At 34.2% G+C, this 288358-nt stretch overlaps 22 protein-coding genes and 5 pseudogenes across 28 annotated transcripts; 16 read left to right on the top strand and 11 right to left on the bottom strand.

Annotated features, from left to right (window-relative positions):
• Window positions 1–343: 343 nt before the first annotated feature.
• Window positions 344–4842, top strand: LOC145609120 (uncharacterized). Of its 2 annotated transcripts, none has more exons than XM_081664674.1 (7): window positions 344–802; window positions 3107–3219; window positions 3339–3427; window positions 3508–3582; window positions 3715–3816; window positions 4002–4097; window positions 4290–4842. In XM_081664674.1, the coding sequence occupies exons 1-7, from the start codon at window positions 378–380 to the stop codon at window positions 4554–4556; spliced, it is 1167 nt and encodes a 388-aa protein (XP_081520800.1). In that variant the 5' UTR covers window positions 344–377; the 3' UTR covers window positions 4557–4842. The 2 variants fall into 2 exon arrangements, with proteins under 2 accessions (XP_081520800.1, XP_081520801.1); XM_081664675.1 differs by having other exon boundaries at window positions 3715–3848; window positions 4290–4429.
• Window positions 4843–15471: 10629 nt separating this feature from the next.
• On the top strand, window positions 15472–16602 carry LOC145607574 (LOB domain-containing protein 24 pseudogene; annotated as a pseudogene).
• A 1026-nt stretch (window positions 16603–17628) lies between these two features.
• Window positions 17629–23004, top strand: LOC145607680 (serine/arginine-rich splicing factor RS40-like). Of its 2 annotated transcripts, none has more exons than XM_081663274.1 (6): window positions 17629–17668; window positions 18971–19081; window positions 21475–21587; window positions 21687–21916; window positions 22049–22663; window positions 22745–23004. In XM_081663274.1, exons 2-6 carry the CDS (start codon window positions 18976–18978, stop codon window positions 22779–22781), a joined length of 1101 nt encoding a protein of 366 aa, XP_081519400.1. In that variant the 5' UTR covers window positions 17629–17668; window positions 18971–18975; the 3' UTR covers window positions 22782–23004. The 2 variants fall into 2 exon arrangements, with proteins under 2 accessions (XP_081519400.1, XP_081519399.1); XM_081663273.1 differs by lacking the exon at window positions 17629–17668 and adding an exon at window positions 20929–21260 and having other exon boundaries at window positions 18965–19081.
• Window positions 23005–33796: 10792 nt separating this feature from the next.
• LOC145608328 (protein DETOXIFICATION 49 pseudogene) lies at window positions 33797–35794 on the top strand (annotated as a pseudogene).
• Window positions 35795–64239: 28445 nt separating this feature from the next.
• LOC145608008 (BAG family molecular chaperone regulator 3-like) lies at window positions 64240–66719 on the bottom strand. Its single transcript, XM_081663608.1, has 4 exons — window positions 65692–66719; window positions 65340–65596; window positions 64985–65131; window positions 64240–64888 (listed from the first exon to the last, which is right to left on the bottom strand). The coding sequence occupies exons 1-4, from the start codon at window positions 65981–65983 to the stop codon at window positions 64487–64489; spliced, it is 1098 nt and encodes a 365-aa protein (XP_081519734.1). The 5' UTR covers window positions 65984–66719; the 3' UTR covers window positions 64240–64486.
• Window positions 66720–87375: 20656 nt separating this feature from the next.
• Window positions 87376–90684, top strand: LOC145607573 (uncharacterized). The gene is made up of 7 exons (XM_081663185.1): window positions 87376–87711; window positions 87817–88026; window positions 88792–89284; window positions 89357–89503; window positions 89600–89764; window positions 90146–90211; window positions 90452–90684. The coding sequence occupies exons 1-7, from the start codon at window positions 87376–87378 to the stop codon at window positions 90682–90684; spliced, it is 1650 nt and encodes a 549-aa protein (XP_081519311.1).
• A 2141-nt stretch (window positions 90685–92825) lies between these two features.
• LOC145607774 (dihydrodipicolinate reductase-like protein CRR1, chloroplastic) lies at window positions 92826–96958 on the top strand. The gene is made up of 10 exons (XM_081663364.1): window positions 92826–93220; window positions 93303–93425; window positions 93512–93586; window positions 93911–93976; window positions 94090–94185; window positions 94341–94457; window positions 95404–95496; window positions 95629–95730; window positions 95859–95945; window positions 96450–96958. Exons 1-10 carry the CDS (start codon window positions 93119–93121, stop codon window positions 96480–96482), a joined length of 894 nt encoding a protein of 297 aa, XP_081519490.1. The 5' UTR covers window positions 92826–93118; the 3' UTR covers window positions 96483–96958.
• A 21-nt stretch (window positions 96959–96979) lies between these two features.
• On the bottom strand, window positions 96980–105546 carry LOC145607572 (protein COFACTOR ASSEMBLY OF COMPLEX C SUBUNIT B CCB2, chloroplastic-like). Its single transcript, XM_081663184.1, has 8 exons — window positions 105342–105546; window positions 105109–105224; window positions 104954–105025; window positions 103732–103875; window positions 103441–103594; window positions 97360–97547; window positions 97287–97309; window positions 96980–97067 (listed from the first exon to the last, which is right to left on the bottom strand). The coding sequence occupies exons 1-8, from the start codon at window positions 105544–105546 to the stop codon at window positions 96980–96982; spliced, it is 990 nt and encodes a 329-aa protein (XP_081519310.1).
• Window positions 105547–106205: 659 nt separating this feature from the next.
• On the bottom strand, window positions 106206–112013 carry LOC145606720 (lysophospholipid acyltransferase 1-like). The gene is made up of 8 exons (XM_081662548.1): window positions 111498–112013; window positions 110368–110423; window positions 108926–109146; window positions 108416–108818; window positions 108159–108244; window positions 107761–107824; window positions 107554–107666; window positions 106206–106546 (listed from the first exon to the last, which is right to left on the bottom strand). The coding sequence occupies exons 1-8, from the start codon at window positions 111797–111799 to the stop codon at window positions 106403–106405; spliced, it is 1389 nt and encodes a 462-aa protein (XP_081518674.1). The 5' UTR covers window positions 111800–112013; the 3' UTR covers window positions 106206–106402.
• Window positions 112014–116108: 4095 nt separating this feature from the next.
• Window positions 116109–123885, top strand: LOC145609733 (putative transcriptional regulator SLK2). The gene is made up of 10 exons (XM_081665196.1): window positions 116109–116217; window positions 116983–118185; window positions 118430–118561; window positions 118724–118772; window positions 119624–119838; window positions 119926–119994; window positions 120426–120526; window positions 120841–120934; window positions 121026–121095; window positions 122658–123885. The coding sequence occupies exons 2-10, from the start codon at window positions 117265–117267 to the stop codon at window positions 123575–123577; spliced, it is 2571 nt and encodes an 856-aa protein (XP_081521322.1). The 5' UTR covers window positions 116109–116217; window positions 116983–117264; the 3' UTR covers window positions 123578–123885.
• Window positions 123886–124108: 223 nt separating this feature from the next.
• Window positions 124109–126221, bottom strand: LOC145609734 (pentatricopeptide repeat-containing protein At2g37310 pseudogene; annotated as a pseudogene).
• A 12740-nt stretch (window positions 126222–138961) lies between these two features.
• Window positions 138962–143633, bottom strand: LOC145608343 (putative E3 ubiquitin-protein ligase ARI10). Its single transcript, XM_081663955.1, has 16 exons — window positions 143460–143633; window positions 143091–143236; window positions 142191–142315; window positions 142007–142115; window positions 141837–141927; window positions 141547–141719; window positions 141346–141447; window positions 141118–141200; window positions 140929–141033; window positions 140754–140823; window positions 140587–140667; window positions 140447–140494; window positions 140264–140335; window positions 140068–140167; window positions 139846–139972; window positions 138962–139646 (listed from the first exon to the last, which is right to left on the bottom strand). The coding sequence occupies exons 1-16, from the start codon at window positions 143539–143541 to the stop codon at window positions 139286–139288; spliced, it is 1875 nt and encodes a 624-aa protein (XP_081520081.1). The 5' UTR covers window positions 143542–143633; the 3' UTR covers window positions 138962–139285.
• Window positions 143634–145957: 2324 nt separating this feature from the next.
• LOC145607571 (putative E3 ubiquitin-protein ligase ARI7) lies at window positions 145958–147658 on the bottom strand. The gene is made up of 8 exons (XM_081663183.1): window positions 147567–147658; window positions 147390–147477; window positions 147195–147284; window positions 147025–147072; window positions 146700–146771; window positions 146507–146606; window positions 146294–146417; window positions 145958–146186 (listed from the first exon to the last, which is right to left on the bottom strand). Exons 1-8 carry the CDS (start codon window positions 147656–147658, stop codon window positions 145958–145960), a joined length of 843 nt encoding a protein of 280 aa, XP_081519309.1.
• Window positions 147659–154389: 6731 nt separating this feature from the next.
• LOC145607570 (SKP1-like protein 1) lies at window positions 154390–155210 on the top strand. The gene is made up of 3 exons (XM_081663182.1): window positions 154390–154677; window positions 154921–154978; window positions 155194–155210. Exons 1-3 carry the CDS (start codon window positions 154390–154392, stop codon window positions 155208–155210), a joined length of 363 nt encoding a protein of 120 aa, XP_081519308.1.
• A 456-nt stretch (window positions 155211–155666) lies between these two features.
• On the bottom strand, window positions 155667–159518 carry LOC145608136 (F-box protein PP2-A11-like). The gene is made up of 3 exons (XM_081663737.1): window positions 158955–159518; window positions 158684–158802; window positions 155667–156375 (listed from the first exon to the last, which is right to left on the bottom strand). The coding sequence occupies exons 1-3, from the start codon at window positions 159255–159257 to the stop codon at window positions 155946–155948; spliced, it is 852 nt and encodes a 283-aa protein (XP_081519863.1). The 5' UTR covers window positions 159258–159518; the 3' UTR covers window positions 155667–155945.
• A 10145-nt stretch (window positions 159519–169663) lies between these two features.
• LOC145608762 (E3 ubiquitin ligase BIG BROTHER-related-like) lies at window positions 169664–175808 on the bottom strand. Of its 2 annotated transcripts, none has more exons than XM_081664364.1 (8): window positions 175657–175808; window positions 174032–174446; window positions 173652–173886; window positions 172079–172116; window positions 171941–171985; window positions 171464–171588; window positions 171011–171119; window positions 169664–170002 (listed from the first exon to the last, which is right to left on the bottom strand). In XM_081664364.1, exons 2-8 carry the CDS (start codon window positions 174134–174136, stop codon window positions 169964–169966), a joined length of 696 nt encoding a protein of 231 aa, XP_081520490.1. In that variant the 5' UTR covers window positions 174137–174446; window positions 175657–175808; the 3' UTR covers window positions 169664–169963. The 2 variants fall into 2 exon arrangements, with proteins under 2 accessions (XP_081520490.1, XP_081520491.1); XM_081664365.1 differs by having other exon boundaries at window positions 174032–174279.
• A 14838-nt stretch (window positions 175809–190646) lies between these two features.
• Window positions 190647–195019, top strand: LOC145608754 (oxygen-dependent coproporphyrinogen-III oxidase, chloroplastic-like). Its single transcript, XM_081664357.1, has 8 exons — window positions 190647–191321; window positions 191427–191502; window positions 192136–192230; window positions 192743–192826; window positions 193825–193912; window positions 194038–194162; window positions 194245–194343; window positions 194615–195019. The coding sequence occupies exons 1-8, from the start codon at window positions 190791–190793 to the stop codon at window positions 194681–194683; spliced, it is 1167 nt and encodes a 388-aa protein (XP_081520483.1). The 5' UTR covers window positions 190647–190790; the 3' UTR covers window positions 194684–195019.
• A 3434-nt stretch (window positions 195020–198453) lies between these two features.
• LOC145609435 (putative methyltransferase PMT15) lies at window positions 198454–202113 on the top strand. The gene is made up of 6 exons (XM_081664922.1): window positions 198454–199208; window positions 200000–200210; window positions 200347–200644; window positions 200896–201288; window positions 201380–201457; window positions 201700–202113. Exons 1-6 carry the CDS (start codon window positions 198516–198518, stop codon window positions 201944–201946), a joined length of 1920 nt encoding a protein of 639 aa, XP_081521048.1. The 5' UTR covers window positions 198454–198515; the 3' UTR covers window positions 201947–202113.
• Window positions 202114–203319: 1206 nt separating this feature from the next.
• On the top strand, window positions 203320–207419 carry LOC145606753 (putative methyltransferase PMT16; annotated as a pseudogene). Its single transcript, XR_014105426.1, has 6 exons — window positions 203320–204000; window positions 204524–204734; window positions 204955–205252; window positions 206137–206529; window positions 206635–206712; window positions 206889–207419. The product of XR_014105426.1 is annotated as a putative methyltransferase PMT16 (transcript).
• A 2518-nt stretch (window positions 207420–209937) lies between these two features.
• On the top strand, window positions 209938–215154 carry LOC145608984 (uncharacterized). Of its 2 annotated transcripts, XR_014105967.1 has the most exons (5): window positions 209938–210085; window positions 210439–211010; window positions 212208–212436; window positions 213302–213353; window positions 214846–215154. XR_014105967.1 is itself a non-coding variant. In XM_081664558.1 (3 exons), the coding sequence occupies exons 2-3, from the start codon at window positions 210471–210473 to the stop codon at window positions 212358–212360; spliced, it is 693 nt and encodes a 230-aa protein (XP_081520684.1). In that variant the 5' UTR covers window positions 209938–210085; window positions 210439–210470; the 3' UTR covers window positions 212361–212482. The 2 variants fall into 2 exon arrangements, 1 of the variants encoding a protein (XP_081520684.1); XM_081664558.1 differs by lacking the exons at window positions 213302–213353; window positions 214846–215154 and having other exon boundaries at window positions 212208–212482.
• Window positions 215155–217304: 2150 nt separating this feature from the next.
• LOC145608269 (protein IQ-DOMAIN 24-like) lies at window positions 217305–223588 on the top strand. The gene is made up of 4 exons (XM_081663879.1): window positions 217305–217786; window positions 221631–221801; window positions 222343–222414; window positions 222623–223588. The coding sequence occupies exons 1-4, from the start codon at window positions 217442–217444 to the stop codon at window positions 223331–223333; spliced, it is 1299 nt and encodes a 432-aa protein (XP_081520005.1). The 5' UTR covers window positions 217305–217441; the 3' UTR covers window positions 223334–223588.
• A 3311-nt stretch (window positions 223589–226899) lies between these two features.
• Window positions 226900–230205, bottom strand: LOC145607569 (RHOMBOID-like protein 2). The gene is made up of 6 exons (XM_081663181.1): window positions 229934–230205; window positions 229460–229627; window positions 229184–229343; window positions 228834–229081; window positions 227470–227688; window positions 226900–226909 (listed from the first exon to the last, which is right to left on the bottom strand). The coding sequence occupies exons 1-6, from the start codon at window positions 230203–230205 to the stop codon at window positions 226900–226902; spliced, it is 1077 nt and encodes a 358-aa protein (XP_081519307.1).
• Window positions 230206–239462: 9257 nt separating this feature from the next.
• On the bottom strand, window positions 239463–242549 carry LOC145607567 (uncharacterized). The gene is made up of 4 exons (XM_081663180.1): window positions 242254–242549; window positions 241258–241518; window positions 239827–240678; window positions 239463–239745 (listed from the first exon to the last, which is right to left on the bottom strand). Exons 1-4 carry the CDS (start codon window positions 242350–242352, stop codon window positions 239623–239625), a joined length of 1335 nt encoding a protein of 444 aa, XP_081519306.1. The 5' UTR covers window positions 242353–242549; the 3' UTR covers window positions 239463–239622.
• A 3216-nt stretch (window positions 242550–245765) lies between these two features.
• On the top strand, window positions 245766–251894 carry LOC145609432 (homeobox-leucine zipper protein HDG1-like). Its single transcript, XM_081664919.1, has 8 exons — window positions 245766–246025; window positions 246320–246437; window positions 246553–247230; window positions 247719–247820; window positions 247902–248114; window positions 249591–249765; window positions 249856–250229; window positions 251043–251894. Exons 1-8 carry the CDS (start codon window positions 245766–245768, stop codon window positions 251421–251423), a joined length of 2301 nt encoding a protein of 766 aa, XP_081521045.1. The 3' UTR covers window positions 251424–251894.
• A 697-nt stretch (window positions 251895–252591) lies between these two features.
• Window positions 252592–259703, top strand: LOC145608870 (protein ROOT PRIMORDIUM DEFECTIVE 1 pseudogene; annotated as a pseudogene). Its single transcript, XR_014105923.1, has 4 exons — window positions 252592–254175; window positions 256636–256729; window positions 258292–258455; window positions 259440–259703. The product of XR_014105923.1 is annotated as a protein ROOT PRIMORDIUM DEFECTIVE 1 pseudogene (transcript).
• Window positions 259704–260885: 1182 nt separating this feature from the next.
• LOC145607724 (E3 ubiquitin-protein ligase XBAT33-like) lies at window positions 260886–268041 on the top strand. Its single transcript, XM_081663319.1, has 10 exons — window positions 260886–261486; window positions 261589–261648; window positions 261890–261961; window positions 262117–262286; window positions 264080–264240; window positions 264342–264400; window positions 264482–264528; window positions 264608–264751; window positions 265580–265671; window positions 267233–268041. Exons 1-10 carry the CDS (start codon window positions 261310–261312, stop codon window positions 267769–267771), a joined length of 1521 nt encoding a protein of 506 aa, XP_081519445.1. The 5' UTR covers window positions 260886–261309; the 3' UTR covers window positions 267772–268041.
• A 1100-nt stretch (window positions 268042–269141) lies between these two features.
• On the bottom strand, window positions 269142–270641 carry LOC145608811 (CEN-like protein 1). The gene is made up of 4 exons (XM_081664406.1): window positions 270438–270641; window positions 270060–270121; window positions 269900–269940; window positions 269142–269362 (listed from the first exon to the last, which is right to left on the bottom strand). The coding sequence occupies exons 1-4, from the start codon at window positions 270636–270638 to the stop codon at window positions 269142–269144; spliced, it is 525 nt and encodes a 174-aa protein (XP_081520532.1). The 5' UTR covers window positions 270639–270641.
• Between the last annotated feature and the right edge of the window lie 17717 nt (window positions 270642–288358).

Here is a 288358-nt window from a genome sequence, read left to right as displayed (position 1 = left end):
TAAGTTATCAATATAATAAAACATGAAGGATACACAAGTAGGATAATACTTGGCTATAGTATTCTTTTACTTGGCTGAAAATCAAAGGGTTCAATTATCAATCATTCACAATACGTGAATGAGTATATTCGGTACTAGTACTCCGTAGTAGTGAGACTATTAGACCATTTCCATCCACAAATAAAATTTCGCTTTTTGGGTCCCACATTTCAAAGCGAGTCTATTTCAACCACATGTTCTGATGTTCACACGTTATTGGGTCCCACTCATATTATCTTCATGTCAACCCACATCACACACGAATCTCACACTAAACCACTTTAAAAACCCAAACAACAAAGAAAAAAAAAAACCACTCGTTAAGCTGTTATTCATCCATGGCAACTCCGCCGTCATCTCCGCCGTCATCACCTCCGTCACCGTCGTTGCTATTCTTACAAACTTCGAAACTTCTTCATTTTAAGCCCAAACCCAAACCCAAGGCCCAATTTAGTTGTAAAGCTTCGATTAAGGCTCCACCACCCGGGTTCGATTTCCGATCATCGCAAATATTTACGGATTCTCGGGCCGTGATTTCGGGGGCCCACCCGGAGTTATTGGATTTGGTTGATATGGGGAGTTTGGTTTTGGTCCAGAAGAGTCAGTTTGGGCCTGTGCCGTCTTGGCGGGCCGAGTTTGTTGAGCCCGATGAGATTTGGTTGGTGGGTACTAGTCACATTGATGAGGGTTCTTCTTTGGATGTTGAGCGGGTTGTTCGGGCTATTCGGCCCGATAATGTCGTCGTTGAGCTTTGTCGTAGCAGGCAAGTCTTCTAGCTTTTTGGTTATAAGACTTGAAACTTTTATATTTTTTGAATTTTAGTTAGATGTTGAATGGAAGTAGTTTAAGATTCTAACATTTTGTTAAGAGAATTTTTTTTTGGGTGATTAAAGAACGGAGTGATGTAGATGAGATTTGATCCTCAGAGGAGTGTTGTACTGTTGTGTTAGTATGAATTTGTTATTAAGGTTTCTTAAGGAAGTTAAAAATTATCAAATTAATTATATGAATGTATTAATTAAAGTTTAAAAATTAAAATACAGGACTTGAAGGATATATAACATGGTAATTCTGGTAAATTGGAATAATTTTTATCAGGAAAATTAAAAACCAATATTCGGTATCAATTTCTTCTTTTATTTGAATGTGTGGATGGTGGAGTTAATTATATGAGTTAGATCTTGGAAGGAATTAACGAAAACCTGAAAATTAATTAAAACAAAAATGGTGAAGTTTGAATAATTCCAAGCTGAATTACTAGCCTTAATTATAGATAGCAATTAATAATTAATAAAACTTAGCATCAGATGAAGCTTAATTATGGGATTGTGGCATAGGAGCTGTATGCCTGTATGTGATGATAAGTTGATAATTAATTTGTGTAATATAAGGCTAAAATAAAATTATCTTCATACAACTTAATATGTATGGAAAAATTCCTGTTTGATTGAGAGATCGAAGTTTGGAGCTTTTTTCGAATTCGAGGGTATCCTAGTATTCATAATCAATCTATTAGTAACAAAAGCTTGTTAAATTATCATATGAGGTTGTTCATGGAATTTTTTTCATAAGAGGCTTGTTGAGTTGTGGTGAAGAACAGGGTTAATTGGAAGGCAATATTTCGAAAAAAGAGAGGGAGTCCGGCTTGTTTTACAAAGATCTATCTATCTATATATCGAAAATGATTTTTGTGTGCTCTCTTGTGACCTTGTCTACATTGGAGTTATGAAGTTCAAGGGAATTACTTCGTAATTGGTTTTTTGAACCCCTAGTATATGCTAATCTACCAAAATGTGTTTTAGCAAAGTTATAACTCTTATAAGGAAGATTATTAAAGGGTGTATTATAATGCTTGAGATTTGTATATTACGCGTAGTAGCTAAGTTCACTAGAGATGCAATGCTAATATTTGTTAACACTCACTTAGGAGGATCTTTAGTTATTCCCAGATTCCACTAAATAGTCACCTCAGACATCCCATGTAAACAAAATCAAACATACAATCGGATATAGGAAAATGGCAAAAGGCAATTTGATGGATTTTTTTTGTTTGGACAAGTATGACATTCAACTACATTTGTGTTAGATATAAAAATTTGCATGACATGTGGTCTAGGCATCGAGCTTGCTATAATGCTCCTTACTATGATTTCATAAAGCTGGTATAGTAGTCCTTCGAGCCATGAATTTTCAAATGCTATAGGAGCAGAATTCAAGTAGCTTGAATATGCAGATATAGATGTCACATTGCACCAGCAGACCTGTAGCAGCGATGATGACTGGTTTGCTTTGGAGTTGCACCTTATTCTTTGAGTGACACTGTCCTGAATGATGCAGAAATTTTGATAAAAGCTCACATGACAACTATTGTCTTAATTGACCTTAGAACTTATGCTTCAAGAAGGAATGTGTAGCAATTTACTCGTAGATATCAGATATTCTAAGCTCTTCCCTAATTTCCAAATTCTCGCCAAGGCTCAAATTCCTGGATACTGCCACACAGAGACACTGTCCAGAATTTTGACATTATTATGAGGAGGATAATATATTCTATATTCTTGGATATACTTTTTATTGTGAAAAATCTGATTAAAACAAAATATGAAACTAAGTAGGGGATTAGGGGCTCCGAATATATTATTTGGTTTGGTGTCAATACATCACTTTAAAGCCTTTTAATTTCATGCATTACAAACCACTTTATCAAAGGACCTCTTGTTGCTGTATGGCAGTTCTATATGATGTAGCTCAATCAGTCTCTCATAAGCCTATCATCTTGCCCTCTGCCTCTCTCATCGTACTTGTGTTTATGGTGCTTAATCTTTATATTGTAAGGCCAAGTGTTGGCTATGTAGTAGATACCCTTACCCTTTTCGTATCATACTGACTTGGGAGTGGCACCAAAAATGCCAAGTTGGAGTAATATACAGTATAGAAATAAATGGTCTTGGCCCTTGAGAATTAGGTATTATCCCTTTTAAAAATATAATATACATATGAATATTTGTGTGCTATATAGTCTTCATTCCATGGTTTAACCTTAATTATTACAGACTTTCATCTTCAGAGCTGGGATTATGTACTCCAGCAGCAATCAGCCAAATGCGGAACTGAAGTCCAATATGTTTTCCTTAAGTGGTGCTGGATTTTTTGGTGCTGTTGGCCGTAGCATAAACTTGGGTAAGCCTGGTTTCACACCCTAATCTTGTCTACATATATGTGAAGTGTGCTTTATTTGAACTTGGTGGCGGTGTGGGCCTGTGTGGCTGATCAGTGGGTTTTCTAACTTCTTATGATAGGGGGACAAACTGCTTTGGCATTAAGGCTATTGTTGGCCATCTTTTCATCCAAAATTTCTTCGGATGTTGACAGGCCTTTTGGAGATGAGGTAGCCAACTAGCAAAGGTTAACTTTAATTTGGATCCAGGAAGTCATCTGATTGACTGAGATAAAATATATTGTTTGCAGTTTCGTGCTGCTCGGATGGTGTCTGAAGAAATTGGTGCACAGATAGTGTTGGGGGATCGGCCCATTGAAATTACTGTAAGTCTAATGCAGTTTATAACCTGTAACAGTTTTGGCTTCAACAGTTCAATTGCTGAGGCACTATTAGCCTCATCTTGGGATTATGTTCTGTATGTCATATGTATATCTGAGGTCCTTATCTTATTGCAGCTTGAGAGGGCGTGGAATTCACTGAAATGGGCCGAAAAATTAAGCTTAGTGAGCTCAGTTATCCGTGGAATCACATCTTCATCCGAGACTTCCACAGCCAACGTGAATGTCCTACTTCATTGTTTAATTTTAATGTGGGCTATCTATTATTCTAGATTTTGTAGAATGACCCTTAACAAACAACATTCAAGCATCAGGATTATATGGCCATTCCTTTCATACTGTACTCTCTTATGACTATATACCTTATGATTCTCGCTTAATTTCCCAGTTGTGATTGGTTACAGGAATCAGGTACTGATGACAACCCTTACCAGCTTTATGAGAAGCTTAGCTCTGCTTACCCTTCCCTTGTACAGCCACTTATACTTGAACGTGACACGGTAATGGTCTCATTTCTCTCAAGTTACTTTACTCACAAGAGTGCATCTTATAATCTGATTGTGAACTAAATTGTACTATTGTGCAATGAATAGCTTAAAGTTATGATCAATTCAAAGAACCAAGATAATATACTGATTACTCAAAGTTCTTTTTCTCTCTTTAGATATTAACTTGAAAGTTCACATTTGCAGTACCTAGCATGGTCTCTTAAACGGAGCAAAGCTGTAAAAGACTGTAAGAGAGTGGTGGGAGTAATAGGGAAGGGCCACTTGAATGGAGTGATATACGCGCTGATTTCAGACCTGGGAGATCTACGCTTTCGCGACTTAGCTGGGAATAAATCTGGTGCTAATGTTCCGAATGCTTGGATCAATAAAATTCTTAAAGATTTGGCAAGGGATACATTGATTGGTGTTATTTTGTGGGCATTATACGAGCAACTGAAGTCTGGTTTCTGAGTAGGCTGATTCTGCAGTTTTAGCTCCAATTAATTATTGGGAGTACGCATTGTAATTGTATAGTACGAGTATATAATTTGGTTGTAACTCGTGTTCTCTAATAATTGTCGAGCCCTATGTTGTCCACATATGGGTCATTTTGTATAGGTTAAGGAGGTATTCCTCTCATTATCATAGACTCTCCTCATTGGATAGGCCATGATTTTCAATATGAGCTTGTTGAAACACTCACAATACTACACGAATGTTAAAACATTATTTACTCTATGGAATTTGGTTATCATTAGTTTTTTTTTTTTTTAACATATTTTTCCCAAACTTATTTTATGGAGTATGAATAATTATTCTTGAAATAAATAAATTTAAGTTGAAAAGAGTACGACTTCTACTATTTCAATAGAAAAAAAGTTTTTTTTTTTCATTTTTTATATGCATCGGTTGATTTGCACCAAAATACTCACGTGATAAGATAAAAAAAAGTGGAGTAACAACTGTTAATATTGAATGATTAATACCACTAAAAAAAAAGTTTACATGACTAAGGGTCTGTTCACATTTATTGAGCTGAACTGAACTGATTGGAGCTGAACTGAATTGAGCTGAAATGAATATTTTATGAGAGAGGGGAATTAGGAATTGAACTGAATTGACCTGACATGATTAAAGCTGAACTGAACTGATTGAAGCTGAATTGAACTGAAATGATTGGAGCTGAAATTAAGTAAATGTGAACAGGCCCTAAGAAGAGTTGAATGAGTATTTAATTTGGTGTGTCTGAAAGAAAATCAAAAATGGAATTAAGCAATTAATTTAAAACTTTAAAATAGACAAATGGTGAAATTAAAAATATTTGTAAGAGTTCAAATAATGTAAATATAATTCAATCTCAAATTTTTTGGTACTATCCTCTAAAATTCGAACTAACAAGCTAGTTATATTTATAAAATTTTTGAAGCAACAAGGTAAACAAATTTGGCATCCACCTAAAGTCCTACGAAGTATATATATATATGTAACAACATGCATGCATGTTTAAACATACGTACTACTTTTTTTTTTCTTCTTACCTTATTTATTAAAAAGTAATATTCATTTCCCACTAATTGTTTGCAATTTGGGCATACATGATACATTTATAAATTAAATGACAAGTTACATAACGAAATGCAAATTATAAGTTTTTGACATACTTATTTATTTTATTTTTGTTTAAAGTTATGTCGAAAACACTTTTTAAAAAAATAAAAAAAAACTTTTTCTGTACTCTATTTTTATAAAATTTCAGCCCCCTTTATTTTTTCTTCTCTCCTTAAAAAAACAACTTTTTTCTTTACTCTCCCTAAATAAATAACTTTTTTTCTTTGCTATAAATACTCAACAAACACAACCAAAAAACAAAGATGGTGAGTTCACTGAGTTGAATTAGAGTTTATTAAGGAGTTTTATTGAGTTGACACCGCTTTCAAACCCACGGAAATAACATACCACTCTTAGAAAATACTCCCAAGTAATTATATTAGACTTTACTATACATATAACAAATGGCAAAATATGCACTATTTAAATTATATGTCGTATAAATAATCTATATCTAGTCACAAAGAGTAACAAACCGTTCAAAATCATTAAAGTGTTTAAATTGTTGTTAAAATGCACATATATTTAAGTAACAAACTATTCCGTACTTTTTAGATTCATTTTCTAATATACATAATTTTCCTACAAATTCTAAAATGTTAATTTAATTTGTTTGATTAAATCATAAGGGTTGTTATTACACTGTTTTTTAGTTTAATTGATCTTGAAAGTTGAAATAATAACTCTCTCTAATGTGAGCAATTTGGACTTTAATTTAAACTCCAAGTTTATTGAATCAGACCGAATATAAACATATAATATAATATATTACATCCAGTTGATTCGATACGGAATTTTAAGCTATATCAGATTGATTTGGATACAGTATTTACATATCATGATTCATTATCCGTATTATTTTATGTATAATTATTTCCCACAAAAATGATTCGATACGTAATCAACATTATTAGTAGAGTGTATCTCTTTTATCCCTCTTATCTTCTTTTAAACAAATAGTGTATAATTCAGATTTCTTAGCTTGAACATACACTATGCCCTCAAGAGCGGGGGGGAAAAAAAAACAACTTAAAAGTTAACAGAGCTAAATTTGCGCAGTTTCAGGTTCACAATAAAACTCATATTATAACTCTACAATTGATAAATTGTGTAATAAAATTAAAACATCAATGTCATTTGTGTTAAGGACTTAAGGCTATGTAGATATATTCCTATATTAAAAACAAAATCAAGGATAGAATTGAAAGAAATAAATCAGATTAGGCTATGGTCTCCTTTCTAGATTATGGAACTAAATCCTACACAATCTTCCCAATAACATAATATCAAGTGCAAAAAACATTGATCTTCATAATAGTAGAAACTTTTTTTTAGTCTATTCATATTGCAACATGTGCTCACAATACTCATTTACTAATTAACAGTTTTTATTAAATAAACCATTAGCTGTGGGCAAACGGCGTTATAACGATATAATTTACCGTTTATCATTCACATGATCTTTTTTATTTGAAACCGATCTGCATTTATTGGGTAAAAGAAAGATAATAATGCAATCAACCCCAAATATGATGTATATATAAATGAGGTGAAAACACTTGTAGAGGTCCACAAAGAAGTAGAGTGAGCATTATTTGTCTCTTACATTTAAGTCATCACCCAATAGCTTTGTTACATTTTCATAGTTCTTTCATTTGTGTTTAGGGCAGTTTCAAGCAAAAAAAGAGTTTTTTCATAAATTGAGATTAGTGAGAGTTAAGTATGGAAAAGACAAGCAATAACCCTGGAATTAGCATCCTTATTATTGATGATGATGCAATTTGTCTTTCAGTTGTTGCAGGAGCTCTTACAAAAATGAATCATCATGGTAGCAATTCATCTTTGCTATTCATCTAGGATACATGTTTTAGATTGTTTTAATGTAAATTTATTTTTTATTTGCAAGTGATTTCTTAAATCTATTTTATTCTTCTAAAATAACTTGTTGATTTTTTTTGTAGAAAAGGGGTGGAAATGAAGTCTTTTTTCAAACCACTTTGATTTTTAATCTTGAATTAAAATTCATTTAAAATAAAAATCTTGAATTAAAATTCATTTTAAAATAATTTTTTTTTAAATTTTTTTTTAATAGATTTTGATTCTACAAAAAATTAGTCTGGACATGGTGTTTTCTCAAATTATTTTTCAATCCTACGGAGTATATGGCTATATGTCTCAATTTCACAAGCAGAATTCTTTATAGAATGAGGTGGTTTGATACTCCGTACTAAAGCTACGGAGTAATTCATTTTCCCCCTTTCATGGGTCTTAATTTGTTTTAAGTACAAGTGTAACACTTTTTTTAAAAAATTATTTTTCATAATTTGTCAATTACATGAAAAACATGCAAGTCAACTATCTTGTATATATTAACACCAAAAACCATAATTGAAAAGGAATAAGTTATTTTTAATTTTGTTTATGTAGTTTAATTTGATTCTTTTTAGTAAATTCATAATATATACTATGAATTTATACTAAAATGTTTGAATTTCATTAAATCTACAGTCGTTGCTGTGACCAACCCATTGGACGCACTGGAAGTACTAAGGAGGAGGAAAGATAAAAAATTTGATCTGATTTTGTCGGATGTGCACATGCCAGATATGAGTGGCATTGAGCTCCTTAAACATGTCGAGGAAGAGTACAAGCTTCCTCTTGTTTGTAAGTATAATACTCCGTATTTTATACTTCGTAATTAATTTATTCTTGTTGTCTCAATTAGTTTTTCTTGTTGAAATCTTTTAAAAGACATTGGAAGGAGTGTTTTTTTATTTTTTTTTTATTTTTTTTTAAATCCAATGGAAGGGGTGTTTTTACGAAACCATAATCAGAATTTCTTAACTTTTTTCCTTTTTTTTATGTAAAATTTACTTTCATAAAAATTTCTCTATCAATTGTCGACATGAATTTTATAGAAAGAGACTAAAGCCGTGGCCTTAGATTTTCTTTCAACAAAAAGTTTCAAGAACACAAAATTTGGATAAGTTACGGATTTTTACCAATTAACTTTTACTTAGAAAATTAAAATAAGTTCCGATAATTTTTTTTTATTATAATAAAAGGATTCAAAATAGCCTAATTCTTTTGTTCCATGACATCACTTGTAATTAAATTCATATGTTACATTTGTAAATTAATATGTTCAATCAATAAAATTGCATGGAATTCAATTCCTTCCTTTTCAATTATCACCCCAAATTATTGAAGGTTAAATAAATTAGACAATAAAAGGGTGGTAGTTTGTCTTAATTTTTTTTTTTTCTTGAAAAATAATAAATTTCTACTCGTAGTTATCTAACTAATTAAAATAAATATTTGATCAACTATTTTTGCAGTAATGTCTGCTGACCAGAACACAGACATCATCCAAAAGGGGTTACAATGTGGAGCTCTATTCTACTTTGTGAAGCCTATTTCTCCTCACAATCTTTCAAAAATATGGCAATTTGCTATTCCAACAAATGGTATTATTACTAATATCAGTGGTAACTCAATAGACATGTCTCGTGTCATAACAAGTGAACCTGATACTGTGTTGAGAATCTTTGCTCAACAAGAGATGACGCACGGTGCCAACAACATTGTTAACAACAACAATATTAACAACAACGACGACAACAACGCTAACAACAACAATGACATTGTGCAAAACTATGCGCCAATTACTAATGGCCGGAACAAGGAAAATACTACACAATTAATCTATACTAACAATGCTAATAATAAAAGGCGTAGTAATTCAGGGGAAACGAGTGTGAAAAATAAATCAGCTAGCAAAAAGCCGAAGCTGGTTTGGACTACCTCACTTCATAGCAGGTTTTTAGAGGCTGTCAATAACCTTGGTGTAGACAGTAAGTTGCACAAATTAAATTATTTCTTTTGATTTATTTGATTTTTCTTAGAAATTTGATATCATATCATGATTTGGATATGGAATATATAATTAATATGTAATCTTTGAATTAATATTTTGTTTTCTTTTTTATTTTTTTTAATTATCAGAAGCTGTGCCCAAGAGAATTATGGAGCACATGAATGTTCCAGGATTGAAGAGAGAAAATATTGCCAGCCATTTGCAGGTGTGTTTTTTTTTTTTTACATTATGATTAATTATTAAATTATACACTATAATAATCAAAGATTATTTTTTTACATTATGTTTAATTATTATACACTAGAATAATAGAAGATTATTATCAAGGATACTTTCATCCATATATACTTGTATAGTTTGTTAGCTACTAGTATCATTTTGTGTCCATGCATGCACATGCACACGACGATTGTTTTGAGAAGATACACCATACGTGCATTGCATGTAATTGTGATCTGATTTTGTTATCGAAAATATTTGTTCTATGATTATTTGTTTCCAATTATATGAAAAGGAGTAGAATGTGATTCATAATATCATGATAATATTACTCGTATAAAAAATATTTTATGTTATTCTAAAATATTAAATCGTATTTACATGATTTATATATTATCCTTAATATAGGATTATTATGCTTTATTCAATTATCAAAAAAGGAAGTGTTGCTTTTCTTCTAAATATATATGGTAATATCGACATAATATGTATATACTTTTTTTTTTTTGTTTTACAGAAATATCGCTTATTTTTGAAGCGGGTTTCAGATGCTACAACTGCCAATGAAAATGGCGTTCCCAATAATTGGAATGAGAGGCCATTTAGATCAAGCTTTGTGTTGAATGAAATCACCTTTCTTACCGGCAGCATTCAAGATCAGTATAATGGTCTTCTAGCAGAGCGTACTCAAGGTAATTAATTAAACATTGTTCTATCAATTTAAAATTAATTACTTGGAGGTATTTTTGATTTTTTTAATGTGTAATATTATTGTTAATATTAATAATAGTAATATAAATAATTAAAACTCCATAATTAATTAAACAACTGGATCCGAAATTCTAGTGTATGTGTACTTAAATAATACATTAGGGCATAATTGTTACAAAAATATACATTAGGGCATAATTGTTACAAAAATATACATTAGGGCATCATAATTGTTGGATGTTACTACCAATGTCTACCAAATGCAAGTTTCAACTTTATTGGTTTAGAAAAATTCAAAATTGATTAATATAATAGAAATGATACATGTATGTAAATGCCAATTAAATTTTATAAGTTGTCAATTGAAATGTTGAAGATACTTTCTTAAGTTTTTAAAATAATCGATTGAGGATTCTAATTTCTAATGAATTGTAAATTATTGTCACAGGTAATTTTGAAATAGGGGAAAGTAGCACCCAAGGGGCTAATGCTCCAAGGAACCGAGCAAGGGGCGATGCTCCTAGAGATCTAAGTGAGGCAGTTCGAAGCCTAAATCAAAAAATCGAACTACTCGACAAATTGCAAAAGCTTCAACGTATGCATAAACAAGTTTCTCCTAGGTCTAGCTATGATCAGCAAGGATTTAGTCCTATTGATGAGGTCAGGATTTTAAGCAACCAGCAGCTTCATCCAGCCAACAACAATAACTATGTCGGGTTTCGACTAAATACTGATGGGGAGCTCATTAGCCCTATTAACAACACACCAATAGTTCTTGGTGATAGTGTTGCTAATGCTAATTTGGCTAATGGCATACATGGTGGCAATAATCTTGCTGAGAATGCTAATAATGCTGCTAATTATGAAATGAATTTGGCTGATAATTCAATTCATAATACTAATACACCTATTCTTGATCTTTTCTCTGATATTGATGATTGGAATTTGTACACTCCTAATGTTGATCATCAAACTGCAACTCCTCAAGGAAATCCCTTTGGAATGTCACAAGAAATTCCAAACATCGAAGGCGGTATAGGTGATGAATTAATGGAATTTGGTATTGACCTTCCCATTGATGATCAGGTAATATACCTAATCAACTAACTTTGCTTTTATGGTTTAATTTTTTCTCCCATTTTTAGCATGAATTAAATTGATTTATTTTTATTGTAAGGTAAAATAATGTTACATTATTGTCCGGCTAGTTTAATTTATGATTGTTACTAATTATAAATTAAATGTTTAGTTGTGAGTCATAAGTTAGTTATTTACTCTGTATGATGAAATAAATGATTACTTGCATAATGCACTTAAATAACCATTTTGATCATAATAATAGTTTCTTTAAAAAAAATGGTTTATTTTTTAAGAGGTATGAAATTTGATACTCAAAACTTGCAACATTGTTGAACAAGCATGATTTCAAATTGTTGCAGGACTATTTGGGTAACGATTTCGGGATTGGCTCTTTTGATGCTGCTCAGGGAGGTTTGTTTGAAGGACATGATCAGGCAAGTTAATTATTAACACCCCTCAAATATTTTAATTTCATTTGCAACGCAACAATGTTCTAAGACTAATTTAATTTAATTTACTGCAGGGAAATACTGGCAATGATGGCAACTCTTTGGAGAACTATTTTGCTCAAGAGGGTGGACAAGAATTCATCAATCAGCAGGCAAGTTAATTGATATTCTTGCTTGATATTAAAATTATAATTGTTACTACTAGTATATATGAATTACTTGATACTTGAAAAGCTGGCACAATTAGCTTCATTAGCTCAATCCTAATATTTGGTTTCCTACATATTCAAATACAAGTACGTAATTTGAACTTATATGTTCCTAAAATAGGCAATAAAATATTGCGCAATTGCAAGCATATGTATTTCCTCTGTTTCTAAAATAAGTGTTCTTTTCACCTTTTGAGGCCTAATTTCGACAAAAAAAAATTTTTTTTTAAAAAAAAAAAAAAAAAAAAAACTGTTGCTAGATTCAATGCTAAATAATAACCTTCCCCTTTACCTATTCATAATTCATACCATTATTATATGAAGTTGTTAAGAACTTAATTATTTTAGATAAAAGTTGACATTTAGAATTGAAACCAATTAGATTAAAAACATAGCTAGTGGATACATATTTATATTTTGAGCGGCATTTTTATTTTATCTTATGCATAAATCTCTCAATTGAAGCACTCCATCTTTAAATTAGACAATCAGTTGAGTTGGAGTTCTTCAGTATAATTATCATTGTATGAGAAATTATGTGAAGATTCATGGGAGTATTAATTAATAATTTAATATATGCAATGCAATAATCATGTGCACTAATATTATGCAGGGAGTTCCTAGTAGCAATGATGACATCTCCTTCGGAGACTATTTTGCTCAAGAGAGTGCACAGGAATTCCTCAATCAGCAGGCAAGTTAATTGAATTCTGCTTGAGATTTAAATTACAATGGTCAATATTAGTATATAGGAATTACTTGATACGTCAAATATATTTCACTAGCTCAATACTAAAATTGGTTTATTTCCAACATATTCAAATATATGTACATAATGTACTTATATGTTCTTAAAATAGGTACTCCATGATAAAATATTGCGCAGTAGGAAACATATATAGAATAATATGTATTTCCTCTGTTTCTAAAAAAAAGTGTTGTTTTCACCCATCATCATTTTAAGGTCTAATTTCGACAATTTATGTTATAATTCATATTAACATGTTAAACATACTACTTTAATTGATGAGTAATTTAATAGACTACGGTAGGTACAATGTTTTTAGGGTACAAGGATAATGGTAAATTGTTAATCTAAGTAGTACCTTGAAACATGTCTACATCGATCAATGTCCTTTTCGGCTCCCCTGAATCATAACAGAGAACTAACACATGTATTTTGTTGCACTACTTTGGCAGGATGGACTCGATGGCGGGGATGATTTCATAGGGCCTAACTGAAGCTGGTGCTGCGGTGGCTGGAAGTGATCGATGACGGCGTGCTTTGAAGGATAACAACACAAAGTTTAGTTTTCGATCAGTTTACATAGAACTCATCCAATAAAAGCTAGAGCCAATGACTTTCTTTTGACTCTTTTAATAATGTTTTGTTACATTGGGATTTGCGGATAAATTGCTTTGAAGTTATGCATGTATATATGTTGCTCAATCTTTGTCTCCATTATTCTCTGCATGTTTTATGTTTTATTATATTGTTTGTTACATGCATATTATATTATTGCATGAGTATGCAAATATTTTATGGAGCTCTGCTTGATTAACATGGAGAATTTTCGGTAATCAGTTGACAGTTGTATCTTACAACTGTTACAAGGTATAACAATACTATTTTCTCACTTATGTGCTTACAAGTACATAGACAAAGAAATAGCATTGATTATACAGCAAGTTTTCCTTAAAAAAAAAAGTTTTTAGCATGAAATTTATATATTTTACATCCCATGTCTTTGAAATTTTCTAGCTATCAATTGTAGCATATTACTATGTTTTATGATTGGAAATTAATTTTTGCAAAAAACTAAAAAAAGTTTTTAAAAAAAAAAAAATCTTTTGGGTGTTGAATTTCACTTTCGATGTTTGAGATTGGTTTTTTCCATGTTTATGTGTTGGGTATTTAAATTTAGAAAATGTTTATGTTTAAGTACCTTTGGTCCTTGACATATTGTACTCCTTATACACAGTTTTGTGAGTTTTTTAAATTAGGAATTTATAGATTATGTCTTTTTAAGTAATTTTACCTAGTTGTTAACTTGTTACATAGTGTAAGAGTAGATAATAAAAAATGGCCTAAGATCTTTCTGGTAATTCACAATTGTCATGGTTAGTATAATTATTTGTTATAGTTTTTCAATTGAATGACAAAAGTTATTATGATCAATTATATATTCATATAACGTTAATTATTTTTTTAATGCAATATAACGTTAATCATTGATATAAGTTGATAATCCTACTTTGCATTTTGCTGATTCTGATACCATGACAAGTAGATAGCTTTGAAGTTTAAACTAATGAGGTAGAAATATAATCAAATAAAATTGAATAGAAAAGAAGAGATAAAGCTCATAAGTATATAGAGCGGAGATCATAGATTGAATTAATTTATCATTTCCCTTTTGATTATTTAGCCATCAAGCATACAAGCCTAAAGCTATGTATGATGATATTGTCTAGCCTACAAAATTACTCTGTGTACATACATATATTGTCATAACAATGTCGTTTATCACTTTCTCGTTAGACTTCCACACCAAAACTAATAATAATTATCATAAAATAATTGTCATTGCACCTTATAAAATTGGATCTCTTAATTTAATTTTATGTTTTACAAATATTGTACTCTTACATAGACAAAACTATATCTAGTAAAAAAAAAAAAAAAAAAAAAAGAGAGAGAAAAAAAAAAGAGAAACAAAACTATTATTATATTAGCATAAAAAATATGTATGTGGTCAAACCATTGTATCTATGCATGTCAAGTTTCAACCTTTTTTTATTTGAACCTTTTATTATTATTCAATTATGATTAACTATTGGATGACACTCATGACAGGTATATGACTGTATGTGTAAAATATCCTTAATAAAAGCATTAAATTAAATTTTTAATTGATAAAATGAATGCATTAAGCTAAATGAGCTAGTATAACTAAGTAACGGCTATATGACTGTCGCTCCAAAATTATAAGGCTATAAAAACTTTCCAAAAAATTGCGCAAATTTTGAATGAATTTAGCCGTTAGAAACTCCTTTCCCTCCATAACAAGCTCTAATGTCTCTATACAAAATTAAAGTTTTAAATTGTCATTTGCAATATAAATATTTTTTGGCCGGATAAAATCTTCCATATATTATTAGATTATACGCAAAGAACGAAACATAGATTCATAAAATCTTACACTTTTTTCGTTAAATCTTCGTATAACATAATGGGTAGCAATTCTCGTTGTGCAGCTTGCAAATATTTGAGGAAAAGATGTCCATCAGATTGCATTTTCTCACCTTATTTCCCTCCAAATGATCCTAAAAGATTTGAAAATGTGCACAAAATCTTTGGTGCCAGCAATATTGCCAGAATGCTTCAGGTATTACAGTATACGGAGAATCTTTATTTTTCCGTTTTTCGTATTACTCCCTCCGTCTATAAATGTTGTTCATTCGAGACGATGAGGGTGTATATACTTACTATCCTTATTGGCTAGTTTCTAGAGGAGCGATAAAATTTATTTTGATTATGGTGCTAAATTTCTAAAATTATGGTTTATAGCAGCTTATGTCACTATATATTGTGTACGGGGTATGTTTTATAGTATAATGTATGTAGGATGTTCTAAACGTACCCTTTTTGAAAATTCTTGATCAACCAACGTCCAAATCATCTCATATATCTCATGAACATAATTCAATTTATAATTGCAATTTTGCAAGTATAGTAATTAGTGTTGCACTCATTTAATTCATTAGTAGCATAATTTAGCTCATGTAGGTAAGCTTTTTGTATGAACTACTTGTGGTATCTTGACACGGATTTTGCAATTTTAATTAAGGATCGATGGTAAAACTATGTTGAAATAAAATAATGGAGAGAGTAAAAAAATCGAGTTCTTCGATTTCAAAATGAATAATTGCAAAATTAATATAAATACGCCAATGACCCAATTCGATATCCTTGCATCCATAGTATTTTTCACCCTAGTTAACATGAATGTAACTTTTTTTTCCTTGCTAATATGCAGAGGATTCCAGTGCATTTGAGAGAAGATGCAGCAAATTGTTTACACTATGAAGCACATTGTCGAGTTGAAGATCCAGTTTATGGTTGTGTTAAAGTCATTTACCAACTACAACATGAATTATATATGGCCCAAAATCAACTGGTTAAGGCCCAAGCTGAAATTGCATTACTACTCAATGTTTATGGGCCTCCAGAAGACTATATTTCTGGGCCACAAACTAGTGAAGAAGATTTATCATCTAGCTTTGAGAACTATTATACTCAGCCCAATATTCATGGTCATCTTTCATTGGATCCATCTTCAATGGGCTCTGAATTATTGTAGAGGACTTAGTCATTGGCCCATGTAATGTTCACCTTAATCCTTTGCTTAATTTTTATTTTAACATCTTTTTTTTCGAAACTTGATCTTTTAGCGACAATTTTACACTTTGACACGTGTGATGCACGAGCTATTGATAAAAGAAAAAGTATTACTTGAACGAATTGTTTTCATTATCTTATGCAAATGGCTGAAGCTCAGGAATATATTGTACGCTTAATATTCCACTTGATAGTGGGAGGTGGATGAGATTTGAACCTGTAACTTTTATGTCATGTTGTCTCTAATACCATTTTGAAAGACCAACTTAACTAAAAAGCTTAAACTAATGGTTGAATCTCGGGAATATGTTTTATACTCTATTATAGAGGTAGTGTAAATATTTAAATTACTCTCGTTTATTTCAAAATAATTGCATCATTTTAATCTAACACACATGCCAATACATAAGTTTATTGAACGAGCGAGTGCTCTAGTTTACTCGGTTTTACTTTTAATTTTAGGACATGTTTTGATTGACTGAATTGAGCTGAACTGAACTAAACTAAACTTATTGGAGTTGAACTGAACTGAATTGAATATTTTATGAGAGACGAAAATTAAGATAATAACTGAATTGAACTAAACTAAAAATTAAGCTAAAGAGAACACGCCCTCAGTCCGTCGTGGTTGTTATTTTCCCTCTATAGTCAAGAGATATTTTAGAAGAGTGGATGAAAAATGGTAGATATTTTTCTAGCTGCTGACGTTATAAATCAAAAGATTGATGAGATTGGTGGACAAGGTGGTTGGTTGACTGATCCAACCAATACAATTACGAGCAGTTGTATAATTTAACACAAATCCCCAAAAAAGTTAATCTTGCAATTAATACAAGTTTCAGGGGCAATTATGTAAATTAAAAAACCTTGTATCACCAAATCTTGCTTCATTACATAAAAACTCATCTCTCGTGTTTCTATCAGTTCCTCTCTTTTTCACCCAAAAAAAAAAAAGTCATTCCTTTCAAGATTTAGGGTTTTACTTTGTATTCATCTACAAATTGTAGCAATTCGTTCGCAATTTCAAGGTTTTTTTTTTTTTTTTTTTTTCTCATCTCGTATACTTTTAAATGAACATTTGATTTGATTTCAGATCTTGTTCTTTATTTATTTGTTTATTTATACTTGTATTATGATTTGTTTATTTATACTTGTATTATGATTTACTTGTATAATTGAATGTTATAGATCTGTGATAATGTTTGATGATTTAATTTCGATTTTTGGGTGTGTTTTTTATGGATCTAGTTTTTGTTACCGATTTTGCTCTGATTTTTCTACATAAAAATTATTGTGATTGTTTGTTTTAATTATACAGAAATGGAAATTGGTGGATAATTATAGTATATTTAAGTTGAACTAGCCTGAATTATGTCATGGAAATCATTGGTTTTGTAAAGATTTGTTAAAATTTGGGGTTAGGGTTTTTGAATTGGAGGTTTTTCCAAGAAAGTATTTTAGGATAAATTTAACTGTATGAAATGACATTTTTAGGGTATTGATTACTTGTTAGTTTATTGATGGATGCTGAGCTTGCTTTTTTATGCTAATTTATTAAGTCAAAACATTTTAATGGATTTTAAGTTCTGTAGTTTATTGCTTGTGTTCACACTTCTCGAATTTCGGCTGGATTTGCCTTATCTGTGGCTTGTTATTGTGGGTATTAGGGAGAAATGTACTAAAGTGTGACATGATGAGTAAAAGAGCAAACCTTTATGAGTGTCATTTGAAGCAATTGCCATTGTTAGAGAATTGAATCAGATACAAATGTTTTTTGTATTTCCCAAACAAATGTATTGATCCAAAATTCAGAATTTCAAATGAAATTCATATTCCCAAAAAGACAACAATTTAATTATACTGTAGTAATCAAGGGAGAAGAAAGTGGATTTTCCATTATATAGGGCATTCTTGAACATGTATAACTCAATATGGGGACCAGGGAAAGGAAAGATTGAGAGAGACTTGGTTTTTTGATTTTTTAGCACTGAGAAACCAACCTTTTCAGAGGGTTTTGCATTCAATCGCTCAAATAGGATATCAATACATCAAAGACAGGCCTGGTTTGGGCATTAGATGAAGCTTAAACGGATCTCATCTTATCGTAGATACTTTGTCGTTTAAGCAGCAGTTGCTTGTTTACTATTTTATTCAAATGCAAAAACCATTGACATTAAACAATGAGTTTTGTGATCAATTAATCATCATTGAGTGAACACCAGACATGTCTCGTCTCTAGATTTTGTATCATTCCATAAACTGTATAAATCATCTATCATTACTGGGATAATCCTTTGTAAGAGTTCTAAAGTCTGTTCAATACTTTTCAGAAAAAATGAGGCCAATCTTTTGTGGCAACTTTGATTATGATGCACGTTCTTCTGATCTGGAGCGCCTTTTCAGACGATATGGAAAAGTTGATCGAGTGGATATGAAGTCTGGTAATTTTCTTGATTAATGTCTGATATTTTAGTTTTTGCTTTATGTGTTTTGTTCTGCATCTCTTATGTACTAGCTAAAATTGCAAATGCTAAAAATCCTGACCCCCCTTTCCCTCTCCTGCCACCCTGCTCTACCTTCTCTGTCTGCTGCCCTCCTACTCTCTACCTCTGATTACCTCCATTCCTTTCACCACTTTCTCTCGCAGAACCCTCTAATTGAAATATGTTTCTTATTTGCTACCAAGATAATTCGATGTAGGTATAGACACCTAGGCTCCTCGTTTAGAGCCAAGCCTGTTTAACATAGGAATACACGCTCATGTTTGACAGCATTTTAAGAAAAATATATATTTACTTTTTGAAATAGTATGGTGTAATAAACATCCTGCAAAACCCCTGACCATATCTCAACAATTTGGTCTAAATATGTTGCTCACTTTTTGGCGAGTGTGTACATTAATTTATGGCTATCATCTGGCTTTAATGTCAACTGATTTGATTAGTGTTGTGGAAATGCATTTTAAACATAAAAAGTTGAGCATGGTTTCGTATTGTGTAAATGAAGGATGTGATATAGTCATTGACATTAAGGATATTGCTACTGGAATGGGACAGCAGTAGCGGGGCCTTAGTATTGAGATTATTAGAATGCTTTGTGGATAAGATTTTTTTACCCCTCTCGTTAAGGTCACAAAAGCTTTCAATTTATAGCTAAGATATAATTAGAAGTCAGCATTTTTTTAAAATTTCTGAATTGGAAGTATTAAAATAGGATCAGTATAATTTCACCCTTGTATTTTTTTTTGGGTCAGGGAGGGGGATTGGTGTAAATGTTTAGAATTTGTCTTCATGTTAAATAAATGAGGTGATTTACATTTGTTTATTTTGCAAGCAGTATGGAAGTTTTCGTTTTGTTTACTGATTGATCATTGTTGGAAAATGGAAACTATTAAGCATCTTAATGTATAAATTTGCTTTTGGAATTCTGTTGTATTTTTTATGGGTAAATATCTGCATTTACAAGAGTCTCTCAGTGGATGAAATCAGTATTGTTTTATGAAAATTTGGTGTCTCCTGATTTACCTTGACACTTCTCATCAAATTTTTGCCTGTATGTACATATTGAACTGTTCAGTGTCAATAAGATAGTACATATTGAAGTGTTCCTGTTGTTCCAGTCTTGTTGTATATAACAATTTTATTTGGATATCATCACGCGGAAAATAAAAAGGTTCTAAGGGCTCAAGGCATTACTTTTGCCTGTTAAATTTCAAACTTTATGCTCAAGGCATTACTTTTCCTGTTAAATTTCAAACTTTATGCTCAAGGCATTACTTTTGCCTGTTAAATTTCAAACTTTATGCTCAAGGCATTACTTTTCCTGTTAAATTTCAAACTTTATGCTCAAGGCATTACTTTTGCCTGTTAAATTTCAAACTTTATGCCCAAATTTTGTTGGGGAAGTGCCATTAGAGAATGTGCGGAGTCTGACATCAATCTAGCAAAGTCACAGCTATACATTTCTTTTATGAATTTGGATTCATGAGGAAAATGTAGAATACTGCAAGATACTCTGCAGGCCTTTTAAGTACAAACTATATGGGAAATAGCGTGTGAAAGGTCAGCAGCCCATGAAGCAGATCACAAAATACCGAGCCAGCTGATTTTGGTAGCTTCTGTTTTTGAGGGTGCACTAATCGTGGGTTGCTCAATTATTGATCCTAAAGGATTCGTTCGGACAAATCTGTGTCAATTGTTGAGTTGTAATGGGGTTCAAGATACATTAAGAAGAAAACTGTTTTGTTTAAAAGTGTCAGCCCCTGTACTCAACGATTTCTTTGGCGCAGGAATGTATTGGCATATTCTTTTCTCCCTTGGCTGATGGAAGGGCCATTCCCTCTATTTCCAGCTTATGTCACATTTTCCTCTTCTTGTTCAAAGAAGAGCCTGTCTGATCCATCCACGATGGCACTACCATCCTGCACTTGCATGAGACACAACCATTGCCTCCCATTCCTTGTGACATTTGTCCAACCTCTAATTTTGGACATATTTCATAGCACTTACCTTGCCGACCTCGCAGCGGAGGCAGCAGCATACATGGAGATGTCCCCTCTATCACTGTCATACCATGAACTTTTGGAATTTGTCCTTGACATCATTTAGTCGATCTCAGAAGGTCTGTTGGTAAATTCACTTAGCTTTCTAGTTTTAAGTGGTGCATGTATATAATATTTTCTTCAGGAAGTTCTATATTTCGATATTTGTCAATGTATGGCAGGGATGTCATAGAGTCCTACAGTGGGATTTATTGAAGGTGTTTGTCAAGCTTAATGTAGTATATTTCTCTGTTGTCTCATCTGCTGAGTTTCTTTTGTTTCATGTTACCTTAGGATTTGCATTTGTTTATATGGACGACGACAGAGATGCTGAGTATGCAATTCGAGCCCTTGATAGATCTGAATTTGGTAGAAAAGGGCGGAGACTTCGTGTTGAATGGACAAAGGTAGCTTGGAAACATTCGACTTTTCATGTACCTTTTTCTTTGTTATTTTACCTTGCATATCAGCATATAAATCTCTTATGATGTCAATCTGTCCTTCAGCATGAACGAGGTGGCAGAAAACCAGTCAGTACAAGAAGATCTGCCAATCTAAGGCCTTCTAAGACTTTATTTGTTATTAATTTCCCTTATGATACAAAGACAAGGGACTTGGAAAGGCATTTCGATCCATACGGGAAGATTGTCAATGTGAGGATCCGAAGAAATTTTGCATTTGTTCAGTATGAGTCCCAGGATGATGCTACTAAAGCTCTGGATGCAACAAACTTGAGGTCAGTTTTTTTTTCAACACTACTTGTATAGACTGTCATGTTTATTTACTGTTTTTTTATTTCAGTTTTGATTGTTGCTCCTTTGTTGTCTGCCTATATTTTGTAATAATTGGTACAATTTCTATATTGCAGCAAGCTAATGGATCGAGTCATATCAGTTGAGTATGCTGCTCGGGATGATGACGAAAGAAGAGGTGGCAGTAGCCCAGATAGGAGAGGCCGTGACAGGTCACCTAGTAGGAGGAGGAGGTCACCAAGTCCTTACAAAAGAGAGAGAGGAAGTCCAGACTATGGAACTGGCTCCAGCCCTGCTGCTTATAGGAGAGAGCGGGGCAGTCCTGAGTATGGGAATGGCTCTAGTCGTAGTCCTCGGCGAGTACAGAGGAGTCCTGAATATGGGAATCGTTTAAGCCGCAGTCCTCGTCGGGCACAGCGGAGCCCAGAATATGGAAATGGTTTGAACCGTAGTCCTCGTCAGGCATCAAGGAGTAGCCCACATTATAGTCGTGCACGTAGTTCCAGCCCACGTCCGGAAGAGAAGCTTTCTGATTTTCGTGATCGTAGTCGAAGTCCTCGTGGAGAGAAAAATGGTCATGGTCATGGTCGTCCCCCAAGCTCAAGCCCTTATCCTGAGGAAGGGGCCATCTCTGATGATGCACAAGAACCCAGGAGTCCGATTAACAAGCCTGACTTGAGAGAGAGCCCGACCGGTGAATATGGAAGCCCAGTGGATGACAGATATAGAAGGTAGTTTTTTTTTCTTTGAAATCTTTTGCAGTTGGAGTTTTATCTTTATTGATATTAATCTAGAATTGCTTTGTGTTGCAGTCCCTCGCCTCTAGCACGTGAAAGATCACAATCTTGATCCTGCTTTGCTTCAATCTTGTTCCAGTTTGGCTGCTTTCCAGTTCTAAAAGGCGGTAGCTGTGACATGCTCTCTTAGATTTATGTAAGAATATTAGTTATGGCTGAATCATTCGTAGTTAGTCCAGCTCTGTATCTGATTTACAGTGGTATCTGATTCTCACCAATTTTCAATGACTTAAATTTAAATTTGTTTAAAATTTAAAAAAATTGCGACTTGCACCCTTCTGGTCTGTGCTCTGTGGATCTTGTGTCTGACCTTTGCGTGCGTATTTTTTTTTTGTGCGATACAGTAGCTCAGTGCTTTGTATCTTCAGTCAGGAACTCGGCATTATGTTCTAACACCGTTAACAAGTATGCTTTGGTTTATCCTGGCCCTGATCTCCTATAAGAGTAGGTTGAAGTGATTTGCGGCCTCCATGTTTTCAGATTGAATCTAGACGACTTGAATTACTACCTTCAATGTGTTATGACAAAGATTTATACTCCTAATTAATGTTCTAATACTTAGTTTTTGTACTTTGGATGTGGGATTTCTCGTTGCTTACTCTCAAATTCTCAAGGAGCCTTTGGTTGATTCGCGAGGAGTTTTGAATTGGTAGGCGCTACTCCTTATCCCCTGCCTTTAATCTTTTTTGTGTAGAATTATTTTGAAGTTATTCCTAGTAACGAGTATCACCTACTACTAATTAGGAGATATTTGTATTTTGTGGATAGGAGATCATGAAAGGATGAACTAGATAATGGGTGCTTATTTGCAATTGACATTGCTTTGATAATATAGATGTGGAGGATAAGGCTTACTGCACCCACTTATCAACTCTTAGAAGTCCAAATTCACCTACATGATACATAAGAAGGGATAATAAGAAACGGCTTAGCTAGGAATGGTATAGATGTTGACACATTAACATAGTGATATATCTTTGGAATTTTAGATATATAAAGCAAACCGAATGCACTTATCAAATAAAAATAGGATGGTCCATTGGTGTTGCTAGGGTATAAGATTTGGCAACATCAATAGTGGACCCTATCGTAAACATATCAAACTATAAGGAATTGTTACAAAAGTGTATCATCACGCATTCACGCGTTTATGATTCAGGTATATCTTATTACATTGTCAGGTTGTATTCTGTACACTCTATTTCAAACAATTAAACTTATTATCAAAACATTACTTCACACAGCTAAGCTTATGATAGAAAGGACAACAGTTTCTCTAAGCGGTCCTGAAAAGAATACCAATAATTATTGTATAAGACACTGACAACGTATACTGATAACATCCATTCAGACACCTTAGTAGTGTGTCATTCTCGCTCGACTAATTTGATTAGCTTGTTAGTTGGTATTAGGGTGGAGGCTAACCCTTATGGGAGGTAGTAGTAGAAGAGAGATATGGCAAAATCTTTTGGTGGTCCTTTAGAGAGGGATGGTACTTGATAGAATTTTGATGACATCAAGTGACCCCATTGTGGCTCTTATGGTTAATATAGGGTCATCAATCAAAGAAAGGAAGTGACCAAAAATAGGACCATGATTTTCATCAAAAATATGGACAAGCAACTTTGTGATTTACACCCAAATTTTAAGGTGACATCTCAACCAAGCTTGCACAAAGCCACAAAACACAGCTTTGTTACAGCTATTGGTGGTCACTACTTTGCTTCCCAATTCTATTACAGTCCGAAATTTCCCGACCATAATCTATACCGATTTCAAGTTGGTATATAATGGACCCACCTTTTTTTTGAGACTTTTCCTTTGACAAAATTTTACTTGTCTTTGGTTTAACAAAATTGGCCTGCAATTGGCCGAAGTTTGGTACAATATCATTTTTATGAACATCAGCCGGCATTATTTTTTACTACTGTGTTCCCTTGTGAAAATGCTACTAAAAAAAAGTAGTTTTGTTAAAATTATGAATGTTGATGATTCATGTAGATGTGAATTATAAAAACAAGTGCAAGTTGTAGGACTCCAGTTTATACTTGTGTAAATCTATTCCCTCTTTATTCTAATCACTTTGATGATGTGCAACTACAATTGATTATCTCGTAAGCCTATTTTTTAAATCCCAATTAAGATTCGTGACAAGGGTTACATAATTTTTTTTTTGATATAATGTCATGGCGCAAAATATTATGGAATTATAATTGACTCTAAATCATAAATTAGATCATCAACATAAGTGCACGAGGCTTAGTGTATGCCACAAAACCTTTAGAAAACATGACAATATGATACCAATGCAATTTTAGAGCTATTGGAACTGTTAAATTCACACGTCTAGCATCACATATATACAAAAGTATTAGGAGGAATATGATACCACTAATGTGCGTGTTCTGAGGTTTCAATCCAATAAGGTACCGTAGTTATTACATAAGAATAAAAGAGACATATGAAAGGATGAGGGTGATAGGTTTTTTTGTTTTTTTTTTCACCTCACTACAATACCACATTATCAATATACGAGTATAAATCCCATGATCTCAAGCTTAAACTCCAACGTGTTAGCCACTACGATATTACTATATTACATGTCATTCGATAAAAATTAAATATTAATAAAGATTTTATCATGGAAATAATGCAATAACTCGGGACATCGTTTGGGCCTAACACTAGTTACATCATTATTATTTGATCCTTTCTTTAGTTTCTTAAATTCAATATCATTTTCTTTATTTTTAATATTTATTATCTTAATACAATATATTCCTCTCAATCTAAACATATCCTAATTAAATAAATATGGTGCTACATTAATTCACTACTCCGTATGACCTAAGGACTTGTTGACCAAATTGACCAAAAATAGTCTTAATAGAGCTACAATGGGTGTCAAAATTGACACGTAACATAAGTTTTATCGCCACATCACAATACAGAAAATATGGATGAACCCAAAACAAATATACTATCCAAAATATATGATTGGCACGTGTATTACACCAAGTGAAGCTAAGAACAATTTGCCAAAATGTGCTTTGGTGAATTCTGAATATGTCAGAAGAAGATAAAAGGATCAACTTTTTTTATTATAACAAGATAATAAAGTTTTCTTTTTGGCAAGTACGTAGCCGAAAGATCGATGAAAATAAATTCTAGGGCCATTTCTACAGTTTCTAGATACTTTGCTTATTCACAAATGCTTACAAAATGCTACTCGTAGTAGCTACTTCAAACTTTTCTTTCTCCATTCTTATCTTTTATCCTAAACCAAATTCATTCTTTTGTTGTCTTATTATTAGTTTAGCCCTTATAGCCTTGTAGGGAATGAATAGTTTATTCATACGTGAAAAAAGTCGTAAAAACAGGATAGAGTAAGATTAATATGTACCGCTACTTTAATCTTACCGTGTTTATAGTACCTATTATAAGCCTCTTATGTATAGCGTAACATCATTTAATTAATAAGCGTATATATAAAAGAAATAAATACAACGAATATGAATTCACTCACTAAGGCCCTGTTTGATTCACCTTAATTTTGCTAAACTTAAATTATTTTTACTGAACTTATTTTTACTGAACTGGACTTAATTTTACTGAACTGAAATTATTTTTACTGAACTTAAATTATTTTTACTGAATTGAAATTATTTTTACTGATTTTCTATTATAATTCTTCTTTAAGAATACTGAATACTGAACTGAAATTATTTTTACTGAACTGAAATTATTTTTACTAAACTGAACTTATTTTTATTGAACTGAAATTATTTTTACTTCATATTGGCCTAAATTTATACACATTTATTTATATTAAGCATAAAGCAATTCTAGTAGTATCTAAAAATATATAGGCTAAAGACCAAGATTTTATCAAACAATGTACAAATAATTTTGAGGATAAAACCAAGATTTTATCAATTACTAGGTTTTCGTTTCATCCTTTGTACAAAGTATGTGATTTTGAGGATAAAGACCAAGATTTATCAAACAGTGTACAAATTATTTTAGTGCATTACATGCTACAACAAATTATGAATAGTTATGAATACCCAATACTCATTACTTTGATGGAAAAATTGCCCAAAATAATCCCACCTTTGGACCGTCCGTCCAAAATAATTCCACCCTTAGCTTTGATTTTTTTTAAATAATCCGACCTTTATACCAGATCCGCTCTAAATGGTCCCGAGTGACTAGTCACCGGTTGAAGAGGTAACTGTTTTTTTTAATTAAATTTAATTTACACATGTCACAACTTGATTTGTCCAAAAAAAAAATAAAAATAAAATCAAAGTTTCAGCCACCAGGCACCACCATCCTCGCCACCACCCAAACCCAGAACCACCACTTCCACGAAAACAGACCCAACCAACCCAGGAACCACCGCCCCACCAAACCAGACCCGAAACCAGATCCTGGAACCACCGCCAGCGAACAAGACCCCAGCCAAGCCAACCCCTTTCAAAAATTCAAAAACCCAACAAACCAGAACATGGTAGTTTGACGCGGCTGGACAAATCAAGAACCTGGTAGTTCGACGGGGGAGATCAACGCAACTAAAATCTGAGGATGGGGGAGGTCGGCGTGCCGGAGCTAGGTTTAAGGGAGATTGACGACGCGCGACTAGAAATTGTGGTGGCTCGCTTGGGTTTTCGCGAAGGAGTGAGGGAGAGAGTTGGTGGTTCAGGGGAGGGGTCACGCGCCTGAGCTGGGTTTAACGGCTGGCCGGAGTCGCGTGGCTGGCCGGAGCCGGGGGAATGGGGTTGACCGGTTTGGGGGTTGGCTTGGGTGGTGGATGGTTTTTGAATATTGATTTTTTATTTTATTTTTTTTAAAAAGATTTATTTTATTTTAATTTTATTTTAATTTTATTTTATTTTTTTTTTACCAATTACAGGCTGCCACGTGTATGGTAACTTGTTATAACAAGTTAAATGACCGGTTGGGACCAGTTATAGCGGAGTGGGTATAAAGGTGGGATTATTTAAAAATAATCCAAAGGTGGGATTATTTTCAGCGGACGGCCCAAAGGTGGGATTATTCTGGGCAATTTTTCCTACTTTGATTGTTGAAAACTATGGAATACTCCCTCTGTTTTTTTTTTTTTATATATATGCATCAGTTTGACCAACACATTTGTCGAGACGTTACTTTGACCGTTAATATCTTTAATTGTGCATTAGTAAAAATTATAACAAAATTATATTATGAAACTAGAAGTTATGACAAATTTAATGATATATTATATAATAACATTTATTTTTTTTAGAGGTGAAAAATTAAGTCAACCATGATATGTAAATAGTGCAATTGTCAAAGTGATGCATAAAATAAAATTAAAAAAAAAAAAAAAAAAAAAAAAAAAAAAAAAAAAAAAAAAACCGGTGGGAGTACTACATATATATACACATATCATTTTCGTAGTTTGATTTATATTCTCAACCTGTGAGAACTTATAGCTTACCATTAAAAAAGTTGTGTTTCTTAGTTACTTCTTTATAATACACTCGTAGTATGAATTTTCTCATGTCGAGGAAACTTGAATAACATTCCAAAGTAAGAGTCAATAAAAACGTTACGAAGAGAACTATAAACACATAAAGATTCTTTCATGCATGCAAAAACAATTTTAATTTGTTATATAGTAGTACCCCATATTAGAAGTTTATTTTATTTCAAATTTGAAGTGAATTCTACACGTTTGTATAATTGTATGTATTGTGACTAAATTAAAAGTAGGGTGGAATGTCTTCTCAAAAAGAAAAAAGAAAAATATTGGGTAACTTGCATCACGTGGATACCAGCTACTTGTCACTATTACACTTGAACACACATACTCATTGGACCCACCTTTTTTAGTGTAAAAAGTAAGACTTTCCTTTTTCTTAACTCAATCTATTATTCCTCCCCAAAATAGAATACACGCCATATACTCTTTTTTACAAAATAAATATGCATCACTTTGACTTTAGCATTATTTATATCATCTTAATTAAGTACTACAAGTATTATCCATATTAATAATATTCATTGCACATTTATAATTGTGCTTTTATTATGCACAATCTTATTGAATTAGTCACATAAATCACATTGCATATATTTTTATAATATTAATTTTATTTTTTTAATCAATAGACTATAAAAGATTTTGATGTTCAAAATTGTGTATTGACTTTTATTTAGGGCAAAGGGATGCACTTAAAAAAACTAAAGGGGTGTTAGACTTTCTTTTATTAATGCAACATTTAACACATCAATTAACCTGTACTAAAAGCAAATTCTTCCATGACACTTGTCATTACCTTGTGAAAAATTTTCCCGCCTTTTTCGCTTATCCTTTTTTTTTCTTTTTTCTTTTTTTTTTTTTTTTTTTGTGCAAAATCTTAAAGTAAACTATTTATATCTTGTATAATTTCTTACCAGTTTGACAATCATATTCCATATATACTCAAATTGAATATTTTTGAATATCTTTTATATACTTTATATTTTGAAATATATAATTGTCAAAATTATTTAACAATCGTGCATTGCACGGGATTTTAACCTAGTATAGTATAAAAGGGAGTATTGTTGATAGCAAATAATTGAAGTTGTATTATTTTGTACATATTGCTAATATTTGAAATTATTTTTAGCCAATTTTCCGAAAGAAATTAATTTTGTTTCATCACTTATTATTCACTTCAAGTGTACTCATAATTAAGTCATTATTCTAATAGTTAGTAGCAACAAGCAATATTATGGTTGAGTTACATGGCCCGACCTCTTACCTCTCAAAAGAGCGTGTGTTGTCTCCTAAAGTCCTAACTTTCTTCATATCCTGATTTGCACAGTTAGTTTCATTCATAATATTGGAGTATTTATTACATAACGGTGTGGCAATTATTTTGTGAGCTTCTTCAATAACTTGAGTCACATCTAGAACGAGTCTTTAAATGCATTTATAAGAATGCCGACACTTATTTTCAATCTAGGATCAATATGGAATAACAAATGTACGAACTATAAGTCATATCACTCACATGAAATCTATATATTATTAAGTATAACTAATAAGATTTTACATGTTGGACTTATATTAGGCTTGTACGAACATAAAGAGGAATAAAAGTACTGACTACGTAGTACGTATGACATTTGAGTCCAGTCAACTATAAAGATAATCTAGTACAATACCAAAGTGGAATATACTTCAATCCATATACGTATATATTATGTCACCTTTTAAATATTTAGAAGAAAATTATTATAAATGTATATTAGATCTACCTGTTCTAATACATAAAAGTATTTTTACAATATTGTTAGTTTAAAAATCATTTTTATTAACGTAATAGATCATTAAACAAATTCTTAATAGCTATATTTTTTAATCATCCAACTTGACATTCACAGTGAAATAATTAATTTAATTTAATCACAAAAAATCACGAAGGGAGTTAAACATAGGACCACACAAAAGCACCAAAGGGAGCATGAGGTTCTAGCAAATTCAAGATTTGCGTTGACCTTACACTAGATCTCGTCATACAACAAATATAAATTTTCTTTAAAAACTTGCCAATTTAAATGCCTAATTTCAAACATTAGATGACTCGTATAGTCCGAATCAGTAATTAGGCATATAATTGGAAGACTACGGCATTGACAATCTATTACCGTTAATGGAAAATTCAAAATATTCCTACTCATTATTTAAAGTTTTATGAAGTAGTATACTACTAGTATTAACCAAATTGCACGTTCGTTATGTCAACTAGCACTAATTTCTAGCCATATGAAGTTGAAGAAGACCAAAAAAAGGCTGCTATCAAACTATACTAGTATACCTTTAAGTTTTAGCCCATGTTATTAGAAGTTTCTTTTGTCCATTTTCTAGTTTTTTTCCCGCGAATTTTGTTTTTGGTGTGGTTTATGGTAGACGTAGTCATACTTTGATACTTGACACAAGTGTTATTCTCACAAATTTTAACTTTACTTCTAACTTCTAGCCCCATTTGTACCCACATCGACACAAAACTGTTGTAACAGTTGTGAGAGAAGGTACTCTTACTAAATACTATCACTTAAATGTGAGAAATTATGTTGGAAAAAATGTAATTGAAGAATAGAAAACAAAATGTGGAAGTTTTAAGTTGACTCTCCTACGTCTTTATATGCATCTTATACCAAATCAATTGTAGGTTTGCAAGTGAAACAATAGCCTGTTTTTGAATAGTCATATCGATCATTTTCTATGTATTCCTTCATTCTCATTTTAGTCAAAATTTCATGACAAGTAACTAATAAATTATTGACCAATGTTGTCCAATGATAAAGAAAACTAATGGCGTTGTGATGAATGTCTTAATAGCAAGCATCCACCGTTATGGTTGTGTTAGTTATAGTACAACTTACTTTTGTTAGACATAACATAATTATACAAGTTTAGTTGACCTTTTCTTTCCTTTGATAATTACTTGAATCTTTGTTAGATGGCCTACTTGAAGCTCAAACCCATTGTAATAAATGTGTTCCTGAACTCTCTATTCATCTCTAATCTCTATACAAGTAATAACAATTAAACTACCAGGGCGCGGATATGTAACAATCAAACAACTGCTTACAAATCATTTTAATTTATCGGTAGCTTCTATTTCATCTACTATGATTTTTGCCGCCAAAGGCCCATAACTATTATAGTTCCCGAAATCTGACATGGTATCACAGCTTAGGTGAGATCTTGGGATCATATATAAAAATTCTCACCCTGCCGGTGGGTTGGAAAATTAAACCCACCGGCGGGATATACACAAACTTTTTATGCTTCCGCAAACACACACATATAGATTTTCTTTTTTCCTTTTCTCAAAGTTTTTTTTTATAATCTTTATGTAACCTTGCGCCTCCCACCGATAGTAGCAACCGCGAAAGCCGCCTCCATCATTGGTGGCAATCGCATACACTACCGCCTCCCACTACTGGCAATAACCAAATCTGCCAACCTTCTCCATGTGCCGCACTCTATTTCCACCTCCTCATGACCAACAATGATTCTTACATTGTTCCATTGGTTTTTCTACACATAATCACATAGATTTTGTTTTGGTGGTCGTATATCAAAAGAAGGTCAACTACTTTTGCACATCTCTTTTGCTATCAAGTTGGCTCCTCTTATTGTTGCAGCACTTGGAATCTTTGTGGAGTATTGATTCTTGCTACCTGGGTTTCTCTTTTGGATTATTTTCAAGCGGTGGAATTTAATCTTATCTTGCGCTATTTTATTTGTTTTTATTCAATTGTGATTTCACGTAGTAGTGTAGTGTCTTCTCCCCGATGATGGTTTGATCCCTTAGCTTCTTCTTCTCTGGATCTGCAACTTAGCCCAAGTCTGTGTGCGGCTCTTCTCCTTCTCCTTCTCCTCCGGCCTAGCAGTGCTTATCTCTACTCTATGTAGGTCGTGGCTGTTGCTTCTCATCGTCATCACCGGCACATGTCTACTACTTCTCTTTTGATCATGGGTTACCATACTATCCTTACCGCTCGATGCGTGATTCAGATCCAGTCTGAGCATCCGATTTTCTCCCGCTCTGACTGCGGGGGTATGATAGAGAATATCCATAGAATATTCTCATCTTAGGTTTAGGATATATTTTGTATAAGATTATCTTTGATATCTGTACATATCTTATAGTTACCTAATATGATTAGGTTTCTCATTGTAACCCTATAAATATTGATCAATGGAAATCACTCTGATTAAGGAGTTTATATTATCTGACATCTCTAATTGTTGAAAAAAGATGCATTGACTTGGTAAAATCTTTACGACAAGGGGAATTGAAGCAAAGTGATGTTAGAGTCGGTGATATATAGCTCATTGACAGATATTATAGTTATAATGGGTAATTATAACTAATCGTAATACAGTAATCGAATCGGGCCTCCAATTTTTGACATCTTATCCACCTTTATGGGGCCCAATCTTAGTTACATACTTGTTTTTATTTATTTGTCTATTTAATTTGAGTCACTATTGTTTTAGCTCATATAATATGAGTATAATAAGATTTTGACAAGAGTATAATAAGATCATTAAAAACAATAGTATTTGATTTTCACACCGCCCATTAAAACTCTTGCTTGAGTGATCCCCACTATTTAAACAAGCTTAAAATAAACTACGTAACAATGTTATCCTATAACATATTTTTTAAATAAGATTTTTTTTGTAATGTATTTAGTTGAAGAGATAATCTAAAGTAGTATGACCTGTGTTCCTTATTTCAAATACAAAGTATTTAAAATGAGTATATATTTTCATGATCTGTGTTCCTATAACCATACTTAGATATAAAATCGCTTATAAGTACATAATATTATAATACATTCATTTATCCAAATTAAAATGATACCTAGTGATTTAAAATAAACAACTAGGATTTGTTTTTCCTCTTTAATAGTAAAGACTAAGGGCCTATTCTCATTGACTGAAATGAACTGAACTGAAATGAATATTTTATCAGAAAAGGAAATTAAGAGCTGAACTGAACTTATTAGAGTTGAACTAAACTGAACTGAAAATAATCGTATGAAAACAAGCCCTAAGAGAAAGTCCGTCCTATGAAAAAATTATTAAGAAAAATCCTTTTACAATGAGATTGATAAGATAAATCATTAAGAATTGAACTGAACTGATTAAAGTTGAACTGAACTGAAATTAAGCTGAAGCGAACAGGCACTAAGAGAAATTCATTGCATGGAAGAAAAAAAAAAAATTCATTCTACAATAAGTGTGATAAGATACATCCCTTAACTTCACGCCAGAAAATCATACTCAACACTGAAAAACTGCGTGATATACAGTATAGAGTATACCCCTTATATATAGAAAAATACAGAAAGCTCAGCATCAATATTGGGATTCCTTTTTTTTTTTTTAAATGGTCCAAAAGCTTAGATATAGTAGAATAATACAAAAAAATAAATTCAAAAAGTAGAGCACTATTAGTACCCCCGTTATATATAAAGACCGTGCCAGCCTTTCCCCCCTAACTCCAAACAAGAAACAACCTCTTCTCTCTTCTCTCATTTTCTCTCTCTCTCTCTTATTTTTCTCTCTCCTAAAAAATATTCTGTTCCCAAAAATGTGCAAGCAGGCAGGCTCAGATGATGGATTTATCTCCAGCAAATGCAACTCAAACCAATCACAAACAAATTACCCAATTACTATATCAACCAATGATGACCCTATGCCCAGCTTGCATGCCCCATTGCTACCCAATTCTCCAACACCCAAAATATCCTCCCTTTTACATTCACCACAACATCATCATTCTACTACACTACTTATCTACAACCACCCAACTTCTACGAATAATGATAATTATAATGATAATGATACGGATATTGATCATAAGTCGCGTATCAGCTCTATTTCAAGTTCGGGTTGTGTGTCCTCCTTACGCGAGGCTAAGTTACTAGGTGATGTCGCGTTACCAATGATACTTACCGGTTTGTTACTATACTCACGCTCAATGATATCAATGTTGTTTCTAGGCCGCCTAGGCGAGCTTGCCTTGGCAGGAGGCTCGCTAGCGATAGGGTTTGCAAATATTACTGGCTACTCTGTTTTATCCGGGTTGGCTATGGGTATGGAACCAATTTGTGGTCAGGCATTTGGTGCTAAAAAACATTCTCTCCTTGGCCTTACTCTTCAAAGGACTATAATCCTTTTACTACTTATCTCTCTCCCTATCTCCTTCTTGTGGCTCAACATGGAGAAACTTCTCTTGTTATGCCGCCAAGACCAAGGAATCGCGGTCCAAGCCCAAGCTTACTTAATCTACACCTTGCCTGATTTATTGGCTCAGTCTATTCTAAACCCACTAAGAATCTATCTTAGGACTCAGTCCATCACCTTGCCTCTTACCTTCACCGCGGCCTTAGCCATCGCGCTACATCTTCCTCTTAACTGGCTCCTGGTGGTTAAGCTTAAGCTAGGGATCAAAGGGGTGGCTTTGGCTGGTGTTTTGACTAACTACAATATGATACTTTTTCTAATGATATATGTTTTCTTTTCGAAATCTTGTAAGAAGGGTTGGACTCCTATTAGTAAGGAGTGTTTAAAAGGGTACACAAGGCTACTTCAGCTGGCTATCCCTAGCTGCATTTCGGTCTGCCTCGAGTGGTGGTGGTACGAGATCATGATCCTCCTCTGCGGCCTCCTCGTCAACCCTAAGGCCACCGTCGCGTCGATGGGGATCCTCATCCAAACCACCTCCCTCATCTACATCTTCCCTTCCTCCTTGAGTGTTAGTGTCTCCACCCGGGTCGGCAACGAGCTCGGTGCGGGCCGGCCCATGCGGGCCAAACGGGCCGCCGTCACGGGCCTGTTCTTCAGCTTCATACTCGGGTTTTCAGCCCTTTTCTTCACCTTAATGGTGAGGGAGAAATGGGCCGGGATGTTCACCAAAGATGTAGACATTATCAAGTTAACCTCATTGGTTTTGCCAATAATTGGGCTTTGCGAGCTCGGTAACTGCCCACAGACAACGGGCTGCGGGGTGTTACGTGGGACGGCCCGGCCCAAAGTTGGTGCCAATATTAACTTAGGATGCTTTTACTTGGTGGGTATGCCGGTGGCGGTATGGCTCGGGTTCTTCGCCGGGTTCGACTTCGAAGGGATGTGGCTCGGGTTATTAGCTGCCCAAGGGTCTTGTGTGATCACAATGATGTTGGTATTGAGTAGAACAGATTGGGAGATTGAGGCTCAAAGAGCTAAGGACCTTACTGATCATGCTTTTCCTACTCTCCTTGTTCAAGAAGAAGATAAGCATACTCCTAAATACGATCAAGATCAATCTTTACTTGTTTAATTAATTTTTTTTTTTAATTGGCGGGTGAAATTTTGTGTAATTATTTAACAGGGGAAATAGGTTCTATTTTTTCATGTGTTATTGGAAAGATGAATGAGGAAATAGTAAATTTGAAAAAAGCAACTTTTTTTTTTTTGGTGAGTTGGAGGGAAAGTAGTAAATTTGGAAAAGTATATTCTTTGGATAAAAAATTAACTATGATGAATCAAAAGTTTATTGAAAGTTATTATAATCATTCTTTTTAGGGTGAAAACAGAACAAACAGGGGGCTAAAATTCGGCTGGATTATTCCTGAATTTGATTGTTCCTAGTACCAAAATTAAAACATGATACTTGCCGCAGGAATTTTCGACTAATTTTAACATCAAATCAAGCAACCAATCAAGTTCGTGCTATATATATTGAATAATCGTTGTTATGATAGTGTAATTTAAATTATTAACAAAACCATTAAATTTTAAATAGCTTAATATATACTCTCTCTGTTTAGAATTAATTATTACCATATTATATGACAAAAATATCCTAGTAGTAGTGAACGAAGAATAAGACAATAGGAATCTTATAAAGATAAAAAAATCACGATAAGTGCATATATCATGGTGATAACATGGTAAATCGTTGCGGGTACGTAATAATCTTGTAATAGTCATGTTATAATCATGTACGTCAATTAGTGGAGCTTAGCTGCTTAATGACAGATGACAGAGAAATTCAAAGCCCACAAATGAAATACGTAGTAGTAGTAAGAAGAAGGAAAGTGTCAAAATTAAACACTTGTTAAACACGGTAAAGTTTCACAAGTTGTAATAACTTCATGTGCGCGAATTCAAGATTTTATGCCGTACGGTAATCAAATAGCTGCAGTAGTAGTAAAAAAGTTGGTGACATAGTTATAAAAATCAAAGTAAAATTCATCTATTCATTAAAAAAATTTAAGCTAATTAAGGTAGAAGTATACAAATTAAAGTTAATTACTTTATTAAAAATCTAATTATATGTCATGATGATGTAAAAGGAGCGTTTAGGTGAGGCATGTGGATGTGGGTCGTACTTGGTGAGTTGTGCTCGTGGGTTTCAACATCAAAGCTAAAGAAAATAAACCGAGTACATAAAAATGTATTGAAACTTCGCAGCAGAAACTTGATTTTTGGTGAGATGTTTCCAAAATTCCAATTCATTTCATAGGTGTATGTTTCACTTAGCTATTGGATGAATATATTATATGAGGGCTCTACATTTGGAATGTAATCCAGGCCTTTTGATTTTGACTGCTTCATAAAAAGTGTCATTGTAAATGTCTGTTTTTTTGCATCTCTACGTCAATGTTGAGTTGTTGACAATTTTTACGATACTCACCGATTTAGTTTTTGTCATTCGTACCGCAATTATTATTAGAGGTACGAAATTGATGCTAACCACGGATCGGAGAAGATTTGTTGGTATTGTTTATTTTTTTTTATGTGTTCCGACTATTACTTAATAATGTTAATGTTGAATCAATATTTAATAAAATTATACATATAATTTTAAAGCATTAAGACTTTTCGATCGATCCCCATATTCCATTTTGGATTATTCTTGTTGGTATATATATACAAATGCAAATTAGTAGAATTTGCCAATTTTGCATTCAATTATGGATTTATGTATATGGTTGATAATGTTGACTTCAAGTCACCTTTTCTTGTCTTATTATTAATAAAATTTGACTCAAATTTGAGTTTTGATTTCCTCTAGACCAAATCGATTTTGAGAGTCTCACAAGTTGATTTGCCTTATTGTCACCCATGCTCATTATATTCATAAAAGATCAAACAAAAAATAATTAATCGATCTCCATAATCAATCAAGCTTTTTCCATGAGCAATATTTATGGAGTCAACCTAGAATCGTTAATCAATCATCACAACATGTAAATTATAATTCAATAAATAATTCACATCGGTAGAAATGACACGAGCTAGATCAAGATTAAATTGCTCTATAATCTCTTAAATGGAAAAATTCGATCATAAACTGACCTACTTAGTATCATCATATTTATCCGGTGAGAGTGACACGGACATTAAGATTTAAGATGAGTAGATAACTACGTAGTATTATTGAAATAGCATGAGGTCCATGTTTAATGAAACCATATTGTGTCTATAACAATCGAAATCGACTAGTATAGTTTCAATTAGTAAGGCATGCTTAGCTAAGACATGCGTGAAGCATGAACCTACTACCATTACCCCATTGCCAAAAAGCAGCCGTCCAGAAAATATATATGGGAGTTAGTTAGTTAATTAGTTTGACCGTAGGAATCTCATAAAGCAATGTGAAAAATGTCCTGTTTCATACACTACATTTCTTCACTTTACCAAAATGTAAGATTTGGCGACGTGTAGTCCAATTGTTGAATGCCCTGACGACCATTGTCTACCGCACGGATGCATAATGCAAATTTTATTTACTATTATTATTTTTTTTTTTTAAAAAGGAAAATGCTATCCATAATCCTTAGGATTAATATAACTATATAAGCATTTAATTTACTTTAGAAAATTGTTTAAATTTAAAAAAAAAATGACAAAACACACTAATTACACCAATTTGTGCGTGTTTTTGTCATGAATTCCTAACTTTATACACTGATTATATATACTCATCTATATACTACAAACTTATGAAGTACTTGTATGTTTATGAAAGGGTTTTTTGATAACTGGTATCCATTTTAATTAGACGGAGGATTTGCATGACAAACGTGTACCATCAAGTCTTGAAGTGGAGAAAATGTTTTTGGTAGAGCTTTCATGGAGTGGAATTGAGAGTTAATAGTGTTAAATTAGTCAAAAAGAAAGGGTACAATAAAATACGAGGTAGAGAGGATAATTAGATAAGGATTTATTAAAGATAGGAAGAGCCTCATGTTATTTTCATTGTTTACTTTTCAAGGTTTAGGTTTCTTCGATTTGGAATTATTTGTCACATTATTTTAAAGTGTAGCTTTTAACCTAGTAATGCAACTATATATCAAATTTAAAATGGATGTATGTAGTACAATTGGCACTATATATATTTTAAATGTGTTTAATGTTTACACATAATACGTGTTTAAACTTGAATTGATTTGTGGAATGAAATAGTAAGTGACAGTTATTTAAAAATGACTCAAAATCGCATATTTTTTGTGTTGCTCCATATATAGTACAGTGACAGATTAAATTTAAACTTGTTTTCTTATAGTGTATATTGGCAACCTGAGCATGTTTTTGTTTTTAATAGTCATGCTAAAAAACGTTTTAGCATAAGGATTTCACGTACACTAGAAATCAGAATGTACTATTACCAAGTAATCTCTTACATACGTTAGCTACACTGATTAAGATATCAAAGGAGATCTTCTCAATAATACATTATTACCTATATGGTCAACCTCACAAGTACATAGTCCTATATTGGCATATATACGAAGTTTAATTCATTAGCCTTAATTAGCGGGAATTTTATTTGAAAATTTAGTGCAATTTCATACATAGATTATAGATGTATAAATGTTAAATATCAAATTGCTTGTATAAATCGTATCTATGAGGACTATGACTAACAAAGTATAGAGTATACGTAGAGCATTCAGTATATATTCTCTGTCAATAATAAAGCTATATACTTTTAGGTTAGCCCAAGTTAATGTCAAAAGTAGTGGTCCTATAATAGTTATGCGCGTTCCTAAAAAAAATTAGTTATGCAAGGACAATTGATAAAACACTAAACAGATGTAAAACGGGTATACAAATATAAAATCTAATTGTAATAGCTATAACAAAAAATAGTACATCACATGCAATCAATTTTCAAGATATCCTAGCAGTGGACATTCTAGTGAAGTAATTTACCTGAAAACAAATCTTATAAAATCTTTTAATATAATTAATAAGTAACGTATGCGGTAATATAATGCAACCCTATATTCCCGTCAATATATAAAATAATGACAATGCAACCTTATATCGAGCTTAAAAGATGTGTTTACCACCGTACCCTGTCTCCTTGGAAGCATGAGAAAGCCAAAAAAAAAAAAATTAGGAATGTTGCGGATCGTAAGTAATTATAACTCCAATCACACGGCTAGAATAATCACCCATAATCTAATAATCAAGAGATTCTTAGCTTAATTAAAACTAATCTTTCTTAATCTTAGCGACGATTTTAAAGATTCCTAGGTGATTAACTTTTATTAGTTGCATCATTTTATTTTAAACAAGTAGAGTATACACCATAAATTTAATCTTTTTGGTCTCGAATCACAATGTAGAGCCACTTCAGTAACTCTTTAATCATCTTAATTGAAGATTCCTAGATTTATTCATATGATTGACTCCTAGAATAGAAGAGTTAGAAGATTCCTTTGTCAATCAAAGGGGCATTTCAGATTGTACGAACAACTATATATGTTAATATAGCAATTTTTATTTTTTGGAAATAGTTAATGTAGCTATTGTAGTTATAATTTATAAAGTAGGTGTGGATCCCAATTTAAGGATATATAAGTATAATATAATAACGAAATATGCTTAATTACTAAGAGCTGTTTCGGTATGAATGAGGAACTTATATCTGGGGTCGGTAATGGTCTCATCTTGCCTAGTTTGAGACCTGCACAATCAACTTAGATTCACTACTCTCGAGAACCAGTAGCTCCAATGAAAACTTCTACTTCTAGCCCGAGAATAGAGGTGAAATGAATTGTTTATGAGAGAAGGAAATTAAGTGCTGAACTGCACTGAGTTGAACTGAAATGAACGGAAATGAAATTAAGCTGAAGAGAATAAGCTCTAAGGGTCGATCTATTCATATTTACTTAATTTCAATTCAGTTCACTTCAGTTCAGCTCCAATCAGTTTAGTTCATTTCAGCTCCTAATTTCCTTCTCTCATAAAATATTCATTTCATTTCAGTTCAACTCCAATCAGTTCAGTTCAGTAAATGTGAACATACCCTAAGTCCTTATCTCATCAGATAGATGGACTAGCAATGTGAAATAAGTTATATGTATGCATCTTTGAGCAATATGATCAAATTATTGAAGAGTATATGTGTACAAAAAGTGACAACTATTTTTTTTTTTTTTTTTTTTTTTTTTTTTTTGACAAGAATAGTGACAACTAATTAATTTGCATGCCAAACTGTTGATAAAAGTAATAGATGATGCGACTCTATGGTATCTCAAAAAACCAAATTAAAAGTAGTTGTAGTACAATGTATCTATAAATTAAGGACTTAGGGGCAGTGACCCATATTACTTACTTACAGACCAAAGAACCTTAATTATATACTTAAATTAAACTTATAAATTACATTATTACAATGCAGCTTATTATGCTTCTGGTTTTGATTAAATTAAAGTCAATTAAACAACAATTAATAGTTTTTTATGCAGCCAGAAAATCAGTTCATCAAAGATATGCAAATCTAATAAACAAACATAAATGTAGTAATTTAGACACATAATTTTGACTCTTAATCAATAGTACAAATTATAAGTTTAATTATGAAAAGGTCGGCATGCATGACAGCATGAGGCCATAGCCCTTGATCATCTCTATGAGTCATCTGTTTGTAGTTATATGGAGTGGGTTACATTTAAGTTGCAGAACAATCTCTTGACCAAAAACATAGTATATATAGTACATTATTAGTACTGTCCTCGATCATAAGCAATATTTCATCATTAAATACTACGAGTAAAAGGTACAAATGTATTTTTGCCTCGATCTAAAATCTATTAATACTATGATGCTAGATTCAAATTACTAAAACAATCTTATGTAGTACTCGTACTACATTTAACTTTTTAGTTAAAAAAGTATATCCGATTTTGATCTCAATAAAACGAATGCCTTAAACTTTTTATTTGATTTTTTTTGGAGGAACTTAAAATAAGGGATCTAAGAAGAATAGTGTTTACAAAATCAAAATGAATGGAATGAAGTCTATAAAAAGAGATGTCAACTGGTTGACTAACAAACCTTATTAATTTCTATATAATTTTACAAGAGGGAGATATAGTTTATTAGTAGCTTAATTTCTAACTTTACATGTTACATACATCATTTATAATATTATCTTCATGTCTCGCCAGAATTTGAAATATTAATCATACGAGGTAGCTAGCTAGCATAAAATGGTAGATAATATAAAAAAATTTTCCTTTTATTAGTAATTGAAATACAATTATAGATAGGACAATAGATGTAATTGGTCAAACTATAAATCTATATGTAGTACGTATGTATATCTCAAGTACAACTTCGTACAAACTTTATCAACTAAATTTGTTAATTATAAATAATAATGTATTCTTCACATGTATTCATGATTCCAGCTAGCTTACCAATATGTAAGCTAAGCGTGAAAAACTCATTAAAAAAATTTTCATTTTAGGTGTATTCGATCATTCCAAAATTAATCTCCTATATAAAAAAATAATAATAATAATAAAATAAAATAAAATAAAAAACTTATTTTATCACTTTGTATGCATCCATAAAAATTGAAATGTGTGTTTTTTCATTACTCAAACAATGCAATGGGATAGTTAATTAGTTAAGTAAAATACAAGAATATAAAGTGAGTACTATTTTTTATTCATTTTTTTTACAACAAAAATATGGTATTATTGGTATATTGTATACATATAATGGAGCATTATAATTTGGTAAATGTGACAAATAATTTGTGAAATTATAAATACACATGCATGCACTAGAAAAATGACACTTGATCAAAACATGATCTTCGGCTTACGAAAATTGTATGGTATACCATACATACATACACTATATTTCTCTATTAAATTATTAGCACTTAATTATTAGTACAGGCTAGCAAGCAAGATAAACCAAAAGATAGGGAAAGAGAATGAGATAGTACCTTCTGCAGGAGACATTGAGGCCGTTTTCATGTAAAATTAGCGTGACTCTTCGGCTGCAAAATGGCTTTGTGTATTATAAGATGATTATAATTAAAATAGCACACAAGCTATTGAAGCTAATTAAGGTCACTCAATTATGTTGCTATAAAATAATTATGCTTCATAATTAATTATTCATGGGGTGACATGGAAATAGTATGTGGCCTTATGAAACCGTGAAAAGTGTACTTTGTAAACCAAGATTGCTTTGCTTTCAATGAATAAACTACCCACGCGAAAAAAAAAATTAAAAAAAATTTTTACGACTGAATTCCTTAATTAATATACTATGTACGGAGTATAATCTTAAGCTGTTACCTAAATTCATACACCTATTAATCATCATGACCATATCATAAAATATCAAAATATTGGTTGTCATGAATCCTGATGCACACATATACTTAAGTTAACTTTATGTGCATAAAACAAATTAATGGACCACAACATTAATTTCAGAGTACTTGATGGAGTAAAAATTCAATTACATTGAAGGTACATACCATACGTACTTCTCCATATTAAGGGGGAGAAATGGAATATTAATTTCAACAAAGTCGTTATATCAAACAGTGTTACTATAGCTTACGAATAAAGGTATAATATTGCATGCAAAACTAGCTAGCTAGTCGCTACTACGGACAAGTATGATTTTTTGGGGCATTCATATTTCTATACTACAGTATTTTCTTCAAGTATTCAACATAGCTGTTTATGCCCATTCTTGAAAAGTCACCCCATCCTACCAAAAAAAAACCACCTTTGATTTCGAGAATACCTTTCACGTCAACCATAAATCATTATCAAAAAACCAACTTGCCAAATAATTAGCTAATAATGTACCTTATTATTATTAAGTTGGGTGAAAAAATTATACTACCTCCATTTCATATTAGTTGCAACTTTGGAATATTTTATATTTCACAAATAATACCCCAAAGTTGCAACTAATACGTGAGCAAACAATCGTAAGAATTAATTGTGTGTAAACCACAAATACTTCCTTTGTTGATAATTTGATGTGTATGTTTTTTGGACCAATTAGTAATATAAGAATCATTGTTGAACGGGGAAAGTAAAAAAAAAAAAAAAAAAGTGGTGGAAAAATAATTTTGTGCACACAAACAAAGAATGGATTGACGAAAGAATAGGACCTCAGCTCAACGTGAATCACTCTTGAATTATTGAAATACATATCTTCGTTAGAACAACGATCGATCATATCGGCTACAATATAATGCAACCTTGAATGATAAACCATTTGGACAAAAATTGAGATATATATGTAAGGAGATATTTGAATCTGTACATAACTAGGAACATTGAGTCCTTCGTTATATATGTATGTGCTAGTTTCTAACCCAATCCATAATTTTTAGGTCACTAAAGATTAGGCCTAAACCTTTGGTTATAGCAAAGGCCATTCAATATTTCATGGACAAAAGCATATTATAAGAATATACTCTATCTTAAAACACAAATTGGTTTCTGTGATTTTCTATAGGTACTTATTAATTTAGCTGGTCTAGTCTTAATAGTTAATCTATATATAAATATTATCATTAATGCATAATTAACTTGTACAAAGTACAATCTATAATAGGATCCTTGGAAGTCGATCTTCAAATGGGTAACATGGCCTTTGGGACAGGAAAATGAGAGGCCCTTTCCCCGTTAACAACTTGCCCAAGTAGGCTTCATCAAACCTCTTTGTTATCATTATATTATGTATATATTGTACCGCCTATTGGTTGCTTGTTACTAGTAGTATACAAGTATGTTTTAATAAAATGTTCATTACATATTAATACGGAGTAATAGATTTAATCTACTAGTAAGGATTGTGTCTTATAATTACAAATTGTTATAATAATTTCCACTATGAGCAATTTAGAGATGGGAGATCTCTTACCCTTTTGCCCACATTAAAATTGTAGTAAAGGAGTGAGAGTAAGGATATGACTACCATATATATGTACACAATACACTTAACATGCTAACTAAAGCTTAAAGGATAAGTTTTGAAGATCATGCAGAGTTAGATTTAAAACACTTTTGTAGGACAAATGGGTACCATATTTAAATTAAATATTCTCCTAAAAATACATTACACTTCAACTAAATTTTACGAGTACTTTATTTTCAAATGTTCAAAGTCGTACTATTGTTCATTATATCAGTGGTACACTGGTACTTAGGGCCTGTTCTCATATGATTATTTTCAGTTCAGTTCAGATCTAATAAGTAAAGTTCAAATTAGTTCAGTTCAGTTCAGCTCTTAATTTTCTTCTCTTATATAATATTCATTTCAGTTCAGCTTTAATTAATTCTGTTCTGTTCAGTTCAGTTCAGTCAACGAGAACAGGCCCTTAGGCCAAATTAGATCGGACAGTACTAGCGAATATGGAGTAGCCTAAAAAGTCAAAGCCATGGTCTATTGACTTTGTGAGGACAATGAGGTGTAGTGTATTGTTGCTCCCAAAAGCTAAAATTCAGTTGCGTGTCCAACTTCTACGGCCTTTTGGAAGGCCGCCAAAAGCCGAATAAAAGTAATTCAATCAAAACATGTCAAACTTTAGGGGGCATTTTTAGGGGGGCAAATTTACCCAAAATTCCTTCGCATTATAAGCGCTTTGCAAGGCTGACGCTATTTATACACGCCAAATTAAACCATTTATTAGTTCAACTTGTCGGCTTGCACCGATTTAATTCCACTTGTTTCTATTATTCGACTCTTTTTAGACTTATCTTTCCTCAAGTGTAACTGTTTAAGTCATGATTTAACTGTTTAATTCATGCTGCTTGACATATGAGACAATAAAATATATGGTCACATTTTCTATTTTACTATAGATGTTCGAGATTTTAAACTCATTAATTAGGCCGTCCTATTAGACAATGAAGTGTCTGTTCTTACGTTCTATGCATATATAACTTTTTAATTTCAAAGATACTATGCTCCGAAAATTTAAGTAATTCGTGCTGTAACAACTAATTTGCCAGAAACTTATATCATACACAACAACTTTTTGCTAGACATTTTAGTACCACCCCACCCCTCAAGGCTTAAACCAACTTAACTAGTTCATCATAAACAAAAATTATGAATATTGTTATAAAACCAGACTAGACTAAATGTTATTAATTAGTTTATCATATTCGTGATTACTTATTGACAAATTATTCATATTGAACTATAAAATTAGAAAATACACATAATACGAATCTATTTAGAAAATACACATAATACGAATCTAATAAGACTATAATTTTCTTATATACTAGTAATAGCAGCCTTAAACTATACTACAATTAATATAAAAGTTTAATTAATAAAAATGAAGAATGCATCACACCAACAAAGAAGAATTTAAAAACCAAACCATAACCTTATCTCAGACAAGGAGAATATAGCCTTAAACATCTAAATATAATCAATTTTGAAGAGCAGCTGACTAGTGAAGTGTTATTCGTAACAATAGTTGACAACTACTTCGCATTACAATTTTTTTAAAATTTGCCAACCATGCATGCATAACCTCGTAACAGGATTAATAATTCTCAATTTCTTGCTTTGCATCTAGACACTCACTAAATATTTTGTCAAGGATCAGATTGATGAATCAGGCTTTCACCGACAATCAAAGAAAAATATTACTTTTAATTTGTTGTATTATTTTTGACGACGACATTTCCTTTTCCAACGTGTAGTTTTGAATGTTATAAGCATCAGACATACATGCATGCATGATATTGTTAACTTTAGTCACTAACCATGCCTATCTAGCTAATTTCCTTAAGAGACACATTTACAATCATGCAACTCCTCACTTTCAAAGAATAATCTATAACAACTTTTTAATAAATATTAGGAAAATTTAGTTTTAATAATCCCAACTTTAGACCTGTTCTTTTCAGATTATTTTCTGGTCAATTCAATTCAGCTCTAATAAGTTAAGTTAAGTTAAGTTCAGTTTAGTTTTTATCTTAATTTTCTTCTCTCATAAAATATTCAGTTATGTTCAGTTCAGTTCTGCTCCAATAAGTTCAATCCAGTTCAGCTCAATTTAGTCAATTAGAACAGGCCCTTTGTCCGATTTTTTTAAATGATTTTAGCTTTCGATTATTTTGGAATAATTCCAACTTGAGGTCCCGTTATTTTCTAACAACTAATCAAAAGATAAAGAAATTTAGGATTATTTAAATAAAATCGATCAAAGTTGGAATTATTATGAAAACCAATTTTTCTTTAAATTTAATAGAAACTCCCTCGTTATTAATGACCTAATTTATCAATCTTTGTCGCTCCTCTACCTCTCAAGGCCTCGTTCAGCTATGCTCTCAGCTTCTCATGGCCTGGGACATTCCTTTTCGATTGTTGACACATTAGTGACCAGTGACGTTCGCAAGATCAAAAATTGAATTGTAGCGTAAGTCAAAAACTTTCATTGCTAATTATCATGCGCCGAACTTTGCACTTTAAATCAAGTCTTTTAATAGTCCTTACTCCCTCATCGGATCATATATAAAGAAAAAGAAAATATAGTTATTAACAATAAGTCAATAATACGAGTATATAGGTAAATAAAATAGCTAACTATGAATAAAAAAAACAAATATGTTATGAAATATCGTGTGGATGACCATTATCCTCTTTTGTATCATTCTGGAACAATCTAGATAGGGTTTATATTCTTATCCAATCAAGCCCTACCTATATTGTATGTATATATATATATATATATATATATACCTTATCATATGGAATGAAATACACAGATTAATTCTCCGTCAATCTCTCTCATATTTCTTCTTATTTTATAACACGTTATCAGCACCAAAGCTCTAATCTTGGTATATAATTAACAAGGAACATCCTACAAATTGATGGATGTTAAAATCTATAATACAACACAATATTCCCAGTGGTGATATCTAAAATTTGATAGGCGATATCGTGCGAAGATGTTCCAAGAAGCCATTGTGAGCCGATCAGCAGGGAAGTTTCCTCATACTTTCATTTATTAAGCTTTAATTTTACAAAATATATTATATTTGTTATGTTGAGGGTTGAGTTAATGTTTAATTATAACTAAAAGTTATTAGTGTAACTCACCTTGGTGAGTATGTTCGGCAGAATACGTTTATGTAGCTTATTTGGCGTGGCTAATATATAATTGACTTGTTGATTTAAACTTAGGAAAAAAAAAATAGTGAAAAACACAATTTGTCCAATAAGAGAAGAGACGATGCGTGTAGATTGTTCACTCATTGACGAAAACATCTTCTAATCTGATGATTATCTTATTTGCTACAATTGATGCCAGTTATCCTAAAAGTATATCTTATAGTGCTTCCCACGCACGTGTATTTGGAGATTTGGAGTCAGCAATATGAAGGCATCTAATTACCATGACCTAAACCAAAATTATGGGCTTCAAATTAGAGAAAGTCCAATTGAAATTGTTATTTGTGTTGTTAAAGAATACCTCAAAAGTAAGGTACGCATTTACTATCATACATGTATTATTGATTTGTGATTGTCATGGTAATTAAATATAGTTAGCAGTAAGAATTAATTGATTAATAATGGTTTATTTTTATTTTTCGATATTGTGTCGATACCTATATTCTATAGAGTATATGTGAGTTATTTAACAATTTGTAATTGTTATGTTAAATATTGTGGCATGCCGACACTATTCTAATTAATCAGTTAGGGTATCTTGAATTTGTTTTTTTTTTCCAATTTTAGTGTGTCATGCATACGGAGAAGTAGGTTACGGAGTACTAGAATTGCATTTAGTTGGATCAGTTATCTCCTCGATTGTGGTACACTTTAAGAATAACCTAGTTTTCTCGGAAAAGTTTAATTTGGTTACTTCTTGGTTTTATGTAAAGTATAATAAATGAATTTTGCTATTATATTTTTTCTAATTTATGATTTATTTGCTGATGTTGGGATTATCAAACTTATATAGCTTTATCACGTGATTTTGTTATGTTTATATGATATGTTTACTATCAATAATATAAGATTATCTATTACTCATCATCATGACAATTTATTATAAATATATTTATCTAAACTAGATCCTAAGTCTTTATTTATAGTATTTTTTTCATGATATGTTTATATCTTATACTACGTATTGTAGATGGCATGTGTTTTACATTGGTTGAATGCTAAGAAAATTTAAATTAGTTTTGATTCATTATGGAGTATTGTTACGAATCTTATATCCCAAAATTAGAGGATATACTTCACCGTATTAGGAGTTTTTGATAAAATTTGTATACGTAATTCTAGGAGATAACTAGGTGGAATTTATGTAAATTAAGAGTACTCTGATTACGCACACGTGATCCTTGGCTTGAATCAAGGATAGATTACACTTTATTTTGCTATCACTTGTATCTATAGACAGTGAAGTGGAATATAAAAAGCAGAGAAAATATTGAGTATGGATTAAATATCATAGAATATTTTTATGGTAACACATTGAAGTCTTTAACTATGATTGAAATATTATTTTTACTTTTATGAGTGATATTACTTACACTTGAATGACGCTATAATTTCATTGACCTCATGAATAATAGGTTTAAAAATATTTACGTCATATTCAAGAACTAATATTTATGAGTATGATTGGTTAATGATACGTAGCATTATATTATTTCTTATATTTAGGATTGCTAATATTTGCATGATGTCATAATCTCTTTCCAACTCTGGGATGGAATTAATGATTTTATATATTACTAGATTTACTCATTATCAGTAGTGAATGAGAATTTATAGGATTAAATTATTTCTTATGTTAGCATGTTTGCATGATGTTATTTTGATATAATTCATTGAAAATTTATGAGAATTACGGAAACAATTACATATATTAGCTAATTGAGCAAGAAATAGTATTATGAGTTCAAATATATTAATCCACGACATTACTTGTGAGCAACTTATTTAAATGTATTTTTATTATGCCCATACTTATAAGTGATTAATATGATTAATATAATTGGGCACGAGGAAAATAATAACTTTGCTTTGTTTGATACATGCATTGCTAAAAGAATTTATGGCTTGAGAAGAAGATGGATTTAAAGATTGTTGGACTAGTTTTATACCCCCATATGCAAGGATTAGGGGGAGATAGTGTTTATTCCACTGTTTTTTATGTAATCCTTGCACATGAATAATTAAATATGTTAATGGTCAGTTTGGTACATACACTAGCCTAAACATCAATAATTTATTCAATAGAGTTGGCCACATGATAATAAAATATGTAGCATGATATAACCATCCTGAAGATGGATATGAATAAATGTCATTACCTATAAAATAGCTATAAATGTACATATTAAGTTGATGTCCTAGGTGGACAAGATCAGTTGCTATTGAACTAGCACACCTGAAGTGTGGTAATGCAAAAGGTTACAACGATAAGAATCTTTAGAAGAGGAAAGAAGCACTAATTGACAATGCAAATTTGAAAAAGTGACACATTTTATGTATCTCCTGAAGAGATCACTTTTAATACAATAAATGTAATATGATGATTATATAAAGTACTCCAGAAGAGTATAAAATGTTGTCCAACAAGGTTAGCATGTATCAAGATTACAATCAATGCTCTAGTGGAGTATGAGTATTAGTTAATTGTCTTGCCAATTGTAGAAAGAAACACATTGGTGTACTTATATCACATCATATTCATGGCCATGCATAAAGTATCTCTAATAAGGTGATCACCATGCCAATATTATAAAACTGACCATAATTAAAATACTAAAGGAAAAGTGATTGGATGTGATAATAAATAAGTAGGTCATCTGGGGTTTAATAAATTCCCGTTATGAAAACCTGAAGTTTCATATGAAAGAAATAATGTGCTGACACTCTCTCAATGTTAGATACGTAGTATATGAAATGAATTGAATGGCAAGACATAACATTGAGATTGAGATATATTTGAATAGTGAATTTTTAGTTTATTTTGACGAAACACTTCAAGAGATTGTACATATATATTTATAAGTTTCTAGGATAGCAACTTTGTATGGGCATATGTAATGGGTGGCCAAAAGTTCACCAGAATAGTTTATATTTTGTACAATTTTAGGTAAGTAGAAGCTCACTGTATTAGGTGACTGAAGCTCACTAAGGCTACTTGTACGTTAAAATTTTGAGTAACTAATATCTCATTATTAAAGTCTTTTGATGATCCAGAAGATCATTGTCTAGTGAATTACATACAAGTGACTATATTTTGGGACTATTATCAGTCAGCACAAGAATAATTTTAAGAAATGATGAACAACTGCACCATATACTCTCCCTCCATGCATGGATAATATTCTCCAGAAGAGATAAATTTTATTGAATGTGATCTTCCCAATGAAATGAATTATTTTGCAAATTTATATACTAAGTTGGTCAAGAATTTTAATGCCCCTATATATGAGTTATTTTACCAACTTAGAGGGAGAAGGGTTAGCATAAGTTGGCAAAAATTAAAAACTCGATGATCCCTGTAATGTAAGTTTGAAAAGTTATATGCCAACTATTGTCTACATATTATCAAGATATGTTGCACATTTATGATTTGATTTGTATTTAGTTATGACTCATGTTGCATAGCGTTGAAGATACATTTTGGTCATATTAATTATGTGTATACATTGAGATAAAATCTTGCCAATTATACTTGAATCACTACACCTGAAGTGTAGGTTGTATGATCGGTTCCAAAATAAAGATATGTCTAATATATATATATGATATATGGCAAGATAGTGCAGTTAACACTAATAGTGTAATAGTATATAAATACCATAGTGTATGAAATACCCTAAAAGTGGTATAAATATCTGAATTATTACAAAAGATGGCCTATGATGTAAGAAAAATTATGATGGTACCAATGAAAAATGTTTTCAGATATCATTGTCAAAAATAGCATTCAAATTAAAATTGTACCTTGAGGAATTATACGATGATACCGGTATATGATAGAACCGATAAATAATGCATATGCATGATATAATGGACTAGTGAATAAGGGATCTGGAATATATGTCCATTTTAATGTCGACATAATGATAATAATAAAAGTTTATCATGGACCAGAAGTCCAAAGAAATATGGATTTTTAAAATCCACATTGTACAGTGTCTTGCATTATTTCGAGTCTTATTTATATTCATATATATGCATGTGTGAGTCTTAGGTTATTGGATTATTCATTACATATGTTCAAAGTTGTAAATGCATTACTCATTGTATAATTTGTTAATTATGTTATCATATTTTTATATCTCATATTGCATGCTTTAATTAATTTCTATATAATAATTGTGGTGTATGTCAATGTTCATTCAAAGTATAGTAAGACATATTTACAACTCTGATGGAATATTAGAAAGAAATACTTATGTTCCAATGGGCTTATACTTGTGATGAAAATATTGATGACGTCGATTGAATACCATGTTATGAATCACGTAAGAAGAGTTCCTGAAGAACTTATGTACGACGTATTTAAAAATTCAGCCCTGCAAAGTTTATATCTTGAATATTGCAATTCAATTATTATCAAACTCTTGATAAGTCAATGTCACTACTGACATCTCAACCTGAAGATTGAGCATATGAAAGTTAGTGAGAATTACTATTTGTGTTTGCAAAAGAACTATCATGTCAATTATGAATATTCTAAAGAATATCAATGAGATACTTATGTGTGAAACTATTTTATTATGGTCTAGAAGAACCATGATAAATGTATATAATTACATGTGTTATATTAATTCATATGAAATTGAAGAATGGCATTAATGATATCAAGTTTTGTCATCAAATTATTATTAATGAAGTTTGATCAAATAGTGATCATCTATTTCTATCATTAACGACTTCCAGAAGAAGTCATAATCGTATTAGTTTAATTTTAAAGCAACTACTAAAACAGATCGAGATTTGAAATAATGATATTAGAGATAAACACATATATGGTGAAAAGAAGACACTTCACATGTTCATGAGAAGACTTAAAGAATTGAAGATGCAACTTCAACTTAAGAGAATTGAAGATCAACTAATGATATTTTACTTACTACATATGAGAAGATATGCAAACATATTGGATACAATGTTGCGGCACTAGAAGATCTCAAGTTATGTATTCATCAGGGGGAGAAAATACGCGCTGCACTCTTTTTCCCTTGACCATGGTTTTGTCCCACATTGGGTTTTCCTGGTAAGGTTTTTAATGAGGCAGCATATCGAGCGTATTACGAAGAATGTTGTACTCTTTTTCCTTCATTAGGTTTTTATCCCACAGGGTTTTTCCTAATAAGGTTTTAACGAGGCACAGTCTTCGATAATGGACATCCAAGGGGGAGTGTTATGAAATATCGTGTGGATGACCATTATCCTCTTTTGTATCATTCTGGAACAATCTAGATAGGGTTTATATTCTTATCCAATCAAGCCCTACCTATATTGTATGTATGTATATATATATACCTTATCATATGGAATGAAATACACAGATTAATTCTCCGTCAATCTCTCTCATATTTCTTCTTATTTTATAACAAAATAGATAATTTTGTAGCAAGAAATTGTGCATGCTACTTGGTGTCTGGGTTAGCTCAATACCTTCTCTTATTTATTTATTTATTTATTTATCTTATCCTCGCCACTATGTGCTTAAGATAAGGGAGTAGTTTTCATTATTCCTAGAACAATTAAATTGTTTGAAGCTTTATTATTGTTTATTCTCAAATTAAAGTAAGATGGTAGCATTAAGTCATCACATGAGTAGTTTTGTTATTTTCCATTTCTTTAACATTATGAATGCTTCGAGAAAATTTAAACACAAGCTTAGAAGTCTAGAAGTGATTGCTCCTCTAATTTCCCATCAAATTGATAAAAGATTTCTTCCGTTTCAAACTAATTGCTCAATATGATCAATTATCTTCCTATTGCAACATTTTTTAATTGCTTGATATTTTTCCCGTTAACCACATACACTTGCTTTAATTTTTTTTTTTTTTTTTTTTTTTTTTGTAAGAAGTCACACTTGCTTTACTTCTTTATTATTTCTTTTTTCCTATACCCTTTTGAAATATTATTCTCCCACTAATTAATTTAATATATATATATATATATATATATATATATATATATATATATATATATATATATATATATATATATATATATATATATATACTCTTTTTTTTTTTTGGTACTCGCCTTTGATAATAAACCATCATTTTCCAATGTGACAACGTCAGTTATGAGTCTTATGACTCACACACGTATCAAACAATACTACGAGTTACAGTACTCAGTACTTCGTTGTAAACTAGGCTTTTAATTAATTGTATATTAAGATGGAATTGTTCTTCTAGAATCTAGATGGCAGTGCATGAATTATTACCAAACACTCATAGGTTAATATCTTTAGTTTATGTTAGCAAAAGTAGTGTTTACATATGTTCTATAAAAAAAAGTTAGTTTTTAATTACATGTGTTTTTCAACATTGGAAGATGACACAATGATCTAGTTCGAGAACCTTTAGCCAATGCAACCAAGTGGCAACATCATCATCAACCAATCTAGTAGTAGAAAGATTTAATACTTTATATTATAAAACAAGCTACAATGACATCAACATAGGTATTCTATCTCTTTTATCAAAATTATCCATATCCTTAAATCAATGATATTCTTCATAGAATACGGCTAAGGGTCTGTTCTCTTCATATTATTTTCAGTTCAGTTCAGCTCTAATAAGTTCAGTTCAGTTTAATTCAGTTCTTATCTTAATTTCATTCTCTCATAAAATTTTCAGTTCATTTTAGCTCCAATAAGTTCAGTTCAGTTCAGCTTAGTTCAGTTGAGCCCATTAAGAGTAATCTAGAGTAGTTTTCTGTACTTCTGCACTTGTTGATTACGAGTAGTCCAGTAGTATACATTGTACATACTAGAGTCTAGCTACTAATTTGTGCTCCCTATGCGAAATATCGTGCACCATCCAGCATACAATTAACATTCAACATTTAACCATGTTGTTTTAAATTAAAATTGTTGGACCGAGTAAAACAACCATTTGCGTATTTTGAGTTCAAATCTTTTTTTTTTTTTAAGAAAATATTTTGAGTTCAAATCTTACTTCACATTACTTTTAATTTTTTTTTTTTTTTTTTTTAAAAAAAAAGGTTTAAATCTAATACTATATTACATAGGATCTGTATGTATGTATTTACTCGACCCCACCAAATGTACCCATTACTTAAAAGATAGAATCAACAAAATAAAAATATACCAGCAACTTTCAATTCACAGCCTAATCAAAACAATTGGTAGAAGCTAATTAAAAAAATTGAAAGTAGTAGGAGAATTCAGACTTTTGTCAATGTGATTGGCATAAGATTAATGAAATAATATAAGAGGAACTGTTACAATTACGGCGACAATGCCAACAAAGAAGGTGGTGGCGTCTTATAGGGGAGACAAAAGGAAAGTAGCTAGGTGAATTGAATGAATGGCTCACGTAACTAACGGCTATCGGCTAAGTATAAAAACGGAAAGGTATTGCGAGGGGATTGGGCAGTTTTTGCAGGTACACTATATTCCGTGTCAATTTTGTGCTTCAACTATAATTCTTGTTTGTCGACACCCAACATGATACGCACTAGAATTTATACTGTACTTTGAAAGTTTATACTCCGTAACATAAAACTTTATACTTTTCCATCCTTTTCATGCTTTTTTAATTTTAAACAATTGGTATAATGGTACATTTAGAATCTAATTAGGTCGACTTTCGTACGTAGATGTGACACATATATTCTTATTTATCGTGTAGTAGTTAAGTAGGTTTGGTTTATTGGTAAGGTTTGCAAGTGTAGTAATTTTCAGTAATTCAAAAGCCGAAGTAGAGCCTGTTCTGATTTACTGAACTGAATTGAACTTATTAGAGCTGAACTGAACCAATTGGAGCTGAGTTTAATTGAACTAAAATGAAATGAACTAAATTAAAGTTGTAGAGAACAAGCCCTTAAATTCTAATATTGACATTCTAATAGCGGACTTTAAATAATACAAAGTACATCAATTTGTAGGGATAGCCGGATAGATATTAAGTCTAATGAATATGAAAATTTTTAAATAAGTAAAATAAGGCTATGACTCTTGTACATTGCTAAAATACATCTATCTTCTCGTACCTCTAAGTATCTAAGTAATCTAACACATAATTTTCATCCATTTAAATACTATGTCCTACCATTCCATAATTTTTATTTATTGTGTGGATTTTTTTTTTCCTTCTAAAAGAGTACAATATTATTTTAGAGAATAATAACCATTACAATTATAATCACAAAATAACAACTCGTCTTCTTGTATCGGTATGTGCTATGTAACTCTTCTCTATCTATTGAACAATACCCTTTCTGAAAATTTTGATCTTTACAAATAGATTGGGAGAAAATTTTAAAATAAGGCTGCAAGAATCATACATGTATCAAAATGAACAAAAATAATACTATCTTTGTTTCTTTATAGTTGCAACAAAAGGACGTAGTTTTCATACTAAAACAAGAGTAGAATGACAAAATTAACCGATCAAACAATTAATAACTTAAGTGATAAAAAGTGGGGCTTAATTAAAACCAATAATATGTATGCCCAAACAGTATATTTTAATGAGTAGATAGATCTTGTGTTTGAGAATCATGAATGACTACCAAGTGGCAAGCATTCCATTATTAGTACCTCTTGTTGTACTTTATAGTCGTTCTTTAACACACTAGATCCAAAATATAGCACTTTCGGAAAATTAAGATCTTATTAGTGGTGGAAGCAATTTAGTATTCCCTGATCTGTCAGTAGTATTTGTCCAACTACATTTATAATCTTTTGGTTAGTGTAATAATATTTGATTTGTTGTTAGAAACTAATTTAATTAATTAACCTTTCGGTCTGTCTGATGCACATGATGTTTAATGTAAAATTAGAGGAAAAATAGATAGTTGTTTTTATCTTATACACTCACATTAATTTGACTTAATTTAGTTTGACTTCAAAATTTTAGGTAGAAGTATAAGAAAGTGGTTATCATTTTTCTTAAAAGATTGTTTTTTTATTGAATGAGAAGGGTTTTGGGACCTCAGCTTTTAAAACCCATAGTAGGGAAAAAAAAAATGCAACCAATGGGACAAACAAAAAACAAAAACAAGCAAATTACATTGAAGTAGATCGTCAGTACTTCTCTAGTAAAAATGAAGAGAGAGGCCGGAATGGTGGAATATATGATTAATTTGCTATGAAAGATTACTCATACAAGTAGCGAAATTATAGATGATAATTTGTGTTTTTTATAAATTTAAATGGTAGAAAAATTATATAAATTATAGATTTGTATTCATCAACCTTAATATACCTTGGTAAATTAAATATAAGATAAGAAATACTCATAATATTTACAATTAGACAGGTTCGATGCACCAATGTAAAATTGGAAAAGTCATATTGTACATAGCTTAACAATCTAAAGAGACAAATGAGAAAACCCATTAATAACGTAAAGTATCAGGATTCAACAGAGTAACAATTTCTTGAAAGAACAAATTGCATATGCAATGAATACCCAATATCACGTTAAAGTTAAAGGGAAAAAAAAGGGCAACCTCCTATTTAAATCTTTAGGAACTGCGATCGAGCATTCCATTATTGGCAGTTTTGCACTTTGGGAAATGCATTATTGTCTACGCTAAGATCCAAAATTTCCACATTTGGAAAGTAAGGATCAATTTGCTTATCTTTAATACCCCGAGTATACCGTATTGTGTGTAATTTGTATTTCGTACTGAATTTAAAATTGCACAAGTTTAATTAAGTGAAAATCAAGTGAATAAAATACATCTTAAGGGTCTGTTTTGATTTACCGAACTGAACTTAATATTTTATAATAGGAGGAAATTAGAAACTGAACTGAACAAAACTAATCTAAACTTAAGCTAAAGAGAACATGCCCTAAAATAGATTCTGCGTATATGTTAACTGATATCTACTCTTCTTTGATTTAATTGATTTTTACTATTCAAAACTTATGTTTTTGATCCCTTTAAATTAATGTTGAACTAGTGTAGCATAACCCAGCTTTTACACATTATTCAAAATGTTTACGGTGTCCTACTATTAATTAAATCCCAAAATAATAAATTGGCTACAGTAAAATTTTGGAAAAATTGCTCCCATTAATCTGAACTTTGCCTCGTCCGCCGAAATTAATCCCAACTTTCGTTTATTATCTATTGCACCCAACTTTAGGGGGTATTAATTTCTATTGCACCCTACAGGTCATCTAACCTGATATCACAGGTTACCTAGACACGTGTCAACACGTGATAGGTCCAAAAAAAATTTAAAAAAAAAAACAAAAATAAAAACAAAAAAAAACAAAACCCAACCCAGCCCCCCACCCCTATCCCGTAAACACTCCACCACCACCCCCGCCTCGCCGGAAATTCGCCCCCACCCCTGAAATCCCCTCCCCCGCTGCCGGAAAACGGCGCCCATCACTCCCCCGCCCCGATAACCCACCTTATCTTCCCCATCCCCCGCCGTTTTCACCTCCTTCTCCACCGAATTTCAACCCCTTTAATTTGAATTGGAGCATAAATTGCTAATTGTTGCTGCTTGTGCGCTAAATTGGTGATTCGGGGGTATGAGTGTGTGTTGGGTGAGTTGGCAGAGGTGGTGCTGGGCAAGTTGGAAAAGGTGGTGTGTGAGTGTGTGTGGTTTGGTGGTGTTACTGGGCGAATTGGCGGAGGTGATGTGTGATTGTGTGCGGTTCGGTGGTGGTGATGGGCGAGTGCAGCAGGTGGGTTGTGGGTTGAAGGTGATTAATTGAGGTTGATGAAGATCGGAGATGAGAGGTGACGGTGGTGGTTGATGTTCTTAATGGTTGTGTGTTGTTGCTAAGAAGGTGGCGAATTGGCGTCGATGTGGGCCACGGAGGGGGTGTGTCCGGCGTCGAGGTGGGCCAGGGATGCGCTGCGCTTCTTGTGGTGTTGGTAAGGTGGCTGGGTTCTCTAGTGGTTGTGGCTGAGTGTAAGGGAGGTGGCGGTGGTGGTCTGGTGGAAGGGGATGGCTGTTGGGGTTTTTTTTTTAATTTTGTTTTAATTTCTTTATTTATTTTTCATCCAATTACATATTGACACGTGTGCAAAAAAATTAATTCACAAATGTTTACCTGATTTACCGGTTGCAAGTCATTTGGGTGCAACAAAAATTAATACCCCCTAAAGTTGGGTGCAATAGATAATAAACGAAAGTTGGGATTAATTTCGGCGGACGAGGCAAAGTTCAGATTAATGGGAGCAATTTTTCCTAAAATTTTAGTGTAGTTAACTTAATAAAAAAAAAAAATCAAAAAAAAAAAAACTTATGCATAATGACTTAATGAGCAGAGCATTAGTATTTGCTTAGTTAGATCTATAATTTATTTTGTTAGGTTGCGTTGATAAATGAATGGGCCTTTTCCTATGACTCTACTTTTGAGTTGGGCCTATGTATTTGCATTTTCATGGCGGATACTGGATAGCACAACCCAACATCAAGCACAAATAATCAAGTCAATCTGATTCCAAGCGTCGGACCCTTAAACACGGATGACAACACAAGTCCACCATAATGTGTCGTAAACCATCCAAGCCAGCCTTCCGGATAAGAGGACCCCTAAACACGGCTGGACAACGTATGGTCACCATAAGTCCATAACATGTCGTAAACCATCTCTAGCCAGCCTTTTGACACGAGGGGACCCTTAAACACGGATGGACAACATAAGGCCTTTATAATGTGTCGTAAACCATCCCTAGCCACTAGCCAGCCAGCCATCCATTACGAGTCACGGCCTAGTTACTAATCACCCATCATCACCGAAACATCCGTTATTTTTCTCATATCCCAATCGCGATCTATCATAATAATAGACAAAACAACTTGATTAGTTTTTCCTCAAAACACCGTGGGCAGAACTCCTAGATTTTGGCTTTTGGGCCATGCAACGGAAACTCCGATAATTGGGCTAGCTTAAAAGCTTCTTCAATACTCTTTCACAGTAAACTTATTTCCCAAATTCAAAACTGCCACTATAATTCTCCCCCCTTTATCAGAGCTCTCTCCTCCTTCATTTGACGATCAATGGAGAAATTAATGTCAATGGAAGCGAGAGTTTAGTAGCGAAATCGCTTTCTCTCTCCTTCTACTTCTCCTTCGCAAAAGCTAGGGTTTCCAGAGCTTACTATTTCCTGAAAAATGAGGTAAAATTTGCAGCATTTCATCAGCTTAAAGTTCTAATTTATCCAATTTTTCAGCTTAAATCTGAATTTTTTCCTAAAGTTTTGATTATTGATGATAATGCGTTAATTCTGTGATGATCAATTCCTTATATAACTTTGAATTTTGTGATTGTTAAGAGTAATTGCGAATTTTGTTGGACTAATATACGGTTATTTTATCCTAATTGTTGTTTGATGAATTGATCAGATGCTTCAACAATGTGATGTTCAATGCCTCATTATACTTAGATTTTGATAATTGATATAATCTGAGTTTTTGCGCCGAAAATTAGGACTATGATAAATTGATAAGGAGATGAGTGACTCGAAATTGCTTAAATTTTGTTGCTATTATAAGCTTCTGGAAGTAAATTTGGTTTGTTATCTATTGTTAGATGATCCTACATTGAATTTGTCTTCTTACAAAGGTTTGAGAAATTTCCATAATCAGAGTATGCAATGCTCAAAAAATTTCCTGAAATAGTAGATTGTTCAATAATGCAGAAATATAGGTATATCATAGAATTGAGAAGTTCGAAGGAATGACCAGAACACTGCATGCTGAAACATTGTTTCTACTAGAATAATGTGTCATTGTGAATTTGTGATTGTGTGTTTATGGATATGAACAATACAGTAACATGCAATCAAAATGCTCGCATGATCTCACATTGCATCCATGAGATATGAGAGCATGCGCTTCAATTGTACTCTCGTGTTGTTGCTCCTAACGTGCTTGTTTAATCAATCATCTAAATGTACGAATAGATGAACTATAACTGCTAGTTTGATTCAGATTAACTGTTAGGTTCTGAAGCTTAGAAAACCGATATTCAGCTCTTTTGTAAGACTTTAATTGACCTTACATAGGAAAACAGTCTCCTTATCATTCGGTGTTGGATAGGACATTAGGACTAAAGCTTTGTGCACGATGACCTCTCCAATGAAAGGATCCATAATTGTTTGGTCTTCATTTTAATGTTGTTATTGCTGTGTACTGGTTGTTTACTAAGTGTAGATAGTGATTTAATGCTTTTCATTCTACTACTATCATCTGTTTGTATGGTTTTAGTCAGAAGTTCAGCAGCATGCACAAATTTTCTTGTCAGTTTACATGCCTGTGCTAGTATTGATCATTACTAGAAAATATCATGGCATTATTGTTATAATCCCATCTTAAACAGTATCTTGTTCTTCATCAACCAAACCTTTCAAATCCTGTTTTATGTAATGTTACATATGTAGTATAAAGTATCTTTTCTGACATTAAGATATTTCTTAATAATATTGAAACTAATATTCATACAAATCTTCCTTTCAGTGTGTATGGAGATTAAACAGAGTATGATTAAGCGATCAATCTGCTGTAAAGTGGGACTTGTGATGACAAATGTTGATGATGATAATGATCCTGATGTATGTGCTTTTCTTGTGAATCCAATCATGAAGGGTAGAGGATGGGCCTCATAGACGAGACTTTTCTGTTACCAATGCTTTGCCTAACATTACGATCATTTGTACAACCAGTCAAACCATGATCCTGTGCAGGTACTTTTCCACCGTTTTATAAGAACTATTCTTATGCGTTTCTTCTAGGGTGTATGTTAGTGTTTCGTGTTTATCTATGAGGGCTATCAGCTATGACCCTTTGATTTTTGGAAGTGTAGGCTAATAAGCTTGTCATTTCAAGTGTCGTCCATAATGTTTCTTCTTGCATTATGCTCTTGTTGCAGCTTATAACGAACTGGTTAGAATTACTTTGTAAGCTGTAACAGTGGGTTTCAGGATGGCATTGTCCTAACATCGCGATCATTTGTATAACTAGTCAAACCATGATCTTGTGCATGTTTTCACCGTCTTTGATATTTGAACTGTTGTTTTGCTTCTCTTCTTCTATGGTATTTTATACAAAGAAGTGTAGACTAACAAGGATGCCATATCAAATGTCATCCATAATGTCTAATTGCTGTTTAGGGTGAACAGGTTAGGAAGTACTTTGTAACAGGGTATAAGGATGGCATGCTATGTTAATTTCTACTTTTAGCTGATGAGCTTACAATCTCATATTGTCATTTCCTGGTGCATTGTTTCATGTTTCTACATAATAGAATCTCAATATGAAACTTGATACAGTAAGATGACAAATATTTTGCCATTTAATAGTTCCTTCAGATCCTACATGCAGTAACAATTCACCTTCATCCTAACTCCTGTGCCTAAATAATCTGCCATCATGATTCTGTGCAAACTTCATAGGGTTCCTTCCCTTGTAGGAACTTAAGTTTGGCAATACATATATTACAGATCTGTCTGTGTTTAATAACCATCTTCGGATTCTGAGATACCTAGGCACGTACAAACCTTCTTCATACGGTGTGTCACATAAATAGTTCTAGGATTTCCAGCATATCTAGAACTTAAGAATCTTGAAAATTATTGATGTTTTTCTAACTTTAGCACCTTCTAAGATAACATAAAGAATAAGAAAATGAGCTGGTTTGGTTCATTCTTGTCGTTTACTTATTTCAAATTCTTCAGTCGATTCTTTATGCAATACTGCCCTTTACTTAATAACCATTTGCAGCTATTGAATATTTCTGTGCATTTACTGTGCAGCTAAATAATTTAGTTCATTCCTAGTTTTCCGGCTAAGAGAGTGTGGGTAGTAGAGTTTTAATGTATACACTGTCTAATACAGTATACTATTATAGCAATTACAGCTGGACTAAACTTATCACTGCTTTTGCCCAACTGTTTCTTTGGTCTTTGTGCTCCCAAGCCAGGCATTTTGCACGTTTTGGTCAGCTTCATTTTCCCTTAATAGAATAGATTTGATTCCAGATTTGCTTTTCTGTTAGAATCTTTTCATTGTGAAGCATTCTGTGGTTCTGTCTTTATAGCTAATTAAAATTACTATAGCATGCACTTTGCCTTTTACAGCTAAAAGCCATGATCTAACTAGTCATAGAGGACCATCAGATTATTCCCCTTGGCAAATGGATAATGAATTTAACACGAACATTGCAGCTGAAGAACATTATATGACCCTTAATGATCGAATTTGCGATTTCAGCACTCTTACAGTCTTACTGATTGATTCTTTAATCAAAAACTGTAATTATCTCAGTGATACAAGTTGCATAATGTTTAAACAATGTTTACCAAAAACAATTATCATCTCATATGCTTTCAATGACTTGATAACAGATAGAAATAGCGCGAAATCTGTAAAGATAAGTGCTGAAAACAATTTCCCTCTTGCCATGTGTTATGCTCCACGCTATTTTGTCTGTTCTATCCGCATGGCTCAATTGGATTATAATTGACTTCGAAGCTCAGTCTAATCTGAATGTAACCTTCTTTGTACTTTTCCTCCATGTGCTATCAGGAATCAAAGGGACAGGGACAACTTCCGCTCCAAGTGAAGTGTTCAATACAAACAAGGAGTTCCAGGTGGCTATGTTTTTTGCTTGCTCCCAATGTTTCAGCTTCAAGCAGACCTTATAGATCATGACTTGTGCCAGGTAATAGCCAATTATCACAACTTATTACATTTATAGTTTAATACTATTTCTATATCATTTTGGAGATGAATATACAATATCTTGGCCAATGTGGCATCTTACATGTAGTAACTACTAAACTGCTCTTAACTGCTACTTGAATAGACTGAAAATAGGCCATTCCGAATTAGGGAAGCCAATTAAATGCCCAAATCCTAATCCTATTAACTTAATTACCCTGGTAAATTATTGAATGCACCGGGGATGGAGCACTTAGCATTGTGCTCCTGTTGGCACATGGAGGCCCCCGTGATGATCATGTGCCATTTCACGCGTGCCATGACCATAAATGTTGCTCCCGGGATGAAGGTACAAGTATTAAATTACCCTCGTCCTCCCTAATAGTGTTAGCCCAATCTATGATTATTTATGGTGAGGTTTGTTAGAAGTAATGTGGTGCCTTCCCCCTCCCCACTTTTGGTTCACATTCTCATCTGTCATTGTAAACCTCACAGGAAGCAAAGCATATAAGAGCAATAATATTCCCTACCTCTAGCTATCTACCATTCTTTGTTATGGAATGGTACTTACCAATAATAGCACTGGCTTGTAATAGAAGAGAGAGAAAGGGAGACCAAACAGCGGCAACAAACTAAGGCCTAGCCTATGTTTTCAAATTGCTTCATACAAATTCGTCCATGATAATAACCAACACCAGGAATTTACACCTTTTGTTACTTCTCATCCCTACCACAATTAGAAGAAAAATATATAAAGAATCCAGAGTCTTTAACAGTAAAATAAGACGGGCCATTATCATAGTATTAATCGATATTCATGGATACATCCCCTGTTTATTTCCCAAATGGTGAGGCAATAAGGGGGTACTAACAAAATCTAGATACAGAAAAGAATGAACAAACTGAAACCAACTCCAACTGGACACAGATATCGGAATGTGAAAAAAAAAAAAAAAAAAAAAAAATTACACATCCACACACATAAAACATATAGGGGGATATGTATAAATTTCTCTTACTCAAAATCCCAAGGGAACTTGGGGTTGATGAGTTTTGGAGTGCCTGATCCCGATGATGTAGGGGATACGGGAATAAGCGGGGGTGCAGACTCGAAAGTCTCCCATTGTGTGGTTACCACAGTCCCATTTCCGGAAGTAGATTGCCTTGATGGTTGCTCTTGTTGCGGCCGTGGCTGTAATGGCGAGTGGCCTATAGAATGTCTTTGTCTTTGTGAAGTGGGAAGAGGTGGTTTCCCTAAATTTGATGTTTTCTCTTGACTATTACCATTACCATTGACTGAGTTCCTGGCATGCCCATTTAAATTTTCATTTGTCCTGTGAACTCCATTTGCTGCTGGTGTCGAGTTTTTCGCCTTTAGCACATCCAAAGTCTCTACATACTTCTGAACTCGTCTTACCTGTATAAATTTTAAGAAATGTAAAAAACACTACTTAAAAAACTGAATTTTCTACTCTCCAGATGATCACTATATAACAAGTATCAGAAGGTTTACCTGCATCTTTCTTTGCAATTTGACATCACCGTCGGCAGTAATACCGTCTAATTTGATCAATTCATTCATTAATAATTCAATGACATTTACAACATCCTTCTCTGCTACTCTTCCCCCTTTCAAGATCACTGATTCAAGAGCTGACACCTGCCATTTACAGTAACAAATTAAAACATACTCCGTAATTCACCAATTACCTCGATTTAGAGGTCATACAAACATTCTCTATAACACTTCCAAATCCAAACATAATTACTCCAAAAATTCAGCTAATTGTCGGACAATCATACCTCATAATCTCTAACTTAAATTGAAATTCAATGATTAAACTTAGAACAACAATTAATATAATTACCTGACCACCAAGTCTGTCTACTTGCAAACTGATCTCTGAAATAGACTTGGCTGCTTTCTCCATCTTGGCATTCTTCCTCATTTCAAGGTACCTTTTTTCCTGGCTAAGTGGATCCTCCACCAATACCATTTTCGATTTATCTTTCACTCCAACAATATCCAAAAAATCCTTCGAATCTCTCTCCTTATCTTTGTAATACACTTTCATATCTTGATGATGCAACCCTGTTGGCGCTGCCAGCATTTTCTTCAATTCCCCTGCAATTTTTTTTTAGTTATTAATTTCATAAATCAATTAATTCATCCAATTTCATAAATTAAAATGAAACAAAATCAACTAATAGAAAAATTACCAAATGAAGCCTGGGAATTAATATGGATTTCATGGTAAATTGACGCGTATTTGACCCGAACCCGAATAGTTGGTGGAGGTTTGGTATTTTGATCTTCATCTAATCTCTTCTGTACCAACATCCCACATGGCCGCATCTCCCAATTCTCCGGTCCTCCTTCTCCTTCTCCACCACCAACACCTCCGCCGACGCCGACGCCATTGACAACACCAACGCCTCGGTGTCGGTCACCATTGGCTGTGTTACCATTCATAGGTGACAGCCCTGTCAACTTAGTCCTCATACGCATCATCTTCGCCTAAATTTATTATCCTCACCCTCCTCTCAAGTTCACCTTTTTATAATTTTTTTTGTATTTTTTGTACAAAACAAAAAAACCTCACTCTAAATTTTCCTTAACTGTCACACGTGACTGAAGAAGAAGAAGTGAAAGAAGTACCTTAGATCAAACCAGTTATAGAAATCCTCTCTTCCTTCTTTTCCATTGGTTCACCTTCTAAAGAAAGGAATGTGGTTTAATTTGGAAGAGGGGAAAAAACCATAAAATTAGATAGCTTCAACTTTTTCTCAAAGAATCTGTGGCTTTCTGACAAAGGAAAATAAAAACCACACCAATCTTCTTCTACCAGAGAGAAAGAGAGATATATAAATCAGATCTCTTCTTTCTAAAAAAAATGAAGAATACTGAAATTTTAATTCTAATTTTAATTACTTGTATTTGTATCACTTTTCTCTCAGATCTCCCTTTCTCTTTCTCTCTCCCTCTCTTTCTGAGAAACTAAATAAAAATTGAATGTGGGGCAAATAAGTAGCCACCCCAGTTCTGGTCAAACTAACCCCCCTATTCTTAACAATTACCGCTACTAATGACAATAATAATAATAATAATAATAATAATAATAATAATAATAATCAGGTTTTTGATCGGATTATTATTGCAAAAATTATGAGAAAAAAAAAAATTTAAAAGTAAAAACTTCTGGAGAGAACGCGAAGAAGAGAGGGGGACACAAATCATCAAATATACCACTCCCAACTGGAAAGAAAGAGAAATAGAGACCTCAAAGATTTTATTTTATTACAGTAGATTGACAGCGAACCAACCAAGGTTTTGAACTTATGATGAGGTATGAGGTATGAGGTATGAGGTATGATGTACTCCGTATATAAATAATTAATAACATAAAAAAATTGATTGTATATTTTATTTTCTATTTTTAATTGTTTATTATTATATTGATTTTTGTAAAAATATAACCAAATAACCAATGTTTTCTCTCAGAATGGAAATATACTACTCTGTAATATGTTATTATGACAATTATTTTTGAACTTTTCTTGATGTATATATATTTGCAAATTCATTTTGTTTTTTAATCATCTTTACTTTAAATTATTTTTTAAGGTCAATATAAAAGGACGGATTATATAAATAAAAATAGCACAATCTGTGTGTATCTTTTTTTTTTTTTTTTTTCAAATAGTTTTGTGTGCGTCGTTTGTAAAATAACAAAATAATCTCTTATAATATTGACCTAATAACACATATATAAACACTAACCGGATAATCCCTATAAAACTAACGAAATTCACATTAATATGCATTACAAGTGCATCCTTAGTCAATTCTAACAATATTTCACATAGGCACATGGTTATATTTTTTCTTATATATAAATGAAAATATGTACTCCATAAAATATGAATGATTTTAGAAGTACATAAAGTGTAATATTCAATCAAACAGAAGAAGTATGTTATTACCGCATATATTGACGCGTATAGGTTATTATTACTCGGGAGGTAGAACTAGGAAGGGTGATTGGAAGCCGCCAAAGCTTTAGGTGGAAGGTTAAGATATTAAGACTAATGATTAAACTAATACTCTCCAATATATTTTATTAAAAAAGATTAATTCGGAAAGGTAAATTACTACTAGCCCCTAGTAAACTACGAGTACTAGGGAGAAGGGATCTTGTGTCTTTCACCAACCTAAGTACTTGACAGTATGATTTATTATAATAATAAGATATGATTATGATGATGAATGATGAGATGATAATATCATTTCTCTAGCTGACACGTGTAATTGAGGAAGGGTGATTTGGGTACTTAGTGCCGTCCAATGATTGTTAAATTAATGATGAGAGCTACATTAGGACACGTGGATGCTAGATAGATGAGGATGCATGGTATGTTAGGTGGGGTGGATCACTGTCGATTACTCCCTCGGTAACCTTCTTTGGGTTGGAACTAAATACCGGAGTACGAAAAAAAAGCCGGGTACAGGATCTTTTAATCCAAGTAACTAAGCTCCCATCAGCCACACGTGTCGTTTTTACCAATGTATATATAATAACCATTTCTCATGCTGACAGAAATAAAATTACAGTGGTGAACTGTAGTCTGTAGAGGTTTTTAGGTTAAAATGTACGATTAGAATTAATGTTGCTCTAAATTGTAGTATCAATTGTCCTTGATTGACCTTTTTGTCCTGTTTTCTTTGTTTCCTGATTGGTTCAGAGCATCTTAAATCTATGCACAGTACTAAATAAATGGTTTGTAGTTTACAGTCATTTTTTTAAAAAGAGGTGATCTAATTAAGGACGCGCTCTTCAACTTAATTTCAGTTCAGTTCAGCTCTAATCATTTTAGCTTATTTTAATACTGTTCCTTATTTTTCTTCTCTAATAAACAATTCAATTCAGCTCTGTTCAGTTCTATTCTACTCCAATCAGTTCAATTTAGTTCAATTTAGCTCAGTTTAGTAAATCAGAACAGACCCTGAATAAATGGTTTGTAGTTTACAGTCATTGAGTACAAAATTACATAATACTCCGTATCACTTGTTTTTATGGGAGATCTTAGTACGGAGTACTCTTTACGCTTCTTAAGGATTTTGGCATTTGACTTGTCACCATTTTGAACACATGTCTTAAAACGTAAATAATTCTTATTGTGTATTTCATAGTCATAAATAATACTCGTACAAAGTATAAAATTTTCATGTATAATCAAAATATCTTTAATTGATTCAGTAACTAATAAAGGAGAGGTATATGTCAAATCTTCCATAAAATTATGGCAAATTTGTAAGAAAAAACCTTTTAAATGCACCATTTTGCGAAAAAAAAATTTTAAAAATTTTTTTGCAAAAGAAAACCCGATTTTTAACATTTTAGCAAAAGAAAATTCGATTGTGGATTTTTTTTTGTTCAATAAAACCTAGTACCTCTAATTATCTTGATTAATCTCTAATTTCTTCATATTTAACTCTCACTCTTACTTAATCATTTAATAATTAAATTAATTTATAAATAAAAACAAAAAATCAAAAACCACCCCTCTTATCACCAGCAAGCCGCCCCTCCCTTTCCTTCTCCCATGGCAGCAGCCACTATACCCCAACCGAGCCACCGCTCTGAACCCCCTACCCCGGCGACCCCCCGCTTTGAATCCCCTAACCCCGGCGACCCACCTCCCTTTTCCATCATCGAAAACAGGGAAGCTATCGAGCTTGAGGGCAAAAATGGAATTGGAAGAGATGAGGGGTTGTGATGAAAGGGAGGGTGAGGAACAAGGAATTGAAGCTGGAGTTTGAGAGGATTTCGGCGGCGTAGTTTATGATTTCGTTGGAAATGGAGGTGAGTTGAGGAATGAGGAGAGAGAAAATGTTGAGGTGAGTCGTCGGCGGTGGAGGTGAGTCGTCGGCGGTTGCGGGTTCAACGCGGCGACTCAGTTGGGGGAGGGGGGTTGCTGTTAGAGGACGGGGAAAGGGATAAGGTGGCTGGCTACATGGCTGGTGTTAGGGGTGGTGGTTTTTGCTTTTTTCTTTTTTATAAATTAATAATTTAATTATTTAATAGTTAAGTGAGAGTTAAAGGTTAATTAGAAGAAATGAGAGGTTAATTAAGTGAATTAGATGTTAATTATGTGGATTAGAGGCACCAAGTTGTCTTCAACAAAAACATTTTAATTTCGGGTTTTCTTTTACGATAAAGCTTTGAAAAGGTTTTTTTTTCTCAAAATGGTGCATTTAAAAGGTTTTTTTTTGGCAAATTTGCCTAAAATTATTAAGTTAATTTATGATTAGTAGTTGATATATTACTCCATTCTTTTCCAGTAGCGTTGCCTAGCCAGCTATCTCCAATTCGTAAAATCATATTTCCAAAAATTTCGGATTGTGAAAATTCAATCCAAATTCAATTTGGGGAAAAAACTATAGGTTTTTTTTAAAAAAAATATTTTGAGTTAAACAATCATTTTTGAAGCACAAAAATACGAGATGATACCTTAAATCAACTATATGATTTTTTTTTTTTTTTTTTTTTTTTTTTTGGCCCACGCGTAGTCCCTAAGTGTTTGCCAAATGCACATATTTTTTCTTTATTAGGAGTACTCGTAAGGGATTAAGGCTTTGATCGATTAATTGATTGATAGGAGTACTCTTAGGGCCTGTTCTCTTATGTTGAAATTCAATTCAGTTCAGCTCCTAATTTCCTTCTCTTATAAAATATTCAGTTCAGCTCAGTTCAACTGAGTTCAGTTAATGAGGTTCTAGTTGAGTAAAACAGTGATAGGACTTAGAAGTAATTTTTGTGAGGATTAAGTTGTTGCCTCTTTGTATATATTATTTTTGGCCTTTAAACTGCCATAAGGGCGGTTGATAAGAATTGATCCCTTATAATTAAGAGGGAAGTTTTAAGACTTTTAACCAACTGAGCTATCCAAAATATATGAGAAGGAGCAATATTAAAGGAAAGTCTAAAAAGAAACTTGTAGAAAAAAAAAACCCCTTAGAGAATCGTAATTTAAATTTGACTAAACTTATTAGACTTTAATTTAAGTGTAAATTGAATTTCGATAAGCCTTATAAGTTATAAACTCTAATCTAAAAATTTATGAATCTCATCCCAATTTATCATAACTTTTTATTTTGTTTTTTTATGAAAAAAAGAATTTATCATAATTTACTATAGATTTACAGAGTCTGTCTTAATAATATATTTTTTTTCCCTATATTTTAAGTTTGTCCTATACATAAATTTAGAACAAATTAGGCCAAAAATATTCAAACTAGATCCAATGAATTTGAATAATCAAACTAGCTCAGTTGGATACCATAATGTCTTAATTTAGATGAAAATCATGTTTCTAGGAAAGCAATAAAAAGAGAACAATACAATCTTGTCATCTTCAATCCAACACGAGTATGGATCTTCCTTTTACATGAGTATAGATCTTCCACTGTTTCACAATTGCGTCCAAGCGATCCCACAAAGAGTCAGAGACATTGGAAGGACGAGGCACTTTCGGATCAATGTGATGTAAAACATTGTATGCAACCATGTGATTTTCAAACAATTCTACCCAATTAGAATATTGGACCTTCTCAAAGTCTAGAGTGAGGGGAATAGCGTTCTTGATGTTTGTGACGGTGAGTGCGGGATGGAACTCATTTGACGGTGGAGGAGGTGGCGGAGTAGGGGACTCATCTTCCTTCGCCATAGTTAACTGAGACTAGCAGGGAACAAAAACAAGAAAATAGAACTTCTTGCAGCCGAAATCTGGAAAGAAACAGAGAGCAGAAACAGGGAAAAAGAAATTGCGGAAAAAAACGTGAAGCAGGTCAAGGTCCCAATTAAAACCAAAAGAAAACCAAAAAATATAATTTTGGAAAAAAAAAAAAAAAAAAATATTGAGATCTAAAACCTAGGCTGTGATACCATGTTAGATTTCGGGAAAACTCCTCAATCTGGAGTGTGTACCATTGATCATAATATATAGAGTTTACAACGCTAGGCCTAATCACTTTAGGAATCCTAGATACGATAAATATACAAAATATACAAATAATATATCCTAATCTATGACAAATATTATCCTAAGTATAATATCTATCAATGAGGATAATTTTTGTAGCTTAAATGCACTACGTTTTTATGATGTTGGTGCTAAGAAAAAGTATTAGTGTGATCATGAAAGTTTGACATTCATGCTAAATACAACTTGTAATTTCAACCTCATTCATTGAACCATTGTCTTAATCGTATTTGAATTTATATACCATATAAGGGAGAAAAAAAAAAAAAAATCCACAAATTAACAAAGGTTGTATGTTTGAGTTCTCTTTTTGGGAATAAAGAGGAGAGATGATTTCACCCTATAAGATAGAGGAGATACTCCTAATATTTAATTAGTTTTAGTATGGAATCTTTTTAGCTTAATTTGTGAACCAAACTATCATCTCCTTATTTGGGTTGCTTAAACCCATTTTATATTATCTCAAAATTTAACAGTTAAATGTCCAAAGAGACGTAAGACAGTAAGAGTGTCTTTTGGGTGCATCTCTTGTGTGATTTGAGGGAACCTAAAGATTAGAGGCGTTAATTCCCTTGACTAGAGATATTAAACTTTCTGCCATCTGGTTTTATAGGTAGAAAGTTTGCTCAATACCATTTAAATTAATACGATTGATCAATTTTGTTATGGAATATACCTTGTCAATAATTGTCATGTATGTACCAAATGATACAATATGACCTTAAATCAATTGGAATCGCTAAGAATATTCAGCTCACAACAGAGGCATTACTTTGAAACTAAATTATGAGCAAGGATGATTGATTTTGTTTTTTTTTTTTCCTCAATTTTTTAGGAATATGAACAAGGATGATTGCATAAATATGATATTTCGTTATTAGGTGCTATGCTAATCGCATAAATTTATTAGTAACCTACATCATGCATTCGAATTGAGAAAGATATTATGATTAATACGTAGTAGTATATAATTTACTAATTATATCGGAAATGACAGATTATAAGGAGTGTATTTACTGATATTGTATATAGTTTCATAGTACAGAATAAATAATTAAACTTATAATAAGAGTACATGCAAATTACACATAAAGTATATGCATATTCTTAAACCAGAAAACAACAGTATCAAATATCATTCATTAGTGAGCAAATTATTGTTTGAAGAGAGATGTTCTCCCTGTTTTTAAGAGTTATAATTTGATCGGAACATAATTTTAGATATTTATTTATACTTTGATATAATCCTCCACCATTAACACTTAAAACAAGCTAAGGTTGATCGCCTTCTATTGTAGAGATTACACCATCAACACTTAAAACAAGCTACGGTTGTTCTCCTACTATTGTAGAGATTACACTTCCAAATCTCAAGCTCCTTGTCTTAAAAGTTCTAAAATTGATTCAAAACTTCATAAATACAGGACACTAGCACTTCTGCACTTATGTTTAAAACATAAACTAGTGTGTGGCTCGGGCGATGCCCCGAGTTGCTAGTTTGTAATTAACGTTCGATTAATTTTTGCTTAACATATTGAAAATCATCTTCAAAATTTAATATTTTGAAAAAAGATTTGTATTAGGAGAACTGTATTTAAGATTTGTAACAAAATTTAATAAAAGTTGTTAAATTATCCTATGATATGTAACGAATAGTACAACTAAGGACTAATCATCTTATTCAAGTTAATTATAATTGTGTTGGTTAAGTTTACACAATATATGGATAGCTAAGGTGGTAAGACTTGCATAGTAATACTTGTTGGTCTCAAGTTCAAGTCTTGTTATAGACATTTTTCAGATGTCAAATCTAATTCTTGTTGTGGAGGTGACGTGGCACGTTAATAGAGCTTAAAAGGGTCACATGTGACACATATTCTTTTTTAGGAACGCTTTTTAATATATAAGTATAGATGTGATGCGTGTGAACTGCAAATTTCGTCATTATAACAATACCATAGTTCTTAACTCCGTAGTTCGTACTAGTTACTACTCGTTTTTCATATTGATCTGCCCTTAAAATATATGAACACTCGTTTTCCACAATTCCACCTTGTTCCTATCTTTTTCGGGTAGTCTCCTTTAGACTTTTATTACTTTGTCCTTGTTCTTTGCCAAAAACAATTCAGGGCTATGTTGGTCATTCGCCAATGGGCACTGAAATATACGAGTACACCTTACTTTTTTTTTTTTTTTTTTTATATAAAAAGCAAACTGTTCATCTCTATTTATACTCCGTAACAAAGGGTATTAAGTTTTTAACTCATTTTTTAAAAAAAATTTAAATTTAAAAATATTTAGCTTTCGTCACGGTGCTGTCACGGCCGGTGCTTTTTGTCTGGAAACAAAAATTCGAGCCACCGACACTTAGCAACAGCATCCGAATCAGATCCTATTGACGTGGCTCTTTCTGGACCGTTGATCACAGAGTAAATGTAGTTATGCTCACCGTGGGGTGATGCTTATTGGAGTATTTCCCTGCGACGTAGATGAAGATAGTACAACCTACTGATTAATTAGATAATTTAAACCAAGTGGGCGGTCGTTAGACGGATTTGTCAAACTAATTATATAATCTTTAATTTTGTTTCGTACTCCGTAGTAGTTAGTATACCATCAACTTAAAGCCATCACCTATTAATATATAATAATGTAATCATCATTTTTATATCGTTACCTTAATTATACTACCCAATGAAATATTAGTAGTAATAAAATAAATGAAATTCATGATGTTTCATTTATTTTATTTGTTGGTAAAAGATCCTAACTTATTATACACCATAATTCTTGTACTTTGTCATTAAACTATTAAGTACTCCAATTGTCTTCTCTATTCTAGTTTATATGGTGGAATCTGCTAGTTTATGGTGGCTTTTATATTCTTCAATGCACACTTGTAGTTGTACCTTAGCCTAAAATTGTTTTACTATAATTTTATTGGTAAATGGTTTGTATAGGTGAGTTTAAATGTGGCTACTTAGCCCTGTTCTCTTCACCTTAAAAAATAATATTAAGTAAAAATAATTTCAGTTCAGTAAAAATAAGTTCAGTTCAGTAAAATTAATTTCAATTCAATAAAATTAATTTCAGTTCAGTAATATTCAGTTTTCTTAAAAAAGAATTATAATAGAAAATCAGTAAAAATAATTTAAGTTCAGTAAAAATAATTTAAGTTCAGTAAAAATAATTTCAATTCAGTAAAATTAAGTTCAGTTCACTAAAAATAAGTTCAGTTCAATAAAAATAATTTCAGTTCAGTAAAATTAAAGTGAATCAAACAGGGCCTTAGAATTGAGACTTTTCCTTATCCTCCCCTCTATTTCCAAAATTCCAAGTGTCTGGCCAACAAATACACACTTGACAAAAAAAAAAAAAAAAAAATCGTTAAGGTTGAGATCTGGTCAAGGCCTCATATCATTTTAAAAAAACCTTATAGTTGAGGCTTCCAATTTAAGCTTGGGATTTATAAATCACCTTTTATTAAAAAAGGGCATGTTCACTTCAGTTTAGTTTCAGTTCAGTTCAATTCAACTCAGTTCAGTCCAGTTCACCTCCAATCAGTTCAGTTCACTTTAGCTCCAAATTTTCTTCTCTAATAAAATATCCATTTCAGCACTATTCAGTTCAGTTCAGCTCTAATCAGTTCAACTTAGTTACTAAATGTGAACAGTCCCTTTATTTGAAATAAAGTATACATTTTGCTGAAGACAACTACGAGATATTAATTCATCAAATCAAGATCCGCCAAAGTTTGAAAGTCTCGGCAAATCCATACAGTTACGGTCATTAATGAACTTGTATCCCACCTAGCTGCTAAGTGGTACAGTAGATAAAAGGTGTTTTATTAAATTGGAATCTTGCACATAAGAATCTTGTTTATGTTAATGGACAAGGTCCCTTAGAGGGAGGGCGAGAGAAAGGATTTCACACCCCAAAAGTGCCTAGTGCGGTAGTGCCTCTAGTAGCAGTCAACAAGAACTAAACACAGTAAACTCCAGCTCCTCTCCTTTGAGCCGTTAACCATCCTGATTTGTGCACTCAGATAAGCGTCACATAATACATGAACTTGATTGGAAACTGTTTTTATGTATGATAAAAAAATTATAATTTAGTTTCTTTCTATTAGTTGGTGTAGGTTGCATAAATTATCCCCATTCCTTGATAAATCATGAGACAACACCTAGCTGCTAGTAGTAATTGCTAACGAACCGCCCACCCAACGCTGTTGTTGCATTGGCTTAATTGTAGCATAATTAGCTATTATATACAAGTAATATCTTATTGGATATACTCATATACTATCTTAACATAAATACTTCTTTAATAACATCATTATGCTTGTAAGTTGTAACACCGGATTTCTTTTATTTCTATATCAATTAGCAATGTATCAAGATGGCATATTCTGGTTAAAGAATTATGGAAGTAGTCAAGGTGGCCCTCTTTTACCATTATTGAACATCATCTTTCAAGATGGAGAGAAAAAGTGATAAGGGTTTAAAGATTTTTTTTTTTTTTTTTTCCAATTCAATAATTCGTACTTGATTTGAACGACATTTGTTCCTCCCACTTAAGAATGGGGTGCATCTGTAGAGCCCTACTAAAGAATTAGAAATTATTTAAATGTGGAGTGTACTCCTTTGTTTTTGCACGTTTTTACCAATACTATAACTAATTCGTATCATTATGTAAAATTAATGAAATATTGTTAGGTTAATCCAAATTTTAATTTTAGAATCTCAACTTCTTTTTATCAAAAATCACCTTTTAAATTTCAATAAAGACACCTTCAACCCTATTTTGGTCTCTTAACATGCAATCTCCCGCATTAACTCGTCGTTAACTCTCAGTCTCTCTCATGCCTTGGTTGTACCTCTACTACTTCTTAATGTTAGTACGGAGCAATATGCTGTACCCTAACACAGTACATTTCGTATTGGAGAAATAGCTAGTAAAATCCATGAACCGACAGAATCACTATAACTCACTCAATAATGCATATTTGTACTCAATACAAAAAGCTGACATTAAGAGACCTATTATGGATTTTGGTGAATTGCTGAATCTCTTGCCCAAAAGTTGTGAATTGCTGACCCAGTGACCCCTCCCCCCTCTTTCTTTTTGGGTCATTTGTTTTTATAAGGAAATTCTCACATACGGAGTATTCCGTATCATGTCTTATATTATTAGGAGTATCCAATAATGTCATGTATTAGGAGTATATGACATAATGTATAGATTTATTTTTAAAATGCTCTAAATTAATTTTGCTAATTTTTTTTCTTAAAGTTACACCAGAATGATTAAAGTATTTTTGAGTGAAGATTTGTAAACATTACATAGTATAATTCCAATTCAATGGTTTATAATATGATCGTGAAGATGTACATTAATGAAGGTTTGGATTCTTCCTCGTAAAATAAAAACACAAACACACAAAAAAAATGTCATAATGTATGATGTAAATTCCTATCTCAAAATATGGACGTTGCACATCCTACTTTGCTATCTTAAAGATTGTATTTGTATACACACAACTACACGAGACAAATCCTTTTCTTTTATTTTCAGGGGTCACAACCTCACACAAGACAAAAGCCTTCATAATGGAAATTAATGTACGAGTAGTCGAGTATCTAGTAGATCCTTACATTTGCGTAGTTTTTCCACGATCTACGTCAACCTCTTATAATATTCTCGTGTATCCTTATTAACCATGAAAGTCCTTCTAGTTCGAATTTCACATTGTACTATTATTCTGTCACTTCATGCCTCGGAAAAAAGCCAATAAATCGAGTATTAGCATATCCTTTAAACTTCGTTGGTGCCAACAAAGTGAACAAACGCTTGCCATTTTTTCTTTTTTACGGAGTATATTCTAAATTTCTAATACTATGACCCCTATTACCTTAAGCAATGTACAACATCAACTCGAATTAGCTATTTATAAATAATAGAAAAAAAAATGTTAAATGATATTAGAAATCTTCTAATATGAAGTTAAGGGCCTATTTACATTTACTTAATTTCAGTTCAATTCAGCTTCATTCAGTTCAGTTCAGCTCAGTTCCAATCAGTTCAGTTCCTAATTTCTTTCTCTCATAAAATATTAAATTCAGCTCAGTTCAGCTTAATTTAGTAAAAGTTTTATATAATGACTTTTGATTGCTATATATTTTGCAGAAATTGACTATATTTAGTACTTATACAATAATATAAATAATAAAAGTAATTCGTAATCTGAAGTAATTTTATATAACGAGAGAATTATATACTAAGGGCCTGTTCTCATACGATTATTTTCAGTTATGTTCAGTTCATTTCATTTCTAATAAGTTCAGTTCAGTTCAGCTCCTAATTTTCTTCTCTTATAAATTTTCCTTTCACTTTAGTTCAGTTCAGCTCAGGTCAATGAGAACATGCCCTAATTCTGTTAGTTTTGAGTTGCAATAAAGTAATTCTTTACATCTCATAATAAAATACTCTTTTGTTGCATTTAAAAATTAACATAGTAGTCCATAACTTGTCTTTCCTCAAGATGGAACCCTAATTCTAAAAGAAATGGTGTATAAACTATAAAGGAAAAAATGGCCGATCATGAATATATATATAATATATATATTTGACGGGCATGTAAATAATTTAAAAAAACATAGGTATTGTTATTAATCTATTTTAAAAGATATTGTTTCTGGAAAACAGAGTTGTTCCTAGGAGTCTTAGAGTATTTCTCGGGGTTACGGTAATAATGTCAAGATGTCTTAAGACAAAGTCCTAGTAATGTCCGAATTTCCCTCCGCTATGCCTTGCTGTCCGAGAGCTAGACCTGCAAAAGAGAGAGAAGGTTAACTGCCCCGGGGGTGTGACCCGGGAAAGCCCCTCCGATGCTTAAGTCAGCGATCGTACTTTAGAGAGAGAAAGTAGAGAGAGAATTAGAGAATTAGGAAAAAGTCACCATTGCTAATGATTGGAGAGCTATTTATAGATGTACTTTCAGGTGGCAGAAGTTGTACTTAGTTGGATTGATTAGGGGTAAATCCGTACTTGGTGCTGACTAATGATGGGCTGGATAATGGAGGGGTATTTTCGTAATTCCGGGTCAATGGGCTTAGGACAATGGACTTAGCCCAAACATTTAGTTCCACGCGTGATGTGGGAACGAGATCGCATGAAGTTCGGATATCACGCGGAGTAAAGATAAGAGAAGAGTTGTCTAATATACCGGAAAGAATCCCGAGGTATACCCGAGGGCTAAAACAAGCCCCAAGTGCATCTGAGGGCTAAAAAGAGCCCCAAGCGATTTGCAAGGGTGAAAACCAGCCCCAAGCAATGCATTGAGAGTATTTTCATTCTGATGATTGAGCAGTTTGGGGGGCTAAGTCTGATGAGGGCTTTGGCACAACTGATGATTTTTCCCTTTTTAGAATATTTTTCTTCAGGTTGAGCTCCATGTATTTTGCTGAAGGCATGTCTTGTCTCCATTTCCCCTACCCTTGGGGCTTTTTGAGATAAGCTGGCGATGATTTAACGCTAATTAAGCTTGTAATTAAGCTTTAATCCCTCAATGGTGATATTCTGGGCTCAAGTATTACTTTAGGCCCAATTGAACCAGGGTTTTGATGAGTTGCCATCTTCTTAGCTTGAAACATATGAACTCCCACCGTACTTGCATTTGCCTGGGAATATTGGAATTCGGGTTTGACTTTGATAATTTTTCTGAGTTTTTGAATTTTGAGTGTGAATGCGAATTCCTGCTAGGTGTCGCAAGGGTTTGAAAACCCGAGTTGAGGGAGACGCTGAGAGGGTAGCAGCGTATACCGAGGGGGTGAGTGTGCGGAGCAGGCCGAGGGATCCGAGGGGTTTTCCTTGAGTGGCGCACTCGGTTTATTACCCCTAGGAGAGGATGAGTTATGCATAGCTGAGACTTATGTTTAAAGAGATAGGGCATTTACTTAGAAAAATTTGAGATGAGAGGATAGCTTTGCGGTTGGATAGCTGAGAGGAAAGGCGATGGCCGAAGGCCTTGCTAGTCGAGCCGAGTGTCAGACCGGGGATGCCGAGGGGGTGCCTGGCGGGCCTTGGTGCGCGACAACCCCGAGAGAGATATGAGAGGTTTGAATTTTACCCCCGGGGTGAAGGATCGGTGAGGTGAGAACATTCGGCTTTTACTTAGAATTTTTTTAGAGGAAGAGTTAGGTGCGCTACCCCGGGGTGAGAGAGCTATACCCCGGGGTGAAGGAGCTATACCCCGAGGTGAAGGAGCATTGAGTGAGAGTGAGAAGAGCTATACCCCGGGGTGAGGGAGCTATACCCCGGGGTGAGGGAGTATTGAATGAGAGTGAGAAGAGGACATGCTATCCGGGGTGTTAAGGTAGTTTGAGAAATAAAATCAAGTGACTTATACCACCGGGCGAAGTTACTTTGAGAAATAAACCAAGTGACTTATACCCCCAGGCGGGAGTACTTTGAGAAATAAATCTGAGAGCTTTATACCCCGGGCCGAGGCACTTTGAGAATAACCCAAGAAGCTTTATAGCTCTAATCAGAGGTACTTGAAAAAAATAAACCAAGTGACTTATACCCCAAGGCGGAGGTACTTTGAGAAATAAACCAAGTGTTTTATACCCCAAGCCGAGGTATCTTGAGAAATAAACCAAGAAGCTTTATACCCCAAGCCGAGGTATCTTGAGAAATAAACCAAGAACTTTATACCCCAAGCAGAGGGAGGCTGAGAGAGTGATTGAATAGGCCGAGCGGAGGGAGGCCAAGTTGAGAGAGTGATTGAATAGGCCAAGCGGAGGGAGGCCATCTTGAGAGAATGATAGAATAGGCCAAGCTGAGAAGGTGATTTAATAGGCCAAGCGGAAGGAGTAAAGAGAATACTCTATGCTGAGAGATGCTGATGGGCTTGACTTGTCATGTTGAGGCCTCCTCTAGGCCGAGGGCCTGGCTTCAAGTACCAAGAGCTTGCTCGAGCTGGGTCTATTAGCCAAGAGTTCGGCATGCATTATCTTTGCTAAAAATTACCCAAGGTTGAGGGGTGATATAGATAAGCCGGGAGCTAAGCCTTAGATAGCGACGCTGAGAGCCTGGGGTATGCCTTGTTTTGAGTTTGTCACAAACCCAAGAAAATTATTTTTCTCCTAATTGAAGCTTGATGATTATCTCTAACTTTTAAATTTTGTTGATGTTGTAGAGGCTAGTCCCCGGGGTGCGCTTGACTTGTATTGAAGAGATCTTTCGGCCGAAGTAAGCCTCCTAAATAAAATAGACGAGAGGTATGCTTTCCAATCATAGGGATAGGTTGGGGGCTAAACGAGACCCTTGTTATAGATGTATGAGAAGTAGTTCATCCCAACTTTTGGGATAGGCTGAGGAGAAGTATGTTATCCCAGATCTTGAGATAGGCTAGGGGCAAAACGAGACCCTTGTTATAGATGTATGAGAGGTAGTTCATCCCAACTTTTGGGATAGACTGAGGAGAAGTACGTTATCCCAAATCTTGAGATAAGTTGAGGGCTAAACGAGCCCCTTGTTATATATGTATGAGAGCTAGGCTATCCCAACTTTTAGGATAGGCCGAGGAGAAGTACATTATCCCAAATCTTAAGATAAGTTGAGGGCTAAACGAGCCCCTTGTTATATATGTATGAGAGGTAGGCTATCCCAACTTTTAGGATAGGCCGAGGGCTAATCGAGCCCCAAGTTATAAATATATGAGGGGTACGCTATCCCAACTTTTAGGATAGGCCGAGGGCTAAACGAGCCTTTTGTTATTTTAACGATTCACCAGGACACTATCTCAAACATTGAGTATAGGCTAGCATCTTGCCCCAAAAATTGGAACAAACTTGTTATTGATAACGTTACTTAGCGACCCAGGGTGTCTTGCACGAAGGAAGGACCGGTGCTTTTTGAGAATATAATGAATTTCCGAGATTTTAGAGCTTTAGGCAGCTATGTAGATAACCATCCCGGAAAATGAAAATGATGCACTGTTAAAAGAAATTTCTTCTAGTATAAGTTCTTATTGCCCCTAGGGCATCATTGTCATTTGAGAAGTTGTTCAGATGCAACAACGTCTTAAGTCCGCATTCCAAGCATATCGATTGCAGACTCCATCTTGTAGATGTTCATGATAGATGGGGAAGGATAGCTTAGGACCTTGCAATTTGGAACTTGTGAGTGGAAGACCCTCGAGTGAATGACCTCCTTGATCTTGTAAAGTTCATGTTGAAGAGGGGTGCTTTCATCTTAGTATGGCCCTCAGCTAGGCATGTCAAGGGATTGGTATAAGCATATCCCTCGCCTAGGCATGCCGAGGAGATAATAGAAGCATATCCCTCGGCTAGGCGTGCCGAGGAAATGATAAAAGCATAGCCCTCGGGTAAGCATACCGAGGCGGTTGATAGAAGCGTAACCCCAGGCTAGGCATGCCGAGGAGATGATATAAGCATGGTCGAGATGATAAAAGCATAGCCCTCGACTAGGCATGCCGAGGCGGTTGATAGAGGCACAACTCTCGGCTAGGCTTGCTGAGGCGGTTGATAGAAGAATGACCCCCGGCTAGGCATGCCGAGGAGATGATAAAAGCATGGTCAAGATGATAAAGGCATAGCCCTCGGCTAGGCATGCCAAGGTGGTTGATAGAAGCATGGTCCTCGGCTAGGCATGATGAGAATATGATAGAAGCTTGCAAAGGAGAAGATAGAAGCATAGCTCTCGGCTAGGCATGCCGAGGAGATGGTAGACGCTTAGCTCTCGGCTAGGCATGCCGAGACGGTTGACAAAAGCATAGCCCCTGGCTAGGCATGTCAAGGGGGTTGATAGAAGCATGGTCCTCGTCTAGGCATGATGAGAATATGATAGAAGCTTGCCAAGGAGAAGATAGAAGCATAGCTCTTAGCTAGGCATGTTGAGGTGTTGATAGAGGCATAATCCTCGGCTAGGCATGTCAAGGGGTTGATGGAGGCATTGCCCTCGGCTAGGTATGCCGAGGCGGTTGATAGAGGCATAGCCTTTGGCTAAGCATGCCGATGGGGTATGCTGGCAGGCCGAGGGGGTAGCCTGGCAGGCCGAGGTGGTAGCCAAGCAGGCCGAGGGGGTATCCTGGCAGGCCGAGAGGGTAGCCTGGCAGGCCGAGGGGCTGAGGGGGTATCCTGGCAGGCCGAGGGGGTATCCTAGCAGGCCGAGGGGGTAGCCAGGCAAGCTGAGAGGGTATCCTGGCAGGCCGAGGGGTAAGCCAGGCAGGCCGAGGGGGTATCCTGGCAAGCCGAGGGGGAATGCTTGACTCTTGGCGCTGAGGCCAGGAGTTTGATGTGGTTGTGAACGACGGGAGTCTTGGCGTTGAGGCCGAGAGGAGGCTTGATGGAGCTGGGACAAGTGAGGTTGAGGATTAAGCTGTGGAGCGTTCCCTAGCCTACTTGGCTCTCCTCTTGGATTGACAAGTGCCCTTAGGCGTTCTTCAATGTTTTTGTTGATCTAGGCTGCCAGCTTATCCAAGTCTCAGCGAGTGACTACCTGAGGGTTGTTCACCTCCCCAGCGGGGTCGCTGCGAGCTTGGGGTAATATCTCCTCAACTACATGAGCATGTCTAGTCAAGAAAATCGGAGCTTGTCTAGTAACATCTTGATAGGTGCTGCGGGGACGCCTAGTGTTCACCATGACTTTTTGTTACTTATCCCCACATACGGCGCCACCTGTTTCTGGAAAACAGAGTTGCTTCTGGGAGTCTTAGAGTATTCCTCGGGGTTACGGTAATAATGTCAAGATGTCTTAAGGCAAAGTCCTAGTAATGTCCGAATTTCCCTCCGCTATGCCTTGCTGTCCGAGAGCTAGGCCTGCAAAAGAGAAAGAAGGTTAACTGCCCCGGGGGTGTGACCCGGGAAAGCCCCTCCGATGCTTAAGTCAGCGATCGTACTTTAGAGAGAGAAAGTAGAGAGAGAATTAGAGAATTAGGAAAAAGTTACCATTGCTAATGATTGGAGAGCTATTTATAGATGTACTTTCAGGTGGCAGAAGTTGTACTTAGTTGGATTGATTAGGGGTAAATCCGTACTTGGTGCTGACTAATGATGGGCTGGATAATGGAGGGGTATTTTCGTAATTCCAGGTCAATGGGCTTAGGACAATGGACTTAGCCCAAACAGATATGTTCGTTTTAAAGGTTAGATTCTATAGAAATTTAATATTTTTATTTTAAATAGGAAAAGAAAAAGTATGTCTTTTTTTTTTTCCTTTTTTTTTTTTGTTGTTGTGCATCTTAACGAAGAAAAAAGTTGGTGTGTATCACAGGGCGTCGGTGACAAGGTTTGTTGCATGTCAAATGTGCGCATCAATATGTCAATTTTCGGCTGTTTTGTGTGTGTATATAATTAGAATGATTAAAATTACAACGTATTAGTTAGAAAGGTGGTAGAGAGTCTTTGTATATGTTAGTTCAAATATAATCTCGAAAATGATTTATCAACCATCATGCATATATATACAAGCAAAAGTGAAAGTTGAACACCCTAAAAACAACAAAATAAAATTTAAAAAAAAATAAAAAAAAAATAACATTAAATATGATCAGTAATTCAGTATCCCTTTAGAATATTGTTGAGAGGCATTGACTCTTTGAGCAACCACCTAATATCAAATAATGCATTCTCCTCCAAGCAAATAGTCAATAATGCCGATTAATACCTTAATTTTTTTTTTTTAATCTTTTTTTTTCAAAAGAAATACTTGGTACCTGCATATCAATATTTGCAAAGTGATTATAAATTTATTTGTTACTTAACAATTCAATTGGTTTTTATATAATTGTTGCAGTGGTATACTTGAGCTGTGTAAAATGGGAATTGTAGTAATTTTATAAAAACAGAAAAGTGAGAAAACTATCCGTTTATTTGTAGAAACTACTCCGTAGAAAGCAAACCGATTCATGACATATTTGACTGTTTCAAGTGACTCTACCCTTTTAGTACAATCTTATTAGAATTCGTATCAAAAGAAAAATAAAATAAAATTATGTCTACTTTATTTTAGAAACCCATATTGTGAAATGCAAATATTAAAAATCAATTAATACTTGTTTCATATAAAGATTATAAGATTTATAAACTACTTGATTGCCTATGACCATGATTATGTATTTGCAACCGCAATGGACCCATATCATATTTCCACCTTTTTTCTGTTACTTTCACCTGTTATCTAAGCTCTAAGATTTCATGTACAATTGGCTAATCCATAAATAGGTGTTAGAAGGAAAATCAAAGTACAATACTTTACCATTAAGTAGCAAAAATTATGTTGTTATTATTACAATTGAAATGGAATTATAATCATAGTTTAGTACGTAGTACTACTTTTAATTTTTAATCCAACAAATATATGTAAGCTTTTAAGTTTTAACTACTTTATGTTTATTGGCAAAATTGAATATCTGCAATGATAGCATGCTTCACGATTAGATATTTCATTAATTTATTTAGTGATTACTCATTGCCAGCCTCTTAATTAGGGTTGCCAGCTCAGCTCTCTCAATTGTGTGTTAGTGACAATTCAATAATAAGTTTTTCTTCAGTTGACTACTGTATAACTGTATTTTTGTTCAAATTATTAGAGCCCTTTAGCTTGTCTCAGTGATGAACATGGAAAAAGAAGACCTGAGAAAAGTCTAGTTAATTTATGACATTTTTTATTTTTAAGAAATTAAACCAATATTTTCAATACTTGGATTTGGTTAAGGAAGGGAAGACTTTTATTTCAGCCTCTGAGGAACTTACCTTTGTAAATTCGCGATTAATTAGTTATGTTATATTTAATCTTGTTATTTAATACTCGTGTGTGTGTGTATATATATATATATATATATATATATATATATATTACAAATTTGAAATTATTTATACTGATATTTTACGAGTTAAGTATAAAACAAGGGACTCAATTCTTGCAAAATGTGGGGAAAGGGGACTCTATTTATTTTATAGAGAGAAAAGGGACTGGGCTAGAATGAGTTTGGGTTTTCGGTGGGTTCTAATTAATTAAGGGAAAGAATTGAGTCCCCTTGGTTAAAGAATTGAGTCCCCTTGGTTAAACAATTGAGTCAATTTGGTCAACTAAAAAAAAAGAGTATGTTTTTTTTGTTTTTTTTTTTTTTTGGTAAATATTTTAATTTAAGACCAATAAAAAAAAAAAGTTCCTTACTCTTTTTGGAACAAAAATAAAGCATAAAATTACAATACTTTGAATGTTTATTTTCTTCATCATCTTCATTACATCCTCGACCTTCTAACTCCACATTTCTCTTTAATTAAAATTTAACCATCTCATAAACTAACTCTGACTCACGTGGACTGTCAACCAACCTACCACCTAATATAATCACACCCATCCACTTGTTTATAGTTTGGGCATATTAGAAATCTCATAAAAGGATGCTTGACTTTCTTAGAAACTCTTCTTAATGACCTTCTATTGCAATATACACCAGGCTTATCGATAATTTTTTTTTTTAAAAAAAAAAAAAATTAAGGCCCTACAAGCCTTCACTAAAATTACGATGTGTGCTTCTACTACAAATGCAAGACAAATAAGCTACAAACCAGAGAGATGAAGAACATTAAAAAATTATTAAAAGAATACTTTTTTTGGATAACAAACATTAAAAAAAATTCAAGAACAAAGCTTTTGTATTGTTGTTGTACTTTCTTAATTTCAAACAGCCATATTTTCAAAACAATCAGCAGAAATTATTAATGAAGGGATTGAATTTGTCTGGTTTAATCAAGGCAATAATGAGGGGACTTAATTCTTCTTGGGTTAAAGGTGAGTTAAGTCACCTGAAAATACCTCCTAACACCAGAAATTTAACCCTAGTCCCCTTTTCCTCTATAAAATAAATAGAGTCCCCTTTCTCCACATTTTGCAAGAATTGAGTCCCCTGTATTTACCTATAGTATTTTGTTGTATGAAGTTATTAAGTGAAGAGAAAAATTGAATTTTTGTCTCATATTGTTATAATTGAACCTGATTAGTCATGACATTTATTATTATTATTATTATTATTATTATTATTATTATTATTATTATTATTATTATTATTATTATTATTTAAATCCAAGGGGAAGAGAGTGCACTCTAAACCTTTAATTTAATACGGAGTACATTGTTTCAGTTAAAAGAACATGGCCCTTGTAAGGGCAATATCCAATATTCCAATATCACCCATTTGCTAATTGTGCCATGTGAAGTCTCTTATGGCTCACCCTGTTTGGCTAATCAGTAATCACTAGTTGTTCTATACATATATACCCTACTGTATTTTATAGAATTATATATTTTTTTAATTTGCCAAATGGTGTCTTATCTTCTAACCTATATATATGCAAACGTGATTAACTAATTGTTCAGTTTCATAATTCATTAATTAATTCGTTACCCAACCACCTGGGCCTAGCCTGCTAGGTATAATGGAATACTATAGCATAAATGTATAGTATGGAGTATAATAACTTGTGAAGCTTCCCCTAAGTCTTCTAGGAATGGTTTTATAATATTCATCAATCTCCTTGACCAAAATTTTGTATCAAATTATTGGAGGATATATTTTAGGAAATTAATTGGATATATTTAGTTTCCATATTTTATGCTTAATATATATTTTATGCTTAGCATAATATCTTTTTGATATCTTTTATTATTTCCTAATTCTATCAGGTTAGGGAAACGGTGTATTATTTATTGGTCATGGCCATCATCATTATGAATCAAGTGATTGAGTTTATTCTATTTATCATATTCTCTCTATAATTTAGCATGTTATCAAGAGCAGGTTAAATTTTTTTTTTTTTACAAACTCATACAATGACTGGAGATGATGAAACATCATTTTTATCACCCCTTATCCAATACGGCCGTGAGGATTTTTGCGTCCAGGGGGGGAAGTATTTGGTTTCTGACGTTAATGCAATTACGGGATTGTTTGGTAATGTTAATGTTCCAAACAATTGTTTGAATGGAAAATTTGACGTTACTTCTTGGATTATTGACACAGGGGCAACTCATCATGTAACCGGAGACAAATCTTGGTTGTTTGATACACAGAGTTTTGAGTGTCCCGTTGGTCTTCCCAATGGTGACACCGTATTGGCTTCTTTAATTGGTTCTGTCCGTTTGTCGGACAAGCTCATCCTAACCGGGGTTCTTTATGTTCCTAATTTAAGTTGCAATTTGCTTTCTGTGTCACAAATTATAGATAACCTTAATTGTATTGTCCAATTTAATTCTTATATGTGTGTTGTACAGGATCAAACGAAGGAGTTGATTGGAACGGGAGCTAGGAGAGACGGACTATACTATTTTAGCAATTCAAATTCGGTGAATCATGTTGATGTGAACAATGCAAAGTCGACCTTGGAGTTGTGGCATCGTCGAATGGGTCATCCTTCCGAAAAAGTGGTTAAGTTACTTCCTCATGTTAATGGCAATAAACATAATCTTTCTAAAGGGTGTGAGGTATGTATGCGTGCTAAACATCCTAGAGATAAATTTCCTTTGAGTGATGGTAGAGCTTCTAGGATTTTTGAGAAAATACATTGTGATTTGTGGGGTCCGTATCGACATGTTTCTTCATGTGGAGCTCGTTATTTTTTGACTATTGTTGATGATTATTCTCGAGCTGTTTGGATTTACTTGTTGGTTGATAAAACTGAGGTTTTTCGAATGTTTTTAGCATTTGTTGCAATGGTTGATAGACAATTTTCTCAAACCATTAAGGTTGTGCAAAGTGATAATGGCACTGAATTTAATTGCTTGCGTGATTATTTTAGTGCTACTGGAGTTATTTTTCAAACCTCTTGTGTGGGGACTCCACAACAAAATGGGAGGGTCGAGAGAAAACATAAACACATTCTTGAAGTTGGGAGAGCTTTGAGGTTTCAAGCTAATTTGCCTATTTATTTTTGGGGGGAATGTGTTCTTGCCGCTGCTCACCTAATTAATCGTACACCCACTCCCTTGTTACAAAATAAAACTCCATTTGAAATTTTGTTCAATAAACCACCCTTATTTGATGCACTTCGTACTTTTGGATGTCTATGCTTTGCTCATAATCAGAAAACAAATGGAGACAAATTTGCTAGTCGCAGTAGAAAATGTGTGTTTGTAGGATATCCGTTTGGTAAAAAGGGATGGAGGTTGTTTGATTTGGCTACAAAAGAATTTTTTGTTTCAAGGGATGTGAAATTTGTTGAAGAAGTCTTCCCTTTTGTGAGTCCCGAGGTTGTGAACATTGCAAATAATGAGTATGAAGAACATAATATTCATGATGATTTTTCACAAATTATCTATGACGAATTAGAGGTTGGGGATTTACTGGATGAGCAAGCAGTTCACTCACCAAGCCCAATCCCAGTTTCAGCAGCCACGGACTACCCATCGCACGCTGGGCCTCCTTTCCATCAGCCCGGTTTACTTTCTGATCAGACCGATGGATTTCCATCGCCCGATGGGTCCACGGGCAAGCAGCCCACTGCTCATGCTGAGTCTTCAGCGCATGTTGGGCCTCTTGGGCTGCCCGATTCAGCTATTTCAGATCAGTCCACTATTCAATCCGGTCCTCTTGAGCAAGATGATTTGAATGGCTCTAATAATCAACAATTGGGTCGTGGTTTCCGCCAGAAGTTTCCAAATGTTAAGCATCGTGATTTTGTGACACATACGGTTTTTGCTAAAAGTCCGTCTCCGTCCACTCCGTCTCCAATCCCTCCTTCAGGTACGCCTTACCCTCTAGCACACTATATAAATTGTGACATGTTTTCTGTGAATTATCGCAAATTTCTTGCAGCTGTTGTTTTGGGAAAGGATCCAAAATCCTTTAAAGAAGCGATGAAATCCGAAGGTTGGCGAAATTCTATGAAAGAAGAAATAAGGGCATTGGAAGATAATGGGACTTGGACATTGGAGCATCTTCCTCCCGGCAAGAAAGCTCTAGGTTGTCAATGGGTGTATAAGACGAAATTTTTGTCTAATGGTGATATTGAACGTCTCAAGTCGCGTTTGGTTGTTTTTGGTAATCATCAAAGAGAAGGCATTGATTATGGTGAGACCTTTGCTCCGGTTGCAAAAATGACTACTATTCGCGCTTTTCTTGCTATAGCAGTTTCAAAAAACTGGGAGATTCAGCAGATGGATGTTCATAATGCTTTCCTACATGGTGATCTAGAAGAGGAGGTGTACATGAAATTACCTCCTGGTTTTGAGAGCTCGGATTCGAGTTTGGTGTGTCGTTTGAGAAAGTCTTTGTATGGGTTGAAACAAGCTCCAAGATGTTGGTTTGCAAAGCTCACTACGGCTCTGAAAGGGTACGGTTTTATTCAATCTTACTCTGATTATTCTCTTTTCACATACACTAAAGGCAATGTTCAAATTAATGTTTTAGTTTATGTTGATGATCTTATTATTTCTGGGAATGATTCCGCTGCATTAAATGTGTTCAAAGCTTATCTTGGTGATTGTTTTAAGATGAAGGACCTTGGTCCTTTGAAATATTTTTTGGGCATTGAAGTTGCTCGTAGTAAATCAGGTTTGTTTTTGTGTCAAAGAAAATACACCTTGGATATTGTTTCTGAAGCAGGGCTATTAGGTGCGAAACCAAGTGGTTTTCCGATGGAGCAGAACCACAAGCTAAGTCTTGCTAGTGGTGAGTTACTTAAGGATCCTGAGTCTTATCGTAGACTAGTAGGGCGGTTGATTTATCTCTCGGTGACTAGACCAGATTTGGCATATTCGGTTCATATTCTTTCACAGTTTATGCACGAACCTCGGATTGAGCATTGGGAAGCAGCTCTTAGGGTGGTTCGTTATTTAAAGGGTACTCCGGGACAGGGTATTTTGTTGAGTGCAGATAGTGACCTGACTTTGCAGGGTTGGTGTGATTCAGATTGGGCGGCATGTCCTCTTACTCGTCGTTCGTTGACTGGTTGGCTAGTTTTTCTTGGTAAATCTCCTATTTCGTGGAAAACCAAGAAGCAACCCACAGTCTCTTTTTCTTCTTCCGAGGCTGAGTATCGTTGCATGGCTTCAACCACACATGAGTTGAAATGGTTGAAGGCCTTGCTTTTGAGTTTGGGTGTCCAACACCCTAAGGCGATCAAGTTATTTTGTGATAATTAATCTGCTTTACATATAGCTCGAAATCCAGTTTTTCATGAACGTACAAAGCACATTGAGATTGATTGTCACATTGTTCGTGATGCTATTACAGAGGGCTTAATTGCTCCTTCCTATGTTTCCACTAAGGAGCAACTTGCAGATATTTTTACTAAGGCGCTTGGGAAGTCTCAGTTTGATCATCTTCTTTCCAAGTTGGGCATTTACAATCCCCATGCTCCAACTTGAGGGGGGTATTGGAGGATATATTTTAGGAAATTAATTGGATATATTTAGTTTCCATATTTTATGCTTAATATATATTTTATGCTTAGCATAATATCTTTTTGATATCTTTTATTATTACCTAATTCTATCGGGTTAGGAAAACGGTGTATTATTTATTGGTCATGGCCATCATCATTATGAATCAAGTGATTGAGTTTATTCTATTTATCATATTCTCTCTATAATTTAGCACAAATTATCATTAGGAGGAATTAGTATGAATGTCTAAGATCTCAGCCTTCCCTGTTGACTTCAAACAACCTCACATGTAGTATTCTCTTCATCTTAAGTACACTCATAATTCTATTATATGTCTTAGGATTATCTTCGAGCATTCGAAAATAGTATATATGACTGTTATTGGATATATATGTGGCCGACTGACCCCCCAAGGGGGAATGGCGTGGTAACATGTGGCTGAATGCGAAAACTCTTTGCCCTTCAGTGACCATCTGGACCATCTATATCACCGTATAGAAGGGGCAACGCTAACAAAACGGCCCTTTATGTTGATGTGAGCGACTAAATTATGTACACCTTGCAATTCAATTGACTAGAAAATAAATTAAAATAAATAAAAAATAAAAAATAGAAAGGAAAAAGTTTGTATTGAATTATTCTGTTGGACTGCTATTAATGGTTAGGTAGAAATAGAATGGACCATAGTAGTATTGTGGCGTTGGTTCACCAATTGCCAATATCTAAGTGGGCTCACAGAAATGGGCTTCATTTTACTTTTTGAATTTGGACCCCACTGGCCCACTTATATGAAATTTATATATTTTTGTGGGCTCTATTTTTCCATAAAAATCTGAATTTTAACATATTATCTGTAAAATGGCTGGCTTGCAAATGGGAGAGACAAGGTACTGGTGTTTGCAGTCATAATTAAAATAGATGTAACTGCAGCAGAAATAAGATAGAGAATATGGAACAGATGAATTGGAAGTTTTCATTGTTTGGAATTAGAGGCATTATAATTTATATGTGTTGGTCATATTATTGCATATTGTCTGTTTTTCTTGTTTTGTCAAAATTGTTGTTTGGAGAAGAACAGGCCAACAAAATTATTAAACTAATCAAGAAATTTTTATGTCTTCTATTGAAGGTATAATGGAGTACAGTAATCTAAGTAAAGTTTTGCCAATTTTGAAGATCATGTTTTTAGCTTATAAATCTCAATGTAATACTAAGTGTACATGTCACATAAGTACTTCATTCCTTCACAAAATAAGTCCCACAAAATAGGTGCAAATAATTGATATATACTGTCAAAGGTATATCATGCAGTTGTTTGGTAAATTTGTGTTATATTTTATATATCTAAGGGTCGTTTGGTTCGTTAAAATTGAAATGGATTGGTATGGAATTTCATACTATGGAGGTATGGATTCTAAATCCCATAAATTTGTTTAGTTAATTCTTTGAAATAGTTCTTACAATTCATCAAAGGAATGAATTGTGAAAATTAGGGGGTAAGGTGGGAATGGAATTCTATGGGGACGGGTGAAATTAGAATCCCTTGGTATGAGATGCATACCTAAATTTGCCTTACCAACTCACAAAATAGATGAAATGGATTTTAACTTTATTCCGATTCATTCTAAATACCAGTACTCCAAACAAATGACCCCTAAGCGTATTTTAATTAATTCAATGACAATTTGACATGACATCCTAGGACGACATGCTTATATAAATGGTAAATATCCAAGGAAAAAAAAAACTTGTAACTAAAGAAATTTTACAATTATTTACAGAATATACCTTTTTGTACCTAAATGCACGAAGTTGCATACACTACTTTTAGGGGCGCCATATAAGCAATGTGGTTAATTTAGGGTGGCCTTTTGTTTGCCATAGGCCCATCGCTGTTTGCCTGTTTGTGATAATGGTGGAAAAAAAAAAAAAAAAAAGAAAAAAAAAAAGTGAGATACATTTATAATGCAATAAGCAAAATAAAGACTAAGATAATGTCAAGTGGTTTTGATTTTTTAAACCTTTTGGCGGTACATGAAGTGTAAATCCAACTACAGTCATAGAATTCCCTCCAAAGAAGGGCCAACCCTATCCTGAGTTAGGAAACCAGCAAACCACTGCTTGTAGCAGACTATGGATACCGCGACTTAGAAACTCAAAATTCTAGAGATATTAAAACATACAGAAAGTCATGGCAGCATTGTTCTGCCACCTTCAACCAGCAAATTTCTACGCTAAAGGCCGGTCGGTTATTTCTTGCACAATGCAGCAGCCGACCCAGAGTAACATCAAGGTAATAGGCACTGCTGACATCTTGTTCCAGCTATAAGCAACTCTGCCGTCACTTGTTCGTGTCTCATACGATAGCTTTTCAGGTGATCATTAATGGTGCAGCCAAGGAAATAGGAAGAGCAGCAGTTATGGCAGTGACCAGAGCAAGAGGAATGGAGGTGGCTGGTGCAGTAGACAACTACTATGTAGGAGAAGACATTGGAAAGGTAGAATCTCCATTTATTTGCTTAATTCATCAGAAATGTTCTATCCTTTCAAGCTTGTCTTTAAAACCTCTGTTGCAATTGATCAGCTATGTGACATGGAAGAAGCCCTGGAAATACCCATAATGAATGACCTTACAGTGGTGTTGGGCTCGATTTCACAGGTCAATCTTAGTACAGAGTTTATGCCAAAAAGTATTACTCCCTTCGTTCCACGTTAATTTGCATACTTGCCTCTGGCAAAAGATAACAGTAGTAGTCTAGTAGATATAAAGTGCATACTTGCCTCTAGCAAAAGATAGAGTAGCAGATATAATGGAAAATGTAAGAGAAATTGTTGGGGGCTGAAGACAGAAAATTACTTCAAAAGGAAAGTGTGCAACCAATTTGGGGCAGTGAATAAAGGCAAGTGTGCAAATCGATATGGGACGGAGGGAGTATGGCAAGTAATTCTCCTGCCTGACATTTCTTTTGCAACATGAATTCAGTCAAAAGCAACAAGTGTAGTGGTTGATTTTACTGATCCTTCAACGGTATATGACAATGTCAAACAGGTACAATTGTTTTTTTTATCCTCTCTTTGTACATATCTAAAATCACATACTCCTTTCGTACATTACAATTTTGGAGTTAAGATATTACAAACCTCCCCTGTTCTGCTACACAGGCAACAGCATTTGGCATGAGAAGCATTGTTCATGTGCCGCGTATAGAGCTAGATACAGTGGCAGCGTTATCTGCATTCTGTGACAAGGCCAGCATGGTGAGCACATGGTGAGACTATAATGAGAGAAAAAGTTCACAAGAAGTTTTAGTGAAAAGAAATCCACTACAGTTAATTACAGTAGCTGTTTTCCTTGAGTTCTTTGCATACATTCTTTCTGAAATTTCTGAATTCTACTTGTACATTCAAATCAGGGTTGCCTTGTAGCACCAACACTGTCTATAGGATCTATACTTCTTCAGCAGGCTGCAATCACAGCCTCTTTCCACTACAACAATGTGGAGATAGTTGAATCAAGACCTACTGCAAGAGTAAGCATATGCACCAAGCTCTATTTGTACTTTTACTTAGGATTCAGATAATAAATACTCTCACACCATCTCATAAGATAAATAAATCCACCAACCAACATTCATGATAACAGAAAACAAGTTTCAAATAATGTCTGCAGGACAACGAAACCTACTCGAATTTGACACACTTAACAACCTATAGATTTAAGACTGTCAAAAGGCCACATCACAAACATCCCATATGACCATATATAATTGTGAAGGTGGATAGCTAAAAATTGGTAATTTGAATTTCTAACCTTAATGTGAAACCAATTACATTTTGTGCTGTTCTTTTAGTCCCTCTGGCAAATGATTATGCTCAAGTCACAATTCCACATGATTATTGTTTTTTTTATATATTTTTTTTAGCATTTGAATTCGACCGTCACTCTATCAGTAGCAAACTGTGTCCACAAATCTAAACAAAGTTTTCATGTCCCTGTTATAAAGCTGTGACTGGACCAGCAGATGCAATTCACAATTCACACACTGACTTTCGACACATTACATCTTGTCCAGCTCTTTTCTAGTTTGGCTTTCTTCCTTAAATGTTCTTACATAGGGCCAATTAGGCAACCACTTGAGGAACCATATATTTATTACACTGTAAGGTCAACAAATTCTTTTTTCGAGCATAAATAATTGAGACCCTACCAAAGACAGGACCCCCTTATACCAGCATGATGGTCATTGCTTTGGTTCATAAGATCATAACAATAGTATGAAATAAGTTGCTTTGGTAACAGTATCAACCAATGTTATTCATATGAAATACTCTCTAGGATTTTAAGAAAGATGCTTCATTTAACATGGTTCAGCACTTCAGCACTAATTTAAATATCTAGTAAAACAAATGCACTAGCAATTCCTTAACCAGTAAAAGAATAAATAGCTATCAAATTGACTTCTGACTGCTTTACAGGATCTTCCATCACAAGATGCAACTCAAATTGCCAACAACTTATCAAACCTTGGCCAGCTCTACAATAGGGAAGATATCTCAACTGATGTTGTGGTAAGAAGATGATCTCATATACAGGAGATGTGCTAAAAATGTTGCAAAGTTTAAGCACAGAGAGTTTTATAGACAAGAAACTAGGAACATGTTGAGGAATTAATAAAATTGAGCTGTCTCTTATTTCTGAAGGCAAGAGGTCAAGTTCTAGGAGAAGATGGAGTTCGAGTACACAGTATGGTCCTTCCAGGTCTACCCTCTGGCACAACAGTTTACTTCTCAGGCCCAGGAGAGGTTTGTCTAACAAGTCCTTCTCAAAGATTTTTTTTTGTTAAAAAAAAAAAAAACAAGTAAATTTTACTTCAATTAGATTACATGGAACATATACTTCATTGACCTCCAAATGAAAATTTCTGGTTCAGGTACTAACTCTTAAGCATGAGATCACAGATGTGCAAAGCCTAATGCCAGGCCTGATTATGTCCATAAGGAAGGTTGTGCGACTAAAGGTAACTAGCATTTTGTTGTTTTGCTACTATTCTGATCGTTTGTTGAGGAAGATGTACTGTTGAATTGAGGTCTTATGGTTTCAGACTGAATTGTCTGAGGAGTGTGTCCTGAGATACCCCAGAAAGTAAAAGTTTATCATAGACTACAGAGATGAAGGTGTATATGTCAAAAGCGCAAAGTTTCACTTTAGAACACAGTTCCTACTCTGAAGCAATTTAGTTACCTCAGTTCTTGGAATTTCAAGAGACGAGTTTCAAAAATACATTCTCATATAAGGAAATTAAGATAGTATCTTTTTCTTTTTTGAGGGAAAAAGGAAAAAAGCCATGGTTCCTAAATTCTCAATGACCTCAAGATGTGTCAGTGATAATGATTAGTGGTTAGGGGTGAAATGCCACTCGAACCCAGAGCTAGCTTTATTATGTCATCTGCTTCTAGCTTAGCATAAATTTTTTTACTTGCTTGTTGACATTATCTGAAACCAATGTTTCCCTCCTTGACAGAATCTGGTATATGGATTGGAGAAACTATTGTAAAGATCAGATGTTATTCCCACAACATCAAATACTATCAGACATTGGACTTTGGAGTCTCTGTCCATATTCTTAAGTCTCAGACAATGCAAACAGAAGTTGAGAAAAAGAGCTAGTCCAGCAATCAGATGGAAGGAACAATAGGTTAAGACATTGAATATGTCAAATGGCGACCACACCCAGCCATTCAGAGAGCATGCGGCATGTTAAAACTGATGAGATTACACTAACAAGACAGAACTGAACAATTTTTTTGGTCCTGAAAAAAAAAAAAAAAAAAAAACATCATTGCAGTGTCTTCCACCATCTGCATTATGTGATCTTTAGTCCTGTATTATTTTTTGTTCATTTTTTTTATTGTCTCCAAAACCTGTGCTTTAATTCTGAAACTGCCTATGTTAAAAGAAATAAACTCTTTAAGCAAAAGTGTTTATTGGTTAAGAAATATGGGAAAAACCACCAGAATAGATTTTCACAAATTTCTCTCAATATAAAAAAGCTTATGATTCAGCTTGTACACTAAGCAAATTCTGTTGCTCAGTGTACCACATAGTCCACGCCTTTACCTCAAAATGAAGCATACTCAATCTGTGAAGGATATATACATCGTATTATTTATCCACCTACGCATATCCTTGTCAGGAAAGGGCAACAGATATCCTTAACAATAACAACTTGACAAGGGTACACATATATGCCCTATATAATATCAAGATCAATGCAGAGTATGATTCAAAATGCAAACCCAATCAACAAATGTCATTCAAGTGGTCTCAGGAAGAAGAAAATCTTGGACTGCCTCAGTACCTCTGATAGGACAAATAGGTATCCTGAAGCAAAAGGAGAATTGAATAATTAGAAGCTATAATTTTGGTCACACCTTAAATTTTCTGGCTATGGCTTTTGTCCACAACATGTCTTTCTCGTCATAGGCATAGCTTATGCTTGAAGCTAGAAGCACAAATCCCATATCATTCTCCTCTCCCATGCCCTGTGTTTTTGCAGAGTGAAGTGGCTGTATCAAAATAGAGCCAGTCTCCTCAGGAATAGCATCCTCCAGCACTGAACCTGTAATAAAATGAATAGTGTACCATTATTTCAAGGAAAAACAAATACACATACAGGAGCACCTTTGGGATACATCATACATGCATTTCAGCCATTAAAAATGTGTATCATAAGAAGGTTGTTGCACTAGGTTATAACTTATACTTTTGATATTCTTCTTTGCCATTAAAAATTCATTGGAATGTCCGGAAGCAAATATGAACCCTCTCCTTGGTCATCTAATGACCAAAGTTCATATACAATACCAAAACAAGACTTATTGCCTTTAAAGAGGGCCATAAGTCATAGAAAAAGTCAATTTCTCAAAAGCCAGGGACCATATATATTCACAACAACAGCATATGACAATGACCGGCCTGTTCCTAAATGCTACGGAGTATAAATCAATCTCTACGAATAATTTCGCCCAAATGATCATTTTATGTCCATCAAGTTTATACTTTGTCTATGACTTTATCCCATCGAAAACATTACTAGTTGTGTTGTGAACACCAATGAAAAGGATAAGAGAGAATTGTAAGTACTAAAGTTTCATAGGCTCCCAGCTTTTCACCCCAAGTTATGTTGGTCAATTTGACCACATCACCACATAATGCATAGGAAATGCCAAGGCCATAAATCATAATAGGTCAATAGTGAACCTCTTCTAGCTAGAGCAAGGTGAGGAATACCAAGGAAAACTTGGAGAAGTGAATCCTTAATAGCAGTACACCTAAGTTCTTTCACAACCACCAATTGTAATTTGTAACCAGATCTGCACACATGTCAAGAGTTTTGTACAAATTTGTTGAGGAGCTTTCAGGCTCCCAACTCCCAAGTATCACCTATGTTCTATTTTGGCAATCTTAATTTTGATCACAAATGACACAATTCCCATACGGCCAACCAAGCCATAACCCTATGAAGGAAATGCTATAAATTACAAAGACACACCCTCATAGAGACAAAGGAAGATTAGAACTAGAGCTGTCAAAAACTGACCCGACCTAAAGCGGCAATGATCTGTACCTAACCTGTACACGGACAATGGGGTGAAACTAGTGACCTATAACCCGACCTAAACCTGACCATACATTAACCGACAACCGATTTGATCCAATACTTTTTGACCTGAACCCGAACTTGCTCCCGACATGAGAGTAATCGTCAACCGATTTAATCCGACCCAACAACAATCTGTACCCGACCCAATTAGAACTGTACCCGAGTCATTATGGAAGGTTTAATAAAATTTATATGCCTTTTGTTCAACTTATATACTGGTACAAATCTGTAAACCCACAATCCGATTCAGCTTGTATACCTTTTGTTCTCTATTACTCATATATAGGTTAATAAAATCTTGCTAAAGCTGATCAAATTATGAAAGGCGTAATTATATAGGTTCGAGCACATCAATATTTATTGGAATTGAACTTGAACCAAAACCCAACTCAACACTAACTCGAACCCGAATGTACCATCTATTAACCCACTCAAACCTAACTCACACACAACTCGAACCTAAAATTGGATCCGATCTGAATTTGGCTCGAATTGAACCCGACATAAATCCGAAAAGATGAATGACCCAGAATAAATTCAACTAAAATTGACCCGACCCAAACTTGAACTTGATATGAGGCTAGATTGACCCGAGATAACCAAATCCTAATTTAACCCGAGACATGATTTGACCCAACCCAAATCCGACTTGAATACCTGAATCGACAACTCTACTATAATATACGAAATCGGAGCGATTTAGGAGGTGTCGGGAACTGATGTTGAAATTTTACGAAACAATACGGGATGAATCCCGAGATCATGTAATATTGTGTGGACCCATATATGACCATTAACCGGCAACGTAAAGGCCCCTTGATAGCCTATAGCCAATACAAGAGACATGTACAAAACCGGATAAAGTGAACATTTAAATTTTAAAGGCAAATTGTATGATTCCTCTCGGAGGGTGATGCGGAATTTAGTCCGATTTTGTGTAGAATGCAACCGCGATTGTGGTTTAATGGCTTTGAGAATTATACTGATGAAAATATGTTTATTATGGATGAAAGTAAATGGATAGTACTCCGATTCTCGCAGGAATAAAGGGTCTCTTCCTAGTCGCAACTAGAAGATGATCACAAGTCGCAACAAGTGATGTTTTTGATTGACAATCAAACGAGCAACGCTCAAAAGGATCAATTCCCAAAATCAAACTCTGAATTTTATTGCTAATTATGTAGCCTATTTATAGGCTTTACAAGGTTAAGATAAAATAGATAGAATCCTAATCCTATTAGATTTAGAAAACTAATTCTACTCTAACTTGAATTCCTAGTAACCCACATTAAACTAACTACCTAAAAAAAACTAATTAAGGAATCCCAAGGTGCTTAAAATAAGAAAACCCCTTTCAAGTGAAAGGTAAAAACTTGTAAGCAAAAATCTATCTAAAAAAAAAACATTAAAAACTATCAAGAAAGGTTATTTTTAATGCTCCCGCATCAGAGGGTATTAGGAACCATGGTAAACATCACGACAATTTTTATTTCCGGGCGAAAAAGGTCGAAAAATTACAAAATATAAGGCTATATAATCCACAGTTTTTGAGGAATTTTATAAGATTCGGGGCCCAGTGGCGAAAAGTGTTGAGACCCTAAAGATGTCAAAAACTCACCCAACCCGAGGACCCGACCTTAACCGACAAAGATCTAAACCCAACCTATACTCGAACAATGGGTTGGATTATAGCCTTCAATTTTGCCACTTTTCGCCTCCGGGCCCCAAAACCTCAAAATTTCCTTAAAAAGCGATCCTATCACCTTCAATTATGTAATTTTTGACCTTTTTTTGTCCGGAAATAAAAATTGCCGAGATGTTTACCATGATCCCTAATACCCTCCAAGAGTCTAATTGGGTCGGTGGAACCATCCAATATGCCCTTAAACAATCATTTTACCCGTTCACAACTTGTAGTGATTTCGTAAACTCAAGCCTACCACGGACGTTTATTTCAACATATAATGATCATATGTGGTTTCAAACGGCATTATATGACCCCGATATGTATCCCTTAGGGTTTCAAGGTTTTTCGCCACCAGGCCCCGAAACCTCAAAATTTCCTCAAAAACCGTAGAATATAGACTTCAATTTTGTAAGTTTTTTACCCTCTTTCGCCCGGAACTAAAAATAGCCAAGAAGTTTACCATGGTCCCTAATATCCTCCGGGAGTACAATTGGATCGGTGGAACCATCCAATATGCTATTAAACGGTCATTTTACCCGTTCATAACTTGTAGTGATTTCGTAAACTCAAGCCAACCATGGACGTTTAAGACAGCATATAATGATCATATATGTTTTCAAACGGGATTATATGACCGCGAGATGTATCTCTTAGGGTTTCAATGCTTTTCGCCACCGTGCCCCGAAACTTCAAAATTTCCTAAAAAAGCGTGGATTGTAGCCTTCAATTTTGTAATTTTTTTGACCTTTTTTCGCCCGGAAATAAAAATTGCCGAGATGTTTACCATGATCCCTAATACCCTCCAAGAGTCCACCCGTTCACAACTTGAAGTGATTTCGTAAAATCAAGCCTAACACGGCCGTTTAAGACAACATATAATGATCATATGTGGTTTCAAACGGAATTTTATGTCCCCGAGATGTATCCTTTAGAGTATAAAGGCTTTTCGCCACCAGGCCCCGAAACCTTAAAATTTCCTCGTAAAGCGTGGATTATAGCCTTTGATTTTGTAATTTTTTGACCTTTTTCGCCCGTAAATAAAAATAGCCGAGATGTTTAGCATGGTCCCTAATATCCTTCGAGAGTCAAATTGGGTCAGTGGAGCCATCCAATATGCCCTTAAACAGTCATTTTTCCCGTTCACAACTTAAAGTGATTTCGTAAACCCAAGCCTACCACAGACGTTAATGACAACATATAATGATCATATATGGTTTCATCGGCATTATATAACCCCGAGATTTATCCCATTGGGATTCAAAACTTTTCGCCACCGGGCCCCGAAACCTCAAAATTTCTCAAAAAGCATCAATTAAAGCCTTCAATTTTGTAATTTTTTTTACCCTTTTTAGCCCGGAAATAAAAATTATCGAGATGTTTACCATGGTCCCTTATATCCTCTAGGAGTTAAATTGGGTCAATGGAACCATCCAATATACCCTTAAACGGTCATTTTACCCGTTCAGAACTTGAACTAATTTCGTAAACTCAAGCCTATGACGTACGTTTATGACAACATATAATGATCATATATGGTTTCAAACGGCATTATTTGACCCCGAGATATATAACCTAGGGACTTAACATTTTCACCACCAGGCCTCGAAACCTCAAAACTTCCTCAAAAAGCGTGGATTATTACAGCCTTCAATTTTGTAATTTTTTGACCATTTTTCGTTCAGAAATAAAAATTGTCGAGATGTTTACCATGGTCTCTAATACCCTCCAGGAGTCCAATTGGGTCAGTGGAACCGTCTAATATGCCCTTAAACGGTCATTTTACCTGTTCACAACTTGAAGTGATTTCGTAAACTCAAGCCTACAATGGACGTTTATGACAACATATGATGATCATATATGGTTTGAAACGACATTATATGACCCCGAGATGTACCCTTAGGGTCTTAAGGCTTTTCGCCACCGGACCCCGAAACCTCAAAATTTCATCAAAAAACGTGGATTATAGCCTTCAATTTTTTAATTATTTGACCTTGTTTCACTCGGAAATTAAAATTGCCGAGATGTTTACCATGGTTCTTATACCCTCTGGGAGTCCAATTGGGTCGGTGGAACCATCCAATATGCCCTAAAACGGTCATTTTATCCGTTCACAACTTGTAGTCATTTCGTAAACTCAAGCCAACCATGGACGTTTATGTCAGCATATAATGTTCATATATGGTTTCAAACGGCATGATATGACACCGAGATATATACCCTAGGGTCTCAACACTTTTCGCCGACCCGGAAACCTTTAAATTTCCTCAAAAAGCGTGGATTATAGCCTTCGATTTTGTAATTTTTTTACCTTTTTTCGCACAGAAATAAAAATTGCCGAGATATTTACTATGGTCCCTAATACTCTCCGGGAGTCCAATTGGGTCGGTGGAACCATCCAATATGTCCTGAAACGGTCATTTTACCCGTTTGCAACGTGCACCGATTTCGTAATCTCAAGCTTACCAAGGACGTTTATGACAACATATAATGATCATATATGGTTTCAAACGGTATTATATGACCCGAGATGTATCCCTTAGGGTCTCAAGGCTTTTCGCTACAAGGACCAAAACCCAAAAATTTCCTCAAAAAGCTTGGATTGTAGTCAACAATTTTGTAATTTTTTGACCTTCTTTTCACCCGGTAATAAAAATTGTCGAGATGTTTACCATGGTTCTTAATACCCTCCGGGTGTCTAATTGGGTCGGTGGAACCATCCAATATGCCCTTAAACGGTCATTTTACCCGTTCACAACTTGAATTGATTTCGTAAACTCAGTCCTACCACGTACGTTTATGAGAACTTATAATGATCATATATGGTTTCAAATAGCATTATATGACCCCGAGATATATCCCCTAGGGTTTAACACTTTTTGCCACCTGGCCCCGAAACCTCAAAATTTCCTCAAAAAGTGTGGATTATAGGCATAGAACTATTAGAAGGAAACTTGGAGAAACCTTAATCACCGTAGGTCCATACCCAGCAAGGAGTTGCTTCATATATTATAATACACTATTATAGTAAAATTCTTTAGGAAAGCAGAAAAATTAAATGATTCAAATTCCCTGGTTTTGTAATCAATGAAGAATTCATCAGAAGGTTCATTCAGTGATATAAGTAAATATAGTCAAATAGATTAATACTTAATTATAATTCACCTGTGCTTTGGGAAAAATATAGTGTCTCCTTCACATCAGACAGACCATATTTCTTTATCTTTTCCATAAACCAGTTGACAATCCCATCCTTTGATAGATTTTCTGGTAAGTTCCAATAGCCACGGACACAGATCACATCTTGCAAAGATATAAGCTGAAATATTGAGAGTAAGACTTTTTAATAACTTGTCAAGTCATCAAAGGCTTTTTTTTGTTGGGATGCAGAGGTGAGGGTGGCATGCAAATATTATGCATCATATCCCATAACTAAATGCTTTTATGTGAACTTACCACTGAGACAGATTTTGTATTACGTAGTAGAATATATGTTGTCCAAGCAAGGTCCTCCTTCAATGTATTTGAAACATTGGGGGACATTACAAAGATTTGTTGAGCACGTTCAGGGAGAGCTGTTAACTTTTCTGGTGCTGCTCCCTGTATGGTATTAAGATATCAGTCTAAAGAGCTATCAAGATTCATACTTCCCACATCTAGTGGCTAAAGACCCTTAAAAATCAAGCAAAAAGGCACCATCCCAATTATGATAAAGGGAAGTAACAATAAACACACACACACATGTAAGATTCATCAGGTGCTGTTAAAAGTCGGGAAGATACATGGCTAAATGGAAAGCTTGGAGTATCGCTACCGGACCCTTGGTACTAGATAAAGCTCAGAATATTGTAGCAGAAGATTAAGATAGTACCACATTCCATGGCTGCTATAATAGTCTTTGAATTATGTGGACACCTAGTTTTAGTTTTAGTTTGAACTGATTGCAAAACCAGAGGTATGCTTTTTATAAAGTTCTAAAGGTGCAAAATTTCTATAGCAACTATGTGGAAACCTGGCAGGATTACCAGCAAACTGTTGATTTGATAACAGATTTCCATAGAGCATTGAGCAACTTCCCTTGGCACTTACGAACAAAATTTAGTTATTTACAATAGTAGATGGCAATCAATTTACTAAGTTATTATATAAATGAATGGTTTTCAAGTTTTGCAACATCTGAATGATTTTCATCATAGCTACATGATCAAATAGTTTAGACCTCACTTAGCTACTTGGAGGAGTGTGTGTCCTGTGTATAAGGATGTTAGAGCATTAGGTTGATCTTGACGATATCACATTTAAATCAAGAAAATTAATGGTGCAGACATTACATGAAGAACATTAACTTCTCAATAGCATAAGATAAACCCCTAGTGTTCCACATAATTCTCTTAAAATATTGATTATAGAAGTCCCTATCCCTAATAAGCTCTACTATAATAGCTTGATTAACCGACTGAAAAACCAGCAGATGTAGAACATAATCAAAGAAACTATATAACACAAGTTAACATGTAGCTTCACCTAGAGAAAGGATTCTTCTTTTATACTCCGAATCCTTTTAAAACTTTCGTTATAGTCTCAAAATAAAAATTAAAAACTAATCGCTTCAATTTTCATTAATAAAAAGCAAAAGCATAATTGATAAGCCATAAATGAAACTAGCATAAAACTTTACCTTGAGAAATCTTCCCACATAAGGAAGTGATGCAGAGAAAGCCGCCAACGAAAGACCCAAAGCTTCAGAAATCTAAGAATATAATTCAATGTAAATTACTTGATCAAACAATAATTATCACAGCAACAATCAATCAAAGTAAGCTATCGACTTACAAGCTGAGCTGAGGTTACAGGGGAACTCGAACCAACAAAATGGTTGAGAACAAGAAGAGATCCAAAACCATAACCAATCCATCTGGGCAAGTAAGATTCATCCAACCAAGATATTCCTACAAAAACCCAGTTCATTTATGTAAGCAATCAATACAAATAGTAAACAAATCTCAAATCAATGAATAATGCACACAAGGTGTTTGTGTTTATGCCTCAGAGAAAGATGAACTGACCGAAGGTAAATCGAAGTACAGAGAGGTTTATTTGTTGCTCGGAAATTGTGGGTGTTGAAGAATCATCAAGTTTAGCTGATAATTTCAAAGATTTTCTGGAATTTCTTCTGGTAACTACCACATGATGATGATGATGATAAGAGTTGGCGCGAAATGGGAATGCTAGGTTTAACGGTACCAACTGATTTCCAATTAGAACACCCATATTTTTAGTTCCAAAAAATTGGAAAAACTATATAAAGACGCAATAGTTTCAAAATATTCTGTCTTTTTTCAGAGATATGAGTGATTGGATTGTAATTTTTAATCAATGGCTGAGATTTTTTTTTTTTATTAAGAAAATGGCTGAGATTCTAATATACAAAATTTTTAACTGATGATTAATCAAGATATTATTGAAAGTGAATCATGTTGTCTACCCCTAAAGATTTGATATTCAATTTAAGTTGTTTGATAGACACACAAATGTATTTGAAAATACTCGAGTTAAAAGTTGATACGAAGTATTAGTGTGTTTCGGTTAAATATATTCCTCGGATTTCTAGTTTATACGAAATGGAATTGTTTGCTTATCCTCCCGCGGTCCTGCCTAGGTAAGTGAAATTTCTTGTGAGAAATTTCATTTTCCATGATCGAGATATAACTTTTATGCCATTCCTGGTTCAGTTGATATGGCTCCAATCGTCAAAGCTCTTCATTAGCGAGCCTTAACATACTGTCTGTCCACTTGTGTTGTCAACGAGCGAGGGGGCAGGCAGTGCTATAATAATCAAATTTGAAAGACATCACAAGATTTGTATTTTCTAAACTTTGGCTCTATTGTTTAAGCAAACTTTGAATTTTAAGTAATGCTAAAAAAACAAATACGAGCAATGACGTGCAGAGTTTCAAAACAGAACCTCAAAAATAAAGATTTTGCAACAGCAGAATGAAAGCAGCTAAAAGCATGATCAATACTTCAGGTTGGTCTGTGATGAGACTGATTAATTTTGAGCTATCTAAAACGAAACATTTCTCTGGGTTTTAGATGACCAAGAAGAGACGTGTCAGGTTTATCCGCATCACAGTTCCTTCTTCTGAGCTTTTGACCTTGCTGGTCTTGGAGGTTTGACAACAGAACCCAGAATTAGAAGGACAACAGGAATAATGGTGCCGATATAATACACACTTCCATACGCAGTCAAGGTTTCATGCAAGCTTAGTACCTGGAAAGATAACCTCGTTAGAAATGGAAAAAAAAAATACGGAGTATATCATAGCAACAAACAGCAGAAAATCTTCACCCAAAAAACACACACACACACACACACAAACAATCAACAGCAAATTCTCCAAAAATCACAATAGGGATCCTACTGCGAAAGTTGATCAGCCTCGTTTGATCTTTACAATCCACAGTTCTTGGTTTAATCAATATTCCCCATATCTGAGACATGAGGGGCCAAATCTACACACCGCCATGGGGAAATGGGGACTTGGGAGGTTTCCTCCAAACCCTCATCCCTGAAAGGCTGGAATCTACAAATCCAGAAAAATAGTATACAGCCATCCAAATTCCATGTTCATCAGGTCATCATCACCCACCATAACTAACACAGCAGCCCCGCCAAAGACCCACCTTAAAAGGCCCAACCAAAACAACCTTCAAATCACAAAGGCCGCCATGGCACTGCGACCACCAGTCCACCAACATAACCCAAAATAATGTAAAAAAACGCCAAGATAACCATTAAAAGTACCAATTATTCGATGGCTAGGGCGGAAAAGGCTTGGTGTCATCTATTTGACAAAATCCTCATATCAAAGGCTTAAGTGAGTGTAGTAGGTTGAGGGGGAAAGAAAAGAAGGGTAAGAAGGTGGTGTAAGTGAATATGAGCAACAACATCAGTAGGGGTATATGAAAAGAGAGACACGGTGGAAGGGAAATAGAGGCACAGAGGAAACGAAGGTGTAGAAGGGAAGAACAAATTAACAGATACATCAAACCTAGCAGGACTGAGAAGAGAATAAATTATGAGCGGTAGCTAGCAGGGTTTGAGTTTAAATTCTAACAACACATAATTCATGAGGTAAGGGTTTCAGGGTAATTACTTATTACTTATCAACCATTCTGAATAAGCTCATACAATGAAGTACACAATAAATTATTTAGAACCAAACAGGCCCTAAGAAATTTGAAAAAAATGAGAAACGATGGATGCAAGGAACTAACCATGAAACCAACTGCTGAATAATTCAGAACCAGCATTGTATATGCAAAATTTACAAATGTCAATAGCTTCTTCAAAATACCCGCAGATACACCTTGCTGCCATCTGTAAATTACTGTTGAACGTATAAAACAAAAATGAGCATCAGTAAGTCCAAAAAAAAATAAGCAAACAAAATAAGACTTTAGCAGCATTGGATCAAGTAATACCTTTAGACCCAGCAATCATTAAAGCCGACTGAACAAAGAAAAATATGTAGCCAGGATATAATCCCTGTTTTTTCAGAACAGCAAGGAAAAAAGAAATCAGTGAATGAAGAATATCACACTTATTACTGAAAATATTGTTGCACAAGTACTGGGACATGCGGAGATTCAATTCTGTGAAGTTATGCAACTATATAATGGCGCAAAAAACCAAACAAGTACTCAAGAATCAAGATTCAAATTATCTCATATTAGACATGGATGAATGACAAAAAAGGAGTGATCTTGCATGCACAGAAATTTTACAATCTAAGAGATGTTTGGTTATCCCTAATTTCACCATATTGTCTAAAGCTAAATGACAGACCAGAGGACTTATTAGTTCAAAGAAGAAGACTCACATGCCAAATAGCACTGACTGTCTGTGTAGCGAGCAGCTGAAAGAAACCAGCCTTCTTGTTCTTCTGGACCAGTCTCTCATAGACATCTGTGACAAGCAAAGTGTAGCTTCAGATACACAAAATTGCCAAATTGGTGCCATAGTGAAATAATGAATAAGAAAACAAATCTTTTAAGGTTTACAAAGGTTATTTATAGCACAATACAGCAATACATGATGAACAGTAGAATAAAAATGATAAGAGGCCAAGAAACTTACAGTGGCGGAGCCAGGTGCTAACTTGTATATTCCAGACAAGTGGTATCTGAACAGCACTCTTTGCCAACTCAACTCCTATGATATCGACATTTTGGGCTCGATCCCACTTGGGCTTTGGTGGGGATGTATTTGTCCATCCACTAAATCCAAAACCAGAAATTATCGTAGCAGCTTCCGAGATAGACCAGATGAAATAATACTTCCATCGTGCTGTAAATCCACACAAGTACTGATAACCCAGCTTTTTAAAGAATCCCCATTCCCCATACGAGGGGTTCGTAAAAGTAGACAAGGGGAAATATGGCACCAAATTCAAATAGAGAGCCATGCATATAGCAGCTCGAAGAAGAGCCCGACCTACTCCACCCCAAGGCGATGGCTGTTTCTCCGATGGACTCCAAAGCTGCAAAGACAAAGAGCACACTCGTGATTCCAAGTTTATGAATTCCCTGACACTTGTAAACTTAAAAAATGAGCATAATGACGAACAAGAATGCTTCATAAACCGACCCCTTTCCCTTCTGTCCAATCAAGATAATCCTTCATTTCAAATACAGGTCCGGCAAGGTGACTCCCGCAGCAGAGGCAATACCCAACATATTCAATCAAGGAGGGCTTTTTCAGCAATCGGTTTTTTCTCTGTGCTTCACGTAGGTCTTCATCTTTCAATAGTCCATCTTGATAATTTATTACGCATGAGATGACTTTAAGCGTCAAGACCATCAAAGCACCTGCAAGGAAATTAATAGTTTTAAAAACTGACAAGAAACATCAAGGATACAGAAATTTGAGAGAAACTAACTCAAGCAGTGGCAATCTGAAAAGTCCAGTTACGCTTTTAGTTCAAATCTTCAGTTATTTCCATCAAAATGAGAAGCCTTAGACTTGGAGGACTTATTGATGTTGTAACTCTGTTGCCAGAGATCATAGGGTTAGGCACATGACTCAATAATTATTCCTCAAGCTGCTTGAAGCAAAGATTGGGGAATGGCAGGCCTAAGATTGTGGAGAAGGATTTTACATCTATAAATATGAAGATCTTGCTAATTTAGAGTAATAATATTTTATGAAAACCAGCATGAGTTTAGACTAAAACAACAAAGAAATAACAAAGAAAAATTAAAAGATAGAGAGATTCTTGCTATTTTAGAGTGATATACCTTTCAAACCTACAAGATTTAAGATTTAACACTACATCAACAAAGCAAAGGAAACAAGGGACAAACAAGTTCACAGAAATTAGATTTTCAGCTAGTTGGCCATACAATGTTGGAGCACTAATATGGCTCAAGTTTAGATGTAGTCCAAATGTAACAAATACATGTTTATCCCATACATTCATACAATGTTCTCAGAATAAGCACAGTATTGCAGTTGGTTCCATGCATGGCAAAAAGACAATATCTATGTAGAGAGAGCAAAACAGTAATGCTGGTGTCCAATTCATCACCATTTTAAGCTCAATCTAACAGTAGTGTCAGTGAAAATATGATAAAATAACAAGAAAGATCAAAACTTTCAAAATATTATATCTCCTCTACATAAAAAAAGGAAGTTGGCGGAAAATAATAATTAGCAATTTAGCATTGCCCATTAGCAATATAGTACAAACTTAAAATTTTGCACCTAACATCACCAACTTCCACTCGGTTTGTGCAATATGATACAACAATTGCCACTGAAAGAATGTTTGGTTAAAATTTTAATAAAAAGTTGTTTGATATGTAAAGGAATCCAAATAAATAAAAAAGATATAAACTCTGGTGATCTGAAACTAAACTACATCAATTTGGACACCTAACAACATTCAGGAAACAAAGTTCATTAAGGTATTGTAGAATTATTCCAATATGGCCAACCATTACATCATATTCCACCAAAAAGAGTGAGATGGTGAAGGTAAACATGAATTATAGCAGCAAGAAGTAGATGTGAATATAACAAGAGGTTACCAGTAGTGTCGATTCCACCCTCCTTCCATGCATCTCCGCTCATGTAATAAACATGGCTACAAGAGAAAACGGATTAAAATATCAAAGCAGCATTCAATAACAAAACAAACTGCATCATTTTGTAACATCATCTCAGCACAAACTACCTCCATGCAACAATTAGTTTCATCGTCATCATGTTCAAATGTCCCTTGAAAGTTGAAAATCTTCCACTTCTCTTTTATAGGTGTACATTGAAAAGGTTGATCAATTCAAGTGTACTACTACATATGAAGTACTTTGTTTGATTAAAAATTAAAAAAAAAAAGTCTGCCACTTTATTGATTCATTTTCAGTTTCAAGTACACCATTTATGATATAGGCAAATTTGGAAATCTGGTGTGCTTAAATGCTAATGGCTTTCTATATCTTCGTGCCAAAGTCAGAAAAAGTTTATCTTGGGACGACGACAGGACAAATTTTTCTAAGAAGCTATTCATCAAATCTAGTCTTTATGATCTCACTTTCATGCTCCACACAGATGACATAACATATTCCATAGTCGTATACTGTATATAGTATATACTAAACTCCCTCCTTCTCCCTTTCTCCAATTCTCCTAAATTAGCATCCTTTATTAACTCAAGATACATATTCTCAACCCGAAATCGATATTATGCATAAAAGATTCAAATTTCAATCATAGCAACAGCAATGTAGTACGGTTATCCGTACTATGCAACAGTAACTGCGGTAACATCGAGGCAAAACACAAAATCCTTCTTTAATCCTACACAGCAAACTCCATAACCCAAATGCAATACTACTCAAACCAGTCCTGGATCAACAACAACAAATTCAACAATAAAAAACAGGCAAAACAAGTTTTCCACCCAATAACTTTGAGACAAAATCAAACAAATTTTCAATCTTTATCACTCAACAGTTTCAACGCTACCAAATCAATAATACATAAAATCACAAACTAACATCAAATCATAGCAAAATACAAAAACAAATGAAGCAAATTAAATACTTGGTATAACATATATAGACGAAATTCCCATCAATTAAAACCAATCAAAAATCAATTAAAAATCAATAAAAATATGAAAAAACCCAATTCTGAATAATGAATCTGAGAAACTTACCAACCAATCAAATACCCAAAAGCGGCGAAGAAAGCGATGAGACCACATTTAGGTCGATAAACAAGCATAGAAAGATACCCAATCAAAATAGAAACAAGAAAATGAAGATTAGAAGAAACCCCAAAAGAAAGGTAACAAAGAAGGGCCCCAGTAAAAGCAGCATAGATGTGTTTTGGAAGAGTTCTTGGGACCAATCGCCATAAAAAGCTAATGGGTATTGTAGCAACATAGCATAGGAGGAATCTCAGCACTGCTACTGATAAACCCAGAGAAGCCGCCATGGACGACATGTCGAGGTCCATGGTTGCGGAGTCACCGAGTTGATTGACTGAGTTTTGAAGAAGATGAGTTAATTAAATAAGAAAGAATTAAAAAGGGTGGATGAAATTATGAAAATAAGGAGGGTAGAAGATGGATGAATGGGGTAGTGGACCCCGAGAAGTTATGGGAATGTGTAAATTGTGTGAGACTGATCAGAAATTTGTTGGGGGAAGAAGTTATGTGCAACTGTTTTTTTGGTGAATAAATTGGGGTTTCTTTTTAATTGGGTGGATTTGGATTTGTGGGTTGATTGAGTGGTTTCAGAGATTCAGTGACAGTAGACCAGTTGTAGTTTTTTAAGCTATGTTGGAGAAAGAGTTAAGTTCTAGTTTTGGGTTGTTTAGGTTTTGTTGACCAAAAGGGGTAACAATCTTTAATTGTGAACTTGTGTTTAGCTAGATGCCTAGAATGGTCCTACCTAGGGTTTGGACTTTGGAGGCTTTGTGAGACTTGTGGGTTGTGAATTTGTGATTATGGGGTGTGGCATGTGGGTAAGGGGGGTGCATGGGTTAGCGAGTTGTATAAAGTTGTGTGTTTGGAGACGGTTTGAAATGAACTAGTTTGTATAATGAAGTTAATGTAGATGGATGCATTATGTTGACAGTAGTGATTGACCATGAATTTGGAATGCTAAGATAGATTTCGGAAGCAAGGTTTAGTTTGTATGGTAGTAAGTTTTTCAAGGTGAGGTCCAGGTGACCATGAAAATGATTATGTCTTCTTCGTGATGAGATCAGAGGAGATTGTTCTAGGTGGAGTTTATATCCTCTTGTGCCCAATGTGTAGATAAAAATTGAGGATGTAATTGGTTTAGACTTTTTCTTTTCGATCATGAAATTTAAAGGAACTACTTGGTATGGGCTTCCTCTCCATTTCATTCTAATTTTTTATAATAGACGACCATGACATTATGAGGCAAAAATAATTCTCAAAATTAGCGGTTAGTTTTGTAATTAGATGGTTAGGATGAGGTTCAAGTGGCAATCCTGACTCGAAATCGTTGACCCGAACCCGAACTAACCCGGCCTGACCCAAAATGTAGTTGACCCGATCAAGACCCGATGCCTGAAATAACCCAACTCGACTCAAAATTGACCCAAAACCCAATGTTGACCCGACCCGAAGTGTCCCAACCCAAATTAATTAACCCGAATCACCCGACTTGAAGTGATCCAATTCTTGAAATGAATAGGGTGAAATGATGAATTACTTATTTTAGGGCTTCTTTCCTAATTAATAGGTAGTCACAAATTTTTTTATTTTCTTAACGATTTTACTTTATTTTTCCAACTATTTTTTTAAATGAATTTACTTTGTGACTTGACCCAAACTTGACCTGACCCGAAAATTGATCCTAAAAATTGACCCGACCCGAACTGACTCGACTCGAACAAACTTGACATAAACTGACTCAACCCGAACTTAACCCAAAATGATGACCTGAATTTCACCTATAACCCGACGCGATCTGAATATTTACCGACCTAAAGTTAACCCGACTCGAACCTGATTTGAATGACCCATTTGCCAGGTCTAGGTTCAAGCGATAAGTGACAAGTGACCTTGTCTTCCTAACTGCCTCACTATGGAATTGGGGGGAGGGGGGAGATTGTTATGGGCTAAGCCCAATGTATTGGTAAGATATATAAATTTGTGGCAAGTGAATGGATCTTATATTGTGCTAATCATCTTTGGGCCTTAAACTTATTCTTCTAAAAGAAATTTGTTTTTGAGGAGTATTAGAGTGTGTGAATTGAAGCCCAAAAGTCGAAGAAAATATACAAAGACGAGGGAGGTTAATCAGTTTATATACACACACAAAGAAGTATGCAAAAGAAGTGAGGGTTTCAATAGTGAGTGTATCCATCACATAAGCAAACAGCAATGTGTTTGATTTGAGGGGATGAAAAACGAAAATGCAATGTCATTGTAAGCATGTCAAAATTGAGTGTGTTTGTTTACAAGTAGGAAGTATGCTTAAGGAGAAAAAAAAATGGGTTGGTTCTAAGTTAGTCAATTTTATTAGAAAAAGCTCCCTCCCTCTTTGAATTTTTCAACAAGTGTTCTATTTTTTGAGTTAATGGAGGCTAGTGAATGGACTCATGCTACAACTTATATTAACTTCCATACTCAATTATATTACTAAAGCTTGGGAGGGAATATGTCATATGATTAAAAATTACCTAGCTATAAGCATTAATGATTTAATGTCATGTATGATGTATGGTGTAATATTCTAAAATATGCTGATTTCCAGCATAATTTAAGAACGATCTAACTATTCCCATCAAATGATAAGAAAAGAACATTTCTTTAATATCAAAGGAGTAATCAACAAAGAATAATAGAGGGGTAACTATGGCCATAGTTGATCACATAACTCATTATCTGATTTGCCTCTTGAAAGCACAATTAGAAATTAATCATTTTAAATTTGAGATAATTTTTGTAAAATCAACGAATAAATCTTCTAACAGTTGTTGCACAATCATTTTGTAAGTCGAAATAATATATTTACAAGCCTTTATGTCAAAATAGAAAGGTCATTGTTTGGAAGCCAAAAAAAAAAAAAAAAAAAAGGTGCATCTAGATTATTTGATTTTTAATTTCTGCGGCAAGTTTAACTTAAACGAGATTTTGATCACATGCTAGATTAGGTTTTTTTTTTTTTTTTTTTTTTTTTTTTTTTTTTTTTTTTTTTTTTTTTTGGTTTCCATAGAATTCTTATTTTAAATGTGCAATAATTAAGCTCATTATTGCACAAGATTATAAGTGATGCCCACTTAATGGTAGAATTTGTTATATACACTCGGGTGTATCGTACACCCAAGGTTAGTTTTTGCTCTTCATTTGATGATTATAAGAAAAAACAATCATCAAAATGAGAATAAGATACTCATGGGTGTACAGTACACCCGGGTGTATATAGCACTCTCTCACTTAACGAAAATTATTGATTTAGAAAGAAATATTTATACACTCTTAGTGCAAATGATTACCCAAGGAACAAGGATGGTAAAAGGATTTCATGGTACAAGTTATAAGGGGTTTATTACTTTATTCATGGACGTTGATTAAATATATGTAGACTATGGGCTTGGTCTCTTTAATTTAATTTCAATTCAGTTTAGTTCAGCTCCAATCAGTTCAGTTCCTAATTTCAATTTCTCATAAACAATTTATTTCAGTTTAAGTCAATTCAGTTCAACTCCAATCAGTTCAGATTAATTCAACTCAGTTCAGTAAATTAGAACAGACCCTATGTGTAATTGGCTGAATAATCTTTTTAATATTTATTTTTACTTTGTATAAAACAACCTGTTTTGGGATCATTACTTTGTTGTTGCTAATAAAAATAACCTAAACCACTACCCCACTAGCTTTCGTTAAGCTCAAACTGAAATCAAAAAGCAATGCCATCTCAACCTTACTACAATAGCTCTCTAACCACATTCTCGTGACTAACTTGAGTGAATTAAAGTGATCTATATCATGAATCGTAAAATTAACCTCTCTTAAACTTGACATTAAACCTCATATTAAGTATTTTATTCATCAAAATTTTCAGTTAGCCAACATTAATAATTATTTATTGACAAATAGAGCATTTATCATGAGTTAAATTCTAAAATCCAAAAGTAATGTTCACAAAATAAACGGGCTCAACTCAAGTGGCCGGCGCAGGCCACACGAGGGCTAGTATCATCCCTTATTTTCCCATTTTTTATTTACTCCGTATTTAAGTTTATCATTAAAACCTAAACTCTAGGTAATCTTACAATTTCGTTTAAAAAAAAAAAAAGGTAATCTTACAATTTCCGAATTAAAAAATCAAAAAATAAAATAAAATATTAATGGGTAATAATCCCCTGTATACACTCCCACCTTCTCTTTTCAATCCTATCAATCACACCAACCCAATCAACATCTCACACGTCTCACAATAATTACAATCAAAATTCCAGAAATACCCTTACATCAAAATCTTATTTGATCAGCTGACGTGGCAACATCATACAATAACCCTTACCATGTACCGCGTCATACACTGACCCTAATCCGGTACTAACCCTTTGACCAATAAGATCTAGCCATGTCATCACATACCTCTTTTACTCACCGCTTTGATTTTGCCACCGACTACGTACACCAACCTAACAGCCGCCACGTGTCATATATTACCGGTAATAGCCGGTTCATTTTTCTTGTTTACTGGTGCAGCCGGTTACCTCGCCTCTCTTACTTTCCTAGCTAGCTATATAAAATTGGTTTGTATTCCAAATTCATTTTTCTCTCTCCTCCCCAAATTTTCAGCTTCTTTTTTTATTTATTGTATCATTTTTTTTTTAAAAATTTTCCGGAGGCTTCAGCTTTTTTTCTTAGCTCGCCGTTTTCAAAGGTTTGTTCTCTCTCTTTCTTCAAATTCAGCACTATTTTTCAGTGATCAGTGCAATTTTTTGGTATAATTGTTTCCATTTCTTAATTTTTGTTGACAATTTCCTTTTTGGGCGTTATTTTTCCCCATTTTTTAATGTGATTAAAGTTTGATTTTTGTGTAATCTAGTCATCTGGGTGTTAAATCTTTGTTGATTTGAGTTGTTAATTTAATTAAAGTGATAAATTTGTTTGGTGGGTTTATGGTAATTTGAGTTCTTGGTTCCATTTTTGGAAATATAAAGTTTAATTTAAAGATTTAAAGAATGCATTTTTTGGGTTTTTAATATTTTAATTGATGTTGGATTTGATGGATTTTGTTAGAAAATGATGTGATTTAAAGCCTATTTGTGTGTTTTTATGGTAAAACAAGTGGGATTTGTTTTACTTAATGTGGTTAGCTTTTTTATTTTTTGTTTTTGTTATTTTAGTGGGTAGTAATTAGGGTTTTCCTAGTTGATAACTTAACTCTTAATTTGTTAACTTCAATAATCATGGATAGGGTTCATATTGTATAGTTGTTTTGTTGAGAAATGATGTTGGTTCTGAAGGTTTAAAAGAGCAGCCTTGGAGTTTAGAAGTTGGTAATTATGGATAGATTATTATGTTATATGGTTGATAATTCAACTAATGACTAGGCTAGGATAACATTTGTTAAATATTGAATTTGATTGCTGATTCACTAGGTTATGCTTCTGCTAATTGTAGCTTTGGTTTGTGTTTTCACTAGAGTATAAGGCTGTCAAGGAAAACAAACATTTCACTGTACGACCGAGCGACTTGGGTAATATAGAGCTTTTGGATTGGGTAGTTTTTGTTATAGTGTTGGGAATTGATAATATAATCTGTTCTAATATTGTATTTGCGAGGTTTACTGTGAGGGCTCTATTATGGGTTTCTGTATGTAGCTCTACTTGAGGAAATTGGGTATAGTTTTTGGTGAAAAGAGGGGGAATCAGGCCTGGCTTTGGAGAGCTATTTGGATTCCAGCCATCAGGGGTCGGTGCCGCTCATGGCACCTTCTCGGGTGGCTGGAGGACTGTCTCAATCTTCAGCAAGTTCTGGTATTTTTTTCCAAGGAGATTCACAGTCTCAGAATGTAATTAACTCTCACTTGAGTTCGTCTTTTGGGAACACTGCCAATTCAATTTCTGGAACAGGGCGCTCGAACCTAGGCCCACTTTCTGGCGACGTGAATCAGACGGTTTTGAACAGTGTGGCTAATTCAGGGCCAAGTGTTGGAGCTAGTTCTTTGGTCACTGATGCAAACTCAGCCTTCTCAGGAGGTCCCCAGTTGCAAAGAAGTGCCAGTATCAACACAGAATCCTACTTACGATTGCCTGCCTCACCAATGTCATTTACTTCCAATAATATTAGTGTTTCTGGCTCCTCTGTAATAGATGGGCCTACAACAGGGCAACAGGGTTCTCATCATGACCCTAATTCTCAACAAGCTATTCAGAATCAGCATCAGTTTCCACAAGGGGCTTCTGGTGCTTCATCGTTGCCAGCTTCTCAAACAGGCCAACTCACACATTCTTTGGGGTCAAGGATTCCTAATTCATTCATCCAAGATCCAGCTAATGTATCCCACCTGCAGAAAAAACCGCGGTTAGATATCAAGCAAGAAGATTATTTGCAACAGCAAGTCTTACAACAATTTCTGCAGAGACCAGATCCAATGCAGTTGCAAAGCCATAACCCACAGTTGCAAGCTATCCTTCAGCAGCAGAGGCTACGACAGCAGCAACAATTTTTGCAGGCTATGCCACCAATGCAGCGTGTTCAGTTACAACAACAGCAACAGATGAGACAGCAACTTCAACAAAACGTGCAACAACAAATGGTTTCTATGAAGAATCCACAAGATACGGGAGGCGTATGTGCCCGTCGTCTGATGCAATACCTTTATCATCAGCGGCAACGACCGCAAGTGAGTTGTTACTTGTATCTTAGTGCTGATAAATTCTTATTTTTCTTCTAAACTGTACTGTCACTGCTGCTGATTGTAGTCTGTATACGTTACTCTTTTTAACATATGTTATTTATGGTCACTTTGAATCTGAAAATTATCTCTGCGTCATGTGAGGCATTCTCATTATTGCATGTCGATTTCTTCATCTTACTAGCAGTGTCACCCTTTCTGGCTATACTCATCTTTCTATGTGTGCTAACAGGAAAACACTATTGCTTATTGGAGAAAATTTGTGGCAGAATACTACGCTCCCCGTGCTAAGAAACGGTGGTGCTTGTCTCTGTATGAAAATGTTGGACAACATGCATTAGGGGTTTTCCCACAAGCTGCTATGGTTAGTTACAAATTCTTCTTAACTGGAGTGATCATTAAGTTCTAATGCTGTGTTTTATATATTAATCTTTCTGAGTTAACAGTTTAATTTCAACCCCCTCCCCCACCCAAAACCCGGTGATGTTTGGCCAGTTTTCTTATATTTGCTCTTTGCATGACCTAGGATGCTTGGCACTGTGACATATGTGGCTCCAAGTCTGGAAGGGGGTTTGGTAAGTTTGTGTTCTGTATATACATTTTATTGTCTTGTGTTGTATTAAAATCTTATTTTATCATGGATAAAAATATCTGGAATAAGCAAATTATAAAACTGTTGCTTGCAGGTGAATTATACTGCCTTAAGTATATTCTTGTTGATGACGTATTATTGTGACCTTCAATTAACTCTAAAATAGCCTAGTTTTTTTTTGAGAACTTATCAGATGAGAGATAGTTTCTCCATATATTTATTGGTACTTATGTGTTCCATGTTAGTTTCATTTGCTAGATTCTGATAGCATGGCCATGGTTGATTCTACATAAGAGAATATTTTGGAGTGCATGCTACTTTGTGCTCTGTAATGACATCTTATAGTCTGAGACTTGGTCAATGATTGAATATACCCTACACTTTGCTTTAAAGACTGAGTAGAGATAATTGCTTTTATAATTTTATTTATTTATTTTCTTAGCTATTCTAGCATTTGAGTAGATTTTTTGCTAAATAACTGTGATTTACTAAATGTCTAGCGACTCATTTGTGAGGCTCCTCATCTGTTACCACTGGTTATATTCTGTATAGCGAATTCTGAAGGGTATAATTTTAAGATTTACACTAAAGTGGTCTAGAAGCAAAGTTGTACCGCAGGTAGCTGTCTATTTGTTGCAGGCTAATTGAGAGTGTGCAAATATGGAATATTAGTGGTCCAAATATGGGATTAAGCTTGCTGCCGTGTTTATTTGTTTATCCTATTTACTGTGCTTTAACACACGATTTCATTTGCTTAAGTTGTTAGGGCGATTAAGAAACATGCTATATATGGTTTTTCTTCTAACATCTTATTATTCTCTCGTGTGTCAACAGAAGCAACATATGAAGTACTCCCACGGCTCAATGAAATTAAATTTGGCAGTGGTGTGATAGATGAGCTTTTGTTTGTCGATGTGCCCCGTGAACGTAGGTTTGGTAATGGAATAATGATGTTGGAATACGGAAAAGCTGTTCAGGAGAGTGTGTATGATCAACTTCGTGTTGTTCGTGAGGGTCAACTAAGAATCATATTCACCCAGGAATTAAAGGTAATGTGTTTGGTATTGTAATGCGATATCCAATTCCCTAACCTTCACCTTTCTACTTCTTGCACATTTACCTTCTTTGATTCACAGATCTTATCATGGGACTTCTGTGCACGTCGCCATGAGGAGCTACTTCCTAGGAGGGTTTTTGCCCCTCAGGTACTTGTTTCTTTTTTTCCATTTCTTATTATAAGTATATTCAAGTTCTGTGCACCGGTGCGAAGAGTGGAAGAGTGGGACCATGGAGGGATTAAACGAGGAAGAGGGAGACCAAAGATGACTTGGTTGGAAGGAGTGAGGAAGGATATGAAGTGCATGGATTTACGTGAGGATGAAGTTTTGGATCGTAAGGGATGGAGGAGAAAGATTTATGTTGATGACTACACGGAATAATCAAATTTGGTTCATGTTAGCCGACCCCACTTTTGGGATTAAGGCTTTGATTGATTGATTGATTATAAGTATATTCAAGTTCTGTGCGTGGTAAAAATCTTTCTTCTACTTTCTCTCTCTCTCTCTCTCTCTCTCTCTCTTTTTTTTTGGTGTCTTGATGGTCAATGTATAATAATTAGTTATATGCTTATTATCAGGTGAATCAGCTGCTTCAGGTTGCGCAAAAATGTCAAAGCACACTTGCTGACAGTGGATCTGAAGGAGTTTCTTCACAAGATTTACAAACAAACAGTAATATGTGAGTTTATTAATTGTTAATAACGGTCACGACTGGTATAATATGCTGAAAAAGTGAAAAGCACAGTATGGAGTGCCTTGTTTACTATCTTCCATCCTAAAGGCTTAGGAATGTGTAATTATATATATGTGGTAGTTATATTACCATTACATTTTCATACAGTTAATATCACATAGTTCAGCTGTCGATCCTATAGTAAATCATAAAAGATTCTTGGAAATAAATGCCATGTAATTTTATGGTATTAGTTTTTCATTTCGACCAAACTAATATGGGTTATGAAGTGAAAATCTGAAATCATTTTTCTGCTATAGGGTTGTAACAGCTGGTCGCCAACTTGCTAAGTGTTTGGAGTTGCACTCACTCAACGACTTGGGATTTTCAAAAAGATATGTTAGGTGTTTGCAGGTGCGTTTTTGTTCACCTTGTACTGATGATGAATTCTTTCTGATAATGTATATTGTTATATCTGATAGTATCTGATATACTCTTGCAACAGATTGCTGAGGTTGTCAATAGTATGAAAGACCTTGTAGATTTTTGCCGGGACAATAAAGTTGGTCCTATAGGTAATTACTTTTACAAGCTGTTGGAATATGGTCACATACTTGGGGTATATCCATTTTCTTATTTTTTAATGGTTGCATGTCAACAAAGTCCACCGTCCGCTGGCTAGAGCCTTTGCACCTGATCCTCAAAAGCAGATGAATGTTTAGTTGTTTAAAAAGAGTGTATGAAACTCTGTGGACATAGTTATTTAATCTTGTTATAAGAGATGCATTGCATTTACAACATTTGCGCTGCATTAGCGAGCTTGTCATGCTTCACTCATTTGGCTCAATGTCACTGTTCAACAAATTTGTGGAAATCGATGCAATATATGTTCACCTTGTTTCTCCGTGTGGAATAAATTCCAAATTCATCTCTTTGTTTTATTAGTGATAGCTCGGGCAGCAGAGTTATGCTATTTACCTTGCCTACTCTATCTCTCTCTCTCTCTCTCTCTCTCTCTTCATTATTTTTAAATTCATTAAAAGCATCATGTCTTGTCAATAGTTACACCTAGGAAGTTCACTTCTCCGAGGTTTGTTTTATTGGCCATTTTGTTTCCTTTTCTGCAATTGTTCATGTTTTCCATAAGTACCATAACTGAATGCATCTATAGTAATCTCCTCGAGTTTCAGAGTTCAATTAGCTTGGCGAGATGATTATGCTCTTCAAGCGCATCTGTGAAATACCCTGCCTGAAATGGAACTGAAAGTGATGATTCAAATTTGTGAACTAATATCAATTGTCAAACTTTAGCTATGTTTCTTTGATCCCATAGGTCATACCTGTTTGGATGCCTGGTCTTGACTTGACACTGTCACTTGACTTGTGACCTAAACCATATTCAAGTTTGTAAATTTGTGAGGCCTGAACCTTAGGTCGTAATTTAAGTTATCTTCTGCTCTTGGTTCTTGGGCAAAGTAGGTTTCAATCAAAATCAATTTTTGAATGCATGTAAGATCATACGGTCCTTGAAATTTGGGCAGTGCAATTGTTCATTACTCAGTGGACATTATGTTGTCCTTGCAGCTTTTAAATTGGAAAGCAGGAATGTCGAATGGAAACCGTGGTGTATATCTGATGAGAATGGTTATTTGATCATGAATGTTATGTCTTGTCCTAATAACTTGAAATGACAGATTGCTGTTACCATTCACACAGTTCAGAAAATTTCAGTCCACAAGTTACCATCACTTTTTTTTTTGGTTGTGGTCAAAGCGTGTTGAACAAATGATGCTATCAATAAAGATTCTTACAGGAATACAGCTGGGTTTAAGGAAGAGGCTTTTGCTGCTTAGATTGATTTTAGGTCTTGCGTTAGACATCTCTTCCTTCCCTTTTTAAATCCTATAGTTCCTTATGACGATTCATGTTAGCCGACCCCAAATCCTTTTGGGACTAAGGCTTTGTTGTTGTTGTTGTTAGACATCTCTTCCTATTGGTAGTCTAGTCTGAAGAGTATTTGAAAGCTTGGTACACCCTGTGTAATTTGCATGACTTTTGTTTTAATATTTAGCTCATCTGATTCTTGTATTCCCTTTGAATGTATTTCTGAATTCTGTTCTTGTTGTCTCATATTCAGAGGGTTTGAAAAGTTATCCCCGACATGGCTCTGCATCCAAGCTGCAGATGCAGAGGATTCAGGAAATGGAGCAGCTAGCTGGTCTTCAAGGTCTGCCCACTGATAGAAACACTATCAATAAACTAATGGCAATGCAGCAGTCTGGGATGAATAGCCCTAACATGGGCAACAACCCTAATATGGGCAACAACCCTAATATGCTTGCCAGTAACAGGGGCACGTTAAGTGGGCAGGCAGCTGCTGCCTTGGCACTGACCAACTACCAGAATATAATGATGAGACAGAACTCCATGAACTCAAATCCTAACTCACTTCAGCAGGAAGCATCTTCTTCTCATAATAACCAAAGTCCATCTTCCTCTTTTCAAGGGGCTTCTAGTGTCCTTCCAGGATCAATGCAGACTTCGCCAGTTGGTGGATTTTCAAATCCGCAATTGGTTGCCCAGCAACAGCAGCGCACCGTGAGTGGTAATGGCTTATCTCAACAGAATCAGCAGCCTTCACCTGGCAATCAGGCTTTGCAGCAGCATATGCTTCAGCAATTACTGCAGGATATGTCTGGAAATAATGCAGCAGGACAGCAGAAAAACCTTGGTGGGCAAACTATGAATGCAAGTGCTGCTGCAAATGGGTTAGGATATGGAGGCAATGCTACACCAGCAACACCAGCTGTGTCGAGCAATGTGCCTGGAGGTGGGGGGCCTACTCTTAGCAAGAACAACAGTTTTAAAGCTGCTAACAGTGATTCATCAGCAGCTGGAGGTGGTTCCAATGGTGGATTTAATCAGAAAGCATCAGAAATGCCTCAAAATCTGCATTTGACAGATGACATGGTTCCAGATTTGCCACATGATTTTGCAGATAATGGATTTTTTGGCAGTGACCTTGATGATAATATGGGCTATGGATGGAAGGCATGAGATTGTTGATGGAGGGCAGACGACTAACTGGTCAATTCTCTTTTAGCATCCTTATAATAGGTGCTCAGGAAAACATTGTACAGGACATTGAGATAGTTCTCAAATTCACTCCTCTTTTTTTGGGGTTTTAAGTTCACGAGTTCTTTAAAAAAAAATATCTAGCCTCTTAGGTTTACAGCAATCTTTTCCTGTTTTTATTATTTTTTTTTCTTCTTCTGATTTGAGTCTTGGAAGTGTAATTTATCAGACAAAACCTAATGCTTAAGTAATGTGGTAGCTACACAGTTTAGTTGGCTTTCTGAAAGATTTGTCTACACATTTACACTGTCTTTGTCTAGAGCTTGAATTGTTGCTTTCAGAGGGCAGTTTGTCTTTGAGATTATTAATTAGCATGGACAATGATGAAGGCACCTGTGCTGTAAATAATAAATCAAAATGCAGACCACATAAAAATCCTGAAAACAACGTCAATTCATTTTTACTGTTTCTTGTGATACATGGGAAAAATAATACAGACTATTTGGCTTTGCACAATGACACAAGTACAGAAATGAGGATATTTTTCATCCCGAAAAGTTCTGACCAGTTGAGTAGCTTGGCGTTTCAGAGCAAAACAGCAAATATAAACCATCAATACAGGAAAATATCATATTTTTGGAGCCCCTGTAACTTATAAGATTCAGGAAGTCTGACAATATTAGGGCTCATCACATTTCTTTCTCACTATCTTCTTTAGTTAGTACTCCGCACTCTATTACACTAAACTCTTTGGTCGTCTATCACACTAAACTCTTCCGACCAAAGACATTATAATGGTTAGACTTCATACTTCAATGACAGGTTAAGAATTTAGTCTTAGGAGCAGCGACAGTATATACTAGCAAATTATACACTCGTGGCTTGCCATTTTTCAACAATGAGGTTTCAACAACTCTTAATTTTCAGACTGCACTTCAAGCAGTTGATCGGAAGTAGACTGAAGCACCATTTAACAACGTACTGCTTTTGCACTAAACGCCATGGGTATTTTAGATATAAATTTCTCTGCATCAGACTCTTTTCCTACTTGCGTCAAAACCCCAACAATGCAAGCATAATGCTCTGCTAATGGTTGTATACCATAATTATCATGCATATCCTCCAGTATCTTCCAAGCCTTGTCTAAATCACCTAAATATGCACAAGCAGTCAATACGGCAGTGAGAGTAACAGGATCAGGTCGAGTCTCATGATTCAACATGTCATCAAAAAGGTTAAGGGCATGATTAGCATCTCCATTTGTTGCATGAGCTGCAATTATCGCTGTCCAAACCATTATACTCCTATGCCATGATTGACCAAATACATGCCTTGCTCCTTGAAGAAATCCAGCTTTTCCATACACATCGATCAAACCAGTTACCACATATATATTGTCCTCGAGAGCATTTCTAATCGCATAGGCATGTACTTGTTTGCCTGCGTTTGGATTGCAAAAGTGGGATAATGCAGAAAGGATACTTGCAACTGTCACAGAATTAGGTTTGAAACCCAAATCCTGCATTTCCCTTGTCAAATCAATGGAGATCTCATGAAAATTGTTCTGTGCCAAACCAGAAATCACAGCATTCCATGTACTCAAACTCGGGCTTTCCATCCTCCTGAATAAATCCATTGCTTTCTCCACATAACCGTGAGCCAAATAGCCAGAAATCAAACAGCCATATGTAACCTCATCTTTCCCACTCATCTTTTCAAACAATTCTCTAGCATAATCCAAGCTACCACATTTAGCATACATCCCTATAACTGAATTACAGACTAATGTATCAATTTTAATATTTTCCTCTATCGCGAATTTATGTACTTCCATCCCTTGAACAAGATCCCTCTTCTGAGCACAAGCCTGTAGTACACTTGCCACGGTCACGCCATCCGGGCTCAAATTCTTATCATCCAACAATAACTTATAAAGCTTCAAACATTCCTCATAACACCCACCATGAGAATACCCTGAAATCATAGAATTCCATGACACTAAATCTCTCTTCCTCATCAAATCAAACACTTTTCTTGCCATACCCAATTCATCACACCTTGCATAATACGTGATCAAGGGGTTAACAACAAACAAATCCAATTCAAACCCACGTCGCAACGCATAGCAATGGATCTCCCTAGCCAAGTTTCCATCTGAAAACAAGCTCGACAACGCCTTCAAGACACAAGTAAGAGTGAAATTATCAGGTTTCACTGAAACACTTGAATTTCTTACAAAAGAAGAAAACAGCCTCAATGTCTCTACTGGCTTATCATCACATGAATAAGCTATGAACATAGCATTATAGGACCAAATATTTCTCTGGGGAATTTCTTCAAACACCTTTCGTGCATGATCAATGTGCCCTGTTTTAGCATAAAAATTGATGAGCTTTGACCCCAGAAAATTATCAATGCTGAAGTTGCAGAGAACAGTACGAGCATGAAGTAGTTTTCCCTGTAAAATGAGACGATGGTTGGCACAATATTGAAGAAGATGACCATAATCGCCATTAGTAAGGTTATATGGGTCGTTGAAAAGGTTCTTTAAAGCAAGTTTAATGGGGTTGATTTGTTTGATGAGAGAAAAATTGTGGGTATTTAATGGCCTTCTTAAGATCTTCATACATTCTGCAATGTGCTTGAAATTTGCTGTAATGACTGGTTCATACTCTGCATTCCTCTGAAGTTATGTTGGGTTTGGGGTTTGTCAATGATATGGAGAAGGTATTTTTTGTGTATATACTTGTGTTACTTCACTTGTGTAATATTTTCTTGGGAATTAAGGCAATTGCGTTTATTATGTTTTCGAGTACACTTAAAATCTACACAAGTTGATTTGCGTATGCATTATATGTTTACATTATACGTGTTGCTTTAAGAGCACGACATTTGTTATGGTTGTCAAGGTAGATTTAGACTGTGTACTAATAATTTAAGTTATGTTCTTGTTGTTTATTACATAGGTTTAAAGTGAAAGATTTGTAACAAATTTGCAATTAGTGTTTTAAATTTATTTAAATGTTTGTCTGAATTGACATAGATTGTAACCCTAGCATCACTAGCCAATAGAGGTTGGAAATGGATTTGAATCAATTGGTTATTAATAAATTAGAATTCATTATCAATTGTTTAATTGGATAACAATGTTTACCTCCTTAATTTGTAAAATTGCATATTCAAATATCCTTTTGTATAGACATTTTCCAATTCAAATTTAGATAAAATTAGTTTTGTATCTCGTGCGATGCCCGGGTTCGTTATTTATTAAATTTTAAGACAAAATTTTAATCTATATGTGAAATTTTAAAATATATCATTGATGCAAAATTAGCTAGAAATTGATGTACTTTTGAGATGATTTAAACTTTGTAGTAGGCATGTAAATGACTAATAATAATATTGGTGAACAATGTTTGATTAATACATTAAAAAAAAAAAGCAAAGTGAACATTGAATATTAGAAATTTCTAAAAATTAGCAAAAAATATTAAAAAATTAAGTAAAACAAATTGTTCTTAGCCTGGTGTGTTAATCTGAATCCAAAACTTTGGGCTAGGGTTGAATATTTCTTGACTCGTAACCTAAAATGACCCGACCCAATTGATTGGTCTACATACAGTCATAAAATCATACAAAGTATTATATTGTGGAGTATACTATTTTAAAAGATTAGATGAACTACTTCCTTTGTTCCAAACAATATTGTGATATAATAAATAAATTTATATAATAATTATTAAGAGTTATAATATAATATTTTCCTAAATAAAATTATAATTCAATTTTGCATGTGTTGGACTTTTCGACACCGGGCCCTGAATATTCCAAAATTCCTCAAAAAGGGTGGATAATAGGCTTCAATTTAGGAATTTTTTTGACCTTTTCCACCTGAAAATAAAAATTGTCGAGATGTTTACCATGACCCCTAATACCCTCAAGGAGTCCAATTGGGTGGGTGGAACCCACCCAATTGATCTTTAAACGGTAATTTACCTGTTTACAACTTGCACCGGTTTCGTTAACTCAAGCCTACCATGGACGTTTATGACAACATATAATGGTCATATTTGCTTCCAAATGTATGGCCCCGGGATATATTCCCTAAGGATCAAAAGACTTTTCAACACTGACCCCAAATCCCCCAAAATCCCTCAAAAAGCATGGTTAATAACCTTTAATTTTGGAATTTTTTTGACTTTTTTTGCCTGAATATAAAAATTTTCGAGATGTTTACCATGACCCCTAATACCCTCTGAGAGTCCAATTGGGTGGGTGGAACTATCCAATTGACCTTTAAACGATTAATTTACCTATTTACAACTTGCACCGATTTCGTTAACTCAAGCACACCACCGACGTTTATGACAACATAAAATGGTTATATATGCTTCCAAATGACATTATATGACCCCAAGATGTATCCCGTGGGATCACAAGACTTTTCGACACCGGACCTCGATTCCTCCAAAATTTCTCAAAAAGCGTGGATTATAGCCTTCAATTTTAAAATTTTTGACTTTCTTCGTCCGGAAATAAAAAATTGCCGAGATGTTTATCATGGTCACTAATACCCTCCGTGAGTCCAATTGGGTGGGTGAAACTATCCATTTGGAGCAAATTTTCACCCTTCAAGGAGCTCTACAGGAGGCGGAAGCCTATATACAGGTGACCGAACCGATTTCGTTAACTCTAGCCTACCACGGATGTTTATGACACCATATAATGGTCATACATGCTTTCAAACGACATTTTATGACCTCGAGATGTATTCTCTTGGATCACAAGACTTTTCGACACTGGACCTTGTATCCTCCGAAAATTTTCAAAAAGCATGGATAATAGCCTTCAATTTTCGAATTTTGTTGACTTTTTTTTCGCCCGAAAATAAAAATAGCCGTGATGTTTACCATGGTCCCTAATACCCTGCACCGATTTCGTGAACTAAAGCCCTACCACGGACATTTTTGACAATCTATAATGGTCATATATGGTTCCAAACGTCAATATATGACCCTAAGATGTATCCCCTAGGGTCTCAAGACTATTCGCCACTGGGCCCCGTAATATTAAAAATTCCTCAAAAAGTGTGGATAATAGCCTTCAATTTTGGAATTTTTAGACCTTTTTTGCCCGGAAATAAGAATTGTCGAAATATTTACCATGGTCCCTAATATCCTCCGAGAGTCCAATTGGGTGGGTGGAACCATCCAATTTGCCTTAAAACGGTCAATTTACCCATTCGAAACTTGCACCGATTTCGTGAACTGAAGCCTACACTGGACATTTTTGACAACCTATAATGGTCATATACGGTTCCAAACGTAATTATATGACCCTAAGATGTATCGCCTAAGGTCTCAAGACTTTTCGCCACCAGGCCTCGTAACATAAAAAATTCCTAAAAAAGCATGGATAATAGTCTTGAATTTACAATTCTTTGACTTTTTTTTCGCCTGGAAATAAAAATTGCTGAGATGTTTACCATAGTTCCTAATACCCACCGGGTGTCCTATTAGGTGGGTAGAACCATCTAATATGCCTTAAAACAGTCAATTTACCTATTTGAAACTTGCACCGATTTTGTGAAATGAAGCCTACTATGCACATTTTTGACTTCCTATAATGGTCATATATGGTTCCAATAAACGTCATTATATGACCATAAGATGACCTTAAGATGTATCTCTTAGGGTCTCAAAACTTTTCGCCACCGAGCCCCGCAACATCAAAAATTCCTCAAAAAACGTGGATAACCTTCAATTTTGGAATTTTTTGACCTTTTTTCGCTTGAAAATAAAAATTACCAGAATAGTTACCATGGTCCCTAATATCCTCAGAGAGTTCAATTGGGTGGGTGGAACCATCTAATTTGTCTTAAAAAAGTCAATTTACCTATCTGGAACTTGCACCGATTTCGTTAAATGAAGCCTACCACGGACATTTTTTGACAACCTATAATGGTCATACATGGTTCTAAACATCATTAAATGACCCTAAGATGTATCTCTTAGGGTCTCAAGACTTTTCGCCACCAGGCCCCGTAACATCAAAAATTCCTCAAATAACATGGATAATAGCCTTCAATTTTGGAATTTTTTGACCTTTTTTCGCTCGGAAATAAAAATTGCCGAGATATTTACCATAGTCTCTAATACCCTCCGGGAGTCCAATTGGGTGAGTGAAACCATCCAATTTGCCTTAAAACGGTCAATTTACCTATTCGAAACTTTCACCGATTTCGTGAACTGAAGCCTACCACGGACATTTTTGACAAACTATAATTGTCTTATATGGTTCCAAACGTCATTATATGACCCTAACATGTATCCCTTAGGGTTTTAAGACTTTTCGCAATCGGGCCCCAACACATAAAAAATTCCTCAAAAAGCATGGATAAGAAAATAAAAATTGCCGAGATTTTTACCATAGTACCTAATACCCTACGTGAGCCCAATTCAATGGGTGGAACCATCCAATATGCCTTAAAACGGTCAATTTACCCGTTCCAAACTTGCATCGATTTCGTAAACTGAAGCCTACCACGACCATTTTTTACAACATGTAATGGTCATATATGGTTCCAAACGTCATTATATGACCCTAAGATGTATCCCCTAAGGTTTCAAGACTATTCGCCACCGGATCCCGTAACATCAAAATTCCTCAAAAAGTGTGGGTAATAGCCTTCAATTTTGGAATTTTTTGACATTTTTTCGCCCGGAAATAAAAATTTCCGAGATGTTTACCATAGGTACTAATACCCTCCGGGAGTCCAATTCAATGGGTGGAACCAACCAATATACCTTTAACGGTCAATTTACCCGTTCCAAACTTTCTCTGATAGAGTGTGCTCAAGCCTAACACGGACATTTATGACAACATATAAAGGTCATATATGGTTCCAAATGGCATTATATGAACCTAAGATGTATTCCCTTGGGTCTCAAGACTTTTCGCCACCGGACCCCGTCACCTCAAAAATTCCTTAAAAATCGTGGATAATAGCCTTCAATTTTGGAATTTTTTGTTATTTTTTCGCCCGAAAATAAAAATTGCCGAGATGTTTACCATAGTACCTAATATTCTCCGTGAGCCCAATTCAATGGATGGAACCATCCAATATGCCTTAAAACGGTCAATTTACCCGTTCCAAACTTGCATCGATTTCGTAAACTGAAGCCTACCACGACCATTTTTTACAACAACATGTTATGGTCATATATGATTCCATACGTCATTATATGACCCTAAGATGTATCCCCTAAGGTCTCAAGACTTTTCGCCACTGGACTTCGTAACATCAAAAATTCCTCAAAAACGTGGATAATAGCCTTCAATTTTGGAATTTTTTGACATTATTTCACCCGGAAATAAAATTTTCCGAAATGTTTACCATGGTACCTAATACCCTCCGGGAGTCCAATTCAATGGGTGGAACCATCCAATATGCCTTTAAACGGTCAATTTACCCGTTCCAAACTTGCTCTGATAGTGTGAACTCAAGCCTAATACGGACCTTTATGACAACATATAAAGTTCATATATGGTTCCAAATGCCATTATATGACCCTAAGATGTATTCCCTAGGGTCTCAAGACTTTTTGCAACGGACTCCGTCACCAAAAAAATTCCTCAAAAGGCGTGGATAATAGCCTTCAACTTTGGAATTTTTTGTTATTTTTTCGCCTGAAAATAAAATTTGCCGAGATGTTTACCCTAATACCTAATACCCTCCGGGAGTCCAATTTAATGGGTGGAACAATTCAATATGCCTTAAAACAGTCAATTTACCCGTTCCAAACTAGCACTGATTTCGTAAACTGAAGTCTACCACGACCATTTTTTACAACATGTAATGGTCATATATGGTTCCAAACTTCATTATATGACCCTAAGATGTATCCCCTAAGGTCTCAAGACTTTTCAGCACTGGACCCCGTCACCTCAAAAATTCCTCAAAAAGCGTGGATAAAAGCCTTCAATTTTGGAATTTTTTTAAAAAAATTTTCTCTAGGAAATAATAATTGCTAAGATGTTTTCGATAGTGCCTAATACTCTCCGGGAGTCCAATTCAATGGGTGGAACCATCCAATACGCCTTAAAACAGTCAATTTACCCATTCAAAACTTGCACCAATTTCGGAAATTGAAGCCTGGCACGACCATTTTTTACATTATGTAATGGTCATATATGGTTCCAAACGACATTATATGACCTTAAGATGTATCCCCTAAGGTCTCAAGACTTTTCGCAACCAGACCCCGTAACATCAAAAATTCCTCAAAAGCATGGATAATAGCCTTCAATTTTGGAACTTTTTAACATTTTTTCGCCCGGAAATAAAAATTGCCGAGATGTTTTCCATAGTGCCTAATAACATCCAGGAGTCCAATTCAATGGGGGGAACCATCCAATATGCCTTAAAACGGTCAATTTACCCGTTCAAAACTTGCACCGATTTCGTAAATTTAAGCCTACCACGACCATTTAGTACATTATGTAATGGTCATATATGGTTCCAAACATCATTATATGACCCTAAGATGTATCCCCTAAGGTCTCAAGACTATTCGCCACCCGACCCCGTAACATAAAAAATTCCTTTAAAAGCAAGGATAATAGCCTTCAATTTTGGAATTTTATGACATTTTTTCGCCCGGAAATAAAAATTGCCGAGATGTTTCCCATAATACCTAATACCTTCCGAGAGTCCAATTCAATGGGAGGAACCATCCAGTATGCATTAAAAAAAGTTAATTTACCCGTTCCAAACTTGCACCTATTTCGCAAAACTGAAGCCTACCACGACCATTTTACAACATGTAATGGTCATATATGGTTATAAAAGTCATTATATGACCCTAAGATGTATCCCCTTAGGTCTCAAGACTTTTCGCCACCGTACCCCGTAACATAAAAAATTCTTCAAAAATCGTGGATAATAGCCTTTAATTTTGGAATTTTTTGACATTTTTTCGCCCGAAAATAAAAATCGCCGAGATGTTTACCGTAGTTCCTAATATCCTCCGGGCGTTCAATTCAATGGGTGGAACCATCCAATGTGCCTTAAAACGGTCAATTTACCCGTTCCAAACTTGCACCGATTTCGTAAACTGAAGCCTACCACGACCATTTTTTACAACATGTAATGGTCATAAATGGTTCCAAACGTCATTATATGACCCTAAGATGTATCCCCTAAGGTCTCCAGACTTTTCGCCACCGGACCCCGTAACACCAAAATTTCCTCAAAAAGCGTAGATTAGCTTTCAATTTTTGAATTTTTTGACATTTTTTCGCCCAGAAATAAAAATTTCCGAGATGTTTACCACAATACCTAATACCCTCCGGGAGTCCAATTCAATGGGTGGAACCATTTAATATGCCTTTAAACGGTCAATTTACCAGTTCCAAACTTGCTTTGATATCGTGAACTCAAGCCTAACACGAACATTTATGACAACATATAATGGTCATATATGGTTCCAAACGACATTATATGTCCCTAAGATGTATCCACTAGGATCTCAAGACTTTTTCGCCACCGGACCTCGTAACATAAAAATTTTCTCAAAAAACGTGGATAATAGCCTTCAATTTTGGAATTTTTTGACATTTTGTCGCCCGGAAATAAAAATTACCGAGATGTTTACCCTAGTACCTAATATCCTCCGGGAGTCAAATTCAATGGGTGGAACCATCCAATATACCTTAAAACGGTCAATTTACCTGTTCCAACTTGTACCGATTTCGTAAACTGAAATTTACCACGACCATTTTTTACAATATGTAATAGTCATATATGGTTCCAGACGTCATAATACGACCCTAAGATGGATCCCCTAAGGTCTCATGACCTTTCGCCACCGGACCCCGTAACGTCAAAAATTCCTCAAAAAACATGAATAATAGCCTTTAATTTTAGAATTATTTGACATTTTTTCGCCCGAAAATAAAAATTGCCGAAATGTTTGCCACAGTACCTAATACCCTCTGGGAGTCCAATTCAATGAGTGGAACCATCCAATATGCCTTAAAACGGTCAAATTACCCGTTCCAAACTTACACCGATTTCGTAAACTGAAGCCTACCATGACCATTTTTTACAACATGTAATAGTCATTATATGCCCCTAAGATGTATCCCCTAAGGTCTCAAGACTTTTCGCCACGGACCCCGTAACATAAAAAATTCATCAAAAAGAGTGGATAATAGACTTCAATTTTGGAATTTTTTGTCATTTTTTGGCCCGAAAAAATTGCCGAGATGTTGACCATAGTACCTAATACCCTCCGGGAGTCCAATTCAATGGGTGGAACCATCCAATGTGCCTTAAAAACGGTCAATTTACCCGTTCCAAACTTGCTCCGATTTCGTAAACTGAAGCCTACCACGACCATTTTTTACAACATGTAATGGTCATATATGGTTCCAAACATCATTATATGACCCTAAGATGTATCCCCTAATGTCTCTAGACTTTTCGCCACCGGACCCCTTAACATAAAAAATTCCTCCAAAACCGTGGATAATAGCCTTCAATTTTGGAATTTTTTGACATTTTTTCGCCCGGAAATAAAAATTGCCGAGATGTTTATCATAATACCTTATATCCTCCGGGAGTCCAATTCAATGGGTGGAAACATTTAATATGCCTTTAAACGGTCAATTTACCCGTTCCAAACTTGCTCTGGGATCGTGCACTCAAGCCTAATACGGACATTTATGACAACATATAAAGGTCATATATGGTTCCAAACAACATTTTATGACCCTAAGATGTATCCCCTAGGGTATCAAGACTTTTCGCTACCGGACCCTTTCACCTCAAAAATTTCTCAAAAAGCGTGGATAATAGCCTTCAATTTTGGATTTTTTTGACATTTTTTCGCCCGGAAATAAAAATTGCTGAGATGTTTTCCATAGTGCCTAATATCCTCCGGGAGTCCAATTCAATGGGTGGAATCATCAAATATGCCTTAAAACGGTTAATTTACTCGTTCCAAACTTGTACTGATTTCGTAAACTGAAGCCTATCACGACCATTTTTTACAATATGTAATTGTCATATATGGTTCCAAACGTCATTATATGACCCTAAGATGTATCCCCTAATGTCTCTAGACTTTTCGCCACCGGACCCCTTAACATAAAAAATTCCTCCAAAACCGTGGATAATAGCCTTCAATTTTGGAATTTTTTGACATTTTTTCGCCCGGAAATAAAAATTGCCGAGATGTTTACCATAGTACCGTATATCCTCAGGGAGTCCAATTCAATGGGTGGAACCATTTAATATGTCTTTAAGCGGTCAATTTACCCGTTCCAAACTTGCTCTGGAATCGTGCACTCAAGCCTAATACGGACATTTATGACAACATATAAAGGTCATATATGGTTCCAAACAGCATTTTATGACCCTAAGATGTATCCCCTAGGGTCTCAAGACTTTTCGCCACCGGACCTTTTACCTCAAAAATTTTCACAAAAAGCGTGGATAATAACCTTCAATTTTGGATTTTTTTGACATTTTTTCGCCCGATAATAAAAATTGCTGAGATGTTTTCCATAGTGCCTAATATCCTCCGGGAGTCCAATTCAATGGGTGGAACCATCCAATATGCCTTAGCGGTCAATTTACCCGTTCAAAACTTGCACCGATTTCGTAAATTGAAGCCTACCGCACCATTTTTTACATTATGTAATGGTCATATATGGTTCCAAACGTCATTATATGACCCTAAGATGTATCCCCTAAGGTCTCAAGACTTTTCGCCACCGGACCCCGTAACATCAAAAATTCCTTCAATTTTGGAATTTTTTAACAGATTTTCGCCCTGAAATAAAAATTGCCGAGATGTTTACCATGGTCCCTAATACCCTCTGGGGGTCCAATTGGGTGGGTGGAACCATCCAATTTGTCTTAAAACGGTTAATTAACCCGTTCGAAACTTGTACTGATTTCGTGAACTGAAGCCTACCACGAACATTTTCGACAACCTATAATGGTCATATATGGTTGCAAACGTTATTATTTGACCATAAGATGTATCTCTCAGGATCTCAAGACTTTTCGCCACCGGGCCCCGTAACATCCAAAAATCCTAAAAAACGTGGATTAATAGCCTTCAATTTGAATTTTTTTTGACTTTTTTTCTCCCGTAAATAAAAATTGCCGAGACGTTTACCATGGTCCCTAATACCGACCGAAAGTCCATTTTGGTGGGTAGAACCATCCAACTTGCCTAAAAGCAGTTATTTACCTATTCGAAACTTGCATCGATTTAGTGAACTGAAGCCTACCACGGACATTTTTGACTTCCTATAATGGTCATATATGGTTCCAAACGCCATTATATGACCCTAAGGTGTATTCCCTAGGGTCTCAAGACTTTTCGCCATTGGGCCCCGTAACATCAAAATTACTCAAAAAGCGTGCATAATAGCCTTCAATTTTGGAATTTTTTGATCTTTTTTTGCCCGCAAATAAAAATTGCCGAGATGTTTACCATGGTCCCTAATACCCCCCCGGGATTCCAATTGGGTGGGTGGAACCATAAAATTTTCCTTAAAATGTTCAATTTACCCGTTCGAAGCTTGCACCGATTTCGTGAACTGAAGCTTACCACATACATTTTTGACAATCTAAAATGGTCATATATGGTTCTAAACGTCATTATATGACCTTAAGATGTATCCTCTAGGGTCTCAAGACTTTTCGCCACCGGGCCCCGCTACATAAAACATTCCTCAAAAAGCGTGGATAATAGCCTTTAATTTCAGAATTTTTTGACCTTTTGTCGCCTGAAAATAAAAATTGCTGAGATGTTTACCATGGTCCCTAATACCCTCTGAGATCCCAATTTGGTGGGTAGAACCATCCAATTTGTCTAGAAACAGTCTATTTACCTATTCGAAACTTGCATCGATTTCGTGAACTAAAGCCTACCATGGACATTTTTGACTTCCTATAATGGTAAAATATGGTTCCAAACGTCATTATATGACCCTAAGAAGTCTCTATTAGGGTCTCAAGACTTTTCGCCACCGGGCCCCGTCACATCAAAAATTCCTCAAAAAGCGTGAATAATAGCCTTCAATTTTGGAACTTTTTGACCTTTTTTCGTACGGAAATAAAAATTGCCGAGATGTTTACCATGGTCCCTGATACCTTCCAAGAGACAAATTGGGTGGGTGGAACCATCCAATTTGCCTTAAAACGGTCAGTTTTTACCCGTTCGAAACTTGCATCGATTTCGTGAATTGAAGCCTACCACGGACATTTTTGACAACCTATAATAGTCATATATGGTTGCAAACGTCATTATATGACCCTAAGATGTATCTATTAGGGTCTCATGACTTTTCGCTACCGGGCCCCGTCACATAAAAAATTCCTCAAAAAGCGTGGATAATAGCCTTCATATTTAATGGTTCTTATATATTACACCATTATATTCTCTAATTATCCATCTTGGCACGTACAAATGACAACCCAATGCAAATCAGAACCAACTCATTCGTTTCTCAAATACAATCTAATTCGATCTATATTAAGCATATCAAAATATAGCTAATAGACTCTATATACATTCCATGCAACATAAAATCAACCAGGAACTTCATCAAACTCAATAAATAAATTCATTTAAGATTTGAATAAATAAAGATGAAGGGGGTTAACAACCAAAGCATGATTAAGATGGTGTGCTTTGCATTAATGATTGGGATGATGCTCTTAGCAAGCAATAATGTGGTAATGGTAGAAGGAAGACTTCTAGGAGAGCTTGCATTGAAGGTAAAACAAAGATTCGGAGATCTTCATTTCCCTGGTCTTGAGACGTGTGGATTCGACACCATGTATCCATGTCCACCAATTCAAAAGGATTGATAAGCAAGAATGCATTGATTCAGGATGTGCCTGCAACTTGGATTTAAACTTATAATCTAATGACTAATTTGTAAGAATGTTGTTAATCATATTGTTGCATTTATATAAAAGTGGCGGTTTTTTGTAAGGACATGTTTTCCTATACCTATACTTGCTATATCGGCAATATTAAATATTGATTGATATAACATCGTTCATATATCATATACGGAGTCTTTATCATTAACATACCAATTTCGCATTGTAAATGTTTTTTTACATCCAAATGATCCCCTATGCATTACTATTTCTACAATATACAAAATCGAGGATGATGAATTCGAACCTGTGAGGCTATGACATATTGTACATACACCTAATTGGTGCTTTCACATTGTTTTAATTGTACAAGGAGCCATAGATTTCTCATTTTTAGTCAAAAAACATGCAAGTTATGGGACTTTGTTGGAATGTCCAAGGCTAGACTAAGGAATATAGAACTGTTGCCAATAAGGCCTGTTAATCACAATTTAAATCATGAACACATGTTCATGATGATCAATTGTAACATATTTGTCTTCTTTTCCAATGTTGAGCTCATGATCAAGCACCTCGATGTATTCCCAATCATCTTCAATATTGCCTCCTAATTTCAAAAAAATTAAAAAAAGGAAATGTAATCAGAAATTAAACTCATAGTACAGAGTACAGAAACAGAGGAAAAACAGAGTACAGAAACAGAGGAAAAACAGAGTATATAAACAGAAAAATACAAAGAAAATAGCAAAATTCACTAATTATGAAGAAGAAAAAAGTGAAAAAAAAAAATCACTATACTTGCCTTGGTGATGATTAAAGGAAGATAATATGGACAAAAGTTTACAAAGGGAATTGGGCTTACAAGAAAAATGGTGGGTGAATTGAAACATTGATATATTCTGTTTGGTAACAGAGAAGAAGCAGAGGAATTAGATACAAGATACTAGTGTAGTCTCAAAAGAAAGAGAAGAAAGAGATCATATCCAAGTTTACTTTAAGCAATCTGCTTTATATTATAGGAAATTAATATTTGTTTTGTTTTGGAGCCTTATTCATTGGATTTGTCCTTCTTGTGAAAATATAACAATAAAGGTACAGTATTGGACAATTATTCGTTGATTATGCATTGTATTGAGACATACACTATGGAGTACAATATATTAACCTGATTTTAGATTAGTAATGATATTATATAATGTATAAACTATAAACACTTCAGTATGTTCATGATACATTTACGTAAATAAAAAAAAAAAAAATTAAGTTAGGAAAATCTTGGATTGGATTGGTTTTACCAAGTGTGCATTTGGTGAATTTAATGATTTATGCAACAAAAGGCTACATGATGTCATATGTCATGCACTACTAATAGACTTGTCGCATCGATTAAGCAAAGCTAAAACAAGAACTCAGCACTACTAAAAAGATGAATGCTTAATGATCAATCGAAGAACTGAAGAAGAGTCAATTCTAGGCCTACTTTCCATCCAGATAAGTTTTATGGCAGGAAACAAAACTTGTGTCAAATTTACATTTCATATATATGATGTATCTTGATATTCAAGCCTGCAAAATCAAACTCCTAATTACCACATAAGCGAAAGCTTAAGGATTGAGTGCTGTACAACCAAACTATAGCCAATATACGATTCAAAATCTCTAAAACACTTGTCAAAAGGAAGACTAGGAAACCAAACGAATGATCAATTAGTGCTTTTAACTGTTTTTTCTACTGCTGATGTTTGGAACATCTTGAAGTTTGTTGGACTTAGAGTGGTTTAAGATTTATTTTCAGTCAAGGATAAAGATTGAAGTTCAGGTTCTGGTATAACCCAAGAATCATCAGACTTTACGCTGCTAGCTGGGCTGCTGATGTCAGTGTCACCTTCCACTTTCATGATTTTGGAGCTCGGGCTTGCAGTTGGAGTAATCTGGCCGAAGCTGTATGTCCCTCGAGCTCGTGACAACTTCAGCCTTAGGATTGACCTCTCGCTTGCATTTGGACTTGTTTGGCTGCTGCTGCTTATTCCTAGATTGTGTGACATCTTCATCCTTGGGGTAAACTCAGGCATACTTCCTACTTCTGACAGTCCATCCATTAAACCTTCCGCCAGTAGATCAAAGTAGTTTCTTATCACCCTGGTTTTCAAATCAGGTTAGACCAAATAACAAAAACACCGGCCCAAAATCAATCATCAAGAATCAGCACCAACAACAAGCACAGAAATAGGACCAGACGAACACAAGATACACCAAGATTTCCATGAAAAAGAAAAACATGTCAATCTGAAAAACAAATATCATACATTGCTTTAAGTAACTATAATGTAGTAAATACCTGGTCAACTTAATGGTCTTGCTCCGGAATCCCAAATACTTTCCAACGAAAACATCTCCGTGCAGGAGAGCCTCAAGTTCCCCCACAACATGGTTATGAAGTCGATTAGCAAAGTATATTGCTTCCTCTGCAAAATTAACGGTTCAAACAGTTGAGAAAAGTTATAACAGGTACAACATACTATAGGATAAGGAATGAGATTGCGAACAAAAATTGGTATACGTTGCATGAACTCATGGAGTTGCTTCTTGGCATGCTCATCATCACGCAAATAATATCCATATACGTATGTCCATTTCAAAAGTTGCCAACATTCAACAACCTAACAAACCATAAAATGAGGAACATAACCTTGAGTTAAACTTAGTGGCAGTGTTGCATATGGTTGAAAATATATCACAGTAGCTATTGAACTAACCTGTCCTAGTGCTTCAGCAATAAAGTTGACCTCTTTTGAAGGGAGGCTATAATTGAAGCACAGAATGTCATGCTGAGAGGGACACAATAAACGTATACATCGTTATTGGTTACCATAGCTATAGAAGATGATTTGTTTTCGGCTTCAACAAGTATAGTTTCATGACATGCTAGCAATACTAACCTGCAAGTCTTGAAACACCTTCAGATCTGATAGCACATTTGCCCTAGACTGCAAGGCCGAGATCAGTACTAATTAGAATATACTTGTATTTATAATGATATCATCTCAAATGTGGTAAAAGGAAATAATCTGTCCAATACCGATTCACAGGTAGTCCATCCTTCATAATGAAGATAGTATCTCTCGTGGGATTTCTTAAGTTGGCTTATAGCATCATTATCCTGAAAAAACCAAATATAATTGAGAAGTTGACATATCCGAAACAATGCTAGCAAATGCATATATATTAAGGAAATCCAAAACTTACTCCATCGGAATAACATCGAATGTCCCAAATGCTTTGACCTTCATGATCAGACCATTCTCCACCACAATAACTGAAAGTATGACAGTAATTAAATGTTGTTAATATACAATAAGTTCAGCAAGTACTTCGATTCATTCAATCATTTGTAGACAAGGGAATTAATATGCAACATTACCCGCAAAATCCATGCTCGCAGACATCACAGAAAACATATGTAGAGAGATATGTTTTCTCATAGGAGGAGTTGCATTTTGGACATGTCACTGTATTTTCTAACACCCTATGGAAAAATCTCAGAAACTGAAAACTGTATACAAGAAAATAATACGCAGCACTAAAATGTTACGAAAGACTATCATCATACCAAATCTCTGACTGACGAGAGCCCTCAGACATCCATTCAGTTGCAGTGTCACAATCAACAGGTGCATGAGCTTCCCGAGAGCACTGCAAAATCATCATCCATCACTAAGTAATCTGTTTGTGTGCGCGTATTATTTGCATTAATATCATATTCCATTTAGTTAATATTGTACATAGTATGATTTAGCTATTAACTAAATAGTGATTTTAGAATCAAGAGAAATCTTACTTTCCAGCAAAAACTATGTAAACACAGACAAGTAGCCATTCCTTCATCAGCATAAGAAGAGAATACAGCAGAATCGCAATCAGGAGCAGGACACCATTTTGCCTGAGAAAAATTACAAAGGGTTGGATTATAGCAGCATAATAATCTTCACAATAGAAAAACATAACAATTCCAACAAATGAAAGTTACAATTTACCACACCTCACGGATGCCAGCAATGTAAGAATCAAGAACACATTTTTCAAATTTAATTTTAACATCCTCAGATGATAGAAATTCTATCAAGGGAAGACCCACAGCACCACCACAAGATGATTCAGGACAACGCAGCTTGAAACATCGAGGATCATCAATAGTTGTATCTCTAATGTAGCCTGTGAATATTTATTCAAGCAAATGTATAAGCTAGCACCAGTAGCATAATTGATTGAGCCAAAGCAAGTTAACGCGATAGGATACTAAATTAAAGAAGATTGAGAAGATTTTCTGACCTTCCCAGCAAGAACGGCATATTTGATGACCACAGGAAACAGAAAACACCAAAAATCTTGGAAATTCTGCACGACATAATCTGCAAGCAATCTGTAAAGAGCAAAGTCCTATTTATTACCAATTACGAAAAAAAAATATAACTACAGATCAGGTTGATGGAGGTGCTTACTACAACTGCATCAGTTGGGGTTTCAACAACAGGACTCACAAATAGACCAGCTGCCTCGCGTACCTTCTTTTCACGTGCAAACCATTCTTCAGTGGCTCGATTGACATCCCTTTAAAGATGCACATAGTTAGTACTCAAGGAATCAAGGGTATAATAATTTGAAATCAAGGCAACTGATCATTACCATTTAAAATGTTGCAGAAGAACTGCAGCTTCATTTCTTGGCAATAAAAGGACAGAAGAAACTGTTGTTATTCTATCTTCCAGGTATCGACGAATTTCTGCTTTGCTCATTATTGTGCATTTTATCTAAACAATACAGAAAAGAATGCTAAAACATGTTCAGGGAACACTTTGCATTAATCCAAATCTCAACTAGCCAATATTTCAAAACTTGAGAGAGCATTTTAATGCACTAAACATCTAGTATAAACTCTAGAGAAATTGCCATCAAGAGAAAAAGACTTATGTGGATACCGAAAATTTTGTGTAAGCTAAATACTAGGCAAATTATATCGAAAGGGCCATATATAGATATTGTACTCTTAATACTCCATGAATGTTACACTTCACATTGTGTTACGTCCTTATCTACTATTTAGATGTAAAGGGTCGAATATCATTTTCATGTGTCAAATATGATTTTCCCAAAGGACAAAAATGAAAACCTATGTACCATGAAGACAGCAACTTCAATTTCAAAATGTTTTCCTTTGATACCAACATTGCCTAAGTATTCCGAGTGATCACGAACACGGCTTAATTTCCAATTATTGATCAAACTTTTTAAAGCCACTTACATTACTAAGTATAGTTGAATTGTTCAATAATTTCCTATAAACAACCAATAATTTAAAGTTATCCATCTTAATTTTAGTACCCATTCAAAAGCACACATAATGACAAAAGTACATAACCAAACATTTAAAATGACTTTTCTTACCAGTCTAAACTAATCAACAATATCAAACATACAAAAGGGGTAACCAAAAATTATAAAATATAATATAAAACATACAAATATGATCACAAATATTTCATACAATCCAAAAATAAATATGTGACAAATAATTATAATGATGACCTTATAATTCGTATGAATTTGGGAATTTTCTTGATCACCAATCTCGGATCCTACCCCAATGACCGAGTTATCATCACTTTCATCGCCGGAGCTGAGTTCACGATCGAGAATTTCGATGTATTCCCAATCATCTTCAATCATTCGCCCTAATTTTTTTTTTTTCCAAAAAATGAAAATTTAACATGATTTCAAAATTAAAAAAACAATAATAAAAAAAACCCAAATGATCAAACAGAGAATTTACAAAAATGATGAAAGAAAACCCAATAAAAAAGGGTATTTCTTTTCTTAATCAATAATATTGAAAAAAAAAAACTAAAAACAGAGTATAGAAACAGAGAAAAAAGAGAAAGATTGAAAATTACTTACCTTGACGACGATCGAGGGAAACTAAACTAGAGAAGAGATGAGAAAGTGAATCAGATGAGAATTTTTTGGTGAAATTAGGCATTTTTTATGTTTTGATTAATTAATTTGATTAAATGGATGAGTATTTTTGGGTGTAAAAACAGAGAATTTAGAGAAGAAACAGAGGAGGTTTAAAGGAAAGAAAGAGGAAGTGAAGAGAGAAAATGGGGGAAAGATGAGAGGAAAAATGAAGTGAATTGCGAAAAAATATTGGATGCTAAGTAAACTAAGAGGCCCACTTTCTGATTGACTGGCGTTTACTTTGAATTTTTCATAATGTTTAGCTTAACCTAATTTTTTTTATTTTGGTTTTTATTTAATCAACTCTTGAGGGTTCAAATGGTTTTTATTTGGTAAAAGGGTTCAAATAGATGAATGTTAGAGGTTGGATGATGAGATTAGAAGAATAGAGTGTAACGGACACCTCACAGGCTCACACTTAGAAAAATAAAATTAAAATTATGTAAAAATAAAGTAAAATTATTTGTTGTATTTGTGCGAGTGCTTTTTTATTTTTTTTATTTTTTTTTTAAAAAAATATGATACAAAGTAAATATAGAATTAAAATAATATCGTTATATTTGGTCTATAAAAAATTGAGAATTTCTATATATGTAGCATAAGTAAATCATTTCAATCAAAGTAAGACTAAAATGAACTTGTATCAAATTTAAAACTCTTAGGGTTTTAACTCTTCAGCTTAATTTCAGTTCAATTCAGTTCAGCTCTAATCAGTTCAGTTCAGTTCAGTTCAGTTTAGTTTAGATCTTAATTTCTTCCTCTCATAAACAATTCATTTCAACTCTATTTAGTTAAGTTTAGTTTAGCTCCAATCAGTTAAGCTCAGTTCAGTAAATATAAACAGACCCTTAATCATAATCACACCGGTTAATTTTTTTTTTTTTTTTTTAAAGAACCGGTTTAAATTAAATTTAACTAGTTTCAACAAACTAAAACATTATTACCTTATTTTTATAAACATGGTTTGATTACAGGTTCTAAATGCATGAGATAAACTTCCAAGTTAAGAGTATGTAATTATTAGCTTCTGAAAAAAATAGGGCTAATTGCCTAATTCCATTAGATAAGAACAAACTTAGCTTAGTTTTCACCAAAATTACAAAAGTACATTATATTAATAAACTAAATCATTAGCTTTCTCTTCATGTACGACATCAATCTTTTCTTACTTTCTTTCCTAGAATTTTTTTTAGTCCGTCCTTTTTTCTTTACATTTAGACATATTGATACACATTCAATTTATCTCTCTTTCAAAAAGGTATTCCACAATCATATATTAATAATATTTGTTAAGTAGTTGATTATGCTTTTTATTCACTAATCACTACTGTAATTACTTTTCATCATTCTCTATTTCCCTCTCTGTCCAACACATCATGCACTATACTTAATCCCGAGTCTTTTATAACGCTATTAGCCCATGAATTAGGTGCATTCTAAAATATTTTTATTTTCCTGTTTGGTCTTGTGGTCATTTCTCAAAAGTTAAAAATGAACAAATAAAATTCCATTACATGTTTAATGTTTAGTACTTGCTTTCAAGTGTCTTAATTTGATCGACACATTTTTCTAATAGACATATACAGTTATTTTGAAATGAATGAATATAAATCCAAATCAAGTAATAAGTTCAATATCAATGAGATCTTGGCCTAGACACGTATTATGTATCCAAAACAATTAACAACTTTAAAATGATCCAACATTTATAGTATTATTGGAATTTTTGAAGCCACACAAGTTTTTATTGTGAACATTTTGTTTGTTAAAATAACAATTGAAGAAAGAAATCTTAAGTAAAATGAAGGGATAAAAAGTGATTTTTTTTTTCACCTTCCTCTCAAATCTTTTAATTTTGGAAGGAAAAGAGCTCGAATATTTGAGAAGGGTTTCATCTCCCTTTGTTCCTTAGTTTCGCACCAAATGTGATCTTATTAGTGAAACAAAACATGAAAACCTAATACTTCGTATCAAGTCTTTTCTTTTCTTAAATATCCCTTTGTCAAATTCCCTTTACAAAAAAGGGCCTTACAAAGATACTTACTTGATGCTCCTTGCCCACCCTTCAAGTACCCAAGTCTTTTTATGTAACTATGAACAAGACAAAGTGTTCGATAATTACTTAAAACACTAAAATGTACCTGAAATATTCACAGAGTTAGTTCGGTTGTACTTGAATCAACCATCTATATTAGACATGCAAATTAGAAAATGGATTTCTTTATAGTAAAGCACAGCCCAAAACGAGCTTCCACAAAATCAAAGACAATAATGAAGTTTCCAAACTTGCATTCTAGTATTGTTGCAATTCACCAACACAAACAAATTGTCTTACAGAAATTATTCTTCTAGGAATTATGGTATGAAACCATCACAATTCCTAGCAAATTAAACAAAGGATTGGCCAAATATTGTTTACCAACACAAATGAGAAACATTTAATGATAACACATATCACAAAGGAAGCCAACAGGACCATTCTTCGGAAACTGACAATGCTCACAATTCTTGACTGGCTGTTGAGGAGTGTCTTCAATACTAGCAGCAGTTGTAGTAATAATCCCTTGTTCCAAACTCTTGATGCCCATCAGATCGCGAAGTGTCCTCAGATCCTTAACCCTGTTCTCTATGATCCACACCATGTTGTCATAGTAGTTTCGAGCCACACTGCATTAGTCAAGTCACAATATGTTAATAATTCTGAGTGTAACAAAAAATCTGAATAAGAATAATTCATGTAGATGATAGAATTAGGCTAATAAGCTAGTAATTACCCTGTCTTCAAACACAGACGATCACGAATCTCTGAGAACTGAGGTGGCAGTTTTTCCATGTTGAGTACTGCTGTCATCTGAGCTTCAAACTGATAAAGCTGTTCCACAACAAATTCAGCATGCCCTGCAGAAGATCAACTAAGATGATAAAACTGGAGGAATGGAGTAACACTTATTTTGTATTCGATATTATAATAGAAATAAGCAGCATACTCATAATAAAATGTATGAGGTTTCTTCTGTCCGTTTCAAAGGGTGGTGTGTAGTACTCAGCAACATGAGTCCACTTCATGACTCGCTTACAGTCTGCAATCTGTTTGCAAGAGAAAAGGAAAAAGAAAGAAGGTAAATGTCATATTATGATTTCTCCATTGTAATGTTTCTTAATAATAGTACTGGGATTCACCTGCATCCATGCATCAGTATAAAAGCTAAGTTCTGCTTCAGTTAGGCCGGTTTTTTCAGCTATTGCTTTGAGCTGCAAATTTTATAAAGATGAGACTTACATATCTATCAAAAATTTGAGGAAATAGTTATTTTACCAAGAAAATGCTTATATATTTTGTGTTGTATGAAAATCTGTAATACTTAAGTGCCGATTCTATGGAATAATGCAACATTAAATGTACAAAATCATACTTAAAATGTAAAATTCAGAAAAAGACTAATAGTGGAAACAATTTTCGGAAGCTAATGAAAGTACAACATATACAAAATTTGGAAAGTCTCACCTGGCCATCTTTTAGCTTATAAAGTTCTTGCCTAGCCGCTTCTAAGTGCTGCAAGGAGAGCCAAAGAATACAGGGTTACTCTCTGAACACTGCCAGTTTACTTCTAAACTAAGTTTAAGCTGAAGAAAAGATTTCAAGAAATGGCATACGCGCTATAGTTAGTTAATTACCATTTCAGTAGCCATCCAACGATTGTAGCTATTATTATACTTGTTAAGGCTAGCCAGGGCAATCCGTGCTTTCTCTTCTCTATCATCAAACTATAAGATCAGGAAGGATAAAATTGCTCTTAATAACAAGCCTGTTATAAAAATAAGTACTCTCTAGCTAAAAGTTCTTCAGTGAGGAATGAAAAGAGCACTCACCTCTACTTTCTGTTTCCCCTTAGAGCATGTGTGCTTGAACTCGTCACCATCCCATGAACCATTATTCAGCCAAGATGCACGGCACAGCCTGAAAGTTATATCAACGTATTAAATGCATGATGGAGAAGAATTTAGATTAAAGGAATCAAATCTGTGATATAATTGTCAAGAATTTACTTGCAAAACTGGTATTCACACGATGGACATTGCATACGCTTATGAGCTCCAGACATTTGAAAGGAATACCAGCAGCTTGGGCACCCTTTCATGTTTGTAATTGACTTACTGTAAAACGGTAGATAAGTTATCAGAAACTCATCAGACAAAAGCAAAATTACAGGTACAATTACTACAATATCATGGAGATAATATACAGATGTGACAAAACACCTATAATTAAGTACTATGCGTAACATTACTATAAACAATCATATAGAATCAATTGTGTTCCAAGGAATAAGATCAGGATTAGTAATATCAAGAATAACTGCAGCACTCAGTTCATGTTCTCTTCCACTGAAACTGATTATTACTGATTAAGAATGATTTTACTGATCAAAGCATTAAACAGATCTAAGCTGATTCAATGGTGTATTTGTTTTATGGAATTACTGATCATCAAAACGCCATATAACAGAATATTGTTTGAATTAGCTGAAGAAAAGAGGCCCTAAAATTTCAAGAGTCACAGAGATGATGGCATACTGGTTTTCACTCTGCACGACGCATTCCATAATCCAGTTACAATAAGTTGAACAGGCAACTGGCTGGTGAGCTTCCTTGGTACACTGTAAAAAGGAAAACTTTGTAACTAAGACAACCAAACTCTGCTCTTCAGAGATTACTACAAATCAAGTCTATCGATAAGGGCATATATCGATACACCTGTTTCTTTCTCTGTTTAACTATATATTCCATGTATAAATCTTCTATAGTTTACTACTTTACTAGGAAACAGTGAAAAAAAAACTAAAGTCTCACCTTCCAGCAGAAGGTATGGGTGCACTTACAAGTCACCTTGGGGTGGTTATCACCAATAAGAAGAATCAAAGCATACTTACATCCAAGACCGGGACACCACTTAGCCTATACATGTTTCATTGAAGCGATTAGAAACACACAATCACACAAAATTATTTTTTTACAAAAAAACTATCAGAGATAATTGTCTCAGGATCTTTCTGACTGCAAAATAATTCATGAAATGAACCAAAGAGGATGCATGTTTAAGATTATTTAAGCAGCACAGAAATCTCATGGACCTTTAAGTTATACTCGATATAGGATTTCATAAATGTAAGCGCATATTTCTCCTTTTCATCATTAGAAGCCAGCATGTTAATCATATCTTGACCAACGGCAGCTCTGCAAGAAGTATCAGGACATCGTATCAATAGGGGTGGGATAGGTTCTTTGAGTGATGTCGCAATATAACCTACACGAGAAAAGGAAACACAAGTTGATGGAATATGTGTAAGATCACTATAAATTGAACAAGATTTATGTAAATATAATCGTGAAATATATGTAACTATATATAGTTATGTTTTAGATATGTATTGCATCAGAACTGACCTGCCCAGCAAGTATTGCAGAATAAATGCCCACAAGCAGGACCAGCAACCAGCTCCGGAGGAAATTTTCCCAAGCAAATCCCACAAGTAAGCTGTACAACAAAACTCAAGCTCGTTAGGAGGTTTTCAACAATGACAACCTAACATAGACTCCCGGACATTTTGACATATTGACATACTATAACACATACCATACAGGTTAAGTGAACATTTTGACATCAAAAGTAACTTACATCCTTTGTATTAGATGATCCAGCTCCATCAAAGGAAACATCTATAAGACCAAGTTTATCACGGAGATTCTGCCCATCTGAAAACCATGCATCAGGTATGATGCTAACATCCCTGTTCAATCAGAAGATATCAGTGATTATTCCTCAATTTTCATCTAACACCACCCCAAAAAAATACAAATAATAACACAGAATGAATCAGTATAAGCAGTATGCTATGTTGAAATGAGGAATTGCATTTTAGAATAAGTAAGCTGTAACACTAGATTATATAAATTGCCTCCACTGCTTTAAAAAAATAGGCGAAATTGGCCAAGTCTGAATATATTAAAGCTGTAGGAAATTAGAGAGAATAAACCATTATTATAGGACTTTACCATTTAAAATGAAGCAGCAGGATAGCAGCTTCAGCCCTTGGAATCGAAAGTACATCACAGATACTCACGATGGCAAGTTCTTCACGTTCTTGAATTTCAGCTACACTCAGGACTTCATAAGGTTTCTGAGCATCACGATAAAAATGATTACAGTTAGAATTATGAATCAAAGTAACCAAAGATCAGTAAAAGTTGTCCTGTTCTAAACCACAATATCTTTTTTTATCAATGAACTTTAGTATGATTCTCCTAGGTAACCTTCCATGCTAATAATAGACTTATCACTATTAATCGAAGCAGTACACGAAACATGATAGCGTGTATGAAGCACGTGCATCCACGAGTATATTAGGGAAACAAATCACATACCATTGATACAATATCTGAAATTTTTGTTAAACTACGACAAAGATTAAGTCACATAATCTAACACCTAATCGACTGTAAATAACTACATGTATGTACATCAACTTAACCTGTAGTCCTATTAACATTTTTGAGTCACAAAATCATGATTTCTGCTTTTGTTGCACCATGTTACTACAAAGTACAAACTATTTATTCGAAACAGGATATTGTTTAGCCTATATTCAGCGTTTCAGTTACAAGTTTACAAGACTGTTTTGCTACTACCGAAGCCAAAGAACAAGATGATAAAAGACTTAAACCGTGAGTAATTATCATGTTATCAATCTTATAATCATTCATCCTAGCATTTCCTTTCCTAAAAATGCAACTCTGCATAATAATAATCTTTGGACACACTAATATAAACCTCTTCACCACAAAAAAAATAAGAGTATAATAAAGTCTTGATCAAATTCATGAAGAAGCCTAAAGGGACAGCAGAATTACAGTTTAATTATGTAGCATCTGTAGATTTAAACTACTAACTCCGTTTCATATAAAAATGTCTAAATCGTTGCAAATAATATGAAACGGAGGTAGTATAAGACTCAAATCACTCGATCTTTGGTACTCATTTTGACACAGGTACATGTGTAAGTGTCGGACATTGGCCAATTTATGTAAATTTCCACCAATTTGACAAAAATAAATAAATAAATAAATAAATGTCTAATTATTACTTTCCCCAAATTGCAAACCCTAAGTCTTGATTCCCCAGTTTATTTTGTAGCATCTGTATACTATTTATATTGTGTGACTTGAATTTGTGTACTTGTGTCAAGCATGGCCATATAATGCAAATTTCCCCAATTCAATCAAAATCATCAAAGTTATTACATACCTTGCCACAAAAATAAAGATATAGACTCTCGATCTAATACATGAAGGATGGAAGACTTGAAGGAGCCTAAAATGGTCTCTAAACTCAAGCCGCATCGGTAGATTTACGCACAAGTACACCACTATTTAGGGCCAAAAACTATATGACTCGACTTTGGGTACTCTTGTAGACAAGGGTTTATATTTGTTAAGTGTCAATAGAGGTGTCAACTCGGCTTCTCAGGAAAAAAAAAAAAGAAAGTGTCAGTTCGGGTGTCTGGGTCGGGTTCGGTGAGGGTATAAGGCCGGGTCTAGTTGAATCTAATTTTATACATAAGTCACGCTAAATTACGTCTATGTGACTCGAAATCTAAATTATATATTATTTTGGGTCATAAGTCGGATTAGATTTTGACTTCTCTAAGTGTCGCACTAAATTGTTAGACTCATTTGTTTTCATTTATTTTTTTAAAAAATTAATAACAAAAACAAGAAATCAAGGCTTGATCATCTTTATTTTTATTTTTAGTTTTTTGTAAAATTAATATAAAAAACCACAAAAAGTGGTTTGGAATTTTATTGTTATTATTAGTTTTCAAATTAATGACGAATTCAATAATTTGACAAATTTTAATTCCGTTAAATATACCATAAAACTTTCGAAATAAAAAAACCAATAACCACATCAATGTCGAACATGGTTTTCCTTTTTTTTTTTTAACAATGACTTTGATTAATTTTTAATTCATATGCTACGACTTTTAAAAACGAAAACAAAAAACCAAAAATTGAAAACTACAATGATATCAAACAAGCAATGCTCAAGGGCCCTTAATTGTGAATTTCACTTTTTTTTTTTTTTTTTTTAGCAATTCATACAAAATTGTCAAAGGGTGCATTTTTTTTTTTAAAAAAAAGGGAGTTAATAAACATTTTTTTTTTAGAGGCCATTGTGTGACACAGAATTGAGGCAAATTTTATAGATCAATGATGATAAGATGTCATAAGCATATTTGTTATTCAACATTCAATTCTCTAGTCATTTTTTTTTTTTTTTGACACAACTCTAGTCATTAAATTAAGATGTATTAACAAATCAAAAACAATTTGTTAGAAGCATGACTTTCAATGAAATTTGTCATTGTATAAAGGATGCAAGAACAAAGAATAATGTACATAATACAATTCAATTTTAATGATCAGTGATAGTAATTAAATACCATAGTAGATTGATTTATACCTTAATAGTACCATCCTTATTTTCTATCTCTTCCAAGTCGCTAAGCGTAACATCAGCATCACTAATCGCATCATAATCAGTATCAGAAGAAGAAGATGAGTTGCACAACATTTCAACATCTTGTGGCTCATTTTCTTCAAGAGTGTTGTTGTTTGTGTTTTTTGGTGAATCCATTAGATGAATTCGCTAAAAAGAAAAGATTGTTCTAATAAGAAGTTTAATTTTAGAGATAATTTGAAGAGAAGGATGAGAAGTAATAGGCTAGAGAAATAACACTCTTTTTATAGGGAGGAGAAGGGATTGGGGGGGGGGGGGGGTAAGGTGAAAAATGTGGAGGGAGTTAAAGAAATTTAAAAACGTTACTCACTCTATCCTACAATAATTGTCTGTATATAAGTCTATTAATCCCTCAGTTGCTAAATAATTGACACATTTGACTTTATTTCACATTAACATTTTATTGGTCAAAGTTTTGCATTGACATACATGTTCAGGAGAAATGTTGCACTTAAAAAAGACGTTGGGAGTATTTGTTACTCTCTCTATTCTTTAGTAATTAACATGTTTTGACTTTTATATAACTTTAACTATCAATATCTTTAAACATTTTACTTTATATTACAAAAAAAATGATGGTCAAAGTTACGATAAAAGTCAAATGTGTCAATTATTATGAAACATACGGATTATAAAACCATTTATACTTTTTTTTTTTTACACTATTTACATCTTTATATGCGTGGAAAAGCCTACCTAAGCATTTTTTTTTTTTTTTTTTTTGAATAGAGCCTACCTAAGCAATTAATTGAGGACAAAAGGAGTAATAATTGACCTTCATGCTTAAGGAAAGAAATTACAGCTTAGCAGTTATGATTTTATGAATTAAACCATCAATAAATCTCTTCATAACTGACTTGATCCTGTTTGATTTCATTGTTAAAAACATGTGAGAAAATAACCTAGTTTTGGTAATATATCACATTTAATGAAATCTCATATGAGGCTGTCATAATTGAGAAATCTCATATGATACTAAATAATCTCAATGGGTTTATTAAATCTACCTTGGAAAGAATTAATAATGTTTATTTTATTTTTAATTTTAGTATGGGCTTAAGATCAGGCTTGATTTAGAGACCTTAAAACTCTACTACATAGTAAAATCACAATAGATTACAATCCATTACATATATCAAATGAGATATCATTTTCTAACAAGACAAGATAAGGAATGCATGGGATGTTGGGTTCATTTCCTAAATCAAAGCCCAAACTAAGAAAACATTTGTTCTCCTATCTTGGATTGAGCTAAACCCATATAGATTCCAAATTCCTTTTTTATTTTACCAAACTTAATTTAATTTTAAATGTTGAATTTCTAATTATGATTAATTAATTATGGCCTTGTTTTTTTTTTTTTTATTAATTTTTTGTTTGAGGACAATTATGGTCTTGTTGATACTACTAATAAATGACTTTTTGATGGAGTATTCTTTATTAGTTTGATAGTTTTTGGTTTGACTTTTTTCTTCATATGGTCAAATAGTTAAAAATGGGTTAATAAATAGACGTTTTTGATTAATTAAAAAATTGATTTTAATTTTAAGATATATAATAATAATAGGAAATAGTTGAATTAGCTTTTAAGAATTTTGCAATGATAAAATATTACTGTCTTAAAAAAATGATAGTAAAATATTACTTCGTATTTTATACGCGGTAATTATTAATTTAATTAATTTTTTTTGTGCACATTATTATTTTAATTAATAAGAGTGATTGGTAATTAACACTCCATAGCTATCTTGCAGTAATTCATACGGAGTAATTATGGTGTATTTATAATAAATACGGATTCTGTATTTAGTATGTAGTACTACGTACTATTATTAATGTAATAATGATCACTACTCCGTATTAAATTACTTTGAACGGAGCAACGGTAACAATTTATAATATACTTCGTATTTATTTAATTTATACGGAGTTGGTAGTATTAAGAACATTCTTTGTAGTTTATATAATACAGTAGATGCTTATGACGTTAAACATCATTTTGCATAAAATACAGCCAATAACGGATTTCACTAAAAAAAAAAAAAAAAAACAAAACAAACTTTATTATAAGCAGAGTAAACACTCAATGATCAGGCAACCAATAACAAAAAAAGGCCTAAACCTTTCCCCCTAAAAATTATGTTCATTTTTGAGGAATATCATATATACTGTATACAGCTTTTAGCTTTACCAAGTCCCATTGCTTAAGTCTCCCTTATGACCTTTTAATTATGTAAGCATAGTTAGCTATATAATCATGTTGAACAATTAACATCCTTGACACCCAACAACATGTCTTCATCGTCTACGATCAATAAGAGAAAGATTAAGCTAAGGAGCTCAGATGGGAAGACCTTTGAAGTGGAAGAAGCAGCAGCTATGCAATCAGAGACCATAAAATCTATGATTGAAGTTGTTTCGGTTTCAGAGGTAAATGGTAAGACATTGTCATTGGTCATCGACTACCTCAACAAGCGCCTTGATAACCAGGTTGCTGTAGAAAACAATGATGATCCTCTAATAGAATGGGCACTACATCTTTTTCGAGCTGATCAAGCTGCTTTCTTTGATCTCATTCTGGTATGTATGTGTTTTCGAGATCAACTTTAATTCTGATGGTAAATTATGTTGCCAGATTCGTATATAGAAATAGGTTCATTAAATGTTATTGTATTTGAAGAAAAATACTACTGTCAAATTTTGACATCAGAAGACAAAAACAGCAGTTATCTAGAATTGAAGTAAAGAGTTGTGACAAGTATGAGGTATGCTGTTATGTATATTGTTATCTGATTCTAACCAGTTCATCGAAACATCTATTAGGCCGCGCATTATCTGAAAATCAAAGGCTTGGAAGATTTGACAAACAAGGTGGTGGCAGGTATTATAAGAGGAAAGTCCCTTGAAGAGATCAAGCAGACATTCAATTTAAACAATCCTATTCATCAGGAAACCTCATTATGAGGAAGATGATATATACAGAGGATATCTGAAGAAAATATTGTAGGGGTTTTTTGTATTTGCCTTAGGATACTACAACTTCATACTGTATTTTGTACTTGTACTCCATAAATGATTACTTGTGTTTCATGTCAGGTGGTGTTACTGGATAATTTGATTCTCTAAGCTCACAGCCTCACATTGTAAAAATAACAGCAAGTAATCTCTAGTACTCTGTAGTCTGTACTAAAATCATCTTTTGCACTGATAAGAGGTAAAGAACACCATCAGAAGCTAATACACAAACATATCCCAATGCAGGAAAAACATTCCTATGTGTGATTGTTTGTAACGCGAACTGCACATGTTACATCTTTTAAATCAGATATCCTGCACTAGTGTCTAATGTTAGGACAGTGATTCCATGTAAAAAATGTTGAGCTTCGGCATTTCTAATAGACCATACCCGGACTCTTAACCTTTTCTTGATTAAGATAGGCTGTCAGAGACTCAAGGAAATCTACTCAGTATGACAGTGCTGAAAATCATTTCATCAGTAATCTCTAAAGATCGAGTAGTAGCTCATCTTACATTCTGAAGCTCGGGCATTATTCTATTTTGATCTATGTTCCAGTAAAATGAAGAGAGGAAACTGCAGGTCTGCTCCTCATGTACAACAAATCACCAACCTTTTTCTTTTGAATGTTCAATATAGAATTTTACATAGTATTACATTACATCAGCAAGCCCACATCACTAATTTATCTGTAATACTGAAAAAATAATATTAAGCCTATAAACCTATAGCATAACATATGACATAACAGACGAATGAATAGCTCTATCACCCCCAGTTTCCAACAGATTTCTACTATCTACAAAACCTCCGGCCTTAGACTAAGAGTGAACTATAAAAGCTGAGACTGCTGCATACGGTCTGCTAATTCACTAGGGTATATAACTACAGAGTCCAAGCAAAGCCCCCCTTTGGTGTGTGTACAATCAATTTGAGCCAATGAGAACTTGATCTTCATAGGAGTGTGGTGATTTTCAACTGTGAAATCCCCGGCATGGTAATTAAGCCAGTTCCCAGCTGGCTTTAAGTAACACTGGGAGACGGCATGCTGGCCATCTGAGGCTGACAATTTAAACCTAACTGGCTTTCTGTCCCAACCATGCACTCCCTCTGTGTTGCAAATTCGTCGACCAAATTTTTTGGAGGGTTTGCCTAACTGAAGTCTGAAAAATAGGCTGTATGTACCAGCAGGGAAATTGAACTCCAGTTCCCCTCCCACCTCCAACCACCAAACTTGCTTTAGGTATGCAATCGCTTGGAATCTACACACGACACAAGAAATTTTCAATCAGTAGTTATAGTTTTTCCTTTTTCTCTGGATCCTAAGCAACTCATGAAGATACAATGCATCAAGAAAAACATTAACCCCAAGTACCCAATGCTTCTAAAGACACCCCTCCCAGGGTGGGTAACGTAAGGGGTAAGGCATATGCTGCCTCATAAACTTACCCCAGCCTTGATAAAAACTCGAAGAGACTAAATTCAATTTACCATTACATCTATATGCAATGATTGTCCGCTATACTCCCATATCCTACCAGATGATACTAATACTAGATGGTATTCGTTATACATGAAGAGAAACACGTGTTTGGGAATGGACTTTCTTTCTCATGAATTAAATGAAACGTAAAACTAGATACAAATCTAATACTATTACCACCATTGAATCAAATACAATTACTTCCGTTATTGGTTGTCTACCAAACAAGCTCTAGGCTTAATATTTTTTTTTTTTTTTTTTACAGATTATAATTTACTAATTGAAGGAACAGGGGTCAACCCAAAGTTTAGCTTGCAAGCAATGTAATCATGTAAAGTCTAAGATATTTAAGAATCTAATTGCGTAAGAAGATATAGAAATCACAAACTAATACGTATATATGCATGAAGAAGACTACACAAGGCAGCCAATGGTAATCAAAGAACAGCGTGTATTGGTGATCAAATTGACAGTTAAATCGCTAAACACGTTAATTAATAAAAAAAATCAAAAGATAATCAGCAATTATTAGATGTCTACAACATGACTACAATGCTTCCTTTGTTAATGCAGTTGTGGGACCTGATACTTAAACTAATAAGGTTTCAAGATCAGGAAGCAGACCGATTCCAAAGCTAAATAACCAAAAAAAGTCCAATTTAGTTGATCTACTATCATATATATTACTAATTTACTATATATAAGTGATCTCATATAGGTTGATATTGTAACTCATTTCGATGACATTGACTTTCAAACACGATTAAGTTAAGCGAGGAAATTAGAGCTGCAGATCTAGTATGTAAGCTGCAAATATATCATATACGAGTAGTATTCATATAATCATAAATTAACTTAATTGATATTTTCTCTCAATGTAAACAGATAATCACACAAAAACATGATACTTGTTAAATTCATAATAATACTAATGCCTACAGAACTCACAAATAAAAGCTCATATTACAAACAATAGTATTAGTTATAAAATTGTGCACTGCGCGAAATTACAAATTAAATCAGCTTCAAAAGGGAAAAATACAATTATAGTAGTGGATTAGAGAAGTAAATTTTGTAATTTTGAACTATTTACGCATCAAATTACATCCTATATGATTCATAAGTTATAACTGTTGATAATCGTGGTAAAATTCTGTTTCATTGGCTACGAGTAGCACTTAGAACTGTCACTACTTTCATGTTTCCCGTTCATACAACCACTAAGATTTCCATACAAATAATTTATGTCCATGAATTAAGGAAATATCTTTTCTTGCACAATAAGAGCCAGCCAAAAAGTTCAAATCTTGAATACGACCCTTAAAACTTTTTGGGCACGCAAATGTCATAGTTCATACAAAATGACCTTAGCTTGTAGCCTCTTGTTTTGCTTCACAAGAAAAGATTTATGGACATTTATTTCATGATTATAAATTTTTGTAAATACAGCTAATTTAACATTATTTTCAAAGTTTGATAAATCAACACTTATTTGGAAAACAGAAAAATATCACATCACATTTTTAAGCTATTATTGTTGTTAAATCAATCAAAAGACTACAAATCTGCCTTACAATATCATATCATTAACCAATTTAACCTAACACAGTATAGTTCGTTCTATCCTAAGAAAATGACTTTAAAGGGCTGCCTTAGTGCAACAGCACCTGTGTCGGTAATCCCCACACCGATGCGTGTCTCTCACACACACCGGCGTTGGCCCTCATCATGCGAATATGCAATGTCAGCTAGTTCGCGCTTACTCTAGAGCAAGATAAACCAATTGTGAATGTGCAACAAGGCTAATTAATTCTGTCTCACAAAGTCACAACAATACATAAATTGAAAGGGTTTTGGTTCCATGTTACACACTAACACTCAAAGATTACACTCTTTCTTACGGAGTCCTAAACTCCTAATTATAGATAAATATACATCATTAACAACAAAGTAATCAAACATTAATTTAGTTATTATAATCCAAAGTCCATAATTAGAAACTTTCTTTATAAAAATGGAATGAACCAATTAACCATTGCTAATCATCGTAAACAACAAATTTAAACAAAACAAAATCGAATTTTCACCTGGATTCAAGAGTCGAAATATGACTCCAATATCTACGATCATTAATTCCTGTGATCGTCATTCCTCTCCATGAAATCGCCATGCACATCTTCCCACTATTTTTCTCCAACCAAATCTCCTGCACACACACACACGCACACAAAATCCACCTTAATCATTAAAACTCGACCCGAATTCATTAATCGCATTACTAGTTGAAATTACACTATCGGTCCGACAATCATCTAGACCTGACAAAAGAAAGATAATAAACTTCGTTTAATGGTTCACCTTAGTACCAGCGTCAAATCTGACAGAGCGAGAAAGTCGAGAGAAAATCTCTCTCTTACTAATTCTCTTAGGACTTTCATCAAACAGTTTCCGAACAAGATACTCATAATTTGACGGCAACTTAGTCTCCCACACAAAATCCGATAATGAAGCTTCATAAAAAGCCCAATTGACCTCCGAAAGCCTGCAAATCTCAGGTGGGCTTAACCGGCCCAATATCACCGCCACACAACTTTCCGGCATGTCACCCAGCCCAGTTCTCCCTTGTACGGTGGGCCTTAGCCCAGATTGCCCACTTCCCATTTTTCAAAATAATAAAAAAATTAAATAGAAATAGAAATAATTAAGGTGGTATAATTAGGAATTTAATGGTATAGTAAGAGGTAGAAGACGGAAAGTGAGATGGAAGAGAAGTAGCTAACAATGGTGTTTAGCATAGTTTAGAGTTAAGCCATTTAGAGAGAGAAAAGGGTGCTCAATTCAAGATTGGTTGGAGTGGGGTGACTTTTGAATGTTGGTAATAAGATGGAAATTGGAAAGAGGAATGGGTCCCACATAAGCACATACTAGGGTCATTTGTAATGTTATTGGTTGCTTGGTTTTATAGGCCAATGGCCAATCAATCAACTTCTAGATTACTAAAAAACGTGGGAATTTTTTAAAATTATTTTTTCCAGTAATGATGATGATAATTGCTATTAATTGTGACAACTAAGTTTTTGGTTGAGGGATTAGTGAGTACTTTTTTTTTTCTTTATTAAAGAATTTAAGACTCTGTTCCCATACGATTATTTTCAGTTTAGCTCTAATAAGTCCAGTTCAGTTTATCTCTAATAAGTTCAGTTCAGTTTATCTCTAATAAGTTCAGTTCACTTCAGTTCAACTCATTTCAATTAATGAGAACAAGCCCTAACTATAGAAAAGAAAAATAATAAGTCTAGGTTTATAGGTACACTAAAATGAAATTAGAAATGTTACGTATGGTCTAAATATGAGTATGCAAAATAACTGATATGAGATATTTTTTATTCTCGTGTTATATTTTTTTTTTTTTTTTATAACATATCACTTAAAATTTAATTTGTTTTAAACTTCTTAATTCATTTACTTTACCCACAAAAACCAAAAAAAAAAAATTAAAAAAAAATAAATAATGGTAAATTATGATTTCTCCCCTTTTCTCCTCTTACACACCGTCATTGGCTTTATGCGATGTGTATTTAAAAATGATTTTGAGCCTAAAACATATTAATAAAATTATCAGAAAATAAATCAATTAATATTACTCATTACACATTTTTTATAAGAAAATTATATTGCCTTTTTTTTTAACAAATTTTTACATTTAATTATGTAGGTCCTTAATACAATGAGTTATACTCATAAGTTTGGACTTTTTGGTACAACAAAACTAATACTCCGCTTCGTAATTAAAATGATGGATTGGTTAAATTTCTCATCAAGCATTTTTGTTATTCTTTTATTTATTTATTTATTTATTTTTTAATGACAATTTCTCAAAAAGACTTTATTCATATGCTATCCGCTGTCTTTAATGCATGGAGTACGACATTGCATCCACTTATTCTCAAACATTTCCTTAACCTTAGTTAACAAGCATGGTATCACATTCACGTACTATATTTTTAGTGTTAAGAATATTGTATACTAGGTTAGGTCCCGTGCCATGCACGGTTATTTTAATTACTCCATATTTTCTTTATATAAATTAATTTATGCCTTTATGAATTATGGCATACAAAATAAAAAGTTAATATATCAATAACTATATACTAAAAGACACACCAGCAATGACAAGTGTCATCTCCTGGTGTGTCCTTAGTTATTTTTTTTCTTTTTACTAAAAAAAAAAAATTCCAATTAAGGAAACAAATCACTTACAAAAATCATATTATTTATTATTAGTTTGTTTTGTATATTCCATATTAACATGTAGTAACTATTATATTTAAAATAAAAGATTTATTCACAAATCTTTCTAAAAAAAATAATCAATTATATACCAAAAATCAAAATTTTAAAATAATCTTACAATAAGAAAAAATATTGCTCAGATTTTTTGTCTACTTTTGTTTTAGTTGTGTATTAGAAGCTACAATTAAAATTGCAAATACCAAATTAAACATATTTCATACTTTTATTATTTCTCGACTAATTTATGATTATACTGAGTACAGTAATACTTCTCAATCAATACTATATAACTATATATATATAACTAAAGATCACCGTGCATGGCACGGGATCTAACCTAGTTTGTAGAATAAATTACATTCCATCATAATTACACTTCTGTAAAGAGATTATTTATTTCCTTATTGATCCGTACTTAATTGGGTAATAACATAAGAAAGGTAAATATTATTATTTCTTTATTTGGTTGACCAAAAAAAATTTTCTTTTAAATAACTTCTTTAAATAAAATTTTCTAAATTAAAAAAAAAAATACAAAATACTAAGAACACACCAGGAGATGACACGTGTCATTGCTGGTGTGTCTTTTAGTATATAGTTATTGATTGATTGATACAAGTATACTCCATAATTACTATAGTGAATGACATGACAACCCCAAATTTAGGAAATTTCTTGTTCCTTTATTCCTTCTCGTATAAGTTTCCTTGATTTGCAATTTGTTTGTTGGAATATATAGATCATGGATTAAAAAACAATGTTACGTAAATTATTGCAACTTTAAAAAATAAATGTCACCCTTTATTTAATATTATTGAAAAAGGTATCCATATTATTATGAGTTTTGTGAAAAATTCGTGATTGACTTTGTTTTTCAAGGTTTTAATTTGCTTTAGTTTTAAAGGGTCAATGAACAAAATTAAGCAACTATATCCTACAAGCTAAGTGCAACCACACATATAATTGGTGCATTTGGTGCATGTATTTCAATTCTTTTAGCTTGGAGCTCATTTGTACAGGGTAGTATCGTATATATACAACGTGATACGATATGTGTAGTTGTCTAGATAATCACAATGACTTATAAGAAAATAGACTACTAATCGAAGAGAAGAAATTAACAAACAACACTCGAAAAAAAAAGTATAATTTTGTAATTAACATATCAATTAAAGTAAAATTTATGTTTTCTTATGGAAGAATGTCCTTGGGTTTTTTTTTCTTTTTAACTTAATCTAACTTATATTACTTTGTAATTGATAGTGACATTCCAATAACACCATTATATATTTTTTTAGGTTTCCATAATATTTTAATTTAGAACATTTTTATTTTAATAAATTAGCAATGTATTTGTTCATTTTATTTTTTTAGATGAGCAACTCTAATTAATCATCAATAATCAATAACTATATACTAAAAGACACACCAGCAATGACACGTGTCATTTTCTGGTGTGTCCTTTAGTTTTTTTTTTTAAAAAAAATAATACTGGTAATCTTTAGTAAACAAATCTTATACATAAATCAATAACTATATACTAAAAGACACACCACCAATGACACGTGTCATTTTCTGGTGTGTCCTTTAGTTTTTTTTTAAAAAAAATAATACTGGTAATCTTTAGTAAACAAATCTTATATATAAATAAAAAGATAGCAAAATAATACATAAATAAAAGATTTGATAAATTTTATACATAAATAAAAAGATAGCAAAATAATACATAAATAAGAGATTTGATATGTTTTTCAATAACATATACGGAGTACATTGGCAAATATATAAACTAAAATAAAAATAAAAATAAAAATAAAAAAAAATCAGATTCTTAACATAACTATGCCATAATGTTATGTACAACTTATTACAACAATAATTTTATTTATATTTATTTGATTATATGTTAAAAAGCTCCAAGAAAGTAATTTGAATTTCAAATATTAAAAATAGATAAAATAAAAGATTTGATGTATCCTTCCTAAAAATAAATATTAACAACTATACATTTAAGAGGAAAAAAAAAATCAGGTTTTAACATAATTTGTGACATACATAGTGACTACCGAGTGTAATGTACAAAGTTTTAAGAAATCTATTTGGTTAACAACGAGAAAATTTTATCAATTTTTTATGAAATTAAATATAATAATATACATATTGTCAAATACGTTTTAAAAATAACTATCTGGCTAATAGGCTCTTTTATAATTATTAATTATAGGGTCTTTTAAAATAAATTCATTACATCATATAATATTTTAGAAAAATTCATTGTTAATTTAATAATCAATCAATCAATCAATATATGTACTAAAAGACACACCGGCAATGACACATGTCAATTTCTGGTGTGTCCTAAATATTTTTGTAAAAAATAATTTAGTAGAAAGTTTATTTAATAAAATTATTTGTAAAATCTAATTACTATATAAATAGAAATGATATTTACCTTTTTTTAAAATTGACATTCAATTAACCAATATGGAAAATATAATCGCAAAATATAATCTTTGTAAAATAATTTTAAAAAGTACAATCTTCTATTATAAGTTTATGTGTGGCAAACATAATATCTGCTTCAAGGATACAATTGAGATAGACAAAAGTTAATGACAAAAAATAAGACATTACGATATATTATCACTGATAAGTATATAGGTATATAATTTTAATTTTTGTCAAAATTATCACATCATCTTCCTTTTGTTAATTCTTCTTTCTATGGTTTTTTAGGAACTTATTTTTATCTTTTTTTTTTATTGATTATATTCCTATGATAAATTTTAATCTTTATCTTTCTATATTATGCTAATATAGATTTTCTTATATGGTTGAAACATAAGAATGTCAATTAAGCATGATATTCCATGTTTCATTATGTCAAATACTTCAATTTTATCAATGACAAATTTAGATAGTTTATATGTTATATTATATTCATTAATTATAACATTAAATCGATAATAAATAATGACAGTAACCGTGCATGGCACGGGACCTAACCTAGTAAACTACTATACTATAATTCTATCGGTCATATTTTAGATTTTTAGTTTGAGAGTATATAAGTAAGCTCATCGGGTGTAGTAAACTAATAAGACTATAGAGTATACTAATACTATAACATGAAGACAGAGTGTATCAATAATGTAAACCATCGATCTGATTATTGTACAAAAGGATATGGTCTTGTATGAGTTTCATCACATAAAAAACCCTAATTATATTTTAATTTAATGATTTCTATATCCAAATTAAGATTGCATGATCTGTTTTCGTGTATACAAATTTTATATTTAATAGAATAATCAGTTGATTGATCAAATCAAGGCACTATTTCTGCTTGACCATTGACTTTCTGTTTAATTTGATGTTGTTTATAATATTCACATTGTGTCCTTATCTTATCTCCTCCCAACAAGAATCTTACAAGAAAAAAAAATGAATCACAATTGGCTCAAGATATAGTATCTTAATTATTTTGTTATCTAAACATGAACATGTTATGTTATGGCTTAACATTTTACGTTTTTTTAAAGTTTGGATTATGCTGGCGTAAAAATCATTCTTAATTGAACGCACACTATGAGAATTATTTGTTATTTTTACCAACTGGCAGAATCGAGGCTACGTATGTATAGCTATAATTTAAGGCCTATATATTCTTATAAATTTTTGTATGCATCGATGGAAATATGTCCTTATGATAATGATATAAAGGACCATGAAACATGTCCTGTTCAAGACCTCATGAGTTGGTCTTAGGCAATTAATATGGTTTGTCATGATTTTGTAGTTAGACAAATAATAATGGTAACTAAGATTTTATGTCACATAATTGAATTTCTTTTTCTAAAATGATGATAATAATGTGGTGGGACTATTATATATGCATGTCGTTCCATAAGATCTCCATCATCCAACATCACAATCTATCTATGGCATGGCAATCAAGCTTCCACAATTGCCGAAGTTCTTGGCGAGCATGCACTCACTTTTTACCTCTTTATATTTGGTCCTTTGGATTTGCATGTCATATACGTAGTACTTTACATTGAAATTTAGGGAATTCCTCATTACGTAATGTTCGAAGTCAGTCCATCTTTATTTTTTTTCACAAATTATGGCTAATCACACCGTACGGCTAATTTAACGGTCATGGGATTACTTGGTTAATATTATATATAAGGATAATTCCGTTGGTGTTATAGGGGTTACTCACACACTTAGTCGTTGTTATAGGAGTTATTCGGTCAGTGTTATGAGAGTTACCCAATCAATATGGAAGAGGTTATTCAGTCAATGTTATAACGATTACTTTGTTCGCGTTGTATATTTTTATTTTTGACTTCATATGGTAATTTAATAAGATTTCAAATAATAAGATGATTGATAGAATAATTAATTAATTATACTTCGTATAAGTTAAAAGCATGTTAGTTAGTTTACATCCCCGTGATTCTACAATCTATAGTATGAGTACTCGTACTCCGTTATAAGATTCTACTCATATTATATGAACTATATATGAAGTGCTTCATTATTTAGGTCATTCAGTCTTTTTAGATTGAGCAAGTATAGACTAATAAACGGGTTTGTATAATTATTCCATATCCATTTATTATAAGTTCCTTACAAATTAATTTATTCCTGTCTAATAATTAACTACTTCCATAGCAATAATAACCAATATTGGATTCGTCCAAAATTTACCCTAATTCGATTTTACATTGGAACATAGTGTACAATTTGGCAGGTCCAAATAGTGTAAAATTGGAGTGTCCAACGTCCAAGTATATGGAAATTGATTTTGGCACACTCTTTCTTTGCTTTTGACACACTCTTATGTGAGAAGAGAATAAAAAACTGTGCTCTCACATAGGGGTGTGCCAAAATTAATTAAAAGTGTGCCGAAATCATTTCTGCAAGTATATCTATGTTTCTTTGCAAAATGGTTGACAACCTGATATTATATGTGGCCAGACCATATACTACTATATAGCAGGTAAACTGCTACTGAATTGTCAACATTTAAACCAAGTATAATTATATACACATTGTTATTATATTTATGTCAACTGTAAATAACACAGTACTGTAGCACTTAAGCAAATTACTTGTTCTAGCCTCTCATGACATGTGAACCCACGTGCAATTCTCAATGTGATAGGCTTAAAGGCATTTGCGTAACAAGTACCGTTTTATTAATTACAAGTATTAAATAATCCCGTTGCGATAGCTTAGTACTTGTGCTCGTATTTTATTGTACTCTGTTATACGAGTATGTATCTCTAATTCTCTATTTTACTTCGTACTTGTATAAGATAATAGTACGAAGTAAGTTTAGTGTTAGTTTAAAATAGCTGAAATAATCATTTAGATTTTGTACAACGATATAAATAAATGCACATATAATATAAGTATAGATGAAAAACAAAAGTTAAAGTAAGCATATTTCAAAATATTAAAAATATTAAAATTTAGAAATATAAATTCAATCAAATTAATTAATCCAAATTCCTCAAAAAAAATAAAAAAAAAGTAAAAAAATAAAAAAAAAAATCCAAAAAGGTACAATAGAAGAATTGTCAAAATAGAGGGAATGAACAAAATTACAGTATCATGTTGAACAGTTGTGATGTCTATACAACCTACAAGTGTTTCATTAATTGGTGTGCACATACAGCAACAAGGAATTTACAATTAGCCCAACCCAAACCATTACTTTTTTTTTTTTTTTTTTTGAAACCATTACTTAACAAGTCACTTATATACGAGTACAATTTTTTGTAGAGCTGATCAACCACGGCCTGGCCCGAAAATAGGGTGGGTTTGAGCAAGCCTAAAAACGTATTTTTAGTTTAAAGACCGAACCCGACTCATAAAAAATCGAAAGCCCGCTTTAGCCCGACAAGTCCACTACTTTTTTGTAGGTTTGGACAAGAGGTATTATGTTAAGGCCCGACCCGATTTCATACAATAATTTTTTGCAGTAACTTTTTAACTGACGAGCTCATTCATGACACTTTTATTGTCCATACAACATTTTTTATTTCTTGTTAGTTGTTACACAAGTATTGTGCATTTGTGCACATACACAATTACTTTATTATTAGCCCAGCCCAACAAATAATTTTAAAATTTTATTACATTACTCAAGAGGGTAAACAAAGTAACATGTTGATTTCATACCATTTTTGTTTATTCACTTTTTCATTCTTGTTTATCACATTTATTTTTTCCTTTATTTCATACATTGTCTATTTACTTCTCCATTATTGCTTTCATAGTTTCATACAGTAATTATTGTAGCAACCTTTTTGATAGGCTGTCTCATTTATGACATTTACATTATCCATGCATACATTCTTTTTCATTTAATATCACACGAGTTGATGAGTATTGTGCATTTGTGCACAAACATAACTACTCCGTATGTAATTAACAATTATCCCAGCCTAACCCATATTTGTTTAAATTTCTATCACAGTACTCAAAATGGTTAATCAGATAAGACATTGATTTTATACGTACTTGATTTCATACCATAATTATGGTAGTAACAATTTCACTGGCTGACTCAGTCATGACACGAGTATTATGCACGGATATAATTAATAATTATCCCAGCCTAACTAATACTCCGTACTATATTTGTTTAAATATCTATCATGGTACTCAGTACTCAAGATGGTCAACAAGATTACAAGACAACACGTTGATGATTTTATACTGAGTATTTATGTTTTATTTAGTTTTTAATACTTGATCTCATACCATAATTATTGTAGTAACTTTTTCATTGGCTAACTCATTCATGACAATTACATTGTCTCTAATCTCTACAACATTTTTCATTTATTGTCACACGAGTATTGTGCACATAAACATTTAATTTACAATTAGACTAGCCTAATGCTTAGCTGTTTAAAGTTATATCACAGTGCTCAAGATAGTCAACAAATCAACACATGTATTACAATGTTTGTCTATTTACTTCTCTATTATTGACTGATACGATAATTATTATAGCAATTTTAACTAATTGACTCATATATAACACTTACACTGTCCATACAACCTTTTTCTTTTATTGGCACACGAGTATTATATTGTGCACATACATTATTTAGCCCATCCCAACCCATATTCGTCTAAATTTATACTTTTTTTTTTTTTTTTTGGTTATTTACCTTTCCATAATTGATTTGGTACCGTAATTATGGTAACAACTTTTTGACTGGCTCGCTCATTCTTTTTGAACACTTGCATTGTGTATGCAATATTTTTCATTAATTAATTGTTATTTATGTTGTATTATACATACTAACATACACAATAAATTTACAATTAGCCCAGCTCATGTTGAACACTTGTCTACCCTCGTTTATGTAAACAATAATTGAAGAAAATTCAATAAATTATTACTCCGTATAGAGCAGTAAAAACTAAGTTAAACAAATTCTCGTAGTCATAATATATGTTTCTATATTAATATTTAGGAAATTTTGTCAGAAAAAACCATTTATAACAACTATTTTGTTAGAAAAAACCTTATAAAATTTTTTTGGCAAAGAGAAACCAGATTGTAAAATATTTTTGTTGAAGACAACCTAAAATCTCTAATCACTCTATTAACCTCTAATTTTTCATTAATTCTTCAAATTACTCTTAATTTTCATTTAACTATTCAATAATTAAGTTAATTAATAAATTAAAAAAAAAAAAAAAAAAAAACAAACACCACCCTCACCACCACCAACCGTCCACCCTTTCCTTCCCTCCTATTGTGGCAGCAGCCCCCTCCTCCATCCCCAGCTACCGCCTAGAAACCCCCCACCCCCGCCGACCAACCTTGACCGGCAAACCGACCCCCTCCCTTTCCCCTTTACCCTCGCTGCACCACCCTCTTTAACCCTACGATTGGAGCAAAACCAGTCAAGAATGGGTCAAGCATCGTCGTATTGAAAAGGCCATTCAAAACTATTTGGGTCCAATTTTTGGTAACCTTTAAATCCTAGCTCCCCTAACAATGCAATCCACACAATCTTGCTCCTCTCATTACTAATTTCTGCAAATTTCTGGAAACATCAAAGAAATTACTCTAATTTGGAACTCATCAGATCCTAAAAATGTAATTAACCAATGTTTTTGTTTGTTTTAATCGATTAAATAGAGGATTGATTGATTGAAGGTGAAATGATGAGAGAGAATGTGAGTGAGATTGTTCTTCAAATTGTTTGAAGTTGTATGACAGTTTTTGGGAGAATGATTTTGTATGCTTGACAATGCTTAGGGTCGGTTCGCGCGGTGGAGAACGATGCTTAGGGTTGGTTCGGCGGTGGAGGTTGGTCGGCAGGGGTGGGGGGGTTCTAGGCAGCGGTTGGGGATTGGGGAGGGGGCTGCTGCCATGGGAGGGGGAAAAGGAGATGGTTTTTTTTTTTTTTTTTTTTTTTTTTAATTTATTAAATTAACTTAATAATTAAATAGTTAAGAAAGAATTAAGAGTAATTAAAAGAATTAATGAAAAATTAGAGGTTAATTGAGTGATTAGAGATCTTAGGTTGTCTTCAACAAAAATATTTTAGAATTTGGTTTCTCCTTGCCAAAAAATTTTTATAAGGTTTTTCCCAGCAAAATAGTTGTTATAAATGGTTTTTTCTGACAAAATTTCCTAATATTTACAATGCCTCACAATAAAATAGTGTAAGGCAGTGTCATTCAAAACTCGGTCGCTAGGCACTTCAACTTTAGTTTGATGGGGTGGAGGAGAAAGCAACACCACAAAACTTAAAGCTCAAAAAAAACATCGGTACTTTACAAGTTCAAACCTTCATATATACTAAAAACTACGTATAACTCGAGTTTTCATACAAATGGATGCAACCACATCAATCTTAAATTGCAGAAGAGAAATATTTCTACATTCCACCTTAATGAAACAAACAAACAATAGAAAGCAACCAAATTTTACACAACTAGAAGCTTCTTATACTATACATCTATACTATAGAACTTGCAGCAATATGGTGGTGGTTGGATGCACCTCACGATGCATGGCTAGGTCAATCTCATGACAACTTCACTTCCTTTTTGCAGAGCGGGCAAATCTGAATGAAACATAAAATGCTTGCATCAGGTCCGTCAACATAAGAGCATACTCATCTAATATAGATAGGAATCAAACAATTTACAAACACATGCATTCTAAATTTGCAAGCAAGCATTATACTCCAAATTTGCAAGTTATTAACTAGGAACTCCCAAGTTATATTAAAAATAAACAACTTAATTATCAAAATATACTCCCATTACACCATTATCAAGTATAATCCCAAAATTGTAAGCAAACATTCCAAGTTAAGATCATTAGATCAATTAAAAACACTAAAGGAATGTTATAAGTTAAGCAAACTTAGAAATATAACACTCCGTATCCCATTAGGCCACTACGCCTTTTGTTTTTTGGGCGTAAGGGATGGAGAAAGGGCTGGGCCGGTGGATGGGGACATGAACGATCAGAATTAACTTGTTTAACCAATATAATCCAGCCTACTACATCTCTATTACCAAGGAAGATATCAGAAATTGTACAATTTGCTCTGACAATAACTTGTGTAATGCTGACAGCCAGGCAATTTAAGAATTCTAATCCACAGAGTTTGCAAACAATGTCAGATAACATAAGTTGAACAACCCTCAAATCGATGTCATTAATCCTTTTCCAATCTCTACAGTACTTGAGCTAAGCTTTCAAAGTGAGAAGGGACAAAGTGACAAACTGAAATAAGTAGAAACACATGCACATGCACATGCAAGGCAAAATTCTTTCAATGTTGATCGGTGATGACGCTAAAGTAGCTGGCAAAGTGTGTCTACTATACCTTTAATACTAAGATATCAGAGATGAAACCCCCAAAAAACTTTTCGAATTGTGCAGAAATGAAACATAGAGATATTAGACTATGGCTTATTCTATTTGTGAATCAACATTGAACATCTGCACAATCTTTCACCACGGACAAGTCACCAAGACCATGATTAAATGCTAAGCAACATTTAAGTGAAATTAACACATCGGATAATATAGAGGAAAAGAAAATAGAAAACTAGCTTACCCTTTTCTTCACCAGCCAAGGCTCTATACAATCTTTATGATATTGATGGAAACATGGCAGACTGATAATAGAATCCCTGTTTTTATATGCTGTAAAACAGATCACGCAGCTGAAAAATGCATTGCACCATCAGTAAAGTTGATCAGTATGACAAACTTAGAAGGTATACAATCATATAATCATATTCTAACATTGGAAATTCAAAAGTAAAAAAAGCAGGCAAAATTTCATCGGTATGGAATTTTAATTTACAAAAACCAAAATGGACTTATAGAATTCACAAACAGAAGCTCAAAATTAAGGGCACGTTATTTTGGTATTGTTTTAAGTTTATCCATTGTTGGAAATATAACTTCACCCTTGGATTACCACAAAAAACCTCCAAACTAGTGTCTACCAATTCCTCATTTCTCTTTGAGGAAGAGAGAGCCAGAGAGGAAGAAGTGAACTTACTCTCCAATATCAATTTTCTTTGAGAAAATCCCAGATCTGTGTGTGCGATGTGGCAAACTGGATATCTCACTCTTAGATAATCCTTGGTTCTCACTACCAATCGCTTCCCCCAAGGACTGCAGCTCCTGAAATAGAAAAAAAAGAAAATCTAATAAATTACAATAAATAATGTATAAATAAACATTTGAAGACTTAAATGTATGTGAGTATCTGAACTCTTTAAATTACAGTCTGAGTTGCATAATCCCCTTCTTAGGTGACCATGAGGCTCCAAAATGTAATACAGCAATAACCAAACCCTATTAAATGGGCATAAAACCTACTTTGAAGAACAGGTTAGGGAAACAAATGCCAGCTTGTGCAGATTTTGCAACAAACCTACAAGAGGCCTCAATGCCTAGTATAAAAATTTCCAACCAGAAAGAGAAAAAACTTGAGTTAATTAACATGAAAAAGTAGATAAAATGCCCAACTTACCTCATAAGTCATTTGATCTGGATCAACGGAATCCTGAATTGTCTCCTGCAAGCAAGAAAGTGACAGGCTTGCCTTTTCAGACAAAACGTAATATGAAGTGGATTAATAATTATGTGTGAAAGATCCTAGTCGAATTACCGAGACAGATGTGCCAGCAGCAGCAGGTTCAGAGTTCCCTATATATATGAGAAAAAGAATTAATGTTTATACAATACCATGATTCCACATAATGTATATTAACTTACTAATATTCAGTTAGACATCAGAACAGGAGTACAGCAGTGAGCCACAGAAGTTATGCTGGTGACGGATACAGAGGCAACTTTCGTGAATAATGGAAGGTGAAGAAAAGATAAATGACACAGTGACTAGTCCAGAAACTAGAACATATCCGTCACATTGACCATATCCACAAACATGTATAGGCCGTCTACTGTTCAATTCTTCCTAATACTAAGCGCCATAATGGGCTTGGAAATACCTCTAAGAAGTCGACATACAAGAACTAATGAATATGACACAAAAGAAAGCAAAGAACCAAAAGGAAGAAGCTTTCATAGATGATATCACATTTGAGCAAAAGCACATTTTAAGCTTAAATTGTCTAGAACTAAGACCATAACATAATGCATGATAACAAAACATATATGGTAAAACTCTAGCAAAGAATCAAGCTCGCATGAGTCACATCAGATGTTAAAATATTATGCATGCTAAGAAGAGTAAAAATCATTGTCTATAAGTCTTAAACCAATCCTGGACTGACAAATTCCTTGGTATATTTTGTAAAAAATAAAAAATAAAAAATAAAAAAAAAAAAAAAAAAGTTGTTAAGAGACACTGGCAGCAAAGTCTATAAGAGTAGATGGAGTATGAGACCTCACTGGATGCCACAAGAACTACAGAGGTTTACTGTTTCCGTGCCGAAAAGTTATAGTCACGTGTATCCGGTCACTACCTCACATGCTTTTGCAAGTTTAAGGAACAATTATTTGAGTATGAGCATCAAAAACATAAATAACGTCTTAATATAAAGTCAATGAGCAATGCAGCGAATGAGAATTAATAAATAATTTAAATGGTACTCTAGAGATAAGGAAAACGGATATTTGAAACAATAAATCTCAGAAAGGAGTAGAGCAACTCAGAGGTTGTGAGAGAATGAGAGACACAGACATACATAACAGCTTCTAAGATTGACGAAAGACCTAAAAAGTTAAAATCCCACAGAAAAATAAATCCCATATCAGGAATCTTAGTGCCAATCCACCAACCTGCCGAAGCGTGTGAGCATAGGGTGAGTATTAACATATTTCCTTGTCCAATTCTAGAAACAGCCAGGCTAGAATTAATACTCCACAATACTTTGACAAAAATGATCACAGAAAAATATACATCAAGCTAATTTAACAATTAAAAAAGTATTAACATCTTCCGTTTTCAGAAATGTTAGGCCAATTTGCTGCAGCCCATTAATACAGAAATGAGTGTTAACAGAAGAAAGATGCATTTCCTACATCAATCTTAAAAGGAAATTTATAGTTTATACCCCCACAGCACTTCAGCAACAATGAGTCGGTAAGAGAAAAAAAAGGGTAAAGTTTGATCAACAATCAAAGAAGTGTGGACAGTAAAATTCAGGCTTTACTAAAGTAAGGAAAGAAATTGAGCTCCAAAAACTTCAGCATTCAATACAGCATGTACTACTTACTAGAAGCACTACGCAGCGATTCTGAAATGGCATCATGATCTATTTCTTCTTCTAAATCTAACTCTTGCAAAGATCTAGCCACAGCTTCATCCAATGCCAAATCATAGTCACAACTTCCTGAAAATGATGATTCTCCCCATGAATGCTCATGGCTACTGCTTGGTTCATTGTCAGAAGATCTAGCTATTTGGTCTATAGTTACACAGCTAATCTTTAGGGACTCGTAAAGACTTTCCTGAGATGCATATTAAAAAAATTCAAAAAGTCAACACCAAGGGTCAGCTATGTTCTAATTTCAAATACAGCACATCAGACTTATATATATAAAATTTTGTAGAAACTTGGAAAGAACAATCCTTGAAAAGTTTTAAGAGATATACCTGATGCTGAAGAGCCTCTTCAATAGTAAGACCAGGAAACAGTTCTTCCAAATTTTCTTTAAGCTCAGGTAGGACATGATGTTCCTCCCACGGCTGGCTACCCATAGCTGTTTGATAATTTCTCTATTGAAATCACCTCAGTCCTCTAAACAGAATCAGGAGTTCAGGACGAGAACCTTTAACAGAGGCAGCACCGCAGAAGATTGTGTATCAGCACTTTAAATCAAAAGGTGCCTTGTAAGTTGCAACTGAAACCCAAGACAAATTCTATTTTTCAATTATTTGAATCACCAATTCAACACAGTTCTCTAAAACAGATGTGCCTTTACAGCTGAAGCCAATTCCTTTTGATCAGCTTTTAAACACCTCAATTCTCTAACTAGACCAGTACGAAAACCATCAACAGCAAATATAACTACAAGAAAGAAGAGATAATCAGGACCTATGATCATAATTGTCAACTCTTCTATTGGGAATACTATAGCAGCATTCAAAAGTTTACAAAATAAAAAGATGATATCTTACAGAATATGCATTAATACAAGTAATGAAATGCAGAAAGCTGTAGTACTAGAATTAAATAAGAACATCAATACGATGAACATACTAATCTCAATCCTAAATCAAAAGGGTGTTTCCAATCCTGACACTAAAAAGGATAATCGATTGCATATTACATAGAGTAGCAAATACTTCATATGAAGGATAAGTAAAGACCTTAACGAAAGATCCCCATGAACCCGTTTATAGACTCTCCCTTCTTCAATACTAGCCAGAACCTCATAAAACATATGATGACATGAATCAGGAAGATTGATGAAAAAGTGAAAAAGAGGAGGAAAGAACCAAACTAGAAGTTCAGTGTATTTATAGCCTTTTTGGTCTTTATTAAATTGAATTTCTTCTCTCACCAAGCCAAATCGACCAAGAATACCGACCAATTTTCCAAATTACTACATGCCTCACCTCACATTGACAAAGACAGCATAAAGAATTTACATTGTAGATATTTCCATGCCCAAGAACACGGGAACGTGGATAGAAAGTGCAATATAAATATTTTTAATTATCTTGAAAACAACCTAGATGAAATTTTGATCATACACTATCTCCAAAATTCAAGAACAAGCTTCTTAGCATCAAACAAATGGAAATTCCAAGGAAAATCTGTGTAAATATTGCTAGAATATAAGTCAGTCAACTAAGAAACAAACAACAAATTACTATAACAACCTTAAAACAGTACAACTTAATCAAACAATAGGTCAGCTCTCAAGTACAATTTCCTCCCACAAGTATCATCATTTCTTAGAAACTTATAATTGCATAAAAATAGTAATTTAGACATGTATTCCTCTGACTTTGTCAATTATTTTGATAAAATTTAATAATATCAACAGAAAATGACAATTACCCAACAACATTAACCTACTTACGCAACAAAATTACAACATAATCAACTCAAAAACATTAAAGAAATCAAACAAATTGCTAATAAAACCCATTAAATTTCCTATAATATAAACAATGTGAAGTAATTAAAAGAACAAAAACGGATTCTTGCAGATCCTAATTAGTAATTGAACTGTGCAAATATGTAATTTGAGAGAGATTAAGAAATATACCTGATGATTTTTTAGTGAGATTTGCAAGAAAAAATAAAATTGGGAAGATGGGGTTGTTGATATCTAGACCACAAAATCAGTAGATTATACTGTAACAAATAATTGAGATATTCCAAATGATGGGTTTCCGGTGATTTGGGTTTTCCCAATTTATTTTACACAAATTTTTAAAAAAAGCCGGTGTTCAGTAAATTAGTGAATGGCGGAAGTTGGGACAACCAACAACTGCCAAACCACCACTCCTGTCGCCACTCCCTTAGCTTCTCCTAAGAATCCGGCGTCCCCCTCCGATTTCGACCTTGCTAACCATCCCAATCCCCTGATTCCTGCGCTTCTGACCTCCCCCCATCCCCCGATTTGTCGAGTTTGAAGTCCGGAATTACAACAACTCCGAATACCTCGACCCCAATTGCATATATACCTTATTGTGGGTTTTTATCATTTCGCCTCATCTACTTTGATGGTGGCAAACATGGCAGCGGCGGAGGTGGTGATGACTATGGCGGCAGAGGTGACGATGACGACAACTATGAAGGGAAAAATATGAGGGCTTGCAGTTGGTAACGGAGAGGGAGAAGGGGGTTGAGGTTTTGATGGAGGAGAGAGAATTTGAAGGTTTGTTAATGGTGGAAATGTTTAGTTTTGAGGAGAGATAAAGATACGGGATGAAAGTAGAGCCATTGGGGTAACCTTTGTATTTTGTGTTTATTTTTTTATTTTAATACTCTGTTTTTGTGAAAAAAAGGGTCACTTTTGTGAAGAAAAAGGGTCACTTTTGTGGAAAAAAAGGGTCATTTTTGTAAAAAAGGGGTAACTTTTGTGAAAATATGAATCACTTTTATAATAAAAAGGGTCACTTTTGTAAAGAAAAAGGGTCACTTTTATAAAGAAAAAGGGTCACTTTTTCGTAAAAATGTTCGATGTACAATAAAATTACTGTAAACCGGGGGCATGCAAAAGGAGTTGTTTATTTTAACAGTTTCTCTCTCTCACTTTCTCAGAGTAAGAAGATGAACTGAAAGTCAAAATATTAGGAATTATATTTTGGGCATATATAAAGAGAAAGCTGTTTGGTAAAAATTAGAAATTTCGACGCAGGACAAAGTGTTGTTCTTGCAAGGCTTATGTGGGGCCGAATGCCTAAAGTACTCTCTTCGTTCCTTTAAATTTTTCTATTTCTTTAAACTAGTGTACGAGTATATATGCTAACTTCATTACTATATTTACCGTAATATTTTATGAATAGGTTTTAGACGAGTAACTTAGATTTTACGGAGTACTCCATGTCTCCATAATTAAAAAAATTTATACAATAATCTTGGGTTTTTCAACGCAATAAATTTTAAGATCAAATCTTGAGTTTTCAAGCAATTTATTTAAGAGCAAGGTGTGTCAAGGTCTCAAGGACTATGCCAATCCTCTTAATTGCACTCAATTATATGTGCTTGTAAATTTGTACTCCGTAATAACTTTTGGTTCATGATTTATATTTCAATTCATATATCTTTAACTTTCTAATAGATCAATTATAGAGACATAATTACTTCACTCAGTGTATAGTACTTTAGTAGGTCTAAGATTAGTGATTATACATGCACTGTAATTTAACATGATTTTAAAAATATTCTAGATAAAATCAAAGCTGAATAGCTAGAAGAGCTAAAATATTGAGTTAAGCTAAGCTCAAGTGTTATGAGTTGAACTGTGTTACTTCAAACTCAAGCTAAGCTCGACTCGTCTTGTTATTACCCTTGACCTATTCTATTTGTTTAACTCTTGGACCTTCTTTGTGCAAGGCCATCACTTGATTACCATGTAATGTGTGGTACTCAAGATATAGTAGGCCTATAATATGCATACATAAATGTATTTCGAACCTGTATTTATTAGTACTTGCAAATATATAGATTGATAATCATCCAATTATCATTATTATCTCCCTGAATTGCAAACTTCAGGTACAAACCAAAAGCAAATCCATTGTTTAACAATATTATTAAAGAAAAATGGACTAAAACAGATATAACTTTGGACATTTTTTTGATAAAAAAAGTTCTGTTTCATTTTGAAATAGTCCCAAGTTATTAGGAATAATTTTCCTCAAATGCACCCCATATAAATATAGAGCTTTTTAAAGCATTTTCAGAAGATTTCCCATATAACTTTAGAATCATTTTTCAAAATAATTCAAACTTAATAATTTTGAGAAAACTAGTCCAAAAATCATATTGTTTTCGTCCATTTTCATAGCAAATAAACCAAGTTCAACATTATTAAAAAAACTTATTAGCAAATAGATTGTTTTTGCTTTATTCTTATTTTAAAATTCGCCTAGACGACGAAAGGACCAACGAACGCCTCTTCAATACTCTCCCAGCCATGGATCATTGTTGACATCAATCTGAGGATCGGTGTTTAAGTAGGCAGTAACTGCATCCATAGGATCCTACATAACATCGACAACAACATAGTCATGATATTATTTTACGCAATTAGTGATTCCAATATTCAACAAATTAAATTCTAGCTCTCCATACAACCAACAAGACTAGATAAATTAACTTGGTATAAAAACATATAGAAATGAACCGATCAAGTGAAAAACTTTACTTAAATAAATAAATTATGAGGTAGTTTATGTACGTACCATGGAATATTCATTGTCATAAACATCAGATAACCAATCCTTGAGGTGATTTGAGGCTCCACTATTGAAGCCATGGCCCTCCATTTCCTACAAATATATATTATCATACGGAAAATATGTGTATGAGTCCAAAAGACATGGAAAAATAAGCACATAAACATGTACGTATCTGATTATCTAAGGCATGATACATTTATGATGTGTATTACTCGTACTACAGTAATTATTTTGAACGTATATTTTAAGATATCAGTATCATGCATGATTTGCATTTATTGACTTTATATATAGATATAGAAAGATATCAAGAAATTAACATTACCAAAAACAAAAAAAAAAAAAAAAAAAAAAAAAATATATATGTGAACATATCAATGCAAATACTCTGTAATATTTGCTTCAACCATTGATCTTGTGTATTGATAAATGTGATAATAAAGATGTGTAAACTAAAAAAATAGAGGAATTAAATGAATAAGAAATTAAATACTACGAAGTAATTTAATAATAAAAGATGGATTGGTCGAACACAATTGATTGATTGCAAAGAAAACATACCTGAGCTTGTTGATCATTTGACGCAGAAGAACCATTACTCTCTTGATTTCCAACAGCCAATTGCTCAGCAAATGTAACCATATTTTGATTACCAGTTGATGTGTTGCTCAAATTGTCCGAGTCATCAGAAACAACTTGAGGTTGTTGCGCAACAGAATTGGGCATGTTGCTCGTAGCAGCAGCAACAGCAGGCTGAGGTTGCTCATCAACGGAGTTGAGCACATTGACATCAAAAGGTGCTTGCTCAGAATCGTCGGAAATGTGAACAACATCAGTTACAAGGCCAGGTTGCTGAACAAAGTCAGACAAGTCAGCCAAAGGTAGCGGACCATTGTTAGCCTCATCAGGAGAAGATAGCGCGGCATGGTTCCACACAGCTCCCAAAGGAGTAGTAGCACCGTTGGACAAATTAATCATGGCAGCTATTTTCGAGAACGGTTGTTGTGATAAGTTGAAAAATTCACCCATAGGACTTACAAATGAATTTCGTAAGGTGAAATTGGGCGTACCTCCCATTGGAGGGGCAGTAGTTTCTGAAGGATAGTTGGACAGCCTAGTCGTCGTAGGATCAGTAGAAGGATAAGACGCGACATAGCTAGGCATGGCAGCAGGCACAGGAGTAGTATGATGAGGCATAAAGTCGGTGCCAAGATGTTGATTCATGTAAGTTGGCATATAATTCAGCTGAGAATTAGTAGGACTATAAGATTGTCCCACAAAATTACCAGGCATATGACCAACAGAAGGTTGTTGCATCATGTTGTTGCCATTAGAAAAGTTGGGTATGCCTCCCCGAAAGTAACGAGCATTTCCATTAAGTCCTTGATATGGAGTTGCGAATAATGCTCCGTTATTGTCCACAGCCGTACCATTACTTGGGCTGCCGCTATGTAACCCGTCATATCCGAATGGCCCTTGTGTCATCACAGTTTGAGGTTGTGTACCCGTACCATAATTATTGATGTAACCACCAACATTTGGCACGACATTCTCTAGTACATGCCTTGGTACATTATTGTTACGCATATGATTACCAATAATATCATGGTAATAATTTGCACCATTAGTTGCACCAACAGTAATATTAGCACCACCATTGCTTGGAATTGGTGAGACAAGAGGTGAAATGGGCCGATAAGGAGTGTACAAGCTACCAACACCGCTAGTTGCACCAGTAGCACCATTACTCGGAATTGGTGTGACAAGAGGTGAAATGGGCCGATATGGAGTGTACAAGCTACCAACACCGCTAGTTGCACCAGTAGCACCATTGCTCGGAATTGGTGTGACAAGAGGTGAAATGGGCCGATATGGGGTGTACAAGCTACCAACACCGCTAGTTGCACCAGTAGCACCATTGCTCGGAATTGGTGTGACAAGAGGTGAAATGGGCCGATATGGGGTGTACAAGCTACCAACACCGCTAGTTGCACCAGTAGTACCATTGCTCGAAATTGGTGTGACAAGAGGTGAAATGGGCTGATATGGGGTGTACAAGCTACCAACACCACTAGTTTCACCAATAGTACCATTGCTCGGAGTTGGTGTGACAAGAGGTGAAATGGGCCGATATGGGGTGTACAAGCTACCAACACCACCAGTTGCACCAATAGTATCATTGCCCGGAGTTGGTGTGACAAGAGGTGAAATGGGCCGATATGGGGTGCACAAGCTACCAACACCACTAGTTGCACCAATAGTATCATTGCTCGGAGTTGGTGTGACACGAGATGCAATGGGCCAATATGGGGTGTACAAGCTACCAACACCACTAGTTGCACCAATAGTATCATTGCTCGGAGTTGGTGTGACAGGAGATGCAATGGGCTGATATGGGGTGTACAAGCTACCAATACCACTAGTTGCACCAATAGTATCATTGCTCGGATTTGGTGTGACAGGAGATGCAATGGGCCGATATGGAGTGTACAAGCTACCAACACCACTAGTTGCACCAATAGTATCATTGCTCGGAGTTGGTGTGACATGAGATGCAATGGGCCGATATGGGGTGTACAAGCTACCAACACCACTAGTTGCACCAATAGTACTAGTAGTACCATTACTCGAAAATGGAGTGACAGGTGCAAGGGGCCGATAAGGGGTGTACAAGCTACCAACACCACTAGTTGCACCAATAGTACCATTGCTCGAAATTGGTGTGACAAGTGGTGCATAGGGCCGATAGGGGGTGTACAAGTTACCAAGCCCTTGAGATGATGGCGATAAACCAATACCATAATCGGAGGTGTTTGTACCATTACCAAACATTGTCATTCCATTATTCTCCCCGAATTGAGTATAAGTTCTCCTCCTTTTGAATCTAGTCCTATTTTTATCATCTTCAATCTCTTTCATAAACATTGCAGTTGCATAGTTAAGCAAGTAGCTGTTGTGAACAAGGTCTGGAAATCCCTCCCAAGTTAAGCTTGCCATCATTTGATTCCAATCAAAAGGAACACCATATTCTCTGATTTTCATACAGGCGTCATAAATTCGCCTCATATAGATCCGATATTTCTGCAATAATATTGAACAAAATAATTTATGTTAGAATTCGTAACTATAACCAAGTTTTATATAGGAATTTATTTGAGGACGAAAAGAGTATGTATACTCCATATATATATTGCGAGTAATTAAGTAACAAAGATTTAATGTACGTGAATGTATGTTTTCATAGCCTCACTAGCTCGAAATATATATATATATATATATATATATATATATATATATATATATATATATATATATATATATATATATATATATATATATATATATATATATATATCATTTTATTAATTTGCTCTTATAATTAAGTTGTGTAAGAATAGATGGTTCTCACGTATATGATCTAGCATGATTTTTCTTACTAGTAGTATTAAATTTTTATGTTACGATGAAATTTATAAAAAATAAATAAAGTTTGAGAAATACTTGTATGAAAGCGCAAGTTCTTATTGAAAATATGTAAGAGAATTATTTTAGCATACGAAGTTGATTATGTACCTGTAGATGGCTAGATATTTGTTGTCGGGTCAATCCATTAACATTCATGTGCTCCATAATCTTTTTCGGAACAGCCCCTGCATTAAAAGTAAATGCAAGCAAACAAATTGAGTATGTACTCTATGATCTTAAACATGCACGTGCGCATCTACAGTAATTATAAAGATATCAAAATTATGTTACGTTATTATTAAGTATGATGATCAATTTAATAACTTACTATCATAACCAATAGCTTTCATAGCGTCCAAGAATCTATCGTGCAACGCTGGTGTCCAAATCAACTTTGGCTTGGGCCTCTTCCTTATATCGATATTAGGGGGATCTTCATTTTGGTTATTACCATTCATCAACTTATTCAAATCAATTTCAACAGATTGGCCTTGTATAGGTCTTTTTCCCTTAAAATTGTTCTTAGCTTTCATTCTTATAAGAATATACCGCCAAAGATTTTGAACTTGTTCGACTAGTGGTGGCTTATTTATCACCATTGCTCCTTCTTGCAAACCAGTTTCTATTGCAAGTTGTTGCTTGTCACTAACTTCCGACATCACTGCAATTACACAATTATCGTGACAATTAATTAGATGAGTTTAGGTTAATAGTTAATTGATCCATATTGATCGAGAGTAATTAAAATAATTTCAGTATGTCAAATGACTGACTCAACCAGAAGTCTAAATGATGGTTGGACTCCCACGAGACTATAATTGATTTTTAATATTGTTATTTTATACGACGTAGATTATAGCAAGTAAACTTACAAACAACAGGGATTGAAAAATCGTCTTCGATTTTCTGTTGGAGCTCAACACCATTCATCAAGGGCATATAAATATCTGCTATCACACAGTCAAATGAGACCGCTTTCAATTGAAGAATGTTTAACGCCTCAATAGGGTCTCTTGCAGGAGTCACTGAGTCATATAATAGAGAGGAAAAAAAATTATTAGTAGCAAATTTGAGATAGTATATAATTTTAAAGTTATTTTGACAAAATTATAATATGTTATTAATTTCATGGCATTAAAATTTAAACATGGGGTACTATTTTTTTTTACTAACTACACAAATTCATTACTATGTGTCTTGTGTCTATGTACAATTGTGCATGCAAGACCTCTTTTAATTTAACGAAATTCATTGACCGCTTTTAGGACTTTTACTAAGTACAAAAATTTAATTGATCAATTTATTAATCAATTTTAATTTTATCAATAAATCTGCACATTACCAATAATTGAGTAAGTAAATGTAATAGAATTAATCTATAAAAATAAATTTCTCAAATAATTTATATATTAATTATTTTTAGTATCAATTCATAATAATTTATGTATTAATTACTTTTAGTATCAATTCATAATAAACTTGTAAATTACTAAAAAAAAAAAAAAAAAAAAAGAGAGAGAAAAGAAACAATGTATAAAAAAAAACAATTTGCAGAAATCGATTTTGATAAGACAAACTCAGTTGTAATATGCTTAAGCTCGTAAAATAAACAACTATATACAATCCAAACTTTTTTTAATGATCTGGCAATCTCAGTAAAATTCTTTTTTTAGCTGGCATTTTTTTTTTTTAAACATTTTTTAGCTGGCAATTGAATTATATTTATTCATTTATTTCCTATAACTGTAATTAGATTTTTTTTTCCTTTTAAGAAATCTTTTTTTTTTTTTTTTTTATTGGTATAAATCCTCAATTAAGCAAAACATAATTACACCTGTGTAACTCAATGTTAGGTACATACAATCGGTGGTAATATAGTAATATGGGCAATAAACTTTTATAAAACTTGCTCATTAGAAATGCATGAGCAAAACTTGTAAAAGTCAATACACATATACTACGTATGATATATTTGATGATAGGTATTACTCGTAGCATTTACTTGTATGTTTACAATGAGCAAAAAAATTATATTTGTTGGAAGGTAGGACACTTTTATTTAGGTTGAATTTTTTGTTATCTTTGTGATGGAGATGAATAATTAGATGTTATCTACTTCGTATTAACGTAAAATTTTGCTATAGAAATTGATTAATGGAAAATCTTTATTGTTTTTGCTTACTCTAATCTTTCGCTCTTCAGTGGAAAAAAAATAAAAAACAAAACAAAACAAAACAACATAATTAAAAGTCCAACCATTTCATGTTTCAAAAAAATGTAATGGTTGGATTTTTTAAATACGTTTTTTTTTTTTTTTTATCTTTCTTATTTATTTTACTTTATTTGGTTTCTTTTATGGTAAATTAAGGGTTTGTTTTTGCTTCAAACACAAAAAAAAAAAAAAAAAAGTTAAAATAAAATAAATATATAAATAAATAATTAATTAAAAACAAAAATATTAAGGTTTTGTTTTGTTCACCTTATTTCCACTTATTTCAGGTAAGTTTAGTTAAGTTCAGATCCAATTTAATAAGTTCTGATAAGGGTTATCCAAATACAAATTAACTAAAGTAAGTTTTAATAAAATATAATAAGTTCAAATGAATTCATATAAATTTAGATAAGTTCAAATCGAATTCAGGTGAATAGAACACACCCTAAATTTTCACTTTTATACCTCCTTATTATTCTACCATATGGTCTACATTATTATATTGTATACCACTTAGGTCTACAATATAATGTACTCGTATGATAATACCAATTAACAAAATGGACCAAGTTTTCACTAATTTCCTTTTCAAAAAAATGTCATTTATAACATTACCTTTAGCCGCTTCAATTCTTTTAAAGAGATCACACTTTTTTTAATTCTTAATACGTATTACATTTTTTGGGTCAGGGTATCAATTTTAAATATTTAAATAAAACTTGCATTGTAACTTTTTGGATAGGTTCATTAAGCCACGTGTCACTCTACGATTGGTTAAATTTTTTTTTTTTATTGTAACCTAGCCCTTAAAACGTGGGAGGGGTTTTCAAGCATAAGGGGTGATTTTGAAGGTTGGTGGGATGGTTTCGAGCGTGGTGGGGGCACTTTTATTTGATGGTTGGTAGCGGTGGTTTCGGGGGTTGGTGGGGTGGTTTCATGAGAGGGTAGGGTGCTTTTGAACATGAATAAGGTGGGTTGGGGTGTTGCAATGGTGGGTTGGTGGCAGTGTAGGTGGAACGATAGTGGGGTGTCGGCAAATGGTGAAGTGGTGAATCTGGGGATACTGGATGGGGAGGAGAGAGATATAGAGAAATTGTAATTTAATTTTTTTTAAAAAAGGAGGTGAAGATAGAAAATTTAATTAAATTAAGTTTTAAATGAAATATAGAGACATGTGGCATGGTTAGCCTATATAACATGTTACATTCGAATTTGACTTGTTTAAAATTGATAACTCCCCCATCGATTGTAATAATATTAAGAATTTATTAATTGGTTGACTTGTTAAAAAAATCGGTCAAAGGTTGTATTATTCATGACAATTTTTTTACTATTTTTTTTCTTGCTACAATAATAAGGGAGATTAGAAAAAGAACAAGGGAATAAATCTCTTTAATTTTTCTTAATTTAATGCTTACTTATGTGTAGAGCTTCTTTCAAAAAAAAAAAAAAAAAAAAAAAAACTGTGTAGAGCTGGTTATCGGGTAGGGTAGCACAATGATAATAGGGTTAGGGCCAAGCGTAAAGGGATTTTAATGGACAAAGTTTTTAATGGACAGGATCCTTATTGGGTAGGGCCAATATGTTTTTCCAATATAATTGATAAAGAAAATAAATATGTAAAAATAATTACATAAATAAATTTGTATTCACATATACTTAATAATGATTTTGCCCAAAAATTTATTTTATTTAATATTTTGTAGGCCCGCCCATTATCGACCCGCCATTGACCGCAGCCCGCATGGACCCAACCCGAGATTGACCCTATGAAATGCGACCCTCTTTGACCCAATCTACACCGACCTTGACCCGACCCGCCCAATAACCAGGTCTAATTATGTGGCAAACTAAATGCTTAATTTTAAAGGCGGAAAAAGTTAGACAAGCCCGGCCCAAAATGACAGAGCCTAGGAGATTTTTGGGCCTAAAATTCGAGCTCAAGCCGGCCTAGTTCGATTCTTTAAATTTTTGAAATTTGGAAAACTTAACTATTATTTTTTAGTTGAAATTTCATCTGACTCGAAAATCATGTATTTTTTACTCGATCTAAAGAGTTTGGGCACAACTTTTTCGGCTCAAACTAACTTTGGCCTATGTGCTACATGTTTTAGCCTAGCCTAGCCCAAGTCTACTCAAAAAATTCTTATGGAAAATTGTTCGGAAAAATAATTAACAAAATTAATTTGTTAAAAAAAATATATAATTTTTGTATTAATATTTTGAATTTATAGCTTTAGTTTAAATCTTAAAAATAGGTAGACTGGATAAGCTTATTAAGTCAGAATAATGAGGATTAATTGCAAGCATTTATCGAATTGATAAAAGAGGGCGATTCGGCTCGACAAAACTCCTCCATCCCAAATTAAATCAGTTTTTTTTTTGCAAGTTCAAAACATCAATCGATTGAAGTCAATTAGAAGAAAAAAATAATATTGGATAAAAGAAAGAGCGTCTTTTATCAAATTTTAGTAAGATAAAAAGTACCTGAAAAACACTGTAAGAAATCAAAAATGAATTAGGATCGATTCTCAATTAATAATCGATGTTCACAATTTTTTAAAAAAAATTATATTTAAAAAAAACCAATGAGCTTTAAGAATTAACATTAGAGCATTAAAAAACAATTTATTCATGATATAGAGCAAACAACTAGATTGTTTATAAACTTTTATACATACTAAAATTAATGGAGATGAAGAAAGTTTGATAATTTTTTTCATTACCTTGATAGTTAAGCATGTTGAGCAGCCCCATGAAATAATCCAAGTATGAGGAATCATCATCTACAACCAAAATCTGAACTTTAGGGACACTCTCATCTATTGGTGAACAATTGAATGGAATTTCATAGTCCTCATTCATTCTGTTGTGTTTAATGGATTTAAAAACTAGAGGCCTAATTTTATTTTTATTTTTTTTTATTTTTATGTATAAAAAGAAAATACTTTGAGATCAGGAGATTTAGGACTGTCTTCTCTTAATAGAGAGTGTATGTAAAGACACTTAAAGGAAAAGAAGACATGTATAACATTGTTTTTAAGGGGGTATTTATAACAAAAATGAAAAGGGTATATGTGACTAACTCTAAGATATAATATGACCAAAGTCCTTTAATTGACATATATTACTTACTATATTATTTATTTAATGAGAAATGGTAAATATCTAAGTCCTAAAAAAAAAAAAATCTAAGCAAGGATAAGGACTCTAATCTAATGGAAATGTATCATTAATTGAAAGCCATACGACATCAACAATAAGCATTGAACTTAAATTATTGATAGTGGAATTGAAATTATTTTTAATTAAACTTATTATATAATTTTTTGTTGAATTTAAATTATTTTTACAGATTAAAACTTTTTTTAGTGATTAATTGTTGTATATATTCTTTAAAGCTATTAATTTTTTCTGACTAAACTGATTTTACTAAGCTTAACTTATTTTTACTAAAATTATTGTTTTAATAACATGGATGCTATTTGTGAATAATAATGCATACAAAAAGAAATGATAGGAAAACAAAAACATGTATCTTTACTTTCTTATAATGTCAAATTTGGTTCAATAATATAGATTTGATTTTAAATGCTCAAATTTGGTTTAATAATATAAGGAATTGTCTTCGTACCTAATGCTTTGGTGTTTTTTCCATTTAGGCAAAAATCATTAAGTAATTTTTAATTTGAATACATGGTTCTATAATTCATATGTAATGCAATCATTCACAATTTTTTTTTTTTTCATGGATCTTAACAAATTTAATGATCTCCTTTGTTTGTTAAAAACACTTCATATAATTGTTCTTTTTTTGCAGGATATCCCCCTTCATAAGAACTTGTTATAAAAATTAATAATTTGCTAATTTACACATTTGGATCAATGTTTGGGATTACCAAATATTCTAAGCAATTTCTTTCCAACAACAAAAATTAGCTTAGCTAGAACTTGGATTGCATACGATCGATTAAGGTGATGGACTTAAATTTATAGTATGAATTCATTTTTAATTTTTCTAAACACATGTAATTAAGCTTACATTTTTTTATATAATAACTCTTCATATATTATTACAAATAAGTGTGAAGTATTGTGAATTTTTATTAAACATATATGCTGATCTTGTGTTACACATAGCATATAGGATATAATCATCTCATTTTCAATAGACTTTGAAAGACAATGAATTTTGAATAATCTTTCAGACTTTGTGTACAATATCCATATTAATTTCCAGCAACATATGGTAAGAAAATCATATTCGAGACTTGAATTTGGCGCTCAAACTTACCGGTTTATTTGAAATTTATCACGTCATTTTAGCGGGTTTACGTAAATGGTATACAACTAAGTTTGTAAAATTCTTAGAGACATGATGTCCAAGACCTGAGATTGGAATTTGTCTACATTAGTGTTTGGTATACCATAATATACTTAATTAGACAAAATTACACTATCATATTTTAAGAAATGCATTACATGAAATTGCTATATAATTAGTTATATAAAAATAATTGCTACCTAGCTATGAACTTAGATATTGTTGGTTGGTTACAACTTTGGCCTTCCTTTTATTTATTTTATTTTATTTTATTTATGGTGCTAGGTCTGTCAATATTTTCACTATTGATTTCATCATTTAATTTAATTATGTGAATTTATAAGAAAACATAACACCTTAGATAATATTGTACAACACATGTAGCTTGATTTATATTTATTTGATCACCAATAATTGAAAATCAAAAAAAAAAAAAATTATAAATAAGAAAAATTAACATAAAGAAAATGGATCGAACGAACATATGGTTTTTGACAATGGTCCTATTTACATATTTCCATATTTACAAGATTTTCACTTGTGTTGTAATATTTTTTTGATACTATTAGGTGTACAATAATGAGGATTTTAATCCAATTAGTGTAAATTTAGGCATGGAAGGAATAGTCTATAAGTATGTACCACCGTACCCAAAACAAATGAGAACATATTTTCAACCGACTTAATTAATGATATACATATATATTGAGAGAGGAGAATTAATTTTATTTCAATAAATTAACACAAACAAACAATGGTTGGTAAATGTATGCTCAATGCACGTGTGACAATGACCAACTACGAGTAAAAACGCTAGTAACTTAAATTTACTGGTTCCACACTCCCATTCACACATTAACAAGGATTTGACAAATTAATTAGGGAAAAATCTTTCTTGATTTTGCTTTTTTTCCCATTTAATAGTATTGATAATTAGGTAATTACTTTTAATTGAAAATAAAAAATGAGTTGTCATTAACAAGTGCTTAGGTAGATATAAATTTTTTTTAGGAAATAAATCTCCCTCTTTGAGACTCTATAATGTCTTTTAAGTGTCTGTTATGAATTTGAGGATCTCTTATAATGTTATTAGACTGTCTCTAATTAATGCTGCACCACGTGGTATTTTAATACAGTATATCCTTAGGCTGTCTCTAATTAATGCTATGCCACGTGGTATTATAATATACCCCTTTACTTTTTGACTAATAAGTTAGTCAACTTTTGTTTTCAAAAGTACTTGTTACTTTGTTAGAGGTGATCAATAATGGGCGGGCCGGGCCAAGGTAAAAAAAAATTGCCCATTTCTCAGATCGGGTCGGGCCAAGCTTCGGGTCGAAAACGTGTGCCCAAACCCGCCCAAACTACTTGGGCCATGCGGGCTTTTCGGGCCAATTTCGGGTCGGGCCAAAAAAATCAACTAAAAATGCATAAAATCCATTTCCCAAACCCGTCCAAACCTTTTTTAAGGCCCAACCCGATTTTAGGCTGGAAAATTTTGCCCAAAATCGGGCCGGGCCAGCAGGGCGAGATAAGTGTGATCAGTTCTAGTGCTTGTTTAATCCAATGTATACCATAAGAAAAAACATAGTCATGTGCATTCTTAATTTCTTATTTAATTTGTCTCATACTTTAAGAATATTTAACTTTTATTATTTTTTATTTTTATCATGTAATTACATAAATTAACACTTAAAAATGTTTATTGACAACTATGCTCATAGGTTATGGGAAGGACTTGGTCAGTTTTCCTAGACGGTTGAATGAAAATTTAAATTTCTATTTGTTTGGCCAATAAAAATTATGACTTATGAATCCAAAAATTGGTCTCATTTAATGTACCCTGTTAAATTATAACTACTGTGTGGTCCAGGATAAGCACAAAGTTGTTACTCTAGAGTCTAGACACTTGTAATAAGATAGCTAGGACAGTTTCATTCCCTTAATTTTAATAAATCATCCATAAAACCTCTACATATATGGGTTTGCCTTGTAAATTGTATGATATCGAGTAATTATACTCTTTATCCTTACAAGCTAAGAAACAAACGCAATGCAAACCGATTACCTTTACAAGCTAAGAAAAAGTTTTACTCCGTAGTCAAAACTAGTAACTTCAAATTACAAACCGTCTAGCGAAAGTAACAATAAATTCTACTATAATAAATAAAAAAATTATTTAAAACTAAAATTCTACTAAAATTTTACACTCGAGAATAGAATGAACTCCGTAACGGCGTAACTAGAGTCGAGAAAGACACAGACTACGACTTGACTTTGTAATAACAAAACATGGGCTTAATTTGGGCGCCCACAACATCTCATCATCTTAAAAAAATTTCAACACATTGCTTTTGGACCGTTTAAATTAATTCAACAACATCTTTTTCTTTCTTTCTTCCTTACTTTCTCTCTCATCTTCTCCCCAATCTCCGATTCGCCGGAAACCACCGTGCACCACCGTCGCACCGGCGGCGCATCACCGAACAATGTCAACATCATTAATCTCAACGCCATTTTCACTCCCAACAAAAACCCACCTCCAATCTCAACAATCTCAAGCATTTAGTACCCTTAAACCTTCAATTTCTCTCTCTAATTTCACTCCTAAACCACTTTCTCTCTCCTCCCGAAAACTCCCACCTCCTTCTGCCATGGCAATCGAGAAAGAAACCCCAGAAAACGAAGCCCCACCCACATTTCTCAAGGACCCATCTACGTCATCCGACAGTGTACGAGGAAGATTCGAGAAGATGGTAAGGGATGCACAAGACAAGGTTTGCGAAGCAATTGAGGCTGCTGATGGTGGTGGGAAGTTTAAGGAAGATGTTTGGTCGAGACCAGGTGGTGGTGGTGGGATTAGCAGGGTTTTACAAGACGGTGTCGTTTGGGAGAAAGCTGGTGTTAATGTTTCGGTTGTTTATGGTGTTATGCCGCCTGATGCTTATCGTGCTGCTAAAGCTGATGGTGGGTCTCATAAACCTGGTCCTATCCCTTTCTTTGCTGCTGGAATTAGCTCGGTAAATTTTGATTTTGTTGATTTTTGATTGAAATTTTGAGGTTGAGATTTTGATTTTGTGGGTGATGTTTCTAATTTTGGATGGTTGTTTGTTTGATTTTGAAAGGTTATGCATCCCAAGAATCCGTTTGCTCCAACTTTGCATTTCAATTATAGGTACTTTGAGACTGATGCTCCTAAAGGTATCCAATTATGTTATTGAATTTTGTTGATATTGATTGAATGGTAGCAATTTCAATTTTGATTGACTAGTTATGATTATTGATTTAGCTTGTTATCAATGTAGAGTGGTAATGGGAACGCAATTCGCTACCTATAGTTCTAAAGCTAGTCGGATAGTGCTCTACATTACCAATTTAGCTCGTTTAGGATGATAGTTCGTGGCCATTGTGGGGGTATTAGTGAATTAGGTGACAGGGACACTGGTATAAACCGAGTATCAATACTTAAAGCCAGAAATTGCTTCATTGCTAATTGTCTATGAAATCTATCTTTTGCTGTGATCACTGTTTTGTGATAAGAGGTAGAATGATGGCAGGGTTCTTGACTGTAATGATCTTCATGGGTTAACTGGGTGCTGGGAGGTCCATTAGAATTTTCAAATAGTTCTCTTGCTAAAGTAATAAATTGTAGCTTCTAGAGTAGTTTCTGTTGTGAAATTGTGCTGAAGAATTCTTTCTAATTCAAAGGAAAGAGCAGAGAATATGATCTTAGCAGCTTGATGCAAAGCTTTGTTATGCTTTATGGCTTGTAATTTTTAGTTTTAGACATCGTCTGGGTAGTGCTCTCAAACAAATGTTGTTCTAAATGTACAGATGTTCCTGGAGCACCTCGACAATGGTGGTTTGGTGGTGGTACTGACTTTACTCCTGCCTACATTTTTGAGGAAGATGTTAAGCACTTCCATCAGGTATTTGCTCCAATTAAGGGCTAGAAATCTGTCAGTTTATGATGTGAAGCTGGTGTTTATATAGTTATTCTGTTGCGTCATTTAATTTCAGGTGAAGAGAACGTCGCCTTAGTATTCTAGAAAAATCACATCAAGTCTAGTTTTTTTTAATGAAGAATCTGTATTTTGAACCTGGTGGTCATTCTTATACTGCAAAGTATAATGCCTCTGTCCCCTGCATTTCTATCATGTACACCTTGATGACTTTTATTTTTCGTATAAAACTACTGAACACTTTCTGGTTTCTAATTTGCTGTTGGCCATATGTGCTTGACAGAATGATGATATATGCTTGCTCCTTGGGTTGACAAGAAATGTTGCTGGCTATATCTATTAGCTGTGTTTATGACAAACAAATTACATAGTACTGTTTGCTAAATATACTTACATGTTTGATGTTATTGCTGCATTGATATGGTGTGAAAACTTCACCTTAACTATCATATTATGCTGACATGTGGCTCACTTTGTAGGTCCAAAAAGACACTTGTGATAAATTTGATCCTAGCTTCTATCCTCGTTTCAAGAAATGGTGTGATGATTACTTTTACATCAAGGTTTGTTTCTTATAAGATGATCATATTTTACTGTCCTCGGGTGCGTAATCTTCCATGTGCTGATGTGCATGCCTAATTTGTACTTTCTTCAAGAGTGGCTTCATTTTAAGAAACCTTGTTTTGTTGAATTGGGAGAATTTTTTGCTTTGTGTTGCCAATTTACTGATGTGCTATACTCTAACCATGTCTGCTCTATTGTATGGAGTATCAGGATACTTGTAGTATCTTCCAGGTTCATTTTGGTTTTAGTGATGAACAACATGAACGAATTTTAGCCCATCAGCCCCATCCTGTTATAAATTTACACAGTTTTAAGGCTACAGTATGCTTTCTGAGACTACTTCACTCTCAAATGTGAGTCATTTTAGCCCATCAGCCCCATCCTATTGCTCTAAATTATAAGTCAATTTACAATATTAGTACAACAGCAAAAGCCATTTTATCATATCAAGGTAAAACCAAATTGCTAATTTGCAAAGGTGGCTAAAATGCCTTATGTTTTAAGATAGAGAGAGTAAATTGCTAAGGCCCTAATTGAACCTTGAAAATAAAAAGAGGTGAATACTCAAATGACTTCCCAGTTATCAATTTTTCCACTCTTCCACATGCTAACTTACTGAGAGCTGTAGTTTGAGCAGGCCGATTCACTAACCAGGGTTATTAAAAGCCTACGGATCAGAAGATTTTCATCTCCTACTTTTTCTACAATTCTTCAGATACATATATTTTTAATTTTTTAGTGTGCTTGTTTGATGGGAATCATGTTGCTGATGCTTGTGATAAAGAACTAGAGCAGTAGAGCTCTACCATTATAGAAAATAGAATGTTAGCTCTTTCACACTTGGTTCTTTTTCTAACTGATATCGGATATTTGTATATCATACATCTGTTTTTTTAATCAGCATTCTGAAATATAGTTTATGTACTTGATATGTGATTTAGTCAACATTGTTATAGTTATTTATGGTAAGAATTTATTCATTAGCATTTTTCAACAGCACCGAGGTGAACGAAGAGGGCTTGGTGGAATCTTTTTTGACGATCTAAATGACTATGATCAAGAGATGCTTCTTTCCTTTGCGACTGGTATGTGTAAACAGTGAATCCTCTTGTAATCTTTATACTAGTATACCAGTTTATTCTTGCTTTCCAGCATTCCAGATTTCCAGGTATGTTTTTAACTTTTGTGATGCTTTTACTCAACTTTGCAGAATGTGCAAACTCTGTGATACCTGCATATCTACCCATCATAGAGAAAAGGAAAGATACACCTTTCACCGATAAAAACAAGGAATGGCAGCAGTTACGACGGGGACGTTACGTAGAGTTCAATTTGGTATGAAAATAGCTTGAAGGCTAGAAATTTACTCCTAATTCTTTTGCAATGGGCTCACTTTTATTATTTGATGGGTTTATAGGTCTATGATAGAGGAACAACATTCGGTCTGAAAACTGGTGGTCGTATAGAGAGCATTCTGGTCTCTCTTCCTCTGACTGCTCGATGGGAATATGACCATGTAAGCTTTTTCGTAGCCCCCTATGATCCTTGTACTATGAAGCCTTATGAGTTATTCCCCTCTTTCAGTCCCAGCTCAAAGTTAACATTACTTTAGGGCACAGAAATGAGCTTGGAGAAAGAATTACGAGAGGTAGAATGTTACGTGGAATGTTAACTTTGAGCTGAGACAAAGGGAGTAGAAAGCAATTTGAGAACTGACATGTTGCAATATTATTATATGCATAAATTCACTTATATTTTCCATTTCTTGCCCCTCTTGGTGTTTACAGAAGCCAGAAGAAGGCAGTGAAGAGTGGAAATTGTTGGATGCTTGCATCAATCCTAAAGAGTGGTTATGATCGTGACAGTGCCTTTGTAGAATCGGCCTGACAACTTTCTCCAACCTCTGCCATTGAGTGAGACTGCTTGAAGTTGTAGCAATGAGTTCTTTTTTGTTCATAGATTGTATTTACCCCTTTTTTGAAGGTTCAAGTGTTCAGTTGTAGATTAATTCTGAGAATCATCCGTGCGATTGTAGATGTAATAGCCTACTATGAATGTAATCAGGTTAAAATTGTAAGAACCTTGCTCTCTCTTGTAGTCTTGTTACTTTATTAAGTGTGCCTACTATAGTATAAAGGACTAGTTTTGTCAAATTACTCAATAAAGTTTGGTCCAGCATGATTCAGGCTCAACCCAAGTTATCCTCTTAAACTGGCTTAAATGATGGCCCAACTTTGAAATAATTAGAGGCAAACATTCTAGCTACAGATACTTCAACCCAAGTCTACTACTAGGCTTGAAGCTGGCTTGTATAAATCTATTCAAATGTTTACTTATCCTAAACTCTACAAATCGAAATACTCCTCCCTCGAAAATTTTCGCATTTAATTTCGTGGTTTGCAGTCTCTAATGGACACTTGAGAGTATAAAAGGTTGATTGTTGAATATTAAACTTGAAATGAATTTAACAAGATCACATTGAAAAACTTGGTGCAACGAAGGAATGAAGTTGTAATATTGGTACACCATTGATGTTGTTTATATTGGATTAAACTTGAATTAAAAAAGTTTTAAAACTACATCACGAACATCCATGCCGTTGTTCAGCATACAATCGCAATTTTCATCGTTAATTATGCAAGAGATAATGAGCCAAAGTCAAGGAAGTCCTAAATGGAGTGGTTAAAATAATTACTTTACATAAGTTAGAAAATTAGACTTTCTAATAATAGGAATGGGCCCATATTCCTGATTTTTAGCAGCAACTTGATTTCAGCCCATTTGTTAACATTATCATCTTAGCCTACTTTATGCCACTATAGTTCGTTGTTTCTTTGCCCTTGTTTTTTACCATTCACAACCCTATGCACCATGTTTATCATCCTATACCTTACTAAAGTTGACAACAAAATAAAATTATAAAGGTCATGGTTTCATTTTAGTATGTAGCTAAAGCTTTAAATATTATAGCTACAAGCCTACAACTAAGATACTCCTAAGTTTTAAGTACTACTCATGGTCCAATAATACTCTATGAATGAAAGTATTTCCTTCTTTTTCTTTAAAGATCTTCATGTGGTATATTGTGCGACATCTCATATCAATAGGAAAATATGAATTATTGATTTAGAATATTAATATTAAACGGATTAAGCATAACACAATGAGCATGAAAAACTCTGTGGAATATAATGAGAAAATGAAGTACGAAGTAGTATTTATGTATTATTGGTGCACCATTGTCACCAAATACTTCATATAATAAATGTTCAAATATACGAGTAGTATATTTGAAAGTGATGCTCAGGAAATCAGGAGCTTACTTAATAGGGAGGGTGATGAAATGCATCATGAATTATCTGCCCTGATTATTGATGTTGCTAGAGCTTTAAACAACAACAAAATGGTGATAGTGTTCAGTACTATCCCTAGGGAGCTAAACTCTTTAGCTCACTATTTGGCTAAGTATGCAATGACTATGAGTTTGGGCCATACTCCTCACTATGCTTGCCCAACAAGTGCAATTGCTGCTTTTGAAGAAGATATGAAGGCTCTGCATGATGCCACATCTGCTTAGTTCTATTTGGTTTCTGCTTCTTTCAGTTATGTCTGTAAACAATATTTCAGTTTCAGTTTTTAGACAGTATGACTATTACGGTTTTCATAGAATGCATTTTGCTTTACGCATTTCTATGATAGTTATTATGTAATTTTAAGGGCTTTACCCAAGTAATATAATTGCTTCCTTTGTGTTAAAAAAAAAAAAAAAGATGTATAATTACAAGTTACAAGTTGATCGATCAATTGAATTTTACATGGCTTTGGAGAAACATGCGGGAGCCACTTGTTTTGTTTACATTCCATGTTGAATTGTCATGTCTCATATCTTTCAATTTTGCCACTTATTTCTCTTTCTAGCTAATTAGTACTCCGTGTAAGGCCGTCCTACTGTTCCTCTCTTTTACAAGTAGATTCTTAATCAGTGCAATAGCAACATTCCCATTTTACATCATAATTGTTACACTTACATACATCTATTATTACTTATGCAAGAAAATTTTGTAAAATCAACAAAATTAAAGATACAGATTTACGTGATTCACTAGAGATATAGCTACGTCGATTGTCTATGTATAGGTGAGATGAGATTTTTATGTAACTTTGTAAAGATTATTAGAATAGAACAAAAAGTATACTCTAGTGAAATATTATACGTATCAAAAGAATAAATACTTAAATAATGTATAGTGTGTATATAATTTAACGTAATCAATTTTCGTAAATTAATTAAGGAGAAAATAATTGTCAAATCAGCTCTTAATTGTTTGGAATAAATGATGGTGTTTGTTTAGTACTCCTTCCAACATTTGCCAACTCTATGGTTCCTATGATCAACTATACTTCGACGAGGCTAGCTAGTTATACATCCATATGTATGGTTCCTATGGTCTAATATAATGTACATATATGTACAATTGACAAATCACAAATCAAGCAATAATGCAAGGAGGCAAGAGTACATTGTTTTGAAATAATTACGTTGGCATGAGTACTTACTACTTACTAATTAACCCTTTTTTGAACACTAAATATGACATAAATTATACAATCACAAACTATTTCAAAATAAGCCATATATACGATATTGCAGTATTTAGAGATCAATACTTGGCCTGGTAATTATTACATGCAGTTTAATTGGTTTCTTGACTTCTGTAATAACAAAATTAATTCTCACTAAGAATTATTTGAGACCGGAGAAATTTGATATTATCACAATACTTGACGACTTCAGCTTTGTTATTTCGTACTCTCCACTTTACTTTTTGTAATTAATAGATTCTATTATTGCTCATTTTTATCGCTCACAGTAGGTTAACATCCCGATTTTATTTTATTTTATTTTTATTTTTTTTTTACACGCAATGGTCAAAATCCACTTACCGCCCTTTCTATGTAACTTTAAATGTTAATTAATTAATCTATTAGAATCCGTCTTCAATCATCATACAACTTTATATCATTACTTACATTAAAAACAAGGCTCATTTCTATTGATAAGCTCAGAAAATCGGATTTCCTTCAACCTCCGACCAAATCACCCAAGATTTCGCTTATCAAAACCAAATTTTGCTAATACTCTATTAATTTATCTTCAATCTTATGCACTTTATATTTTTTGTTAATAAAATTCATTTGTCTCAAGGAGTAATATCTTTACACTAAATTAAGATGAACGTTTTCTAATCTCCTACAGTACTATTTCAAATTTTAAACCTTCATTGAGTGGAGTAGCATTTTACTAGTTATACATAAATACAAATTTTATGTTTTATTTTCCCTTAAAGCTATCAACATCACATAGGACTCACCCACGAATTGAAAACACAAGTAAATTAATTTTCCTTGGTCTTTCACCATTTTCCAAAAAACCTACAAGATTTTACTTAATATACAACCAATTTCCCTTTAAATTAAACCATCAATCTCCCTCATATTTAAACTTATTTACCCATATTTTTTTTGAGGGAATTTCCCCATATAATATAACCACATAAATTAATAAATAATCTCAATTTTCCAACATACCCTCTTTTTTCCCTTCACCAATAAATACTCTCACTAGTAGAGAACTATCATTACAAAATCCAAAACACTCAAAAAAAAAAAAAAAAAAAAAAAAAAAACATGGGAGGTTTAGACTCACCATACCACCCTACTTCAAAACCTTCTTCCTCCCTTTTGAACAAAATAATCAAAAACACAAATAAACACAACATATTCACTCTAATTTCCATTGTTTTCCTATGCTCCTTTTTCTACCTCCTAGCAATATGGCAGGGCTGTGGTCACGGCCCTGCCACCGCTACAACTTGTACCACCACTTTCAACAACCTAACCGGGTCATCAGGCTCATTAGACTTCGTGGCCCACCACACGGCGGACCACGAACTATCCACTTCAAGCCCGACCCAAACACGGGTGTATCCGCCGTGCAACATCACGTACAGCGAATACACCCCGTGTGAGGATAAAAGAAGGTCAAGAAAATTCACAAAAGATAGACTCATATATAGAGAAAGACACTGTCCCAATAAATGGGAGGTCTTAAAATGTCGGGTACCCGCCCCAAACGGGTATAAAAGCCCGTTTAAGTGGCCCGTTACTAGGGACTACGCATGGTACGATAACGTACCACATAAACATTTAACGGTCGAGAAAGCGGTTCAGAATTGGATCCGGTTCGAAGGTGACCGGTTTAGATTCCCTGGAGGAGGGACTACGTTTCCTAATGGTGCAGACTCATATATTAATGATATTGCTAAATTGATTAATCTTAATGATGGGTCTATTAGGACAGCCATTGATACTGGTTGTGGGGTAAGTTAATTTAATTTTATTTTTGTTTTTTTTAATATGTAGAAAATTATTATTTTTGTTTTGAGAAAATGTATTAATTACTTTTGTTGGAATGCTAGTGTATTTTTGTGGGTGATTAAATTGGTTTTTTGGAATTTTGTAGTTATATTTTTTTCCTAAGGTAATGTATAATGTTATGATTGGAAAATAGTGGGTTACGTGAATTGGATAAGGAATAATAGACTCAATAGAGAAGGATGTGCATGTGGAATCTTTTGGCTTATGGTCCAGATTTGTGTGCTTGGAAGAATAGTCTAAAATTAGGGAATTTTCCACCAATTTTTTCTCGAGGAGTAATAATTGTGTGATGTGAAGTCCGGGTAATTTTTGTTATTACGGGTTTGTTCTCTTCACATAAGTTTTACTAAAATAATAAATGAAGTTTCTATAGATGAAGTTTCTTTAAACAATCAAACTGATAATTATTGAATATTGATTGAGAATAATTTTCGAAAATACTTAGAGAACATGGTCTAAGCTGCATATTGAGCTTGTACATGTACTATAAGGAGTACTATTTACTTCATTTATTGTATAAGATTAAAATGGAGTGATTATTACTTTACTTGTATGAGATCGATTTTTTTAATTGAATTTGTAAAGCAAAATGAGCAACAAATCAATTGAAAAAAGTTAATCTAATGTATCATACCCAATGTGGCAATGTATTATAACATTAGTTACTTCAGTATAATTATTTAGTAAATAAACGATTTGATGTAAAAGAGTTAATTTAATTTGTTTACTAATAGGTAGCAAGTTGGGGGGCGTACTTGTTGTCAAGGAACATACTGGCAATGTCCTTTGCACCAAAGGACACTCATGAAGCTCAAGTACAATTCGCCCTAGAACGCGGTGTTCCTGCTTTGCTTGGTGTTATTGCTTCTAAGAGACTCCCTTATCCTTCTAGGGCTTTTGACATGGCTCATTGCTCTCGTTGCCTTATTCCTTGGGATCAATATGGTACTAGCTTATTTCTCCACTCGAATATACTACTATAGCGTAAAAAGTCCTACTAGTATCATTTTAAATAACTCATTACGTTACACATGTTAATTTTGTTATGCTATTCATAGTGTTTTGTATTATTTTGGAACAGATGGAGTATATTTGATAGAAGTTGATAGAGTACTTCGACCAGGAGGGTACTGGATCCTATCGGGCCCACCTATTCGATGGAAGAAGTATTGGAAGGGGTGGGAGAGGACCAAGGAAGACTTGAATGAAGAACAAACTAGGATTGAAAGTGTAGCCAAAAGTCTATGTTGGAACAAAGTAGTAGAGAAGGGGGATATTGCTATTTGGCAGAAGCCAATCAATCACATGAATTGCAAACGTAACAAGAAAGTTAATTCTATGCCACATTTTTGCCCTGCTTCGGATCCTGATCGGGCTTGGTTGGTCTTTCTTCCCCTCTTACTTCGTATTTGTCACACATTTATATGTATTATTTCTCATGTTTTAGACCATCTTATACAAGAACTTGACGTCTACCTTATACTTGTTACATTTTTCTTTATCATTGCGAACTTTAACTTATATATGATTCAAATAATAAAAAATCTTAATAAACTTATGAAGTTGTGCAACGAGTTATTATTTGAATCATTTAGCATTGTGTTAGTAATATTATGCAACAAATTTTTAGGTACACAAACTTAGAGACATGTCACACCCAATTACCAGAAGTTTCGAGTGATGAAGAGGTTGCAGGAGGACAATTAGCAAAATGGCCTAAAAGATTAACAGCAATCCCACCAAGAATTAGCAGCGGATCAGTAAAAGGAGTTACCCCGAAAATGTTCCAAGAAGACATGGAATTATGGAATAGGAGAGTGTCATACTATAAAACAGTGAACAACCAGCTAGGACAACATGGAAGGTACCGAAACCTTCTAGACATGAACGCGAATTTGGGTGGATTTGCCGCGGCTTTGGTGGATGATCCTGTTTGGGTGATGAATGTGGTTCCTGTAGAAGCAAAGGTTAATACTCTTGGAGTCATCTATGAAAGGGGGTTAATTGGTACTTACCAAAGTTGGTAAGTAACAATAACAAAAATGCATTATATATTTTATTCAAGTTATTCTTTGATGAATGTAAAGTATAAATTGTGCAATATTTTCTTGTAGGTGTGAAGCAATGTCTACTTATCCAAGGACTTATGATCTCCTCCATGCTGATTCTGTTTTTACACTCTACAATGATAGGTAATGTATATGTTGTTGTAAATGTGTTTCTTCAATTCTTAGAGTTGATCACTTTTGGCCCAACGTAATCAGAAAGCCCAATTATGTACAAATTTCGGACCTTGCTCTTTAGGCCCATTGACTCTTGAGCCCAAAGGAGGCGGCTTTTCAGCTTATCATTTGGCTTGACCTGTGATCAACTCTATACGTATATATCTCATACAGTGATTATGTATCATCATAATTTGGTCGATGTAATGCAGATGTGAGATGGAGGATATACTATTAGAGATGGACAGGATATTGAGGCCAGAAGGAAGTGTAATATTTCGAGATGATGTCGATAATTTGGTAAAGATACAGAAGATAACAAATGCATTACAATGGGATAGTCAAATAGTTGACCATGAAGACGGTCCTCTTCAAAGGGAGAAGATTTTGTTTGCGGTAAAAACTTATTGGACTGCCCCTTCTAACACTAATGAAGAGGATTCCAATTCTGCTTCTTAGTATTTTTTTTTCCTTTTGTTTTCACTCCAGGTTAAAATTCATTCTGTATTAAATATGGGTAAATCCACACAAGTGAAATGAAAAAAGGAGAGAATTTTAGCTCCAGTTCTTTGTTCTCTTAGTCCTTTTCCATTATACGAGTTTCAACTAGTAACATTACATTGTCATCATGATGTTATCTTGAAAAGTTGAAAGTAATGTACTTAAAATTCAAGTTAGTTTTTTAGATTAATCAAAGGGGCAAACATGATACAACACATTAGTGAGCATGTCCGTTTATGAACTGGACTTGGACCGCGTATTCATTGGAAAAGTCCAAATGATACTCCATATTGCCTGAAAATCTAAAATGTTGAATAGTTTATCCTATTTACCATGTTGAGGCTTTAAGCAGAAGAAACAAATTCACAGCTATAATTTATCTTATGCTATAGTTTTGCGGTTTTGCCCTATTGTTAAGGTCCAAAATTTTGACTTCCTTCTTAAAAAAATTTAATAAAAAAAAACATAGCTTTGACTTATTGATATCATTAATGGGTGATGACTGAGCAGGTTGACTATAATCGAAAGTCACGGAAGATATTGGCCTACTGCTATATCCGTATAGAGAGATTCAAGGCCAACATTTGTGTGGTGGGCCTGCAGGGTAGGTTAGCAACTCATGTGGGCCAATTTGCAAAACTCTATTTATTCACTTGCCTTCTCATCTTGTTAGGCAGTTGCTCCATTTTGCTCCATATTTTCAATCGGATCGGTTTTTTTAGATAATCGGATCGGTTTTTAAACACCATTAAAGATAAGAACGTCTACATTAGCCAGAGTCGTAACATATTTTGTTAGTTTTTGTCTTAAATCTAATCTATAGCTTTCGATTATTATTTTTTTTAACAATATTTACATAGGAGTATAATAATAGCTCAAAATTTTCGATTAAATTGACACGAACCTAGTTCAAATTGTAACATGAAGTTGATAATGTTACTGATCAAATAAAATAGTTCTACTTTGAGACCATGATAACAAACAGACAAACATAAACTACTAGACTAGCATAATGTTTTGGAAAGAAGGAATCTTAAAGTTTGTAGTTTAGTAAAATGTTACTGTACTAGTCTTTTAGTGCTACAAGTTTTGCTATCCATCGATATTCTCAACTAGATTCAATTCAAATAAAGCTACATACACATCTTTTATTTTCTCTCGAAACATCACTACTCTCTAGTCTTCACCAATAAATTCACCCTTAAACACACCTTTTTCAAAAGTTAAACTACTTCACACCTCCAACATTATTTCCTTTTTCTTGACCTTCTCTTATAAACACTCTCACACAATTTAGGAAAGTGAAAATAAAAAATAAAAAATAAAAAATCATGAGGGGTTTAGACACAACTTACAAGATTTTTCCTTTTTGGAGGAAAATTAATCACATCTATGCACTAACCATCATTACAATCCTATGTTCCTCCTCTTATCTCCTAGGCAGGTGGCAACGCGGCAGGGGTGAACCTTCCACCCCAGCCACAATTGCCACCTGCACCACAAACAACCTCACAAACCCAATCCAAGTTCCCGAATTGTTGGACTTCTCCGCCCACCACATGGCGGAGGATGATCCATCTATGTCCATAGGTTCAAGCTTACTACAAACCTGAACCTACCCCTCGTGTGACACTAACTACATCGAATACACCCCTTGTGAGGATCCAAAACGATCGTTAAAGTTAAATAGAACCCGGTTAATGCATTTGGAGCGACATTGCCCGGAAAAAACGGAGCTCCTAAAGTGTCGGATACCGGCGCCATACGGGTATAAGAGGCCGTTTACGTGGCCCGTTAGTAGGGACTATGCTTGGTACAATAACGTACCACACAAAGAGTTAACCGTGAAGAAAGCGGGTCAGAATTGGATCCGATTTGAAGGAGACAGGTTCAAGTTCCCTGGAGGTGGGACCATGTTTAGAAATGGTGCAAATGCTTATATTGATGATATTGCCAAGTTGGTCAACCTTGAAGATGGGTCTATTAGAACTGCCATTGATACTGGTTGTGGGGTATGTTTTGTTTTTTCTTTCTTAATCAATTTTTCAATTCAAAACCTAATTATTTCAGTTGTTTAATTATCTTTAGTGTTGTTGTCTTTACACTTTAATTAAAGGAATGAAGGTTAAGTAAGATGCTTGAGGCATTAGTTTAAACAATTGTCAACTTTTATTTGGTTCATTTTATCTTACTTTTAAGTGATTTGGGTAAATTTATGTCACAAAAGGGTAAAAACTTCTTACTTGTACATACCTATATCAAGCTGTGATAATTAGCTAATACCCCGTAACATAAAATTGGAACTGAACACAAGTGTGGTAGTGTGCTTTAAAATAAGTCAAAATAAGTTCGCGTCTACAATATAAAACTTATACAAAGTACTCTATAATACATATCGAGTAAATAGAACCTTCATTGGAATATGGAACAAAATCTTGATATTGATAACTTAGTATGTAACATATTATAGAGAATAAGATAATGTGTGATTTAAGTTTAACTCGTGTTGCGCCATGGTTATCTTACAATAAGTAGGTAGCTAGTTGGGGATCATACTTGCTATCAAGGAATATATTGACAATGTCATTTGCACCAAGAGACACCCATGAAGCACAAGTTCAATTTGCCCTAGAACGCGGTGTCCCTGCTTTGATTGGTGCCATGGCTTCTAAGAGACTCCCTTATCCATCTAGAGCTTTTGATATGGCTCATTGTTCACGTTGCCTTATTCCTTGGGACCAATATGGTATTTTTCTATCCCATCATAAATTCAAGTATTATTGCAATATGTAATGCTACATTGTCTATTTGTCTATATATATATATATATATATATATATATATATATATATATATATATATATATATATATATATATATATATATATATATATATATATATATATATATATATATATATATATATATATGTGTGTGTTGTTTTAATTTGTACGAAATCTTGGCAGATGGAGTATACTTGATAGAAGTTGATAGAGTGCTCCGGCCAGGCGGGTATTGGATCCTATCCGGTCCACCAATCCGGTGGAAACGGAGTTGGAAATCATGGGAAAGGAGTAAGGAAGACTTGAATGCAGAGCAAACTAGAATAGAGAATTTGGCAAAAAATCTTTGTTGGAAGAAAGTCATAGAGAAGGATGATATTGCTATTTGGCAAAAACCAATTAATCACTTCAACTGCAAACGAACTCAAACTGATAACCCAAACCCACATTTATGCCCGACTCAGGATCCGGATTTGGCATGGTAACTCCTTCCTTTTAAATTCTTCCTTTGTAATTTTGACTATGTGAATTACTGAATGTTGAAACCCATTGTAGCCCACTTATGAGTGTCCCACATTGGAGAAAGAGGAGTGAAGGTTTCACTTTATAAGGTGGAGGAGTATCTCCTATTATTGCCAATTGGTTTTAGTATGGAAGCTCCAAAGCCTTGTTTGTGGACCTAACTCTCCTCCTCCTTGTTCGGGTTGCCTAGGCCCATTTCATATTGTTTCGAAATTTAACATGGTATCAGAGCCCAGGTTGTGGGTCTCTTCTAAACTGGGTATTTAATCGCTATTGGATAAGGATTTTACCTCGACAGGATGTCCAGCCCCTAAGAGGATTATTGATCTGGCCTTATCCAGTTAGCTCTGTCCCACATTGAAGAAAGAGGAGTGAAGGTTTCACTTTATAAGGTGGAGGAGTATCTCCTACTATTGCCAATTGGTTTTAGTATGGAAGCTCCAAAGCCTTGTTTGTGGACCTTACTCTCCTCCTCCTTGTTCGGGTTGCCCAGCCCCATTTCATATTGTTTCGAAATTTAACACTGAATTCCATACTTAAACCTATTAGATAGTTGACATCCACGTCACATGTTAATTACTACTCTGTGGTTTGTTACGTAATATAAAATTTTCAACTAATAAACATGGACAAAGATTGTGTCCAAAAAAAGTAGATGAATTAGGTCATGCCATGCCGCAAAAGTTAGACATAAACATGTGGTTGGTACAAAAATTTAGTTACTCCAATTAAAACATTTTTGTACAACTTATTATAGCATTACTGCATTAGCTAGTACATTTATTTATTCTTGAAAAATATTGTGATCCTTGGAATTAACAATATTATCCAACAAATCTCTAGGTACGCAGATTTGCAAACTTGTCTTACACCTTTACCAGAAGTATCAGTGAATCAAGAAGTTGCAGGAGGACAATTAGCAAAATGGCCGAAAAGATTGACAGCAATCCCACCAAGAATTAACAGTGGATCAGTTGATGGAGTAACCTCAGAAATGTGCCAAGAAGACATAAAATTATGGAAGAGAAGAATGTTATATTATAAGAAAGTGAATTATCAGCTAGGGCAGCAAGGAAGGTACCGGAACCTCCTAGACATGAACGCGTACTTGGGTGGTTTTGCCGCGGCTTTGGTTGATGATCCTGTTTGGGTGATGAATGTAGTTCCTGTTGAAGCTAAGGTTAATACTCTTGGAGTCATCTATGAAAGGGGATTGATTGGTACTTATCAAAGTTGGTATGTAAAAATTAGCATAGTACAATGTCACGATTTAACTAGACTGCCCTAATTTTCGTGTTTTCTTATAATAAGAGAGTAAGAGTAATGTGATGATTTGTGCAGGTGTGAAGCTATGTCTACTTATCCAAGAACTTATGACTTTATCCACGCTGATCAAATTTTCACACTCTATAAAGACAGGTACGTGAATGTTACAAACCTTTTATTTGACAGTGTTACGTTATTTGGTTACATTCCCCAACAAATTAAAAACTTTTCTCGTCTAAGATGATAATTGTCACGTATGAAGTATATTATATATTATCCGAAAAAATCTTATAAGTTTTTCTAAATCCAAAAGTCCCTATGTGGTGCAGGTGTGACATGGAAGATATATTGCTGGAAATGGACAGGATATTAAGGCCAGAAGGAAGTGTGATAATCCGAGATGACGTGGATGTATTAGTGAAGATTAAGAAGATAACAGATGCATTAGAATGGGATAGTCAAGTAGTAAACCATGAAGATGGGCCCCTTAAAAGGGAGAAGCTTCTTTTTGCAATTAAAACTTATTGGACTGCCCCTAACCCAACTCAACAAGAGTCCAATACTCGCTCATAGCCCAATATAATTATTTTTTTTTTAATTTTTTCTCTTTTTTTTTATTTTTTTTTTCTCACTATGGTGCAATGTAGTTTAGTAATTTACTTTGGTGCCCTGAATTTTATGATAGTAATATCAAACATACATCAAGATTATTTTTGGTTCAGTTTGTTGATAAAATAGCACATGTAATGGGTTTATATGTGGGCAAACTCTTCTTTGATATGAACTTGTGAATGAATTTCTAACTCCTAAATAAGAGATTAATAAAACGGTTGAATTTCGGTCTAATTAAAGTAGTATATTACAACATTTTATCTTTTATAAGATACTTTCTTACAACATTTTTTCTATTAGGTAGTTTCTCACAAATTTTAGGTTGTATAAGGTAGTTTTTGACAAAAAAACCCTTGAAAATAAAATTATAAACTAACAAATTATATACATGAACTTTAAAGACATTAAAAATCCCATTGGATATATATGCAAGCTGCAAAAGCCTAAGGTTAGTACAGAATCTTGCTTAGGGTTATATTGTGACTAAAGAGTAATTTGATCATCTTCAAAATATAACATAAGATAAAATTGTATTCTTAAATTTTTCTTATACAAGCAATTATTTGCAGGCTAATCCAACTACATACTAATTGGTTTATTCGCTTGACCATACAAAAAAAATTAATTGTGAGTAATTGACGGATGCAATATATATCTATGTATATATATACGGAGTAATTGACACATGATCGCAATTGATACTAAGCTTGATCACACTATAATACTATATTAATCAACATTAAACTCATCGCCAGCCTATAGAGAGTCCTATACACACAAGTATGATAGCTTATCATTACTTTTTAGAGATATTAATCACAATTAAGTCTAACATATTTCAGATTAAGGCCACTGGTTGGGTCATTATTTGATAAACTAGTGCATGTACCATTTAGAGTTGGATTAGTCAATAGCCATTTAGTTATTGATACTACAGAGCTTTTTAAATTACATTGACATACACCAGTTACCACCTTTAAAATAGGCTATATTAAATAGCTTTGAATATAGGAAGTATATCGTAATTATTAAGTACCTCAAATACATACGTGTGTTTCTTGTCTAACTACTTCATAGGTTTAAATATTATTTACCATTATACTCCGTCCGTATTTCTTATTCTTAAAGTCCTTCATTATGTTGTATTCATGTAGTAAATTAAATGTCCTATTTTTGTTAAGATGTATAGTGCATTTTTTTTTTTTTTTTTGACAGTGATGTATAGTGCATTTACGCACTCAATAATGTGGTAAATAAAATTTTGCTACAATTTCTATAAAAAATTTGCAAATGGCCTTCCGTTTGTTGTGGCTTCACGATTTTTTTGGACCTACAATGGCTACAAACTGTCACCTAGAGCTCATTTTGCATTGGATTCACACATTTACACTGATAAAAGAAGCAATTAACCTAATGCAATTTTGATGACCTATTAATTAGATAAATCATGCAAAACATCACATCCTAAGTACGTAATAACCTCCAATTTCCATTATATATAAATCAAACTTTTGGACCGTCAATTCATATCAAACATCAAACACAAAATCATCAAATTAATAACAAATCAATAAAAAATTAGAAGAAATGGCATCTATTAGCATGAAGTCCTCAGCATCATCTTTCCAAAAGATGGCTTTGGTTATACTAGTAGTTGCACTAGCGGTGCAACTCAAGGGCTCAATGGCTCAGTCTACACCTGCGAGCACATGTGCCTCCCAGCTTGGTGGTCTGAATACGTGTGCACCCTTTGTGGTCCCCGGACAAGCCAACGCGAACCCGAGTGCTGAATGCTGTGGAGCCCTCCAAAGTGTGAACCATGATTGCCTTTGTAACACCCTTAGGGTTGCTAGTCAGCTGCCTGCTTCTTGCAACCTCCCCGTTCTTAATTGCAGTACGATTTTTTCACCTTTTATAATTTCAATTACATAATTCTTTAAATAAAATTAGTGATTATATTTGTAAAAATTTTGATATGAAATTTTTAATGCAGGTAACTGAGCTAAGGAATTGCTGATCAAGAAATAAAACATCAAGCTTTGCTATTTTTCCTTTTAATTTATAATTTTATCTCTTAAAATGTGCCAACGTACAAGAAAAATTGGGCAGTTGGTCAGGAAAATGTGTTTGAGGGAGAGAAAAGAAGCACAATATTATAAGTGTGCCTTTACTAAATAATTGTAACATGTATGTAATTCCTCATTTATGGGAATTATCACTTTATATTATCACTTGTTGCTTTTATTTGATTTTCTTTTCGAATACTGTTTAGATTAATTGTCTAGATCGCTCAAAACTATACCCTAAATATATTTTCAGCTCATACTTCATTGTAGATATGCTCCACAAATGATACGGATGTCAATGAGACAAAGTGGCCGGGGTAAATTTGGACGGAACACTTAAAATAGAGGGTGAATTTTAATAGAAATAGATTATCCAAGTTTTGTGGAAATTAAAACATTAAACAATGGAATAATTAATTATGTAAAAATGCAAGAGAGAGTTTTATGTATGTGAAAACTTCTTGCGCTCAACAAGAAGAAAATTCACACGACCACATAGTTCACTAAACAGGAAAACTACTCTGTTACGACTCATTGGAACTTGATCGCTTAAGTTCAAAGCAAGGTGTACCCTAACTTACTCTCTAGCTAGCTTCTACACCAAAGCCTAAACATAAGATCAAGTTTGGGTTAAAATTGCCCTACGAAAATCTATTCTATAGTTTGGGTTACAACATAAGAGCTACATTGGGCCGAACCCCAAGAACACCGTAACAAATTAACAATACACAAAATACTCGTATTTCTGGAACTGCGTTTCTTCATTTCCAGGATACAGAGGAAGAAACTGTAGCAGTAATTCATTCAAGTTCCAATTTTGCGTCAATTTCAATCCAATTTTATCTACGGTAATCCCTTTTTCGTTAAATTAAAATCCCATGATTTCTTTTACTCTTCAGATTTTATCCAAGTATTTGATTGTTTGCAAAATAAGGCCAATTTTGATAATATTGCTTTCTTTCAATTTAATTACATGTAATTATCTTCCGAAATGCTGGGCTATTTATAGTGTAGTTTGTTCAAATTTATACCATGATTTTAGAAGTAATTTCGTATTATTGCGATTTTTGTATGGTGGGACTCAGAGACTATTCAATGTAGGTTCAGAATTCAGCAATTTAGGAAATTTATGATTTTGTTAGGTTTATTTATACCAATTATATGATAAATTGTTTGAACAATGAGTTTCTGAATGTATCAGGGAGTATAAATTTTTGAATTGTTTGAAGAAAAATGGAGAATGATAGAAAACCACCCCCAATATTTTGTTTGAAATGGCCATGGGATAATAATGCCATTAGCCAACGCCAGAAAAACCCTAGAAATAGTCCTTGTGATTTCGATACGCCGTGGGTCTTCAAATCATTACAAACCCTAGGAACCCTTTCTTTCAATTTCATCAATTCAATCTCAAAATCCCCTTCAAACAACAATTTCCCACTTAAAAATTCCCTATTTGATTTTGCCGGTTTTTGGCAGAACAATAAAATTAGCAATGAGGTTGATGTTAGAAGCCCCAATAGTGGTTTGGAATTGAAGAAGAAGCAACCTTTGACAAAGGGTTTAACCCCGGAAGAACAAGCGGAAGCGGAGCAGAGAGCTTTTGCAATGGCATTGGCTAGTGGGAAAGAGGCAACAGTTCTTGAGTTTTATTCCCCTAATTGTAGACTTTGCAATTCGCTTCTTGGGTTTGTGACGGAAGTTGAGAATCGCAATGCTGATTGGCTTAACATTGTCATGGCTGATGCTGAGAATGAGAAATGGCTACCTGAGGTATCATCAGTTTAAATTTAGTTTATTATTTTAAGGTGCTTTTAGCTTGAAATTTTTTAAAATTTCATTATGTTACTGGCCTTACTGCATACTTTGGATTCAAATTATAGTACACAATTTTTTTCCAGATTGTACTTGTGATAGAAATGTAGTTTCAGTGCTAATTTTATCACGTGTTTTAAGAAATTTAAAGCGCTCAAATTATATGTTAGATTACGAACAGGGTAAAAGTTTAGTATTGTGAAACCTTAGGTTTTGAAGTTTGTGCACTTCAAATTTCTAGTGTGGTTTGGTGCTATATATTTTGGTTGATTGTGGGATTTGCTAGTCTGCATTTCCTCCTTCATAATTAAGCTGATATCATCCAAGTACTAACTGTATTTTGTGAGCAAGGTAGTTCACAGTCTGTTATAAATACAAAGTGGGATGGAAGTTCCAGATGTCCAAACAGATTCTTAGGGTGTTAGGTTTATATTGCATTGAATTTTTGATTGAAAACCAGTGAATGAATTGTAAAGTGTTGAGGAATTGGCTAAATTGTGGTGATCAGCAAGTGGTCAGATCATTGATCTGCTTTTGTGAAATTTCTTGGTTTTTGATGAACTTTGCCCATCTTATAGCTGTTTGTCCCGTCTTTCTGTGAATAATCTTCTGATGTACACAAAATTTGCTGAAATTTTAGTACGCGATGAAATTATATCTCATGGACAAAGTAGGATTTAACTTTTCACTATTTCTTGTGTTACTGATTGGTATAACATTATGCTTTCTGGCTTAGGGGTAGCTTATACAAATTAACTTCTGACTGTTAGTGATAATGTGCTGCAGTATACTTTCAGGATGCTCTTGTAAAATCCTTCAAACTTTTATTTCTTTCTTTGTGATGTGAATTTACTCTAGTATCTTCGTTGCTAGTTTATACCTTGCTTTCTATGCATTACACAAAGATTTATCTAAATTTACAGCTAGTACTGGCTATTAGCTTCACGTCTAATATCATAAATTTCTTAATTGTACGTCGTATTCTCAATAGATTTGTTCTGGTCTTCTGTTGCTGTTAATCTGTAAACACAAATATTTTGCTTTAGCATTATGTAAAAGAAGTACAATTTGAAAATTGTTTGTTTTATTTGCACAAATCCAACGTCCTAGTTACTGGATCAGCTTCTCTTATCCTAGTGTTTTCTGTTGGTGCAGCTTCTTCATTATGACATAAAGTATGTTCCTTGCTTTGTTATCATGGACAAGCATGGGAGGGCGTTGGCTAAGACTGGTGTTCCTAGCAGTAGGCTACATGTAGTTGCAGGCATTTCCCATCTTCTGAAATTGAAACGTCCTCAACAGCATTGAATACCAGAATATAATATGCTCAAACACTCTATACGGGATATCTATTTCTCATGCTCCTCAACATTATCCATTGTTGGTAAATTTATCTTAGTGATCATATGTCTAATATCTTGAATTGTTGATGCTCCTTACTCTCTTTCACTATAACATTTTTTGGGGTTTTCATAGAGCGCAATTGCTTCATTTTTTTAAACAATGTATAATATTATGGACGTTGTAGTATGTTGCTGAATACTTTGTCTATATGCCACAAATCACCAATGATTGTATACTAATTTCTTTTTAGATGATTTATAAGATATGGCAAGTTTAATATATTTTCTAGGAGTGCTATGATCCGACCTTAGGTACTCCCTACACTTTTTTTTTTTCTTTTAAGTGTTATGCTTTAACCGCCACATAGTTTTAGGTAGTTTGCTTAACTTTTATATATTAAAATGTAAGTGATGTTGGGGTATTTGAAATTATAAGAAAAGATACTGGAGTTAATAGATGCATTTGTTGTTAATCATATGTTTTGATCTTTGTGACTTTGTCTTACATTTTGACAACATAAAATCTTTGGCTTAAGATTTTTTTGACGTGTTTGAAACAACATTCAGGATCTTGACATATGATAGAGTATTAGTATGTTGTGGATTTTAACATATTAGGCTGCTGGTTCGATTACGACAGGGTTGATATCCTTTCCCTTAAATTCGTCCTATGCCCATATCTAACATGTTAGTTCCTCTAGCTAGCTTTGGTATTTTTTTTTATATATTTATACGGAGTATTTATTTTTTTATTTTTATACAAATATATGGAGCATGTGAGATCTTCAATTGTAGATACTGTAAAGAGACAAACTGCTATTATATTGGGCTAGTTCCGGTTATTCTTTTTAAATTTTAAAAGAGTGAGGTAAATATTAAACCTTTCCTGTTATATCCTCTTTGCAGAAAGTAATGGGAGTAAGGGTTGATGAGCTGCCTAATACCCTTGAGTTACACTGTAAGCCTCTCTGGACCTATGTCTTATGATGCTTTCATTTGATTGTCAAGAACATGTGCAAATGGTTGAACTAGATCAGAGTTAAAGTTAATCATTGGCCACACCATTACAAAAAGGACTGTTTATTTCTGCCTAAGGCATGGGGTTAAAGCGCAATTCTGGAAGAAAAAAAAAAAGTTGGCCCAAAGCCTGAAAATTTGGCCGCACTGGATCAGGCTAGTACGAAAGTAATCTAAAATGCACTATTCGATCAAGCTACATCACAAAAATGGCCTAAGCGCCTAACCATTTAGGCCAGTCCAGGCCAGGCTGGTTGTGATCCCCCTTAGGTTCAGCATATCTTATATACGTAGTATATATTTCCTGAGTTTGTTTTATCTTGCAAGTCTCTGCATTATCTTCATTGAAGGTAGAAAAGACCAGGTTTGCATGGAACTAGTCAGATTTTCTTACACTTGTCCTTGTCCTTGTTTTACCCTGACGCCCTGTTGGTTGTACTGGTTCAAATGATTCCTGATTTATACTATTCCATTCCCAAACTAATCGACTCGTTTCAAGATTTTACTTGAGTAAAGATGGGTGGCACCTGGGAAGTAAAGAGCATCTTATATGATGTAGATTATTTGTTCTGCTGCATCCCAAACACCATTTTACTGCCTGTTATATTGTCTGATTCAACAGTATGAGTGCATGATACATTGGCCAGCCATATGACAGTAACATAACAATTAGAGCTTGTGACCCACAGGTGATTCCTAGGTAAATATATTTGGAATCCAGTAGATTTCATTTGCATTTATCAATGATATTCGTTTTGCTAGCACATGCTTTTTGGTGGTGGCCACTGGCCAGTGTGCCGGTAGGCCCGAGCCAATGGATCTTGGTATGAACGTTCAACAGCCTGACCTAGGTAATATCTTGTGAATTTCTGAAATTCTATTGACGGAAAAATAGCCCATCAAGATGATACCATTTCTTAAAGGGCTAGGCACAGGCCCGGCCCAGCCCTGCTCAGCTCCCTTGCCCTGCTCAGCTCCCCTGCACTATGTGGAGATGCCAATATGAATAAGGACTAGTTGTAGAATACTCTGTATGTGCTGATGACGACGTCAGAAGCTGGACCATAGTGCATAAGTTTTTGTTTCTCATTTTTCTTACATAAGAACAAAGACATGCATTTGATTCTTAGCCAAACTGATCCTTAACTAGATCTCTTGGCATCTTGGCGCAAAACTTTAATAATTTGTTGTTCTTTGAGTATAATTAGTTAAAGTCCTGTAGACTGTAGTAAGTCGAGTTGCATGTTTAACTATATGTTAGCGGGATGAAATGTTTATGTGGTTGCAAAATAGATAATTTGCTATCAGACATGTAAAATTGTCTTCATGATTGGCTTAGTAATTATGCAATGCTATCAATTTGGGACCCGAATCCTGTGGCTGTTGCTGTTGAAGGCCTTGAATCTCACAGGGATTGACACAACTTTTGGCAGATGAGTTCTTCCAAGCATCTTTTTGCAAGGGAATAGACTAGAAGTTGACCTTCTTGCCCTACATTGGAGGACAGTTTATCCATAAAGCATACACTGAAGCTCTTCAGTTGTCGGTTATCCCTTTCATCTGCTTATTTTATCTCTTTTGAATAATGCAACTTATGTAAAAGTTACAAAACCTGATCTCTGACTGAGTATTGTTTTCTTAGCTTAGCAAAGATGCACTGAACTGCTAATATTTAGCTATTAGAAAATCTAAGTGAAATTATTGAATAGGTCATGCGCAAGACAGAGTCTGAAAGAGTTGTGATATATTTCATGGGAGATAATTTAAAGTGACTTTTGTACGTAACTGATACATATATGTGACATTGTAGGACATATCTACATGAATTGGAGGTATCTTCTTTGCCATTGTACCCCCCATTTGACCGTCTTTTACAAAAATTTGCGAGAGATTTTTCTCTCAGACTGCTATCTCATAATAGATAGGTGACCATATAGGACACAACACAGTGACTTTAATTAGGAGCGACTTGTTTGTCTTTGTACTCTCGTCTTTTACAAAAAAGATTGTAATAACTTTTTAGCTGGCTCCTCCACTCTTATTGTTTCCATCCTAATTCATGAAATAAACACTTATGATTCGTCAAAGGTACAAGAAGAGTTTGTAATGAAATTTGATTAATTAGGAAGAGCCAAAAACATTGTTGCTAGAAAAGGACACTGATAAAAGCTTCTATAATTAGCAGTGCCTCTTATCTCTAGGATTATAGGGGGTGGCCACAAATAATCGTGTCTATTACTAGAGCCATAGATAGAGGTATGGAAGGTGAAAAGCACATTTGATCTTTCCTTCATTTCTTCAAATTTTGGTAACTTCATACAACTTTAATGTTGGTTTTCAGGTTCTCAACTTTCTTTCTTTATCTCGTGTGTACTCTTGTGTATCCCTAAGACCCTAAGTACTCCATACGAAGTATAAGTTTGTACTCCCATGACGATTAAATCTTATAAAAGGTTTTCTAAGAGCGGTCGGATGTGATTTTAAACTCTTTATTAGGGATGACCATGAGCCAAGCTGATTTAAATTGTACTATGGTTTAGCTTGGTTTGATTTAGATATAAGAGTTGGATATCAAGGTCTAATGCCCCTCGAACTTTTGTCATATACAAAGTAATTGATTATTTGAACCTTAGGGTAAAGATTAGATAAAACTTAAAAACAAAAGAACACTCAATTACTATTGAATCTATGCTTTACTCGTTTAATATTTGAACTTGGTGTATTATTTTAAGCTAGCTCGAGCTTGTATCCTTACTTCCTTAGGGTCTAGGGATCAACTTCATATGACTCATTTGAGGGATTTTTCTTATCTCTCTCGTAAAGTGAGCCTTTTTTTTCTTACCATTAAAATAAAAATAAGCGACTTTTGATGACTTAACTTCTATAATGCCTAATGATTCTATAAATTGGTAACACAAATAATTATCTCACAATGTCAAGGGAATAAGTCAATGTAATGATAACTTTGGAAAAAAAAAAAATCCATTGTAAATTTGTAATGATAGGTGAAAAGTGCCTCTATAGGACTATAAGGGAGGATGACATAACACATAAGTAAAATTCTATCTCCGTTTCTATAAAATTGCAACATTTCTTTAATACAGTATTGTCGTACTAGTTACACCATTTTCTTATTGAGTACCTTTTTTTTTTTTTTTTTTTTTTTATATATTTTTTTTTTATACAAAATGGAATGACAAATATGCTGCTACTTTTCATATCTGGACCAAAAGCTTTTTCACTAAGGTAAACCTATAGAAGCATACAAAATTCAGTTATGAAGGCTAGGGATTTTTGTATAAAAAGGGGATGCTATCATCAATAACGACTATCTTCTTTAATTTATTTTTGAGTTTAGAATTGTAATCTCTTTTCTCACCATGATCACCTTCATATTTGGTCACGCTTTTAGGTGTTTAATCATGTTCGCAATAAGTAAAATATCATCCCTCTACCTATAACAATGTAAAATTACTTAATGTTGTTTTTTTTTTTTTTTTTTTTTAACTCGTATCAATCAATCAATTAATATTTTAAATGTTTCCGTTACTTACAAAAAGAAAAGAGAAAACGAAAAACTCCAAGTTGTGAGTTGTGAACTTGTGACTTGTTTTGTACTCCAAACATACACTTCTAGGAACAAGTGAAGTGTTAACTCGTGGGGAAGAAGAATAGCGAAACTCGTTGAAAATTGAAGAATACGAGTAGTAAATTTCCTTGGGAATAGTAAATACTTGTAATATCAACCATTTCATAATTGTAAAAAATTAAATTACCGCGTATATCATTTAATTGTCCAACAATTGCATTAAAAACTCTATAAAAATAGAGTCATCATTTTATAATATGTGGGGTCAGTCCAACCTCGTCCTACTATTTCTCCCTCCCTTTTATAACAGAAAACAACCTCCTCCTTTTTTCTCTCTCCTAACTTAACAAACTTTTTAATCATCCCTCTTTCACTCACTCTTTCACATTTTCTCATTCCTCAAAACTCCATTTTTTTCACCTTTGCCATGATACATTTCAATGGCTAAGTCTAAGCCTTCCAATTGGTTTAACCGAATCTTCCGCCGTCGTCGTAAAACCCTCTCCCCTCCTCCCCCTTCCACCACCACCATTTCCGAATCGAATTTTTATGGGGGAGTGGAGAATGACTCTATTGATGCTAATAAGCATGCAATAGCCGTGGCAGCCGCTACAGCAGCCGTTGCCGAGGCTGCTTTAGCCGCGGCAAAGGCGGCTGCCGAAGTCGTCCGCCTTACTTCCAATGGCCCTTCCACTTCTCCCCTGCCGGGACAGGTCAGCAGTAGGAGGTGGTCGTTAGAGCATTTCGCTGCTGTTAAGATTCAGTCCGCTTTTCGAGGTTACCTGGTTAGTTATTCCTTCTTTTTAACAGTCTCAATTTTTTCATACTCTAAAATTTTAATATTCTTTTTAAAAATTGTACAATATTATTATTGTATTAATCCATAAACATATCATTCTTCTTGGGAAATAGACATTGTATGGACACTCGTATCTATAGGTAAATACACTAATCAACGCGTGATTTTGTCATATAAAATTCCCGGGTTTAGCACTATGCCCTGTTAAAAGAATTAGGCATAATTCTTGGTATGATACTTTTTTTGGGGCATGGGGTAGTTAGTTTGACTTTGATTTAGTCGGTGAAATTTTGTCATTTTTGAGTAAATTTTTTCGAATGGGCTTTCTGAAAGTTTGCTCCTAGTAGTGACGATTTGCTCATTTGCATGTTTTTGAGCACTTACTCAACTTAGCTGTTTGACAACTTCTCTATTCATGAGTTCCAAGAATAAGCTCATTAAAAGATATTCTTTCCTTGTTTTTCTTTCTTTTTCACTGACTTTTTTTTAATCTCTAAATTTTTTTTAATTTTATTTTTTCTGAATGACAAATGTTCAATACAACTTTACAATTACTGTATATTGTAAAATATAATTCTGAAATTTCATTTACAAAATACATAGAGTATACAAAGTTTTTACATGATCAGCAATTTAGATTTTTTTTTCGTGTCAATTGTACAACGTTTTATGTAAAATGTGGGACAGAGGATTTTGTTTCGATAATGTATGGTTTCATGGCCATGTACGCGTTTCTAGTTTTATCTTTTTTTGTAAATCTTTTATGTACTCCGTATATAGCAAGTTAATTGTGAAACACGACTTATACATTTTCTTTCATAATAAGTTAATAACACATAAACATACCTGCAAAAATATATACTACGGAGTAGTATACAAAGTACTGGTAAAAGTTTTATACACCAACAAAATAGTACTTAAAGTTTTTTCTGATACAAATTGATGAAGGTGGCTTCTTTCTATTTATGTATGACAACAAAAAATAAATGATTACTCTTAAGTTACCACTCCATATTAATCTTTTTTTTTCTTTTTTTTTTGTGTTATAAATTATAATCTTAATTAGAAAATATGTAAAATTGGTCCATGTCCACAAATAAAACAAGGGAAAATATTTTTGGCCCGTTAGTATAATAAAATCCATATATTTAGCAATTAATATTTTCATCCAAATAGAAAAGTAATTGGTCCCTTAGTATAAAATCCAATAGTTTTGTTTTTTTATGTGTCTCTTTTGGAGGAAAATAGTGGGAATCAATGTGTTTAGTAAGATCAAGTTATTAGTGGGCCTCTTATTTACTTTTGCTTTCAGAAAGAATTAGTTCCCTACGACTCACGGCAAGGCTCGAACTATTTTAGATCAATTATCTTGTAACTCTTGTTTAATGTACATATATTCCCTTCGTCCCAAAATAAATTTTCACGTTATCCATAATGATACGAGTATTTGGGGAAGAACGTTCACTTAATTTGATTTTCAAGTTGGTGAAGTTCAAAGTACTTCCTTTAGAATTTCATAAAAGATATTGAGTGATATGTTATATTGTTGAATGGTAACTTGTTGTGCATGTCAGTCACACTTTCATATTTGGGGTAGTTGATTAGGCATTACTGGCCTTAAATGTGGATGATTGAATGTATCTATATAATTGCGAGTTTTGTACCAGAATTCAATCTCAATGCTCAATCAATTAAGTGGCATGTTTTAGACTAGTTAAGCCACACAAATATGATGTCTTAAAGTGCATAAAGTTAACATGTTGTCACTAAAACTTTGCTTCATTGAGATGGGTACTTCTCTTTCTTTACACACTTTCCTTTAAGCTTTTGATCTGCCTTCCTTTCTTTATTAATTATTGATCAGCCTTCGTGTTATAGAAGTACTCGTAATAAACATAATAGTTGTCATTTGACTCAAAGAGTACTACTAATAAACAATTAAACAAGTTGTATTTAATTACATTCCTACTAAAAGAGTTAAAGTACTTGGAAGTGTATGAACACTCCTACTTGGTCAAAATGACTTTGACCTTGGTTTTTTTACTCTCTTTTTTTTTGTGGTTTTGATTGGTGGAACACGTGATAATGTTTTGGAGAAGGAAAGTCATAATACTTTTTGTCTAAGGCAAGGGTAAAATGGTAATTTTTACTAGGATGATAGGCCATTTTCACTGAAACTTCCATACCACCAACCTACTCTTTGTTAGGATAATTACAAGAGCTTAAGTTTGAGTAAAATGGGACCGATCTGAGTTTCTGTGGCTGATATAGTCAGTTCACTAGTATTGGTAATGTATTGAGTACTAAGTTTTACTATTCTTAGACTTCTACTAGGGCCTCATTTATTTTGTTAGCTTCTTCTACAGGCTTTTAATGTACTATAGTTTACATTCATAATGGAGAATATATGCATTTAGGTAACAAAATTAGTTGTGTTTTTAAATTATAACATCTCGAGCCATCATTAATATTGAATGAGAAACATTCGAAGTTCTAATATTCTGTGCCTCATGCTTGCTCAATTGATATTTTTGCTTGAAATGGAACTTAGTGCACAAGGGTTCTTGTGGTTTATGTTCTTTATCACTAGCAAACATCAGTTTGTCTTTATCTTGAGCGTGTTTTGTGCGTATTATCTTAAATTTTTTGTACAAGAACTTGATTATACATTTCTGTCTTGGTGTAGAAAACTGATCAACTTTATAATATGGACCAGCTTGTGCACGAGCTTTACTTTATTAAGGCCATCATCGAATTGTAAATCGACATTTGTCATTTGGTTTTCCGGGGGAATTTCCCGTTTTTTTGACTTTGTATATGATATGCATCCTTTCATCATAATGAAGCCTTTGGAAGAGTTTCAATCACATAAAAAAGCCCCATACCAATTCATGAATGTTAATATATGTGGTCCTTTAGAGTGCCTAAGCTCCTTCTAACTACCCTAGTTCAACTTGTATCTTTCAGTCTCTTTCACTTTTATAATTTTATTCAATTGTTAGTGCAATGCATCACCCACTTGGGACCTTTTACATATACATCATGAACTCATAAATGGTGTGAAGAATAATTGATTGAAAAAAAATTACCTTTTTTTTGTCTTACTAGAGGGTTGCATTTGATCCCCACTATTTCTAATCTACCTGTGATGTAAAAAAAGCTCCTTAAAAAAGCAGCTGTTACAGTAACTTACAGCTAATTCCCCTGTTTCCTTTTCTCTGATGTATAATTACCCATTTTTTTATGCTTAAAGTAGAAAATGCCATTTTTAGTGTTGTAACAAACAAGGTTATCTTTATTTTTTAACTTAAAGCAATGCTTTTACTGCTTTTATTCTCCTTTTGGGATTGCCTCTTTTTTTCTTAGCATCAAATGAGTTGTAAATTGATATTTGCTCCTGTAGAAATCTTTTTGGAATGTGTAAGGCAATGATTTCAGCCATCTTTACTCCAGTTTCGCTATTACTTATGAACCTGTCAAATCTGACCCGACTTAATTCGTAGTAGTCTGATCTGGAGTTCTGGACTTAAATTGTACCTGAGATTAGATAACCTGGATCGGAATTAACTGGACACGGTCTTATAGTTAAGTGGTACTTAGTACTAATCTGTATCTGCATTTTTTTTTCAAAATCCATCGTATTTTGTGCCGTATCTGGAACTTTTATAGATTTCAGGAGAACTTTATTGGATTCAGAGCTGATATGCTGATGTTAACTTCTGATGATGCTTCAGTCTTCTGCAGTACTTTTGTTATGTTGTTTGGTTGATTAATTGACTTTAGTGCATGCTAATTTATTTTATTAATCACTTTTGGGGCATGCTCTAAAGGCAAGGAGGGCTCTGAAGGCACTTAAGGGACTGGTTAAACTTCAAGCGCTTGTGAGAGGCCACTTTGTCAGGAAACAAAGCACAGACATGCTTCGACGCTTGCAAGCCTTGGTTCGAGTCCAGGATCGAGCTCGAGTTCATCGTGTACTAAACTCAGATTCACCAAGTCATGTAAGCCTTATTCCAAAATCCTCTTCTCCAAATTGTAACTCTAAGCTGCAACCCTACAGTCCTGTCCTATTATGCACTGAAGATAAAGAGTTGATTCTGACAATTATTTCCTTGTCCTTATGGGATGCAGCGCTTATTCAGTTATATGAACACACAGAGAGACACGCCGTCACATCAAAACAAAGGAATTTAAAAACAAAACGAAAGAAAACAATAAGAAAAAAGGATGTATATTTTGGAAAATGACGGAACTTAAATAAAGGACATGAACAAAATGTGCATTGCATTCTTTGGCTTGTTCTTAAGACCATATGCGATTACGGATGTCATCTATTCATGATATTTGGTACTTGTTTAGTGTTGGATGACAATGCTTAATTCCTTGAATTGGTCGAACATATTTATGATTGAAATTCCTCTAATTTGAATCATCATCTAACATAGATAAGTTTATATGCAGTATTTCATAACATCTAGGATTTATCCATCTATTTATTTATGTATCTTGGATTTCACTGAACATAGTTTGTGACTTCTACAGGACCAAGAGAATTCCAGAAGTTATGAAATCTGTGACACCAGTGAAAAGCTTGAGGATTCTCCTATCATCAAGGTATTGATTGTTTATATGATTTTTACAAACACCCTTTCTCCCTTAATTTTTGCAAATTACTAAGTTAATGATCACAAATTAATGGCTGATGTACATAATTAGAATGCTTTCTTAAAATGAAAACCATGACTTGTCTTTATGTATATGTAATTAATTTCCAAGCTAAAAATAACCAATTGACAGTCATGTATATATTTCTGTTATGCAGAGATGTGGAACAGTATCAAGCTACAGAGAGGCCAAGAGCAATGAGAGTAAACTTTCAGCTACGAATTGGGTAGATAATTGGGTGGAAGCTGGATCTTCGGTGAACAGCCAAAGCTCGATCAAGATTCCTCGTGCTGATGATGAAAAGAACGACAAAATCCTTGAAGTCGACAGTTGGAAGCCTCACTCAAGGCCCAAAAAAACAAGAAACTTGTCACTCCAACAGCCGATGATGCAACACATTTCAGTGCAAGACTACCACAATCGCAGTTTTGCAGCATCTGATCACCTGTCAAGGTATTGCCTGAATGATCTTTACAAGCCCAATTCAAGTCCATGTGCAGAGGATGTTGCTTCAATGAAATCCCTACAATTTCCCCTCGAACCTTGCACTGCTGAGAGCAGTCCACCAGATCAAGCTTTATCATCAGCTCCTCGAGGATTTGGTAGCTCTAGAAGAAGTCCCAAGACCCCTTTGAGGCATGAATTTTCTAGCAAAAGAAGTCTATGGAATGGATATGCGAGTTTTGCAAGTCCTAGCTACATGGCTAACACGGAATCATCTCGTGCCAAGAGTAGATCCCATAGCGTGCCTAGACAAAGAGGAGATATTGATTTTGAGAAGCGTAGATCTATCAAACGGTCCCTTCATGCATTTTGGCAGTCTACGACTTCATCCAAAAAGAACTCAGACCCTTTCGCTAACTTGTGAAGATATTGAAAAGCCTAATAAAAGCTAAACTGGTTAATTCTCTGAGTTTAGGATTGTAACTATTGCAATGCTTTAAGAATTCCACTTACTTTGGGATAGTGTAGTTTATAAACTTTTAATTATGGAGGTGTTCAAACATGATTATGTGGGTGTTTTGTTTATTAATGTTTTATAATTAGGTTTAAGGTTGTAAGATTGTTCATAAATCATGTTTGGACATTTTGATAATAGTAATATGCTCCATAATTCTCAATTTCTCAGCGAATGAAGACTGAAGTTGTCTATTTCTGCAAATAGGAGAAAAAATAGTCTGTGTCTCTGTGATGAGTTGCCCAAAAGCTTGTTTTGTTCTCTTTTTGCATAGATTGGACCATTGAATGCACAAAATTTTGGATGGATTCCTTCATTAAAAAGACAATAAAAAAGATGATATTTTTTGGCAATTTCTCTCCTCCATTCACACATGTAGAATCAATACAGTACAAGACTTTGGTTTAACCTTCTTTTTTGCCACGAATTTTCCTTTTCATCTTACGATGATGTAAATGTTTTTCAAGCACCTTGTCACATTATGTCGTCGTGGTATGTTAACAAATGTTGTACAGTTGTACTATACGTAAAATTTGGAACCTATAGAAACATTTTTTCATCACAAATCATGAGGCACAAAGGTATTAGAGAGTACAAAGTATACGTTGTACACGGTCACACGGGATCAAACATATATTGTATGCATAAGAGTTGTTGCATTAAATAGGATTTAATAGCTGGCTGCCTGGCTAGTCTTTCAACTTTTATTTGTTAGGACGGGCATTCTTCTATAAAAATAAAATAAAAATAAATAAATAAAAGAAAAAGGGTTGTTGCAACCCTATTTAATTTTTTTTTATTCACGTACTTTTGGTCGAGGTTGCTATTTTGAATTAGCTATGGCCTTCATTTTTATGACAAAAGCTTGCACTATTCTTTAATTTCCTATTGCTCAAGCCGCTTGCTTTAAGAGGCAAGACTATAGTCCTCTTTTAGGATGGCTCGCACCTTCTTAATAAGGCACACACATTTAATCAAAATACTTATGGAATCCTAGAATGTTGCCCTAAGTTTCTACAAATATGATAAGCTATAGTAATATTACCAATTTTACTTGAATAGCTCTCCAATCATTGTAATGCAATTAATTTGATACTCCCCTATTCTTTCCCTTTTTTTTTTTTTTTTGCCAACTTATTCCGTTTTTTCATATGATGATTGTTCTCTTAAAAAGCAATAGTATCTGTATTAACTAGAATTATAATTAGTCCTTTATCACACACAATACAAGTTAATTGACACGAATACAAATCCAATCTTACATGATTACGGGACCATATAAATTATAATTAGCGTTCACTTTAATCAAATCACCGATTATGAGACCATAAGCTAGTACTAAGTGATTGATTAGCAGCCTACGTTGTTTCATCACGTCAAATCCCAACTTTTTAACAGGACAAACATTCTCAATGTAGACTGCATCTATCACTGCAAGATCACGGACTACCTGAAAAATCTTTAATTTATTTTTATTTATATCATTATTTTTGTAGAGTAAATTCTGTAAAATATTTCTTGGCATTTGGTGAGCAAAATTGGTCCTTCAAATAAACGTCTCCACAATTTGTCCTAATTTGGGCATACCACACATGATAAAGATTTGCACCGTCTTTAATGGCAAAGAAAAACGCAGCAAATAAACAAAAAATCTAGACGTTGGATACCCACAAAAATCCATTTTATTATTTTGGTTCCCTTTGAAAATTAAATAACTAGCTTCTAAAAAATGGTACAAAAAGGAATTTCACTAATTTACATTTGGACTAATATTATTTTGTCACGGATTTATGAAATTGTGAATATTAAGGATTTTTCTTTATTCTTTTGTGCGTGTCCACCCCTTTTTGTCTATCAAAGTTTTGGCGTTACACAAGGTATGTACTATAGTTTCATGTAGGGAAGCTATTAATGCATAGTTTTGGCATGTGAATTTCTCTCAACGTGTATGTATTAATAAGTTTTTGATGCCATGTAGGGGTGATGAAAGAGACTAGGGTACGCGACGCGAGTGGGGTTTAATGGCACTTTCATCGTCGAGCTGAGGAATGTTTGGCAATTTCCGGGACCGGGAGGTGCGAAAAAATCCAAGTACCAAATCTACGACGAAAAAGGTGTATATGTAGCTATGTCGGTACTCTATTTAATTATGGTCATATAATGTTTATGGTGGTATTTTGGATGCTTCTTGAATTGTCGTGTTGTAAGATTATTCACCTCATTATATATTACACTAAAGAAGTAAAAATGGTAATAACATAAATGTCCGATTAAATAGTAATACTATATATTTTACTTATGTAGATAGAATGAGTGCCATCAAGTACCTACCAAGGAAGGATGTTCAAAAAATTATTAGCCTCCTTTAGAGATTGTGGCTTGAGTAAAGTCACAAAGATACAAAAATCGTTAAATATATTATGAAAGAGCCGTACATTTTATTTTCTTAACGGTGTTGTTGTAGAATAATGGTCATATAGCACTACAACAATAACCTATATCGGAAAATCCAACCACATCAATAACCTGCTATCGTGTAACGTAATCGTCTTAGTCTCCTAGTCAAAGTAATTAATTGTCAGTATTTATTTTACTCCATACTCCTAACCTAACTTAACTAGCTAGGCAATTAAATTGTACTAGTAGCAAATTAATAGTCGTAATTTGTAATTAAGGGTTAAAGTAAAGGTTAAAGATGTGAGGCACACCACAAAGAAACAAAAGATGTCGTTGGTTGGTAGTCCACTAGTTCCCGTACAAATTGCTGGTACAAATAAAAGAGTCACACGGCTACAACTCGAAACCTGAACCCAATTATACCCTCACACTCATTCAGCCCACCACTTGAAATACCTTGCAGCTTTTTAAATTTTGGGCCCACTTTTTTTTTTACTTTCTTTCCAACCCAACAATTACACATCTTTTACTCTTTGCTCTTTAAATGGTTAAAAAAATAAATAATAGTAGTAATAAACATAAATTGTTTTTACAATAACACATTTTTTACTCCAATGTTAGGTTATCTTTTTGTGTCGACTATGGAGTATTTCAGTATTTGTAACGTATTTTGAATGAGGAGAGATTTTGTGACCGTCTAGAAGTAACTTATTAGTCGTGTACTCGTGTATACATATCATCTTTTCAGATATTTTAATTAGAGATTGTTGTTACTTAACTGCTATTATTTGTTTGAAATATATATATGTAAAACTCTTCTATTATTAATTTTAATAATATAAAGCAAAAAAATGATAAACGAGGATAAGTTTGTATGTGGGTTCGTGTAGTTTCCTTATCCGTATGCACATATATACTCTTTAAAACTAGCTTTATTTTCAAACATAAAGGAAATAGTGAAATTACTGAAATACTATCTTGAATAGGGTAAGTGAGATGAAGATTGTACACGTGAATAGTAGGCTTTATAAAGCACTTTATTTGGCACCGAGGCCACAGCCAAGTCTTCACATCTTGAGTCACAATATGCTGCATAGCATGGAAAATAACAGTCTTTAGTTACATGATCACATATGCGCTATATTTCATCTACTAGTATAAACTTTTCAAGTAGCAGGATGTGTTAAAAAAAAAAAGATCAAATCATGTTACATGACTATCAATAAAATATTACCATAGACAATATTTTTTCCGTTTTAAAATGTGAGGTATTTATCCTGAACTAGTCAAATTAAGAGATCAAACTAAATTAGAGACACACACCCACCCCCACCCCCCCACCCCCCCCCCCCCCCCCCCAAAAAAAAAAAAAAAAAAAAAAAAAAAAAAAAAGTACATTGAACAAAATTTTAGTTATTCTAAATTACATAAAAGTCAACTTTATAAAGGAGTGACTTTTATGTGATTTAAGTAATTTAGTATTTTATTGTATAGAAGCACGATGAACTCATTGTATGCGAGAGCTACTGTTTATACACATATATAATACGGAGTATGTAGTAACTTATGCCTACGAATCTTGATTTCTATGATTATGATTATATACAATTTTGGACATGAATAATTACATTTTGAGAGAAAGAACATACCTAGTGCAATCAATGGTGGGCTCAATGACGAAGCCCAAAGAAACTCCACAAAAGCCCGGCAAAGTAGCAATGGAAGTAGCATCTGGACTATAAGCTGCAATTAGCCCCATCATACACTTACATAAGGACCTCCTATTTTCAGGTGAGTCACCCAAATTACTCAGGTCCACAACCGCATCACAACACGATGACCCGGGCAGTGGGTCCGGCGACCCGTAGCTAATGAATACCGAACACGTGTTCAAGAGCTGAGTCACCGTTGTACAGTCAACATCGGCCCCCACCTTATGCCAAATGGCATTTGATGATATTATTACTAACCATAATCCTAACATGGTTGTTAACCTTAAGCTTGGATAATCCACCATTTTTTTTTTTTTTTTTGTAGTGAATATTGAGCAATAGTTATTTTAATGGTGGTGCATTTGTTTTACTTCTAAAATAGTTGATGAACTAGCTTGGTTAACTTTTAGTAGGGTTTTTAAGTTTGGTGAACAATGAGAATATTGTGTTGTTTCATGAAAGTTGAGTGAGTCTATTATTTTTTAGCGTTTATCTAAATATACTTATTGTGATCGACTTGTAATGATTAAATATTTAAATCAAATAATCGAACTGTTGATTTTAAGCACTATATCAATATGATGTTTTTTGTTGAATAGTTTAACATACTTGGGTTAACCATAATCCATCCGGAATTTTCAATGGGCTACCCGGGTCTAACCCGTTCACAACCCGGCTTCCAAGGTGGAAAACCCGAGGATCACACCCGTCATGAAGACATGAACCCAGCCCAATCCCTACCCCAAGTCAAATTATCCCTAGCTAGCCAACTCATTCCCAATCAAACCTAACCCAACCCAACCCAACCTAACCCAACCTAGCCATACATCTAGGCCAGCCCAGATTCAGATTGGACCGGCCCATTGGACATCTAAACAAGCAAAGGGTGCACATAGGCCCAATACTAAATTAAGCACCAAAATCCAAACAAAATACCCTCTCTTTGTTTAGCACTATAAAGGGCCCAATATGAAATTGAGACAAATTACACAACTTCACTTAAAGTGTATAAACAAGCAATCATCATCTTACACAAATCACAAATAGATTAACAAAAACATTTTAACATTGTATGTAATTAAATTAACAACATCTAACACACATAAATACTCGTTAAGCATTCTCCTTGGTGATACATGCCAGCTTCAACACCACCACAAAGTAGGGCCTTAGTTATGGAATAGCATTACCAATCCAATTATGTACCTTCAAATCATCATTAGCCGTAATTAGTACCATATTGAAGAGCTAATTTGCTTTAAAAGTAGAAATTAGGGAAGTATTTGTTTAAGCATGCTTACCCTATGACGAGCAAAACAAGAGATGTGATCCCTAACACGTACTGGTACGGCTTAAACTTATTCTTGGAACTAAGATCAGAAGGAAACCGCCTAGTGAACCACCCAATATGAGGGCGAGGCAGCAACATAAAGCCAAGGAGGAACCCTACCGCGAACCCACCAAGAGGACCACCGTTATGTGGATGAGGAACTACCGTTAGTAGTAAGTTGATCACAAACATTAACGATATAGTACACACTGCCATAGCCTAGGATAACATGCATACCAAGAATAACATAAGGTCACAAAAATAAACCAAAATTGCAAATTTAGATTAAATTATATCATTAGTATAAAAAATAATACTTACCTTATTGGTGTAAAGGGTCCAATTTGTAATAAGTTCAGAATACATAGCTCCAATAAGCCCAAGTAAAGCACTAGTTGGACCAACAGAAATATGGGTTGGGTAAAATAGACATGAAGTTATGTTTCCTCCAATTCCTGCTACTAGGTAGATTATCCCAATCCTTACTGTAAAAAATTTACAAATCCAACCAACAAATAATAGATATAAGTAAGACCTACAATAACAACCATTATACTCATTTAAATACGAAGGGAATAATATTAATGAAACGAGTACTTACAGAATCCAAATTGTTGTTCGAGGCGAATGCCAATGAAAAGGAGGGTCAACATGTTAAAAACAATGTGAATAAGGCCGCTATGTAGCCATATAGATGTGATGAGCCTCCATCGTTGATGATGTTCCACAATCACCGACCAATTTATAGCTCCCATTTTCATTAATCTTCAAAATACATAAAAATGAATATCAATAAGATTTATGTAACCACCAAAAATAAAATCATACAATAACAACCACCTTACTACATACATACCAACAAATGACAAAATCGCGACAAATATATGTACACTACCTTACTAACACTAACTAGATCACGTGTACAAAACCTTATTAACACTAACTAGATCACGTGTATAAAACCTTATTAACAATAACTAGATTGCGTGTACAAAACCTTAACGCTAACCAAAATTAGCAATAATTAATGAAAAATTATAAAAGAAATATTTGGTTAATTAAGTTACGTACGCATGAGGGCCAGGACCAAGGAGAGGGTTGTAATGAAGTGGTTCAAATGAAAACCTTCCAAGGAACCTCGCTACGCAACCACGACCGGCACCACCATGAGAAGGACAATTATTAATGAACAAAGTAACTAGGAAAATGATAACATTAATCCCTACAAAAATAGGGATTAACCAAGTTTTCCATTCAACATCAGAATCATCCCACATATGAGATATCTTTACTATCCCATTTTCCATTACTCCTCTTTTCTCAACATCTTCCTCACTTTCCATTTCTTTTTCTCTCTAAAATTAGAAAACTGTAAGTTTGATTTTAAGTGTGAGTTTTTTTGTGTTGGTGATGAAGTGGGAGGGAGTTTAAAAGGGAGTAGTGTGTATTAGTCGGTTTTATTAACTGCTTAATTAGTTGTGTCACTAATAAACGTGTTTTAGTGCAACTTTTAAAATAGATAACTGCTTGATTTCTGTGGATTTTTTGGCCCATTATATAAATGGGCTCTTTTCTACCTTTTTTTACGAGATTTGTGGATGGACATTTGAACCAATTTGGGACGATCCAATATAATAAGGTTTTGATTAAGCAACTAGGGCCCTATTCTTTTCACCTTAAAAAAATCATATTAAGTAAAAATAATTTCAGTTCAGTAAAAATAAGTTCAGTTCAGTAAAAAAAATTTCAGTTCAGTAAAAATAAGTTCGGTTCAGTAAAATTTAGTTTTCTTAAAGAAGAATTATAATAGAAAATCAGTAAAAATAATTTCAGTTCAGTAAAAATAATTTAATTTCAGTGAAAATAATTTCAGTTCAGTAAAATTAAGTTCTGTTCAGTAAAAATAATTTCAGTTCAGCAAAATTAAGGTGAATCAAACAGGGCCTAACATCTATCATAGTAAAAAAGTTGTGATAATCCAAAGAAAGATTATTGACAGTTTAATGGAACCCGAGATCTTTAGATGTTGTTTATTGGATATACAACCATCTATTACAACACTTGACTACAGTTCCAACATACCATTAAACTAAACTCTTGAGACTTTTGTGACCTAATGACAAATTTGTTATGATTCAAAATCAATTTTTTATGATCGTGCAAGACATTTAGACACCCCTCTCATCCACTTTACCTTTGGAAAAAAAGAAAAATTAAAAAGATTCAAAATCATGACACCATTTAATTTTGGATAATTTTCAATTTTTCTGATATCATAAAGTTTAAGTGGATGGTTAAGGTCATAAAATATGTTCTATACTATATCACGCCCCTTCCCTTATACCTAGCATGAAATATCCACTTGAAAAAGGGTGGAGAAGATTCGAACCCGTGACCGTTGTGTCACATTGGCTTTTAATATCATGTTAAAGAACCAACTCAACAAAAAATTTAAGTTGATAGTTGAAGTTCAAGTTCGGTTTATATAGTAGATCATATGAATCCCATGAAACCTAGATAGTCCAATTGGTTGGTTGGAATTTTCGGAAACATATATTATGTCTCGTAATGATTTGTTATGACCCTACCATGCATCCCTCACCGTCACTCTAATTTTGACACTAGATTCTGATAAATGATTCATTTTCATGCATTATAACCTTCAACAAAAGCATAATAAGGCCTTGTTCTCTTCACCTTAATTTTGCTGAACTAAAATTATTTTTACCGAACTTAAATTATTTTTTCTGAACTTAAATTATTTTTACTGAACTTAAATTAATTTTACTGAAGTGAAATTATTTTTGCTAAACTGAAATTATTTTTACTGATTTTCTATTATAATTCTTCTTTAAGAAAACTGAAATTTACAAAAGAACCAAACTTCAAGCACAACTGTGAAGCAAACTCCAGCTCAAACTGAAACTAAATTGCTACTCAGCCACACTAAGACTTCGGGTCATCATGTACTGACACAATACAGAACTTATTTTTACCGAACTAAAATTATTTTTACTGAACTGAAATTAATTTTCCTGAGCTGAACTTATTTTTACTGAATTGAAATTATTTTTACTTAATATAATTTTTTTAAGGTGAAAAGAACAGGGCCTAACAAGTGTTCAAATAACAAACAAAAGTAAATTAAAATGACAAATAAGTAGGGAAAAGTACTCACATATTAGCATATAATAAATGAAATATACAACATATATATTGAATTAATTCAATTAATGTACATACAAACAATGGTAATTAAAATTTAATCTCATGACGTTCTTTAAAGGAAATAATTTACCCATATATGCCTATAATCCACAATTTTTGAGAAAATTTTGAGGTTTCGGGATCCGGTGGCAAAAAAAGGGTTGAGACCCTAGGAGATATATCTCGGCCTCTCGGGGTCATATAATGCCGTTTGAAACCATATATGATCATTATATGTTGTCTTAAACGTACGTGGTACGCTTGAGTTTACGAAATCGACGCAAGTTGTGAACGGGTAAAATGACCGTTTAAAGGCATATTGGATAGTTCCAACGACCCAATTGGAAGCCCATAGGGTATTAGGGACCATGGTAAACATTTCGACAATTTTTATTTTCGGGAAAAAAAAGGTCAAAAAAATTACAAAATTGAAGGCTATAATCCAAGCTTTTTTATGACATTTTGAGGTTTACGGAACCGGTAGCGAAAAGCCTTGAGACCCTAAGGGATACATCTCGGGGTCATATAATGCAGTTTGAAACCATATATGATCATTAATTATATGTTGTCATAAACTTCCGTGGTAGGCTTGAGTTTACGAAATCACTACAAGATGTGAACTGGTAAAATGACCGTTTCAGGACATATTGGATGGTTCCACCGACCCAATTGGACTCCCGGAAGGTATTAGGGCCCATGGTAAACATCTCGTCAATTTTTATTTCTGTGCGAAAAATGGTAAAAAAAATTACAAAATTGAAGGCTATAATCCACGCTTTTAGAGAAAATTTTGAGGTTTCAGGGCCCGGTGGCGAAAAGTGTTGAGACCCTAGGGTATACATCTTGGTGTCATATAATGCCGTTGGAAACCATATATGATCATTATATGTTGTCATAAACGTCCGTGGTAGGCTAGAGTTTACAAAATCACTACAAGTTGTGAACGGGTAAAATGACCGTGTAAGGGCATATTGGATGGTTACACCGATCCAATTGGACCCCCGGAGGATATTAGGGACCATAATAAACATTTCGGCAATTTTTATTTCCGGGCGAAAAAAGGTCAAAAAGGTACAAAATTGAAGGCTATAATCCACGCTTTTTTAGGAAATTTTGAGGTTTCGGAGCCCGGTGGCGAAAAGCCTTGAAACCATAAGGGATACATCTCGGGGTTATATAATGCCGTTTGAAACCATATATGATTATTATATGTTGCCATAAACGTTCGTGGTAGGCTTGAGTTTACGAAATCACTTCAAGTTGTGAAAGGGTAAAACGATTGTTTAAGGGCATATTGGATGGTTCCACCGACCCAATTTGACTCCCAGAGGATATTAGGGACCATGGTAAACATCTCGGCAATTCTTATTTCCGGTCGAAAAAAGTTCAAAAAATTACAAAATTGAAGGTTATAATCCACGCTTTTTGAGGAATTTTGAGGTTTCAAGGCCGGGTGGCAAAAAGCCTTGAAACCTCTTAGGGATACATCTCGGGGTTACAAAATGCCGTTTGAAACCATATATGATCATTATATGTTGTCATAAACGTCCGTAGTAGGCTTGAGTTTACGAAATCATTGCAAATTGTGAACGGGTAAAATGACCGTTTAAGGGCATGTTGGATGGTTCCACCGACCCAATTTGACTCCCGAAGGATATCAGGAACCATGGTAAATATCTCAGTAATTTTTATTTCCGGAAGAAAAAAGGTCAAAAAATTACAAAATTGAAGTGCTTAATCCACGCTTTTTGAGGAATTTTGAGGTTTCAAGGCCGGGTGGCAAAAAGCCTTGAGACCCTAAGGGATACTTCTCCGGGTCATATAATTCCGTTTGAAACCACATATGATCATTATATGTTGTAATTAACATCCGTGGTAGGCTTGAGTTTACGAAATCTTTTCAAGTTATGAACGGGTAAAATGACCGTTTAATGGCATATTGGATGGTTCCACCGACCCAATTGTATTCTCGGAGAGTATTATGGACCATGATAAACATCTTGGCAATTTTTAGTTCCGGGCGAAAGAAGGTCAAAAAATTCCAAAATTGAAGGGTATAATCCAAGCTTTTTGAGGAAATTTTGAGGTTTTGGGGCCCGGTGACGAAAAGCCTTGAGACTCTAAGGGATACATTTCGGGGTCATATAATTCGTTTTGAAACCAGATATGATCATTATATGTTGTCATAAACGTTCGTGGTAGGCTTGATTTTACGAAATCACTTCAAGTTGTTAACCGGTAAAATGATAGTTTAAGGGCATAGTGGATGGTTCCACCAACCCATTTGGACTCTTGGAGGGTATTAGGGACCATGGTAAACATTTCGGCAATTTTTATTTTCGGTCGAAAAAAAAGTGAAAAAAAAATTACAAAATTAAAGGGTATAATCCACAATTTTAAGGAAATTTGGAGGTTTTGGGGCCTAGTGGAAAAAAGTGGCAAAATTGAAGCTATAATCCACCTCATTGTTAGAGTACAGGCTGGGTTCATATCATTGTCGGTTAAGGTCAGGTTCTCGGGTCGGGTCAGGTTTTGACAGCTTTAGGGTCTCAATACTTTTCGCCACCGGGCCTTGAAACCTCAAAAATTCCTTAAAAACTGTGGATTACATAGCCTTCAATTAATTTTTTTTTACTTTTTTTCGCCCGAAAATAAAAATTGCCGAGATGTTTACCATGGTCCCTAATACCCTTCGAGAGTTTAATTGGGTGGGTGGAACCATCCAATTTGCCTTTAAAAGGTCATTTTACTCGTTTTCATACATGCCTTTTGTATTGGCTATAAGCTCACACGAGGCCTTTACGTTGCCGGATAATGGTCATATATGGGTCAACACAATATTATATGATCCTGGGATTCATCCTGTAGTGTTCTGTGAAATTCCAACACCAGCTCCCGACACCTTAAATCACTCCAATTTTGTGTATTATACGGTATATGTGGTGCTAATTCATATGTTGATTGAAACAAAAGAGTAAGGTTTACTGCACGTAAGCACCAATAATGTACAGTACTTTTAAAACAAAAATGTAGGGTTTGTGCCGAAGAAAATTGAGATGGAAAAGGCAACTTCAGAAATTTAGGTCACTTGAATCTTAACATTTTATTGATGGTCAATTTAGGTCATTGACCGACCTAAAACGGTATTAAATAGAAACTTTATACTTCGTCTGTTGAAATTAAACCATGTCAATTGACTATGTGTCATGTACTAATTCCGTACATAACAGGGAACACCTATAATTTCGGGATTTGTTCATTTATTATTAAAGACCTAAAGTTTAAATTATTCGTTAAAACCTTATTAAAATCATTCAAATTTTCAAAAAAGGATACAAACGGAATTATAAAAGTAGTTATGAAAATAAATATTACAGCTACATTTTAGGAATTTGTTAAAAAAAAAAGAGTAATCAAACCAATACATTTATCGCAAATTTGCGACCATGTTCCTTACACGAACACGTAAGTTTTTCTTTTTTTTCAATTGTGATCAAATGACTCACGTATGTAATCTCACATTTATAACAATTACATAATAAATTTATTACTATATTATATACTTATATTCCATTAAATTTACTCAACTGCTATTTGTCGCTCCCATTTTACCAGGTAACGCTCCCTTTTTTTCTTGAAATTACCACTATGCCCTTTATGCAATATGGGTTATAAAAATGAACTTGTTCCCCATTTGGACACCATACATGAAACGGTACCCTTACTTCACGACATTGTTGTCCTGAGCTTCCCAAAATCGGTCCCCACGACCTTGCAACCAAATCGGTCCCCACGACCACCTAAAATTTCTATTTTCAAAAATCGTTAAATTTTCCGACGGGTCTTGGGTCATGGACGGCGAGTGGAACATACGTACGCCGGAGAATGCGTCGGATCATTCTGTAAGTATTTTTTTTTTTTTTTTCGGTAAGTAGGACATCCGCCTAAAATTTCCGGATGTCCAAGGTACATCCGCCTAAAATTTCCGGATGTACCATGGAACATCCGGAAATTCCAAGCGGAAGTTGGGATCCGCCTAAAAAATCCGGATGTTCCATGGTACATCCGGAAATTTCAGGCGGATGTACCTAGGCACATCCGGAAATTTTAGGCGGATGTACCTAGGGACATCCGGAAATTTTAGGCGGATGTCCCAAAATTTATTTATTTATTTTTTTTTTTTTTTTTTTTTTTTTTTTAAATTGTTAAAGTACGTTTATCAACATATGTCTTGTGATTATTGTTGTGATTTAGTATTTGATAATTAATGTAATTTTGTTGTATTAATATGATTATTAGTAATATGTTTAATTATTATTATTATTAATATTATTATTATTATTATTATTATTATTAATATGTTGATATTATTGTTGTTGTTGTTGTTGATATTATTATTGTTGTTGTTGCTGTTATTTTTATTGTTGTTGTTGTTGTTGATTTTGTTATTATTGATTTAGTATTTGATAATTAATGTAATTTTGTTGTATTAATATTATTATTATTATTATTATTATTATTGTTGTTATTGTTATTATTATTATTATTTATTTATTTTTATTATTATTATTATTATTGTTTTTATTATTATTATTTTGACATAAAGCATGTTTTGTTTTAATTTGTATAGGATATGGAATCTGAGGAAGGCGGTGACGGTGTGAATTATAGTGGGAATTTTGTCACCGATACGTTTTTTCCTACATTTGACGATGCTGTTACATGGGCTGATGGTGTTTCCATAAAATTGGGATTTATATTGGTGAAATCGTCTTATAACAAAACCATTTATGGTCGGCCGTATCGGTATTTGCGATGTGATCGGTCACGAAGGAGCAAGCCGAGAGATTTGGAGAACGCGATACGGAAGGACACCAAAACCAAAGCTAATGGTTGTCCATTCTACATCAAGATATATTATGATGTCAGCACCGAAAGTTGGAAGATCATTGCGAAAAATGATCACACCGGGACACATAACCACCCAATGATTGTGTACCCAGAGGGACACCGTAAAGTGAGCGGATTGAGTCCGGGTGCAAAACAGGTTGTGCGGGACATGACAAAGTCCAAGGTTGCTCCCCGTAACATCATGTCCACTATTGCCGAGCAATTTCCTGATGATCATCCAAACATCCGACACATTTACAATTGCCGAAATGACTTCAGGATGGAGATGTCCGAAGGAAGAGGAGTTGTTCAGCAATTTCTTCATCTGGCGAGAGAGAGTAAATACATTTACTGGGTCACGAACGATGATCACAACGTTTTGCAACATGCATTTATGGTGCACCCGATCATGGTCAACATACTCCGCACATACCCACATGTCATAGGTATGGATTCTACTTACAAGACCAATCGATATAACATGCCTTTCTTTGAGGTAGTAGGCGTGACACCGACAAACCAGAATTTTCTAGTTGGATATGTTTTCATGCGCGACGAGTGCACGGCTAGCTATCGGTGGGTGTTGCAGAGATTAAGGGAGTTGATTGGGTTTGATATAGAGCCATCTGTATTTATTTCAGACCGTGATCTTGGGCTTTGTGCGGCTTTGAGAGAAGTCTTTCCAGGGACGTCACATTTACTCTGTCTATGGCACATCAACAGAGATGTGGAGGCTAAGGTGACGAAGATGTTTGGAAACAAGACGGTTGGTGTCAGTTTTAGAGCTGGGAGATGGTTCAAAATCGTGAATGCAACAACACAGGCGGAGTATGATCGTGCTCTAACTGCCATGCAAGTGAGGTGGGGAAAATATCCGGAAGTGATTCAGTATGTTCAGAGAACATGGCTTTGTCATAAGGAGAAATTTGTGAAATTTTGGACGAACCAGATTCTTCATTTTGGTAACACCACCAATTGCAGAGTTGAGAGCCAACATTCAGCAGTGAAAACTTGGTTTGAATCATCCACAGGTTAGTTGTATGATTTTATTAGTTGTTCTGGTTGTTACGTAATTGTAATTGCATTTCAATTTACTAATTGGAATCATTGGCAGGTGCTTTGGATACCGTATGGGCCCGAGTCCATTGTCATATCGGTAATCGCATCATAGAAATTCGTAATGAGTTGGAGGCATCAAGGTCTAAAATTGGTCAGATGTACAGACAGTTGCCCCTGTCACGTATAAATGGCAAAGTGTCTCAACATTGCTTGAAAGTTCTGGATAAGGAGATGAAAAGGATGCGGGATTTGAGTTACCAGGTCCATGAACGGTGCGGATGTGCTATGCGTGTGACCCATGGTCTTCCATGTGCTTGCCAGATACATGATTCGATAGTTGCACAGACGGGATTGTATAGCAGCCAAATTCATTATTTCTGGAAGACACTGGTTATTGGTGATGGTGGTAACATTCCTGAAGTGGTAAATGATTCGACCGAGGAGGCTGCACATTTTCGGTCCCTAATCGACGAAGTCATGGAAAGTGACCCGGCCGTACGTCGAAATGTAACGCGAATCATTGAAGAGGAGCTACATCCAGATCATTCACACCTTGAAGAACCACATATCAACCTTAACCCTCGTGGTCGGCCGAAAAAAAATAACACCAGGCGTGATCGTAGCTATTTCGAGCATGTGAACCGTCAACACACTCAACGTGGTGGTGACCCAGAACCAGGTAATACTAAAATTCTATATTTAATATAAAAATATGTAAACTTAATACGTGTAGCTTTACTAATAATTTATCTTTTAATTTTGTGTTGTAGATCCAAGTGACATTAGTCAATGCAGGTATTTGAACTTGCTTCCAGCCCCAATGTTGCCGTACATTTCATCTTGGAAGGATGTCATTGGTGATGGGAACTGTGGCTTTCGTTGTGTCGCCGACTTCTTTTTTGGCGATCAAAATAAGTGGTTTGACGCTCGGGAAACAATAGCAAACGAGGTCGCTGGTCATCCTGATTTGTACGAACGGATTTACGGGCTTGGGCGACTTTGGATGAACGTGGAGCGTATTCGATGGGATGGTGGGGCTGTCGGGGAGCGGCATTGGATGGTTACAATTCAAGATTTATTTCCTATTGCTACGTGGTTCAACGCAAGGGTGATTTGTCTCGGAGTAGGCCTAGTACCAACTTGCTACTACCCATGCATCACAGTCTTACCGCTTAGGGCACGCAACGGGGTTCGGTCACCGACTCGAGAGTTTGTGATTGCTACAGTTGGTGGATCACATTTTATCCGTCTTGACCTTGTACCTGATTCACCACTCCCGCCGATCGCCGGTTGGTGGACGGAACACCACGAGGATAGTGTCAACGGATGGGATCAAGCATATCAATTGAGAAGGGACATGTGGGATGCATTAGTTAGGTAGTTTGTAATGTACATTCACTAACTTTGAACATTTGTACGAAAATTAGATTTATGAAATTAATTTTATATGTATTTGCTTTTAATCTAACATGATATTTGTACAAAACATCAAATATAAAATAAAATAAGTGTCCAGTTTATACATTACATTTTTAAAAATAAAATACAAATAAGTTCATAACATAATTAAAACCATCACTAACAGAACATCTAATCAAAATAATCTAAAGTCCCATTTTTGACTTCCAATCAAATACAAGTTGCTCAGTCATTGTTCGAGTCTCACTCGACATTTCAGGATACTCAGCTAGTGCTCTTTGGTGAATCTCCATGGACCGACCCATCCACTGCAAATAAAACAATAACATATTATAACACAAAAATTAATAGAAGTCATTGTTAATATAATATTAAGCATTAATACGTACGTAATCAGTGTTAGTCCGCTCAGGCAGGTTGCTTGTAACTCCTGGACCTGGAGATACCCGCGGGTGAGAAAACCTGTACAGCCACTGCATGTAACCGGGCGCAACCGAAGGAGCTGCAGCACTAAGCCTGGGTAGGGCACCTAAAACAACACTCTGAGATACCCCAGGGACAAACCTATTCCACAACACAGCTGTCATCTCAGTCGGGAAGTCTACCCGATACATCTTCAAGTTAGTCGGCCTCTTGGCCTTCTCTGGCCTGATGATCTCGCGGGGAATGCCTTGCACGAAACCAAGCTGGCGGACCACTCTATCCGGCATGTACGGCTCAATGATGTTACGGTACTGGATGCAGCCAATGAATAAAGTGGGGGGCACTCGTAATGCAGGATCAGCTCCGTACGGTAGCCAGTTCACCTCACGGTCGGTAAGCGCATCAATCCTAGTACGAAAAGCTAACAGGCGCTCCAGGTTCTTGCTAGGACATCCCGCTCCTACATCCCAAGCAGACGCACGAGGCATTTGAAGGTCCCGGGTCAAGGTACCCTGCTGTGGCCGAAAGCACGGAAAGTACTCGTAAATCCACGCTTGCAGAAGCGTGAGACAACCAGCAATCGAATCAGCACCTTTCCGTGATGCCGTGCCCAGTTGTCGATACAAGTAGGCCAGTGCAGCTGTTCCCCAAGCATACTCGTTAATAGGGACATCCGTGTGACATAGCTCGTGGAGGAAGGAAGGATGCGTACGGTTACCACTCTTGTCTACAAACAGTGTACCTCCAAGCACTAACCACAAGTATGCATCAAGCTGCTCACTAAAATCCCGGTCGACCGCCAACGTCGACTCAAAAATCTTATCAGTCAACACCCCACTACCCTGCCAAATGGTCTTTGTGCCGCAAACCTCAGACAGATCATCTGGAGTCATATCCATGGTGACCGAGCACTCGTCCCGTAACACGTCCGTGCTAGGAGTAGTGGACACCATATTGCCTGCAACCCGTAACCCAAGTATGTTGTACACGTCGTGCAGCAAGATCGTAATCTCCCCAAATGGCATGTGAAAGGTGTTCGTATCTGGCTGCCACCTCTCAACAAAAGCAGAAATCAACGGCCAATCAAGTCTCTTAAACATCAGGCCGGGCAAGTGAGACAACCAACTAGCATCAATCTCCGCAATGGCCTCCACAGATTGACGGCCTCGCCAAGTACACAAGTCAGAACATAACTTTGTCCTACTCAAACAGCGCAAAACACTACGCTCCTGCTCCATCCAGATATATCGTGCCACGTGACCGCCAAAACTAGGGATAACTGACCCATCCTCAGGCCCACCCGGCATCGGTTCCTGCACTAACCATGCCTCTGCAGAGCTGGAAGTAGGCTGACTCGACCCACTACCAACAAATCTCCCAAACTGACCCCTATATACCATATGGTAATCCTGAGGGTCCTGTTCTTCATCCCGGTCACCAGCATGACTACCCGAACATTCGTCTTCCTCGTCAGATATGGGTGCTCCACTTGCAGAGTACAAGGGCCGACTACTACCAGACTGTTGGTCTCTCGACCAACCACTAGTAGACCCGTATTGCTGCTGCTCGGGCTGAGCCAGTGAAGATCGAGATGTCTGTCTCCTAACAGACGCATTCAGACGTCGTGATATTGCATGTCGAGCACCAGAACCCTCGATCTACATAAAATTAAAAATTAATCCGATTTTAGTAATAACAATAACAATAATAACCATAATAACAATAACAACAACAACAATAATAATAACAATAATAATAACAATAATAATAATAATAGTAATAATAATATCAACAATAATAATAATAATAATAATAATAATAATAATACTAACCATAACACTTCAAAATAACAACAACAACAATAATAACAACAATAATAACAATAATAATATCAACAATAATAATAATAATAATAATAATAATAATAATACTAACCATAACACTTCAAAATAACAACAACAACAATAATAACAACAATAATAACAATAATAATAACAATAATAATAATAATAATAATAATAATACTAACCATAACAACAATAATAATAACACTTCATAATAAAAAAAAAAACAAAACAAAATCCGAAAAAAAAAATAAAATTAACAACTTTTTTAAACGGCCAAAAAAAAAAAAAAAAAACAAAAAAAAAAAAAAAAAAAAAAAATTGGAACTTCCGCCCTAAATTTCCGGAAGTTCCATGGAGGATCCGCCTGGAATTTCCGGATCCTCCATGGAACATCCGGAAATTCTGGGCGGATGTCACACTTCCGCCCAGAATTTCCGGATGTTCCATGGAGGATCCGGAAATTCCAGGCGGATCCTCCATGGAACTTCCGGATATTCTGGGCGGAAGTTCCAGGATCCGAAATTAAAAAAAAAAAAAAAATTTTACCTCGTCTCCACCGCCGCCGCCGCCGCCTCCGCCGCTGCCACCAGCTCCGCCAGAAGTCCTCCCTCCGAATCTTAGCCTAATCCGCCTCGAATCACCCATGTAAAACAATTTTTGAATTTTTTTTTTTTTACAAAAAAATTGTTTGAGAGTTAGAGAGTAAGAGAGTTTGAGAGTAAGAGAGTTAGAGAGAGAAGTAAAGAAGTGAGAAATGTGGGTCGGGAATGAAAAAACCGTATTTATATATCAAGGGTAAGATTGGAATTTCAAGAAAAAAAGGGAGCGTTACCCGGTAAAATGGGAGCGACAAATAACAACACCCTAAATTTAGCATATTACTCGTACAATGTTATTTTTTATGGTGTTTTTTTTATGGTGTTTTAAGTTTTATTTTTCCGAAAAATTTTGGTTGAGACATATTCATCGTGAGTCCGCCTCCATAAACTACACTATACTCACAATACCATTCTCATTCACACTCCCAACCTTCTTCTTTGCGTGCTTCAATTTTCCCCCTTCTCTTCTTCGCCGACGTTGTTTTCGCCGTCAAATTCAAATCACCACATCAATGCGGTGGCCGGAATAAGGGATAGCAAAGAAAATTATGCCATAATTGGATTTGAATCCTATTCAAAATTTGTGGGAGAAGAATTGAAGATGATTGTCGAATTCTAGGGTTTTTGATTGGGGGTTGATTGATGATAGAACTGTTGTGAGGAATCCCCATAGTTTGTGATTGGGAGGAATTGTGGATTCTCGACCTCTATTGTTGCAGAAATTAAAAGGTTGAATTGAATGAAATTATGGAGAGAAGTAATTAAAAGAGAGATGAAAAAGAGCTATGAAAATGAATAAGCCCCAAAAATGCTAATGTCAGGTACGAAGTATTAGATTATTATTGTCAGGTATTAGATTATTATTGTCATACATATTGGACTCACGAAGAGTACGGTATCACACAAAACCTTTTTATTTTTGGACCAGATCTGCCAAGATTATATTGCTATTAAGTGAAAGACTAATGCAAACGTTTTACGCAAGAAAAACTTTTTTTATTCAATTGTGAAAGAAAAACCTTTATTGTTTCGCATGATCAAAATTAAATATGAATCACATTACATACACGCTTCTTATTTTCCTTTTGAGCCAAGTAAATAAGTCTCTATAAACTTGTCACATATTTACTCCCTGAAACATGGTCAAATATTTTTTAAATCCTACTTTTCCAACAAAAATTTTCGAAAGCCACTGAATAGGGGTTTATCACACGAGACTTGGCACACTCACAATTGACATAGGATCATTTTCAAACACGAAATACATTTAGATGATGCAAAAATTAATTCTCTACTTTATTTTTTTTTTTTTTTAGGTTGAAGCCAAAATAAGTTGCAAAAAGTGATTAAATTTTGGTAACAAGCAACAGAAACAATAAGAAAAGCATGATTTTCTACTTCATAACGTTAGTGGTGTAACAACTTTGGTAACTTATTACACTAACATTAACCCATTATTTCTTCTTTTTTCTTAATCTAGATTATAATTTATTCCAAATTTGTTTATACATTTCCTAAAATCACTTAATTACTCTAATTATTCTTCTCATCCATCCCCAATTATTCACTCATATCTTTATACATGCATATAATTTGTCGCCGTCCACTCCCATTAATTTGTAATGTATGTCGCTCAGCTAAGATAATGATAATAACAATTAATAAGCGATGACATAAAACAAAAAAATAGTAAAAAGTACGACGTAATCCATAATAAGTATTAAGACTATATATGCGAATCATTCATTATACCATTACGAGCTATGTACAACCTTGATTATTATGATTAGTACACGTACTTAAGACCTGTTCTTTTTAGCTTATTTTCAGTTCAGTTCTTAATTTTCTTCTCTCATAAAATATTCAGTTCAGCTCAGTTTAATTCAGCTCAATTTAGTCAATCAGAACAGTTCCTTATATTCCGTTATATCACTACAGTGATTTATTACCGTCTAATAAACGGGGAGAGTGAAACACAAACGCTTGCAAATAAGCATGAGGAGGGGGAGGGGGGGTAAGATGAGAAGCATGAATTCAGGGGCCGGGAGAAGGGGGAGTGGGACCCAATAAATTTCATTTGTCAAAGATGAAACGGCCTAGTTTTCTCTCTCTTCCGCTGACTTTCTTACTGTCCAAAATTTTCATTTTTTGTTTTGGTTATAAAAACAAAGCAAAGAGAGATAGAGAGAGAGACAGAAGAAGCAGAGCAATGCAAAGAAGCCTTAGATAATAGTGTAGAAAACAGAGCACTGATCCCATAAAAGATTAAAAAAAAAAATTGAGAGAAAAAAAAATCAAAAAGTTTGATCATTTTTCTAATATTGATTTCTTTGACCAAAGGAATCATCACCATTGAAATTTGTAAGTGAGTCAGCTACTATTATGCTAAGCAAACTCTTTTTTTTATTCATTCATTTCCATTCCCCTGCTTCTTCTATTACTCGAACTCGGGTACTTGTTTTAAAAAATGTTTTAAATATCAAGGATTTGACACCGAGTATTTAAAGTGAAATGAAGAGTCCGAGTATTTGATTTGTTTAGTTATAAAATAATTTATTTGTTTTTGTATAAAATTTTTGTTCGGATCTCCACATGCAATAGGGAGATTAAAAGGGTCCACGAATCTTTGACAACTGACACTCAAAAACACTTACCACTGTTTTCTCTCTCTAGAAAACTGAGTCTCTTCACCTTCTTTCTTTCTTTTCTGGGTGTTGTTTGGCTCCATTTTCTACCCCTTTTCTGGGAAAATTAAGGAGAAAAAACCAGAAAAAACACACTCCATTTTTTTTTTTGAAATATTTTTTATTAATTTTTATAGTAGTGGGTTTGTTTTTTGGGTGTTATTGAAGGTGTAGCAACTAGCAAAGTGAGGAAGTTGTAATACTTTGAAATGGTACTGAGTAATTTCTGAGGTATTTCATTTTGTTGCAAATACTAACAGAAGTTTATTTACCCACAAAAAAATTGCTTTTTTTTAACTTTGTAATCCAAACAAGTTTTTGAGTTTGAGTTTTTTATTTTAAAATATATATTTTCCAAACAAAATAAAAATTCCTGTACACGTTTAGGAGAATCTATTTGGTCATTTTCAAGGGATCTGATCTTATGGGGTCATTCTCATGTTTTGCTATGATTTTGATTGTACTTGAATCTTTAAAAAGTTTTTGACTTTACATTTGTACAAAACTCTATATCTAAAAGTTCTTCCTGTTTCTAGAGTTTTTTTATGTCTAAATGAGAAGAACTTTTAGAGACGGGGGGTGAGTACTACTTTTTTTTTTTTTTTTTGAAATATCCAAATGTTTAAGAAAAACATGCAAATAATGGGTTCATGACCCTTAGTTATAGCATTAGTAAAATTGTAACTCCTTTTATACTTCAATTATTTTTGTTGCATTTTTTATAATGGATAAATTGAATATATATATAATGTGTTTTGGGGATTTGCAGGGTAAAATGGAGAGACTTGATGAAATGGGATTTTATGGGGATCAGTATGACCCAAACAACATGATAATGGTTGGAGAAAATACTATTAATAATAGTATTAACAAGGAAAATTCTGGAAGTGACAACTATGAAAGTCTCTCAGTTGGGGATGTTCCTGAGCTTGACCCTGAACCTGAACTTGATGAGGGTCCTTCTCAAGTTAAACCTAAAGGAAGGAGAAAGAGATATCATAGACACACTCCTCAACAAATTCAAGAACTTGAGAAGTAAGTTCTTTTATTTGTTGTTGTTTTTTTTTTACAATACTGAGACCTGTCTCATACAAGAATTTGCCTTTTGAGTGGCGGGTTTGAGTAAATTTATGATTTTTAAATATTTGAATTGAATTTTTTGGGTGTTTGTAATTAATATTTTATGGTGTTTTTTTCCTTATAATTTGCTGTTTTTAAAATGGTTGGTTAATGTTGTTGTTATTGATGTAAAGTCTTGATGATTATTGGGCGTGTAATTAATTTTTAAAACTGCTAATATCATTGCTGATTCTTTAATTGGGTGTGCAGTTTCTTTAAGAACTGTGCTCACCCAGATGAAAAACAAAGACTGGAAGTTGGAAGGAGGCTTGGATTGGAGAGCAGGCAAGTTAAGTTTTGGTTTCAGAATCGTCGAACGCAAATGAAGGTAATTATGTATTCAATTTTTGTATATGATTTTCATGAATCATGGAGTAGATGCTAATGGTGTGAAATTTAGAATTAGTTTTTATTGATTATGATATAATTATTGGTATGAACAGACACAAATCGAACGAAATGAAAATCTAGTCCTTAAGGCAGAATATGATAAACTTCGAGTTGAGAACATTGCCATGAAGGATGCTTTGAGAAATCCATTGTGTCAAGCATGTGGAGGTCCGACTATGCTAGGGGATGTATCCATTACTAATCACCATTTGAGGGTTGAGAATGCTCGTTTGAAGGATGATCTTGCCCGGGTTTGTGCTGTTGCTGAGAGGTTCATTGGCAAACCGATATCTGATTTGGTTGGTCCAATTGGAATCCCCAATTCAAGCTCAAATTTGGAGCTATCCATGGGGAGAGGAGGGTTAGGTGGCCTAATGAGCTCATCGCCCTCATTACCACCCATGGGACTTAACCTTGAAAATGGACTTTCGAGCAATTCTACCATGACAGTATCTATGAATGGTTCTGTCAGCACTGAGTATGAGAAGTCGATATTCATGCAGGCTGCAATGGCTGCTATGGATGAATTGCTTGCCATGGCTCAGACTGATAGTTCTCTGTGGTTTAAAAGCTTGGATGATGGTAAGGAATTGCTGAATCAAGAGGAATATGTCAAGAAATTCTCCAGTTTTACCGGATTGAAACCTTGTGGCTTCATTACTGATGCTTCTAGGGAGACAAGTTCAATATTCATCACTAGCTTGGAGCTAGTAGAAACAATGATGATTCCTGTAAGGACTCTTAACTTTTGTTGATTTCATGTTTCTTGCATGAAATTCATGATCAATATACTTGGAAATCTTGTGCTAAATGCTTAAAATCTGTCATTTGTGCCTTTACTGCTTATTTGGATAGTTTTGGTTTAATAAATGTGTCACAACATATACGTCACAATTGATAATAAGTTATGGCTAAACATGTTGGCTTATATGCTTGCCCCCACAAATCAAATTTGAACTTTTAAGTAGTTGAGATAGTACTGTCTTTACTTTAAAGGTTGTTTTGTTTTAACTATGTCTGTCTAGATTTCATTGTCGCATTATTAATTTAACTATGACAATCATGCAGACGGAGGGAGTGTAAATTCAAGCTGATGATTGAATTATTTAAATTTCTAGATATGTTCTCATAAATGGTTATATATTTATACCATGCTCTTTTTGTCACCTTTAAAATCACAATGATTTAATGTTTTTTCCATTCTCTGAAATGGGTTTAGAGGCAATGGCGAGACATGTTTCCCTGCATGGTTAGCAAGGCTGCAACTATCGAGGTTCTGTACCATGGTGCTGGTGGGACTCGTGATGGGGAACTTCAGATGGTAAGCTTTTCATGAATATGGCTATCTTCTATTCTAGCTAATTGTTAAACTTAGACTGATAATGTCATGAACTCATGCTAGATGAATGCCGAGTTAGTGTTTCCCTCACCTTTTGTGCCTTCCCGTCATGAGAAGATATTGCGGTACTGCAAGCAGCATGCAGAAGGCATGTGGGCCGTGGTTGACGTTTCTGTTGACATGATCCGAGACCCATCGTATTCAGGATCATCCATCAAGTGGAGGAGACTTCCTTCTGGTTGCATTGTTCAAAATGTTGCCAATGGCTATTCCTTGGTATTTACTTCTCCTTGATAATTTTTTAATCTTAAGCAATAAGTATATTTATAAATATAATTCTATAGTCATTAACCTTAGATTAACTGCAGCCTCTTAAACATAATTATGATCTTAGTATTAATTACCAGAATGAGAAGCTTGCACTAGTAATGATGTTTGGATCATTATGTCGAATCCTTTTCCTGTCTGTCATGAAATTTCTCTTTCTTTATTAATTTCACTAAAGGTGGCATATTGTGCGCGATCTCTCTGAAGAGAGAGAGATAGAAGCTGCTGTAGCTGTAAGGTTCTAAACTTGTACGGCATCTACATTTGTTTATTTGGAGGAGTAGATGCTTCTTCTCTTATTTTATACCGCGATTTCAAATTTCAAAGCCAAGGGTTGCTTATTGTCTTCACTTACTAATATATCTCAATTCTTTTTTAATGTTTTGGGTGAGGTCATAGAGTTGGCAAACAAGTTGTTCAGATGAAGTTTGGTATGCTTTCATCTTAAGATAGGTCATCTTTTGTTAAAATAAAAAAATGTTATCATAAAATAAATTAATTTTTGTTGTATCGGGCTGGGTCATAACCGGGTAAGCTAATTTCATTTGCAAATGAGTTTAGGTCACGTGATTTGGTTGGGATGGTCGAGTATGTGTCAATTTTGACAGGTGTTGGGATAACTCTCTCCTTTTTTTATATTAGTTAGAGCCTTTGGTTATGAAAAATTTGATAAAAGTTCTTTTTGATCTTTGTGGAGGGAAAAGCCTAGGAATCCACATCTTTGGTTGGTATAATATAAGTATTTGATGTTTCTATTCTGATTGCAGCCTATATTTAAACCAATATTGTATTAACCAAGAAATGAGATGAACTGGATTTGGGTTTTAATATGCCGTCTTGGTCCATGTAATGCGACTGCGCACTTTGTGTCCTTCTGTTTAGCTTCCATTTTTATTTTCTTTAAGGGAAATGAGAGGAAACAACTCACTGATTAAATTGTCAAACTCTACAACTTTTGTTATTTTAAATATTTGTCTGCAAGCATCTCGTTCCTTGTTTGCCTCCTCTGCCCTGCCTTTGATTTCTGTGCATTTCTCCTAGAGCGCCTAATGTGCTTGCTAAATGCTTAAAGATATTGTTTCATGTTTAACTTGTATTCAGTATGTTTACGTAATGTGCAAGATAGTCTGTATGCATAGCAGCCCGCAGAACTACGTGAACTGAACCGGGATTTTTGACAGTAACTAGACGATTTAGTTATTGGAGAGAGAGTTCTCTGACTCCTCTCTCATGTGCCTCATATGTGCTCGTTAGTCTAAATTATTTAAATAAAATTTTAATTTCCATACTTTTTAAAAAAATTTCTTATGATGTGAAAACTATTTGAATAATCTTCCCACCTTGGCATAGTTCTTGAACATCAAGTGTTAGTTTGTGCTTAAGTAAGACCTCAGGATGGTAAATAGGCTAGCGATTGAATTACAGGTTACATGGATTGAACATACGGAATATGATGAAAATAGTATTCACCAACTGTATAGACCGTTGCTGCGATCAGGAATGGCTTTTGGCTCTCAAAGGTGGATAGCCACCCTACAGAGGGAACGTGACTGTGCTGCCATTTTCATGTCCGCTAGAATTGTTCCTAATGATACTACAGGTTTCTTTCTCATACTCGTGACATCAAAAGATGATTAGAATATGACAACATATATTATTTTTTATTTATTTATAACAATCTATGGCATAGCAGGAGTTATCACCCAAGAGGGCAGAAGAAGCATCTTAAAGCTGATGAGGCGCATAAGCAACAATTTCTCCTCAGGGCTCTGTGCATCCTCTGCCTGTCGCTGGGAGAAGCTGCAAGTTGGAGGGTTGGGTGCTGATGTTTGTGTCATGAGCCGAGTCAGTGTGGACGAGCCCGGTGAGCCCTCAGGTGTGGTGCTTAGTGCCTCAACTTCCGTTTGGATCCCAGTACCAAGGCAGCACATCTTTGAATTCTTACGGGATGAAAAACTCCGTGGAAAATGGGACATCTTAGCCAATGGTGGCCCGATGGAAGTGGTAGCTCGCCTTTCCAAGAGCCATGACGTGAATAATTGTGTTTCTCTCCTATGTCCACCTGTGAGTGTAAGCTTTTTACCATGTTATTCTAAATTATTGCATGTTTAGGATGCTAGGAAAATGTTTTTCTTTTTTTTTAAATTTTATTTTTAATTTATTTTATTTTTTTAATTGAGTTCGGGGGTCTAGGGCAAAGGTAGGATTCACTTCTCTTTTTTAAGAAGAAAATAAGAGAGGAGAGATGGGGGGGGGGGGGGTGCGGTCAAAGGCACACAGGTTTAGAGACAGACTGACTACCAATTGAAATGGAGGCATCCTAATTCTAGTTAAACCATGCTGTTAATCTATTATTCAAGAAACTAAGGCTGGCCAAGAGCTGAGCCAAACTAAGTAGCTGCCAGGCTTGGCTTGATTTGAAGTTCTCAAGCTCGAGCTTGGTACAGCTGCCGAGATGATATCAAGGTTGGCTTAATAATGTATTGCTCGAGCTCAAGCTTGAGTCAAGCTGCACTCCCTGAAAGTTATTCTCTAAACCAATAAACTTTAGTTCAATGGGGTACAAATTTCACCTTCTTCTCTGTATAAAAAAATTGTAGAAGATTATGTAGTTTGATGAGCTTTTGTGTAGATCGTGTCGTGTGACCTTGTTTGTTACAAAACAAGGCCAGAGTTTAAAGCTCAGACTTAGGTCATAATATAATGATCAAAGCATGAGTCAAGAATAACTTGCAGACTTGTGGATGAACTCAAGTCCTTCCTTTTCCTTCATAGCTTCTCATTTACAATCTCATCCAAAACTTTATTAATTAACCTTATATTTTGTGGCGAGGACAGATGATTTTCACAAACTTATATAAATTTACAATTTTGTAGGCTGCACCAGCAAGGGAGAGCAACATGCTGATACTACAGGAGTCATGGACAGACCGTACGACCTCTTTCATCGTGTATGCTCCTGTGGACTCGACATCAATGGAGACGGTCCTGAGGGGCGGAGATTCTGACTATCTGGCTCTTCTGCCCTCAGGATTTGCCATTGCTGATGCACCCATACATCCAAATGTGCTTACATTGCCTAATGACAATGGAGCAGGAGGATCTGGTGGCGGAGGTGCATCTGCATTGACACTAGGATTCCAAATTCTGGTCAACAGCCTCCCTTCTGCAAAGCTGACAGTGGAATCCATCAATACTGTCAATGATCTTATGTCCTGCACTATCCAGAAGATCAAAAATTCCCTTGGTGCTAATTGACATATTATTCTGAAGAAAATCGAGGGAAAATTGTTGTACATGTCATAGAAAACATTATATAGTATTTTTGGTGGTTTACTAGGAGTTTTCAAATGGAAGTCTTTTACATTGGAGCAATTCGAGTCAAGAACGAACCTTTGGCAATTACTGGCTGTTATTGTGCGGTAATTTCTGACAATCATCGGTGACTTTTTTTTATAGATAGAAGCAGCTAATCTAGAGGCTTGGGTTCGGGTATTGACTCATAACAGCAAAAGGCGGAAACTTACATTAGCAATAGCTTTAAAGACATAGTGAAGTGTTGTTCTGTGGTTAGATAGTTCTCTAATGGGTTATAGAAGAGTAGTACTCAGGTGAAGAACTGAAGAAAACATACTGCAGCTTATGTTAAGACTGCTGATGTTTTCACAATTCTGAATCTTTTGTAAGTTTGAAACTTGGTGGGTGTTGTTTATCTTATGGTAGTAATTAAAGTTGACAAATTTTGTGTGGATTTATGTTTCGTGTTCTTTGAACTTTTATTTTTATTGCCTAGTAATGTTTTTACCTAGTTATCTTATACAGAGTACTAAAGTGAGTCACTAAACACTGCCCATGATTACTTACTATCATCTATGTCATTACTTATTAGTCATTTACAACATGACTGACGATGTGGAGGCCCTTAGAGCCAATATGATGGCCTTGGCAACATCGTTTTTGGTGGTGATCATCTTACTGGTGGAGGCTTCCACTTGCTCACGGCATGGTCTTTGGATACAAATAACATTAACACACATCAATAAAGTAAAAAGGTAAATTTTGAAGTAACCTCAAACTTACTCCTATTAGCTTTCGTGCAACACTTAATACGGAATACTCAAACCAAAGTACCTTGTTTATCAGATTTAAACAATTAAATTAATTCGGAATCACTCAAACCAAAACTATCAATTTCATGCAAAGTTATTATTATATTCATCAAATGTTATGTACTTATATTTACATTTTACAATGGGTAAAATGACTAAAATCTCATATGGTAGATTATTAGTTACAATGTCAAAAATTAGTTTTGATATCAATTTTAATCAATAAAAACAGTGTTCTATTAGAAAATTGTTTTTTCTTTGTTATAGCAGTAGCTCCACTCATATCTTCCATTTTTATGCCATTTCAAACTCTGCAAAACCCTAAACCCTAACCCAGAAATCCTCCAAACATGAACAACATTCGCAGAACACCCAATCTCATCCAAATTAAACCCACATTACTCAAATCAAACCCATCAATTTCATCTTTTCTTTATCAAACCCTAAAAAATGCACTAATTTTCTCAAGACAAATGTCAAAAAAATCCACTTCAATTCCCAAAAATCAGCTTAGAGTTCGAGATCATGCTTTTGATAATTACATGGAAGTCGAGAAGAAGATCAGAAAAGTTCTCAAATTCCAGGAATTAATCATCGATCAACCCCAGCAAAGCATCCCAGTTGCGCGCCTTGATTTCCTAGCTCGCCGAATTGGGTTCAAAAGAGATGAAGCAGGCAAGTTTGTTCTTAAATTACCTAAAATTTTTGAAATTTATGAGCACCCAGTTCAAAGAATTCTTTATTTGCGTTTTACTAGAAATGCCCTTTTGCAAATTGAACTAGAAAAACATGCTATTAATGCCAATGTACCTGATGCTGTTACTCGGCTTCGAAAGCTCTTGATGTTGTCGAATTCGGGTCGGCTTCATCTTGAGCATATTAGGATTGCCCGTAGAGATTTCGGGCTCCCGGACGATTTTGAGTATTCTGTGGTTCTTAAGTATCCTCAGTATTTTAGATTGTTTGATGCTAAAGATTGTATGAGTAAGTACATTGAGATTGTAGAGAAAGACCCGAGGTTGGCGGTTTGTGCTGTTGATAGAGTTAGGGAGAGTGAGTATAGGAAGAAGGGGATTGATGAAGAGAGTACAAGGTTTTCGTTTGTTGTGAATTTCCCACCCGGGTTTAAGATTGGGAAGTATTATAAGATTGCAATGTGGAAGTGGCAAAGGATACCGTATTGGTCGCCTTATGAGGATGTTTCGGGGCATGATATGAGGTCACTTGAGGCTCAGAATAGGATGGAGAAACGGGCTGTGGCGATGATTCATGAATTGTTGTCATTGACTGTTGAGAAGAAGATTACATTAGAGAGGATTGCACATTTTAGGGTCCCCATGGACTTGCCCAAGAAACTTAAAGATTTCCTTCTCCAGCATCAGGGGATATTTTACATCTCTACAAGGGGGAATCAGGGAAAGCTTCATACTATTTTTTTGAGGGAGGCTTATAGAAAGGGGGATTTGATAGAACCAAATGATGTGTACTTGGCTCGCAGAAGGTTGGCTGAATTGATCCTGGTGAGCCCCAGAATGGCATCTTCAGGCAGAGAGTTGGTCAGTTATACAAGGCCTAGGGATGATGTAACTGGGAGTCGTAAAGAGCAAATCAATGATGGTGACAATTTCAGGCAAGATAGGGTGGGAGAGCTAGACTTGGACTCAGAGTCAGATAGTGATGTGGAATCATATTTCAGTGATGAGGATGAGGATGGTCGTCATGTTAGGGATACACAAGCTGCTCGTTGATCTGAGTGAATGAAAACTAAGGAATGTTTTTTATTTGATTTGCGGTTCTGTGATGACTTCATGGCCAGTGCTAAGTGATGTTGGCATAGCCAAATTGGCACAAGGAATTATCTAAGGAGCTGACAATCTCTTGTTGGAATCATGTTTATAGAGGTAAGCGCTCTGCATGGAATCAGAGCATTTTGCTGGTAACTTGGTCCTTTTTATGTCTTCTATCAATTGTACACTACTCTGAAATTGCCCTATTAAGAGGCAATTGCCACATATTTCTACTGCTGAACTTTGATACTTAACTCATCGGTTTTACTCTGTGCATTGTTCATCTCTCTCTCTAGACTGGTTAAGCAATGATTTTATGATGGAAATTTTCATTCATGGAATAGGTTTTCTTGAAAATGATGTGAGCATTTCTGATGTGTATCTTTTTTTGTTCCCAATGCATTCTATTCGTTTTGATCTTGGCATTTTCAGAAAACAGCTTTGCTATATTGTTGTAAGCCTGAACTTTTGCCATTTTTTCAATAACGAACACCTTTATCTTATCTTGCATCTGAACACTGCTGTGTCTAGTATAAGACCTTCAGAAAGCAGTCTCTCTGCAGGTTTTGAGATATATGATACTATAAGAGTCAAGGCTGTGTATATGTGGACATCCCCAGAGCTTGTTGTTGTTGAGGTTGCATTAGGCTATTGTTGTTGTTGCTTTCAAATTTGTGAGGTCCAACACCTGTGAATATAGGTTGAGCTATTCTGAATGTCTCAAAACCGTCATAATTCTTGTAAGAATACTTTAATCTTAATTATAAATACCATGAGAGCTCTTATTCTATATACAGCTGTTAGTTGTTTTTCTTGTTAAGAATCAACAAGAAAGATTTACCTTGTTTATTTGTCTCTCTTTTATTTGTGCTCTTGCTTCATATAAACTCAGTGTCTCAGTGATTCTCCCTTTTAGATGCTTTGCTGTATCAGAACATATGGTTCCTTGTTCCTCATTCATGAAGTTCTCCCCTCTTGTCCAGTTTTCTCCTTTTCCCCTTACCTTCAGATAGTCCATACTTACAACAGTGCCATTCAATGTGGTTATATGTAAATTTTTGTTACTCTGTACCTTTTTTTTCTTTTCTTTTTGTTTTTTTAAAAACATTTCTTGTGTACTGAACCTCTTTGAATTATAGGATAAACCACTGCCCTTGTTTTTTCTCTTTGTCATTTAACTTCTAAGTAAATTGACCTTGTGTTCTAACTTCTAAGTAAATTGACATTCATGTTAGACTAGCAAAAATCAATAATTCTAGGTTAAAAATTTACTTTGTTTGGATGTTCATAGAGGTATCCTGTATGAGCCGGAGTACATTTATAGTTTTTCTAGTGATATATCTTATCTTGCTTCTTCTCTTTATTTCATTATTAGCGCTAATAATACTATTTTTTTGGTGTCTAGGTGATGCTAATGCTAGAATGCCAGTGAGTTATCTTTTTTCTTTTGTGATGTTGTTCTGAAATATTACCATGCTCTTCACTTGTGATAGAACTTGGTAAGAAAACTGCTTCAAATTTATACTTCTTAATATGTTGATGCAAATTAGAGGCATACATTTCATTCTGTCAGAGGCTCAGAGCTAGCTTTTTCTTCTGATGGGAAATTGTGTTATGCTTCTGTAGTATTGTCTGAGTTTATAACTTTGCGGCTTTGCCCCTTTTTTCTCTCCCTTGTGTTCATTTCATTGACTTTGAGGAGGGGGTGGGGTTGGAGATGGAGCTCTGGACTCTTAATGTTAATTGCCTTTGGCTTATGTCAAATCTCACTGAAGAAGGATCTCAAGTTAGTGCACTAGGCCGTGCACTAACCTAGTGTAGACAAGCACTATGTAATAATTTTTATGTGGAAGGGTTGTAAGATATCCTATCTGTTCTTTTAGATAAAACAATATTAGATCTAGGAAGTGAAGTGATATTTTGTTTCTCTATTATCCTGTTGGGTAAATTTGCTCTCTGTCTTAAACTCTGTAAGTCTTATTATTGTCCCTTTACATGAATTGAAGTATTGAACTCTTACCGTTCCTGTTGAGAGACTAGTAGAGTTGTTTTGTTTTGGATTGAAAACGATGAATGCTTTATCAAATGAAACTTTTTCTTGGTATCCTTGAGGGAACCAATGATAATTTTTGATGTTTATATAGCTGCCTGATCTTGTATGATGCTTATTATCATAGGAGAGTGACCAGAGTGTTACTTGGTGAGTCGGTGCTAATTTATAATTGACTGCATGATAGAGTGAACTAAATTGCTATGTGTCTATTTATGACTGCAGCTATCTCAAATCAATCTAATGACTTGTGGCTCATTGTAATGTTTGTGATGGATTTCTCCTTCAGCCTTTGTTTGCTGGTGCAGATTTACTAGTGTATACTGTAAAAATTTGGTACTTTTGATTTCTTTGTCTCCTGATTTCAGCAAACAATATGTGCTCATAAGTTGTGTTTTTATTAAGTATTTGTTTCAATCTTTTGACTTTGTAATTTAGTTTGTTGTGAAAGCTACATCCTCAAACTGGGTGATGAATGAAAATTTAAGACATTCTGATCAAATTTAATTTATTCGATCATTCAGGGGAATCTTGGTGAGCACTACTCATGCTGAGATGAACAAATTCAACTGTTACGATGCATGTCCTGGAAGAAGTAAGCTGTAAAATTGACATGAGGTATCGTTGACAATACTTTAATATTTGGTGATCATGAATTGGCCTCTATCTTCCATCTGTGATTCGTTATCAGCTAAATTATCCATTTGTGGCTGTGATTTGCTTTTATAGCATTGATTTAGGCTTAGAGCTAATACCCTGTCAACCATGATATGGACGTTTTAGAGTGGACTGGATGTACGTCATTTTTTGGCTTAGAAAAATTCCATAAACAATCTTCTAATCACAGTTCTTATAATAATGCTTTAAATATCTTGATTAACAATATTCTATGGCTGCCTCTTCTATTCTGATTTCTACAAACATGCATCGCACTAGAGATATTTAATGTGGCACTGCAGAAATCATGATATTTTAAAACTATTTGTACAAGCCACTGCAATGACGACCACAAAACTTCTCATCTAATTTGGTGCCCTAACAGATTAATATAATAATATATTTTGTGTAAATCTTACAAAGCAAAGGACATGCGAGGATCAAGTAGTGGTTATACCTAATAAAATTGTTAAGACTCTAGTCTAAAATTTTATCTTCTAATTCTATTTTGGGAAAGCAAAGTGAAACCTGCTACACAAATACACAATACTAATATTTTGATTAGGACTAACTACGATGTGAAAAAAAAAAATTAAAAAGAAAAAAAAAACGTAGTTGGTTTATGTCATTTACTTGATCTTTTTTACCCCTATTTCATGCATGGTTTCTTTCATGCAATCTCGGTAAAGGTGGCCATCATGCTGTGCCATAATCCTCCATTCAGCTTTAAATATTTTAAAATCTTATAGAAATATGCCGTTATTCTGTTGACTAATCAGGTTGAAGTGTTTGTTTTCATTATTTTAAGTTTTATTTAAAAATATTGAAAGTCTGTCATTTAAATTAACTAGTTGATTAATATCTTAGGTTGTGTTGCATAAAGGAAATTAAAGGTTTTTAGGTACTGGGAGGTGGGGATAGATAATTTATATAGGAAAATCACCATCTCATGCTATTTTACCAAAAGTGAGATTCTTTTACTATGGGAAAATATGATTGGGAAAAATCGTTATTTTTCAGTTAGAGCTTAGATGCATTCATGGGGATGAGATTCTTTAACTTCCTTTTACTTCGTATTTGTTTTATCATTTTGAAGGAAACTTTCCATGAAAAGAGTGGTGCTTTAAAGTTTAAACCTGCTTTGTGGATACCTCTGTTTTATGTCTAGACCTTCATCATAAGTGTATATATATTTAAAATGCTGTCCAATATGGTTTAATTGGAAGCTAATAGTGACAAGTTCGTGATTGACCAGTTTAATTTAAGGGAACTGTAACTTATTACTTTTTATTTTACATGGTGTGCAAATGTCTGAAGTACCGTGTTCCATTAGCAAACGTACTCTAATGTATTGCCATGACCTCTTATAATGACCTCATAAGCTGTACTGAATTCATCAAGAAAGGGTGAACTTCAGAAAGATCATTACTTGAACATTGGGGGGAAAAAAACTATATTTTACCTTTTGTGATTACCTTATTCTTGTATATAAGTTTCTCATGACCGACTCTTGATTTCTGTAGCATCCGTGAGAAGAGAAGACCTAAAATCCTTATTTTCAAAGTCAAGATTGAAATTATACTCCTGAAGTCGTGGATCATATTCTGCATAAAGCCATAAACTGATTGAAGACTTTAAGATGACATTAACTTTGGCTTTAAGCAACAAAACTACATGATGCACAATGGTTTGTCTTTACTCCTGAGGTAGATTCAGAAAATCAGATGTGAATCGCATTTCCATAGAAGATTACAAATTTACAATTGTATATTCTGCACTAATCTGAAGCACTTCTCTAGTATATGTCTGCATTCCAGCTGATAAGTTAGGTCATTTAGGTAATAGGTATTATAAAGAAAAAGGTATATTTGCCTAACTTGTTATAACAACTAATAGGGGCAAAGTGCTCTATATAGAGTCTTAGTCCTCTTAGACACAGGGTTGAGACTTGAGAGCACTATTGTCCACATTAACTGTTAGGCAACTAGCCGGACTCTACTACAAATACTCCGTACTCTATAATAACGGAGTATTCGGCTGAGAAGTCAATAATGTGCAGCTGCTCTTTTGTCTAAAATATACTTTTGTGGGGTTGTATAGTGTGCACATGTGCAAGGAATCCCAGGTTTCCATTTTTGTGTTTGTGATTTGTGTATCCAAAATCAGAACCAAGTTGGCCCTACGTCAGAAACATTGTGGTCTACCATCGACATGTTCTTGTTGGATCGTAAAGGAATGAACCAACAGGCAGATTATATACTATAGTATTATTTTTATTTTGTTTTATGTAGTAGTTTATCATTAGATACCATACCAAGCTATCTGTGAACTCTTACAATAAGATGCGCCATTTTTGGAATGTGTAGATCATATCTTGTAATGTGAAAGTATGAAGTTTATGCATTTGTATATTGTATCTTGTAGAAGCTAGATCCGAGTCGAAAACCTAATCATTGAAAATCAACAAACTTGAATATGTCCTCATATTTTCACTTTCATTTTTGACAATTAGAGTGTACACATTATGATGTTATTGGTGATAATGATGTGTCCAAATTGTTAACAAAGAGTGGTTAAGTAAATATATATATGTTGGTTGGATGTAATTATTTGAGTACGCTTTCAATTTTGTACGGTTTTATTAATAATTGTTTTTTTTATTTTTGTATAGGTAACATAAACATTGTCAATTGATAGGGAAGACACTCGGATCTTTAAATTCAAGGATTCGGGAGATTATCTTTAATTACCTAAGCTAGAAAAAGGAGATAGTGGGATACTATTTGTTTTACGCAAGACATAATTAATGATTTTAAGTCTTTCTTAAATTATTATATTAGTATTATAAAAAAGTATTGGCATGGTCTTGGATGGTGTTGCTATTGGAATGCGGAAATGTGGAATATGAATTTCTGAATTAGCATTTTGGTATTTATTCTAATTCTCTCCTATTTAAAATTTAGGAATTGTTCTAATTGTACTTCCTCTTGATAATTAGGGGTTGGACCTTTTCCAATAAACTTTTGGATTTGTATTATACAATAATCTTTTTTGCTTGCATATTGGAATGTTAATCTATTATTGAAGTTTTTCCGTTATAGGTTATAAAATGTGTCTTTACTATTGGAATTGAAGATTATTGGTAAGTTAGATGCTTTGCAAAAGTAAGGCATATTGAAGTAGCCGAAAAGAAGAATATGAGCATCAAGCCCATCAAAAGTGTTGCAACAAGATTAATATTCTAGGTAATACTTAGGGCTTGTTCATATTTACTAAACTGAGCTGAACTGAACTGAACTGAACCGATTGGAGCTGAACTGAACTGAACTGAACTGATTGGAACTGAACTGAACTGAATTGAGCTGAAATGAATATTTTATGTGAGAGGGAAATTAAGAGCTGAACTGAACTGAACTGAACTGATTGGAACTGAACTGAACTGAACTGATTGGAGCTGAACTGAACTAAACTCAACTGAACTTAAGTAAATGTGAACAGGCCCTTACTTATGAATCTAGCTTCCTAAAATACTAACTAAATTTACATCGGAGAAAACATAATACTCTAGGTTACTACAAAAACTTTATTAGCGTAGATATAGATGAGTTCATTTTAAGTATTCTAATTATATTCTACGGGGTACTATGTACTCCGTAGTATTAGTAGTATTATTTACTAACAAATTTGAAAATGGATTATCAATCCCTCTTTTGAAATCAACCTATTATTCCTCACCCGAAGAGTAAATCATGTTTGTTAGTTTGACTCCTTAGTGACCTCCCTTGACGACTGCTCAAATCTATGCATAATTTAAGATTGAAACATCTTCCATAATTCTAGTCAATAACATATTATCTCATCAAGACTAATAATTTCACTAGCAAAAAATTAATCTAATTTCAATTTTTCAACCCAATTCAAAAAGTAAACTCCATAGTCCATATTATTCTAGTCAACACATGAATTTATCATTTTATGGTTGGTTCATGGTAAACAATCATAAATCAACTAACTTTTTTTTTTTCTCTTGTGAAAGAAACAACCAAGAAAATAACCCACCTTAAATTATTAAAAATAAATAAATAAAAACAGGATAAAATGAAAAAAACTGAAGAAACGTAGAACAGGTGAAAGACAAAAGGTAAAGTTGATCCACTCTCAAAAATCAAAATCAGTCCATCTTCTTTCTCTCTCTTCTTTCTCTCTCCTCTTTCTCTGCACAACTCAGTTTTCTTCAGAACACAATTACTCTCACAGGGGTAGCTGCCACGTTTTTTTCTTGTCAAATTTCATTATTTTTCTCTTTTTTTATTACTCAATTATTTTCATGGCTGCTGCTCTTTTTCCCTCCTTTATTTGTTCTTGATTTTCAATTTCTGGGTTTTTCTGCTGAATTTCCAATTACCCTAATCATAATCAGTAGCAATTCATAATACCCAGAAAAATTTTCATGGTAGAAACCCCAATAACCCTTAAAAATCCCAGCTTTTTTCAGTTTTAGAGAGAAGAAGTAGCTAAGTGAGACAGAAAAGGAGGCGGAGATGGGCAATTCATTTGGTTGCTCCGCCTCCGGTGAGCGGCTTGTGTCGGCTGCAAGAGACGGTGATTTGGTTGAAGCTAAGATGCTTCTAGAATGTAACCCTTGTCTTGCTAAATACTCTACTTTTGGTGGTCTCAATTCTCCTCTTCATTTTGCTGCTGCTAAGGGTCATAATGAGGTAAATTCCACTTCGAATTTTTTTTGTCTTTATTACAAGTTTTTAGTTTTTCAACATAATTATATTCTTGGGTTTTGTTTGTTTATTGAATTTTGATGTTAGATTGTGGCATTGTTGCTTGAGAATGGGGCTGATGTCAATTCCAGAAATTATTGTGGACAGGTATTGAATTTTATTTGATTAATTTGGTGTTGGAATATGTATTTCTTGTGGGTTTTGTTAATTTTGGTGTTCTAATGGATGATCATTGATAAAGGATGCTTTTTGAGCTCTAAGCTTGTGAATTTTGTGAAACACAATTTTTTTTTCCTTATATAATTGTTTACCCTATATTTGGTCAATAGAGTGAAAGTAGAAATTTAGGAATGAGTTAATTGATTGTTTTTCATGAATTTATTCGAAGACGGCGTTGATGCAAGCATGTAGATATGGGCATTGGGAGGTTGTGCAAACTCTTCTGCTCTTCAGATGCAATGTGAGTTTTTGACTACTATAGTACTATTAGTTTACAGATTGCAAGGATGCTATTTCTGTTCTGTGATTTTGGTATTTATGATTTTGACTTGGTGTAAAAGTTGTGTCTGCTCAATTTGGAGCTGTGAGTTTTGAGTTTTTACTGTTGTGTTGCAGGTTACTAGAGCAGATTACCTCAGTGGTAGAACAGCTCTTCATTTTGCGGCTGTTAATGGCCACGTGAGGTGCATAAGGCTGTTGTTTGCTGATTTTGTCCCAAGTGCACCATTAGATTCTTTGAGTGCTTTAAGTGCCGAGGGTGGTGAAGGTTCCAATGGGAAAAACAGGTACGACCAGTGACCATGGCCTTTTATTCATCTACCTTACTGTGTAACTTGTGGCAATCAGTATGATGAATTATACAGCTATGTGCCTATGTCAATGCGTGTCGATTGCCATTTCTCAGACATGGATTTATGAGGAAAGTAGAGGACAGAAAGAAGAGTAGAAGATGGAGGAGAGAAACTAGTAAACGCTTAATTCTGTACATCAGTATGTGTTTCTTGATGAGTTAGCAAACTGACTAGTTAAGTGAGATGTGTTCAAATGAATCAAACAAACTCTAACCTTAATAAATATGTCTCTCACTCTCTCAACACCCCTTTCAAATTGTAAGGTGTGTAGGCACTCTAAACTTCAAACTTGTTGAGAAACGGGTGATTTTGAGGCCTTGCAAGGGACTTATAGTTGAAATTGGATTGAGAGTGACTAGGGTGATATCAGAAACTTGAGTGTAGCCTATAGACTTCTAAGCCTGAAGAATGATTTGCATGCTATTGCATGAGTACCTCTTTTATATCATAGAGTGAACTTTATAATTTGCAAATTTTGAAAGGATTATCAACCGATAATTCAGGGGGAAGTCTTCACATACACTTTCTTTTTTATCTTCTATGAAGACTTTATTTACATCCAATCGATGGGTAACTCATCCTTTTCTAATGGCAACGCCAAGGAGAGCTCTTAGTTATCACATTTACCACTGAAGCATGTGGCATAAGCTTATACTTACCCCGGTATTAAGTGGTACTTATACTGATAGAGAGGTGCTTTGGAAGTTTCAAGCAAGTTTGTGTTACTACATTTGGTTACATTGTGGTTTAGTAGATGATACCTTTGGAAGCAAAGTAAGTAGTGGTTTCAGAATATAGGCTAGGCTCAAGACACTAGTACCTGTAACATTTGGCTAATTGTGACTTCTGTCGAAATTTGGGTCACAATAAGAGTTTTACAGACTTCTTTGAAAGCATTGCTTTTTGAGGTAAGCAAGTGAATCTAAGTAGCTTTGCAAAAGTAATTGAATATGGTGCAGAAGTCATTGATGGGTAAGGGTTGTACAAGTTTACTGAATGAGAGTTAATTAAGCCGCCTTTGATTGAACAAGGTCAACTGCCTTTGGATTCTGGAAGTTACTGTGCAGAAGTCAAACTTTTTTGGGGAACTTAACCAGAGGAATTAGTATTGGCTTGCCTTATAGAATTAAAATTTTAATTAAGTAAAAGATGTTAACTTGTTTGGTAACTTTGGCTGGCCTAATTCCATAATTTTTTACCTTCAATAATGAGAAGATCCTAGCGTACTTATCTCTGTTTTAAGACATTGGAAGCTTAGGCATTATCGGATGCTGCTATGTTGTGGTATCCTGACTTTTGATCTGTGTGTATTGGGTATGCCCAAACTCCATTTCAATGTATCAACAGGGTATTACATTTGGTTTTCTGGAAGGCATACATTCTAATCATCTTCTGCATTGTCAGTTGTGATTGGAGTGTAATAATTAGAATGTGTATCGGTTGTAGCGAAGGGAAATTCTTTCTTCCTTTTTTTTGGTGGTTGATCATTCATAGAAGCTACAAATGTAAACCAAGTTAATTTTCTTTCTTGATGTGCAAATATTTTTGTCATTGGAGAGTATAACTAAGGTGGTCATTTTGTGTATTTCATCTTGGGTAGTGTGATTAGTTTTCCTAAACAAATTTGTTGGGGAATGGAAAGGTTGATGTACAAGTTAATCATAGGTTTTATATTCGAAGCTGTGGAGGCCACTAACCATGATAATTTCTACTCTTGGTCTTTTCAGTGCTCTGGCGAAGTTTGTAAATAAGCCAGCTGATGGTGGTATTACAGCCCTTCACATGGCTGCATTAAATGGATATTTTGACTGCATGCAACTTCTCCTTGATCTTCAGGCAAATGTGTCAGTTGTGACGTTTCATTATGGCACTTCCATGGACTTGATAGGTTAGCTCTTTAAATTGTACTTAATTGTCTGTTTTACTCCCTCAAAGTGTAGTTAATGTTTGCATTAAAACCTGTTAATTAAATGTGTCTATAATCCATAGGAGCTGGAAGTACACCTCTGCATTATGCTGCTTGTGGGGGAAATCTGAAATGCTGTCAGGTGATCTATTTTTACCTTTTTTTGACTTTTAATCCGTAATTATATTGTTGAGCATTGAAAAGATATATATTTTGCTCTCAGATTCTCCTTGCCAGAGGTGCCAGTCGCTTGACTTTGAACTGCAATGGGTAAATTATCTTGGACAGCCCTTCTCAGCTTTGTGATTTCTGTAATATGCAAGCTTATTAATTGTTCGCTTTCTTGCAGATGGCTTCCAGTTGATGTTGCAAAAATGTGGGGACGTCTTTGGCTTGAGCCTTTACTTGCACCAAGTTCTGATTCTATAATTCCAGTATTTCCTCCTTCAAATTACCTATCTTTGCCTCTAATGAGTGTACTCAACATAGCAAGGTAAGCTCCAATATTTTATGCCGCTACATGGCTGTAGCTCATATGAGTGGACTTGATAAGAAAGCCTATTGCTTATATTGTGAGTTTGTGACATGCTAATGTCAGCTAAAAGACACGAAGTATTAGTGGAGGTAATGGAACGGTATATTATTAAATCAACTCAATGGAAGATTTAAGCTGAAGGCTGACATGATGTGACCCACCCCTATTGCTCCTCCATCTGGAAATAAGTTGCAAGTGGCAAAATTATCTTTTTAGATAGTAGTTTCATAATAAATTATTAAGATCACCCTTTGAAATAGTAATGGGGAAGGTTAGAAGGGGCTCAATTATTATATTGGTGAAGGGTTTTGAATCCCAAAATTGTGATGCTTTTAGGATATGTGACTTTTTGTTCTAGATAGGATTTCCTTCGTGTTTTTTTGACCTTCGCTGGAAAGATGCAGACTTTATAGTTGGGAAAATCTTGTTGAATTATTTGTGCCTTTTGACATCTTTGTCTTATAGCCCATTTCTGTGGGATGATAACAAATATTCTCATGACACTACTTTGTTTCATCTCCATCTACAAATTATCATGGTGGAAATGATGTTTTTAGCAGCTACAATAAATAGGCACACTTTAATTTTTTTTGGAATGATGTTTCTACAATTAATGAGGAAATGCACATATAGTCATTTCTACCCTTATATGCTTGGTCACAGTAAATATTAATTTCTAGGATAGTTGCTTAAGAATTTTCCCCCTTGGTTCAGTGGCAATTTGTTCATGAATTGGCTACAGTCTGGACTGAGACTAACTGGGTTTATTTTTGTGATGATTCTCAGAGAAAATGGATTGCAGGCTTTGGTATCCTCCTTTGATGAGTCAGATACCTGTGCTGTGTGCTTGGAGAGAGCATGTAGTGTAGCTGCAGAAGGTATTTATTGACTTTTATTGATCTACTTAAGTTTGTCTGATGCTTCAATCTCAACGAGACCAACTGTCACAATCCTAATTACTCCTACCTCTGAGGAAAAAAAAAATGCACTAGGGCCAGAAAATGTAAACAATGACAATACCCCAGTATGCTAGGGCATAGATATTCACTATATTTCTCCGTTGCTCTTTCTCCAGTTCTTGATAACTATAAAGTATAAACTACAATAATGAAAAGCTGAGGTTAGATTGATGTTATTTTATTACTATTTATCATTTGCTTACTTAATGGAATTTCCATGCAAATCTTCAAACATGCTTATCTATTGTTCTGAAACTACTTACATTTTAGGACCGTGAACTAGGTGTTCAGAACATATTAGGACCATTAACTAGGACCGAATAGTATCTCTATCATGCTTAACACAGCCCTAGATAAGATCAGCTGCAGAAGCATGTGTCACTCTTAATATTACTGATTTATTGAGCAAAGCTGATAATTGAATAGAACAGAATATCAAGAAGGATAATGCTGATAACATATAAGTAAACGAGAAAAACTTGTGATAATAGTATTTTCCTTTGGGGGATTTATGGGTGACTTTTGACTACCGACTCCTTCCCTAGCTTGTTGTGGACTTGTGGTTACATGTCTTCTTTCCCAAAATTTGTTGTTTATGGAATAAAAAATGGGCTTTAACTGCTTCACTTCATTGGAGTACTCAGTAGCCAATTCTTATATGAGTATAGGGCCTTGAATACTTTTGCCCTTAGGAAACCAAATGTAACCTTAAGATTGAACTTTACAGAGGACAATTGCTTCAGGGACCTTTTGTTTTAAACCAGAATAACAAATTTCCAGATATTTGTAACTGCTCTATGTGGCTCAGACTTCATAGTCATAGCTCCTTTTTTAAATAAATTAAAAAAATTAATGAATAATTAAAATAAAATTAAATTAAAAACCAAAGCTGGGTGCCTAAAGGTCTGTTATTCGTTTTTGTACTTGGAGAAATAAATCACACCTACTGTAGCCCTATAGAAGTTTTGGGTTGCTGAAAATTATGATGTTGGGTCTCCATCCTTCATTCAAACGTCCCTAGTGCATTCGGCTTCCGAGTGATCAAACTTTGCTGAAAGTGCCCTCATTTCCTAACCCTGTGCTGAAAGTAGGTTCTTTTGAGATTTGAGGCATTAGATTAATGTTGATGTTGGTGTTGACGACTTCAAAATTATCTGGCATAGAAGTTACTTCTGTTGCCTTAATAGCCATCCAAATTTTCTGGGTATAATAGCTGTTATCCAGGAATGATGATGAGACCAAAGAAACTCTATTGCAAACCTCAAGTTTTAAGCATCAACCTGTTTTTCTTCTTTGCATAACTGCTTCCTCTGTAACATTACCATGATTGTTTAGCATCTAGGTCATGTAATGTGATAGTGTTTGATTTCATGCCCAAAATCTACCCTCTCAGCCTAGGAACCGTTGTTATTTTTATATTCTATTTTATTTGGAGATTAATAACAAGTACTGATAAGTAAGACCATCCATTTCTATGCAGGTTGTGGACACCAACTTTGTGTCAAATGTGCACTCTATCTTTGCTCCACATGTAACATCTCTTCCGAGGTGGTTGGGCCACCAGGGTCCATTCCCTGCCCACTTTGCAGACACGGGATTGTCTCCTTTGTCAAACTTCCAGGATCTCTCGAAAAAGAAATAAAACTTCCACTCTCGCTGGGATTCTGTACACCGTGTATGCTTCATCCTCGTGATTCTGATCGGTCAACAGCCACTTCTACGCCAGACATTCGGAAGAATCGGGTAGCTTCAGTTTCTTCAGATATGTTCTGCCCTGTCTCTTGCAGTCCATTCCCCTCAGCTGCGATCCCCCTGTGCCATTGCAACGAGGGTCCATGCCCTTCTTTTGAACCCCGAGATATGGAGAGAGCAGTTGAGTCTCCCCGTCATTCACAAGGAACAGTCGATTCAGATAAAATGGAAGGTCCTAGACTGGAAAGAACAAGTTGTTCGAGCATGTTCTGGGGAAGGAGGAGTTGCAGCAGAGAACATCAGTGCAATTCTGAGATTAATGCTTAGTACAAAGTTAGACATTCATTGTGTGCTTCTGAGTCGGACCTTTTATTCAATCAGCTGCCTGCTGATATATTTAGAAATCATGTCAGGGATGTTTATTCGATAGAATTAGGGTTAAAAAAAAATGGTGTCGCAAAGCGCAAGGTTTCAGATTTCTGCTGTAGTGTTTAGAAGTTTCAAAATTAGGGGTCTGTAAATTTTGATGTCCAAAGAATTGGTTTTGTTGGGTTTGCTCCCTTCTTCCTTTTTATCCCACTTGTACACAGGTTCACACATTGATTGTTTAAACATGAAGATTGATCTGTAAGATAGAACTTGTGCCGAAAATCTTCTAAACTCTCCTTTTCCTTTAATTAATACTATCCGATAAAATTTAATTTAAGTTTGTCCAATGTAGGTTATCTAAAAATTGTATCAGTCACGAAAACCCGATTAAAAGTTTGCACATATTAAGGGTCTTGATTACACCTTTCCGACCTCAAAACATGTGAAGTAAATTACGAAGTATAAGATAATACTCGTACGTAATAAGTATGAGGTAATTAGGAAATGATTGCGATCAGTGACCCCAAAAAACATACTGTATAAATTAAACTCGAATTCACTCAATCCAAAACTGATCGATCAGACTAAGTAATCTGACAGGTTTGGTGAACTACACAGAGTGATGAGTGTACTGATGGGACATTCAGTTAATATTAGTACTACGTATATCTCACCAAAAGTACAGACTACAGTCTACAGGAGGGGCCCCCCCTCCCAGTTCAATTTTGCAATGCCACCACATAAAAACAGCGCGTTTTGATCTCCATAATCCGAAATATAGTGTCTATTTATTCAAGACATATGTTTGATCATCAATATCGTTATTAGGTACTCTGTAGTGTTAAAACTTATAAAAACTTGACTTTGTAAAACCACATGTTAAAACAAATCTAACAATAACTCATACGATATGACCGTGATTTTTCAATATATTAATGAAAATTTTCAATTTTTTTGAATTTCATCTATGAAGAAATAAACACTCTATTATGAGATGAGATGGATAGAGTATTAAACAAGTAAATAAATTGCTCCGTACATCAAAGATGATTACCAAATCATTTTATTAAATAACACTAGAATAAAAAAGGACATAAAATAACACATGAATGACATACATTATACAACACAACCATTACTTAACTTATCCTTCCAAAACCTAAGCACCCCTTTCCCAATTAAAACGTACGTACGGAGTACTAACATGCATGTAACATAAAATACTAGCTAGATACCTTAATACGGAGTAATAATAATGTTAACGTAATAATGTATACATAATGTATCTTAGCTTGCTTAGATTAATTATGATAATTAAGTAACAATGATCATCTTCTTCTGGCAGCAGTCTCTCTTTGTGCATTGAAGTAGACGACGGCTACTGGGAGGCCGAGGCCATTTTCAGCAGCAAACCTCCTAGTGTTGAAACAGTCACGCGACGACGGTGTCCTCACTGTCTGCCTTCCTCTTGTTTGCTTGAACAATATGAATATGTACCTATGTATTCCAACCACCGGCTTTGGTGTTTCATAGCAAACTATTTCTTTACCTACATATATTTTCAAAAAAAATTTAAACACATTAGATTATCAAAAACAATAATATTTTTTGTAAATACTATTTACTAATTAACTAATACTTGTACGTAAAAATTATATGCTAATTAAGATGATTAACTAATATTAATACTTGTACTTTTATTTATGCTTATATTTGGCAAGGCATCATATACGAGGAATGTTTCTAAATAAGATAAGAGTTATCAAAAAAAAAAAAAAAATACTTGGTACGTAGAAATTCTTTGCCATTAATAAGTACTATTGCTTTAATTTGTATTTCAATTTGTAAAGTTGTTAATGTGATTAAATGAAGTAAATTTTCATTGGACTAGAATTCTTGAAGATGCAAACCAATGACATGAATGAGATATTATTCAACTTTATTTAGAAGATATTATTCAAAATGAAGGATTGTTCAAAGAAAATTCTAGATGTCTACATCAAGTATTAGCACTTGCTTTACTTGTCCACTATTAGCAACCACGCGACATTACTAGTTCAAATTTCGTTGTGAGATTAAGACTTACCAAATGTAATATCAGTTGTTCCAGGAATATCTGTCACAATCCTACAAGATGTACGGAAAGAAATTAAAATATGAGACTAAATCACAATTAATTACTTCATTCTAAGAGAAGAGTTGAAGAAAATAAGAGATATTTGGTGGGTTATTATAGAATTACAAACCAATGGAGATGTTCTCTTAGGTATGGATCGCTAGGACTTGGAGCATCTGGGTCTACCATGATCTACAAAACGAAACCATAACGTATCATCAGAACTATTGATTAGTATAGAAATGATTAAAGTTGAAATATAACTTGTGTGTCCATTTATGACTGTATAACATATTTCATAACAATGTGAACTTGTGTTTATAATGTATACTACCTCCGTCTAGATACAGTTGTCACATTATAATTTAGATTAGAATGTTAGTGTAACGTACAACAAAGTCTGGGAGAGCATTATTGGCTTCTTATCTTTTACATGCAACATGTAATTAAATTCATGCATCTATATATAGTTACATACTTAGCAAAGTATTGTTACAAAGAAACTTACCAAAGTATAAGCGGACCTCATGTCTTCACCACCAATCTCGACTCGAGGTTTCGATGCAACAACAGCAGGCATAAGCTCATGGCCATTGGAAACTTGCTTGCTTGAGTTGTAAGTCACATCTAACCTCACACTTGGGTTGAAAATGTCAACCACCTCTCCTATAACTCTTCCTATTATCAAAGGTTCTACACCTCTTGCCATGATTGAGATAAAAATATAACTAAGTGATGAAATATTAAGTAACAAGTTACAATAATATGAAGAAGTAGTATATACTAGACAAATACAAGTTTCTTCTCTTTTATCTTTGGTGCAATATAATGGTTATTACCTACATGTATGGCCTTTTTATAGACACAAAATTTAGAGAGAGAAAAAGAGAGCCCAAAAATAGGGAGCTAGTGAGAGAATAGAATTTCAATTTTTTAGAAGCTTAAAAATATTTTAGAATGAATTTTGTCCAGCTATCATGAAAAAAAGAAATAATAACACACGTTTGAATAAATTCAATAGATGCAACAAGGTGAGACAATATGTAGTGTTGGAGATGCCCTTTTTTCTTTTTGGAAATCTCTCTTACCATAGCTAAGATACCCTTTCTAGTTTTGAATCAATTATTTAAGATAAACTCGCAGTTGATTCTAGTGGTTTGGGTTTAAAATCTAACTTTACGTGTTTTACTTTACGTGTTTTACTTTACACTTATCCCTATATTAAGTCGATAAAATCTTTGGTTTGCATATATTCAGGCCAACACATACATACACATGAAATAAGGCTACAAAGTCTGGTGATCTCTGAGAGTGTTTTATTGTAGTCGTGAATATAATAAAAGTAAATCAGAGTGCAAGAATCTATTTGTCAATGGCCTATTGGCTGTTAAGAGTGGAGAATTTACTTTTTGTCTAATTAAAAATCATTATCTTTGGACGAATAGGAATTCAGCTTTTTGTTCATAAAACATGACTTTGATGAAAAAATATCTTATCAAGAAGCATGGGATATGTTGCTAATCATATAAATTACTCATGCAAAAGAAACAAGAAGGACAGCTACTTATCTTATTAGGGGATGCTTTACTTGATTTGGTAGTGAAAAGACTTGTTTTTCTAATGTCATTTCTTAGTTTATTGTTGGAGAATGTCAGGGAGAACCAAAATTTTCCTTAATAAGAACAATAAATTTTTTACATTATTTATTATTTGTATCATTTTTGACAAATTAAACATTTTAAAATGTATTTTGGCTTATTTAATTATAGGTTATTATTATTATTATTATTCAACTTGGCCGGTTCATGCATATGTTAAGACTTTAGAGTCATATTTCATGTACATCGTCCAATCAATATTCTTCTCCAAGTTTAAGGCCGCCAAATCAATAGTCATGCTATTGTAAATTAACCAAATTTGTATGGGAGTGTTTCTTTGTTTTTTTTTAATTGTTGTTTAGAGAGCCACAAGGATGACTGGATGAGTGATGAGAATCGAACCAAGGTTCACTAAGCTAAGGACTGGGAGGAAAGCTTTACCCAATCACTCTCTATGGTAAAGGACGTAATTTATCTAAGATTATAAAAGAGAGAAAGAGCTAAAGTGAAGACAATTATTTGTGGGAGGTAATATATCCAAAATTGTATTGCAGGTATTAGTGTCTAGAATTTGTCTCTTGGATACACGTACACTTTGATGAGTAACATTTCTCTTTCTTCTTAAAAAAAAAAAGAGGGAGTAAATTAATTTCATACAAATGCAAATTGAAGTTCTAAATCATCAAATAAATATAAAGAGGGAATATAAATTCCGTACATTATTATCTCATGTAATTAGAACAGTGCAATAACCAATTACTTGTATAAAACATCCTTCATAGAGAATTACAAGTTGATCAAGTTGAAATACTATTCTTGATACTCTTGTTAAATAACTAATACGAAGTACAATTAAACTAATAATAAAAACAAACAATAATCTCATTAAAAATTTGTATTCGAGGTAACATTTGTACGTAATAGGGACATGTGAAGTGATATATTATAATTTGTACTTGTATAAGGGTATACTAATCACAAAAACCACCTAATACATACATACTGAAAACGTTATAAATAAAGAACAACCAAAGTGTACGATAAACAATCGTACGGACAGTTCTAATGCATTTTCAATCTACTAATTGGGAAGTAACCTAAGTATAATGTTAAGAAAAATGAATAGTCAACTTAATCGATCTATGGTAGCATCAAATCTACTTTGTATTGGAAGTAATTAAAAATACAATTGCACTAATACAGACAATAATCACGTTGTGTCATAGCAGTTAGTACTCAAGATTTTTGACCAAATTCCGTCTAATTTATTAATTATTTTATTTTCTCTTTATGCTAGTATAAGAGATCAGATTTTAGTGTTAAAAGAAAACAATTTTAGTGTAAAGAACAACCGAACAAGCAATAAAATGTACGTACATAAAATTCATCAAAGTGTTACTTTGTAATATTAGTTTGTATTTTTACTATATTTGTTAAATGAATTTACTTATTAAAATTATTTTAAGAATTTAAGATTGAAATTCAGCGAATAATTTTTAGGGAATTTTGACTTTTACCACCTTCAAATAACCACTTAATTGAATTTACCACCTCCAAAAAAAAAAGATTTACTTTACCACCAACAAAAATTCCAAAACTTTGATTTTACCACCAACTAACAGATCCCGTCCATGAATCCGTTAGTAGGGCCCACCTTTTTGATGTTTCTTCTTCATCTTCCCCGATTTCCATATCAACCAAGCCGGCAACGAAATTAACTCACCGTGATTGGTCGGAATTTCGTGTGGGGGCAAGGGAGGGGTCGGAATTTGGTGTAGACTAGGGATGTGGTCGAAATTAGGTGGTGGTTAGGGTTTTAGGAGTGCGGATTGGTGGTGGCTTGGGTTTTAAGAGTTGTTGGAATTAGGGGGGGCTATATGGGTGGTCGGAATTTGGTGGCTAGGGTTTTGAGGTCCGAAATTGGTGGAGAGGGGGGTCGAAATCGATGCGGTGGCTGTGGTTGTGCGGTGCGGTTGGGGGGTTTCGGGGGTCCTTTGGCAGGTCTGATGCGGTGGTAGTGGTTAGGTGGTGGGTTGATCGTAGCGGTTAGGTGGTGGCTAGGGTTTTGAGGTCGGAAATTGGTGCGGTGGCTGTGTATGTGCGGTGCGTGTGGTGGTAGCTGTTAGGTGGTGGAATTGGTCGTAGCGATTAGGTGGTGGGGGCAGGTAGCGGTTAGGTGGTGGGGGCAGGTAGCGGTTAGGTGGTGGGGGCTGGTCGTAGCGGTTAGGTGGTAGGGCTGGTTGTAGTCGGTCCGGTGGTGGGGGTCCCGACGGTGGCAGCAACCACCGGTTGATGGATGAGGATTTTTTAATTTTTTTTTTGTTTTTATTTTAAATTTTTGTTTAAAACTTACCCAATAATATGGTGACACGTGTGCAAGGTAGGCCCCACTAACGGATTTATGGACGGAATCCGTTAGTTAGAGGTGATTGGTGGGAAAATTGATGTTTAATTTTTTTATGAGGTGGTAAAGTAAATCTTTTTTTTTTGGAGGCGGTAAATTCAATAAAGTCGTTATTTGAAGGTGGTAAAAATCAAAATTTTCTAATTTTTAAGCTGAAGTGATAATCCGATCATGGAATTAGTCTTCACAAAACCAACATTCCTCAATCATTTTCTCAAAAAATCTTCTAGTACATCTAATTTAACATTTTATCGTGTAAATCAATGATGAATTAGAGGAATCTTCTATAAGAAAGGATCTTCCAATTCATAAAAAGGTTATATCTTCTTATCAAAATGGAAAAGAATTATGTTTATGGTTTTTAAAACACAAGATATATAGTTCTAAAAAGTAACTAATAAAAGAATCAAAAATGTCAATAATATTCCAATAATTATACCTTTTCCACAACATTATAATAAGTGAATAGATGCTTAATTCCTTTAATATACGTGCCATGAGTCGTTGCAGGGACACGTATGAAGAGTTTTTTACACTTCTGGAAAAGTTGCAAGAAATTGGCAACTTCATATGGTAATTAAAGTTGCCAACGCCATCTATTTTCCTAGTGATTTTTTGACTGTAATTTCTTTATCAATGTCTTCATTATTTTACACGTTGCTTTATATGCATGGCTCACTCAACATCTTTAGGTTTTGTTCCATTCACCATATTTCGCATGCTACATTACTTGTTCTTATTCCAAACATAATTTATGATATAGTCAAATCAATGTAACTAGAAATAATTACGTTATACTGATCAATTTATATCAGATCAGATCAAATAATGTATCGATTTTCTTACTTTTAAAAATAATGTATTCATTATACTTATTACTACCCAATGCACATTATACAATACGAATTAAGTGTTATCGATCTTTTAGCACACGTTTCTCTATAATATGATAAGCTTTGCCGAGAAGAGTTCAAGCCCTAGGAACACTTGACTCTGAATTAGTGAATGAGGTACCCTTAAAAAATGAATAAATAAAACAAAGAGATCGAGACAATAATATTTAGACGCGGTATGGTAATGTCCATTATTATTGGTGTCGTACTCAAAGAACAAGTCTATTTAATTCTTGAAAAAAAATTAAAAAAATAACCTCAAATCATATTTTTACATGCATGATTATTTTTATCTTTACAGTATAGTTGCATAAAGAATGAAAGATATATCCAACGGTAAAAACTCAAGATAATGGTGAATATTGTAATCCATGTTTATAAATAGTTGTGACTGACTTAAATTGGGAAGAATGCAGCGAACAAGTAATGTTCCTGAATGGAGTCTCTGCTTATTCCCTCACAAATTGTCTTTTTGTCACAAACGAACAACAATATAATTTCATAATTAAACACATAATTTGTCTTAATGCGCACCATGATGTGACATTTTTAGCACAATTTTTGTTAATGGTATCAACTTTTTTCTCAACTAATATGGTTTAGCACTAGACGACCATCCATATATGTTATTTTGTTGTTAATGTCTGCTAATACATTGTGCACATGATAAGCTTTTTAAGATGTTATACAATTATATATAAATATGGAGTCAATTATATTCTTGTGTTTATTAATATGTATAAAGTCTTTTTTATGTCTAGTTGTTCATAAGCTGTATAACTTTTCACTGTGATATTGGCCTATATTTGAGATCGAATCATTTCTACAATTTTTTAATATGGAGTTGTATATTTTTTTTACTTTTGGGACATATATTAAAAAACAAGGTAAAACTACAAATCTCCTATAAAGATTTACTTATCACACTGAAAATGAGTAAATTAATTGGAAATTTTTAGAATGACTACAATAAAATTGTAGCTATTGCAGTAAATAAAATCTCAGCAGTTCAATAATATTTGACTTATCAATACCGTTTGTTGAGATGACTTGGTACTTTAAATATTATGCAAAAAATATATATATAATAAACCCTCATTGATAAATAAAAATCCCCTTCAATCGATTTTCTTCTCCAATCTGCTATTTAGCTCCTTATCTTTATTTAGTATCGATCAAATTAAATGACCTTGAGGGACACATGCATTTACTTCAATTTTGGAAAAAAAATTTCGAAATTGGCCCAAAAGCGTGGATATTATAACCTTAATTTTGGACAATAATTGGCTATTTTGGACCTGAAAAGGAAATAGCAAGGTGCTTCCCATAGAGCACAAGATACCCCATGAGTGCATTTAGGTGGTTATTGGAACCGATCACTTTGCCTTAAAAAATTTAATTTATTTGTTTACAACTTATGCCCCTATCATTAACTCAAGGCCACCACGAGCCTCTATATGGCCAACTAGTAGTCATAATTATCATATAAGGCGAGAATCATTTCGGTCGTATGCCATGAGGTTCCATGCATTATTTTATGACCCTGATATGCATCCCTACAATCCCAAATCTTTTCGGCACCAGCTTCTAAAACCTCCAAAATTGGTCTAATGTTAAGACCGTTTTGACTCTCAACAATTCATTATATTTGACTAATCAAGAACGTTTAATTTGTTGAGATGACTTAGATCTTTAAAAAAAATGACACCTAACCCTTCTCTTTTGTATTCCTTCCTTCTTTATTTGATTGCTATGTTTATCTAATTATAATGAATTTCAAGTTTTAACCCCTTCTCCTCTCTTAATTGCATTCATTCAGGGTTACTTAAGTTATTTAATTTAATCCCTTCTCCTCTCATAATTGCATTTCGGGTTCTTCTTGTTGTGGGTGGACCGTGTGGTATACCCATTTTGTAACTTAAATAAAGGTGTAGATGATGACTATGACACTTTTCACAAGGGTCGTTTTGTTGCCATTATAGAGGATATGATCCTTTATAACAAATTAGGCTGAAAACGTGATATTTATTATTACTTTAAAAGAAGATAGAGTAAACATTAATAACAACATTACATGCATAATCAAAAGCACTAGTACAATAATCCTAATGAGTTTGATCAATAATGTTAATTTTTCTTGGGGTAAAGCTCAACCTTCCTTGTAGAGTTGAATGATATAGTCACCTAACATTCCAATGTGTCCTTTTCTTAAAATTCCCCAAAGCTTCAATAATAATGAACTTATAAAGCTCATTTTCTTTTAATTAGAAACCAAGAAAATGAAATTTAATTGTCCAAGTTAGCCAAAGATTAGGATAAATATTGTTGGAAAGTAAAATAGTGACCTTAAGAAAAGTACTTTCACATAATTTTTTTTTATAAAAAGCAAACTTTAGGCAAAGTAAGTGAATGTAATAGTTCAAGTTATCAGTCCAATCACATAGCACTTAAGATTAAACAACAAATAATTTGTAGCATGCATAGTAATTTTATGTAGGATGACCGACCAATAATAAGCCAATAGGTGAGTAGTATTGGCTAGAAAGTTATAATTTTATGTACGATGAGGCAGCTTAAAACATGGCCAAAGTCAACAATTTCAACTCATTTTTTATACCAACGATGATTCGTTTATTGGAAGTGGACAAAAAAATACCATGCATTCTTTAAGTACTTTAACGTCTCATTAAAGAACAATAACTTTCCAAATTTGTAGGCAGTAATAGATGATGGTAATAATAATGCTAGAAAAGTCTTCTTGTAATTAATCATTAACAAGAATGTATTCGTGTCAATGTACGACTGAGAGAAAACAGTATTAAAATTTCCTTTGTTAAACCTTTTGAAATCTCTTGACAATTTTTGTTGCTTGATTGTTATTGTTTAAAGATAATTTCTTATTTTTACTTGATTGATTGGTTACAAAAAGTGTAACCGAGATAACATTTACTTTAAATACTAATGGTACGGAGTAATATTATATCTTGTGTGAAAAATGACTAAAATATCCTAGCTTTCAAAAAATAAAATCGGTAAGATACGGAATTACGGAGAGGGTCTCAATCTATCACATGAATTGGGGGGATAAGGATTCGAACCCCCACTACTTAGGGGAGAGTAGAGCTGTAAATTCACGTATTCAAGTCGGGTTTGGGTCGCCAAATTAGGTATCGGGTTAAATCAGGATCACGTTATGTCGGGTCAATTTAGCTTCAGATCAGGTTGGGGATGGGTCAATTTCAGTTCAATTTATAATGGGTCGTTCACCTTTTCGGATATAGGTCGGGTTCAATTCGAGTTAAAATCATATCGGGTTCAATTTCAGGTTCGAGTTGTGTTGAGTCGGGTTTGGATGGGTTAACAAGATGGTACATTCGGGTTCGGTTAGTGTAGAGTCGGCAACTGGTTCAAGTTCAATTCTAATAAATATCGATGTGGCCAAGTTGAACTATATAATTACGCCTTCCATAATTTGATCAAGCATCATCAAAATTTTATTAAACCTATATACGAGTAATAAAAAGTTATATAAGCTTAACAAAAAATTTTATTAAATCAGATTAAGGGTTTACAGAATTATGCCAGTATTATAAGCTAAATAAAAGGTGAATAAAATTTTATTAAACCTTCCATGACTCGGGTTCATGTTTTAATTGGGTCAGGTACTAGTTCAGGTTCGGATTGTTTTCAATTTGGGTCGAATTAAATTCGGTTGACGGATAATATCAAGTCGGGGGCAGGTTCGGGTTCAGGTCATAAAGTATTGAATCAAATGGGTTGTCGGTTAAGATCTGTTAGGTTCAAGTTAAGTTACAGGTCACTAGTTTCACCCCATTGTTCGAGTACAGGCTAAGTTCAGATCTTTGTCCGTTTTTTACCGCTCTAACTATCATCCACACTTTTTAAGGAAATTTTGAAGTTTGGGGGGCCGGTGGCAAAAGGGGTTAAGACCCTAGGGGATATATCTCGGGGTCATATAATGTCATTTGAAACCATATATGATCATTATATGTTGTCATAAACGTACGTGATATACTTGAGTTTACGAAATCACTTCAAGTTGTGAACAGGTAAAATGACTGTTTAAGGGCAATTGGATGGTTCCACCGACCAAATTTGACTCCCGGAAGATATAAGGGACCATGGTAAACATGCAATTTTTATTTTCGGGCTAAAAAAATGCCAAAAAATTATAAAATTAAAGGTTATAATCCAAGGTTTTTAAGGAAATTTTCAGGTTTCGGAGCCCGGTGGCGAACAGCCTTGAGATGCTAAGCGATACATCTCAAGGTCATATAATGCCGTTTGAAACCAGATATGATCATTACATGTTGTCATAAACGTCCGTGGTAGGCTTGAATTTACGAAACCACTGCAAGTTGTGAACGGATAAAATGACCGTTTAAGGGCATATTGGATGGTTCCACCGACCCAATTGGACTCTCGAAGGCTATTAGGGACCATGGTAAATATCTTGGTAATTTTTACTACCGGGTGGAAAAAAGGTCAAAAAAATTACAAAATTGAAGGCTATAATCCACGCTTTTTAAGGAAATTTTGAGGTTTAGGGGCCTGTGGCGGAAATCCTTGAGAACCCTAAGGGATACATCTGGGGGCCATATAATGCCGTTTGAAACCATATATAATCATTATATGTTGTCATAAACGCCCGTGGTAGACTTGAGTTTACAAAATCGGTGCAAGTTGCAAACGGGTAAAATGACTGTATGAGGGCATATTAGCTGGTTCCACCGACCCAATTGGACTCTTGGAGGGTATTAGAAACCATGATATAATTTTTATTTCCGGGCGAAAAAAAGGTAAAAAAATTACAATATTGAAGGCTATAATCCACGCTTTTTTAGGAAGTTTTGAGGTTTTGGAATCCATTGGCGAAAAGTGTTGAGACCCTAGGGAATATATCTTAGTGTCATATAATGCCGTTTGAAACCATACATGATCATTATATGTTTTCATAAACATACGTGATAGGCTTTAGTTTACGAAATCACTACAAGTTGTGAATGGGTAAAATGTAACCGTTTAAGGGCATATTGGATGGTTCATGTAGACACCTAAAAATGTCTCCCCAAAACCAAACTCGATGATGAACACCTTTCACCGCCGTTATTGGTCGGGTTGAGTATTTAATCTTTTTAGTGCTTAAATCCATGTTTCTATCCAATACATTTCATAAACCAATTCATTTCCTAGCTCATTTCCCTAAACCATAACTTACTTTCCACTTTCCATATCCACATTACAAAACCGAGATGAACTGATTTTATGGATATATAATTTTGATCCAATTATTATTTTGTTGGATAGGTATTTCAATAAGCTTTCCAACCATATATCATAATCCCAATTCCGAGCTATAACGAAAAAGATATGAGCAAAACACTAAACTCGGCCCAAAACTGACACCCTTCTACTAAAACGGCCATATCTTAAAATCTAGAAATTATTTTGACCTGATTCTAATTGGGTTGGAAAGTAGACTTGATAATCTTTTCAATGATATATTATATGCTTTATTTCGAGTTACGGATCAAAAGTTATGATGAAAAACGCGTAAAAAACTGGAATTACCGCGCAGCAGCTAAAATGCCGCGACGCGGCAAGATCTGACGTGGCACGGGAGAAATTCCCGTGACACGGTAATTTGGAGGGGATTTTCATGTTTTTTAGTGCCCCATGACTTGGCATAAGTACCGTGACACGGCGCCATATGCCGTGACACGGTGGACTTTGCCGCGTCACGGCGTTTTCTGCCATGTCACGGTGGGCTGCTGACGTGTCACGGTGCTTAAAACTTCCCCGCGTCACGGGGAACTGTGCCGCGATACGGGGATTACTGCCGTGTCACGGTAGGAATTCCCGTGTCACGGTGCCAGTGTTGTGACACGGGACAACTCCGTGTCTTTTTCGCGTAATCCCTTCACGCGTTTTTACTCCCGTAGATCAAATATTTCCCGCGTCACTCTATTTTTCCCCGCGTCACGCTAATTTTCCCCGTGACACGGTAGAATCTGTCGTGTCGCGGTAGCCTTTTTTAGGGTTTTTATCTTTTTAGGGTTCCGTGTGTTCCCTCTGCTCATTTTCCCTATAAATACCCCCTCCTTTCTGCAGTTCGGGGCACCAAATATCATTCTCTCTCACCTTACACCTAAAATCATTCTCTTCTCCCTCTTTAACCTAATTTCTAGCTTTCTTATTCTTCCATAACAATTCCCCTAAGCACTCCAAGGAGTCCATATAATACCCGAAGTTCTATACTGAAACCAAGGCGTGAAAGGTATAATTAACTGAGGGTTTGGACCAAATCAACTCTACTTTTATTTAATTATTTCAATTTGATTTATTTTTATTGAAGTTACTAACAATTTATTCATGATGTAGCAATTTTAAGGAACACGCGAAATGTGAATAATTAATTAATTTAATTACTTATTATTATTTTATATTGCTAATATCATGATTATTATTATTATTTGATTTGACTAACGCTATTATTGTTAAATTGCTTCCAATATTAATGTTGGTTTCTATTGTTATTATGATCACCATATTGCATGTTTAAAGGGAATATGTAATTGAATATCACGCTTAATAAGATTATTTGGAAGACCAGAGGTTCCTTTAATCTTATTATTAATTGAAGTGATCACTAATATTTTAGAATTATGTGTTGCATTAATATTCAACCAATATAGCTTAATAATAGTTTGGAGCAAATTGAATCTTTGTTTGTATGCCTTTGAGATTGCAGGAATACTTTTCACAATAAGAATCGAGTAGAAGCCAATACGGGCGAATGTGACTCCATGACTCACTTCGTACCATCATCCCCGATCCTCCTTTCGTGGTTTCGAACCATATGGAGTTAGTAATCTCATGGATTATGAATGGGGTGTAACCTTTACGGGTCAATCGTTGTTGCCTTCATTGTCCCTTAATCGTGGTTGCCTTAAATGATCCGTGAACGGTTTACAAGTTCCTTAAAAACTTGTTGGCGGCTCCCTACTTTCCTTGTCCCTAATCGTATATGTCAATTCCCACTTCCTATGAGTGCCAAGCATATTCACACATGCTTTAACGTAAGCGCACTTCAAACGACGCCTACAGTTCCACTGACCCAATTTGATTCCCAGAGGATATTAAGGACCATGGTAAACATCTCGTCAATTTTTATTTCCGGTCGAAAAAAGGTCAAAAAATTACAAAATTGAAGGTTATAAATCCACGCTTTTTCAGGAAAATTTGAGGTTTCGAGGCCCGTTGGCGAAAAACCTTGAAACCCTAAGGGATACATCTCGGGGTTATATAATGCCGTTTGAAACCATATATGATCATTAAATGTTGTCATAAACATCCGTGGTAGGCTTGAGTTTACGAAATCACTACAAATTGTGAACGGGTAAAATAACCGTTTAAGGGCATATTGGATGGTTCCACCGACCCAATTTGACTCCCGGAGAATATTAGGAACCATGGAAAATATCTCGGCAATTTTAATTTCCGGGCAAATAAAGGTCAAAAAATTACAAAATTGAAGGTTATAATCCATATTTTTTGAGGAATTTTGAGGTTTCGGGGCCCTGTGGTGAAAAGTCTTGAGACCTTAAGGGTTACATCTCGGGGTCATATAATTCCATTTTAAACCATATATGATCATTATATGTTGTAATAAACGTCCGTGGTAAGCTTGAGTTTACGAAATCACTTCAAGTTGTGAGCGGGTAAAATGATCGTTTAAGGGCATATTGGACGTTTCCACCGACGCAATTGGACTCTTGGAGGATATTAGGTATCATGGTTAACATCTCGACAATTTTTATCTACATGGGAAAAAAGGTCAAAAAATTACAAAATAAAAGGCTATAATCCACGCTTTTTGAGTAAATTTTGAGGTTTCGGGGCACGGTGGTGAAAAGCCTTGAAACCCTAAGGGATATATCTCGGGGTCATATAATGTCGTTTGAAACCATATATAATCATTATATGTTGTCATAAACGTCCGTGGTAGGTTTGACTTTACGAAATCACTACAAGTTGTGAACGGATAAAATGACCGTTTAAGGATATATTGGATGGTTCCACCGACCCAATTCTATCCCTGGAGGGTATAAGGGACTATAGTAAACATATTGGAAATTTTTAGATCCGGGCAAAAGAAGGTTAAAAAATTACAAAATCGAAGGCTATAATCCACGTTTTTTGAGAAAGTTTGAGGTTTCGGGACCCCTTGGCGAAAAAACTTGAAAACTTGAAACCCTAAGGGATACATCTCGAGGTTACATAATGCCGTTTGAAACCATATATGATCATTATATGTTGTCATAAATGTCTGTGGTAGGCTTGAGTTTACGAAATCACTGCAAGTTGTGAACGGGTAAGGGCATGTTGAATGTTTCCACCGACCCAATTGGACTCTTGGAGGGTATCAGGGACCATGGTTAACATTTTGGCAATTTTTATTTACGGACAAAAAAAGGTCAAAAAATCACAAAATTGAAGGCCATAATCCACGCTTTTTGAGGAAATTTTGAGGTTTCGGGGCATGGTGGCGAAAAGCCTTGAAACCCTAAGGGATACATCTCGGTGTCATATAATGTCGTTTGAAACCATATATAATCATTATATGTTATCATAAACGTCCGTGGTAAGCTTGAGTTTACGAAATCACTGCAAGTTGTGAACGAGTAAAATGCCCGTTTAAGGGCATATTGGATGGTTCCACCGACCCAATTTGACTCCCGGAGGATATTAGGAACCATGGTAAACATCCTGGCAATTTTTAGTTCCGAGCGAAAGAAGGTCAAAAAATTACAAAATCGGAGGGTAATCCACACTGTTTGAGGAAATTTTGAGGTTTCGGGGCCCAGCGGTGAAAAGCCTTGATACCCTGTGGAATACATCTCTGGGTCATATAATTCCATTTGAAACCACATATGATCATTATATGTTGTCATAAACGTCCGTGGTAAGCTTGATTTTACGAAATTACTTCAAGTTGTGAACGGGTGAAATGATCGTTTAAGGCCATATTGGATGGTTCCACCGACCCAATTGGACTTTGGTGGGTATTAGGGAGCATGATAAATATCTCGGCAATTTTTATTTTCGCGCGAATAAAGGTCTAAAAATTACAAAATTGAAAGTTATAATCCATGTCTTTTAAGGAGATTTTGAGGTTTTGGAGCCCGGTGGCGAAAAGTGGCAAAATTGTAGGTTAAAATCCACCCCATTGTTCGAGTACAGGCTGGGTTCAAAGCATTGTCGGTTAAGGTCGGGTCCTTGGGTCGGGTTAGTTTTTGACAGGTTTAGAATCTCAATACTTTTCGCCACCGGGATCTGAAACCTCAAAAGTTCCTCAAAATTGTGGATTATGTAGTCTTCAATTTTGTAATTTTTTGACCTTTTTTCGCCCGAAAATAAAAATTTCCGAGATGTTTACCATGGTCCCTAATACCCTTCGAGAGTTTAATTGGGTCGGTGGAACCATCCACTTTGCCTTTAAATGGTCATTTTTCCCGTTTTTCGTACATGCCTCTTGTATTGGCTATAAGCTATCACCGGGCCTTTATGACGGATAATGGTCATATATGGGTCCACACAATATTATATGATCCCGGGATGCATCCCGTAGTGTTCCGTGAAATTCCAACACCAGCTTCGGACACCTCCTAGATCGCTCCGATGTCGTGTATTATAGTAGAGTTGTCGATTCGGGTATTCAAGTCGGACTTGTGTTGGATCAAATCATGTCTCAGGTTAAATTAGGATCTGGTTATGTCAGGTCAATCTAGCCTCATATCAGGTTCAAGTTCGGGTCGGGTCAAATTCAGTTGAGTTTATTCTGGGTCGTTCACCTATTCGGATATATGTCGAGTTCAATTCGAGCCAAATTCAGATCGGATTCAATTTTAGGTTTAGGAAGTGTGTGAGTCAGGTTTGTGTGGGTTAATAGATGGTACATTCGGGTTCGAGTTAGTGTTGAGCTGGGTTTTGGTTCAAGTTCAATTCCAATAAATATCGATGTGCTCAAATTGAACCTATATAATTGCGCCTTCCATAATTTGATCAGCTTTATCAAGATTTTATTAAACCTATATATGAGTAATAGAGAACAAAAGATATACAAGCTGAATCGGATTGTGAGTTTATAGATTTGTACCAATATATAAGTTGAACAAAAGGCATATAAATTTTATTAAACCTTCCATGACTCGGGTACAGGTCCTACTTGGGTCGGGTACTAGTTCGGGTACAGATAGTTGTTGGGTCGGATTAAATCGGTTGACGGTTACTCTCAGGTCGGGAGCAGGTTCGGGTTCAGGTCAAAAAGTATTGGATCAAATCGGTCGTCGGTTAACATATGGTCAAGTTCAGGTCGGGTTACAGGTCACTAGTTTCACCCTATTGTCCGGGTACAAGTTGGGTTCAAATCATTGCCGATTTAGTTCAAGTTCTCGGATCAGGTCACTTTTTAACAGCTCTAGGAGAGAGATGGAGGGACTAACCATCCCTTTATCTCTTAGTTCCTCAAAATACTCTGTTTTGTTATGAATTCGAAAACCTAAAATAAAAAATGAGTAAAATTCCGAACCAAGATGCAGTGAGTTGAGAAAGCCTCCACATCATAATGACGTTATGCCATATATTCATGGGAATACCAGGTTAGACTGCATGTGAAGTAAATAGACACAAGCACACAACCATTACATCAATACCAAAATGCAAAATATGGAATTTTGATTGGGATGCAGCCACTTATTTGATGGTTTGACATGGACTAACCTTCTAATCTCCTGACACGTATTTAGTTTACCATGGACAAAATAAACTATTTCTTAAATCAATATAATCTCTTTTTTTTCTTTTAGATTTGATTTTACTTTTATTCTGTAGATTGTCATTTCATTTTAATTTCCCCATTTTTCTTTTAAACAAAATAGCTTGAATTTTGGTGACACACCAACATTCGACACGTTGCCTAGAATCCATGAATCATTCTTAGTCAAATATGCCATGTGTCATCTTCCTGTACGTTTATTAGGTTCCATTCATTCCATTATTTATCCAATAGCAATTAGCACTAGCATCTTCACCTCAACAAAAGATGTTACACTTTACATATCATCCCTTGTATTTATCACTCAATATTTCTTCTTATTTGCATTAATCGATTAATGCTCATATCTTGGGAATATTTTGAAATACACACTTCATTTTCTAGTACTATCTAATAATAATCTGTTATATGTAATGCGACAACTCATAATATGCCATGGTCTTATTATTATTATTATTATTATTTTAGTTTAATTTATTGAAAGATTATTTCAATGGTGGATTTTTTGTTGTCGCTTAAAATCTTCTAGTACGAAGAGGAATTTGCTCAGCTTCTCGTCTGTCAGAATGTGTTCTACGCTAATATCGGGTTAATGTCTATTTCAAATTCACTATTAGTATAGCAATTGATCAAAGGGGCATTAATCATAAAAGGTGTTGTCCTAGTTCTCTATTTGAACACGATGTCTTTAAGTTTTTACCCTTGTACCTATTGCCAAATTATTACACCTCTCTCTACTCAACATAGTGGTGAACCAAGCAATGTTTTCAAGTGGGTTCAAATAAATTAGTGAAGTATATACTAAATCCTAATTAAACTTTAATATGTTTATGTTACTATTTTTATACACATATTGCACATATATCATATATATAGTACATGTACACATAGCATATAACATCCGTTTATTAATTGACTCATTTGAGTAAGTTTGAATATCTTATATATGTCAATCGAACTCGTAGGTTGTTTCTCCGAGAAAAGTAATTTAATTGTCTTATCTTCTTACTATAATTGAATAATGTAGCAAACTTTTACAAGAGTGAATTAATTAGTAACTGGAGTCAATTGACCCCAATATCTTAAATATGGCTCCGCCTATGACTCAACATCCACTAGATCTTCTAACTAATCAATTTCTCCATTTCCTTAAACCCCACAAATATCTTTCACTAAATCTTCCAAATCAATGAGAACTTTCTTGTCATAGATGCTCCTCCAAAAGCAAATGAAACAACTAAGGGCCTGTTCTCTTACGTTGAAATTCAGTTTAGTTCAGCTCAATTCAGCTGAGTTCAGTTCAGTTCAGCTGAGTTTAGTTCAGTTCAGTTCAATTCAGTTCAGTTCAGTTCAGCTCCTAATTTCCTTCTCTTATAAAATATTCATTTCAGTTCAGTTCAGTTCAGCTGAGTTCAGTTCAGTTCAGTTCAGCTGAGTTCAGTTCAGTTCAGTTCAGTTGAGTTCAGTCAATGAGAACAGGCCCTAAGAGTCCATTTCTACACTTAATAATCTCTATACCGTGCATTTCCTCCCACATACCAATTTAAAATGTATTCTAAAAAGTGATAATACAATGGAAAAATTTTTGTGTGAAAAATGGATTTTGCTAACTAAGGCCCTGTTCTCTTCACCTTAAAAAAATAATATTAAGTAAAAATAATTTCAGTACAGTAAAAATAAGTTCAGTTCAGTAAAAATAATTTCAGTTTAGTAAAAATAAGTTCAGTTCAGTAAAATTCAGTTTTCTTAATTAAATCAAATGATTCCAACCAATCCTTTTCTCTTAATTAATTTATCTTGCTAATTTTAAGCAAAGCAATTCTCATTCAAAAAATAAGAGAAAACCATTGTCTATCACCACTATCTCAACCTAAAAGGTTTTCCAAGATTTTGATAAACACAATGCACGCTCAAAACTATCAACAACCACGCATCCTAGAGATTAACATGACATCGGCCGAAAATTTAACCATTAATGGTCGTTCGATCAAGAAAAATGCGGTCGCCTACGTTCAAACAGACCCTTCTAACGTGGTATCAACCAAGATTGACAAAGAAGGTGGAAGTTTTCCAATATGGAATGATAAGTTTGATCTAAACCTTCCCGTGCATGCAAGAAATATTGATGTTAAAGTTTTTTGTAACCAACAACTGATTGGATCAGCTACGATTCCTACTTCGGATTTTATTGGAGATTATACTTCATCGTATTATTTGCACGTGTTGAGTTATCGATTGAGGGATCAACGAGGAAATAGCAATGGTATTATCAATCTCACTGTTAGGGTTAAGGGATCAAATTATATGTGATTTTCAATTCCAATTAGAGGATCAAATAGCAATGGTATTATCTTTCAATCTTTGATTTTTTTTATGATTTTGTTATTAAATTCTTTTGTTACTCTAATTCAACAAGAAAATTTCTTTTGTGGGTGTACTGGAAAATGGATTAAGCCAAACAAAAAGGGCTAAAGGCCCACTTAGTGAATAGGCAGTCACAAACACAAAAATCCTTAGAAGACTATAACAAAAGCCCAACGCCTTATCCAATCCATAATTTTAGAATAATTGCTTAAATTAGCCCAATTTCATATTGTGGACGGGCCCATTTGTGTTCATTTTTTTGTGATTATGAGATTACCTAAAAGATCAGTTATTTGTGAAAACATGTCTGTT

The sequence above is a fragment of the Chenopodium album genome, chromosome 23, assembly GCF_948465745.1.
Source record: "Chenopodium album chromosome 23, dcCheAlbu1.1, whole genome shotgun sequence".
Classification (NCBI taxonomy): domain Eukaryota; kingdom Viridiplantae; phylum Streptophyta; class Magnoliopsida; order Caryophyllales; family Amaranthaceae; genus Chenopodium; species Chenopodium album.
This window is presented reverse-complemented; position numbering and strand designations above follow the sequence as displayed.

Coding starts and splice junctions, on each gene's coding strand:
- LOC145609120 (XM_081664674.1), top strand. CDS start 378: ATGGCAACTCCGCCGTCATCTCCGCCGTCATCACCTCCGTCACCGTCG. Junction 3,220..3,338: donor TGGCCGTAGCATAAACTTGG/GTAAGCCTGGTT, acceptor TTCTTATGATAG/GGGGACAAACTGCTTTGGCA. Junction 3,428..3,507: donor ACAGGCCTTTTGGAGATGAG/GTAGCCAACTAG, acceptor TATTGTTTGCAG/TTTCGTGCTGCTCGGATGGT.
- LOC145607680 (XM_081663274.1), top strand. CDS start 18,976: ATGAGGCCAATCTTTTGTGGCAACTTTGATTATGATGCACGTTCTTCT. Junction 19,082..21,474: donor TCGAGTGGATATGAAGTCTG/GTAATTTTCTTG, acceptor ATGTTACCTTAG/GATTTGCATTTGTTTATATG. Junction 21,917..22,048: donor CTGGATGCAACAAACTTGAG/GTCAGTTTTTTT, acceptor TCTATATTGCAG/CAAGCTAATGGATCGAGTCA.
- LOC145608008 (XM_081663608.1), bottom strand. CDS start 65,983: ATGATGCGTATGAGGACTAAGTTGACAGGGCTGTCACCTATGAATGGT. Junction 65,597..65,691: donor TAATTCCCAGGCTTCATTTG/GTAATTTTTCTA, acceptor AAAAAATTGCAG/GGGAATTGAAGAAAATGCTG. Junction 65,132..65,339: donor TAGACAGACTTGGTGGTCAG/GTAATTATATTA, acceptor TGTAAATGGCAG/GTGTCAGCTCTTGAATCAGT.
- LOC145607573 (XM_081663185.1), top strand. CDS start 87,376: ATGACTGGAGATGATGAAACATCATTTTTATCACCCCTTATCCAATAC. Junction 89,285..89,356: donor GTCTCCAATCCCTCCTTCAG/GTACGCCTTACC, acceptor AATTTCTTGCAG/CTGTTGTTTTGGGAAAGGAT. Junction 89,504..89,599: donor TCCCGGCAAGAAAGCTCTAG/GTTGTCAATGGG, acceptor ATCAAAGAGAAG/GCATTGATTATGGTGAGACC.
- LOC145607774 (XM_081663364.1), top strand. CDS start 93,119: ATGGCAGCATTGTTCTGCCACCTTCAACCAGCAAATTTCTACGCTAAA. Junction 94,186..94,340: donor TCTGTGACAAGGCCAGCATG/GTGAGCACATGG, acceptor CATTCAAATCAG/GGTTGCCTTGTAGCACCAAC. Junction 95,497..95,628: donor ATATCTCAACTGATGTTGTG/GTAAGAAGATGA, acceptor TTATTTCTGAAG/GCAAGAGGTCAAGTTCTAGG.
- LOC145607572 (XM_081663184.1), bottom strand. CDS start 105,546: ATGGGTGTTCTAATTGGAAATCAGTTGGTACCGTTAAACCTAGCATTC. Junction 105,026..105,108: donor CTGTAACCTCAGCTCAGCTT/GTAAGTCGATAG, acceptor TTATATTCTTAG/ATTTCTGAAGCTTTGGGTCT. Junction 97,310..97,359: donor CCATAGCCAGAAAATTTAAG/GTGTGACCAAAA, acceptor CTTTTGCTTCAG/GATACCTATTTGTCCTATCA.
- LOC145606720 (XM_081662548.1), bottom strand. CDS start 111,799: ATGGACCTCGACATGTCGTCCATGGCGGCTTCTCTGGGTTTATCAGTA. Junction 109,147..110,367: donor GGGTGGAATCGACACTACTG/GTAACCTCTTGT, acceptor ATTTCCTTGCAG/GTGCTTTGATGGTCTTGACG. Junction 107,667..107,760: donor AATGATTGCTGGGTCTAAAG/GTATTACTTGAT, acceptor TACGTTCAACAG/TAATTTACAGATGGCAGCAA.
- LOC145609733 (XM_081665196.1), top strand. CDS start 117,265: ATGGCACCTTCTCGGGTGGCTGGAGGACTGTCTCAATCTTCAGCAAGT. Junction 119,995..120,425: donor GGAGGGTTTTTGCCCCTCAG/GTACTTGTTTCT, acceptor GCTTATTATCAG/GTGAATCAGCTGCTTCAGGT. Junction 121,096..122,657: donor CAATAAAGTTGGTCCTATAG/GTAATTACTTTT, acceptor TCTCATATTCAG/AGGGTTTGAAAAGTTATCCC.
- LOC145608343 (XM_081663955.1), bottom strand. CDS start 143,541: ATGCCTAATTTCACCAAAAAATTCTCATCTGATTCACTTTCTCATCTC. Junction 142,316..143,090: donor AAATTCATACGAATTATAAG/GTCATCATTATA, acceptor TGTATTGTTTAG/ATAAAATGCACAATAATGAG. Junction 141,928..142,006: donor CCCCAACTGATGCAGTTGTA/GTAAGCACCTCC, acceptor TGCTCTTTACAG/ATTGCTTGCAGATTATGTCG.
- LOC145607571 (XM_081663183.1), bottom strand. CDS start 147,658: ATGAAAGGGTGCCCAAGCTGCTGGTATTCCTTTCAAATGTCTGGAGCT. Junction 147,285..147,389: donor AGGGGAAACAGAAAGTAGAG/GTGAGTGCTCTT, acceptor CTGATCTTATAG/TTTGATGATAGAGAAGAGAA. Junction 146,418..146,506: donor CCTCATACATTTTATTATGA/GTATGCTGCTTA, acceptor GATCTTCTGCAG/GGCATGCTGAATTTGTTGTG.
- LOC145607570 (XM_081663182.1), top strand. CDS start 154,390: ATGTCTTCATCGTCTACGATCAATAAGAGAAAGATTAAGCTAAGGAGC. Junction 154,678..154,920: donor CTTTCTTTGATCTCATTCTG/GTATGTATGTGT, acceptor AACATCTATTAG/GCCGCGCATTATCTGAAAAT.
- LOC145608136 (XM_081663737.1), bottom strand. CDS start 159,257: ATGGGAAGTGGGCAATCTGGGCTAAGGCCCACCGTACAAGGGAGAACT. Junction 158,803..158,954: donor GATTTGACGCTGGTACTAAG/GTGAACCATTAA, acceptor GTGTGTGTGCAG/GAGATTTGGTTGGAGAAAAA. Junction 156,376..158,683: donor ATTTCGACTCTTGAATCCAG/GTGAAAATTCGA, acceptor TGTCGTGTGTAG/ATTCCAAGCGATTGCATACC.
- LOC145608762 (XM_081664364.1), bottom strand. CDS start 174,136: ATGGGTAGCCAGCCGTGGGAGGAACATCATGTCCTACCTGAGCTTAAA. Junction 172,117..173,651: donor ATCGCTGCGTAGTGCTTCTA/GTAAGTAGTACA, acceptor TCATATATATAG/GGAACTCTGAACCTGCTGCT. Junction 171,589..171,940: donor CAGATCAAATGACTTATGAG/GTAAGTTGGGCA, acceptor TTTCTATTTCAG/GAGCTGCAGTCCTTGGGGGA.
- LOC145608754 (XM_081664357.1), top strand. CDS start 190,791: ATGTCAACATCATTAATCTCAACGCCATTTTCACTCCCAACAAAAACC. Junction 191,503..192,135: donor TGAGACTGATGCTCCTAAAG/GTATCCAATTAT, acceptor CTAAATGTACAG/ATGTTCCTGGAGCACCTCGA. Junction 192,231..192,742: donor ATGTTAAGCACTTCCATCAG/GTATTTGCTCCA, acceptor CTCACTTTGTAG/GTCCAAAAAGACACTTGTGA.
- LOC145609435 (XM_081664922.1), top strand. CDS start 198,516: ATGGGAGGTTTAGACTCACCATACCACCCTACTTCAAAACCTTCTTCC. Junction 199,209..199,999: donor CCATTGATACTGGTTGTGGG/GTAAGTTAATTT, acceptor GTTTACTAATAG/GTAGCAAGTTGGGGGGCGTA. Junction 201,289..201,379: donor ATTGGTACTTACCAAAGTTG/GTAAGTAACAAT, acceptor ATTTTCTTGTAG/GTGTGAAGCAATGTCTACTT.
- LOC145608984 (XM_081664558.1), top strand. CDS start 210,471: ATGGAGAATGATAGAAAACCACCCCCAATATTTTGTTTGAAATGGCCA. Junction 211,011..212,207: donor ATGAGAAATGGCTACCTGAG/GTATCATCAGTT, acceptor CTGTTGGTGCAG/CTTCTTCATTATGACATAAA.
- LOC145608269 (XM_081663879.1), top strand. CDS start 217,442: ATGGCTAAGTCTAAGCCTTCCAATTGGTTTAACCGAATCTTCCGCCGT. Junction 217,787..221,630: donor CCGCTTTTCGAGGTTACCTG/GTTAGTTATTCC, acceptor CATGCTCTAAAG/GCAAGGAGGGCTCTGAAGGC. Junction 222,415..222,622: donor AGGATTCTCCTATCATCAAG/GTATTGATTGTT, acceptor TCTGTTATGCAG/AGATGTGGAACAGTATCAAG.
- LOC145607569 (XM_081663181.1), bottom strand. CDS start 230,205: ATGGAAAGTGAGGAAGATGTTGAGAAAAGAGGAGTAATGGAAAATGGG. Junction 229,344..229,459: donor CAACAATTTGGATTCTGTAA/GTACTCGTTTCA, acceptor TTTTACAGTAAG/GATTGGGATAATCTACCTAG. Junction 229,082..229,183: donor GGACCCTTTACACCAATAAG/GTAAGTATTATT, acceptor ATGTTATCCTAG/GCTATGGCAGTGTGTACTAT.
- LOC145607567 (XM_081663180.1), bottom strand. CDS start 242,352: ATGGGTGATTCGAGGCGGATTAGGCTAAGATTCGGAGGGAGGACTTCT. Junction 241,519..242,253: donor GCGGCGGCGGTGGAGACGAG/GTAAAATTTTTT, acceptor AATTTTATGTAG/ATCGAGGGTTCTGGTGCTCG. Junction 239,746..239,826: donor AGCGGACTAACACTGATTAC/GTACGTATTAAT, acceptor TTTTATTTGCAG/TGGATGGGTCGGTCCATGGA.
- LOC145609432 (XM_081664919.1), top strand. CDS start 245,766: ATGGAGAGACTTGATGAAATGGGATTTTATGGGGATCAGTATGACCCA. Junction 246,026..246,319: donor CAAATTCAAGAACTTGAGAA/GTAAGTTCTTTT, acceptor TTGGGTGTGCAG/TTTCTTTAAGAACTGTGCTC. Junction 247,231..247,718: donor TAGAAACAATGATGATTCCT/GTAAGGACTCTT, acceptor AAATGGGTTTAG/AGGCAATGGCGAGACATGTT.
- LOC145607724 (XM_081663319.1), top strand. CDS start 261,310: ATGGGCAATTCATTTGGTTGCTCCGCCTCCGGTGAGCGGCTTGTGTCG. Junction 261,649..261,889: donor CCAGAAATTATTGTGGACAG/GTATTGAATTTT, acceptor ATTTATTCGAAG/ACGGCGTTGATGCAAGCATG. Junction 264,401..264,481: donor GAAATCTGAAATGCTGTCAG/GTGATCTATTTT, acceptor TTTTGCTCTCAG/ATTCTCCTTGCCAGAGGTGC.
- LOC145608811 (XM_081664406.1), bottom strand. CDS start 270,638: ATGGCAAGAGGTGTAGAACCTTTGATAATAGGAAGAGTTATAGGAGAG. Junction 270,122..270,437: donor TGAGGTCCGCTTATACTTTG/GTAAGTTTCTTT, acceptor TTCGTTTTGTAG/ATCATGGTAGACCCAGATGC. Junction 269,363..269,899: donor AACAACTGATATTACATTTG/GTAAGTCTTAAT, acceptor AAATATATGTAG/GTAAAGAAATAGTTTGCTAT.